This window comes from Gopherus evgoodei, chromosome 10 (genome assembly GCF_007399415.2).
Source record: "Gopherus evgoodei ecotype Sinaloan lineage chromosome 10, rGopEvg1_v1.p, whole genome shotgun sequence".
NCBI lineage: Eukaryota > Metazoa > Chordata > Testudines > Testudinidae > Gopherus > Gopherus evgoodei.
Window position 1 is genome coordinate 71,403,634 of NC_044331.1, and position 288,358 is coordinate 71,691,991.

Here is a 288,358-nt window from a genome sequence, read left to right on the forward strand (position 1 = left end):
CCACAGGCTCCCTCTGCTGCTGAGAACAAAACTGCATTGGGAGGACAGAGGCCTAGAAAGTCTTCTAGTCCGCTTTCTTCTTTACTATTATCAGTGAGTCAAATCCTGCAGTCCTTAGTCAGACAATACTTCCATCACTGGGTGTCTTGCCAGAATAAAGACTTGTAGCTTGATTTCTTCCACGTCTGAAATGGGATGGTGAGGGGAACCCTCCTGAAGTTCATTTGAACTTGACAAGAACAAAACGATTCCAGAATATTGTATAAAGGCACATCGGTCCATGCAAAATCCAGACCCACACAGGGATGGAGGCAGTACTAGTCATGGATGGAAGGTCTGGAGGAAATGCTAGGTGTAGATGGCAAGGCCTGGAGACTGTGAAGACAATATTCAAGTGTTGCATTTTTATGTCCCTAAGTGGGCTAAGGAAAGATTCCACATGGACTCAGTTATCAGAACAGTTTAAGAAATATGTGGGTGGTTTTTCCACACAAGGTCTTTCTTACTGGCTTGGTGATAGCAGAAGAATTTGGCGGATAAAAGAGCATTGCACTGCGTGTGTCACCAGGACACTCTAGCTGTAATTACACAGAACTCTAAAGTAAAGGTCAAATCTAAATCAAGGCCAGGAGTTCTCTCCAGTGCCGCATTAATTGCTACAAATACTCATGCCAAAACAAAGCGTCATGTTCATATTCCCTCCCCGCTCCAGGTCACTTGCAATAATTGTACATCAGTGCTGTTGCTGGTACTTAGGCCCATACCTAAACCTTCATCTAAAAAGGTCTAGTGTGGGGGATTCAGAAGCCAAATCTGGATGCATGTCCATGTGTTGCAATTGTCCCCTATCGTTGTAATGGACCCATCCAACCCCCCATATTCAAGCCCCCATGTTTAAAGGGTCCAAAATCTAGACAGAAGTTTTGCAGTTCAAGCCTACCTCTAGGCTATATGTTGTTCCTACTAAGGCTGAATGTGAGTTGAAGGCAATTTGCCCTTCTGGTGTTCTAGCATTTCTCCATAATAATTATATGTAGTTCTGCAGTTTTTTCTTGCTTTATTTTTCTATGTTAATTATTTCCTTTTGTGCCTGAATGCCTGGAGGCAATATTGAATCCGAGAGCTGAAAGGAGGGAGAGGAAGGCAATCAAAAGCCTAATAGTCTGAGAAAAGATGGAGTGCAGCTATTACTCCTGTGTTAATGTTGACAGGATCCTAGCGATTACACAGGATACTGGGAGAGAGAATTCAGGGAAAATGGTGTGGTTTAGCAGTCCGCACTTCAAGTCCGATATACCTATAGCTCCCATTTTGGCAGGGTTGATGCAGCTCTCCATGTTTCCAACATAGATGCAGTGAGTTCCTTGCAATATACCCTGGAGATAAGGGATGGATCCTGAGGGCATTGGGGCAACAAGAGACAAGATAAGCTGATGAGAAGTTGTGTCATTTGACTTCCCTGTGGATCTGGGACCATCATTTTTATTCAATTTATTGGGCCAAATTGTCCTTTCAGTTTCACTGGTCCAATTCTGTTGAAGTCATTTGAGGCTGCACTAGAGCAGTGGTTCTCAACTGAGGTACATGCACCCAGGGGTGAAAGTAACTGAAAGGAATTATTGGTACGCCGGAGTCCTGAGTAGGGGGGCGTGGTCTCAACCAGAAGGGGTGGAGCCTTTAAATCACCCCTGTAGCTACCAGCTGTAGAGGCAGCTGGGAGCCCTGGGGCTCAGGGTAGATTTAAAGGGCCCGGGCTCCAACTGCCGTCACCGCAGTAGAGTTCTGGACCCTTTAAATCACTGCTGGAGCCCTGCTGCCACTACCCCAGGGCTCTGGCAGCGAGGCTCGGGCGGTACTTTAAAGGGCCTGGGGCTCTGGCCACTGCAGGGAGCCCCAGGCCCTTTAAATTGGGAGCCTGGGGAAGCCAGTCTGGTCCGGCATGGTGTACTGGCTCTTGCCAGTATGTACCGGCTTACTTTCATCTCTGCATGTACCTCTGGGGGTACTCGGAGGGCTTCCAGGGGGTTCTCAACTCCTCTAGATCAGTGTTTGTCAACCTGGGGGTTGCAGCTCCCAGAGGGGTCACGAGACGGGGGGCGGGGGTCGCAAGTGCAGGGCCAGCATTAGGGGGTAGCAAGCAGGGCAACTGCCTGGGCTTCCACACCATGGAAGACCCGGTAAAGCCAAGTTACATGCTTCAGCCCCATCGTTTGGGTCTCAGGCTTCAGACAAGGCTCACAAGTGAAAAACACACTCAAGTAAAATATTTGTATTCCAATTGATTTATTTTATAAGTATATGGTAAAAATGAGAGAGCAAGCAATTTTTCAGTAATAGTGTACTGTGACACCTTTGTATTTTTATTTCTGATTGTGTAAGGAAGTAGTTTTTAAGTGAGATGAAACTTGAGGTATACAAGACAAGTCAGACTCCTGAAAGGGATACAGTAATGTGGAAAGGTTGAGAACCACTGCCAACGTGTAACTGGGAAGAGAATTTGGCCCAGTACTTTCATACATGAGTTCTCAATCTGGGGATTGGACCCCCTAGGCCAGGGGTCAGCAACCTTTCAGAAGTGGTGTGTCGAGTCTTCATTTATTCATTCTAATTTAGGGTTTTGCGTGCCAGTAATACATTTAAACATTTTTAGAAGGTCTCTTTCTATAAGTCTATAATATATAACTAAACTATTGTTGTATGTAAAGTAAATAAGGTTTTTAAAATGTTTAAGTATTTTCATTTTAAAATTAAATTAAAATGCAGAGCCCCCGTGACTCGTGGCCAGGGTCTGGGCAGTGTGAGTGCCACTGAAAATCAGCTTGCGTGCCGCCTTCGGCACAGGTGCCATAGGTTGCCTACCCCTGCCCTAGGTGGATTGCGGCAGGTCCAGGGAAGATCACTCCCATGCACCCTTTCTTTATGGATAGATGGGAGGAGGTTCCTGAAACTATGAGTGTGGACTGCTAAACCACACCATTTTTGCTGAATTCTCTCTCCCAGCCTCCTATGTAATCACTAGGATCCTGCCAACATTAACACAGGAGTAATAGCTGCACTCCTTCGTTTTCTGCTCTAACACAGGGTCACAGTAGGGAAAAAGCTTAGAACAGCTGATAGTTCAGGTTCTATATGCAGAGTCTAGAGCCTGATCCCCAGCAATCATTTGTATGTCTTTGCAAAACTATAAAATCTCCTTAATATGCCTTTGGAAACTAGCCTCTAAATGGAGAGCCCATCAGGAGCTACGTGCCACTTAACTTTATTCTGCAATGTGTCATTTTAGAAGTATTTTATTCAAAAGGACCCAGCAAATACATAGCAAACTATTGGATGCTGTAGTAGTAGTAATCCTCATCCTCATCATCACCATTAGTAATATAATGGAATTATATATTGGGTTCCTGGTCTTCCTGCAGTAACAGTAATGTTCTGGGTGTTGATATGGAAATAGTGGGTCAGGGAGCAAAAGAGACAGTGATTCTGGCCACTGTTAATTTAGGGAAGGATTGAGGAGTTGTGCACATGGAAAATGAAAACCCGAGTAGAATGGTAAACACATAGGCAAAAGAGAACAGGGATTATAGTTGACTTAGGTGAGTTACATCGTGTGGTTTGTGTGTCAACTTACTCCACAGCTACACCTCTGCAAGTGCAACTGAAACGCAACCCTGCTCTGGAGAGCATGTTGTGGCTGTAACTGTGTTTCCAGATGGAGTTTTATATTTGTTGTGCAGTTAGTAAGTAGGTGCTCAGCTCCTGTGGTGCTGCGTGTGGTGTAAGAACCGACATAGGACAGAATAGAAGAAGATGTTTAAGCTTGGGAAATGGATAGGAGGATGATGAGCCAGGCTCCACTAAGGCTCCACTCCTGCATGGTGCTGAGTACGCTGAGTACGCTCCCACTGTGTCCGGCGGGAGATGAGTATGCTCGCTGGGGCAGAGTTACAGCTGGCGTAAATTGGCATACATTCCACTGAGGCCAATGGAGCTCTGTTGGTTTACACCAGCTGAGCAGCTGGCCCACTTCCCAACAAGAATGAATGCTCGGCACCTTGCACAATAGACCCTTAAGAGAGTTAATTAAATTTCAGCTCTCCTAGAGCAGCAGAGACTGATCTAGATGCCAGGACACGTACTGAATATAAAGAGCTTTTTGAAGTGCTGCCTTTTCCCTTGTACCTGAAAGAGACCATCAAATCAACCCCAGAGAAGAGGCACTGGAGATCTGATTTTACATATTGGGTCTGATTCTGGTCTCACTTACACCACTGAATATCACTATTAATTCCACTGAAGTCAGTGCTGCTATCTCTTAGGTAAAACAGATGGGGAGGTCAGAAACAAGCACTGTACTTTATATATTTATGTGATCAACCCGAGCAGGAAGCAACTCAAGAGAAAAGTTGGAAAAGATCAGCTTTAACTGCATTTTTATACTTATTGTTGTTATTTTACTATACTTCATATTAATCCTGGACCTTAAAACCAAAAGATCACATGAAGGGCTTTCATACGTAATTTACTTTACATCTTACACCAGTCAAGGAGCCATAAAGCTGCGAGGGCGCCATGTGCTCGTTCTGTTTCTAAAAGCACTGCAGGAGCTAAAGCTGAATTTAAAACAAAAATACTGCAGTACTTTTTTCTCTGAGGTTGGATGAGGCTCAGGAGTTCTGAAAGATCTAGCTCAGGCCCCAGCCCATCAAATACCATTGATGGTGCCTGGAAATGTACTGTCTGTTCATCCTCACCCTCCCACGGGAATAGATAGGCTGAGGGAAAGAATGATCTTGTGCTTAAGGCATTGGAGTTTGACTCCTGAGATTTGGGTTTAATACCCTGCTCTAACACTTACTTCCTGATCTTGGTAGGTCACTTACTCTCCCTGTGACAGATTTTTCAAGACTTCATATCCCATTTAGGCACCTAAATAAAGGCCAGATTTTCAAAACTGCTCGGCATCCTGGAGCTCCCATTGTGACAATTCTGGCCACATTTTCCAAAGAGCACCCAATGTGCTCACCTTTTTTTGAAAATGTGGCCCTTACTTAGGAGCCTAAATGTGTCCTGAGTGCTTCTGAAAACCTGGCCCCCATTATGGGCGGTGAAGGCTTTTTGAATATTTGGCCTTCTTTATTCAGATCCCCATATGAAAAATGCCTTTTGTCTTGTCTATTTAGGTTGTAAGCTTTCTGGTGGATCTGGCCAAAATTTTCCATATGAAAAACGGGCTTTTGAGGAAAAAAATGTTTCATGAAAAAATGTCACTGTGGATAATTATTTTCTATGTGAAGAATAAGAAATTATTTCATTTTAAATTAATATTTTTGTTCTAGTTTATTTTTCCCAAGCAAGCAAATAAATACATTTTCCATTGTTCTCTTTTTGTGACTGAATGCAGAAGAATGAATGCCAAAGTATTTTTCTCTGACTCCCCCCAATTTTTTCTTTGCTAGCTGGAATTGTTTAAAGCTTTATCCAACTTTGGAGAAAATAACAGAGTAAGAAAAGGATAAATGAAATTCAGCAACTCTGCTGCTATGTTGCTTCTCTAGACTTTGAAATGGCTTGAAAAGTTAAACAATCGCAGAAGGAAAAGTGGAGGAAACTGAAAAATGACGAGGGAGGAAAGAAAGAAAGAAAAGTCTGCACATTAGTCATCCGTTTTATTGCACGGGGTGGTAAATAGAAATAGGGGAAAACTTAAATTCTTGAACATTCAAAATCTTAAGAATTTAAAATAAAAACCATGAAAAACTTGTATTTTTTTCTATTTCATGCCATGGGGAAAGGAAACAACTTCACTTTTTCTAAATTTCTCACAAAGCCATTTTTCCTTTTTTTTTTTTGCTGAGTTCTGCTCTTTGAGGTAGGAACGGTCTCTTGGTATGTGTTTGCACAGCACTTTGCACAGTGGGTCTTGGTCAAGGCCTCTAGATGCTACTGTAGTACAAAGAATTAATAATAGGCAAAGCCTGAAAGTTTGACTCTAAAGTTATCAGGTTCATCTTCTACCAAAGTTGCAGAGGTTGGGAGCAAATGTTGCAGAGAATGGATGGGGAGAGAGGAAAATGCCAAAGAAAACAAGGTGAAAACTGGATGAGTGAGTAAGGCAGAATGGAATAGAATTAAGATGACACTGTGCAGAAGGAATAGAGAGGAAAAAGTTTAATGGAGAAAATTAAAAGCAGCAAAGAATCCTGTGGCACCTTATAAACTAACAGACGTTTTGGAGCATGAGCTTTCGTGGGTGAATACCCACTTCGTCAGAGTCATCTCCAAAATGCTCATGCTCCAAAACGTCTGTTAGTCTCTAAGGTGCCACAGAATTCTTTGCTGCTTTTACATATCCAGACTAACACGGCTACCCCTCAGAGAAAATTAAATGTCCTATACCAGAGGGGGCCAAACTTCAGCATTTGGATCTTGTGCTGAACTACCTCACCATCTTGGCAATGCTTTGTGCAGGCCAATATAGAGAGTGAAGCTTCAAAGTCTGGGTCTGAACTTGCCCAAAGCTTGAGACTATTTGAGTCTAACTCTTAGGGCACCTTACAAACCTGTCTTCGGGGAGAGTCCAGCTATTTGTAGGGTATAGCCCAGACTTCCCCTTCACTAGCCATACATGTGGCTGGGTTTGAGTTTTGTTTGTGGGTTGGTTTTTAATTGACAAGCTTTGTTTTAAAACATAGATTTGAAGACCAGGAACAAATGTTCATACGTTTGTTAGTTATTTGAGTCCAGAAATTAGTGCACAATGTTCTTCAAACCTTGGACTCCACAATGAGCAGAATGATTAGGGCACAAGCCTGGAACTTGGGAGTTGTGGGTGACCTCCCCTGTTCCTTCACAGATTTCCTGTGTGACCTTGGGCAAATCAGTCAGATGGGCAATCTGGGCCTCAGTTCCCCATCTGTAAAACAGGCATAACAGCACTGTCCTGCCTTGCATGGGTGTGGTGAGGTGCTGAGATACTATCGTACTGGGGCGATGTAAGTGCAATAGACAGAATGATATGCATCCCCCAAAAGTTCAGAGCAAATATTTTGAATGAGTGTTTTGCAAGTGTTTTCAATCAGGAGACCCTGCTACTGCTCCATCTTGCACAAAGTTAGTTCTGGATCATACAGCAAATCTCTCAAAATTTTCCTTCACTTAAGAGAAAAAAAATTGTTCTGCCTATGGCCTGGCATCCGTACGTGCTTAGCATGCAGTCCGAGCTCTTTATAATTTATCAAAAAGGCCATACAGATAATGTGAGAAGGTTTCTTGCTGTAGCTGGATGTTCTTTCTGATGCCTCTTACATTAAAAGTAATTAAAAGACTTGTTACGCTGGCAATTCACAATGAGTCACAGCAAGTTAGTAGTATGGAGAGGCATGCCTGTGTCTGTGGGCATTCATCATCCTACTTCAATGAGGTTCCAAGCCAAACCATGAGCCTTCCCTTGGTGAATTTGCTGGCACTGAACATGGGTTGAACTGGCCAGCTTTATGCTAAACTAGCTTCAAAGGCTCTCAGACGTGCCTTTGTAGCTAGAGAGGTTCCGCTGCTGCCCCTGCTGTCATTTGCTCTCATTCTACGCTGGGACACCTTGGAGTGTAGTCAAACTTTGCGCACCCAACCAGAGAACATGGCCGTAAGAGAGACAACGTTATGGCCTTGAGCTTTTCTGTTTTGTTTAGATCACTCAGCAAACCGAGACTCCTTGAGGCCCTAGAGAAAGAAGGCCACCGCCGGGAAGCCACTCCACCTTTCGGCACAAGCTCCAAGAGGAGTCAGTAAAGATTTCACCAAGCTTCCTTCCTGATGATATACAGTTTAGCCTTAGAAATGTAAAAAGGCCCTTTCCTCCAGAGGTCTCTGAAGCATGACTGGGAGGGCTGCTCCTACAATGAGCTGTAACGAGCTCTATAAGGCTGCCCACAAGCACCAAACACATAGACTGGCCAAGTGCACAGAGGTGTTCACTGATGTATCTTTTTGCACATATAGTGGGTTCAATTCTGCTCTCAGATATGCAATTCCCTTTGACTTCAGTGGGAATTCCAGGGGTCTCTGTAAAGTTGCAGTTGTTTTGCCATATCTATGCAGTAAAATTCTCTGCATGCAGGCTAACTCCCTTTGCTCACTATTAGTTAACCCTTCATCTCCCTTGAAATTCAAACCACGAACACTTTCAGAAATGAACTGAAAAGGGAAGTAGGTTTACAGTACTCTATTGAAAAGCTGTTCGGTAACTTCCTAGTCCTACAGTAGTTCTCTACAGTGAATCACAGCCAGTGATAATCATGGCATTGCAGAGAGAGGGCATTTTGCACGATGCTGCCTGAATGCGGGTGGTGGTGTGAGCCACGATTCTATGCCAAAGGCCAGCTTCCTGCATACTCCAGTGTGTATTTGGGCTCCGCTAAGGAGACGGGATTTTGAGTGCTCCTATGTGTATATTTAAAAGTTTATAGTTTACAAGTTTATTTTATTTCCTTCCTAGTCCTAGAAGCAGCATGAAAAATATTTCAGGAGAAAAAATGATTTTGTTTCACTCTGAATTGGTCAGAAGTAAGCAAGGGAAACTTGGAAAATGTGAAATCCTCCTATCCTCGCAGGATGTGAATCCAAAACTAAGAGTACAGGTAAAGCCAAAACACAACATAGAAACATCTCCAACCCCTCTCTATTACTAGTAGGTCCTGCATTTTGTATTGCAGATCAAGTAGGAGAGGGGACATTAGGAATTTCCATGGAAATGGGCCAGGAAGGTTCATTAATAAGTATAATTAGAGCTCTCACTTCTTCCTCCCCCAATATGAAGTTTGAGTCATGGCCTAGATAAACTGCACATGATTTCCCTGACTACTTGACATAAATGTCTGTGTCCTTTAAGATCAACAGATCATGGCAATTCAACTGGATTAACAGAGGTGACTAGTCATGACAATACCTGCATGTGATTCCAAAATGAAGTAGGCAACTAAGTTTAACTATCTATTCTCTAGGAATAGGAATTATTGTGGCAATAACCTATTGAGTTGCTGGTTTTCACTGTACAATTATTTGCATTCAAATCAGTTGGTGAAATAAAGTTCAAGGCTGAAGCACTGCAGGAAAAGAAAATTTAATGCACAGAATACAACTCTACTAAGCAGAAAATTCCTGGTGACTAAAATCTGTAGCTATTTCCCTACAGCTTTAGTTCAGACATTTCTAAAAATGATGGGTGAACCCCTACGGGGTTCAGAGTTTGCATTCAATTCAGAAGAGTCTCCCGAAAGTTCAGATACTTATCCAAAGCTTATGTCATCTACCAGAATGTCAGGCGTCTGCAAAGCTGGGCTGGAAATCCTACGAGGACAGGCTTTGTAATATTTCAGCATTTCTGGCTCCCACTGGAGCACAGAAGTGCAAAGGCATGCAAAACTGAACCAATTCTGAACCTAAAAAAAAAGTCAGTTGACTACTAGAAATAGGCAAAGGCTCGGGGCTGGAGAAGAGTCTGCCAACATTGGCTTTAAACAACAGAAAATTCATGTACCTCTGAATGTGGAGGTGTCTGCCTAACTGGGCCAGTATCTTGCAACCCGTAAACACATAATATTGTGTCATATTGCCATGCCCTTATGAAAATATTATCCTGGGTAACATGCTACTACAGTGTGTTTCTTTGTCCCCCTCTAGTGGCTAGACTACATATAGAGGTTTAAATCAGCTCCTGCCTCAGAGCTGATGAACCCCATCCATTCATTCAAGCAGTCCAGATTGATGCTATGAGCTCCAGATTCAGTCCCCCTCAAAGGTCTCAGCCAGCAATGTAATTACACTGAGAAGAGGCAGTAGACTTGAGCAGCTGATATAATTTCAGCTGAAACTTTCTGTTCTTTAAAAACAAAACATCCCCCAGACCAACCAAATACCTTGCTTTTCCCAGACAGCACAGTTAAGAAGGCTATTTATCTTTGATATATATTTTCTAGTGGTCGGTTCCTCTTCCCTTTGAAATCAATGGGAGTTTTACAAATGACATCCGTGGGAATGCTGTGTAGTGGTAGAGCTTGTCTCTCTCACCAAGAGAAGTTGGTCCAATAAAAGATATTGCCTCATGCACCTTGTATCTTTAATATCCTGGGACCAACATGGCTACAGCAACACTGCATACACAAGTGGGCAGAGCTGTCCAGGGCAGCCTGGAGGTTAGTGGGGTTCCTGGTGCTGGCAGCAGCGAGTGAGCTGGCCACAGCCTGACCTGCTCTGCCCCTGGTTCCCAGTGTCACTCAGGGGAGCGGGAAGAAGCTGGAAAGAGATGGGACGCGGGCTTGGGGAAAGGAGTGGAGTGGGGGTGGGGCCTGGACCAGAGTGGGAGACGTTGTCCTGGGCCCTGCACACTCCTAGGGACGGCCCTATCAGTGGGACTCTTATTTGGACTCAGATATACAGATTGTTTATAGATAATGACCAGAATAGTCCAGAAGTGCAGAGTGCCTGTTCAAGGCCTAGAATCAATGTAAATTTTTTGGAGAAGGGTGGAAATTCTGAGCTTGGGAGAAAGAAGGAAAAATGTTTTGTTTGATGGTTTTTAAAACGATGGTGATTGACTGAGGCTACTCAATGGTTTTGGAATGTTAAAATCCGACCTGGAGAAGGAGTAGAGCATGGTGGATGGAGGTGTGTGATAAATGCAGTTTATCACCTGGTTCCACAATTTGTCATATAGGTATCACCACCAGGGATGTGTGTTTATAAAGCCTATCAAACTAGTGGCTGTGAAGTTTATTCTGCTTGCCCCTGAGCTTGTGGTGTACCTGGAGTACAATCAATATCTGAAAAGATTTGGTGTACCAGAGTACTCTAGTGACCCCAGTGGGTAGGGCTAATTACAGCAGAATTAATATTAAAGCCCCAACCAATCCCAGAGTTTGATAAACTTCACAGGTGCTGACATAGCTGAGGGCCTGGGTTATAGACTCATAGACTCATAGACTCTAGGACTGGAAGGGACCTCGAGAGGTCATCGAGTCCAGTCCCCTGCCCTCATGGCAGGACCAAATACTGTCTAGACCATCCCTGATAGACATTTATCTAACCTACTCTTAAATATCTCCAGAGATGGAGATTCCACAACTTCCCTAGGCAATCTATTCCATGTTTAACTACCCTGATAGTTAGGAACTTTTTCCTAATGTCCAACCTAAATCTCCCTTGCTGCAGTTTAAGCCCATTGCTTCTTGTTCTATCATTGGAGGCTAAGGTGAACAAGTTTTCTCCCTCCTCCTGATGACACCCTTTTAGATACCTGAAAACTGCTATCATGTCCCCTCTCAGTCTTCTCTTTTCCAAACTAAACAAACCCAATTCCTTCAGCCTTCCTTCATAGGTCATGTTCTCAAGACCTTTAATCATTCTTGTTGCTCTTCTCTGGACCCTCTCCAATTTCTCCACATCTTTCTTGAAATGCAGTGCCCAGAACTGGACACAATACTCCAGTTGAGGCCTAACCAGTGCAGAGTAAAGCGGAAGAATGACTTCTCGTGTCTTGTTTACAACACACCTGTTAATGCATCCCAGAATCATGTTTGCTTTTTTTGCAACAGTATCACACTGTTGACACATATTAAGCTTGTGGTCCACTATGACCCCTAGATCTCTTTCTGCCATACTCCTTCCTAGATAGTCTCTTCCCATTCTGTATGTGTGAAACTGATTGTTCCTTCCTAAGTAGAGCACTTTGCATTTATCTTTATTGAACTTCATCCTGTTTACCTCAGACCATTTCTCCAACTTGTCCAGATCATTTTGAATTTTGACCCTGTCCTCCAAAGCAGTTGCAATCCCTCCCAGTTTGGTATCGTCCGCAAACTTAATAAGCGTACTTTCTATGCCAACATCTAAATCGTTGATGAAGATATTGAACAGAACCGGTCCCAAAACAGACCCCTGCGGAACCCCACTTGTTATACCTTTCCAGCAGGATTGGGAGCCATTAATAACTACTCTCTGAGTACGGTTATCCAGCCAGTTATGCACCCACCTTATAGTAGCCCCATCTAAATTGTACTTTCCTAGCTTATCTATAAGAATATCATGCAAAACTGTATCAAATGCCTTACTAAAGTCTAGGTATATCACATCCACCACTTCTCCCTTATCCACAAGGCTCATTATCCTATCAAAGAACGCAATCAGATTAGTTTGACACGATTTGTTCTTTACAAATCCGTGCTGGCTATTCCCTATCACCTTACCACCTTCCAAGTGTTTGCAGATGATTTCTTTGATTACCTGCTCCATTATCTTCCCTGGCACAGAAGTTAAACTAACTGGTCTGTAGTTTCCTGGGTTGTTTTTATTTCCCTTTTTATAGATGGGCACTATATTTGCCCCCTTCCAGTCTTCTGGAATCTCCCCCGTCTCCCATGATTTCCCAAAGATAATAGCTAGAGGCTCAGATACCTCTTCTATTAACTCCTTGAGTATTCTACGATGCATTTCATCAGGCCCTGGTGACTTGCAGGCATCTAACTTTTCTAAGTGATTTTTTACTTGCTCTTTCCTTATTTTCTCTTCTAAACCTACCCTCTTCCCGTAAGCATTCACTATACTAGACATTCCTTCAGACTTCTCAGTGAAGACCGAAACAAAGAAGTCATTAAGCATCTCTGCCATTTCCAAGTCTCCCGTTACTGTTACCCCCTCCTCATCGAGCAGTGGGCCTACCCTGTCCTTAGTCTTCCTCTTGCTTCTAATGTATTGATAAAAAGTCTTCTTGTTTCCCTTTATTCCCATAGCTAGTTTGAGTTCATTTTGTGCCTTTGCTTTTCTAATCTTGCCTCTGCATTCCTGTGTTATTTGCCTATATTCATCCTTCGTGATCTGACCTAGTTTCCATTTTTTATATGACGCCTTTTTACTTTGTAGGTCACGCAAGATCTCAAGGGTAAGCCAAGGTGGTCTTTTGCCACATTTTCTATCTTTCCTAACCATCGGAATAACTTGCTTTTGGGCCCTTAATAGCGTCCCTTTGAAAAACTGCCAACTTTCCTCAGTTGTTTTTCCCCTCAGTCTTAATTCCCATGGGACCTTGCCTATCAGCTCTCTGAGCTTACCAAAATCCGCCTTCCTGAAATCCATTGTCTCTATTCTGCTGTACTCCCTTCTACCTTTCCTTAGAATTGCAAATTCTATGATTTCATGATCACTTTCACCCAAGCTTCCTTCTACTTTCAAATTCTCAACAAGTTCCTCCCTATTGGTTAAAATCAAGTCTAGAACAGCTTCCCCCCTAGTAGCTTTTTCAACTTTCTGAAATAAAAAGTTGTCTGCAATGCAGTCCAGGAACTTATTGGATAGTCTGTGCCCCGCGGTGTTATTTTCCCAACATATATCTGGATAGTTGAAGTCCCCCATCACCACCAAATCTTGGGCTTTGGATGATTTTGTTAGTTGTTTGAAAAAAGCCTCATCCTCCTCTTCCGCCTGATTAGGTGGCCTGTAGTAGACTCCCAGCACGACATCACCTGTGTTTTTTACCCCTTTTAGCCTAACCCAGAGACTCTCAACACTTCCGTCTCCTACGTCCATCTCCACCTCAGTCCAAGTGTGTACATTTTTAATATATAAGGCAACACCTCCTCCCTTTTTCCCGTCTATCCTTCCTGAGCAAACTATACCCATCCACACCAACATTCCAGTCGTGTGTATTATCCCACCAAGTTTCAGTAATGCCAATAATGTCATAGTTGTATTTATTTATTAGCACTTCCAGTTCTTCCTGCTTATTACCCATACTTCTTGCATTTGTATAAAGGCATCTAAGATACTGGTTTGATCTTGCCTCCCAGCTTTGCCCTGACCCTCCTTCCTCTCTGCCATTATAGCCCGTGCTCCCTCCTGTTTCCAACCCATCTCCCAGGTCTTGTTCCCCACTTACCTGTGGGCTTTGCTCACCTGTCCCCGTCGAACCTAGTTTAAAGCCTAAACTATGTTCTGTATAAGTGTCCTATTGGTAAGCCAGAAATCACAGGGGAGATTGTCAAAGGCAAAAACAGGGGTGAGGCACCCAACTTTGAGATTCAAACATATCAGTGCCCTTTTTGCCTTTGAAAACTCCCCTGTGTGGACTATTGGCACACATTAGTGAGTAAAGGATATGTGCTTTCCTGCAACGTGTAAGTGTACTTTCTTGCTGGCTCACTAAAATAAAACCACCTACTTATTTTCCAATCAGATCACTGGCATGATGATCCTTGTTTAAGTGCTGCGGACAATGAAAGGCACGTAGCATTAAGCTCTGTACTGAGAAATTCAGTCAAGGCAGATCTCAGAAAATTTAGCTATGGAAGCTTTAGCTTTAGAGGATGTTTTAGTTATTTTGTTTTGAAGTCACATTGTGAAAATGTTTACAGGCAACTGTGCGTTCGTTTAGCTGTTTAAACAGCAGGCTATTGATTTTCTTTCCCTCCCTCTTTTCTCTCCAGACTCCAGGGAACAAAGTTCCTCCTTTTTGAACATAAAGCAAGAAAACTAAGTAGCTGTAAGTAAACCTGAGCAGCTCTTTCATGCTGAATCCTTGCTATACTTTTGAAGGTTTTTGGATTGTAGTGTTTCCTCTCAGCTGTAACCTGATCCACTCTGTAGCATACTAAAACCACTCCCTGTTTATTCTCCCTGTCTCTGAAAGTAGGAAGCAGTTTAGAAACAAACCCTATCATACCACACATATTTGGGGCATGTGTAGAGTGGGAAAATAAGTCATGGTTAAAAATGGTTTGGATAATATGGCTCTCCCCACACACACCAAAATGTGAAATTTCATTCCCCAAAGTACTCAGGCCCAATGTCTGTGACTTGCAAGATTCAGTCCTGGCCCAGTAAAATATTTCCTATGGATAAAAATGTCGTAGTACTGCATAGTACTGGAGAAAAGATTCCTAGCTGCCCCCTCAGACTGAGCAACTCATTTGTAACCATGGAAAGGCCAGAGTTAGCAGACTTGAAAACTGTGGCATTTGCAGGCAAAGAAAAGATTGTTGGTCATTTGTAGAGGTTTTTATGTTTCCGAGCCCTGCATAATAAGATGAGTGGTAACTACTTTGGCTGTACTGGTGGAGGGATATGCAAAACAGTTCCAATTAAGAGAAAAAAAATAAAGGAAATCTTCTAAACATTCCTAGAACAGTTTCTAAAACCTGTGTAGCATGTACAAAATAGGATAACCTGCATGACCTCCTTATGCTATCCACCCGCTCCATGTAATACAGCCATTCCAAACTTACGCTGATAAAAATGTGTGTCGCACCCCATCATATATTTCCCCGTTGACAGAAAGAGCAAGAGAGAGCAAGAGCAATCCAGCTGCTGTGAATTCCCACTACTTTTAAGGCATAAATTAGGTGGAAGTTTTCCAGGTTTTTATTTTAAAAATTGAGGTGCTCAAGAGCCTTGGCACTAAACAAGCTCCATCTGTCTTAAAAATGTACCCAGTACTGGCAACAAGCCCCAAGGACTCACAGCAAGTTGGAAATCTTGGATAGGACACAGCAGTCTACCAGGTGTCTTCTAAAGTAATGGGAGGATTTCCAAAAACAGTTCTTGTTCCTCTCTTCTCAATGCAGCTGGATGGATGCACTTGGCAGAACCAAAGGCTGCATGTCCGTGTGTAATGAACTAGCCCTGAACGTTATTTTTCTAATGGAAGGGTTTCATTACAAACTTCAATCTGGCCCAAGTGAGCTGAAAGGTTCACAAACTCTTCCTCTTTACTTAAAAAAAAAAGAGGGGTGGATGGGGTTGGAACAATCTTGACCTACATATTGCCCCAGTCCCCAGTCTATTGAATAATACCCAGGTCTGGAACCAAGATGCTCCATCTTGAAATACGGGTACATATGAGGAGGTTGTTGCTCAGTGCTGTGCAGATGAGTTTGGTGCTGTCCAAACTGAGTCCTTGGTATCTTCCAGATTGTCCTGTAAAGGGCAGAAGGACATCTCTTCCTGTAGGGTGATAGCACTGCCTTGCATTTGCTGACTGGCTCTTAACTAGCCACTTGTCTTTTTCCTTCTCAAGTTTTCCTCCTGTCTCAGACACTACATCATGATATTGTAAAAAAAAAAAATAAAAAAAATTTACTAAACAATCAGGGCAGGAATCCACACGTCTCCAGGGTTTGCAGATGGCTGATGTATGCTCGGGCATGCACTGAAATGGTTCCATTTTGCCACACTGAGATCTGGATTTCTGCCAGTTTCAAGTTAGTGCTGCTCTAGGGAAAGAAGGAAGAATGGAGGGAACTTAACTTGTCTCAGTGCAGTGATTAATCTACTGCTTGTCACTACCAATGAATTACTAAACCGTCTGTCTCTGATAGCTCCCTGTGATCTTGTGTATGTGCTTTGATTCCCATTGTCTTTTTCCTTGGATCTCAAGAATGCATCTGAAGGAAGCAGCAGATGTTGCCCAGAATTCCAAAACCAAATGATCTCCCTGCTAATCATTCATTCATGCTTCATTTTTTGATTGTTCCCTGAAGAGAGAACTCTTTCCACTCTGTTTTTTGCAGTCAGTGCTTGTCTTTACAATATCCTTATATTGGTACTATTTGTTTATTTTTGTGTTTATTGCTGAGTAGTTTCTCCTTCTGGTAGTCCCTCTTAAAATGGTCTTGTTTATTTTTAATACTTTCCATGTATGTATTCTTTCTGTCGTGTAAAAACCAGCTGGACCACAACTGTTAACAATAACAATGCATTTCTGTAATCATCTCAACCTCTCAGAATTTAGAAGAAATGAAGAATTCATGACCTCACAGGAAATCATATTCTTAAGCGCATGATGGGCAAACTACTAATATTTTAATTTGATTGCTGTCACAGGGTGGATTGGGCCTTTAAGAGGGAACTGCCCCAGCCTACCTCTGCGGGATGTCAGGTGTTTCCCTATCAAGACCAGAGAGGAACAGGAAACAGGGAAAGATGCTTAGGAAACTGCAGAGCATGGGAGGGAATGGGGCGAGAGAGAGAGTTAAATACTGTGGTCTGTGACCTTCTCAAGGCACTCTGAAGAGGTGAAAACAGAGGCAGGGTGCTGCAGAATGACCTCTGTCCATGAGAGGCTCTCAAGAGATAATCAACTCTGTTTAAGTCATTTATTGTGCCTTTAATAAGCATTTTACAGGCTGGCAAATTCTGGGCATGGAGAACAGTTTCTTGTTGCCCATCACTGAAGTGCAACTATCTCTGAGATGGAGACTGGGAACTCTTAAACAGCACACAATGGTTCTGAAAGAGGATCTTGAAAGTATGGGAGGGTTAGTTCCTGGAAGCAATATGGAGGAAATTTACTTGTCCTTGAACAAAGAGGTTCATAATATGGGGATGCTCTTTCAAAGCCCTCATTGTTTTGGAACTTGGGACTTGCCATACTGGATAGAAGAGCTGGTTGAAACCTTAGCAAATTTTGAGATCTCAGAGAAAAAAATGAAATTTGTAATTTAATTTTAAAATAGGGAATATTTTCCACAAAATCTCTGTAGTTTTTCCTCTATTTTTCAATCAATCATAGAGCTGGTTGAAATTCTTGCAATGATCTTTTTTTTTTCACTTTGGACCTCTATCTGCCCACTATTTTATCTTCTGTAGTCTTGCCTGTCCTAGAGGCACGTTTATTACAGGCACATTTATTACAGGTGGAAATTCTATCAGTATTTCAGTGTAAACCCTGATTTTCATGGTTCAATTAAATCAGATCATGTTGAGACTTGGGGAGTTGCAGTTATCAGCTCCAGACTTTTTATATAATTTTAAAAATTTCAAAGCCATTTTAGAGTTCCCACATGAATATATTTCTAGCTAATTCTTCACCAAAATAGTTTTAATTATATTTTTTTAGGAAACTAGAAGCTAATGCTAATGCCGACTCATTCTCTGGCGAGTTGAAAATATTTAATATTGGCCATACATGATAGTTCATTTTTAAAAAATACAAACAAGCTTTTTACAATAAGAGCTGCAGAAACCTTGTGGTGAAATAGGACACATTTAGGGCCCCGATCATGAAAAACTTACACACTTAATAGTTCCATTAAATCCAAAGGGACTACTCACATGTGCAAAGTTACTTTTGTGCCTAAGAGTTTGCTGGATGAAGGTCTTAACAAGTAGTATTTTAATTATATTAAAAGTAATATAGCCACTAGTTTGTGGCAGAATTAAGGCAACCTCTATTGCAAAGGTTACAAAACAGGATGTACAGAGCACAAATCTTTACATATAGGCATCCTGCTGGTAACAACTGAGGTGCAGTAGCCTGTTGTTATCTCTCAGTTTTATGTGTAGTTTGATCCCTAGGGCTGTATGAGATCCCTGCCCTTTCCTCCTGTACTTTATTAGTAATGGCTGAGAGTGCTCCTGCTCATAAAAAATGTGTGCATTACTTACCTGATTTTTCTCATATTTTTCTTATGAAAAAGGACATGGCTTCTGAAGAATTTAAATGAATCCTCTCATGTTTCTGGACAAATTGGAGAAATGGTCTGACGTAAACTGGATGAAGTTCAATAAAGACAAATGCAAAGTGCTCCACTTAGGAAGGAATAATCAGTTTCACACATACAGAGTGGGAAGAGACTGTCTAGGAAAGAGTATAGCAGAAAGAGATCTAGGGGTCATAGTGGACCACAAGCTAAATATGAGTCAACAGTGTGATACTGTTGCAAAAAAAGCAAACGTGATTCTGGGATGCATTAACAGGTGTGTGGTAAACAAGACACGAGAAGTCATTCTTCCGCTCTACTCTGTGCTGGTCAGGCCTCAGCTGGAGTATTGTGTCCAGTTCTGGGCACCACTTTTCAAGAAAGATGTGGAGAAATTGGAGAGGGTCCAGAGAAGAGCAACAAGAATGATTAAAGGTCTTGAGAACATGATCTATGAAGGAAGGCTGAAAGAATTGGGTTTATTTAGTTTGGAAAAGAGAAGACTGAGAGGGGACATGGTAGCAGTTTTCAGGTATCTAAAAGGGTTTCATCAGGAGGAGGGAGAAAACTTGTTCACCTTAGCCTCTAATGATAGAACAGGAAGCAATGGGCTTAAACTGCAGCAAGGGAGATTTAGGCTGGACATTAGGAAAAAGTTCCTAACTGTCAGGGTAGTTAAACACTGGAATAAATTGCCTAGGGAGGTTGTGGAATCTCCATCTCTGGAGATATTTAAGAGTAGGTTAAATAAATGTCTATCAGGGATGGTCTAGACAGTATTTGGTCCTGCCATGAGGGCAAGGGACTGGACTCTATGACCTCTCGAGATCCGTTCCAGTCCTAGAGTCTATGAATCTATGTTTCATTACAAGGGGCTCCTCTTGTGAGTAGATTTACTCCCTTGCTTCTCATCTGATTGCAACCCAAAGGAGTAGAAACCTAGCTGGAGTAAAGGGAATACAAAGAGAGAACTGTATGATCTAAGCCCCCTTCTATTTAAATATCCCTCCTCATTTTTCATATGCCTGGTGTACTTTAAGAACATAAGAAGGCCATACTGGGTCAGACCAAAGGTCCAACCAGCCCAGCATCCTGTCCTCTGACAGTAGCAAATGCCAGATGTGCCTGAGGGAAAAAACAGAACAGGCCATCATCAAGTGATCCATCTCCTGTCGCCCATTTCCAACTTCTGGCAAACAGACGCTAGGGACACCATCCCTGTTCATCGTGGCTGATAGCCATTGATGAACCTATCCTCCATGAACTTATCTAGTTCTTTTTTTAACCCTGTTACAGTCTTGGCCTTCACAACATCCACAGGTTAATTGTGTGAAAAAATACTTCCTTTCGTTTGTTTTAAACCTGCTGCCTATTAATTTCATTTGGTGACCCCTAGTTCTTGTGTTATGAGAAGGAGTAAATAACACTTCCTTATTTACTTTCCCCACACCAGTCATGATTTTACAGATTTTACAGATCTATCAGACTCTCCTTTAGTTGTCTCTTTTCCAAGCTGAAAAGTCCCAGTTTTATTAATCTCTTTACATATGGAAGCTGTTTCATAACCCTAATAATTTTTGTTGCCCTTTTCTGAACCTTCTCCAGTTCCAACATATCTTTTTTGAGATGGGGCAACTGCATCTGCATGCAGTATTCAAGATGTGGGTGTACTATAGATTTATATAGACCAGGGGTGGGCAAACTTTTTGGCCCAAGGGCCATATTGGGGTTATAAAACTGTATGGAGGGCTGGGTAGGGAAGGCTGTGCCTCCACAAACAGCCTGGCCTCTGCCTCCTATCCTCCCCCTCCCACTTCCCACCCTCTGACTTCCCCCCTCAGAACTCCCAACCCATCCAACCCCCCCGCTTCTTGTCCCCAAACTGCCCCCTCCCAGGACCCCACCCCCTATCCAACAGCCCCATTCCCCATCCCCTGACTGCCCCCCTCACCTTATGCACACCCCCACCCCCGACAGGCCCTCCCAGGACCCCACACCTATCCAACCCCCTCTGTTCCCAGTGCCTCATCCCTTGACCCATATCCACACCCCCGCCCCCTGACAGGCCCCCAGGGACTCCCAAACTTATCCACCCTCGCATTCCTTGTCCCCTGACTACCCCCCCCAAACCTCCCCCCCAAATCCAACCCCCTGACCCCCTTACCATGCTGCATGACTGCAGGGGGGAGGGAATAGCGGGAGAGGGGCCGGGAGCTCAAGGGCTGGGCAGGATGGTCCCGGGGGCTAGATGTGGCCCGCAGGCCATAGTTTGCCCAATTCTGTATAGAGGCAAAATGATATTTTCTGTCTTATTATCTATCCCTTTCTTAATGATTCCCAACATTCTGTTTGCTTTTTTGACTGCTGCTGCCTATTGAGTGAATGTTTTCAGAGAACTATCCACAGTGACTCCAAGATCTCTTTCTTTAGTGGTAACAGCTAATTTAGACCCCATCATTTTATAAGTGTAGTTGGGATTATGTTTTCCAGTGTGCGTTACTTTGCATTTATCACCATTGAATCGACGGTATTGGCCTCCGGGCGGTATCCCACAGTGCACTACTGTGACCGCTCTGGAAAGCAATCTGAACTCGGATGCACTGGCCAGGTAGACAGGAAAAGCCCCGTGAACTTTTGAATTGCATTTCCTGTTTGCCCAGCGTGGAGCTCCGATCAGCATGGGTGGCGATGCAGTCCCAAATCCAAATCCACTTTCTTTTAGTGGCTCGGCATGTAGGTTACACCAACTTAAACTTCTGTATGCACCACTAGATTAGTGGTAAGTAGTTCCACAGGGACCTGACTGGGTGTCAGAGGGTTGACATACATCACCTTACACATCAGTCTGAATGTGGTCATCTCCCTCTGCCTGTCATGGAGGCCTGGTCTACACTACACATTTAAACCGATTTTAGTAGCATTAAACTGATTTAATGCTGCACCCGTCCACTCAACGAGGCCCTTTATATCACTATAAAGGGCTCTTTAAACCGATTTCTGTGCTCCTCCCCGACGAGAGGAGTAGCGCTGAAATTGGTATTGCCATGTTGGATTAGTGTTAGTGTGGCCGCAAATTGACGGTATTGGCCTCCGGGCGGTATCCCACAGTGCACTACTGTGACCGCTCTGGAAAGCAATCTGAACTCGGATGCACTGGCCAGGTAGACAGGAAAAGCCCCGTGAACTTTTGAATTGCATTTCCTGTTTGCCCAGCGTGGAGCTCCGATCAGCATGGGTGGCGATGCAGTCCCAAATCCAAAAAGAGCCCCAGCATGGACCGTACAGGAGATACTGGATCTGATGGCTGTATGAGGAGACAAAGCTGTTCTATCAGAACTCTGTTACAGAAGACGAAATGCCAAAGCATTTGAAAAAAATCTCCAGGCTATGATACAGAGTCCACAGCACAGTGCTGCGTAACATGCGTAACGGAAAGCCAAAGAATCAAATGGACGCAGTGCTGCAGCACTGAACAGCAGCATCCTCTCCCCTCCCCTCCCTTCCCTGGTGGCAGATGGTACAGTGCAGAAGGACTGGTAGCCATCCTTGTCATCATCCTGTGAGTGCTCCTGGCTGGCCTCAGGTGAGGTCGGCTGGGGGCCCCTGGGTAAAAATAGGAGCGACTCCCAGTTATTCCCGGCAGATGGTACAGAACGGCTGGTAACAGTCCTCATCATAACAACTGGGGGCTGAGCTCCATCAGCTCCCCCTCTTTCATGTGTAAAGAAAAGATTCTGTCCTGCCTGGACTATCATAGCAGCTGGAGGCTGCTTCCCCCTCATTTTATCTCACTAAAAAGTCAGTGTTTCTTATTCCTGCATTCTTTATTACTTCATCACACAAATGGGGGGACACTGCCATGGTAGCCCAGGAGGGTTGGGGGAGGAGGGAAGCAACGGGTGGGGTTGTTGCAGGGGCACCTCCTAGAATGGCATGCAGCTCATCATTTCTGCGGGATCTGACACGGAGCAGCTATGCTCTCTGGTACACTGGTTATCTAGTCCACTTGCCCCATATTCTAGGCAGGACTGACTCTATTTTTAGATACAACATAAAGGAGGGAATGACCCAGGGAGTCATTCCCATTTTTGTCTTTGTGCCCCTGGCCGACTTCAGCGAAGGTCAGCCAGGAGCACCCATGACAGCAGCAGACGGTACAGAACGACTGATAACCGTCTCTGCTACCTTGCAAAGGCAAATGAATGCTGCTGTGTAGCGCTGCAGTACCGCATCCAGTACACATACAGTGACAGTGACAAAAGGCAAAACGGGCTCCATGATTGCCATGCTATGGCGTCTGCCAGGGCAATTCAGGGAAAAAGGATGTGAAATGATTGTCTGCCATTGCTTTCACGGAGGAAGGAATGAGTGACATTTACCCAGAATCGCCCGCGACACTGTTTTTGCACCATCATGCATTGAGATCTCAACCCAGAATTCCAATGGGCGGAGGAGAGTGTGGGAACTATGGGATAGCCACGGGATAGCTACCCATAGTGCAACACTCCAGAAATCGATGCTAGCCTCGGTACATGGACGCACACCACCGAATTATTGTGCTTTGTGTGGCCGCGTGCACTCGGCTTTATACAATCTGTTTTACAAAACCAGTTTATGTAAAATCGGAATAATCCTGTAGTGTAGACGAACCTGGAGTCACCAGGGATGCTTCTGCTGAGAGCCCTTGGATGTGCAGGCTGGAGGTGGGGTGTTTCCTATGGAGCGTTCTTAGCTGTGAAGCTTGCTCTGCCTGCTCATTCCCCATAGTTGGGGTTTACTGCCTTTCAGAATGACGCACAAGGCATGCCTCTTTTGAGTCAAGCACTTGTTTGGCTAGTGACTATCAGAGTTATTTATCATAACTGGTTGAGCTGGTGCAGAAGCTTGGATTGTTTGTACTGCATATGATGAGCATTTTAAATGGAATCTGGTGTTACATTAGTTTAGATGCCACAGTGGTGCATGCATAAAAATAAATAGATCAGCCACTGGTCTGATAGCAACTCATGTCTTCTACCAGCTCAACCTGCAGGGGTAGATTCAGTGCAAACATTCTTGTGCTTAGGGAGACATCTGCTGTGTAAACTGCTAACTGCAAACAACATTTTCGTACAGCACACTGCCCATCCCCTCTGGGTCCTGCTCACAAACTGGTGGATTCCCCAAAATCCATGTGGATCTCTGCTGCTGTCAGGGGTGCAGAAGCATCTCTGTGGAAGCCCTGTGTTGCTGCAGCATCTCTGGCTTCCCTGCAGCTCTGCCCCTATTCCCTGTCAGCACATCTTCATGCGGACATATTCTAAGGAAAGTATAATATAGCAAGAGGCTGCATTAACCATTCCACTCCCACCAAGGTAATACACATCCCCCTTGGCTCTGCTGCCCAGCACATGTGCTCTTTGTTGCTTTCCCAAGTGAAGAGCCCTGGGCTTGCTGGGAACCCTTTGCTGCGTCTGAGGGATGTGGGGAATGCTACTGTGGAGGCTATTGACTGCCCCTTTACACATGGGTAGGAGATAATCCATCCAGGGAGAGCCCCCTTCATAAACAGGGATCACCAGCGCACAGACTGGCCCCATTATCCTCTACCATCCTGCATATGTGTTTTGGAAGAGTCTGTTTCAGACAAAATCAGGGAAAACAGGAAGGTGATTTATAACACATGTTGATTTATAAGCGGGTGCAAGCAACTCTCTGTTGGTTCATGAGACTGTGATATTGGAAAGGTTTTGGCCAACTTCCAACTAACATGGACTTCATTTCATTTTCATGCTGCAACCTTATTGACTCTGAAAGCTGCAGAAATTATTTGGGGTTTGGTTTTGCTCTCTTGGACTTCAAAAAAGTCTTATAAAACAGGCTTTAGATCACTTCCTGGCTAGCACTAGTATCACCTGGGTGGGTTTCCTTTTATAATCACAGAGGTTAGGACTCAGCTGCCAATAGAAACTCGCTTAAATGGTTACACTTCTACATGGGAACATGTGGTAGGGAAAGATGCTTAAGATGTTATCCCCACTATATTTATTCACATGTCAAACACTATGGCCTAGATATCTTTCAGATTTGTATTCAGAGAAGGTTGGCCCAGTGGTTAGGACCCTGGCCTAAGACTTTGGGAAACTCAGGTTCAGGTTCTACCACACTTCCTTCTTTCTGTGCTCAGTTCATCATCTGTAAATTAGGGAGGATACCACTGAACTACCTCACTGGAGTGTGGTGAGGCTAAATACATTAAAGGGAGGTGCTCGCAGACTGTGGTGAGCTCCTTGGATGGATCTGTGTGAGGATAATTTTCTCACTGAAGAAGAGCTCTGTGTGCCTTCGAAAGCGTGTCTCTTTCACCAACAGAATTTGGTCCAGTAAAAGCTATTACCTCATCCACCTTGTCTCTGTAATATGCTGGGACCAACAGGGCTACATTAACACTGCAAACATCATTTTCTTACACAGTTCTGTCAGTTATTTGTATGTGCAATTACCGTCGTTGCACATACACTCATTATGTGCATGATCTCAGTATTTCCGCTATCAAGTGCCATAATTATACATACCTGCGATGTGCATATACCGTTAAGAAAATGGGGCCCTCGAAGATTCTGAAGCTCATGGAATCGCCCAGTCTGTAAGTGCAGTTTGAAAATCAGACCTTGTAGTGCTCAGTTAGTTGTCGCAACTGAAATGTGCAGAATTTTAGCAATTCAGCTAAAAGGTGCAGGGCCCACTTCAGTTTCCATGGAAACTGACAACAGCTCACCAAACTCAAGGCAAAGTGTTGGCTGATTATCTGATGATAGTGCTGAGAATTTAAATATACAATAATTGTTTTGAAGCCCTTCACCTTCCTCTTGCTGAACCAATTTCCATTCCTAGTGCATGCAGCAGAGTAGATAGAACTCTGGAAGATTTGAGCTGAGGACGCAGTCTGCTATGCCGTCAGGTCTCCAGAGGTGAAAGACTGATTAGCGTCTTGGCCCTTACATTGTGCTAAGAAAATGGGGTAACTGTCCCAAAATCTAGCAAGTAGAAACTGGATTAATTGAATATGGTACAAACTAGAGGATAATGGTTTATTTGCTTTTTAAAATTCAAAAAATTTGCATCTGAACATCTTTGTTTGTAACCCAGTCTTATAAATTCTAGGGCCAGATTCTGCTCTTGTTACATTGGTGTAGTTTTGGAGTAACTCCACTTACACCTAGATTTATAGTGGTGTAACTGAGAGAAAAGTTTGGTCCATAGAGTGGTCTGAGGAAAACAATCTGAAAAGTTAGTGAGGGAGGTTTAGAATGTGGCTTTAACCCAGCTTGATATCAGAGGCTTGGTCAACACTGCAGAGTTGCGGGGCAGTGGCCAGTGTTGCAGTGGGACTGGTGCAGCTCCATCAGGGGTGTCAGAGCAGCTGATCAATGGATACGCACTGTCTCTGAAAATCCAGCTGTTATCTTTCAGTTAACGTATAGGATGGAGAATTTAACCCCCCCTTATTTAATTTTTATCAAAAGCAGCTTATTGACGTAAGCTGTGGATGTGGAAGAAAAATGAAAAAATCTTTAGTTTTGGCTGCTCCTTTTTCCTATCAGTTTTAACCAGCTCTGCCCCTGAATTTCATTTGAAGTGTGTTTAACCGTAGCTCTCAAACTGAGATAAATGGTCAGTGGTTAGGGACCTGTCTTGAGAATGGACTCCATTCTTTCCAAAGCAGGTACCGAGTATTCCTTGATAACTGACTGAATACAGGTGACAATATTGAGTTGAATTGTGGGTGTTCTACACCAGCACTTAAACACTAATAAAATACATGATCCGTCTCAATCTCTCCTGGCTGCTAGTGTAGCATGGGGAGGTGTATTGGAAATTAAAATGGCTACTACTGTATGACATACCAGGTATAACCAACATGACAATCCATTAGATCAGCAGTTCTCTAACTTTTCGATAGTGTGAGCCCATGTTGTGACCCTCTTCCCTTTAAGTATAATGGAAGGGAAGTGGTTGTCACCTGCCTGGACCTGTGGCCCCTAGGTTGAGAACTCATGCGGTAGACTAGAGGAAGTTACTCAAGAAATAAAAGAAGAAAATCTTAATGTATAACTGAAGCAGTTAGTTTTACACCTGGGTTTATTCAGTGTATTAGCTGTGTTCCAGTTTCTGATGATGTTTGCTTGGTATCCAGGATGCAATTTGATATAATGTCCTATCAATGTGTTTCTTCCCTTACTCTTGTTTTATTAAAAAAAATTAAATTAAAAAAATAACCACACAGAACGCCTTCCCTCAGTTGCGTAAACTTCTTATCTGCGTATACTTTTGCTTATCTGACCTTACTTGCTCTCCTGCTTTCCATGCTCTGCTCTTGGTTTTGGATCAGTGAGTTTAATGATTTTCCTGAACACTTTTTTCTTTCCAGGTCACTGATTTATAAGGTTAACAAAATGAGTCCTGCTGATTCTTGGTATGTTGCACCACTCACCTCACTCTGTCCTGAACTGCTCAATTACCTTTTGTCTTTAGTTTCCAGGGCATTTACTGAGCTCATAGATTAGCTTTTCTGTGCCATGTCAAAAAATGTATTCATGAGTGTATTCTTTTTACTTATAGCCCAGTTTGTTAGGGTATTCAAACCTTCTATTACTGATTTGCCTGTTGACAAGCCCTTTTCGATTTCTGCAAGCAATCATCCTGGTGCTAAAAAAGCACACCCAGTATATTCAGATTTCCTGCCACCAACTTACTCCCTTAATTATCTGTACTTTCAAGTAATAATGATAGTTCCCTACCCAAACTTCCTGCAAGAGCTATCTCTGTTACTCCCAAACCTTCTATTCTCTTCAACTTGTCCTGAGCGATTAGCATTTCCCAATATTTTTCAGCATTGACTTTTACTTTCTACCCTTTGTGTTTAAGCTTTGAAATTATTTGACTTTTGTCACTCTTCTTGCATTGTTCTAAAGAAGAGAACAGATTATTTCCTGGGGTTTGCGTTCCTTTTTGCAATTCTTTTTTCTTGATACCATTTTTTATTTCTCTCAGTAATTGATCTCTTTCATGTATAGGTCAGTCCGTCACCCTATCCATTTACTTATTCCTTTTCAACTCGGAGTAGCCCAGTTCCTACTTTCCTTTACATGGTGGATTCCACACCCCAACCAATGCTTGGTCCGATCACTTTTGTGTGGGCTCAGTCATGCCACTGTAGAGGCTGTGGGGTACTGGGGAGCTGATGCAGTGGTGCTAGCAGGCATATGTCCCCAGAGTTGTTTGGGGGTGAATGGAGGATGGAATATATCACAGTGTAAGTAGTTCTACTTCAGTAAAGTCCTGCCTGTACCTTCAACCTACATCCCTTTCTCTGGGGCATCTAGTGCTGCCAGTACATGTTCCCCTATTACCTGCAGGCACATTCTGGCCAACTCCAGTGGAAGTGTGATAGGGTATAGGGGAAGAGAGAGGCTCCCTATATGCACTCCCCCAACTCACTGCACCTGGGTTAGCATGTCCCACAATGTATTATGTATGAAAGGGACACAAATGAATATCAAACATCATCAGCTATCTTCACGATCTGAACTTCCCTCTTCACGTAGCAATTGCCGAGGGCAGCACAGTTCTCTGAGGCCACCATGGGGCAGAGAGCTGTCTTGTAGCTCAATCATGCAAATCAAATGCCTCCCTTCCAAGGAACTGTGTAACCTTTTGTGGAGTATGTTAACAGCCAGGAACTAGTCCTGTACCTTCTGGCAATTTTTCAAATTGATATTATCTCAGGAATAAGCAGTAAAACTGCAGCGCTTGAGAACAATAGCTGCCTCACAAACTAAGTAGAGCCATCTTGTTAAGACTGACTGAAGATAAGAGTTTGGCATTAGCAAACCTAACAGGAACACAAAGGACACCTTTTCTAATTCAGAGGTTCCACGGTTCACTTGTAAATACACCATCAAAGCCTTTCTTAAAAAAAAATGGGGGTAGTGGTGGGGAGGGCACTACGTGGGAAAGTACCTTGTTAATAGAATTTGGATTGACTAGATCACTTTTAAGGGTCCTTGTCCTCACCTTAGATCCCAACTCCCTTTATAAATATTAATTCAGTTAGTATCACAGCCCACCTGCTCTGAGTTAGGTAAGAGCCCATGTATCAGTGGAGACACTGAAGATCAGAGAGGTGAGCTGACTTGCCTAAGGCAACGCTACAAATTGGTGTCAGAAACAAGAAGAGAACCCAGCGAATCCTAATTCTGGGTCCCCTCCCGTTTAGCCATTCCACAAGTATTTCCCATACTCAGGGTATAACGAAGTGCTTATAAAACAGTGAGCAAATCAGCAGGAGAGAAGATGGAGAACAGAGGGAAAGAAATGGAACAGAATTTCATTTTATGTAAACTCTTTCAAGGTGCTTCAGGGCTCCAGTACAGTAGTAAGTTAAATGCTAGTAGTGCAGTGAATTGGAAGGCGGGAAAGGTAGTAGCCAGTATGCACTAAGCAGTGAGTTCACACAGCTTTGCCTGGCAGAACCTGCTCTAAGGGGCACTGACAGCCAGCACTAGTTTTAGCCTATTGATTGCGTTGTCTCCGAAGAATGCCAGCGGGAACTTCGATGACTATGTAGAGATTAAAAATGGCAAAAGGGACCTTATTTTAATGCCTCATCTGAAAGATGGCACCTTTCCTAGGCTAGGAAACCTTAGTATTGCACTATATCAACAATGTATTGCGAACCCAGCACCTTTTAAGTCATGTAATATCCTCACACAGTACCTTGTATCTGTTGTTAGTATCTGCAGGTTTCCACCAGTGCAACATCAGCTGTTATGTTTCTGGTGAATACTGGTTGCTAAAATTGAGGTCCTTTTAATAGTAGCAATGTAATAATTACGGAGTCTGGTTCATTGAGAAGGGTATTGGAGTAAGAATGTTCCAATCTGGAGAACAAACAGGTTTCTTTTTAAGTATTAATATGTATTACAGTAACAGCATTTCACCTGGGTCAGTCTCCTGGTAAACTGAATGTTGTACGGTGGTGAAAAAAGAGAGAGGCACTTTTTTGTCTTGAGCATTTCCATCTTTGAAACGAACAGCATTGAGATGGGAGTGATGGGGGAAGGTCAGATAAATTACAAAGGGGAGTGGATTTGGCAAACATCTGCACATAAAATAATCCCTCATAAGAATAACATACTGCATTTAAATGATTCGGCAATGCTCTCTACTGTAAGATATATACTTGTGTAATTCAAATATGCGAAGCTACTTTTATTGCAGTTCATTTCCTTTTAAGTTACACAATGAAGTACTCTTTAGCATTGGGCCTAATAAGTAGTTAATCTCTCAATGTACCAGCAAAAATGAACCATCCATGCAGCACTTGGCTTTTAACTCATCATAAGGGAAAAGTTAAGGTCAGCAGTTAACGTAACCAAATGAAGCTGTGTTCTTCACACTGTGTAAGTTTTGACTGGCTTGTACAAAGGATGGAGGAGTCTGTGGCTCTCCCTGACAGTCTCCCAATATTCTTGAGGTGGCTGAAGGAAACAGGACCTGCAGCATATTCGACCACAGTTTGACTTGGAATCGGAAGGAGAGGGATTTTTGTCAGACAGAGGAGAAAAATCAAAGTCAGCTACCTGAAAAGCAATATAAAAGAGGTCATTTCCAAATTTAGGGCTACTCTAGCAAGTGAAAAATCAGAAATGGAGCCAGAGTCGGTTTTTCTCTTAACAGGCCTATTATTTATATTGTGGTACTGTCCAAAATGTTAGTAGAGTTCTAATATCTAGGATGATCTGGTTTCTGACCCTAGTAGCGTACATATTAATTATAGACATAACACAAGGGAAAACTCCACTAGGTGAAGAAAATAGGAGGATGGGTGGATGAAGGTTACAAAATATGCTCATATGATTACTTAGGACATGGTATTAGGTAGAATGGTACTATCTTACTATTCAACCTCCTTTCCCACTACCACTACCTTCCTTCTTTCCATCCACGCATGGTTACCCAGGATATGTCCTTCTGTGAATGCTCCCCCTGCACCTTCCCCAGGCAATCCATCCCTTCCCTCAGAACAAGAAAATATTGGAGAATATTAATGAAAATTCAATTTTAAATCGATTTCCCACTAGAATTTGCACTGCAGCCTGAATCAATGAGTTACTGTCATCCAATAAGGACAAAGAGCCCTGCCACGTGATTTAAATGACCGCTTACACAGCTCAAATTTCTAATAGTGAATTCACGCAAGAAACTGCTGTGGAGTGAACTATAGACCAAGAATAATTTGGTGAAACTATTCAGTGAATAATTTCAAATATAACTGAGAAAATCACTCTCTGTTTGTGAGCAATCTGCAACCAGGAAAAAAGGAAACACAACAAAAAAAGGGGTGAGTTAGAAATTCATCCAGTGGCTTGTTCTGAATTATTTTGCCCACTGCAAAGCAATGCTACCCCTGTACCTCCACAAGATCCTTCTGCTGTGAGCTGCTTCGGAAGGTCGTGTATATAACAAATCCCAGCATCACTGAAATCAGAGCAATACATGGCAGGGCAAAGAAAGCCGGGTGAATACCTGGGGAAAGAAGGAATGTGTCCAGTATAATATAATGCACTGAGATTAGGCCATTCTAGGTGAAGAAACTTTAAGACTGGGTAGAATGAAAGAGTAACATGAGTTGGGCACAGGTTATTCTCCCCAAAACACTATTTTAAAAAAAAGCAAATTGCACAGCTGTATTTGAATCATTGTGGTGTATTGCTAGATTGTTTTCAATTCTTTTAAACCAGCCTTCACTTTGCCAAATATACTTCCTCTTCCTCCCTCCTCAATCATGTAGCATTTTAAGCATACTTTGTGACTACACCGGGGACACAAAGGGTCCTTGAAGTTGCTCTAAAGTAGGCACCTGAGGATTTCCCAGGCTACTCCCTGAACCTGCCCTAAGTTATGCCAAGAGTTGAATCAGTCCTTTGCTGACCCGAAGGGTGCAGAAGCAGGAGACAGAAAAGTGAAATAAAGTCCCCTGGATCTCTCCTCACCTCCAGGTGTGCAGAGCATTGGGCCCAGAGAAGTGGCAGAAAAGAGAATACACAGGATCATCAGAAAATCCAAATGCTAAGGCAGGGAGAGATTCCACCCAGCAAGCCTGCTTTGTAAAAATATTCTACCTATTCTGTCTCCTAGTGAAGTAAAGCAGAAGATATCAGAACAAACCTCACATGGGGCTGGTAAATCTTCTTAACGCAGTTGCCTGGATTCTGAACTGGCCATGGCATTCAGAACCTTCAACCTCTAGGCCACTGGTTCAAATCCAGTCTAAATTTTGTAGCAACCAAAAGTAATTCCCATCTGCTAGCTGTCCAGCAGCTTCATGAAATGAGGTGGTGGTCTCAGCCACAGGTCTATTCGACGAGTGCTTGCATCATTACAAGCTGGCACTTTTGCTGGCTAGCTCAGGCCAATGACTGAGGACCAGAAGGGGACCAGCTGTTATGAGAGAACAGAGTGGTGGCATGGGAGGTTGTAAAAGTCCTTTCCTTCTCCCCTTGCATGGTCTGCACAAAGGCAAGGTGCGCAGATAGCTCCTGAGTGTTTGTGTGCATGCTCTTGAGGTGGGCAGGAATGAGGTGTGGCCAGGGCCTCCTTCATAAGCTTGGAGGGTGGGTTGGCTTTGCAGCCCTCAGTGTAAGCCAGTGTCTTAAAGGGCATGGAAATTGAACTGCCCTCTTATCCCTTCTCCTGAGAATTTTTAGGCATTCTCTCACTAATGCTCCAGCAAGCTGCCCTGGCCATCCTCTCTTCCCCACCTGGCACTTACCATTTGCTCAGTCCTGGTCCGTTACAGATCTCTGAAAACTGGTTTCAGTTCTGGTTGCCCTGTCCCAAAAAGTGTATAACAGAGATTGATGGGATAGGGGGTTGGAGGGGCAGAAATTGGCAACAAGAATAATTACAGACCTGGAAAGACTTCCCTATAAAGAAAGAGACTGAAAAGACTGGGACTTATTTTAAGGAGGAGGTTAATATGAGGGAATGTGAGAATTTGTATGTCCTGTTTAGCCTCTCACAATGCATGAGCTAGAGGCCACCTGTGAAATTTAAAGGCAGCAAATTTAAAACTGATAAAAATAATTTTTGTACACAAGTCAGTCATCCTATGGAACTCACAAGGTACCACTGAGACTTAGAATTTTAAAAAGGAGTAGAACATCAGTTATATGAGAGAGGAAATTTAAACAAAAACAAAAAAAACCCCAAAACAAAACAAAACAAAACAAAAAGAGATAGCGAGAGCATATAACCTTCACACTTCAGGACATAAGACAACCTCTAGCTGATCAGGGTGAGGAAGAAACCATCTCTGGGCTGGTTATTCCATAACTGTCCACTAAGAAACTTTCTGCATTGTCCTCTGAAGCTTTTGGTAGTGGCTACTGTCAAAGGCACATCTAGTCATCTGAGCCAACATGGCAGTTCCTCTGTATCTCAAGTCTCACCTGTTGGCCACACTTTAATCTCATGGTACGTCTGCAACATGTTCACATCATTCTCCACTCTCACGCTGAGACAGTATTGTCCTGCATTACGAAAGGTATGGCTCAAATTGTAGGAGGAGCCATTAATCACCACTAGATGGCACTTTTCCTCTTCAAGTGGAATACATTCAGCCTTTATGAGCCAGCATAAGGTGAGTGGAGGGCTGAAATGACCAGGAAAAAATTCAGCAGAGGCTTGTAAAAAATTATTTGAAATAGGAATGCATGAATCACATAGATTAAATAGCACAGGAACTTTGAAAACAGTGATGGTTGGTGTAAGTAGTAATACTGCACTGAACAAAGGCTAGAACTAAGTAACTGTACACATATTTATCTATTAAACACGTCTTCATAACACTTACATAGCCATGGATATTTTATATAGACCTGACAGCCAAATGCCTGAGAGGCTAGTGGGGCAGACAGCTTTGTGTACAGAATATGAATGACAGTTTCTGATTGCCTAGGCAAGAACAGCAGTACACACACAGATCGCATCGGAATTCAGGACTTACAATTATTATGGCTCAGCCTACCTCTTGTTGGGAATGATGGACCAAAGTCTCAGCGGGCATAAATCAGTGTTGTTCCCTTGACTTCAGTGGAACTATACTGATTTACACCATTTGAAAATGTCCTAATACTTGCTAAGACTTTTCCCAGCTCTGTTGGTACATTAACGAATCCTCATTTCTGCAATAGCATGAATTATTCTTATGCCAAAACATTGCTGGGGAGAGAGAGGTGATCAGGGGTTGATGGAATGATTTTCAGTGTATGGGTTTTTGGCAAACATTGACTATTTGTCTTTTGTGTTGTGACACTGATCACCTAAATCATGTGGTATTGTTTTTGTGATGCTGGTAGACCAGGTGCCAGCTTTTGCCAGGTCTGTAGGCATCAGCTGAGCATTGACAGATTCAGAGCTGGAGACCAGACGTAGCTCACCTGGATGTTAGTGTTCAGGTTGGGTGCTAGACTTGTAAAGATGGGTTTAGTGTTTCAACTCTATAAAATGCTTGTAAATTGCTGCATGCATTAATGCTACCTGTAGTGTCTGCATCCCATGCTATAGAGGTAAACTATAAGTTTTGCTTTATAACTGTAAAAATGCCTCCTCTGAACTTGTAAACTCAGACAGGAGGAGTGATTCCCTCCACTCATGAAGGAGAACTATCAAGACTAACGCTGTGTCTACACTGCCACTTTCAGCGCTAAAACTTTAGTCGTTCAGAGGTGTGAAAAAACACCCCCTTGAGCAACAAAAGTTTATCGCTGAAAAGTGCCAGCGTAGACAGTGCTTTATTCCTGGGAGCTGCACTCCTGGCGATAAAGGTACCACCAATCGTTTTGGGTGGTAAAAAGCGGAGATCTCCATGGTCAACCTGGTTTAGCCCTCAAAGACATTCAGCGGACAGATTACTACATCTCTGTCACCTTTGGAAACCACAGACTATAACTCAATTGTGCCTATATGTTGCCTGCTTTAACCTGTAAATAACTCTCTCATTTCTTTTCTTTACTTAATAAGTCCTTAATTAGTTTACTATAGGATTGGCTACAAAGGTTGTCTTTGGTGTGAGATCCGAGGTAGAAATTGACCTGGGGTAAGTGACTGGTCTATTGCAACTGGAAGCAACCTGAATATTTTGTGACCTTTGGTGTATGTGACCATTTATCACTAAGTCCAGCTTGCCTGTGTGGCAAGATAGACTGGAGTGCCCAAGGGGCCTGCCTGTGTCTTTATGGTAAGACTGGTATGGTGCATCAGGAGTTCACATTAGTTACTAGAATGGTGAAATCTAATTATAGAACATACCACAAGTTTGGGGTGTCTGCCCTGCTTTTTGACAGTCTGCCCTGGGGTTGGCACTCATGATTGTGAATCATTCCACACAGAGTGACGGTTTTTGCTTTGAGACAGGATAATAAGTAAACTTCTGTTACTATTTTTTTGGATGAACAATCATTGGGGCTGAAATTTGTGAATTCACAAACATTTTCCTGAATATTGGGCAGCTGTCTGAATGGACATGAATAACATACTATTATTAATAGAAAACTAAACTTTGATTCCTTTATTTCTTTATGAAAATTTGTTACGATCAGGTTGCTTTGTTTGTAAGTCAGTTCCATTTACCATTATGAAATGCTGTAACATCTAAGAAATATATTTTAAAAATTGAAAACCACCAGGACTCCTAAAGTATTTGATGTTGGCCACGTTCAGAGATGGGATACTGGACTAGAGTGACCTTTGGTGTGATCCCGTCTGGAAATTCCTATGTTGCTAACTTTTAGTCCTAATTCAACCCTAGCACTGAGGTCGGAGAACGGACTTCCTATGTAAACATTCTGCGAACAAACAGAAGTGGATGCCTATTATCGTTTTCATCAGTTTCACGGTATGCTACATAACCAGCCTTTCCTTGATCATCTTCATCATCACATTCCACCGCCAAGACTGAAAAGGAATCCCCTCTAGACATTGGAGGGGAAAAACTGGTTCCACAGCCTGAAGATATACCTCGGGGTCCAGTCCTGCATTCCTTCTTATCCAAAACACCCATTCATTTTGGAAGCTTTGGGTCTTTCGGCCTGTATGGTTTTATCAGAGCTTACCAACTAAGCAGGAGTCAGGAAACACTCTGATAGGGAACCTTCAAAGGAAACCCAAGATGGTGCAAGAAGTGGTGCTGGCAATGCATAAAAGGTGCATGTCTCCTTGAACAATCTCCATGGGTACTGCCTTTTGAATTAAATGTGAAACTGAGGTCCTCACTGCCTGCGGCAATTAACGATCTCATGTGGTTTTTAACAAAAGTAGGGGTATTAATCGTAGAGCCCTGGCCAAATTGCATCTTGCCGGATTACATTCTGCATACCTAGATGCTCCTGTAGTTTTATCTAGACAGAAACTATCTTCATGTCATATAGGAAGTGAAAACTGTTACTGTCTCCAGATAAAACTGCAGGAGCATCTAAGTATATAGAATGTAATCAGGTTCCAATCCTTTGTGCTCCAATCCTCTGAGGTGCTGAGTGCCCTCAACCACCGCTGACTTGCACAGGATGCTTAGCATCTCATGGGATTAGGTCCTTAAATACCTGCTTTATTCCACCCCACATGTAGCTGGATTTCAGTGGCAAGTGAAAGAATCCTCACAAGGGTATATATGGTTTATAAAGTGCTTCAGGAAGAGTTGGCATGAAAGGTGTTGAAAAGGTAAAATATTATAAAAACGTGTCTCTTTATTTTTCATCCCTTCCTCAACTAGGGCAAACAGAAATGGACTTCATTCCCAGAAGTCAGAAAATGCTATTTTTCTTGTTCCTTGGACAACGAGAGAAGTCAATGTCTGTGATGCTGTGACACACCCAGGATTGTCATGTATGTCCTCTGCTCATAAAAAGCCTATAAAAGAGCAACAGATGAGCTTAACACAACTATTTGGATTAAAGACTTGGCAAAAGGTAAATAAAGCTTGTAAATCACAGCATCATCTTAAAGCAATGGCACAAAGCTCTTTATTTGCTAGAAAGACATCAAGGTACACCACCATTTCCACCACGTTTTGGCCATATAGCTTTTTGCTGTGTTTTGCTTGTGCTCTTTATTTACATTTTTCAGACCTTTGCTCTACATGGATCTGTGGAGGCTCATCTGCTGCTCTCTGGACTTCGATTCTGATGATAAACTTATCATTTCTTGATCCTTTTTATCAGCATCCCATTCCTCCTACCTTGCAGCACATTCATTGCTGAGCGAAGAGGTCAGTTTTTGCTTGGCTCACTTTGAGTTCTGCTTCTGTCATAAAAATCCCATCCCCTCGGGCCAGATTTTAATTAGACCAGTTTATTTATCATTCATTGCTGCTTTGTATCACCTATATTCTTTTAAATATATTGGTGCTATTTCTTCCACTAGAGTTTAGGGTGTGGTTGGGTTGTTCATTCTAAAACCCTGTTTCAGGGGTCTAAAATTCACCTGCCAAACATTTTTTACAATTTATGTTAATTTGCATGCAATCTAGGCCCGGTCCCTGCAAATGTGTAAGCTCATGAGAAGTCTTGTTTGGTTCAACAGAGGATGACTTCTGTCCAGGCAAATTACCAGTGATGTCCTGGTGTCACAAAGTTTGGGCACCTGGCAGGAGCCTTATGTACACCTGTACTTGTGCTACTGCCCTCCAGGGATAGCTCAGTGGTTTGAACATTGGCCTGCTAAACCCCAGGTTGTGAGTTCAATCCTTGATGGGGCTATTTAGGGCAAATCTCTGTCTAGGGCCTGGCCCTGCTTTGAGCAGGGGGTTGGACTAGATGACCTCCTGAGGTCCCTTCTAACCCTAGAATTCTATGATTTGCAATGCACACAGCAACACTGTATCAACCCAGCCAGCTCTCACTGGCAAGTCTCACTCACTTGGAGGAAGACTTATTGCTGTGGGATAAATTTTAAGCCAGGTTTGTTCAGTATCTCTCTCTGCTGATGAAGGATTCTGTTAAGTTTTCCAACAAGACATTGCAAAACTCCTTCCCTATCTTAAAAGATCTCCTTCACTAAGACTGTCACACAGCTTGACAGAGCGTCTGCAAAGCTAAACTTGAGTGTGCCACGCTTGTGTTCTTACAGCCTTGAGCCTTTATCCCAATGCACCACTAAATGCACCAAAGTGGTGAACTGCGAAGAGGGCCGAGACCAACCTCTGCACTGTAAGCTTTCTCTCCTCCCCAGAACCAGCTGTCTTTGGCTAACTTCTTCACCATTATCCAGTTCTTTCCCTTCACTCCTCCCCTTCTGGGTCTACTGCCGCTCAGACTCTTCTTGCCTGGTTCACCTTGCGGCTGCTGTTACCTGGCTGAAACAGAACCCAAACCTTACCACTCCCTAGTGTCAGCCCTGGTGTGCCTTTTGGTTAGTGTGTCCTACATGCGGCGTGCAGGTTTCTTTAGTGATAGGGATCAACGAGGAAGAAAAGTCCAGAGCATAGATTAAAAAGCCCCTTATTTTCCTTCCTTTTTACTGCTCTCTGTTTCTCTTCTCACCAACCTCTTTGATTTTCATTAACATTTGTGTTGTGTGTAAAGCACTTGGGGATTCTCTGAAGAGAAGTGCAGTTTATTAATAATCTACATTCCTGCAACCTATTGCAGTATGAGAGATTTTTAGAGTCATGAACAAGTAATGTGCAGTAATATCTTGTTCATAGAAAATCTTTCTAGGATCAGTTCTGCAGCATACAATGGGTTACACACTGGGGAAATCAGAATTAAAAAACAATTTTTTTTAATAGCAAAGGATATTTGTGTGTTACTTACCTGCCATTGATATGTAGAGATAAACTTAAGTTTTCCATTACACGAGTCTCTCTGGAGCCTATGACATTTATACTTTTAACAGCATCTGGAAAGAACAGTGTGATAAAGTCATGAAACTATGGCTTTAAAATCAAAAACAATTTCTTGTTTTACACTGAAAGTTTTATATACTTTTCTAGGCTGGCTTATTTTAGTCACATCAGTGATATTTATTTATCATTATTTGGTTTTGCTAATAAATAGAATCGCTTCAGGTGAACTAGTATGTTTTGTCAGTTATCTTTAAAAATTACAATTGATTATTTTTATTTTTAGGCTTGGAAAGATTAGATTTTTATCGGTAAATGTTGATTTCACCATATATACACAAACTAACAAAAGAAAATTTCCATCAATGATCATTAAAATTCACAGATAGGCAAAGTAAGAAAAGTGCTGCCTGAGAAATTATTAGAGTTTGATTTAGGATATTTTCTTTGTATATTTTGACAGTGTGAGGTTGACAATTTGTGTTTTAACCATTACAAGCATTAGCTTTTTGAATCTCAACATCTAGTGTCATTAAATAATTATGGTCTGACCCCACCATTGTCCGTACTTCCTCCCAGTAACTTCCTGCATCTGTAAAAATGTAAATCTTTGAAAATCTAAAAAAACGCTTAACAATAAACATTGATATTATCTGCTGAAATTATCAAAAAATAAAAATGAAATTCTGCCAAGCCTAATTTCATGCATTTAGGAATTGTCCTTTGCTATGGCCTCTGGATGCCAAAGCAAACATAAATTAGCCTTATGCGGAGCTAATCAATATAATTAATGTAACTAGAGCTATTACACAATTTTTAAAATAATCATTAAAAATTCAAAATATTTTTGTAAGATTTACATTTTGCATTTTTTTCACAAAAAATGTATTTGACTATTTACTAAAAAAAGGTTTTTGATACATAAAATCTTTTTATCATGGTTATGATAAAAAACTCAGATTAGAAACCTTATAAATAAATTTCATTAAAAATGAAAAATTTAGAAATTTTTTGTACTGAATGTTTGTTTTTGAAAAGGGATATTTTGATGATAATAAAACTGGTCATTTGAAGAAAAAAACCGAAAAGCTCTCTTAAACCATAGGTCTGATGCAATACTTTATTAAAGAGCTCCATATTCTGTTTAATTATCATGCTCGACTTAAGGTCTAGAAATTACATTATACTACAGCTTGTGCAACAATGCAGGAAGTTCTGTTTTGCGCATCCAACGCCATTTATAATTACCCAGCAACTCCAATTCGGTGGTGAAATCTCCCGTTTTCTGCACAATCTTTCTTTCATGTGTGGCACTCTCAATTTGCTCCCATTCAGCTACAACTTTGAGATGTACCTTGCAATTCCCCACCGTAGAATAATTATAGTAGACAAAGGATTCTTCAGTTACCAGCTGAGTTCTATGGGTAGCATGAAAAGATTTAGAATCAGCATCATCTCTGTTCAGAAACTGCATGCATTGAATGTTTTAGATACATGAAGGTCTGAGTCTTCTTTGTTACACCAATGTAAATCAGGACTAACTCCCCAGAAGTTTATCAGTTTTATACTGATGTCAAACTGGTGAAAGTGAGATCAGAATTAGGCCCACCAGTATGCTTTTCTTTCTTTGTGTCATTGTTTTCCTTGAAAAACGTAAACAATCATCCCTAAATATCATTCATGGGTCAGAATTAGAAAGGGTGGTAATGATCTACTATTTCTTTTATTATGGTCAGTAAAGCAGGGGTGCCACAGGCAAACTAAATTCTTTGGTAAAAGAATATGGGCCACTATTTAAAAAAAAATCAAACCTGAAATGTAGCACACAAACATTCATGCCAGAAGTGCTAATGCACTCATCCAATCAGAGAACAGAAACAGCACCATGTGACTATCTCAGGTATTTATAGATGGCCAGTCATTGTAATATCTAGATACTGTACAATAACAACCAAGGGAATACAATCGATTCTTCAAATGTATTTAAAAATACACTTGAGAAAATTGCAATCTGCTCATGGAGATTCTGTAAGCAGAAAAACATGCTCAAGTCATTACATATATTTATTATTAATTATTTGTTCAGCACTATGTATTTGCACTAGCATACCCTCTCTAATGAAACATGGACTTTAACCTAAAAGCCTGAATCTCAACACCCCTCCAGTTTGGGGAAGCTCAGCACACATCAGCACCTAAGTAGAATAATGACACTTGGAGACAGATCCTAGGCCAAAGCCTACATTTTTAACTGTTTGTAAGCTCCTAGACTATCTGAACATTGTGAGTGTAGGAGTGTGTTACATATCCTTACTAGAAGCATCCAGAGCCTTTCCACAAATAAACAACTGGACATACCCATCTCCAAAATCCCAGTTGTAGATGAATGATGCCGACTTGAAATAGTTACTCGGATCATGAAGAAAGAAAGAAATCAGGGTCAGAGTGTCTGTGGCAGAACTGGAACCTTGTTCGACAAATGTTCTATTGTCTTCTATTTGTGCAATGGTAAGATTCCCTACTATAAACTCTGCAGAAGAAGATGATAAAGGAAGAATAATGAGACTGTATTTCACTTTCATAGTATTACCTACAAATCTCAAAGCCTCATTTAAACATTAATTCTTTTAATCTCTCAACATCCCTGGGAGGGTGGGTAAGCATTTTTATACCTATTTCACAGATTGGTAAATGTAGGTAGAGATTAAATGATTTATGCAAGGTCACACAGCCTGCAATAGAATCCAAGGGGGGAAATCTTAGCCCCATATAAGTCCAGAAAAGTTTTGCCATTAACTTCAATGGGGCAATGATTTCACTCCAGGAGTCCTGACTCCCTGTCCCTTGATCTAACCAATACATACTTTCTCTAAAACAAAGTATAGGAAAAGAAAATTTTTACTATTGTGGATGACTGACATGCTATATACAATCCTATAATGGTTTAAAATACAGTTATACAATGTAAAGTGATTCTGTGCAAACAGCATAGTGAAGTTTGAAATTTCATGTCTCTCAGTGATGATATCCTCATATTTGCTTGGTTTATAGCAGGGGTTGGCAACCTGCAGCACATGGGCTGATTTTTAGTGGCATGCTGCTGCCATCCAGGGTCCTGGCCGCTGGCCCTGCTCATCCTGCTGCTGGCCTGGATGGACGGAACCCTGGCCGGCATTGAGCTGAGCAGGGCTGGCGGCCGGGACCCCAGACCAGCAGCGGGATGACCCACTCAGCCTACTGCTGGTCTGGGGTCCCGGCTGCTGGCCCTGCTCAGCCCGCAGCCGGCCTGGGGTCCTGGCCGTTGGCCCCGCTCAGCCCACTGCTGGCCTGGTATGCGAAACCTTAAATTAATGAAGACTTGGCATATCACTTCTCAAAGGCTGCTGACCTGGTTTATAGGCTGAAAGATAGTCTAGGGATGTGTTTACTGCATTTAAAAACCTGCAGCTGGCCTGTGCAAGCTGACTCAAGCTGATGAAGCTTGGGCTTGCGAAGCTGTTTAATTTCAGTGTAGACATTTGGGCTTAGACTGCAGCCCAAGCTCTGGGACTCTCCTAGGGTTGCCAGTTTTGGATGGATGTATTCCTGGAGATTTCATCACGTGACATAATCTTAAAATTAATTAATTAAAGATTAATCTTTAAATTCCTGGAGACTCCAGGCCAATCCTGGAGGTTTGGCAACCCTACTCCCACCTCACAGGGTCCTAGAGCTTGGACTCCAACCCAAGCCCACATGTCTACACTGCCTTTAAGCAGCCCTGTGACCCTGAGTCAGCTGGCATGGGCCAGCCCTGGGTTTTTAACTGCAGTGTAGACATACCCATAATGGCCAGCATTGTGAGTGCAACCTGTGATATGAAAAATTGGGCTGGGATCTCTCTAGATGGCCCATGATCATGCTGATCAGATTCCAAGGGATAAGCTTATTATAGATAACTAGACAGGTTAGACGGATCATCTGTAACATAGATTCTGCTATCCAGTGGCAGATTAGCCATTGGGCCAATTGGGACGCTCCTAGGCTCCATACGCCTGGTGCTCCAAGCGGGGTTGGGGTTGGGGGCTTGCTCCACTCCCCCCACCCGCCCGGCATGCCTGCTGGGAAGCAGAGTTGGGGCCCTCAATTATTCTGGCCCAGGGCCACACACCCCTAATCCGCCTCCGCTGCTATCTTGTTAACAAATCTCTCAATCAGCAAACGAAGCTAGAATGAAAAATCACGCTTCCAGGCTGGGACTGACTCTGCAGAACTAACTGGAGACAAAACTAAACAGACTTATTTTTTATATTGGAGCTTTTCCTTGGGCCCTGCAAAGCCAGTGCTTGGGGGCCTGCTTGCTTGGGGAAACTGGCAAGGTAAAGGTGAATCTTAGCTTTCATAGGTTAAAAAGTTTCTCTTCCTTTTCCTTGTGAAGATAGCCTTGAAAACATAAGCCGATGGAAACTGAGCACTGAGATTGAAAGGAATAAGCAGATAGGCTCTGTTTTGGCAGTAAGTGACAGAAGAGGACTGAAAGATCCTATGTGCACACTCAAACTCATTTTGTAAAATGGCTTGGTTAAGTTTGAGGTGTTTCTCAAAGAATGATCTCACTAACCCTCCCCCAAATTTGCAGGTGTTCCCTGTGGCTAGTATTCTGATCCTGATAGACAAGAATCGGTTATGTTTAGGGATGATGGAGAAAATTCTTTCACAGGCCCACCCAACATTCCTGAGGATGAGTCCACTGGACAGTAAAATCAGATCATGTGACTCTAAATAGCCACATGATCAGATCTGTTGAGCGTGTAAGCTCTTTGGGGCAGGGACTGTCGTCTGTTCTCTTTGTACAATGCCTCGCATAATGGTCCGTGACTGGGCTCTTAGATGCTACGATAATACAAATAATAACAACAACAGAGGTGCTATTTTACATAGTCCCGCTTGTGACAGTAGCCACGCCTTCAACTGTGCTCCAGCTACAGTTATTCAAAATACTTTTATGCAAAGTATAATAGCTCTACCATGCTGATGGCCTCATGATATTCCTATTTCAGTCATGTCTTGTGCACAATTTGGATGTGACTGATAAAAGGGGAAACTTGTAGATTGCTGCTGCTGCTGGAGGTCAACTCAAGTTTGGAACTGATATGCTGAGCTAGTGTGACAGCAACAATCTGCATCTCCAGAAATCTAGATTTCACAGAATAAAATACGCCTGATCCATACCAGGCTCGCTCTAGCTTTTGTGAGCTACAACTAGCAGAAACATGTGAAGTACAACTGCTCAAACATCAGATTTCTAGCATGGTTTTCTTGAGTAGTGGGCACAGGGATTTTTTTTTTTTGCAAGTGATCATGTTACTGATTTTCTGTCTTTGGTAGTCTACAGCATGGTCTGGTGACCACAGTTCATGGCAAAAAATATCTTTGTCCACCTGTCAAAAAAACTGTTCTAGAATCCTGCTAGTAGAAGCCATGTTAAACACGGTTGTAGCTAGCACTGTTCTGAATCCCAGAATACGCAGTGCCTATCTCAGTGGAAGGTGTGAAGACTTGAATGAGCTGTTCAAAGATATTTTACCTGTAATATGAAGCATTGTGAAGCTTTTGGCGATGGGCTGACATAACCAACAGTGTGTCTCAGTTGCCCAGACAGAAATGGGAAAGTCTCCAGAAAATTCACCCGTCACTCTAATCATAGAGTTAAATCGCTGCTCTGATTTCTCAATCAAAGTCAGAGGGGTAAACATCCAGTTAAAATGATAGGACTTTAGGTCACTAATGAATGCAAGATCATCATTCTTCATACTCAAACTGGCATGAATTGTAGCTTGAGCTCCTGTTGTGATGGGACCATTGTTGTGGATTTGCAGAACATACTGCACTGTAAAATCAGAAAACAAAAGTCATTGTGTTTTTATATATATTTCTCCCTGTGATCAAACATGTGAAAAAAGTATTAATGTGCTGTAATTATGTGGTTTTAGCACCCGATTGCACTAAACACAGTTAAGCCTCTGAACAGGCACTGCACATTGGTATTTAAAAATATATGTATAAACATTACTCTCCTCTCTAGCTCCATGACTAGTTATATGTTATTTAGAATTAAAACAATTCACAATGAAAAACATACATTTCCATAGGAATGGGTCCTGGAAATGTTAAAAAATAGAGAGGGGCCCAAATCAAATAGCTAGATCAGAATACTCACAAAACTTTGGGGAAGTTTAGATCCAGATTTGGACCTTGCAGTTGGTTAAATAAAAGTGTATACGTAGAGAAGGGGCAAAACATATCTGTAAAGTAATAAACCCTCCCCAGCTTTGTTTGACTTCTGAAACATTACAAGCTAAACCAAATCCTTCCTGATAAGGGTCTGTTCCAAGTTGTGCAAACGCCTTCCATTTTAGGATTGTTTTTCTCTTTCTGTGTCACCATGTACAGGAACTCCTCACTTAAAGTCATCCCAGTTAACGTAGTTTTGATGTTAAGTTGCTGATCACTTAGGGAACATGCTCGTTTAAAGTTGTGTCATGCTCCCTTCTAACCTCGTTTGGCAGCTGCCTGTTTTGTCCACTGCTTGCAGGAAGAGCAGTCCCCTGCAGCTAGCTGGTGGCTTGTTGGAACCAGGGTGGACAAGCAGCCCCCTATAAGCTTCCCACTTCCCTATGTTCCCTGTGCAGCAGCTGCCTGCAGTTCAGCTGTCCCTCCGCCCACTGCCATGTGCTGCTCCTGCCCTCTGCCTTGGAGCTGCTCCCAGAAACTCCTGCTTGCTGTACGGGGCGGGGGGGGGGGAAAGGGAGGCTAACGTCAGGGTGTCTCTCCCTCTCCCCTACTCCTGCACCCCACTTACCTCATCTTTCATAGAGCGGGGGGACACACGATGGAGGGAGGGAGCTTCTAGGCAGTAGCTTTCCTCTCAGCAAGCTGATTTAATTAACAGGTCATGTACTTAAGCCTGGGGTCAGCTACTTAAAGGGGAAATGTGCATTTTTTCTCTGACACCCCAGGTTTGTGTCTCTGTCTGACCTCCCTCCTTTCCTGCTGTCTTATAGAGTGTTGTGAGCGTTAACCCTTCAGGGCTCAGTCAATTGCTAGTTCATTTAGCAGTAAGATATTCCCTGGGAAATATCCCACCCTCTGACTCCTCCACCTCAACCAAGCTTCACAATCATCATCACTGTGTACTGGTATTAAATTGTTTGTTTAAAACGTATACTCTGTGTGTGTGTGTGTGTATATATATATATAGTCTTTTGTCAGGTGAAATTTTTTTTCCTGGAACCTAACCCCCTCATTTACATTGATTCTTATGGGAAAATTGGATTCGCTTAACATTGTTTCGCTTAAAGTCGCATTTTTCAGGGACATAACTACAACGTTAAGTGAGGTGTTCCTGTACAAGCCTGAACACACTTTTTACACCAACTTTGTATGTTGAGGAGAAAAAAATCTTTGTGTAGTTAAGAGAAAGATTTGGTGCAGAGGAAAATGCAGGCTTCAGCGATCACCTGGGCCAAGCTCCCTTAAAGTGGTTTGTAATTTTAAAGTACAGGGGCAAATTCAGTGCTGGTGGAAGCAGGCACAAACTTGGGCCAGATTTTTAAAGGTACTTGGGCACCTAAAAATGCAGATAGGTGCCTAGCAGGAGTTTCAAAAGTGCCTAAGTGGCTGACTCCAGTTGAAATCAATTGGATTTACGCACCTAGGTGATTAGGAAAATTCCACTAGTTGCCGAAGTACCTTTGCAAATGCATTAAAACTCTTGGTGTTTCAGCCTCTTATCACCAGAGCAGAATTTGTCTTATGGACATAGGTATGATGATTTGGTCTTGGGAAATCATTACAGAGCCAGTCTCTGCATTTGAAACAAGACCACTTTTACTTTAAGCCTACAAAAATAACAGGCATTATTCCATTGTGGATTTTGCAACGCAAACCAGAAACCGAAGCGCACACGTCCTATGGACATGCCAACTGTCGCAAGTTTATTGTGAGAGATGCGATCACTAAGTAAAATGAAGCCTCATTCATGATCTTGTGATAGAATTCTCAAATCTCAGGATTGTTTTTCTACCCTGGCTGGGTGTGGCTCCCGCTGTCAGCCCCGGGTGGCCGTTCCCCTGGCAGTCTGGAAAGTGGGACAGGGGACCCTACTGCAGCACCCTGAGGCCTGGGATGGGTGAAGAGGAGCAGAGGTGAGACTAGAAAGGCTGAACTATGGCCGGAGGGTAGCAGGAGGGCTGATGTGAGGAGGTAAGGGCTGATAGGGTGGAGATCTGTACTGATGGTGGGTTCTGAGCAGATGGGGTGAGTGCTGGGAGGCTGAACTGAGGGTGTTGGGGTCAGGGGTCAATGGGGAAGGGGGGCTGAACTGATGGGTGGTGATCATGGGGACTGGGGAAGTCAAGTGAGGGGGACTGAATTGGAGGGGTTGGGTGAGGAGAGAACTGAAGGAGGACTGGGGGGGCAGGATAAAGTGCTGGGCAGGTGATGGAGGTGACAGCTCCTGCAATTGGGGTCAAAATCACCTTATCCGGCACAGGTGGGAGAGTGGGAAATTGTCAAATGTACACGCCCTTAGGATGGGCAGGGTTTTGTTTTTTTTTTTAAATCAAGAGACTGACCAAAACAACACAATAAAATCTTCTTTGACCCCCAATAGGGTGACTTTTAATCTCATGATTTTTGAGGGTCCAACTCATGATTTTTGATCTCTTGAAGTTGGCAATACTGTACAAGTTAATATCATAGAACTTAACCCAGGGAATCCCTTTCCCCAACTGTATTCATTCTTCCTGCTAGTTTTGGATCGGGCTTTTGTAGCTCCATTTCTTCCAATCACCCCCTGCTTCATTAAAAAAAAAAAAAGAAATAAAAAGACCACAACTTCACTGCAAAGACTAAATTTTGTGTGAGCACATCTGATGCTGTTCTGCAGAACTCATCTTTATAAATAGTCATTGTTAGCTACACCCTTCGCTTAATCAATGTTTCCGTGAGCAGAGTTTTGGCCTGAAGATGTGTCCCCAAAACCAGGTATGTGTTACAGGTTTAATCCCCTTATTTCCTTATTAAACCCAAGAAAAATACAGGTTTTTCCTTTAGCCTTATGTGTATGAAGGAGAACATACTTTTTTGTTTGTTTTATGGTCCTCAATTACTAACCTTTCCTCTCTCCACTTCTCCCAGCCTGGGAAAGAACCAGTCTAGGGCCCTAATTTAAAGGAAACATCCACAGCCTAAATTGCATATGCTAGTGAAGGTTACCCCGGAATTCAAGGGGCATGAGAAAGGGGGTGGGGGAACTCAAGCCCTTGCGGAATGGCTGGGAGTAGAAAGAAATGTGGTGGTGCAAAACTAGAAAAACTCAACTCCTTCTTGATGCAGGTAATCTTTTAAAAACTTAGATGGAGAGAGATGGCTCCTATTTCTCTATGTAAGTTAGACTTAGCTCACTGTCCATTTTGCTGAAGCACAAATGGAGGAAAATAGCAGAAATCAGTGGAGGATATCAAAAAGAAATGGGGGATGGGTCTTACTGAAATATGATAACTAAGAGAGAGGGGGCTCAAGGTCACACAATGCATAAGTGGTGGAGTGGAGTATTTAACCCAGCTCTCCTGACTCTCTTCTCATACCATTTGATGTAAGATGCAACACAGCCATGCTATGAAGGAGCAAAGGGAGAGGTGGGCTGTCTTAATTTTTGTGACTCACTGGGTGCAATAGCAGTGAGGGAGCAGAGATATTTTACTGCATCCCAGTTAGGAAGCAAATATAGAAGGGGGTTGACAGACTCATTCTTGTCCTCCCAGCTTTGCCAAGCCTCACCATGAAGAGGAGTGGGAGCTGAATGAGGTTTATGGATTAAAAAGCGCAGAAGTAGCTGCCCCTCCCTTTCCCCCCTTTTGTTCTGTAAGAGAACTTGCTCATTATTGCCAGCTTCCTACTGGGAAGGTGTCCCTTGAGGGTGCAACTCCCTTCACACCTGCTCCAGCTATTCAAGCAGGATGAACGAATACACAATCCACTGTGGAACAGGAAAACAAAAAGTCATCCTTATAAATAACCAAGCTAGGAGGTTTAACCACATCTCCTTCAGTTTCGGAGTAGGGTTTTATCACTCTTAGGAAAAACAGAAACCTAGCACTGCAGAAATTAGCAACGGGAAAAAGATCTCTCATCCAATCTGTTCCCCTGCAAATGCAGGACTGTTTCCATATGTAGGATAAATATGACACTGCAACTTTTGCTGCAAATGCAGATACAGCATTTTATTTTCATGCAAACATTAGAAATGCTCAGTTGCTTCTGAGCTTGCCTGGAAATAAATGCTGCTGCTGTGTTTACAGCAGCACAAGATTGCTTTTTAGGACTGCTTCTAATGACCCCTGGCTCATTAGCCCTGTACTGAGAAAGGAGCAGATCTACCTTACCTGCTGCTGACTTGAAATGGAAAAGGAACAGCACCATGCAAGTCACTTGGAGGATACCCGGGGTGAAAAATGCCAGGGCCATTTGCGGTCAGTGTGCCAAGAGAAAGCAGCTGCTGTCTGTTCAGCTCCGATAGCCAGACTTCATCTTCCAAATGGGCTCGAATTTGTCTTTATGCTGGGGAGGAGACGGGGAGCAAGCAACCACGGCTGCTGTCCCCTAGAGGCAATGTGGGGTACTGGGCTGTCTGGGTTTTTTTGTTTTGTTTTTTATTTTCTCTGTACATTGTTTGCCCAGCAAATCCTGGCTACCTAACCAATGCAGAAAAGTTCTTATTAGGTTTTGTTACAGATATATTAGTCACCTGTATAAACCAATGGATTAGAAAAATGAGGCAGAGAAAATCCCCGTCTGGGGTGTTAATGAAAAACTCCTAGAGCTGCAAGAACCTTGAAAATAGGTTTCTGGTAATAGAATAAATGTATTCTGGTATGTTTGGCGATGTGCATATTGCAGATTTTTGTATAAAACACTGTATAAAACTCTACAATAGACTGACCTTTGCAGGGCTTAATATCCCATTAGAAAACAGGTGAAGTACTCTGCCCATCCCCCTATACCATATTCCTGATGGCAGAGAAAAAAATGCCACCTTAAAAAATCTTCCCAAAACAGATGAGTGATGAATTTTTGTGTGTCCTACAGCTAATAATACAATACAAAGCAATAATATTTTAGGTCCCAATCCTGCAAGCCCATAACTCTTTGCATGTAAGTAGACTCACTGAATGGACTGGGACTACTCCCATGCATAGTTACAAACACATAAGTATTTGCAGGATAGGACCTTATTTTGTATTAGCTCTTTCATACAAACTGGATGACACTAGGGTTTTGGAGAATCATGTCAGCCTGGGTAAGATGAGTTACTTTTAATACAAATATTTTATTGTAAAATAGTTCAAAGCATAGAATGAGAGAGATGAGCTCAGTACAAAATATGATATCCCACTTATTATTAATTGATTGCCTCTTGCAGTACAGCTTGTTAACTTGGATGACACTTCTATAGTTTGTCATGCAAATAAATTTTCTGAATGTGCCCACTGTCTGGGGAATCTTCTCCCGCAACCCATCTTCCAACATTTATACTCTATTCCCTTCTATTTTTTATTCTATATCTTGCTCATCACCATAGTCATCAAGAGCCATTGAATCAGTATAGCTGACTTATCAAAAGAAACCATTGAGCAGAAACAAGTTTTGCCTCCTTAGCTAGGGTAGTTGCTGAATTTTCTGCTTTCATTCAAATCCTGTTATTTGGTCCAGTCCAGTTCTATGGAAGCTGTGGATCTCCAAGCACTTCACACAAGGTGTGGAGTGGGATAAAAATTATTATACACATTATATAGACCAACAGGGTTTCACAGTAGTTGAGTTTCTGCACGCCCTGTGTTCATGCTTAATTCAGCAGCGGGGCTGTCAGCTTATCTTCCATCTCCTTTCTGCTCATGGTTTTAGTGGGGAAAACTTCTTGGTTCCGATCCTTGGAAGCATCTTTCTTCTACATCTAGGTATTCAGAGCAGGGGAGAACAAAGCGCCTTTCGGTTTTAACTTCGCCTCTGTCACATGGTCTTGAGTGCCTGTGTTTTCTGGCTGTCGCTTTAACAGCAGGGCGGATCCTGTGCGGGAGGGGCGGCTCTGCCCAGGGGTCATGGTGGGCCTGCTGCTGGGAACCGACAAGCTACGCAGCTTCCGAGGGTAAATACCGGGGCACTGGCCTGAGCTGGGGGTGCTGCTGATGCGCTAACACGCAGCCTGCCCGGCACCGCGCCTGCAAGGGGTGCGATCGGCTGCGCCGCACCGCGCCACCCCGCGCTTGTGGCCGGGCTGGTTCTCGCCTGTCGCGCGGGGGTTGGGAGGCCGGTGTAGCGGCTCTTGGTGCCTGGCCGGGGGCATTGACGCTGCGGGGGTGGGGAGCCCCGGGCCCCCAGTGTCTGCCTGACTCGGGCGCTCGCTGTTTCGGGTGGGGAGGGGTCGGGGCGGCCGGACACGGGGCCGGGTGGGGGGGGGGTGTTGGAGAGATGCGGAGCAGCGATGCGCAGGAGGAGGCGGGGAGCGAAGCCGTTTGCAGGCGGCGGCGGCGGCCGGAACTGAACTTCGGCAGCTTCCGTCGTGCGCTGGGTGCCCATGCGCCGCGCCCGGCTGCGGGCTCAGGCTGGAGGCGACAAAGGAGGGACTCGCGCGAGCGGGGGGCCGGGGCGGGCAGGTAAAGCCAGGGGCGGGCCGCGGCGGCAGCCCGGGGCACAGACCGGGCGCGGGGCAGGTATTGCCCGGCCGGGGGCGTGGTGCCGGGACAGAGCCTGGGGCCGAGCTGTCACGTCGCACAGAGTCCCTGCGGTGGGGGCGGGGGTGGGGAAGCCCGGCCAGGCCCTGGAATGTGTGAGGGGGAAGGGATCTGGCGCTTGGGGGAGGGGGAGACGAGACCCTGCTCTCATGGTGGGGGGCAGGGATCTGGCGGGAGGAGAGTAGCTCCCTTGCTGGGGGGCAGCCATCTGTCAGTGGGGGGGTTGGAGGCCCTCCCGGGGTGAAGGGCAGGGATGGGATGAGTGGGCAGTTCTAGCTCTGGTGGGGCTGAGGGTGGAGGGAGGGTCAGGAGCTCTGGTCTGAAGGGTTGGAGAGACGTCACAGATGTCAAGGGCTTTGACCTAAGAGGAAATGGGGGCTAGTAGGAGGAGCTGGATGCAATATCGCTTTTGTGCATGTTTTTTAAAATCCGTAACAGGATTCACACAATTACAGGGTCAGAACTTTGGCTGGAATGGGGTCAGCATAGATGGAGTCCACTCAAAGACAAAGTGCCCCCCTCAGTCAGGAGAGAGCCACCAAGACAGAGAAGGTAAGGGTAGAGAGGAGCTGAGACTTCTAGGTTGTATTTTCAGTGCTGTCATGAGCTGCCTTCCCGTTTGGGCAAATCACAGAACCTCTCTGTTCCCCAGGGTAGACCAATTGTCTCAAAACATTACAGGAGTTTTGTGACATTTAATCAGTATTTGCAAAGAGATTAAGATGAAAGGCTATGTAAAAGTGCAGTGTGTTTTTATTGAAACATAGATTGATCTGAAAGCTAAACCAAATTAAGATGTCAGATGTGACAGAAAGTAAGCATGGATTGTGAAATGAGGTCAGCAGTAAAACTGTGACAGACAATGAAAACTAAAGCCAACTGAAACTCTACTGCTTTCAAGTTTTATTACATATTGGAAACTCAGAACTTATTTGTGGAAAAGCTTGTTTCAGGTACCCTGAAGCTTTGTTGAGAGGCACTTAAAAGGACATTATCAACTTGAAATCCAGTCAAGTTAAAGAATGCTGCTAAAAGAAGTTTATGTTGTGCTCCCACCTCTGAGTTCCCTTGCCAGTTTTTGAGTCTTTTCTGATGTATTTTCCTAATCTTTTAAAATTATTCTTTCCCCGTTGCCATTTGATAGACCCACAAAAACAAGAGAGAAAACTGACTATATGCAATTCTGTAAAAGATTCAATAACAATTTTTTCTCTCTTTTTTTTTTTTTTTTTCAGTTAAATGTTATGAGTTGCAATTGTAGGCTTAATATGATTTTTAAATTGATGATGCCCCTTTAAAATAATGTCATAGGATTAAATCTAGATGATGGTGGTATCCACTAGTAAGTCGTCCTACTTACAGTGTTTTTTTGTTTTGTAGGTGGGCTGATTTTTTTTTCTTTCCAGTTTTTTAATAAACTCTAATCTGGTCCAAAAAAAAAATGGCCTTTGTTTCGACACAAGGGCCCACTGTGGTTGACCAAACCACTTTGATGAAGAAATACCTCCAGTTTGTGGCTGCTCTAACAGATGTTAATACACGTAAGTTTATTGTCTATTTAGTAAGGAAATGTAATTCTTCATTACTCATTTGCTTCAAGGAGTTCTGTAATATTGTCTATTGAGTTGGTTGGTAAACATGCATGGGGTTTGCTTTGCATTTCCTTTGATCCTTGATGTTTGAAGAAGCAAAATGATGAGCACTATTTACTTGAGCCTTAGAGAGAAGTGTGTGAGTATGAAGTGTGAGTATGAAATTGTGTGATTGTGAGAAATGTGTCCCTTTCAACTGGGCAGTGATGGCTAAACTGATAAGATCTGATTGCTTCTTTCACCTGTGAATGTTTGATGGTATTTGTCACACATTTAATTATTAACTTGAATTTGCAATTTTTTGTTTTTCAGCTGATGAAACAAAATTGAAAATGATGCAAGAAGTCAGTGAGAATTTTGAGGTAATTACTGAATAAACTTACTTCTTGAATGATTTAAATGCAATATTTCTTGTTCTTGCTGTGTATACAATCTGGATTTCTGCTCTTGTTTGTTAAATTCAAACATATGCTAATTATTAAGTAAACAGCCATTACTCATTGGTTCTGTGTTTAAGTAAGAAAAGCCTTATTTCATTTTTAGAATGCATTACATGTCCACTTCAAGCTTATTAGCAGAGTTATTGAAGAACTATAGGTTGTGTCCTGCCAGGATTTCTTTCTCTCAAATAATTGTTTTAACAGAAAATCTTTGTTCAGTAAGTAAGTTTTGCATAAAGAAACTAATGAAAATGTATTTGAATTTTACCTCAGCAGTGTTTACTGCATAACCTGATAAATTTGTGTGTGGAATTGTTTCTGTAACTGAGTTCAGGTGTACATTTAGCTCTCTTGAAGTAGCAGGCTTCGTGGTGTGTGGGTTGTGTGGTTTTTTTTTTTTTTTTTTTTTTTTTTTTTGGGTATTGAGATATGCAGCAGTTTTAGAGGTGAAGGTGAGCTATCAAGTGGGGATTCCTTCCTTGAGGACTGGAGCTAGAGGTGACAACACTGACCCTTTTCAATTCTTGGGAGGGGCTGGGGGAGAGGGGAAGAGGGGCATCAGCTGAGCTGGAGAAAATAGTTTATACATACTGTGTTCATCTGGGATGCATAAGAGGTACCATGTAGAAATATTAGATGCTAGGTTTGCATTTCTTGCTCAAGAAATGACACCATTGTATTATATTACACTAAAATCTGAATGGAATCCCCCGTTCTTATGTGTTGGCTTGTATTTAGAAGTACTGAATTCTAGGTACATTAGCCAAATATAATTTAATCTGGGACATTTGGACAAGAATGTCCACATAATTAAAAATGCCAAATGTTTAATGACCAGTGCTGAGGACCTCTGTTCTATATCTTGCCCAAAGGTACATCCTGCATCTCTGACATTGCTATTGAATGAATTGCTGTTCCACTTCCTCTTGCCCCTGGGTTATCCATGGAGACCTCTCATCCAAGTACAGATGTGACCTAACGCTGCATAACCTAGGGACATGCAACTCAAGCTAATATAGCTCCACCATAAAGAAGATAGTATTAAATACAAAAAAGCCAGATATTGAAAGCATTTAGGCCAGGGGTCAGCAACCTTTCAGAAGTGGTGTGCCAAGTCTTCATTTAATCACTCTTATTTACAAAATCTGAAAAGCTCTGTTAAACTATAGGTCTGATAAAATACTTTATTAAAGATCTCCATATTCTGTTTAATTATCATACTCAGCTTATGGTCTAGAACAGGGGAAGGCAACCTTTCAGAAGTGGTGTGCTGAGTCTTCATTTACTCACTCTGATTTAAGGTTTCACGTACCAGTAATAAATTTTAGTTTACAAGGTGTCTTCCTATAATATATAACTAAATTATTGTTGCATGTAAAGTAAAGAAGGTTTTTAAAATGTTTTTAAGAAGCTTCATTTAAAATTAAATTAAAATGCAGAGCCCCCTGGACCAGTGGCCAGGACCTGGGCAGTGTGAGTGCCATTGAAAATCAATTCGTGTGCCACCTTTGGCATGTGTGCCATAGTTTGCCTACCCCTGATTTAGGGAATACTTCTTTACCTGAATGCATGTATTTGTTGCCTATGCAACTCTTTTGACATCTGTGGCAATCTTTCCTCTCAGCTCTTGCAAGTATGTGTCAGATGAATTTGGAGTGTCATTCTTCAAAAATTGCTGCAGGAAGGGAGAATGTTTGTTTGTTTTTCTCTTTTCCCTGTTCCAGAGCTTCCTGGCTGCTGCAAAGTTGGGAGAGAGCTAAGAGGTCTTGAGTATCTTCCCATCCTCTGTTTTTGTGCCTGTCTCTCCTGAGTTGCTCCAGTGTCTGCTTCTGCTGCCGCTCATATCTTTTGTGCAGTAGTAGGAAAAAATACCCCAGAAGGGGAAGACTCCTATGTTCAATTTTATTCATTTTAATGTCAGTTTTAATGTCCTTTCTGTCAGAAGGTGGTTGATCGCTAATACTTTAAAGATTTAGTTTAAAAAAAAACAAACAAACCCAAAAACCTTTTTCACTGGTTAACAGCATATAACTTATATTTTGATGACAGTCTGCGTAGCATGTGTATTACAAGTAACTTGGTTAAATCACACTTGAAATGAGAGTATTCAGAGAAGTATTTGTTTTTTCTTTTAATAACTAGAATGTAACATCATCCCCTCAGTATTCTACATTCCTGGAACACATCATCCCTCGATTTCTTACCTTTCTGCAGGATGGAGAGGTGCAGTTTCTGCAGGAGAAACCAGCACAGGTACTCTGTACAAAGCAGCAGTTATCTTTTTGTGCAGTTTTAATTCTCTAATTCAGAAATGTGAGAGATTAGAGAGAGTGCTCAGTGAGCAAATCTATTTTTGAATATAGGTTTTATATCTACACAAAGAGGCAGAATTGAAAAAGTCTGTATTGCTCTCAGTAAGATACTTGTTGAATAAACTTGGCCATTCTGTTTTGCAAATATGTTCTTTAATACCTCTCTATCACTTAAAGTAGTGTACATGTTACAGTTGGCTGTATTACTGAGATGATCACAACTAACTAAGTTTGCATTACAGAGTTAAAGGCAAAAGTTGAAGCATTACTGTCGAGTAGTTATCAGAATATTTTATCATTCTTTTAATTTAAATTGCAGTTTAAGAATGCAAATTAAATTTGCGCTGTGCTCTATAGCCAAATATTTGACCATTACAAGAAACTATTATGTATATTTATATAGGCATTTAATCTATTTGAAGAAAGGTGTTTTTTTTTTTTGTTTTAAAGTATATAGTTTGTCAGTGAATTAACACATTAAGGCAATATTGAATTTAACAGGAATTTTTTCTTTAGTGATTTAAGGATTATCCTTACAAAGTTTTGATTATTTAAGTTCTAATAGATGTCTTTGTTCGTTTTGTTTTCCAGCAATTGCGAAAGCTAGTTCTCGAAATAATTCATAGAATACCAACAAATGAACATCTTCGTCCCCATACCAAAAATGTTTTGTCCGTGATGTTTAGATTTCTAGAGGTATTTTTATTTATCTCACTTTGTTAAAATGATGCTTCAGATTTTGAGAGAGATTCCTCTCTCTCCTCCTCCCGAAAAATATTAGGGTAGAATTCTTACCACACTGATGCTTGGGGTTTAGAGTCACTTTAGAATGGGTTTGTTCCATTATTAATAATTGCACTGTTTGAGCTGCTGGGACAGGATGAGAGGGGCAGTTGATTAGTCTTCACTTCATGATGATGTTTTGATATATAACATCTCTGGGTTCTATTTTACCCTTATGTATACTCTTGAAAGGTTTGCTAGGATTTTACTGAGACACAGAATTGTTCTTGATAGCTTACTCTAGGTGAGATGTCATGAAAGAACATTTTTTCTAGACTAGTTTATTACATAAGTAAAGAGGAGGGGATCAGTGGCCCATTTTAAGTCCTTCCTTCAGATTTTTGCTTGCATCGAATCTAAATTATTGATAACTGAGGCCCAGTGTAACCTGCTCTATGTGAAAGGATCACTGTCCCTATGAGGAGCCCTACTGACTTTGGTTAATCAATGGGGCTTTGCAAAGGGGTCTGCCAAAGTAGAGCAGGTTGCAGGATTGAAGCCTAATCCTGCCAAAGATACAGGCTCAATATTTCCATTGACATTTTAATGGGATAACTGTACACACAGATTGCAAGACTGGGCTCTGATAAGTAACATGTCAAAAATGAGATGTTTTCCTTGTGGCAGTTTATATTAGGCAGAAACTTTTTCTAGGTTACTGAGATTAAATTAAAGCTATGTAAAATATATTTTTAATGAAGTTGTTTAAGAGTACAACAATGGACTAATTAAGCTCATCTTTTCCAGACAGAGAATGAAGAAAATGTACTTATTTGTTTGAGAATAATTATTGAACTACACAAACAGTTCCGGCCACCAATCACTCAAGAAGTGAGTTGTATTTTATTATGTGATGTAGAAGAGTTACTCTACATGCTCTCTGTCTGAATTGATCTATTTCTGGTATACTTAATTGATGAATATGCCAGAAATATTCATGCATTATACTCAGTATTTTATAGGAGTTAATATGTTGTGGGTATCCTGCATTTTAAAAATTCTCCTGATAGTTAATGCTGTAGACAAGGATTGTGCCTGGGTTTACACTCTAAGTGGTTTTACTCTGGAGCAGCGTCAGTTTTGCTCTCAATCCTTATGAGCCATCTGACTAGATTTATTGCAGTGGAGTAACAATCTGCTGTTCTAACCAAGTGTGCAACTGACTAGCTTTCAGGCAGTTTCACTCTGATGATAATATTTCTGCCAGATTCTATGCGCAAAAACTGTGGTACCAGCATGACCTTGGGGGGAAAAGTCGGACGGAGAATAAATACATAGAAGGAAGGTGGCAGCCCAAAACATCCCAAATGAAAGATAAAGATTGAAAGGCAGAACAACATGGATTGGGGGACCAGAATATTCTGGATGGGTGGGGGAAGGTGGAGGACCAAAATCTCAGGATATGAAGGTGGACCACCAAAAAGAGAGAATCCATGAGAGGAGAAAAAAATTGGGAGTATTTTGTTCTGAGAGAAGGGAATAAAACCAGAATAGGAGCAAGAAGAAAGTCAGCAATTGATGTAGGTTCTTATACTGTACTCATAACCCTAGTAACAGAGTGTCTTACAAGAAGTAGAAAACCAAAACTGTAGTATCTCTTCTTCCCCTATCCCACCATTGAGAGGATTTAATGGTTTTGGAATAATGATGGTGTATCTGTGTTTGAATTATTATTGTGAGGGTCTTTCTACTGCTATTCAAGTTTAATGTTGACAGTAAACTGGCTTAGTAGTCCAAAGAAACTCTCCAAAAGGATCTCCCCAATCCATTTTAAGTTTTTGAGGATTCATCCCCATACTTAAGTGAAATTAATCTGTTGACAATAAGTAATAAGATTCTTAGAGTACACTTCCCCCAGTATTGATGTAAGGATCCTAAAGTAATGAAATTGATTACCCCTTCTTCCCCCTCACCCTCCAGTAAGCTTAATATTTTTTCTACCTAGATTCATCATTTTTTGGACTTTGTGAAACAGATTTACAAGGAACTTCCAAAAGTAGTGGTAAGTCTTATTCTCTGTGATCACACTGTCTGTATCTGAAAGCGGTACTACTTATCTTATAATTAGCATAAATTAAAATGAGTCTTTTGAAGTTAGTGACATGTAACTAATGCTGTTTTAAAGAAAATAAAAAGGTAACTATATAACGTTTTTATATATTTAAAAAAGACAGGAAGTAGCAGACTTCTGTTCTTACATTCTGATAGACCTCCATTTTAGGACACAATCTAACTAGTGTTAGCAAGTAAAGTCACTATTAGTTTAGTCAAGGGTTCTTTTTTTTTTTTTTTTTTTTACTTGGAACCTAATTCTAGAAACACACACACACACACACACAGTACACCTCTACCCCGATATAACGCCACCCGATTTAACACGAATTTGGATATAAAGCGGTTAAGCAGTGCTCCGGGGGAGGGGGTGTACTCCGGTGGATCAAAGCAAGTTTGATATAACACAGTTTCACTTATAACGCAGTAAGAATTTTTTGGCTCCTGAGGACAGCGTTATAGCGGGGCAGAGGTGTATATTTTAAAAACAAACAAACAAACAAATCAGCTGCTATGCCTCAGACAACATCTAGTGTTTTGGAGGCATGCAATTGTAAGTGTGCCTGACTCAAAGATCTGATCTGAGCCTTTTCTTAATTGCTTAATAACTAGCATTGAACTTGTAGAGAGACTACTATTTCAATCAATAGTGATTAAAATGAGAGTATTAGTACTCTGTAGTTCAGTCTTATTTTCAAGATTTAGTGTGATGAACACTTCGCTAGTAATAGGAAGTATGAAACTTGTTTTTGCCATGTTCAGTCACACAGTATTTTGATATTTGCCATCATGAAATAGAAATTGGTTTTTGTTGTTTTCACTGTGTTGTAAGTCAGCCTTTACTCTAACATAGGAAGAGAGCAGTGTCCATGATGTGAGGTCTTAGACACTGCACCTCAGTCATGGGCTCTGCAGTTGCAGTATTGCTAGGCCTTAACCTCATTAGTGGCCCAGCGTTTTAGTAACATGGTTTTTTAATCTATAGAATTTCAGCTTCTTCAAGTCTATGTTCACAAAGATCCCCTGGTAGGTGTGAGTGTTTCGAGTGCATGAGACTGGAATCGTCTAGGCATCTGTTTCCTTTGGAGTTGTCCTGTACACTCTTATGCCACTTACAATGAGGGTATAAAAATGGAGCAGCCCCAACCATCACTCACTTTAGTCTTACTGTCCGAGGCACTGAGTTGATGCTTAATGTCTTTATTGCTCTGGGGGATAGGATTAGGGTTTTATAGTTTGTTTTCTCCTCTCAACTTTTTTTTCTTGTTTCATTTGAGCTGGTTGACTTTAACTCCTCTACCTCCTCCGAAAGACTCCTTGTTTTCTTTCCGAGTCTCAGGTCTGATGGCTGAAATCTGCCCTGCCTGCGAGACAGCTGTGCCTATAAATGATACACGTATAAAGTGCCTTTTTTTGTTTAGGGGAATCTCCTATCTCAGACTACTATATTATTTATAACTCTCTTCTTTTTGAACACACACAAGGCATGTGATGACCACTTGATGATGATTTTTGCTGCAAAAGATAAGATTTTTGATTCTGAGTTTCCTGCATGAGAGCAGTCTGCTCCTGCTTATGAACTTGTTTCAGCTTGTGCTTTGGCTACAAGAGATGCAACTTGGGGGGTTAAGAGGTCTTTTAATTCTGGGAGTCCCTGAAACTTTAAGCCTTCTGTTTGCTCTTAGGAAAAAAAGAAGTGATGTGAACAGGATTTCAGTCTTTTTGAAGAATCACAGAACCAATGTGACTTTGAAAAAGCAGAGCTCTCTGGATGCAGCTTTGCACCAATCTGCATCAGTGGTAGTGGCCAAGAGGAAGGGTAAAAGGCATTATGTGTCTGAGTTGCCTAAGGCTATTCCTTCAAACTCACATTGGGGTTTCACGGACTCATGGCACCATTCTTTTGATTCAGGGGTGCAGCTTCTGTCTTCATTGGTCAATACTGTTTCTTAAGTACAGTTGGCATAGATGTCCTGTATGTCAGGGCTTTGGAGCGGAGCTGGAGCGCGGAGCAGCAGGTTTTTGCGTGGAACGGAGCTAGAGCACAGCTCCAAAGCCCTGCTGTGTGCCACCACATCATTGCGTTGTGATAAGATGTGCCAAGGCAGCTGCATTGGAACCATTATCATCTGTACCACCTCCTCTTTCTGCCCAGGCTATTTTTACATCTTCTGCAGATCTAGCTATCTCCCTAGAACTAGAATCCCCGTTGCTGAATCTCTCTCTTTTTATCTGTGGTATCCAAAGCTCTGCTTGGATTTCAGAGTACCGAAGATGAACCTGCCTGCATTTATCCTCTATGGTAGCATTGTCTACCTTCAATACCAAGGAGTTCTGAGTTTCTGTGTTTCTACACTCAAGGATCTGCTCATTTTCATATGGTAGCAGATGTTGTTCTCCTAGGAGATTTTCTCATTTGCCTAGAGGGGTTTCTGAGAGAAACCTTAAAAGGAGTCATGGATCTCCTGCTTCTGTTGTGTTCCTTGGTTTCCCATCTCTTCGGCACCATATGCCTTTATCTTCTGGGATGCAGTGGCCTTAATGTTCTGTGTGGAGTCCTCAGCCATTCCCTGCTCTGTGCCGTATACAGCTGCATCAAGATCTAGAATAAAGTTGTTGTCTTCCCTAACCTCCCCCCAACAAACAAACCCACACCCCATCTCAGGAGGCTCAGTCATTGCTCTAAGAGCTCTTTCATGGTTCTAAACAGAAACTATATAGTGATGAGGAAGACCTCCTCAAGGAATATGAGGACCAACCTGGTCATATTGGCTGTATTGATTGAAGATGTGACAACATTTGCTATGTAAAAAATAAGACTATTTTAAGGCCATGAAAGATAAAGCTGTAAATATCTGTTTAAAAAGTTAACCGTTTAAATGATTAAAATTGTTTAATCGGTTAACCGAGTAAAGGGAGATAGACCCAGGGCTGGGGGTTGGCTGGCTGGCCTGGTGCTGGGGGTTAATGATTAAGGTTGGTTAACTGGTAATACTAATGCTTACCAGCTAACCATTTAGTATTTTACATTACTAGTTCAAGACCTCCTTCGAAGAATGGTGGACACTTTAGTGTTTCTGCTAGAGATCATTTAAGAGAGCTGTCCTAAATTATTTGACATTTTCCAGGGTTGATTAGCCAGGCCTATTAATAAAGGCATTCTCAAGATAGAAAGTGGGGACTGCCACAGTTCCTTGTTTGAAACAGCCACATCTAAGAGGGCCAACATAGATGTCCTGCTAGATAATCATCGAGATAAGGAGATGCATCACAGCAGATCACTAGGGATATTCATACAATTCTACAGTTGTTTTCCTGACAAGGCCTCAGGATCAATTGAGACATGTCCGATCTCACACCTCAGTTCACAAAATTTGTATGGGCGGTGCTGGACTTCACACTGGCAAGAGCATACATTCCTAAACACAGACTTTTCATGAGTCACCTCATTTCATACCTGCAATCTCATCTGAGAACCTCCATAAGATTCTACCTCCATTTACTGGGTCATATGGCAGCTTTACTTATGTGACTCCGTAAGTCCTCTGGTCTTTTCAGAGTTGGTTAAGAACAGTTTATCAGCCAGTCAAATACAACATGGACTTGCCTGTTGGCATGCCAGTGTCTCTGCTTTGGTGGACAGACCCTTAAAAATCTGCTGGGGAATTATGTTTCATCCACTGCCCCCTTAAAAAAAACCTCTTGTGATGGATGCATTCGAACGATGCTGGGGTGCACATGTGGACTTCCTCTGAATACAGGGCAAGTTATTGTGAGTAGAGTCTGTTACACAGAAATGTACTGGAGCTGAGGGCCATTCATCTGGCCTGGAAGGCATTTCTGCTTCTCTTTCTGGGCACTACCACTCAAAGCTGTTGCATTGTCCATCAAGATATGTGTTGAATGGAGAGTCCAGGGGGAGTGAGATCATGACACTTCTGTCAGGAAGTGATACACCTATGAGACTGGTGCATCCTACAAAAGATCATCCTAGTAGCTCTGTCTTTCAAGTACCCAGAATTATTTGGCAGATCATCTAAGCAGAAAGAGCTCCATCACAATTCATGTGCGAGTGGGAGCTGAAAGACTTTTAAATCAAGTAGTGCTAAACAGAGTTCCCTATTTGCTGGATCTGTTTGCTCCCAGTGTGAACACAAAGTCTCCAGTGTTTTCTTCCCAAAGAGGAGTGAGTTCAGGATCTATGGTAGATGTATTTCTGATTTGATAGGAGAAAAACCTGCTAAAATGTTTCTCTCTATTTCATTATTTCCCAAAGTCCTTAGAAAGATCTGTCAGGACAAAGCCAAGGTAGTAATGATAGTTCCAGCCTGGGTGCATCAGTTCTGGTATTCTGACATGATGCACCTATCAATTAGGCCACTTCTGCTGCTAAACCTCCCAGATGTCATTCTGCAGAACCAAGGCCTGGTGCTGCAAACCGACCTGGCTTCTCTACATGTGACTAGCTGACTAAGGTCTGTAGATAGTGGCTGTACAAGAGCTTTTGATCCAGAGCAATAAGGCCTCTGAGAAGCATGTTTCAAGCTAAAAAGTTGTTTCTTCTTGTGGTCTATTGAAACACATTCAGTCCTTGGGTTTTTCTATTGCAGCTCTTCTGGACTATTTGCCTTTGAAACACTTGGGACTGTAGATGAACTCTAATGAGTCATGTGACCGCTATATCAGCTTATCACTCATCTGTTGAGGGTCATTAAAAGGTGGCTTCAGATTTTTTATATAAAGCAATTTATACACTTAACTGTAGTTTTTTCCTAAATCTCCTGCACAGGCTAACCTCCGCACACTTATAACTCTGTAGTATAGACCAGGTCTGTCTGTCTAAGTTGCTTTTCATCAATCTAATTCTATCAGTGTCTACACTACAGCCTTGCTCCCACCGATGTAGGTGCCATACTACAGTGACATAACTCCCTTCACGAAAGGCTTATGTTGGTGTAGTTAGGGCAATGCAAACACTGCATTACATACATGGGCTGTTGGCTGTCTTGTCAATTTGATGGCAGGAGAGCTGGGTAACTGGACCTCACTCCTGGCTGGGAACCTTGGCTGTCTTGTCAATTTCTGGGCTCCTTGCTGGAGCCCTGAAACGGACAACACTGCCCAGCTCCTGGCAGGGAGTGGGCTGGGAGGAGATGCTGGGGCAGCTGGACCTTGCTCCCCAAGGGGGAGAAGCCCTGGGCAGATTTCCCACTGCTGTGGGCGTGGAATGGGGAGCAGACAGGGGAGGCAGCCAGCCAGGAGCCCGGGATCCTGTTGGCTCTCTTCCCCACCCTATTACTCCTAGATTCGTGCAAGTGTTCCTAGTGAGGATGTGCACCATCGACCCAAGGAGTGTAGTGTGGATATTCACTGCGGTGGCTATAAGTCGATCTAATATAGGTCAACTTAGTTGCTAGTGTAGACATACTCTTGGATAGTCTTAGGGCTATGTCCCTTTATCTTTCCAGAATAAAGCCATTTCTGAAATCATCCAGACTTCTTGTGGCTTTTGGTGATAAGTCTATAATGCTGGTTATTTTCTCTGAAAGACTCTTAAGTGGGTTACAGACTGTATTTAGATTTCTTATACATTAAACAAAACAACCTGTTCTCAAGGTAGAAATGCTCTACTAGTTCTCAGTCAACTTCTGTTTCTTGTTTCAGGGGAGAATATTTCTGAGATTTATAAGGTTGCTAAATGTATGCACAGAACTCCAATTAGCTATCATTGCTCCATTGTAGCAGCTTTGAGATCAGATGCCCAGTTTGGTAGGGCTCTCCTAGAGTCACTTTTAGATAGGACTCCTGTCACTAACCTCCTTGAAAGATAACTGCTACTTAATCACCTGCAGTGGGATCTGTAAGAACAAATGCATGAAGAAAGAGGTGATTACTTGCCTCACAGTAATTGGAGTCCTTGAAGATGGTTTTTGTCCACATGGATCTAATGATCTGCCCTCCTTCCCACTCATGTGGAGTTCTTACCTGCTTATTCTGTTTTAGTGAAAGAACTCCATTATTTATGTTCTTTGGGGAATGCAAAGGTGTATCCAGCAAATGTTCAGTCCCAGTGGACACTGGTGGTTCAGAGTTTGTGGGCTCACAGCTACAATGGGATCCATATGCACAAAAGCACCCTGAAGAACTCCAGAAAGGAAAGTAAGCTCTTTTCTGAAGAATTTAGTAGTAGTAAAAAATATTTTACTCATGGATTGTATTTTCTAAATGGACAACCTACCCAATTCTCAATTACTGAGAGACAATCTCCACTTATTGTTATGTTTTGCTTTCCACAACCACATCTCTACAACTTTTCATGAGTGATGTACCCGAGTATTTGGAGTCTAATATCTAAACTGTATTGTTGAATCTACTCACCTAATTTTGAGTTATTGCTGATTATGTACTCTATGTATCATACGACTTCAAAAATAAACTTTGTATTTATGGATAATCTAAGCACTATACACAGATGTGTATACACTTTTCTCAACCTGTGTGTTATACAATTTTTTTAACATTAGCTTTAATAAAATTTAAATCTGTTTCTCTTCTTTAAAACTTCTGCTTTGTGTGTCTGTAGAATCGATACTTTGAGAATCCTCAGGTGATCCCAGAGAATACAGTTCCTTCCCCAGAAATGGTTGGTATGATTACAACAATTGTGGTGAAAGTAAATCCTGAACGAGATGACAGTGAAACAAGAACAGTGAGTATTTTGACTAGGTGACCTCAAATACTGAGTACTTGTAAAATTGGCCATATGTTAAAGATGAAAATCTTACAGAAAACAACTAAAAGGCATATCCATCCTTTCAAACTTATTAGCCATAGAGGTAGGAACAGAAGATATCCCTTTTACAATGGGCACACTGCATAATTTAGACTGCAGCCAACTCCCAATGAAGTTAACAGAAACTCCCATTGACTTGATGTGGAGTTGGATCAGACACTGAGTAAGTTGTGACCTCACATGTTGGAGGGGTGGGGGGGAAAAAAAAGCCTATTAACTCATATGGTCTCTGTGGTACGGTTTACCTGATCTGGCTTTGGGCTCTGCTGCTACCCTCAGTTTCCCTTTCCTCTCCAGTCAATCATACTTCACACTGTTAGTGTTTTCTCAAAAAAATTCTCCCCTTGTGGGAGTGTGATTTATTACCACAAAGTTCAAAACAGCCCACACCTTTCACCCAGCTCACCTAGTTGGCTCTTGCTCCTAGCAGACTTTTTTCCTGGGCCTTCTCTCTAGGAGTTCTGGAGAGTGTGACAGGGAGTGTGGGGGGTGGGGGTGGGGGAGGGAGAGAGTGGGTTTTTGGGGGTGAGAGCATGTCAGCATGCTGTCTTGTAAGTTCAAACAGCAGTAGGACCCTCCCTACCCCCGCTCCTCTCTCTCACACAGTATTCCGCAGTAATGGTTGCTTTGTCTCGGAGCAAATAAGCATGCCGGCTCTCGGAAACAGAGCTTTCAAAGGGCATAACTGCATTCCTGCAGTGATTCTAAAACAGTGACGAGTGGCCACTTGACTTAATTATGGGACGTTTCCAGAGGCTGATCAGAATGCAGTAATGCAGCACCTCGTTCACACTGATGCCTCGTGTGCATTGGCTGAAACGCCCAAGCGTTAATCTTCTCGCCGAGGTGGAGTAGCAGGAGTGCTCTTGCCCTGGAGTCAGAGCGCTCTATATGCCTTGCAAGTGTGGAATGGGTAGTGAGCTCATAGACTTAAGGTTAGAAGGGACCATTGTGGTCATCTAGTCTGATCTCCTGCACAATGCAGGCCACAGAATCTCACTCACCCACTCCTGTAACAAACCCCTAACCTACGTCTAAGTTATTGAAGTCTTCAAATCGTGGTTTAAAGACCTCAAGGTACAGAGAATCCTCCAGCAAGTGACCTGTGCCCCACGTTGCAGAGGAAGGTGAAAAACCTCTAGGGCCTCTGCCAATCTTCCCTGGAGGAAAATTCCTTCCCGACCCCAAATATGGTGATCAGTTAAACACAGATCATGTAGGCAAGTACCAGCCAGTACCCAGGAAAGAATTCTCTGTAGTAACTCAGATCCCACCCCATCTAACAGATCATTGGGCATATTTACCTGCTAATAATGAAAGATGAATTAATTGCCAGAATTAGGCTATCCCATCATACCATCCCCTCCATAAACTTATCAAGCTTAGTCTTGAAGCCAGATATGATTTTTGCCCCCACGACTCCCCTTAGAAGGCTGTTCCAGAATTCACTCCTCTAATGGTTAGAAACCTTCATCTAATTTCAAGTCTAAACTTCCTAGTGTCCAGTTTGTATCCATTTGTTCTTGTGTCCACATTGGTACTCAGCTTAAATATTCCTCTCCCTCCTTGATACTTATCCCTCTGATAGATTTATAAAGAGCAATCATATCTCCCTTCAGCTTTCTTTTGGTTAGGCTAAAGAAGTCAAGCTCTTTGAGTCTCCTTTCATAAGACAGGTTTTGCATTCCTCTGATCATCCTAGTAGCCCTTCTATGGACCTGTTCCAGTTTAAATTCATCCTTCTTAAACATGGGAGACCAGAACTGCACACACATTCCAGATGAGGTCTCACCAGTGCCTTGTATAATGGTACTAACACCTCCTTATCTCGACTGGAAATACCTCTCCTGATGCGTCCTAAAACCGCATTAGCTTTTTTAACGGCCATATCGCATTGGCGGTTCATAGTCATCCTGTGATCAACGAATACTCCAAGGTCCTTCTCCTCCTCTTACTTCCAACTGATGTGCCCCCAATTTAGAATCAAAATTCTTGTTATTAATCCCTAAATGCATGACCTTGCACTTTTCACTATTAAATTTCATCCTATTACTATTACTCCAGTTTACAAGGTCATCCAGATCTTCCTGTATGATATCCCAGTCCTTCACTGTGTTAACAATACTTCCCAGCTTTGTGTCATCTGCAGATTTTATTAGCACATTCCCATTTTTTGTGCCAAGGTCAGTAATAAAAAGAATAAATAAAATTTAATCAAAACCAATCCCTGAGGAACTCCACTAGTAAGCTCTTTCCAGCCTGCCAGTTCACCTTTCAGTATGACCCGTTGTAGTCTCCCCTTAACCAGTTCCTTATCCACCTTTCAATTTTCATATTGATCCCCATCTGTTCTAATTTAACTAATAATTCCCCATGTGGAACCGTATCAAATGCCTTACTGAAATCCGAGGTAAATTAGATCCACTGCGCTTTAACTCACAAGTGTAGCCAAGCCCTTAGTCCACATGCTCTCTGTCACATGGCTATTGTATTCATTCCCTCCACCATGGAGTTGGTGCAATTGAGCCCCAACCCCTTAAAGAGAGAGATCACAGGTGGCACCATCTCTAGTATCTGAGTCTATGTCTTGAATTACCTAAAAGTAGCAGGTATATTGAAAAATATTCTGTTTAAAAATGTGTATGACTCACTCTTCTTGCTGTTGGAGTTGTATTTATCAAAGCTGCATTTAAAATATAAATATAGTTACAGATCAAGAAATGTCTGCATAGAATTTTTATTTATCCAAAGAATAAAACTTCCATATAATATCATGCATTCTGAAATTAAAGTATTGTTTATCCTGAATGTTTAATTATTAAAAGGAATGATAAATAATTTACATGGTTTTTATGAAGGATTAGTTATCAGGTTTTTTTAGTACTTTTCTTTTGAAAAAGAATGAAAATTTAAAAATATTTTTACCTTTCAGCATTCTATAATTCCCAGAGGGTCTCTCTCCTTGAAAGTGTTGGCTGAGCTTCCCATTATTGTTGTTCTAATGTATCAGGTTAGTACAGTATCTTGCATATGAATATTTTATTATTACCTGTTTATTTAGTCTATGTATTGTGTCTAGGTCAATAGTTAAAACTGGTGTAAGATCTTGTGGCAAAATCCACCACCACGATGATGATGCATTCAGATTAGTTTTTTTCCTGATGTGCTCTGTAATAATTTGCTGAGCACAAATGTGAAATGTGGGTGTTGGATTTTGTTTTCAAGTTGTTTGTTTCTTTCTAGCTCTACAAACTGAACATTCATAATGTGGTGGCTGAATTTGTGCCCTTGATCATGAACACGATTATAATACAGGTATCATCGCAAGCCAGGTAAGACTATCAAACAATTTCAGTTGAATCTGGGTCATATTGGTAATAGATCTAAGTATGACTCATGCTCTGTAGGTCCCCCCGCCCCCCCATCCACTAAGCTAGAAATAACACAAGAACCAGGGGCAACTGAATGAAATAAATAAGCAGCAGGTTTAAAGCAAACATAAGAGAGTACATTTTTCACTCCATGCACAATCAACCTGTGGAACTCATTGCCAGAGGTTGCTGAGAAGGCCAAAAGTTTAACTGGGTTAAAAAAAGAATTGGAAAAGTTCTGAAGGATAGTCCAGCGGTGGCTATTGGCTAAAATGGTCAGGTATGTAATCCCTGTGCGCTCTGCTTTCCTAAGCCTGACTGCCATATGCTGGGACTGAATGATAGGGGATAGATCACTTGATAAATTGCCTGTTCTGTTAATTCCCTCTGAAGCATCTGGATGAGCCACTGTCAGAAGACAGGATACTGGGCTAGCTGGACCATTGGTCTGACCCAGTATGTTCGTTCTTATGTTCGTAGTTTACTAATAGCTAAATTTTGCCATTTAAAAATGATCCAAAATCTTAAGATAAATTTATCTTAAAACACATCTGTTTGCCTTTGGTTGCTTGCAACTACAATAAATCTCCGCTACTTTTGACTTAAAACTGTTCTATAATAAAATTATCCTGGCTCTCAGCAAATTAAGAGTCTTTGAACATTTCCATTCCAGGTCACTGGCCTGAATATATCCTAGTTCACTAGTGACCCAGACTGTCACTGGAACTGTCTCAGTTCGTTTTTAAGTGGCCATCTAACAGCATCGTAACAATTGCTATTGCAGTGGGCAGTGTTTGCCAGGCCCCATGTTTACTGGGATACACACTCATGGAATCTCCATCCTGCCACAAAACTAGTGTTCTTGCTCTTCTTGGACCTGTGAGAGCCTCCTGTCTAGGCAGACATTGATATTCTGCCTATTGGTTACTACTCTGTCTGCTTCAGAGAGACAGCGTGCCTGATAAGCAGCCAGTGGTTGTAGAAGGGGAAGCAGGAAGAGGCAGTCTATCCCGGTCTTCCCAATTCCTTGAAGTGAGCAATTGCTTGAAAGGCAGAAAGGTAGGGAGAGCGTTCTTGACCTGAGGGAAAGTGGAGGTGACCCCTGGAGGAGGAGGTACAGATTTGTGTATTCTCTGTCAGCATGCCATCTTGGAATTCTGTAGAAAGCCAGAAACTACATGGTGGTCTGAAATGCAGTAGAAAGCGCTCACATTCTGAGGGCTTTCAATATCATTTGCTCATTTTAATAAGTTAAAACCTTCAAATGCTTATCAAGCTATTACAGAATTTCCAGTGTGCCACAGCGTGTGTAGGACCCTGATTATTTAACACCTTTCTGCCTGAGAGGGTAAGCATCGAATTAGCAAGGAGCTGGAAATGTTAATGGTGGATCCTTCCCTACTAGATTTAGGCCACTTCTGAGCAAAGGAGGGAAGATTTGAGAGCCCAGGTTTACTCAACTTTGGGTAATTTGACTATACAGCAAACTGAAGCCCTTTCTGGCACTATTCATGACCTCTAAACTCATTTCAAAAAGAGAGGAAGAACAAAATAAGCATAACACTTGTTCAATTCAATTTCAGGCAACACAAACTTTACAATAAGGAGCTGTACGCTGACTTTATTGCTGCCCAGATTAAAACATTATCATTTTTGGCTTACATTATAAGAATATACCAGGTAGGTTTTGCTAAAGATTGTCGCTGTTATAAGTAATGTGAGTTCTGTTGCAGGGAAGCAGCAAGAGGAGGAGGATGAGTGGCACAGCATGCATCAGGGATTAGGGAGGGAGGAGACTTGTGTAGCAAATTTAGAGTTACAGGTTTGTTCTATTATTGAAAGGTTTATTTAAAAAAAAAAATCAGGTTCAAGTCTGCAGACAAACCTTCCAGCTAAAGAAAAGGTGTATAGAACAGTTGTCTACTGAACTTCATTTTTTTACAGGCAGAATTTTTAAGGGGGGAAAAAAAATTCTGAATTTCTGCCAGGTGGGATTACAGATAGCTACAAATACAGAAAACTGAAAACAAAACAATTGTTTAAAACAATCTGCATTGCAAATATAACTTGAGCATATTTACTTTACAGGATTTGGTGGCTAAGTATTCTCAGCAAATGGTAAAAGGAATGTTGCAGTTACTATCCAATTGTCCAGCGGAAACTGCACATCTCCGAAAGGAGCTTCTAATAGCTGCTAAGCACATTCTTACCACAGACTTGAGGAGCCGTATGTATTTTTTTTTTTAAAACATGGGTAGAAACTGTAAATGTCTCAGATCCACTCTGTTTGCTTGATGCTTTGTTTTTTATTATTATTATTGTACCACCATTGGTAGTGGTTATAAAATTGCTTAAATTGGGCTGTATTGGATTTTTGAGTTCTTTGGGTCAGGTTATTGGGGAAATTGTCAACCAAATTGTTGCTTAACATCTTTCTTTGCTCCCAGGCAAGGGGGCTTGTCATATGTCCTAGAGTGGGATGGAGAACTGAACAAGGCTCCCTGACAGCTCATTTGCTTTTTTTTTTTAAAAACCTGTGCAATTGCCATGGTGCTACTATGCACTGATACACACCTGGACCCTAATCCTACAACCATTGATGTGCATGATTGAAATAAAGCACATGAGTAATCCGTTGACATCAGTGGGAATAGTCACCTAAAAAGTGATTTTGCTTGGCTAATTCGGCTCAGTTTTTGTCTTCAGACAGAAGACCTCTTTCAGTCTGAACTAATGTAGGTTCTTCAGTAGATTTGTTCTTCATTCTTTTCATTTGGCAGGATTGTCAAGTTTTAGAGTAGCCTAGCTCTGTTTCAACTTTTTATTTTTCCATCTCTTCCCCCGCCTCGCCCCCTCCCCAAAACAGTCTGGGTGGGATGGGTGGAATAACTCACCTTGTGCGCTAACAAGGGTCCACTGCTTCAGGTGCCAGAGCTGGGCTAGGGAGGTACAGAGGAATTAGTACACAATGTTTTCTTTAGGTTTTCCAGGGTTTTGAGTGTAGTATTGTAGTCACACTTAAAACTGTTTTTATTTTGGATGCCACATGTTTGCAAGGGATTCCTTATGCTTAAAATGGGACCTAATGTGGGAATCAGTAATATATCTGAGTGGAAGAAATTTTCAAAGTGCAACCCCCATGCTGATTGACAGATCATATAGTACTTGCCATTATGATTCGTGCCCCCCCCCCCCTTTTTTTTTATTCTTGGAGCTTAATCTTCTGAGAGGCGGGCAGGGGAGAGAAAAGAGGTCCTTTTTCTCCACTGCTGCCACAGTAAATGCAATATTAATCAATTTAAAAGAAAAGGGCAAAACTTTGTGTGCATGCAAATCTCAGGCAAAGGTTTTAAAAACTGACTTCAGAATGTAAATTTTATTAATGCTGCTTAAAATTAAAACGCAAATTAAAGTTCATGCACATTTTAAAGGTTTATATCTCTGTTGATGCTGCATGTTTTGAACTGCAAGTGGCATTTTTCTTTCAAAAGATTAAAATGATATAAATTAGATTGAAAATTCAAAGTTCCTGGAATTTCATATCATTTTGTACTTGTTAAATCTTTGATATGTCATATTCATTAACTAGCCATTAGCAGAATCCCTTAGTGGTATGTTCTGCGTAATGTAATTTACCAAATTGGTTTTTATGCAAATTAAAAGAATTTAGAGTGGGTAGTGACACAACCAAAGATTTATGTTAAGAATGGGACTTCTATACTGGATATTTTAATTGTGGATGATCAAAATTTCTCTATTTGTGTTGGCTAATAAAACCTGTGGTTTCCTCTCTTTTTGTTCAGCTAAATGTCTCGACAAGTTGATCTCTTGAGCAAGAGGGCCCTCATCAAGCACAGTTCCTTCTCTATCCCCTTTCTTGACTCAGATCTTCAGTTTTCTCTGCTATTACACCGCAAGCAGTCTTGAACTCAATTCTTTTTCCCCCACATCTGTCTTCTGCCTCTGTGGTATTCCTTGTGTATACTAATTTCAGCTCCACATTTGAAATTCTTATTCATGGCTTCATCTCTTCTCACAATAGTAGGTAATTGATTGTAAAGACCTGATATGGTGGAAAAAACTCTAGATTTGCTAATAATGCTTTCTTCCTTTTCTGACCTCCTCCTAAATCTGAGTTCTCTAGCAACAGTGCTGATGCTTGCCTTTCCTCCTAGTCATCCTCTGTGCACTTGCAAGCACATCACCAAACAAACTCTACTGGCTCCCTGTTCATTTTGAGAATCCATGGAAAGTTGCCCTTCTTAGTTTTAAATATGTTTCCTGCATTCCAACCTAATGGAGATTGCATCTCTCTTTCTACTTCACTCTCTAGTCCCTCTTGTCTAGCAGTCGACTTCTGTGTCTCGTAGCATAATGTGGATGTTGTGCATGAGCAACTCTTCTCCACAATTCCCATCATCAGCAGTATCCAGATAGTACTCCTGGGGGAATTCTGTGAGTGTGCAGAATTTATGTCCCTCACAGATTTATTTGCTTTTCTGCGGAAAAGTGACTTTCTGACAGGGAAGCCATGGGTGGTCATGTGACCCTCCCCACCAATATATTTTGGGTGCCTGGGGCAGTCAGCAGAGAGGTAAATCACTGTGGGGCAGGAGGCGGGACTGGGGAAGACCCGGCTGGTGGCTTCTACCCTGTGCTTGGCTCAGCTGCTAGTCTCTGCTAGGGTGGGAGGATAGGACTACTTCCCTTGCATGGCATCCAGGGCTGAGTCAGACTCACCCCCAGATTTCTTCCCAGCTGCAAGAATCTCTGCAAACTTCCTCCCCCCCCCTTCCTGCACCCATCATCCTTCAGCTGCAGAGGGAGGGATCCCTGTACAACGAGCTGCTCCCCCATCTGCCCAAGCCCTGTGCATCCAAACCCCCTCATACCCAGTTTCCTCCACTAAGCCTCACCGTTCGCAGCACCCGGTCTTTGGCAGTCTTCCCTGGGCTGGTTCAGTTCTGCCTCCAGTGAGCTCTCCATGGTCCTGCTGCTCAGCCAGCCTGGCACTTGGTCCTCCCTCTTCAAGCTCCAGGCAGGAACTAAACTTCTCTGCTCTGCTACTTGTCTTCTATAGGGCCCTTTTGGCCCCAAATTGGCTGCTCCATCAGCTTCCTGATTGGCTGCTCCTCTGCAGCCACTCTAGGGTGCCTGGAGGACCTCTTTCTGCCTTTCTGGGGCAGGGTGATTTAGAGCCATGAGGCCTCCTGCAGGGGGCCTCCAGACCTAGTCCACCCTGCCACAAATAGGTTTTAGGAAAACTTAGTAAGAGCTTTTGGCCTTAATATAAGTTGATAACATCTCATATAGATTATGAAATTACTTTTTGGGGATTCACACCTCACACTTAACATTATTTTTTTGTTATGTAGAACTGGAATTTTTTTTTTATTATACCAATTTTTTGGCTTTGTGTACATGCCAAAGCACGGGCTGGCAACCTTTCAGAAGTGGTGTGCCAAGTTCACTGTAGTTTAAGGTTTTGCGTGCCAGTAATACATTTTAACATTTGTAGAAGGGGGGTGTGTGTGTGTGTGTGTGTGTGTGTGTGTGTGTGTGTGTATCTCTCTCTCTCTATATATATATATATTATATAAACTATTGTTGTATTTAAAGTAAATAAGGTTTTAAAATATTATTTAAGAAGCTTCATTTAAGATTTGCATTTTAATTTTATTTTATCAATTTAGTGTGATCCTTGCCTGGGATCCTTGTCTGGGGTCCCAGCCACTGGTCCTGCTCAGCACACTGCCAGTCTGGGGTTCCATTCACTCAGCCGGTAGCGGGCTAAGCGGGGCAGGCGGGGGGCTGAGTGGCTCAGTCCACTGCCAGTCTGGGGTGCCGGCAGCACTCAGCCTGCTGCCAGTCTGGGGTTCTGGTTGCTGGCCCCTTGCCAGTCAGGGTCCCAGGCTTCGGCCCCGCTCAACCTCCTGCTGGCCTGGGTGAGCAGAACCCTGGGCTGAGGGGGGCTGGTGGCCGGGATCTTGACTGGCAGGAGCTGGCGGATGGAACGCCAGACCGTCAGCAGGCTGAGCAGGGCTGGTGACTGGAACCCCAGACAAGGATCCCAGGCCCTGCTCAGCCCACTGTCGGTCTGGGCTGAGCAGGGCCCGTGGCCGGGGCCCTAGACCGGCAGCGGGCTGAGCGGCACAGCCTGCTGCCAGTCTAGGGTTCTGTCGGCCAGCTTCTGCCAGCCGGAATCCCGGCCGCTGGCCCCCTTTTTAGCCAGCGCTACCAGCCTGGGTTTCTGCTCACCCAGGCCGGCAGGAGGCTGAGCGGGGCCGGCAGCCGAAACCCCAGACTGGCAGCAGGCTGAGTGCTGCCAGAACCGTGCTGAGTGCTGCTGGCACCCCAGATTGGCAGCAGACTGAGCCACTCAGCCCGCCGCTGCGTGCCATCAAAAATCGGCTTGTGTGCTACCTTTTGGCACGTGTACTGTAGGTTGCCAACCCCTGTGCTAAAGTATACCATTTAGGGGAAAAATTAGTGCAAAGTTCCTAAAATTAAGTAAACATACTTTCTATCATTATGATATTGCTTTTTGTGTGCTTGAAAAATGACTTGCATAATAAATTCACTGTAGTCTGGCTGTGGTTAAGTACATTAGTTACGTGATGCAATGTTTAATTACTTTTTGTTTTGTTTACTTCTTTTCTTGGTGATATATGTAGTGGTTTTTTTGTATTATAGAATTTATTCCATGCATGGACAAGCTATTTGACGAATCTATACTAATTGGCTCTGGATACACAGCTCGAGAAACACTGAGGTATGAGATTAAATTTGTGGTATCTGTCTGATTGCTTGTCAGTGATGCGTTTTAATGGTATTTATATTTAATGTTTACTGAATGATACAGCGTTCTAAATCATTCACTCCATTATACTTAGGTATTGCCTGTGCTTAAGAAAAGACTAGTAATTTGTATTTAACGCTGTGCAGTATTTAAACATAATACTAATAACAAAGAGCAACAAACTGCATAAACTCCAAATCCTGTTCTTGGTACAAAGTTTAAGATTTTAAATCACTAGCTGAACACGTGAGCTTAAAATTCTCAATAAATAATTGTAAAAATAAATGGAATATGTGTATCTACTAGGATCTCAGTTGAGAGATATGTGGTTTTTTTCGGACTTCTTACTGGACAATCGCAGAAACCTGGATTTTAGGTCCTGTTAAGTAAACAAGAGGAATTAATTTTAAAATACTATTTTTAAATTCAGTTAAGATGGACATATGTTTCCTCAATGACTTAGGCTCATAAACAGTTTTTAAATTACTTAAAAAGCATTTCATTTTTCTAAAATTTATCAGATTTTTAGTCATCCAAGTTTTTAATTTTTTTTTTAAGTTAATGCATTGGTATTAGTACTTTAATCTGAGTAAATATTTCTGCATATGCACGGTAGGATACACATACAGTCCAATTGCCAGATGACAAGCACAATTTTCAAAGGAGGCTGCAACCCCTGCTTTTATAAAAATACAAGCTTATATTTGCATACTTGATGGCATTTTGCATGTAGAAATGGAGATTTTATTGCCACAACAGATGTGTGGTAAATTTTTCTTAGCATGGTCATTGTGTGCTGCCTTAAATGTGTCCCCATGTCCTAATGGTGTACAAAATAAAAATTTTCATTTTCTTTAAAATTTTTGAGCCCAGGAATTACAAAAGTTTCCGAAACAGCTCAGTAACACTTTAAAAGTTAGCTGTTTTTAGGAAAACAGAATATAACATTAAACCAAGCTATTTGTTGTGGAAGAGGGCATGTGCTGGGGACATACTGGGAGGGGGAGAAGAAAAACAGGGGACGGAACGTCCCCCCCCAACCCCAGCTCTGCCCCCTCCAACATCCCAGACCTGCACCCCAACCAAACATCTCTCCCAAACTCCCAGCTCCGCACCCCCATCCGACTATCGCTCAATCCCCCGGTTTTGTTCCCCATAAAAGAACATCCCCCTGACCCCAGCTCTGTGCCCCACCGAACATACCCCCCCCCCAAACTCCAGCTCTGCTCCCCCCACTGACTCCCCCCACCCTCAGCCCGGCTCTGACCCCCAGATCCGCCCCCCGGGTGCCCTCCTCCCCCTTGCTCCTGGGCTCCAAGCTCTGATGCCGAGCCGGGCTCCGGGCCCCTCCCCGCGTGTCCGCCGCTATAGTAAAGTACACAGGAAATGTATAATAATTTGTATACAGGAAATAATCAAATACATTATATTGAGAGTTAAATGTGAATGTACAACTAAATCTATTACCATTTGAATTTTAATATTTAAAAATAGTTTTGAATGTAGTAACAGTTAACGATATCTGAGTAGCAGCATACTATAAATGTATGATCAATGTGATGCCTTTTAATTCCTTTTTTATCCATAGGCCTCTTGCATATAGTACACTGGCAGATTTGGTACATCATGTCCGTCAGCATCTACCACTCAATGATCTCTCCCTGGCTGTTCAGTTATTTGCCAAGAACATTGATGATGAGTCATTACCTAGCAGTATCCAGACTATGTCTTGCAAGCTGCTTCTAAACTTGGTAGACTGTATCCGTTCCAAAAGTGAACAAGAAAATGGAAATGGCAGAGATATTCTTATGAGGATGTTAGAGGTATTGATTTGGTTGAAAAGTTTAATATTGGAATGATATATAAATTATCATCCACTCTCTTAATCTTTATTACTGTATTGCCAAATGCTTCTTAATACTCTGTCCCATCCACCCCCATGGAATGGAGAACATATAGGAGTACCTGGACTGAAATACACCATCTCGTCTTTTGTGTTGCCTTGAGCAGTGTCCAGGTCCAGATATTTCAAAGGGAGGATTTTAAAACTTGTGCAGTACCTTAACCTGAAGGGAAATTCCTTTCCGTCCCAAGCTGGTGTTCAGCTTATGTTCGACAGCTGGAAAATTGAATTGCGATTTAGTGGGAGGTCCTCAGCATCTTCTTTTAGAGTATTGGGTGTCCCCATTCCTTTCTGTTTAATAAACAACGTCTTTAGGTTCCCTTGTTATAACACCCATCTTTCCTGCTGAATATTGGATGGGAGTTCCTAAAGAACCTGCCATCACAGCTCCTTTACATGCTGGGAGTTTTGCTGTGTTACATTGAGCACCCGTTACCTTTCAAGTGTGAAGCGTACTTCCTCTGTAGAACCTTGTTTACACTGAGGTTTGTGTGACTATCTCCCAGTGCTGTGCCAGTGTCAGTGAAGCTCTAACTGCTAGTTGCAGTCAGAGCATTAAAGTAGAAAGGCCTCCAGTGCTTCTACCATCATGTGATCTGGACGTTCTCTGAGCAGTATTTATACAACATGGTTAGTTTAACAGCTGGAGACTTTCACAAAGACCTCAGGGTGAATATGGCCTTGGTAGTGCAGTCTTGAGGTATGAGAGCAGCCCTGAGAATCAAAGCCAGGTCAGTCTCATAGCAGTTCAAGGCTGTGGCCTCATATTCTTTGTCTCCTGGGATCCCTGAAGATTTTGGTTTTTCTCCCTTCCCCACCTTCTCTCATCTGTTTATAATGACAGTTTGTATCATGGCTCTAGCTGCTTGGGAGGGGGTGAAGAAGGATGGGGAGGGGGCTGGGTTGGATATGGCTGCTTTGAAATTTAGTCATCACCACTCCTGAACTATATCCTAGCAGACTAACGTGAAATACTGCTTAGGCTAGGATGGGTTTTAGTCTAAAGTTGGCAGTTTTTCATGGATAGCAAGACATGCCTTTCACTCAAAACACGAAGTAACTCTGACCCTATGTATGAAGAGTCTTTAATATTAGATGATATTGTGGTGCAGTGTAGTGGACTGGCAGTGTCTGTGTTCCAGGTATCCTATGATTTTGCCCATTTATCAAACTTGAAGTTAAAATTCAGAAAAATAAAATTAATTAAAAGAAGGTGAGAAATATGAAGCAAGGAAGAAAAACACTGAATTGTATATATTTATGGAAGCAGTTAAACCGTGGAAACTAGGAGATCTGCAAGTATTACTCTAGGATTGCTTATGACTGTTCTAATTTTTGTTTGAAAAAATCTAATTCTCTGATGTCAGACAGATCAGGAAAGTAACCATAATGAGATCAGATCTCATTTGGGGGGCTTAATTAGTCTTCAGCAAGTATTTTTTTTACTTTTTGGAACGTGTGAGGGTAATCAAATATCGTTAGTCCATTTAGAAGAGAATTTTACATGTGATTACTTGAATTATTTTGGGGCTATTTGATATTTCTGAGATCTTGAGTATAATTTTTATTAACCCAGCTGTCTTGGTCTGAAGTAGTTTGACCCTAAAGTTAATATACTAGTAACAATCTTCAAAATTAATTCAATCTCCCTTTGTTTTTTCTCTCATGTCTCAGGTTTTTGTTTTGAAATTTCATACTATAGCACGGTACCAGCTTTCTGTTATTTTTAAAAAGTGTAAGCCACAGTCTGAACTTGGTGCAGCTGAAGCCGCTTTACCTGGAGTACCGACAGGAGCAAATGCAGCTCCTGTTCCATCCCTGGCCCCTGCCACTCCTGTGACCCCAGCACCAACACCTGTGTTTGAAAAACAAGGAGAAAAAGAGAAAGAAGATAAGCAGACGTTCCAGGTCACAGATTGCCGAAGCTTAGTAAAAACTTTGGTCTGTGGTGTCAAGACAATTACATGGGGCATAACATCATGCAAAGCACCTGGTGGTAATACTACACAATATTTAATTACATCCACTTTTAATTTCGCACTTTATAACATAAAATCAAATTCTATTTGTAATAGAGAGAAACTGTGTTTATTCTTTCCTTCTTCCAGAAGCACAGTTCATTCCTAACAAACAGTTGCAGCCAAAGGAGACACAGATCTATATAAAGTTGGTGAAATATGCAATGCAAGCTTTGGATATTTATCAGGTGTGTAGTCTGGTCAGGGCATAATTCTGTGTCATTTTTATACACACAAGCTCTGAATACGATTTGTTTTTAATAGAGAATATTTTTGATCCATGTGTGGAAATGAAGTCCAAGGGGCTATATTTATATACCTAAGTTTTGGGGTTTTTGTTTTTGTATATGTGGAATTTATGATATTGGAAATGCTTCTGCTATAGAATTTTCATTAATTTAAAGACTGACAAAGTGCTTGGTGGTCTGTGAGGAAAAATGTGTATTTTGTAAACAAATATTCTATGATCTGTGTTATGTTGGAGGTCAGACTCTAGAATCTATGAAATAAATGCAATCCTGCCTTCAAAAATTCATGAAGGGATTCACTTAGCATATGTCTAACTGAAATCTGTAGTTTAACGGGAGACTTAGTCTGAAATTATATAATTGCCCAAATATAATGTGATGTTATCTCTGTCTCCTTTCCCTCCCACTCTTGACTTGGCGATTTTAATTTCATAATTGTGCTTAAAGTGTCAAATTTTGATGTATTTTTTGAAAGTTTCCCAGGGCTGGGGCATTGTTGTCTTGCATGTAAGGCACTGTGTACCAACTGGCATTCTATATAGATATTTTGAGAATAATAAGGAAATTGTTCATGTTGTGACAACATTACTTAACTGTGTACTTAACTTTGCTGCATTAGGTCCAAATAGCAGGAAATGGCCAGACATATATTCGAGTTGCAAACTGTCAGACAGTCAGGATGAAAGAGGAAAAGGAAGTCCTGGAGCATTTTGCTGGTGTCTTCACAATGATGAATCCTTTGACTTTTAAAGAAATCTTTCAAACTACTGTTCCTTATCTGGTGGAAAGAATCTCAAAAAACTATGCCCTTCAGGTAGATGGTTTTACTTTATATAACAGTGAGGCATAGCTGTTTTTGCTCTAAATCAGACTTAATTTTTGTTTTTAATTCAGAACATTGAAATTAACTTTTAAGGTATTTCTACAGCCAGTCAAGATTGAAACATTATAAATATTCTGCAAAGATGGATTTTATTTTCTACAGTTATTGCTGTGTAGGTAAAATTTAAGGCATGTAACTTGAAATGCTTAAATTTAAGTTATCAGTAGACTGTGGTGTTCACGAGCTGAATGGAGTGGGTTTTTGAGTTGTGCAGAAAGTAGTAACCTAGAGCAGTGGTTCTCAACCAGCAGTCCAGGAGTAGGTTCCAGGGGTCCGCTAAGCAGGGCCAGCATTGGATTCACTGGGCCCCAGGGCAGAAAGCCGAAGCTCCACCGCATGGGTCTGAAGCCCAGGGCCCTGAAGCTGAAGCCTGAGCAATGGAGCTTTGCGGGGGGGGCCCTGTGGCCTGCAGCCCCTGGGAATTGCCCTGGTTGCTACTTCCTAATGCTGGCCCTGGCTTTTATATGCAGAAAAGCAGTTGTGGCATAGGTAGACTGTGGAGTTTTTATAGCATGGGACGGGCCTCAGAAAGAACAAGGTGGAGAACCCCAGCCTAGAGGTCTCATCTACTGTCCTTCAGTATTAATTCCCTTAGACTGCAATAACTATTGGAGCTAGGCACAGGGAACACGATAATTTACCCTTTGTGTATAATTTAAACTGAGTCAGTGGTGGTGGAACAGCAACAGCAGTGATGACTTTTTTTTTTTTTTTTTTTTTAATGGAATCAATTTGACTTTCCCTGTGTTCCTTTCATAATAGAATTAGTATTGCCCTATCTGCTTCTTTTGACAGATTGTTGCTAATTCCTTTTTGGCAAACCTGACCACCTCTGCCCTTTTTGCTACAATTCTGGTGGAGTATCTTCTAGATCGGCTGCCAGAAATGGGCTCGAATGTGGAGTTATCCAATCTGTATCTCAAGCTGTTCAAACTAGTCTTCGGCTCTGTTTCACTATTTGCAGCTGAAAATGAGCAAATGCTGAAGGTAAAGTTCATTTTGACCAAGGGAAAGAAAATATTCCAATTTGTGTTTGCATTTTTCTTCACTGTTTTTAACAATGAAATGCCTTTCCTAAAATGACCATTTTACCATTTGAAAAATGTTCTTTGTTTTCAAACAAACAAACAACCCCCCCAAACAAACAAGCAAAAGCCCAACAACAACAACAAAAACCCTCCATTAATGACAGGGATCCAGCATACAGAGAGCAGAAGATAGCCTACTTGTAAGAAATATTTTTCATGAATAACTGTCTCATACTGGGAACTGTGAAGTGATGTGGAAAATTCTAAGTCTTTATGATTGAGTATATGAGATGTCTGCTTAGAAGTCCCATAAAGTTTTCTCTGGTTGAATAACTTTCTTGCCAGGCTCTGTATCTTACCGTATTTTTATCCTTTATTGCTGTAGCCACAATTAAAAATTCAAATCTCTTTTCTCTCTTTTAATAATAAGCCTTCTACAGTGTTTTGTATTGCTTAATTGTAGCTTTTATTATGACATAGCTTCAATGAGAGGAGTATGTTTGTGCGAGTAATGCCATTGAAGTCTGGATAGGAAAACAAAATTTGTTTTTAAAATTGTTCCTGTGACAAGTGTTGTCTAAGCTGCCTCATTATAATGATCTTAGAAATGTGGTGGTTTCTGTACTTAAAAGCACAAAAGTAAAGTGTTTTCTTAGAACCACTTACTGTGTATATAGGCAAAAAAGGCATCAAATCTTAATGTAACCCTGTTTTGCCTGCTCCTCCTCCCATTCCCTCTCCCCCCAAAAGAGTGAAGTATCCAAGATAAACAACTTTATACTGGTAGATATTTAGGTGGGGGGTTCACTGTAAAAGGAGTGGTTGAGTGCTGTCTAGATAGAGCAGTTTAGTTTTACTTATGGATTACTACTTTAACTTGCTTCTTCATAAAGCAACAGTAATCTGAAACTATAGGCATGTAATGTGCTAAGTTTCCCCTCACCTGTCATCCAAATCAAGGTCGCTTAAATTTTATAAACTGCAAATCCAATTTAAATGGTATGATATACTGCCTTCACAGTTCCATGCTTCTGTTATATTTTTGTTTCAACAGAATTGATGATGTGGCCTTGAGTAGACAATTTAATTGAATGATGAAAGCTATTCACAGCAGTTGTGTAGCAGAGTACAGGACTTCCAGATGTTAATAAAAGCTATAATTATTTCACTATTCATACCTGGGATGAGACAGTCCTGATATCTCCTTGCAGTTTTTAATAGTCTCCACAAGCTGTTAATGCCCTGCATTCTAAGACGACCTTAACCAGAACAGTAAATTTCTAATTGCAGAGATTTAAAAAAAAAATTGAGTGCTTTTAAAAATTGGTGAATTTAGTGCTAATGAAAATGAAGGCTTTAATGATAACGCTAGACCTAGAGCAAGAGGATGCTGTACAAATTCTCTGCTCGTTTACCTCTGATATTTCTGCTAGTCCATCCTTAAGGTTCTTTGGAGCACAGGTTGCCAATTATGTCAGATTCAGCGTTTTGTTTTGTACTTTGTTTTGTACTGCAGGATACGTGAGCAAACTCTTTCATTTGTGACTCATGTAAACCCATGTCTCCAATGATTGAGAATGATACATTTCTTAGCTCTAATTCAGATAATCTCTTTTTATATTTTTAATGTTTAACCTTTAGCAGCCTCTTTTGTTAAGCTTGTGTTTCTGCTGCTCACCTATATCAAGGAAGGTTATTTCATTTAGAACAGTGGTTCTCAAACTTTTGTACTGGTAACCCCTTTCACATAGCAAGCCTCTGAGCATGACCCCTCCTCTCCCTTATACATTAAAAACACCTTTTTTATTTTTAACACTGCTATAAATGCATGAGGCGGAACAGGGTTTGGAGTGGAGGCTGACACCTTGCCACCTCCCTCATAATAACCTCATGACCCTCTGGGGGTCACGATCCCCAGTTTGAGAAACTCTGATCTAGAAGATTGACAGCAAATAACTTCGTATCCTGTTGAACTTTTAAACTGTGATGACAAAATGGATGCTTTAATCTCAAAGCTTTTCTTTTTATAGCCGCATTTGCACAAGATAGTGAATAGCTCTATGGAACTTGCACAGACTGCCAAGGAGCCATACAACTATTTCCTTCTACTTAGAGCACTGTTCAGATCTATTGGAGGAGGCAGTCATGATCTCCTGTATCAAGAGTTCTTGCCACTGTTACCAAACTTATTGCAAGGTCAGAACAAATACCTTTCCCTATTTCCAATTAAGTGTTGAAAATAAGTTCTATTACTGGGTAAATGTGTTTTATAGATATCACACATGGGGACTCTTGGCAATTGACATGTATTTGAAATATCTGATTCTAGCTTATTTCCTCTTTCTGCCTCCGTCTCCAGGGTTCTGGCTAGCTCAGCTCGTGCTGTTCACTCTTTCTGCCTCCCATCGCGAGTTCTGGTATACTTGTTCTTGTTAGCATGGAGTACTGAGGAATAAGAGTGGGGTAGGAGAAGCTGTGTGGCCAGAACCATGGCAATTTGGGGAGAGAGGTACGAAGAAAAAGTGCCTCTTCTCAGATTAAAAAAATAATGGTGACAGTGTCTAAAGACCAACTAATTTAACAAAATTAGATTGGCTATAAGGGTATGCATGACTGAAAAGATAGCGGCCAGAAGTGTTAATGCTGAGCAGAGGACCAAGCCGAACCACTGAGATGGGGAGAGGTAATCAATAGCAGGAAAGTGAAATCCTGTGGTACCCATCTTCAGCTAGGAAATTTTATGTTCCATTTAGTTAACAAATATATGTAAGCTACCGGTCTGTACATAGAGTGCATTGGGGAAAATATATATACCTAAATAGAGTTACTACCTGGGGCTTATGGAATATATGCCATAAAAGCTTTTTTTGGTGGGGGGTGGGAGGGATAGGGTTAGGGTATAGTGTACATATTTATTTTGTGGACACAATAAAAGTTCTTGAAAATATTTACTGCATTTTTTAGTTTTATCTTTACGGGAAGGCCAAAATCTTAAATTAAACCATTCAGGTTAGCGTGTGCTTTTTTTTTTTAAATGTATTTGCCGAACATATGAATTCGTTCAGCATCCTCATTGTCTGAAGGCTAGAATTAGCCAAATTAGACCAGTGTACTAAAACGTTATTTCATGTTAAATGTGCATGTTACTGTGCTTGCATACACATATACACTCTGCCCATAGTATTTGCAGTCTGTTTTCTATTACATAATAGTTATCTTTGGACCTGCATATGTATAGGAATAACAGATTTTTAGTTAGGGAATAGATATAGAGAAGCAGCTTTACCAAATGCATTAAATGTAGAAACCTTAAGGCACACTGAATGTGATTGGAAAAATACTGGTTGTTTTAGACCAGGAATGGGTAAACTTTTTGGCCCAAGGGCCACATCTGGGTATGGAAATTATATGGTGGGCAATGAATGCTCACAAAATTGGGGTTTGGGTGCAGGAGGGGGTGAGGGCTTCAGATGGGGGTGTGGGCTCTGGCCTGGGGCTGGGGATGAGGGTTTAGGGATGCCGGAGGTTGCTCTGGGCTCAGACCAAAGGATTTGGAAGGTGGGAGGGGGATCAAGGCTGGGGCAGGGGATTGAGGCATGGGAATGGGTTGAGGTGCAGGCTCTGGGTGGTGCTTACTTCAAGCAGCTCCTAGAAGCAGCGGCATGTCCCCCCTCTGGCTCCTACACACGTGTGGCCAGGCAGCGCTGCATGCTGCCCCATCTGCAGGCACTGCCCATGCAACTCCAATTGGCTGCAGTTCCTGACCAATGGGAGCTGCAGGAGCAGTGTTCAGAGCACCCTGGCTGCCCCTGTGCGTAGGAGCCAGAGGGGGAACATGCCGCTGTTTTCAGGAACCGTGTGGAGCGGGCCAAGCTCCTGACCCCACTCCCCAGCTGGAGCGCCAGAGCAAGACAAGCTCCGGACCCCGCTCCCTGGCGGGATCTCGAGAACCAGATTAAAACTTCTGGAGGGCCCCCAGGCCATCGTTTGCCCACTCCTGTTTTAGACCATATTATTATAGTGTCTTTTTAAAAAAATATGTAACCTCCTACTATTTTTCAGGACTTAATATGTTGCAAAGTGGCCTGCACAAGCAGCATATGAAAGATCTGTTTGTAGAACTCTGTCTCACTGTACCAGTTCGATTGAGCTCCCTCCTTCCTTATCTGCCAATGTTGATGGATCCTTTGGTGTCAGCTCTAAATGGATCTCAGACCCTGGTTAGCCAAGGTTTAAGAACTCTTGAATTGTGTGTGGATAATTTACAGCCAGACTTCCTGTATGATCATATTCAGCCAGTTCGAGCGGAGCTTATGCAGGTAAATATGTAGTTTTCACTAAAACCACTAGGTGTCATTGATCACTTAAATATCCCTAAAACTTTGCTTTGAAATTTATTATTGCTGAATCTCAGGGTGGTCAGTGTTATGAGAACCATTCTCATTAGGTCTGTACGAAGTAGACGCAGAACTTTCAAGCTGGGTGATGCACGTATGAAAAGCTGTAAATTAAACGAGGCCAGGACATAACATTTTGGTAGGTCTTCCCCCTATATTTGTTCCTAAAAACGAAAACGAAAGAATTAAAGGCCAAGAAATGAGATTCTGTAGCAAGGTGGCAAGTACAATAACATTAATAGATACAGAAGATGGTGAAGTTTAGGTAATGGACTGGAAAATAACTAATTACTTGTGTTATCTGCTCTTTTAAAACCATGTAGTATGGAGATTTGAGGCATGATTTACTTCTTAAAGCGGGTTTGGATGATTTCAGCGTTTTCATATTTTTAGATGCAGGATTACCTTGAAATGCTACATCATGTTTAAACTTGTCCATTTCCTCTAAAATGGGATGTTCTTCATCACATGCAGAAAAAGCTGAATATACCTTACACTCCAAACATAGCATTTACTTTTCAAGCCCTGTGTATATGGAGCTTCCTTATTAAGTAGCACACTAACCTAAATTTACTTCATCCTCAGTGTGTCCTTGTATTTTATATATAATGCTTCCCTTCCAGTGTTAGCCATGAAATCTAAATCGTAACTGAGAACTGTACTGTTTCTTTGTTGTATTGAGAAAAGCTAATACTACTTTTTAGAACCAGAAGTAAAAGACCAGCTGCTTAAATACAACATAATGGAAACATTTGATGATCAAAAAGAGGAAATTCTTGTAATGTCTGGTAAGCTACTGGTGAGAGACAGATTTTATTCCCTGAGAGAAGAATACATTTCTCTTGTATAGAAATGTGCAGGTTTAATTATTAATAATATTTTCAAGCAACATTTCTCTAAATATAGCACACTTAAACGTTTAAATTATCTGTAGGCTTTATGGCGTACATTACGCAATCCTGCTGACAGCATTTCTCATGTGGCTTATCGTGTCCTTGGTAAATTTGGTGGAAGTAATAGGAAGATGTTAAAGGAATCCCAGAAACTACAATACATAGTTACGGAAATTCAAGGACCCAGTATTACAGTAGAGTTTTCAGACTGTAAAGCCTCTATTCAGCTTCCAATGGAAAAGGTAAGCTTACCCTTTTTTCCTCTCAGTTTCCTTCCAGTAAAGTTTCTGCACTGTTAATATTTGCTCATGAAATACCCTCATTAAAACTCCTAGTACATATGCCATCAGTTTCAGTGATTAATTGTTTGAGATTTTAATGTATACCAACCTCACTAATGCTGAATTCTATCTAGCCTTGTAGAAAGCTGAATTTGCATGGTATCTAAAGGCTTTTATGTTTCACAGCGGTCTCTTCAATTACATGTAGCACTGGTCAACTTCTTGGAGTTGACCAGGAAGCAAAACTATTTACAGTATGCTTAAGTGGTGCTGAAAGTAAATGCTGAAGTTTAGAAAATTTGAAATGAGCTGAAAACATAAGAAATCCATCTTTCCTTTTAGTGCCCTGATGAGAAAAGTTCCACTTCAGTGGTCTGTGAGAACTCATTGTTCTTTTCATTGAGACCTTGATAAGATTGCGTAAAAGATGATAGAGCAGCTAGTTAATTCAGTAGATGAAAAGATGATTTTCCTTAGAAAGAAACAAAATATCCCTTTGTCTGTAGCAAAAGGGCTTTCAAAGGTCATTTTTATCTACCTAATCTCATATTAACTGTTTAAGCATGGATGATTGGATTTCATTTTACAATCAGTTAAGCAATGAAATTTCTTATTTCATGCCCCCCAAATGAATTTTCCACATGGGTCACATTTGATGCATGTCTGTCTTACATTTGGGTGTGCTTTTCTGTTTCAGGGAAGGATGTAATATAAAGTATGTGCACTTGTAAAGATTTAAGTGTAAAATATATAAGGCCTGTTCTTAAGAGACATCTTCAAGTATCCTCAAATGTCTTGAGTACAGTTCTTCTTAGGAGTTGCTTAACACAGGTTTCAGAATGTATGATGTAAAAACATTTTGTATTGTGTGGAAAAAGGAGCAAATCATCTATGAAGAGAGAGTCTGTGTGCATACCCCCCCTCCCCCGAGCAGTGTTCCACCTAATTTTACCCACTCATATGCAGAATGAATTTTGTTGTGTCACACACCACCTCCATACTGGTGCACATATCACCTTCATATTAGTGTACATAACAAAATTCATGTGTGTGTGGGGGGGTGAGGCCGGGGGGTTTGGAGTGTGGGAGGGGGATCAGGGCTGGGGCACAGCGTTGAGGTGTAGGGGTGTGTGGGCTCTGTGGTGGGGATGAGGAGTTTGGGGTGCAGGAGGGTGCTCTGGGGCCACGGTGGGGAGAGAGGACTCCCCCAGCCCTCTCTGCCTGCCACAGCGCCTGGGCCATGCCGCCCCAGGCCGGGCCGCCCCGGTAGGATCCAGGCTGGTCTGGCTGCGGCTGGGTCCATGCCCAGCCATGCAACTTACAGGGAATTTAGACGCGCGCACACACACACACGTACACTCTGCATTTTATATCCAGCATATGTGGGAATTATGTGCAGTAATTACTGCTGGAGGGAAGAGACAAAGTGTTTACATAAGGAGTGGGGGAAGAAAAGAATAAATCTTTCATGATTTTGGCTATGATGTAGAGCCCTGCAAATCTTTGCGTATCTGCATCTGTGGATGTGGTTGTATTAATAGAATCATAGAATATCAGGGTTGAAAGAGACCTCAGGAGATCATCTAGTCCAACCCCCTGCTCAAAGCAAGTCCAACCCCAACTAAATCATCCTAGCCAAGGCTTTGTCAAGCTGGGCCTAAAAAAAAAAAAAAAAAAGATGGAGATTCCACTACCTCCCTAGGTAACCATATTTTTACCGTCTTTGCGTATCTGCTGCAGATCCAAATTTTTACACCTGCACAGGGCTCGAACAGTAAGATAGGCTGATGGTGCAGATGCGCATGTGGACAGATATAATAGGTGGAATGCGGATTGCAGGAAATTGTTGTGGATGGGGATGAAATTTTTGTATCCATGATGTACTCAGATTTTCCCATTCACATAAAAACCAAAATAAACATAACAATTTCAAGTTCACTCAAGCCTACGTACATTATGCAGAAATTTGACATTTTTAACTTGAGAGGTTTAAAGGGTAGCAGAAGTAGTATTTAAATGATTTAGGTACCCTTACAAACTGATTTATTATAAGGAAACATGATTAACCAGTGCTGTTGTTGATGTCTTATTTTTTATTGCAGGCAATTGAGACTGCTCTGGACTGTTTGAAGAGTGCTAACACAGAGCCATATTATCGGAGGCAGGCTTGGGAAGTGATCAAGTGTTTCTTGGTAGCCATGATGAGCCTGGATGATAATAAACATGCTTTATACCAGCTCCTTGCACATCCCAAGTATGATGATCCTTGAAAGGACTTGTGTTTATGTAAAATGTGAACTGTCCATAGAATACTATAATATTGAGGGGGAAATTAATCACTGAGTCTATACAATGCATACTCACTGTGGGATTGTTACCTGCAGTTTGCTTTCTGGTACTTAATCCTGTTTTTGTTTTAAATGTCCAAAGCCTGGGGACTCCCTTCTTTTGAGGGACAGTTCTAGAATCTTGTTTTATTTACCATATATGATGGATGGTAGTTTCTTAACACCTTGACACTTCTTCCTTACCCTATCCAAAAAAAAAAAAAAAAAAAAAAAATGTGTAGGGAGACTGGGGGATCAGTTTGGTAAGTTAGGAGATGATTTAAGATAATTTTTGTGTTCTGTTCGTGAATTGTTGGTTGGAATAGTCCAGAATTTTGAGGATCAGAATTCCAGATAACGGTCAAAGTAGTATAATAAAATTTTTCTGTTCCTTCTAATATCCTTTCTTAGTGATTTAAGTATTTTAAAGTGATTTTGGCACAATAATATCATTTTAAAGTGTCAACACTTTGGCACACAGAACAGTTATTTTCAGAAAGCTGGGTAAATTTTTGATGCTATGTAAATTCTTCAATATGGAAACAAATTTTTGTTCTGGTTTCAATATAACAGGTCTTTCTGGCAGTCCAGTAACTTCTCTTCTTGCATTGTGCCTAATCTCTGCCTACATGTGGGAGCTTGCATGCTTATACCCTTCCCTCTCTTCTCCCCCCCTTTTCCTCCCCCACCCAATTTCTGTCAAAGAAAGCCATGTACTGAGGACCCAGAATAGAGAGAGCTGAATCTGGGTTCGTGTTTAAGGTAGAGTAGGCTACTAGAGGCTGACATAGACTTATCTACACTTGTAGTAGTAGGTAGGGTAGGGTACCTGTAGCTACATACTACAGTGAAGGGCAGGCTACATCCACACTCATTATGGCGTGTGGATACATGTGGCAATAAAAGTCTGTGGCAGGCGAGGGAGGCTGGGGGGAAAGGCTCCGGCAGCAGGGAGCTGCCAAAGGCTTTCCGTGCTGCCTCTCTTCTCCCAGAGACTTTCAATATGGCGAGGAGAGGCTCTGCTGGTGGGGAGCTGCAGGAGCCTTTTCTCTGTGAAGTAAAAAGCTCCAGTAGCTCCCCTCTAGCAAAGCCTTTGCTCACCTCAGTGAAAGGCTCTAGGAGGAGAGAGGCAGCAGTGTAGGCATGGGAGTTATAGCTCTCTACATGCCCAACCAGTGTAGGGTATTACTCTAACATTCTGGTGCGAAGGTCACTCTGCTTTACTCTGCGTGCCGAAGTTGTGCCTCAGCATCTACACTGCTGTTTATACCTTTACTAGCTGGTGTGCTGTATCTGTACTCCGCATGCTGCTGCATGTGTAGACCTACCAACAGGGGTAGATGTTGGAAAGTGAATCAGATGATGGATAGGAATGGGGCCAGAGTCATCAACTTCTACCTAGTAATCTGTATACTAAGACAATCTCTTCCCCATTATGCATACTCACTTTCTGCACCTTCTGGGAAAAGTCTCCTCCTTCCAGCTGCGTGTCAGATTGCCCTTCTTCCTTCTCCACAGTTGCCAAACAAAACCCTTATGTTTGCTTTTTTTTTTCCTTGTCCTTTAGCAGCCCTAATGGAAGGCTTCCTATTAGGGGCTGATTAACTCGTAATATTTTTCTATGCAATTTAAAAATAAGTGTTTTGTTCTGGACAAAAGCATGAGTGGAAAAAGCAGTGTAGTTAGACATTCAATCAGTGTGTTCCGTGAAAATATAAAACCTTTTTAATAAAGTTAATCTTGGAAAATACCAGGTATTTGCCTGAGCTGGGGTTTGTTGAATTAAGCAGTTGCTTTTCTAGGTAGTTTGGTTAAAGTAGTTTAAGTTTAAATCATGGATAATAAAATCATTGCATTTAAGTTACTTTTGCCGTCTGTGTGCATAATATATACGTTACATTGATTCCCTCAGTGCAAATAGTATGTAGCTAAAAAGCACGATTGTTGTTTTTATTATAATGTATTTTAGATTTGACATAAATGTAACTTTTAAAAAGACTATCTGGACTTTGAAGCAAACAGGTTTTATTGGGCAGTGAATTAATAGATAAATAACATTTCAGACCTTAAAGATCAAAATCAAATGTCATCTTACTTAATAAAATAAAAGTGTGAAAATATCAAAAATGCCATTCTATAATTGAATTCCACTGTGACGCCTGTATACATATTACTTGGAGTGTGTGTGGCCTCTTCTGAACCACTGGCTTTTTAAATGTTCATGATGAAATTGAGCCATCCATCATGTTGCCAGTGGTTGCCAAAATTAAAATGGATTAAATGAACTGATCTGGCTTTATCGGAAAGGGAGTGTGGGTTAGAAGTCAGGAACAAACTGTAAATTAAGTCCTTGATGGTCATGGTTGAACTGTTGGCATAGTAGTTCAGGATTATAATATAGATATAATTTTGTCTTTTCAGCTTTACTGAGAAGTCCATACCCAGTGTAATTATTTCACATCGGTACAAAGCACAGGATACTCCTGCCCGTAAAACATTTGAACAGGCATTGACAGGTGCATTCATGTCAGCAGTCATCAAAGATCTGCGACCTAGTGCTCTGCCTTTTGTAGCCAGCCTAATTCGCCATTACACAATGGTGGCAGTAGCTCAGCAATGTGGTGAGTAAATGCAGAATAGACATTTCATGAACTGTCGGGATAGGAGAAGAAGGTTTTAGTCTTTTCTGCAATAAATTCTTGAATAAAAAAGGGGAAAAAATTGATGTTTGTTACATTAAGACCTTAGTTTCATTTCTTAATTATATTATTGTTACAACACCTATTTGAATATGCTTACTCTTTCTCTACTGTTACTTAACTGCTTCAACTATTAAAAAATAGTTTTGTAAGCCATACTTGCAAAGATATAACGTAATGATATTTTTAAAATATTCAAAAATCAAACAGTGAAATGTGCACAAGTTATAACAGACCACTTTTGAAAACCCTGAGCTATGTATATCTCTGATATCAACAGATGTTGAATGCAATTTGTACCTTAAATGCAAAATTTTTGTTATAGGCTTTCCACTCCCTCCCTTCCCCCATGTTGGGATTTGGGTACATTTTCTTTTGTTTTTTTTTAATTTTTGAAGGACCAGAAAAGGAATTGTGTAAATAATGAAGAGTAATGCAGTATCTTTCACTTAAAAAATGTAACTTAATAAACCTTGGCTTGTACCTTTTTATATAGTTCAAGTGATAAGAAAGAAAAAGGTGCTGTAAGCATATTTCAAGATACTTAAATGTAATTTTACTTTAATAGTCTTAGTTTTAATTTCGTAGTGAAGTACATAGTCACCGAATTAAAAGCAAGAAAACATTTCAAATAAATTTTTTTCATTTAAAAACGAAAAAAATTATGACCATTCATTTACATGCAAATAGTCATAATTTTCACTAGTTTTGCAATGGGTTAATCAGAGAAGATCGGAAGATCTAATTTAAAGATTGTTAATGCTGAAGTATCCATTCTGTTCTTTTTCCCCCCCTCCAATATAAATTGTAGGCCCTTTTTTGCTGCAGTGCTATCAGGTTGGAAGCCAGCCCAGCACAGCCATGTTTCACAGTGAAGAAAATGGATCAAAAGGAATGGATCCTTTGGTACTTATTGATGCCATAGCCATCTGTATGGCATATGAGGAGAAGGAGCTCTGCAAGATAGGGGAAGTGGCTCTAGCTGTGATATTCGATGTTGCAAGCATTATTCTGGGTTCGAAGGAAAGGGTAACGTAATCTTTAATTGCTTAATTTTAGCCTGTTTCATAGTGCTCTTGAACGCTTTAAAACTGGGGATGGGATGTGCTGATTGAACTAAATAATCATTGACAGTTTTTTTTATTTTTTTTATTTTATTTTTAGGCTTGTCAGCTTCCTTTGTTTTCATACATTGTGGAGCGTTTATGTGCATGCTGTTATGAACAAGCTTGGTATGCTAAACTAGGAGGTGTGGTGTCAATTAAATTCCTCATGGAACGACTGCCTTTAATTTGGGTCCTCCAGAACCAGCAGACTTTCCTCAAAGCACTGCTGTTTGTCATGATGGACCTAACTGGAGAGGTATTTAATGTATGGATGATTTCACTGAGTGTTTGGGAAATTGTGGAACTTCAGATGTTAAATTTATACAATCTAAACTCTTGCTAATCTGAGTTTTATTACTTAACAGTTTAGTATACCTGTAACAGTTGTTGAATGTGTTCGTCTTTGTATTTGAACCTAGTGAAGATCTCAAGCACATTGGGTCAAATTTAGCTCTGGTTTTATTGGTTACAACTCCACTGAAGCTGTTGGAATTGCTTTCCTCTGAGTTAAATTTGATTTATAGACTTTTAATCAACAAAATAAATTAAATATGCTGTGATTTGAGTGGACAAACGTTATTTTTCTTCATTTCAAACTCTACTTCTGGTAAAATGTGTATCTCGCTACCGATCAGCTTTAATGTAGTTCTTGTTTAGTAGTAGATGCTTAGAGAATAGAGTTCTTGACCTTTTCTGAAACCTGAATTGTTCACTGGCCAAGCTATCAGGGTGTTCTCGCTTTAGGATTTCATTTATGAAATTTCATAGCATTCTGCTTTGCTATCTTTGGATGAAAGATGGAAAAGGTTAAAAAGGTGTGTTAACTTTACATTTCTGGCAGAACAGCCATTCATAACTGAGCATAGTGTTTGTAAAGGTCGCTAATCTGCATAACAGCAGCACTAACAAATCCATGATTTCTTAGGTTTCCAATGGAGCCGTTGCTATGGCAAAGACCACACTAGAACAGCTTTTGATTAGATGTGCCACTCCTTTAAAAGATGAAGAAAAAACAGAAGAAATCCTGGCAGCACAGGAAAAGTCTTTCCATCATGTGACACACGACCTGGTTCGAGAAGTAACCTCTCCAAACTCCACTGTAAGAAAGCAAGCCATGCATTCATTGCAAGTGCTTGCACAGGTCACTGGGAAAAGTGTTACTGTGATTATGGAGCCACATAAAGAGGTGAGGTTATCACAAAGGGGATTCATTGAGATACCAAAGTATGTTAAAATAGCTTAAGGTTTTTGTTTTGCAAAATGCTTTTTGAAAGGGTTTTCACATTATTGAAACAAGCTCTAAAGTACTATTAATTCTGGATATTTTTCATATGGCTTTGACCGTAGCAGTCCAGGATAATAGCTTTCTCTATACTGATGTTCCAGTGGTGCAATGAGTCACTGAAGCTAACTTTCTCTGAAGCCTACTTTTCAGGCTTTTTTTTTTTTTCCCCAGCTTATCCTCTGACATATCATATGCACGGAGGTGAGTTTGTAAGGGGTTGTCACTCCCCGTAGAAAGGTGATAGCTGGTTTGCACAGTCTTCTGTGATCTAGTTTACAGCTCTAAAATGTCATTGTTAAACTGTAAGAGCAGCAAAGAGTCCTGTGGCACCTTATAGACTAACAAGTGTATTGGAGCATGAGCTTTCGTGGGTGAATACCCACTTGATCGGATCCGACGAAGTGGGTATTCACCCACGAAAGCTCATGCTCCAATATGTCTGTTAGTCCATAAGGTGCCACAGTACTCTTTGCTGCTTTTACAGATCCAGACTAACACGGCTACCCCTCTGATGATTGTTAAACTGAATATTTTAGTACATTTTAAAAGCCTTTAATGTGGTAAAGAGGCAACCAAGCTGTGGAGGCTCACCGCTTGCACCTACTTGGGGTGTGGCAGCTCTTTCTACTGAAGTTTACTGCTGCTGGCTGTCCCACCTCTGTTGCAGCCTGCCTCTTTTTCCGTGACTTGGTTTGTCGACCAGGCTCACTTCAAAGTCTCTCCCCTTTCAGGGTAGTCCATAAACAAAAAGCAAGAGGAATTAACACAAATAAACCGAGCTGGTAAGCTGGTAAGGGGGAATGACTCCCTCTTAGGGTGTACTGGGATTAGGCAGTCCTGTCCCTCAGTGAGGGTTCTTCAGGCAGTGGTTGTTGTGGAAGGTCTCACTGTCAATTGCCCTTTCCTCAGGAGCTGAGGGTTGATGGTCTGTTTTCTTCCCTTTTCTGCTGGTCTGCCCACAAGTGAGCTGTTTTGTTTCTCTTTTAACTTCTCCTCCAGCCTGTGCATGTCTTGCAGGTGTGGCGGGGTTGAACTAGCTGAGCCCAGAGCAGCTCCTTAACCCCTTGTTGTCCAGTATGCTTTGTATAGCCCATCACACAAGCCAACCTAGCTTTGTTAGGTTTTGTTGGTCTAAGCACATTTAAGAGTTGGACTGTTGTTTGGATTTGTGTGTGTATCTAGCTAGCTGTCTTTCTTTCTTTCCGACTGTTAGGGCAGAATCAGTTAAATATATTTTACTCCGGTTAATTGTAGAGTAGGCCTTGTCCCGTCCTTTGGGTACAAGCTGAAAACTGGATCTCGTGTTACCCTCCACACATGGTCCATACAGACTTTGCTGTGCCTCTCCCTACCCACCCCATCAATGTTAAATTCCCCAAAGTTTGCATGCAGGCACAAATCACCTTTTTTGTCCACTTAGAAGATGATGACATGGGATGCCTCAAAAACCTTGTCAGGTGGGCTTTTGATAGGTCAAAAGGATCTGCACAGGATCTCCTTTTACAACAAGAGACCTTCGTATTGTAATTCAGACGTGTAACAGGGATGACATCTAATAATGGCAATTAGTCAGAATCTCATAGGTAGATAAGGGGTGAATAAGTGAGAATAAGAGACTGATGTAATAACCTGCCAGTAAATGAGTATTTCCATACTTTCTGACATTTTCGGATCTGACAGTATTCCAAGTGTGTGACCTAAAACATGTTTTATCCTTAAATCTCTGAACTTTGTGACTTCTAGACATCTTTTTTTATATCTAAAGGGCTCTAATAATCTTTTTAAAAGAATATAGATCCATTTACAGCCTTGACTATCTTGACAAAGTTTTTTTTGCCTAGAGGTATGTTTTTAATGTTTACAGTTTTGTGCAGATCTGTGTCTTTTTTCATATGAAACATGTAACCGTTACTGTTACTCAATTGGTCAGAAATAGTCGTGATGACAAAAAGCTAATCGTTCCATAAAAAATAAGAAAATCGTAGTTAAAAATAGGAATATGTAATGGCCTGTTAAGCAAATTATTGTGAATGACATTGGCTCAAGGAAATCTTTTTCAGCTCAGTGATTTCTAAACAGGTATTATGAGAGAACCATAATGAGAAGGACAGAAACATGAGCAAAGCTGATATCCTCTTAATAGACTATTTATATAATCATGTATGCCCTGTAATCAAGATGCTATTCTAAATGATATTTTGTAGGTTCTCCAAGACATGGTTCCTCCAAAAAAGCACTTACTTAGGCATCAGCCTGCAAATGCCCAGATTGGGCTTATGGAGGGGAACACATTTTGCACAACTCTGCAGCCCCGACTATTTACTATGGATCTAAATGTTGTGGAACACAAGGTTTTCTACACCGAGGTACTTCCCTTTTTGTACATTCTGACATTTCAGACTGAAGCTATTTATATTATATGTCAAAGCAATGATCTAAGCGCTGACAATATTATTAGGGACAGTGGAAACGAACATGCAGCATTTCAGTGCATGCTGTATGCTGAGGCTCACCCTGCGCATTTGTGGGTATCGATATTTTCTGCTGAATTTAAGCTTTCATTTAAAAAAACAAAACAAAACTTTTTTTGGTTCTCAATGAGAATATAACCTTTAAAATGTGAACTGATGAAGTGCTGTCAGCCTGCATCTGCAAATTAAAACAATAGCTTTCAGAAGTATGGGGTGTTCTTAATGTCAGGGAGGTCGGTGTTAAACTGATATTGAAAGTTCACAGTTTAAACAGTCCTAGGCCTTGTTTATACACACTGTTAACAAAATTGGTGCAATCCCTTAGCACAGGGATCAGCAGCCTTTCAGAAGTGGTGTGCTGAGTCTTCATTTATTCACTCTAATTTAAGGTTTCACGTGCCAGTAATATATTTTAATGTTTTTAGAAGGTCTCTTTCTGTAAGTCTGTAACTACTTTATATACAATAATAGTTTAAATAAGGTTTTTAAAATGTTTAAGAAGCTTCATTTAAAATTAAGTTAAAATGCAGAGCACCCCAGACCAGTGGCCAGGACCCAGGCAGTGTGAGTGCCACTGAAAATCAGCTCGCATGCCGCCTTCGGCATGCGTGCCATAGGTTACCTACCCCTGCCCTAGCATATATGCAGTTATATTAATTTTAAAGTGTTTATTGGTTTAATTTATATTGGTGACTGCTTTAACTGAATTGGTTATAAATTTGTTTGTCGATCAGCCTTCGGTACTGATTTCTACTTTAGAAACATCCAGCTAATTTTCTTAGAGTGTAGTTGGATGTTTTTTAAAAGGACGTTCCACTGAAATAAAGCTGTAAGTTTAAAAATAAAGATAACTGAATGTTCTATCGGAACTGTGAGACAGTCCCCAGTTTTCTGGACTTTCTCAATGTCTCAGGACTGACTTTAGTTTCAATATAATTGTCTAGCTGCCTGGTGGTCCATTCCTTATGCTGCAATGCCCCAACACACTTCTTGCTTGTGAAGGGTCCATTACTCCAAACTTGCACAATAGAGAGGCATGCTGGTGGTGCATCTAGACAGATTACATTAGGGAGGAGGGTGCAGGGTGTCTCTACAGTGGAAGAGAAGAGGCTAAAAAGCCAAGTATACTAAGTGGCACCCTTTTCCTCCTCTAGGTATTAAGTACTATCCTATCACCTCCTTACACCCTCCTGCACTCAAGGACAAAATCCCTCAGCCACCAAAAATATTTTCTGCTTCCTGTGTTTAACCTCCTTCCTCGGTCTTCAACAACTCACTTGCATCCCCATAGTGGATTTTTTTTTTTTTTTTTATGGCTCGAAGGACTTTTTGGAGACTATTAGCCAACCTTGCTTTCTAGAGGATGCTTCAGATCATTGTGATGTTCTACCTCCATAACCAGGGCCTGTGGACAAACTGAGGAGTATCTCTACAGTATCTCCTGGGCTTGAGCACGAGACCCAGTCTAGAGAATGGAACATGATCTATTGATAAAGGTAGTCTCCTGGGAAAGAGCTAGGTAATGACCTAGTTCTTATTCCTAGTTGAAAAAAAGACTCCGAGCAGATCATATAAACCAGGTGATGGAGTCCTAATAATAATACTTAGCTCTTATATTGTACTTTTCATCAGTAGATCGCAAAGCATTTATAAAGGTGGTTAGTATCATTTTATTGCCATTTTACAGATAGGAAAACTGAGGCACAGAGAGGCGAAGCAACTTGCTCCCGGTCACTTCAACAGGCTGGGGGCAGAGCCAGGAATAAAGCCCCGATCTTCTAAATCCCAGTCCAGTAAACTTGTAAATTAAAGCACTGAACCTAACTAGGGTTCTTCGAAATTGTGCAGGCTGACACTTTCAAGTATGGAATTGTGTACATCTTGTATTTTCAGCCTCTTGAATGAAACTAATTGTTTATTTGAAATAACTTAGGGCAGCTAATTGCAAGAGCAGAGCTGTGTAGAGAGAATTATTGCCATGCTGAAAACGTGACTGGAAAGATTATTTCGCAATAATCACTGAGCTAACCGTTTTTGTTTTTTTTTAAAAAACTTTCAGCTGTTGAATTTGTGTGAGGCTGAAGATGCTGCCTTAATGAAATTACCCTGTTACAAAAGTCTTCCATCACTAGTACCTCTTCGAATTGCAGCCTTGAGTAAGTTAAAGTATGCAAATATAGCTTGTGGTAGACAGACACTCTCCTTATAATAGCAGCGGATGCTTTTGTAGATAATCTCAGCAGACTGAAGTCCTTGGAAGTTGTTCTTTCCAGATCATAATTCGGGAGATATTGAAGGGGACAGCCCATGGGAGCTTGCACTTCCATTGCCAATGCTGTACCTGCTCTCTGGATGAACAGGGTTTAGTTTTCAAAGCTGTGAATCAGATAATTGTCACAAGTAGGGTTGCCAATTGTTTAATCACACAAACGCAAAGATCCTTCCATGCCCCCACTCTCCCCACTTCCCCCATCTCCATTGCCTGCTCTCCCCAACCCTCACTCAGTTTCACCAAATTGAGGAAGAGATTTGAGGTGCGGAAGGGGATGTGGGCTCTGGGGGTGTGGGTGCAAGCTCTTGGAGTTGGGATGCAGGAGGGGATTTAGAGCTCGGGATTGAGGGGCACGGGGGGGTTGAGGGATGCAGACTCTGGGAGGGAGTTTGGGTGCTGGAGGGGGCTCAGGGCTGGCGCAGGTGGGGGCATGGGACGGGGATTTGGGGTGCTGGCTCTAGCTGGGCAGTGCTTATCTCAGGTGGTTTCTGGTTGGCAGGGCTAAGGCAGGCTCCCTACCTGCCCTGGCTCCGTGCTGCTTTTGAAAGTGGCTGGTGTGTCCCCCGGGGGGGATAGGGGAGGGCAAGCAAGGGCAGGGGGTTCCATGTGCTGCCCCTGCCTGCAGGCACGGACCCTGCAGGTCCCATTGGCTGCAGTTCCTGGCCAATGAGAGCTTCGAAGTTGATGCTCAGGGCGCAGGTAACGTGCGGAAACCCTCCCTCGCCCCAGGGGCTGCAGGGACGTCCTGGCCACTTTTGACAGTGGCATGGAGCCAAGGCAGGTAGGGAGCCTGCCGTAGTTCAATTGCACCGCTGGATTTTTAGCAGCTTAAAGTCTCCTGTTTTGGCTTCAGTAGCCTCCTCGAGATGGAGCCCGATTCCAGGAGACTCCCGGCTAAACCAGGAGGGTTGGTAACCCTAGTCACAAGCAATAAATGCACATAAATTCCAATGAGAGAGAAAACATGAAAATGTGAAGCAAGCCAGGAGCTTCTATAGGCAGTAATGATCTTGAAACTTCTTTAATTCAAGTGTGGCTTTATTGCCAGAATTGAGAGAGAGAGAAAATATAGAAATGATCTGAAAATTAGGAACTTCATAAATATTTACTCTGGGAAAAGTAACTACCGGTAATTATGTAATATCCAACAATGTTAATACATTCTCACTGGATTAGAAAGAAATTATTAACAAGAAAGGAAAATACTGCTTTCTGTTAACATACTTATAACCTTATTGAAGTCAGTGTGATTGCATGTGTTGGAGAGCAAAAGTTGGCTGACCATTTATTCCAGTGACAATATTCCTCAGTTCAGTTATTTACAGTAATGATTTTTAGTTCCTAAGGATTAGAACTCTAAATACTTTTGGAAAGACTTCCTTGAATAGCATTCAGAAAATTTAAAATACTATTAATAGTAACACCAGTCTTTTGTTCTTGTGATATCTGTTGCATGTGGCAAAAATGTTAAAGCTGTAGCTGTCAGTAATTTCAAAAGAAATGAAACAAACACACAGAGAATTTACCAAAAAAATGGCCTTTCCCTTCTGTATTTCAAGTTAACAAGGAACACAAAAATATTTTTATTTTTGCAGATGCTTTAGCTGCCTGTAATTACTTACCTCAGTCTAGAGAGAAAATCATTGCTGCACTTTTCAAGGCACTTAATTCAACAAATAATGAACTGCAGGAGGCGGGAGAGGCATGTATGAGAAAGGTTAGTGATATTAAAACAATGCTGCTTTGTGTTGGTCTTTCTTTATGCTTTTCCCAAGAAGCAGTGTAACAAAGAAGCAGTATTTCTACTGGGATTAGTAGCTGCTCTGTTTGTGTTAGGGTGGCACCAGTATAATTAAGTTGCTGTTCATTGTTTCTATGAAATGTTTTTTGAGGGAGGATTTGATCTTGCCCATAAAAATGTCCTCTGGTGGAAACCAGGCATACAGGCTCTTATCGAGGAAGCATATTTTTCTTTTGGACTAAATATATTCAGCTTTGTTGTTTCAAAGTTTTATGGATGTGTCAAATTGCTCCCAATCAAAAAATTAGCATTATGCTTATCTTATGCTGATTTATCTCTAACATAGCTTTAATGAATAAAGAGATACTTACTGTAATTATTAATATTAAGTAAGTGTTGACTATTCATGGTCAGTACACCTCTCCCTCAATATAACGCTGTCTTTGGAAGCCAACAATTCTTACCGCATTATAGGTGAAACCGCGTTATGTCGAAATTGATTTGATCCCTGGAGCGCTGCTTTACCACATTATGTCTGAATTCGTGTTATATTGGGGGGCGTTATATCGGGGTAGAGGTGTATCTACTTTATAATGAGGAGCAGGCATTCATAGGCTATTACACAGGATAAGTTTCACACTAGTAATGTCAATGATCCACAGATTTGTAGGTCATATGTGTACTCTGATCAGATTCCTTCCTGTGACAGCCTTTCTGTGGTGATGCCAGAGCTGGTTATAGCTCCCTGATTGTGAGGGCTGGCCCTGGCAAGAGTGAGAGCAGCTAAGAGGCTTAAATACCTTTTACCATTGGTAGAGGATCATCTCCTGACCTCTTCTAAAGCCCCTTCTCTCTTCTCCTGTGGTGGGAGTGTGGGAGCAGTTGATGCAGGAGCAGCCTTCACCAGCTTCATGCTAGCAAGGGGTTCAGTTACGCCAGAGGAAATTCCTACTATCCATCTGTGGCCAGATTCCAACCCCTTTGCACTACTGGGGCAGTGCAAAATGACTTTGGGATTTCAGCAGAGAATCTGTCCCTACAGCTTTAACTGAGTTTGTAACCAGTTACTGATATGGCTGGCCCTAAATATAGATTCTCCGCAGTCCTTTCTTCAGTGGACTACGGCAGCTTGTGGTATTTTGCCCTTGCCTGTGGCATAATATAGCACATAGCTGTCCTCTTGTAAACTGTTGTGCATACTGTTTTTTTTTTGTTTTTTTTGTTTTAATAATATAGACAAAACCTCCAAACTGTGCTTGTGGATCTGATTTGGGTGATTTTATCCATTCTCGAGTTCCCTTTGGCAACTTGGATAGGTGGAGACACACACTGATGTTTTGGTTTGTTGTGAAAAAAGCTACTGTGTGAACAAAATTTAGCTGTGTTTATTATGACCGGAGTCCCAAACATGTGGTTTTGCTTGTAACACAAGCCTGAGTGTCTTTTACCTCTCACTTAAGATCTTTTTCTGTTGCATTTTTAAAATTGCTGGTTAAATGAGAAGGAAATTTTAAATAATTATATACTACTTCGTCAGTCAGAATACTTCGTCAGTCAGAATTTTATAACTCCACAGTTAACAATAGTAGTATAGGAATAAAATCCTGTTAACCGAATCTCTTGTTTGCAGCACATTCCATAAACTGAGCAATGTATCGCGATTAAACATGTTCTTCATAAGCCTCCATCCTGCCACCAAAAGCATTTTTTAAAACCAAACATTTATTGAACCATTTTTTATTGTATAGCCATTTTATGTGAACTTTAAAAATATGAAACCAGTTCTGCAGAGTTATTTTTTGTGTCTGTACTGAAGTAACTGAATTTTCTTTTATTTCTGTTGTGATTCCATGCTTTACTTCCTTGCAGTTCTTGGAAGGAGCTACAATAGAAGTAGATCAAATTCACACACACATGAGACCATTGCTCATGATGTTGGGAGATTATCGAAGTTTGACACTGAATGTTGTGAACCGTCTGACTTCTGTCACTAGACTTTTTCCAAACTCCTTTAATGACAAATTCTGTGATCAGATGATGGTAAGCCCAATCCTTTTTTAAATCTTCCTAGAAGAACTCTCCTTTTAACTGACATAGATAAAATTGAAGATTAAAAGAGTTTAATAGTGATTTAATTAATAGATTGTACAAAAGGTTTCCATGCTTTACAATTCATGTATATTAATTTGTGATTTGAAATGTTTGCATGATTAGAATTGGATGAAAACCATTATTTCTAAAGAGGCTTAGTTAAGTGAAAAGGAAAACAACGAACAACTCTTTTTCTTCTAATGAAGTCAAAGTTAATTATACTGAAATATCCTTGGACAGATTTCTCTCTGAACGTGGGGTTGCCAGGATACTATGGTAAACATTGTCTTGAAAACTTGCTTTTTCCTTTTCAGTAGGATAACATTTCGTGGGCAGGCTGGCATCTCTTTGAATGCTAAAATGATGGTGGTCTTGCCTTTATCTTTTGTATTTGGATTCCTAAAAAATTTGCCTGTATCCTTTTGCCAGGGGCTCTAATACTCAGGAGATGAGTGCTCATACTTGGTCATAGATTTATATGATTTGTACATTAAAACATGTACAAATCAGTTACCAAATATGAACACCCATTCGCATTTACCTATCAGACTTAATAAATATCTTCCTGTTCAACCCACATGTGCACTTTCATATCCATCCCTTTTTTGATAATTGGGGAACACGTACCGTGCAGCAGGCCTTATAGGGCAATGGATTTGGGCTCTGTTGGATGAAGTGGTGAACGTAGTTCCAGAGTTGAGGGCTTTTAACACCCTCAGGTGATCTCAGCTGTTGTGATACCACATGAGGAATGAATTGGCAGCCATTAGATTTTGCTATGCCTGTGTAATCCACTCCCTGTGGAAAGAACCTCTAAGAAAGGAGACCTGCTGCATTTTTCACCAGCTGAAGTTCCCTAATGGACTTCAGATGTAGCCCCATATAGGATGTATTAGTACTCCAATCAAGAAGTGACAAAGGTATGGATAATTGTAGTAAGATCAAAAGAAAAGCTTGCAACCTTCCAATCAAGCACAGATTTAAAAGCTCTCTTGGCCTCTTTAGGTACCTGGTCAGTTTAGAAACAGTTGAAGGTCTTACAAGATCTGTAGGTTACAAACCAGTGGGTCGCAAACAGCAAGCTAACCTCTCCAATCAAGGGAACCGAACTAACTACTGACAGCTGTTTAGTCTGCTTCCCTCAAAAATCAGGCTGTACGTCTGCTTTATCTAGTATAAAATCTTGCTGTGGCTTTCATGACTGGAACTGTAAAATTAGAGTAATCGTACTCATGTTGGATTTCCCCACAGCAACACCTGCGTAAATGGATGGAAGTGGTAGTAATTACACATAAAGGAGGACAGAGGAGTGATGGAAATGTAAGTTAAGAGTTCCTTTTATGGGGGAGGGAGAAGCCGAAGTAAGCAATGTAAACTTTTATCAAATACAGAAATCCTACAACCGTAAATGTTACCATAACTGGGTATCCACTGAGGTTTTTGTTACAAGGCTACATAAAACTACTTTTTTGAAATATTTGTGACAAATCTTAATATCGGAAGTTTTTGACTTGCATTTTAAATTGGTATTTACAGTGACTGAAGTTCTCCTGGCAAAGATAGTGCATGTATAAGTGTCTCAGCACTTTTGCTCTGAAGTTGAAATGGTGTGGAGGATCTTTGGTAGGATCTTGTGTAGTGGGGTGAATTTCATCTAGTGTGCGCAGTTTCCTAAGTCCTAATCCTGCAGTGAGGGCTGTATGGGAAGACACCCATTGTCTTCTGAGGTATCTGCCTGTATAGACCAGATTACATGATCAATGACGTAATTTCTCAATAGTCCATTTTTTTTAATAGTTCAGCTTGGTTTTATAGTTTAGTTTTTAGTTAATATACTGGATATTCATGGCCTGTTTTGTCAGCAAATGTACACTACATATAACATTCCCCCTTCCATCTTAAATATGATTTTCGAAAGCTACATTTTAAAATTTTGTTTAATAATTAAGGTCAGTTTGTTGGTTTGTTGTGGGAAGTGATAGTTTGTTGAAATGTGGGAATTAAGTTTCCTTGCAAACTGAAAACTGCATAGTTTAAAGGCAAAGTGTGTTCTATAATACTATACTTGTAGAAATAATTATCACATTCAGTGCTATAGTTCGTATTGTGTCTGCAGTTCTATTAGGAACTATACCAGTAATTTCTACTAGGAGTAAAGATTTATCACTGTCTCTAAACTTCCAAACTAGGAAGGAATCTGTTTTGTTTTGTTTCAGATTAGAACTAAATTGGGCTGGCTGTTTTTGTTTCAAGAAATGAAATGATTTTTTTAACTACTTTTTTCTCTGTCCCATCAAAAAGCTAACTACTTCAGAAGTGATGACCAATTTAGATTTGAAAAGTTAAATATTTTGTAATCAGATTGGGTTAATTTCTTGTTTGCATTAAGATTTAAAAGTAGGCTACTGTGCATGCATGTTAGCCAAAATATTAATATTTATTAATTCAGTGCACTGCTATGGCTTTCTATAGACTGCTATTGGGATCCATTTTTTCCCCACTCCTGATAATTATAGATACAGTTGAGTCTTTTGTAGTAGTCGTCTTCAGCCCACAGTGGGGCACCACTGTAACTGTTCTTTGTCTAGTTCTCTCTACATATTAGACATATTTCACTCAGCTGTGAATTCTTTTGCTTTTAATGTTTTCTGTCACAATCTTTTGTCTGTATGTATTTTTTGTGTGTTAAACATTCCCTCCCCCAAGAACAAAAAAACTGTGATGGAGAAAAAGCTATTTCAAACAACGTTGTGAATGTTTGACACATGTTCAACATTTTCAAATACTGTTTTTTTGACGACGCTTACATTTAAAAAAGATTTGATTAAACAAAGATAATTCAGTCTTAAATTTTACTCTTTTTTATTAGATGCTCATCTCAAGAGAGTCCTTAATACTACAAATATTAGTAAATTGAAGAAAAAGCACTTTGACACTGATCTTCACACAGTTTACACAGCAGATGTTTTTCATGCATCCATGTGTGAGATGGTTTTTGTAACTTCATCTCCTACGAGAGAGAAATGGGGGTGAGGTTAATTAGTCAAGAGGATTAATTGTAGTTAGCATTAGTACTGGTTTCTTCCTGGGGTTTGTGGACTCCAAAATTTCACCGGTTCACATTAAAAGCAAATTTCTATTAGTGTGAAGTGGTTCTTGAAGTGCCTTGTATTATACAAATTGATTGTGAATGCTAGCTTCAGGAGATCATAACTTCAGTGGAGATTTACAGGCTGAGAAAAAGCAGCATATCTGCTTGAGGGTGGTTTGAGGCACTATTCCTTTTAAAAAAAAATTAAAATGACTTTAAGCAATTTTTATCCTTCTCTCTCCATCTATACATTGGGGTGAGGTGAATAGGACTCCATGCTCTTTTTGAGTACTCTTGTTTTGATACCCATGTTGTCATGCAGTTCTCAGAATCTGAACACTCTAATTAGCAGTCAAGACATTAATCATTTTGCCTTCTAGTAAAATGCTTTGCTGCAAAATTCCACAAGGTCTGCATTTTTCAAGGAAAACAAATGGCACTTGTAAACTAAAAAGGCTAAAAAAAAAAAAAAATCTCAGTTAAAAACTAATGTATAATGATGCAAGTTCTGTCAGGGTAAACCCAGATATAAAGTAAGAGAGCCAGAATTATTCAGCTTTTTTGATCTTTAATCCTTGCCACTTAAAACAGCCCTTTTGTAGCTTAATGTAGCCCTGATTATGTGCGACTGGTAGTAAAAAAAAAAAAAAAAAAAAAAAAAAAAATTGCATTCCAAGTGGAAATGAATTTTTAATGGATCTGATGCTTAAAATCTTCATTAAAAAAGCTAGTCTTTCCTTACTCCATATGAAATAAAGTTACCTTTTTTTGATTAAGCAGGTTGCAACAAATTTTCCTCCCCTCAACAATGTTGCTTAAGTGAATATTTGAATTTTTGTTTTGGGGGAGGGCTGAAGTCCATTGAAAAGACTTGTGTAGTTTGATATTTGAAGCATTGAAGGTTTTTGTTGTCTGTGTGGGCAATACTTGTCTCTGAAGATATCTGAATATTGTTTCCACTGTCTTGTTCATCCCTAATATTTTATTGTGCACAAATATATGGGAAATTATATGTAAACAATGTAAAAATAGAAAAAAAAATGCTTTTCCTCCCCATCCTCAGGAGAGCATTTCAGAGTGCGGGAGATGTTCGTTGTCTCCATTCTGTCAGTTTGAGGTGAGAACATAACCCTATTAAAGTCAGTTTCTGACTGCAATCTGAAGAATAGCATATACTTTTTTTACATTTTTGTGTTTCTTTTCTTTCTTTCTTTTTTTTTTTTTTCATGCTGTAATTTTTGTTTTGGTTCAGCCTGCCGTGGAAGGGGTAGAGGTGAGAAATTCAGTGGAGGCCCCAGGAGGTTCTTTGTTGTTGTGTTTTGGTTTTTGCTGTGATATGTTAGCTGTATTGTTATGTAATGGGCAGAGTGCATTGTGCCTTTGAGTGCAGTGCTGTGACTTGTCCTATGTTTGTCTGTGGCGGAGTTGTTTTAGTAACATTGCTGTGAAGGATGTTCAGCATGTTTTGTACTAGGAAGTTTGGAGCAGAACTTTTAAGTGCTTTCCAAGGGATCTAATAATCTGAATGGATTTTATAAATTTAAGCCCCAGTCCGGCAGTGTGCTCTGTGTAGGCGGCCCAAGGACCTGCTTGTGCAGATCAGATTACAGGATTGGCGCCTTTAATGCTTTGTATTTAAATTCAGTTTAAAAAACACCAATAATATCCCACTACAAACATGGTACATAGTCTCTGTTAGAAATGGATTTATTTTTCCTCTTCTTGTGGTTCCTTGAATACTCTTCATTAAGTAATATTCCCACTCTGAATAGAAAATACAGTTCGTTGCCCTAGGAAAATGTAAAACACATTTAAACTACACAATTTTAAAAAGAAATCCTGACATTTGCTCAGACATTTAGAAGAATCAGTATTTGATAGAAGAGCAAAGCTGTTTTTAAAAATAGCCAGCCATATGCAACATGCACGAACAATGATGGGAGGGTTCTTTTCTTTCACTCCTATTCTGCTGTTGTGGAATACGTATGGGAAATGGTTTTGAGCTGCTAGTTTGGATTTTTGAAGTGTGAACCGCTCAATATAGTGCCGCAATGAATCCTTATAATTCCCCTCATCACCATTCTCATTACACACAGTCTAGCTTTAATATTAAAATATCACTAAAGAAACAAAGTAAATAAATAAAATATGCCTTACAAAAACATGATACCAAAATGGGGAAAAAATATATATTTCTTCAGGACAGATTCCTTCCATGTACTGGGGTAAGTAGTTGCTGCTTATTTGTTAACTCCTTGCTTTTGTTTGCCAGCTGTGCTAATATATAGATAGAAAAATGTAGTCATGGTAAGATCTGTGGTAATATGTTTGTACGTTTAGTTAGGAATTGTTAGTTTATTTTGATGATGTTTATTTTTATCTGTAGGAAATGAAGATTTGTTCAGCAATCATAAACCTATTTCATCTGATCCCAGCTGCACCTCAGACTCTGGTTAAACCTTTGCTGGAAGTTGTGATGAAAACAGAACGGGCTATGTTGATAGAGGTAAAAGTGGAGTTTAATTTTGCTAATTGCCTCTTTTATTGCTTTTATAATACTCTTGTTTTAAGTGGGTTTTTTTTAATTGTTCCAGCCACCTGTGTAAGATTATTTGGTATAAAAATTGATTTGTAACAAATTATCTCATCTTTTAAGACTGATAATACTTGGTGGTTTTAAGACCTTGGGGTGGTTGTGGTTGCTAACAAATTCATTTTACGCCTGTACACATGCTAACTTCAGTGCTCTATTTTTTGCCAGATAATGTGAGAGGAATGGATAAATTGAATAAAGGAAAATAATTTAATTAAAACATTGTGAATGTTTCAGGCGGGCAGTCCATTCAGAGAACCACTGATAAAGTTTCTGACACGTCATCCATCCCAGACTGTTGAGCTGTTCATGATGGAAGCGACTTTAAATGATCCACAGTGGAGCAGAATGTTCATGGTAATATCTGCGAACAATAGTCCAATTTTGATAAATTAGAAGTTATTCATGTACTTTTTTACCATTATTCTAACTGTGTAGTATCTGTTGTGTCAGACAAAATACCAGATTTCAGTCTTGAGGACTTGAGTCAGTGGCACCTTTTTATGAGTATTAAATTGAGGCACAAAATTAAAATGCATTAAGTCCAAGTGGTATAGGTAAACTAAACATGGGTATACAACTGTGTGATGATAAAACCTTTGGTATGTTTTCATTAAAATTTATTCCTGTAATGGTTGGTTGCCCTTCTCCAGAGTTTTTTAAAACACAAAGATGCGAAGCCTTTACGAGATGTCCTGGCAGCTAATCCAAATAGATTTATCACTTTACTGTTACCTGGTGGCACCCAAGCTGCTGTTAGGCCTGGATCACCAAGCACCAGCACAATGCGTCTTGATCTTCAGTTTCAGGCTATCAAGGTATTTATTTGCTGTTTTCACAAACGTTGTCATGAATAGTTCAAATCTGTTTAGAGGGACGCTGACTATAGATACATTGAGTAATGTCACATATGTATTGGTAGATTTGTAAAACAGTTTAAAAAAATTGAATTTCCCTTTCACCTGCCAGTTTACTTGTTGCATTTTACTTGGCTTTAAGAAACTGGACAGTCAGTTTGACTCTTCTGTTTCTCATTTACTAGCATAATGCTGCCAGTGCTGAATAGGGACGTTCAAACTTTTTAAAAATATATCTTTCATTGGAGCTAAAAAGAAAAGGAATTAATGACAGTGTTTCTATGGGCAGTTTTTGTAGAACCATATTTAGCCCTCAATCAATCTGAAATTCGTCCCTGTATATCAAGATTGCTGTTATGGAATGTTGTAGCTGTGTTTGGTCCCAGGATATTAGAGAGACAATATGGGTGAGGTTATATCTTTTATTGGACCAACTTCTGTTGATAAGAGAGACAAACTTTTGAGCTTACACAGAGCTCTTCTTCAGGTCTGGGAAGCATTCTCAGTGTCATAGCTAAATGCAAAGTGGAACAGATTGTTTAGCATAAGTAATTAACACGTATTTCATATTTTTAGTGTCTAGCAAAGTTTTATAAATTTAAGCTTCAAGGCACCTTCATAACTTTTGCTAAACACTAAAAATCATGGACTTAATAGAGGCACTGGATTTATGGCTTATTACAATAATTTGTAACCCACTAAATTTCCCCACAGCTTTTCCCCACCCCACACCTGGTGACAGGAGAGGTGTTAATGAGCCTCTTGCACTTTGAGTGGTTCCTTGAAGTCTATGTGGGCAACTTGTGCTAAACAGTCTGTTCCACCTTGTATTTGAGAGACAAGGTGAGTGAGGTAATATCTTTTATTGGACCAACTTCTGTTGGTGAGAGAGACAAACTTTCGAGTTACACAGAGCTCTTCCGCTGGTGTGGGAAAGGTACGAAGAGTGTCAGTTAAATACAGGATCAAACAAATAGCATATGTGCTAACTACTTATGCTAAGCTAAGGCAGAAGCTCTCAAACTGGCTGGGGAGGGGGCCATGAGAAGTCAGTCTGTCTTCAGAGCTGGGTGCCTGGCCAGCAGCTGCTGCTCTTCACGCTGCCTTCAGAGCTGGGCAGTGGTATATGTCTTTGTGTGGAAGGAGCAGAGGGGAAGGGGGCGCAAAGGACTTCAGACACTAAGAAAAGGTTTGTGTAGGGAGGGCACAATCAAATAAATTTGACAACCGCTGTTCTAAGGGACCATTCAAGGTGAAGTGGCCTGTTAACAACTTGTTTCCCAGACCAGAAGAAGTGCTCTGCATAAGCTCGAAAGAGTGTCTCTTTTACCCGCAGAAGTTGGTCTAATAAAAGATATTAACTAACCTACCTTGTTTCTCTGATTGTTATTATTAGATATATGTCTAATAGATGTATTTGTCTGTTTTTTGACAGATCATAAGTATTATAGTTAAGAATGATGAATGTTGGTTGGCAAATCAGCATTCCTTAGTGAGTCAGTTAAGACGCGTGTGGGTAAGTGAAGCTTTTCAAGAAAGACATCGTAAGGAGAATATGGCTGCAACAAACTGGAAAGAACCTAAACTACTGGCATACTGCTTATTGAATTACTGCAAGTATGTAGAACTATTTATTGATCAAATCAATTTTTTTCCATTTGTGTATATCTTTTCTGTAATTTAAAAATAATACTGCTTGCTGCATAATCCTGTGTGGAAGAAAAGACTGAAAGTTGCTCCTTCGTGCTACCGTTAAAACCAAAACCAAGACTACTTTTAGAAAGTCCTGGGGTTTTTTAACTGTGCACGTTTAAAAGCAAGGATGACTCCTCCACCAAGTTATCAAACAGAATAGTCTGATACCAGTTTCTCACGAGAGGTTTTAATTGTTTCCTTTTCCAGACGGAATTATGGTGATATAGAATTGCTCTTCCAGCTGCTTCGAGCTTTTACAGGCCGTTTTCTCTGCAATATGACTTTCTTAAAGGAGTACATGGAAGAAGAAATCCCCAAAAACTATAGTATTTCCCAAAAACGGGCTCTGTTCTTCCGGTTTGTAGACTTCAATGACCCAAATTTTGGAGATGAGCTGAAAGCCAAGGTAAATAAAGCAATTTCATCAAAATAAGCTGATATTTAGGTTTAATTCTCATCTTGGGAACTAGGGCAACAAACCTCACTTGCTTAAATGTCAAAAAGAGTTCAGTAATTGGCAGAACCAATTGTGTGAAACTACCAATAATGTGGAAGACCAATTAATAGGTGGAGTCAGCAACTGACTTTCAAAATTGAGGATTTCTTAGGTTATGCCTATGTGGCCCTGCAGTTTGGACTTCGAGGTGTAAATTGCAGAGTGCACTAGCGTGCTGTGCTCTAACTCCCATGTGTGGCAAACAACTGGCGTGAACTAAAAGGTAGTTGCAGCACAGCATGCTAGTGCATTCTGTAGTCCAGACTAAAAGTCCAGACTGCAGGCTGTGTAGACAAACCCTTAATCTGCCCTTTCTAGGAAGCCGACTTTTGCGTTGTGTGTCTCTTCCCCCCCACCCCCCAATAATAATAATCTGTCCTGGCCTTTTTACATTCAGTCTCTAAGTTAGAAAGAGAGAACTTCAAGAGGCTCTGAATCTGAAATGCATTGGTTTTGTCAGTAGTTAGAAATAATCCAGATAGCTTTATTAAGTAATTGTTTTATTTAGAGAACTTTAATAGCATAGTATTAATTTCTTCCATTCCTGGTTTGTAGGTTCTGCAGCATATCTTGAATCCTGCATTCTTGTATAGTTTTGAAAAGGCAGAAGGAGAACAACTTCTGGGACCACCCAACCCAGAAGGAGATAATCCAGAAAGTATCACCAGTGTTTTTATAACAAAGGTATCCATCCCTGCTCACTTTAAAGAATTGAAAAGCGAAAAATAAAATAAATGTACCTAAATTGGTTGACATTTCAATCCTGCTCTGAATTATTCTTGCTACTTCTGGCCAGGGCTTTCTCTAAATATAAGTGGTCAATTATACTGACTCATATGATGATTTTGAATTGTGGAGAAATATCCACCAGGAGCTAGAATGAAATTACAAATACTCAAGTTACTTGTGACTTCATTAGGATTTCAACATATTACTTTACGAATGAAGGCTTTCTGCAGTAACCCCATATATCAGCTACCTCTTGGTAAGGAGACTCTTTACAGACGCTTGAAGTTGTTATAGAACTGACTTTTGTGCCTCATTATTATACCTGTCAGCAAATATAAAATAGTCAATGTTGAAGATACTTTGAAGGCCAGGTCTTCAGAAGTGCTCAGCTCCCCTTATTATAAAAATGTGCTCACTTCATTTAGTTGCCAGAGTGGGAGCTGAACTGTAGAGGAACAGACTCACCCCTGCAGCGCCTCCTGCTGGTGACTTCCGTGAATTAGCTCGTTCCAGCTCTGGAGTGCCCTCTGCAGGCGGGTGATCTGCTGTCCTCTGGCCCCCCATGTCCCTCCCAGATCTGGTGCTCTGTTGTCTGGGGTGCTGCCCCCTGGTAGTTACCCCCCGCAGTCTTAGGGTCTCCCCTCCCCAGGGAACCCTCACCTAGTATCCCCACCTTGCCTCAGTATATGGCTACTGCCAGTCATTGTCTAGCCCCTGGGGCAGACTGCAGTATCAGCCTACTCATCACTGGCCAGGTTGGGTTTGGACCTGCTGCCTTTGCCTACCCTGGGAACTCCCAGTACCTCTTGGCCTTATGCTAAGCGGCAGCCTGGGCCTTTCCAGGCTGGAGCTCCCCAGCTCTGTACCACTCAGGTACCCTGTCTCCAGCTCCCTACAGGCAGAAGGAGACTGCTGAGCTTCTTTCTCTCAGCCTCTTTATACAGTCCAGCTGTGGCCTAATTGGGGTGTGGCCCAGCTGAAGCCACTTCCCAATCAGCCCATCTTAGCAGCTTCCAGCCACAACAGTCCCCCAGGGCTGTTTTAAGCCCTTCAGGGCAGGAGCGGGTTAACCACCCTGCTACATGAACTCTTATGAAAATCTGGCCTCTGTTGTGTGTTCTGAAGACTTTTGAAAACCTGGCCCTAAATGTAGATGTATGTGCATACAGTATAATCAAGGATCATTTGGGCAATAGATGAGAAATGGACAGTTGCCCATTCCTTTGGAGAGTGCTGATCAGGGGCGGCTCCAGGCATCAGCATGCCAAGCACGTGCCTGGGGCGGCAAGCCTTGGGGGGCACCCTGCTGGTCACCACGAGGGTGGTAGGCAGGTTGCCTTCAGCAGCATGCCTGCAGAGGGTTCGCTGGTCCCGCAGCTTCGGCGGACCTCCCACAGGCGTGCTGCTGAATCCACGGGACTGGGGACCTCTCGCAGGCAAGCTGCGGAAGGCAGCCTGCCTGCTGTGCTTGGGACGGAAAAATACCTAAAGCCGCCCCTGGTGCTGATGGCTAGTAATAAAAGTACGTTGTTCTAAAAGTCATCTTATCTGTTGCTGCAGATACTTTTTCAGGTTGGTGTGTGTTTTTTATAGACTTTGTGAACTATATTTGTTCTTGTAGTTGGTAATGTATGTAGCGTTTTTGAAGATATTTATTTATTCCCCGTCCCCCATCTTGCTACCCCTCCACTCTTGGGAATAGGTACTTGACCCAGAAAAGCAAGCAGATATGCTGGATTCACTCCGAATTTATCTCTTGCAATTTGCAACGCTTCTTGTGGAACATGCCCCACATCACATTCATGACAATAACAAGAACCGGAACAGCAAACTGCGGCGCCTGATGACCTTTGCCTGGCCCTGTCTCTTGTCTAAGGCGTGTGTGGACCCAGCATGCAAGTACAGTGGACATTTGCTTTTAGCACACATCATTGCAAAATTTGCCATACATAAGAAGATAGTGTTGCAGGTATTGTGTACAAATTTGCACTAATATGCTAAAGGGATGCTGATAAGTACTATTCCTGGTGTATGCTTTCTTTAATCAGTTATTTTGTACTGTAATGGAGGGCCTGTCATGGAGGATGGAGATGTAGTTTTGAATAATCATTATACATGTGATAACTAAAGCCATAAGAGCAGATAAGATCACCCAGGGAGCAAGCATAGAAGGGGCAGGCCAAAGACCAGCACCTTGTGAGGTATCTACAAGAAGGGATCCAGTAAAGGCAGCAGGTGAGAGAAGAAAATCGTCACCTGGGAAGTTCAGTGGAAAGAGGGGCTTGTTCCTGGTAATGAAGGCAGCAAAAAGATAATGAAAAATTTGAACTGGCCTTAACATAGAGAAGATCATTGGTAACTTTCAGGGCAGTTTTAGAATATGAAGAGGGTAGAAGGTAACTGACAGGTGTAAAGGAGAGAGATGAGGCAATTCAAGATAGTGGGAATAGATGACACTTTCAAAGAGCTTAGAGCTGGTGAATAAGGGAGATGAGGCAGTGAAGAAGCAGGTAATATTTAGAGGTCTCTTAGAATCAAGGCATTAGCAGTATCATTTAAAAAAATGGTGTTTGAGAAAGAGGTCAGGGGATTCGTGGGGGAGACACTTACGAAAACTTAGCATCAGACACTGGGGGAAAACAGGATAGCAGGTTCAGGACAAGGAAGTGAAACTGCCATTTATTCAAGGGAAAAGGTCTTAAAGAGATGTATTATTCTTTAGAAGAAGAGGTTTATACCATGTTTAAGAGGATCACTCCTTTTTTTTAGGTTTTTCACAGTCTTCTAAAAGCTCATGCAATGGAGGCTCGAGCAATTGTCAGGCAAGCAATGGCTATTCTAACTCCAGCTGTGCCTGCTCGAATGGAGGATGGACATCAGATGCTGACTCATTGGACACGAAAAATCATTGTAGAAGAGGGCCATACAGTTCCACAGCTGGTCCATATTTTGCATTTAATAGTACAGCATTTCAAGGTATGTATACAGTGACCAACCAAACACTTGGACAAATTATCCTAGATGCCTAGGAGATATAATACAGACTAAATAAAAATTAATGAGATCCAAATTATATAGCAGAGAACAAATATTTAAAGGAGATGGTTCTGTATGCACATGTGCATACTACAAATGTTTAAAGCTGAAAATGTCTGCCGTTAACGTAACAGTATATCTGTCCAATTCTGAAATGCGTCTGTCTCGTCTAACTTTTGCTTTTACATTGTTACATCTTTCCCTTTTTTACCCACATGCCCTGTGCATTGCTTTTTGTTTGTTAAAGCCTCCTCCACCCTTACATTGTGGTTTAAAGAGTCGTGTTCCCAAAAGTGCACAAATGCTTCAAATACCAATTTAACTTAAGCAAAGGGTCAACTTGGTCTTGGTCCAAAAGCACTCTTAAAATTAGCTTGCACATGGTATGAAATAACGTAAATAGGGAGCCAACTGAAGTGCTAATAAAACATTTGAAAGCAACACTAAAAGTGAAGTTTGGAGTGGTTTGTTTCCAAAATGAAACACTAGATAGGTATGATTCTGAGGCTATGTCTGTATTACACCTTATGTCGGCATAACTTATGTCAGTCAGGGAGGTGAGTGACTCCTGAGTGACATAAATTACACTGGCATAAGCACCCTAGTGGACAGTGCTATGTCAGCAGGAGAGCTTCTTCCAGTGACATACGCCTCTACCCCGATATAACGTGACCAGATATAACACGAATTCAGATATAACGCGGTAAAGCAGTGCTCCGGAGGGGGATGAGGCGGGTGGTTTGGGCTGTGCACTCAGGTGGATCAAAGCAAGTTCGATATAATGCGGTTTCACCTATAATGTAGTAAGATTTTTTTTTTTGACTCCCGAGGACAGCGTTATATCGAAGTAGAGGTGTAGCTACCGCCCCTTGTGGGAGGGGAGTAGTTAAACTGACGGGAGAGCTCTCTCCTGTTGGCCTAGAGCAGCTGTTAGAAAGCTTGCAGCAGTGCAGCTGTATTGATGCAGCTGTACTGCTGTACACTCTCTAGTATAGCTGTAGCCTTAGTCTGGGTTACTTGTGAGTCAGGGAAAATCTGGTCAGGAATGCTTGTTTTACCAAAATACCAGCTTCTTGTCTTAATTCTAGAGGGATGAGCGTGGTGCAGATATAACCAACTCTGGGCTTAAAGGCAATTAATTTACCATTCTGTTTTCTGTGTGGTAGGGAATATGTAAAATATAGTGAGTTTACATGTAACACATTTATAAATCCATTTCTACAGGTTTATTACCCTGTAAGACACCATTTGGTGCAGCATATGGTTAGTGCCATGCAGAGGCTGGGTTTCACTCCCAGTGTTACCATTGAACAAAGAAAACTGGCTGTGGACCTCGCTGAAGTAGTCATCAAATGGGAATTGCAGAGAATTAAAGATCAACAGGTAGGAATAGTAACAGTCTTGGTGAACTTCAAAGTGTTACCATGAAGACTAAGGACAGGGTTGGCCCACTGCTCAGTGAGGAGGGGGTAACAGTAACGGGAGACTTGGAAATGGCAGAGATGCTTAATGACTTCTTTGTTTCGGTCTTCACTGAGAAGTCTGAAGGAATGTCTAATATAGTGAATGCTTACAGGAAGAGGGTAGGTTTAGAAGAGAAAATAAGGAAAGAGCAAGTAAAAAATCACTTAGAAAAGTTAAGATGCCTGCAAGTCACCAGGGCCTGATGAAATGCATCCTAGAATACTCAAGGAGTTAATGGAAGAGGTATCTGAGCCTCTAGCTATTATCTTTGGGAAATCATGGGAGACGGGGGAGATTCCAGAAGACTGGAAGGGGGCAAATATAGTGCCCATCTATAAAAGGGAAATAAAAACAACCCAGGAAACTACAGACCAGTTAGTTTAACTTCTGTGCCAGGGAAGATAATGGAGCAGGTAATCAAAGAAATCATCTGCAAACACTTGGAAGGTGGTAAGGTGATAGGGAATAGCCAGCATGGATTTGTAAAGAACAAATCGTGTCAAACTAATCTGATAGCGTTCTTTGATAGGATAACGAGCCTTGTGGATAAGGGAGAAGCGGTGGATGTGATATACCTAGACTTTAGTAAGGCATTTGATACAGTCTTGCATGATATTCTTATAGATAAGCTAGGAAAGTACAATTTAGATGGGGCTACTATAAGGTGGGTGCATAACTGGCTGGATAACTGTACTCAGAGAGTAGTTGTTAATGGCTCCCAATCCTGCTGGAAAGGTATAACAAGTGGGGTTCCGCAGGGGTCTGTTTTGGGACCGGTTCTGTTCAATATCTTCATCAACGATTTAGATGTTGGCATAGAAAGTACGCTTATTAAGTTTGCGGACAATACCAAACTGGGAGGGATTGCAACTGCTTTGGAGGACAGGGTCAAAATTCAAAATGATCTGGACAAGTTGGAGAAATGGTCTGAGGTAAACAGGATGAAGTTCAATAAAGATAAATGCAAAGTGCTCCACTTAGGAAGGAACAATCAGTTTCACACATACAGAATGGGAAGAGACTGTCTAGGAAGGAGTATGGCAGAAAGAGATCTAGGGGTCATAGTGGACCACAAGCTTAATATGAGTCAACAGTGTGATACTGTTGCAAAAAAAGCAAACATGATTCTGGGATGCATTAACAGGTGTGTTGTAAACAAGACACGAGAAGTCATTCTTCCGCTTTACTCTGCACTGGTTAGGCCTCAACTGGAGTACTGTGTTCAGTTCTGGGCACCGCATTTCAAGAAAGATGTGGAGAAATTGGAGAGGGTCCAGAGAAGAGCAACAAGAATGATTAAAGGTCTTGAGAACATGACCTATGAAGGAAGGCTGAAGGAATTGGGTTTGTTTAGTTTGGAAAAGAGAAGACTGAGAGGGGACATGATAGCAGTTTTCAGGTATCTAAAAGGGTGTCATCAGGAGGAGGGAGAAAACTTGTTCACCTTAGCCTCCAATGATAGAACAAGAAGCAATGGGCTTAAACTGCAGCAAGGGAGATTTAGGTTGGACATTAGGAAAAAGTTCCTAACTGTCAGGGTAGTTAAACACTGGAATAGATTGCCTAGGGAAGTTGTGGAATCTCCATCTCTGGAGATATTTAAGAGTAGGTTAGATAAATGTCTATCAGGGATGGTCTAGACAGTATTTGGTCCTGCCATGAGGGCAGGGGACTGGACTCGATGACCTCTCGAAGTCCCTTCCAGTCCTAGAGTCTATGAGTCTATGATTTTTTTTTTTAAATTTGTGTATCACTGATATTTCAGCCAGATTCAGATATGGATCCAAGTGCAAGTGGAGAAGGAGCAAGTTCTGCCTCATCTTCTGTTAAAAGAGGATTGTCTGTTGATTCTGGTCAAGAGGTGAAACGATTCAGGACAGCTACTGGGGCAATAAGCGCAGTAAGAAATATTCAGTTTCCTTTTGTTCTTATAACCAGCAATTTTAAGACTGAGTAACCTTAATGTTCATTTTCCTTCATAATTTTGTAGCCTGCTCACTGTTAAACTAAGATTCATTCATAGTTGTGCTTTATATTATTATTTAAACACAATATATTATATACCATTACCCCTCTTTTATTGAGCAAAAATTGTGTGCACAGGTATTTGGACGTACTCAGTCATTGCCAGGAGCTGATGCACTTCTTTCAAAGCCAATTGACAAGCAGCATACAGATACTGTGGTCAACTTCCTCATTAGAATTGCTTGCCAGGTACTGTCTGATTCTGAAATGCATGTACCAATACTTCATTAGTGTTCAAAAATTCAAATAAACTTTTATTATACAGCATTATTTTCAGTCTGGGATAAATGTGTAAACTTTAACAATGGCTGGCTGTTGTCTTCTGAAAAGTTTTTGGAAATTGGTATGAAAAGGTCATATGAAAAACATAGGGTTGTGCCAGTTTTTAAGTACATTTTTATTAAATATTCATGTTCCATATTTTTGTAGTTATACTCTGAGATGTCTGTATAGCTGACGAGACATTTAGATGTAAAGAACTTTAAGAAATTGACTTGGTTTTTGAGATATAAAAATATATTTTGTAACAATACTAGAGCAATTATTACTTAGGTTTCTACATGCCAAAATCCATGATCAATGGGTGAGAAAACAGTCCTACTGACTTTCACCGAGATATAGCCTCTCAAGTGCAACTCTGAAAATGCGACTTAGACTCCTAAGCTGCTGAGATGCTTTTGAAAATGTTACCCACAGAAAAATTTTAAACGTGAATAAACTAAAGAACTTTAAACTGCTCACAGACAAATTGTGAACGTGGCAATTAAATTAATCAAAATAGTTCCTGTGAATTGTTTGCTCAGCTGTATACTTAGCAAAATACATTTTAAAATGTTGTTGCAACCTGACATCCCTTTTGAGAATTTTTTCAGAGCCGTAACATCTTAAAATCAGTTTCTTCATAAATACAGTACTAGCCTTTTCAGTAATACAGTACTGTGATTGTACTGGTATAGTTACTTTAGCTAAGCCTTTCCAAAACTAGACAGTGATATGCTTACATAGGATGTGTAAAAAATTAATGAGTTCTAAAGATCATGGTTATAAATGGCTGTCATTCTGCAATAATTTTGATTAATTGCTAGGTAAATGACAACTCAAACACTGCTGGATCTCCTGGAGAATTGCTGTCTCGACGCTGCGTTAACCTTTTGAAGACAGCTTTACGACCAGATATGTGGCCAAAATCAGAACTCAAACTGCAGTGGTTTGATAAACTGCTAATGACTGTGGTAAGTTAAATTCCAGCCCTGTAGAGCTTTAAGATTCAGTAACACAGGACATAATTGAGTACTGGCTTAATAAGATATTGAAGGTCTTTAACAATTTACCTATTTCTTGATTAGCCAGTATCTGAGAGATCTGTTTTACTTATAATATGCAGATCTTAGGTTTAGACGATATATTGACAATAGTAGCACTTTGTTGTAGAGAATTTTAAATTAAATATTGGTCCATTACTAGTTTAATCACTGTCGTTACTAGAACTAATGAAATTTAGATTTATAGGTATTTTTGAGTAATTATTCTTGTCATTTTCCTTGACAAGAGGATTTAGGTAAAAGTCAACATTTGAGAATGGAAGTGCATGTTAATAAATGTTACATTCTTTCTGTCAAGAATTTTGCTAGCAATGCTAGTATTGTTAGTTAAATTTTAGTTTGTAGCATTGTTAAAACTGATTTTTGTTCTAACATGCAATGTAAATACTACATATGAAATCAATAGAAACAAAATAAAGGAAACAAATAAGCTTATGGATCTGTTTGCACATGCTCAACAGATACTTATAAACGTTTGGCAACTAAAGTGGCTGAAGATTCTGTCTGTGCTGGACATGCTCCAGCCTAGGGCTGCAGGACTGTCTCCACAACTGCCCCTCTGGGCAGCTGCAGGCCACTGAGACACCTGGCATCAGAATTAAGAGCATGGAAACTATTCTTTCATTGATCTCAGTGCTTCCTTTGCTGATGCCCAAGCAGGATGAAGGAGAAGGGAGGAGGCAGTCTGGCTGGAATGCAGAGTGTTGAGGAATCAGGTCTGGGGATGGCAAGTAGGGAAACTGGGACAAAGGTGGTGGGAAACGACTGGTGCAAGGAGTTGTTGGTGGTACAGACCTGAAGAAGAGCTCTTAGTAGATCAAAAGCTTGTCTTTCTCACCGACAGAAGTTGGTCTATTAAAAGATAACACCCACCTTGTCTTAGTGAAAGGTTGGCATTCTATACTTAACAGTGAAGTTTTTGATTAGGGCTGTGAATCGCAGTTCATGCATGCAATTAACGTAAAACAAATTAACTAGATTTTAATGTTGTGATTAATTGCAGTTTTATTTACACTATTAAACAATAATAGAATACCAATTTAAATTTATTATTAATATTTAGAATGCTTAAATGTATTTTTTTAATATAATTGCACTCAAAAATAAAACACTGTAAAACTTTAGAGCCTACAAATCCACTCAGTCTTACTCCCTGTTGAGCCAATCACTAAGACAAATGAGTTTTGTTTACATTTACCTTCCCGCTTCTTATTTACAATATCACCTGAAAGTGAGAACAGGCATTCGAGTGGTGCTGTGGTAAACCGCGCTGCAAGGTATTTACATGCCAGACATGCTAAACATTCGTATGCCATCTGGCGTGTAAATATCGTGCAGCACTGGCTACAACAGTGCCATTCGAACTCCTGTTCTCATTTCAAGTGATATTGTAAATAAGCAGGCAAGTAAATGTAAACAAACTCATTGTCTTAGTGATTGGCTCAACAAGAAGTAGGACTGAGTGGATTTGTAGGCTCTAAAGTTTTACATTGTTATGTTTCTGAGTGCAATTATGTTAAAAGAAATTCTGCATTTGTAAGTTGCACTTTCACGTTAAAGAGATTACACTACAGTACTTGTATGAGATGAATTGAAAAATGCTATTTATCTCATAAATTTTAATTACAATAAATATATGTTTATTACAAATATTTTTAATATATATATATAAATGTGAGCACTCTACACTTTTCAATTGCAAGACAGAATACTATGAATATATTTGAACGTAGAAAAATTGCCAAAATATTTATAATCAATTTAAATTGGTATTGTATTGTTGTTTAACGGTGCAATTAATCGTGACTATTTTTTATCTCGTGATTAATTGCGATTTATATTTTTTAGTAATTTGATATCCCTATTTTTAATATTACATGGCATAATATTACAATACTGTAAACTAAGTTATTTGTACCATACTACTATAATAAGTAGTATGAACTTTCTTATTGTGATAAATATATTGGGATCACTTTTTGGTTTCCCACTGTGGAATAAAGCAGTGGCAGTCCTACTTCTCTGCAGTAGTAAATGATTTTGAAAGAATACTTTTACCATGATTCCTTTTTCTAAATGTTTGACAGATGTTTAGATACTGTACATTACTGATATGAAGATAGTTGCTTGGATAATCTTTTATTTTTAAAAGGTAGCCACTTCAATAATTTTCTCCTCCTACCAATGGGACTGGTTTAGTTGACCTCTGTTTAAAAGTGGTTAATAGTGTTGTTTCTATATACCCGTGTACATTTGGCTTTAAACCTCTGTAGTTGGTGATGCTTCATCATTATTCATTACTCAGAACTCTACTTACGCTTTTTCAAAAATACTGTACACCTTAATTAATGAGAACTCTCATTAAAATTCAGCACTTCAGTAGCAAATGTTATCCACCCTGAATAGAACAACCACAATTACTTAACCGCAATTCAGCACATTTTCTCTTCAATCCTACAACTGAAACATCATAACATATTCGGCCTTGTGTCAGAATTCTCCCCCACCCACCTTTTTTGGTCTCATTAATTCCAATGCAAATATATTTATCTGAGTTCAGGCCTTACGAGGTTTTGGTGGTTGAGCAGAAATAACAGGACTTAGGTAAAACAAGACCGCACTTGAATATTTCTGGGAATAGAAGATGCAGAGGCTTTTACTGAGGACTAACACTGGGCCAAATTTTATAGTGGTAACTTTTTTTCACTGAAAAATGCAGTTTTGGGACAGTTTTAGTGAATTATTTGTTGACACATATAAGAGAACATTCAGAAATCTCGGAACAAAGTTTTTCAACATGAATGAAGCATCTTATTTCAGTTTTTCAGACTATATTCACAAGGGGGATTTAAACACCAAAACTGGAGGAGGAGCAAGAGAAATAGGTGGTAGTAGTAGTGGTGCCCCCTTGTAACGTTTAGCCCAGTGGTTAGGTTACTCATCTGGGATGTGGGAGGTCCAGATTTGAATCGCTGTTCCGGAGCAGGGACCTTGAACCACTATTCCTCCCCTCTTCCCCATGTGAATGCCTAACCTCCAGGGTATTCTGGGGATGGGTCTCTCTCAATTTCCCCTGTTGAAGCTGTTCCACTTCTTATACAATACTTAAATATTCAGTGAAGTAAACCTAGGAACCAAGTATGTCCTCCTCCCAGATGAGGTGAGGTCCTCTGACCACTGGGCTATAGAGTCATTCTCTGTTTCTGGCCCAATGATTACTCAAGTCTTTTATACAAAGATTCAACAGGAAAGGTGAGACTCCCATCTCAGAATACCCTATAGCCTGGCAGTTAGGGTACTCACTGGCAGTGGGGAGGCCTGGATTCAAGTCCTTGCTCAAGAGTGGAGTCGTGGAGATTGTTACCCCTTTCCAGATAAATATAAGAACATAGAGTAATGGTGAGGATGGCAAATTGACTTGCATGAGCAATTGAGAGAACCAGGCCATCCAGGACTTCCAGTTGTTGAATTACAGTCTGTCGTAACTCCCTCCAGTGCTCTGGAGAAGAAGTCTTCCAGTTTGTCATCTCTTGCATATCTTCTGCTTGCTTATTTGTGATACCTACAGAATAACGAGTTGGAAAAGGCAGAGCTCGCTTCATCCAGCAGCTAGTAGGCCAAAAAGCAAACAGGCAGGAAGGTGGGTGGCCCTAGTGCTTGTATAACATTTAGATGGTAAGCTCTTTGGTACAGGGACTGTCCTTTTGTTCTGTGTTTTGTACAGCACCTGGCACTACTGTAAGCACTACAGTAATCCAAATGATGAATAATAATCTTCTGCTTTCTATTAGATGAAGTCATACAGCCTAATTCACTGTAACAGTAGTTACGTTTTAGGATGGGAGACAGGGCTAGCAAAATCTTTTATTTTCTAGTCATTAGATTGGTTTAGTTTCAAACATCCTTTTTCTGGGCTTGAAGCACCCATTTCTCATAAGCACTTCTTTTAAAGGTCCATCAGAATAGGCTGTTTTATACCTTCTCTTCAATATCTTTCTCTTTAAAGTATTTCCACAGGCAAATATAGTGCTGCCCATTGTTCCAAGCAGTTTCTAGTTAGGCAAGGGTGAGAGCCACTTTCTTCACTGCTTCACCACTCCTGTAATGTTAAAAGTATGCAAATAGGTAAATTTCAGCTATGCAGTTAGTGGCTTCCAGTGTCTCATGTTTTGTAGATCTGGAAAACATGGCTGGTGTAAGAACACAGAATTGAAACTCTTGTAATATGGAAGCCTGAAATCATGTTGTAGATTTCACACGTTTGGTGTGAGCTGACAAGTCTAATGCTCTTTTGTTTGTTGTTTTTTCCACTATATGTGTTCTTCTAGGAACAGCCCAATCAGGCCAACTTTGCCAACATTTGCACTGGGTTAGAGGTCCTAAGTTTCCTATTAACTGTACTGCAGTCTTCAGCTATCCTTAGCAGCTTCAAACCTCTGCAACGAGGAGTAGCTGCTTGTATGACATGTGGAAACACCAAGGTTTTGAGGGCTGTCCACAGTCTACTCTCTCGCTTAATGAGTATATTCCCTACAGAACCAAGTATGTGGTATTTTCCTCCTCCTTTTTCTTTTATCACTGCATAAATTAAGTGGTTTGGGTGGGTGGGGGGAGCAGGGAGACGTTTCTGAATATGCTAATCTTCTCTTTTATGTGTTCTGCATTTTATGGTCCATTTTAGTTTGCACTTTCAACCTCTCAAAAAAAAAAAAGTTGTTATAAGTAATCATGTGGAATACATCATTATCCATTGACATAAAAACTTAATAACCTGTGGCAGTCATTACTTTGACTCAAGAAATGCCTGCTATAAATTTAATGTCTTTTGCAATTACCATTTTTCTGCTTTGAAAAATGCTGTTTTTCAGTAGTTGAACATCACTGTTTTTTACTAAGAGAAGAAAGGGAAATCGGGTGTAAAGAGAGGCTTTAGGTACTATGTAACACTTGACAAGGATAAGTCCAGTTATAGCACTACTAAATTAATCGACACCATCTTATTACTAGGAAAATTTTGGTGAGCATACTGGGGAAGTGATACCCAAAACAGAGGCCACAGTGATTGTATAATAGATGCAGGGTTTTGTAATATGCAAGTACAGATGGTTCAGAGGGCACCCCTTGTGCTGTTTTAATAACTATAATATTCTAAAACTTATTTGGTTTTTATGTTGTCAACTTTATCTCAGGTACTTCAAGTGTAGCATCAAAATATGAAGAGCTGGAATGCTTATATGCTGCAGTCGGGAAGGTTATTTATGAAGGGCTTACTAATTATGAAAAAGCCACTAATGCTAATCCTTCCCAACTCTTCGGTGAGTTTCTCGTTCCTCTTGTACATGTCTGTAGATTGGCACTCTAATTAGCGTGTTCTTTGTCATTAGGTTTTATTTTATTTTCTGTAAGGGGGTTGATAGCCCTGTAGATAGTGCTGTGTGCTGCCCTGGGAAATCTGGATGCAGACATGACCTTGGGATGAGGGCTGACAGCCTTGAGAAATAAGGCAACAGGGTTCATTGCATTCTATCATTTCCAAGCAGCTGGCTTGAAGATAAGTATTGAAAATGGATACTGGTGGCTGGATAGGTGTCTTAGTTACTAAGTGCATGTAGGAACGAGAAAAGGCATTAAAGTAACAATGATGTAAAGTTAACACTATTGGAAATTTCAGTTGGAGCAGCCAAAATCCTGCAGTTTCTATTTTTGGGGCATAGGATCGTGGGTTTAAAAAAAAAAAAAAAAAAAAAAAAAAAAAAAAAAAAACAACGAAGTAAATACACTTAAATGTTTTTTTGTCCAGTATTTTTCTTTTGAATACAAGCACCAGTTTGTTGAAAGCATAGTAATGTTAGCTGATCTAAATCACATAAGAGTCTTATTTAGAACTTTGGATTCTGAATAAGTGAAGAATCTCGGATACAGTACACTCTTTTCAAAAGGTAACATTTCTGAATGTCTTTTTATTAAGCACAGTTTTGAAAAGCTGAAACGCATTCCTAGTTCACTATTTATTTACATTGATTAAACTACCAGGGAACTAATCTCCCTTTTGGTTCTTGTCTGAACGCTTGACTACAACTAAGATATGTTGGAACAATTAGTTTGGCTAGTCATACCAAGTTTGGCTCAGAATTGGTTCTGTCAATAATGCAGACTTGAAATTGCACAAGTTAGAAAAGCTTGCTGCTTTAAATGGCAAATGTCCTTCACTATCCTAGTTTGTGATCTGCGCAGACAGGTGTAATTTCACTTAGGGAATTGCCTATTTGTCAGGTGTCAGGATGTGCTGTACAACACACTAACCAGGAAAGAGACTTTTTATCATATGTCCAGAGCACACTCCAAGGTTAGATTCTGTTTTCCCTGAGTCAGTCTATATCTTATCGATGCTTTATAAAAAAGAGGTCCAGACTCTTAAAAGATACCGAGGGGCGGAATAGGAAGGACAAAATAAAGTAAAGCTTTCAAAGCAGTCATTCTGTCTGTTAATAAAACACTGAAACTCTAAATATTGTTGTGGGTTATTTGATGAATTATGAAGATGAAGAAAAGTGGGAAATGGTTGTTACCGCCAGAATAAGGTTTCTAGTCTATCTGTATACTGTGTGAGGACAGGTGTTGCTATATATCTTGTAAAATCAGCTGCCATACATGAACGCCAACATACTTCAGAGGCGCATCAATCACTGCATTTATATCCAATATATGTGCACAGGCATTGCTAACAAATGTACAGTTTGAGGAGAAAAATATGTATTTGTTCTAATACAGCTACTTAGGACGCATCTTTAATACTAAATGACAGCTCCTGCATAGCTCAAGTATGTACCCTTTTAATTATGGTGATTTCTTATCTGCTTAGTTACTGATATATGAAACTAATTAATGACATTCTGGGAGGATTACATCTATATGTCCAACAAGTATAATGCTTTATTTTCATATTATGGGATTTAAGAACTGACACTGTTCCAAGGCATGAAAAAAGCTATTTAACAAGGCAAGAGTCAACTATTAGATATATTTAGGGTATTTCTGTTGCAAAACTGAGCTTCTAACTGAGTAGAAATGAAGCTTTCAGAGAGCGAAATAGAAAAAATTGCAATTAATCTTGGTTTGCTAGCATTTACCATCATGCATCTACATAGATTTCCTGTCTTTGTAACAGGGATAGCTGAATATCCAAGGTAGGACACAACTTTCCAAAAGTAGAGCACTCTACCTGTCCTTTCATAGGACAAGTACAGAATTTAGTTTACTCAAAATAGGGCATGGTGTCCCTAGCCTCTGTTTGGCAGAAGCTGGGACTAGGCAACAGGGGATGGATCACTTGATGGATTACCTGTTCTGTTCATTGCTTCTGGGGAATCTTGTATAGGCTACTGTCAGACGACAGGATACTGGGATAGATGGACCTTGGGTCTGACCCAGTATAGCCGTTCTTATGTTCATCTGGTTTCCTAAATTATGAATGATGATTTTAGTTGTCTTTTAAAGAGTTTTTGTTTATATCTTAGGTACTTTAATGATTCTGAAGTCTGCATGCAGTAACAATCCAAGCTACATAGACAGACTGATTTCAGTCTTCATGCGATCTCTACAGAAGATGGTCAGGGAACATTTGAATCCACAGGCTGCATCAGGAACAGCAGAAGCAACCACAGGTAGTAATGCAGGTCAATAAAAGTTTTAAGTAATGTAATCCTATCATAATGCAGGGATTGAATGGTTTTAGCTGCTTGTGCATTTGTTAAGGTTTTGAATTCCATAGTGTGTTGAATAATTTATAATCCAATAAAAAGTGAGAAATCTTGTTGAAAGTATCGACTGGAAAAAATAACATTTTTGTATTCTTAATACCTTCTGAACAATTTAATATTGAGTCAAACATCAATTAATTAGAAAATATTTGAAATGCAGTATATTTAAAAATAATTGGATTCTTCAGTATAGGTTGACACCTCTGCTTTCAGTGAATCTTAATTTAATAGGTGTAAGCTAATGTTAGTGAAGTAGTTGTTTGTGAAACCAGTTGGTGTCCTTGTTATCTTTTTTCAGCGGTGACTTTATCAGTAGATGGAGTTCTGCCTGTCATCAAATGACCCAAATAATGAGTCAATACGAAATGCAAAAGTGCTGCTAAAGAAATACAGTGCTATTAAAGAACAAAATATTTCAATTAATGATGAAGCTGCTGAGGAAAATTGTTTGGAAGAAGCACTTCCAATATTAGATTTCTAACTAGCATTCTAATTACAGACTAGAACCTTGTGAATTGAGACTAATCCCTGAGTAACTCAAGGCAAATTATTAAATTTTGCAGATAAGCAAGTCAGGAAATTAGCAGAATAAGAATACTGCATCACAAAATATTATTTTCATTTTGACAAGTCTAGCTTCAATTATTTATACCTCATGATTTATTGGTATACTTTAATAGTTGTCAAAGTATTATTAAAATGAGGCCTCACCACCTCCTTTCCAACCGAATTCTTTTCACATGGACATGACCAAAGGGGAGGGCTCTCCTGAAGAGCACTGTGAGCCATTGTTTTGAGTATGATACATAGACTGTTTTTCAAAGTGTTTATAGGGGTTTGTATCCATGGTAACATTTTCTGTTGTTGTTTTAATAGTTCCCTAGAATTTTCCATAAAGTTGTACCCATAAAGAGGCCTTAACCATGTTATCCTTTAATTGCAGGATGGATTGATTTAAATCACCACATGGAAAGGCTCCATTTAAATAATTGATTTAGTCAACTTTTTCACTTGTATTTCAGCTGTTTTCTGAAGAATTCTCATTGGTTGATGTAAATCAACATGTTTTAATAGTTATAACTAACTAGATTTGGTAAATCTTTTTGCTGCCTAGCAAACTATATACATTTATTTAAGTAATTATATAGCTTAATATTTTCAGATGATTATTGTACATTTTCAGTAGGTTAGAAAATGGTGAATGATATATTATTTACTAGATAATTAACTTTTTTGTTCATGATTTGTCTTGCTTCATTAGGATGGTAATAAATTTAATTAAACACAAAACTGGATATACCACTTATTTTTTATTAAACAAAACCTGAAATGTTTTGGATATATAAACTTTTCTTATCAAAACATTTATGTTTCACATTTACAACTAAATTATAATTAGGCCTTAACATATTTTGTGTTATATTTAGCTTTCATTTTAAAAGGTTTATTTTTAAAAATAAATGTATTATAGTTTAAATAAAATAAAAAAAACTATTTAAATAAAATATACATTTTAAAAAAATGCTTTAAAAAATCATTGCTTACCCACCCTGCTTAACTGGGTATGTGGTAGTACTGGGAGGTATAGAGGATCACAAATTGAATATAATTCTACAAGGTGATGAAGTTGCAAAAAATGCTAATATTCTGGGTGTGTTAATTTAAGCATTATATGCAAGACACTGGAGTCAATTGTCCTGCTCTTTTTGGCACAAGTGAGGGCTCAGCTGGGTACTGTGTCCAATTCTGGGTTCCACACTTTTGGAAAGATGTGCATAAATTGGGGAGAGTCCAGAGGAGATCAACAAAAATGATAAAAGGTTTAGAGAACCTGACCTATGAGGAAAGGTTAAAAAAAACTAGACATGTTTAGTCTGGAGAAAAGAAAACTGAGGGGGAACCTGATGAGTCTTCAAGTATGTTAAGGGCTGTTACAAAGAGGACTGTGATCAATTGTTCTCCATGTCCACTGGAAGTAGGACAAAAAGTAATCCACTAAAGCTGCAGCAAGGGAGCTTTAGGTTACCTATTAGGAAAATCTTTCCAACTATAAGGATAGTTAAGTACTGGAGCAGGCTTCCAAGGGAGGTTCTGGAATCCCCGTCATTGGAGGTTTTTAAAGAACAGGTTGGACAAATACCTATGAGCGATGGTCTAGGTCAGGGGTTCTCAAACTGGGGGTCCGGACCCCTCAGGGGGTCATGAGGGTATTACATGGGGGTCACAAGCTGTCAACCTCCACTCCAAACCCCGCTTTGCCTCTAGCATTTATAATGTTGTTAAATATATTTGAAAGTGTTTTTAATTTATATGGGGGGGGGGGGGCGCACTCAGGTTTGCTATGTGAAAGGGGTCACCAGGACAAAAGTTTGAGAACTGCTGGTCTAGGTTTACTTGGTCCTACCTTGACTCAGGGGACTGGACTAGAATACCTTTTGAGATCCTTTCCAGCCCTGCGTTTCTGTGATTAGGTGTTTCTTGTGTAATGTGTTCATTGGCTTGCCTATCTGTTGCCTTGGAGAAGGGGTGATATTTAGCAGTTATCAGCTTCACAGATTGTTAGCAACGTTAGAACTTGAAGGTTCTACTGTGCAGATCACACTGAAATCATTTTTTTCAGGCATATGAAATGACTGATGAATAAAATTATGCACTTCTATCCATAGCAGGTACAAGTGAACTGGTAATGCTGAGCTTGGATCTTGTGAAAACTCGTCTTGCAGTGATGAGTATGGAGATGAGGAAAAATTTTATCCAAGCTATTCTAACATCTCTCATTGAAAAATCTACTGATGCTAAAATTCTTCGTGCAGTGGTAAAAATAGTGGAAGAATGGGTGAAAAACAATTCTCCAATGGCAGCCAATCAGGTAAATTGAAAAGTTAAATCAGGTGAAAATCCTTATTCCAACCAAAAACTAATGAAAACCTGTAACTTGCATTTTCTGTTCAGTGTTTGACAAAGGATTCTGTAAGGACCTAAATCTCTGCATATTTTTAAGTGCCGTCTATAAGTTGTGAACACTCTGGGTTCCCAAGGAAGAAATGAAGTTAAGAATGCTCAGCACATTATAGGCTACGTTTTCCCTTTCATGTGAAATAGTGCTTTGCTAAGAAAAATATGTATGTTTTTTTTAAAGCCAAAGGTTAAAGTGTCCAAAAGCCAGTATTATAGGGCCATGTAAAGTTGCTTCAGTTAAAGTAAGATGATGGAATATTTGTAGGTGAAGCTATATCTTACCAATTACATCACTTTCCATAACATCATGCAGTGTCCTTACCTATATCTTATTTCTGAAAGAATTTGGCAGTGAATAAAGTCCAAATTGTTGTGCATTCAAGCTAAGATCCTGATTCAAGTTTTTAAGTTTACAGGCTGAAAATTTAGGCTGTTGAAAATCTTCTTTCTGTGGTGTGATGAGTACATATTTTTATGCCAATTGTTGTGTGTGTACTGTGGGGCTTTTCTCATGCAGTGACCCAAACCCTTTTATTCTTATGTACTTCACAAGGCATAATTGCTTTTGTCGTAAGTGTAGGGGTTTTTTCTGCATTGTTCTTGCCTCAGTTTTTTGTGATAGGCATAGATAGGCTCTTGAAAGGAATGTAGTAGGGGAGTGTTGATCATTGTAGCAGAGATACGTCTGCAGGTTTTGCATCTGATGTTCTGGCAGGGTCTGATGCTGCTTTGAGTTGCTGTGCCCTGGTGTGTAGGGAGCTTGCTTCGGGTGATGAGCTTGTAGAGGTTGCAGTGTTGTTTGAAGGCTAGAAGTGGGAGTTCAGGAAAGATTTGTTTCAGGATGGGGTTCCCCATCAAGTAGGGATTGTAGTTGTTTGATGTTCAATATGGGTTCCAGTGTCAAGTGGTAGTGACAACTAGAGGTGTGTGGACAGAGAGGATTTTATTTCTGTATTGAAGCAGGTTCTCTCAGGGTATTTTGGTGGCCCTTGCAATATGCGCTAACTACTTATGCTGAGCAGTCTCTTCCACATTGCATGTTGCTGTGATGCTGGGAGTTCCTTTCCCAGACCTGAAGAAGAGCCCTGTGTGGCTCGAAAGCTTGTCTCTCCCACCAACAGAAGTTGGTCCAATGAAAGACATTGCCTCACCCACCTTGTCTCTTTAGTATGGTTCAATGGCAGTATAACCTAAAAAATTGTTGTACACCGTTCTGGACCACTGGTTGGTCACAGTATTAATAGTCATAATACTAGGTCAGACCAGTGGTCCATATAGTCTGGTATCCTGTCTTCCAACGGTGACTGGTGTCAGATACTTCGGGGAAAAAATGAGCAGAACAAGGCAATTTATTGAATGTTCCATCCTCTGTGATCCAGTCGCAGCTTCTGGTAGTCAGAGGTTTAGGCATACCCAGAGTATATGGTTGCATCCCTGACTATCTTGGTTAATAGCCATTGATGCACCTTTCCTCCATGAACATAAAATTCTTTTTTGAACCCTGTTTCCACAGGTTGACTGGGTGGTGTGTTAATAAGTACTTCTTTATGTTTGATGTAAACCTGCTACCTGTTAATGTCATTGGGTGACCCCTGGTTCTTGTGTTAGATGAAGGGGTAGATACGCTTATTCACTTTCTCTACACCATTCATGATAGAGACTTCCATCATATCCCCCATTAGTCATCTCTTTTTTTTTTCTAATATGAACTGCCCCAGTCTTTTTAATCTCTCTCCTCATGTGGGACCTGTTCCATACCCTTAATAATTTTTGTTGCCCTTTTCTATACTACTTTCAGTTCTAATATCTCTCTGAGATGGGGTGACCAGAACTGTATACAGTATTCAAGGTGTGGGTGTACCATGGATTTATATAGTGGCATTAGCTATTAAACAATTAAACTTTTTTATCTTTAATGATTTTAAGCATCCATAGCTTTATTTATGTATATTTCCAGTGTAATATCTATGCTAAAACAATAAATACTTTAGAGTTTTGGGGGCTTTTTACTTTTAGAAAGCATGACCTTGTGTCAAGCCATTTTTAGTGTAGGAGTGAAAAAAATGGTGTAGAGGATGACTGGAATGTACTTTGAACATGCCATTTCTCCTTGTGTTTCAAGATGAATTGAGAAAATTAATCATGTCTCTTTTTAACAGACACCTACTCTCCGGGAGAAGTCCATTTTGCTAGTGAAAATGATGACCTACATTGAAAAGCGTTTTCCAGAAGACCTTGAATTAAATGCCCAGTTCTTAGACCTTGTTAACTATGTCTATAGGTAATTATAGCAATTAATCAAGTATTGTAGCTTATTGGTTCATAATTTGTACCATACATGACCTTTATAACATGCCATCCATCTTTTAGGGCTATACTAGATTTGTTGTAAAATGCACAATCAGCTCATTTCACTGAGACTGGAGTGAACATATTTACATATTCATGTTAGATCTTCAGATGCAAAATCTTTTTACAGCCGATGCTCCAAGCAAAAAGAAAAGCGGCTGTGGCATCTTCATAGTTAATCGTGATGTAGAGATAGTATTGACTGCTATTGCACTGTCCCTCCTTTCCCCTTTGTATGAGGCTTTTCTCCTGGAAGCTTATTGTAATGCATATTTTTCTAGTTACTGAGATAGCCACACTTGAGTCTTCTAGCCGTTTATAGAAAAACATTTATAATAATTGCCTCACCACAAAATAGGTGTGCACTTCTAGTAAGTTATAATGGCCACTAAGGAATTTTGTACTTTAAACATATGCCTTGTTTTCAGCCATTCAGAGCCAGCTAGCAGAGTAGCAGCAATTGTGCAAACCCTTAGTTGTAGACAAGACAAACTGCAATTTGCATCAGTAGAGGTTACCTGGGTATTTCAAGCAGAAATAACTTCCACCAGTGTAAATCAAAGAGATTGTCTTGTCCACAATAGAAGTGTGCAGTTAGACCCCTGCATGTCTGGCACCTGGCTAACAAAATTGTCTACAGTGATTAGCATTGTATACACATGAACTTCTAGTTTGAGTGTAAGATGTTTTAAAAGCAACTTGTATAACCTCTGTGGTGCAGGAGTGATTCCACCACCCAAAATTCCACCTTGCTCAGTCTGGACAATGGACTCATAGAGAAACCATTGAAACATTGCATTACTTATTTGAGCCTTATAGCATTAAGCTCGTAGAAAGGTTTGCTGCAGAGCTAATCCAGAGAGAGAAACAGTTACATCCATTGGACAGGGTGGGTCTCTTGGCCATTGTAGTATTTGTTCTTGTGATTTGACTCCATGTGAGATGTTCTCAAGTGACTTTTGATATGTCACAGAAACTTATGCTTTTTTTGGTAGTAGACAAAGCCACACTTGACTCCAGATATTAATATCTTCCAGAAACTGGTAGAACAAAAGAAAATATCCTCTGCCTAAATAAATAAGTGACACTTTCAAAGGTCTGTGTATTATCAATTGCTTATGCGTTCTTCCTAGGGATGAGAATCTTTCTGGAAGCGAGCTCACTGCTAAACTTGAACCTGCATTCCTTTCGGGGCTGCGTTGTGCTCAGCCGCTCATCCGAGCCAAATATTTTGAAGTCTTCGACAATTCCATGAAGCGTCGTGTCTATGAACGCCTACTTTATGTAACTTGTTCTCAAAACTGGGAAGCAATGGGAAACCACTTTTGGATCAAGCAGTGCATTGAGGTAGGAAAACCATTTTTTATGAGAAGCGTGAATGTAATTTTAGAAATGATATTTGCTGCTCTTTTTTCTTATGAATGTGTAGATGTACTGTGTGTATCTTGAAAAGTGACATAGCCCGTAAAACTCCTCATATTGAGGGTACCATTTTAGATGCTCAGAACATTTTAAAACAAGTACTAAGCTTTTAAATATTGAAAAGCTAGTGCCTGGGAAATCTCTGCAACCATGCTCTTGAATCCAGTTGACAGTGACTCCAGTGGCTGTATTTTAAAGCTTTAAGGCTTCAGTTTATCTGAGAAAAGCTAGGCAGTGCTCAGAATTTCTTTAAGCAAAAAATGATTTACAAACAAAAAATGACTGGAGAAGGAATCTTTTTGACAGATTGAATCCTAAAAGATCAGAATGGAGTGTCAGAACTGTTGCTGAGAGAGATTTTAAAGGGGGATTGCTGTGGTGTGAAACCTGGTTTCTGATCGTTTTATCTAAAACAAAACGTAACTAAATTGCCAATTTCTTTGAAATGACCTGTATATCAAAATCTGAGTATAAAATAACCAAGCACAAAGCAGTCATTTTATTAACTTCATCATCTGAGAAAGATCAGAGCAGCTTTCAGGGTGACAAGGAACAGCGGGAATCTTGTACATCTCTGTTTAGGTAAGCCATGTATTTTAGTGGAAAATTGTATACATTATGTAGATTTAGACACTAAATTGAAACAAAAATCCATAAAAATATGATGCTTAGATGCAGAAAACTTCTGTTCCCTATGTGTCCTTATGGGGTCTCTAATCTTACTGTCCTAACATATGACAATACATTTCCTGTTAGAGCTATAATCAAATGGCAACCTCAAAGGCACAATAACTCACCACATATCAGTGACAGAAGGTGATGAGCTGAAGATGGAAGTCCACTTTCTTCTCTGAATATGTGTGGCACCTCAGCTCTGACCTAGAAGGGGCACATCTAGCAAAGAAAGATTCTCCATGCCCATTCAATCTTTGGCCCTTCTGTTACTGCCAGTAGAGGGACGGCTTAATGATCAAATGTCCATGTCCCAGACTCTCTCTATCTAGTTTTCTCCAACTGCTAGGCAACTTCAGCTGCCATCTTAACTTCCTTATTGACCCTTTTGTACTTGAACATATACAGCGGAGAATGTTATTGCGTTTCCTTTCTGTGTTGTTCTGTTCAGTCTAAATCTTCGTTGTTTTAAGATTTGTTTGAATTTGTTCCTGTTTCAGAAACACAGGAAGGGTGGGGGATATCTCGAAAACAACAATAATAACTGCTCATGAACCAGTTGGTAGAAACAATTGCTCTGATGTAGATAAAGTAGATAAAATTTTGACTCATTCAGGCCAGCCTGACATCCAAACTCAATTTGTAAAGGGAAGTTCAAGCTGTTAAACATAGTCTCCCCATTCACTGTTGATTTGAGAAGGAGAGAGTCCTCTTATGACAAGGAAAAAAGGTGTAATACAAAATAAATCAAGGACATGTGTTCTTAAATACATCACACGCAATGGGTTAAAACCTTCGGCTGTTTTTTAATTTCTTAGCTCCTGTTGGCAGTGTGTGAAAGAAACACTACAATTGGCACAAGCTGTCAGGGAGCCATGCTTCCATCTATCACTAATGTAATCAACCTTGCTGACAGTCACGATCGGGCAGCATTTGCTATGGTAACCCATGTCAAACAAGAGCCTCGAGAAAGAGAAAACAGCGAATCCAAAGAAGAGGTAACATTTTATTTTTATTTTACAGCAGATGATGATGTCTCACCAAGCACAGTTTATGGGACACATCGTAATGCTAGTCTGAATTGCTATACATGTGTGTAAAGTGATGTGCAGTGACTATAGCAGCACACCTGGTGTAAACAAATAATGAAGTTAAGTAATGTAATTGTAATTACATTTTTAAACAATGGTTTACGACCATTTGACTTACTTGCTCTATGAACCCATGTTCATTCATAGATTCATAGACTTAAGGTCAGAAGGGGACCATTATGGTCATCTAGTCTGACCTCCTGCACAATGCAGGGCACAGAATCTCATCTACTCACTCCTGGAACAAACCGCTAACCTATGTCTGAGTTACTGAAGTCCTCAAATTGTGGTTTAAAGACCTCCAGCAAGTGACCCATGCCCAGTGCTGCAGAGGAAGGCGAAAATCCTCCAGGGCCTCTGCCAATCTTCCCTGGAGGAAAATTCCTTCCCGACCCCAAATATGGCGATCAGTTAAACCCTCAGTATATGGGCAAGACTCACCAGCCAGTACCCAAGAAAGAATTCTCTGTAGTAACTCAGATCCCACCCCATCTAACATCTCATCACAGACCATTGGGGATATTTACCTGCTAATAATCAAAGACGAATTAATTTTTAATCTTCCGTCTACTCTAGATGACTGCTTTGACCCTTTTTTCCGCTCTAAACAGTGGGAATTAAATTTTCAAATCCTAAAAAAAAATGAAAATAATAGATAACAAGGGATGAAATAATGAGTAGCATGCTTTTTTTTGTATATGTACAGAAATGAAGTGGTGGTAATTATTTACTTGAAAGTATCAGCATTATAATTGGCCTTACTTTTGTGTAGGATGTGGAGATTGACATTGAATTGGCTCCAGGAGATCAGACGAGTACACCTAAAACCAAAGAACTTTCTGAGAAAGACATAGGCAATCAGCTACACATGTTGACCAACAGACATGACAAGTTTCTTGACTCTCTTCGAGAAGTGAAGGTTGGTACAGGTTATTGGTCGCATAACATGAAAACCATTGCTGAAATATTGAAATCTCAAAACTGTGGTGCGCACAGATGAATTCTTTTTTGTTTCTTTGGTTCCACTGTTCATTTTATTTTATGCTAATACTGAATATTTCATAAGTCTTTTGAAAACTAGAGCCTACCTACATATACATTTGGCTTTCTCCTGGTCCTCTCCCCCGGCATCTTAACTCTATCCTTCACCTATTCCAGGGGTCGGCAGCCTTTCAGAAGTGGTGTGCCGAGTCTTCATTTATTCACTGTAATTTAAGGTTTTGCGTGCCGCTAATACATTTTAATGTTTTTTAGAAGGTCTCCCTCTACAAGTCTATATATTATATAACTAAACTATTGTTGTATTGTAAAATAAACAAGGTTTTCAAAATGTTTAAGAAGCTTCTTTTAAAATGTTGATTTTACGCCACCGGCCCGCTCAGCCTGCTGCTGGTCTGGGGTTCTGTTCATCTAGGCCGGCAGTGGGCTGAGTGGGGCCTGTGGCCAGGACCCCAGCTGGGAAGGGTCTGGCAGCCAGGACCCCAGACTGGCAGTGGGCTGAGCTGCTGCTCAGGGGTTCCATCCGCTGGCTCCTGCCAGCCGGGATCCCGGCTGCCGGACCCACTCAGCCCACTGCCGGTCTGGGGTCCCGGCCCTGCCCACATACAGTGGGTACCTACCTTCTCTCTAGTTCTGGCCCAGTCTCTTCCTCTCTCTGCACTGAGCTGAGGGTGGGAGTGGACCGAGCACAGGGCTGGGGGTGAAGGGTCTGGCCAGGAGCTAAAGTGGGGGAGGGGGCTCAGGTTTGGTGCAGGAGGTTTGGGTGTGGGGGCACTTACGTGGGCAGCTCCCATTTGGTGTGAGGGGTGCAGGTGGGAATGTGAGTAGGGGTGCAGGAGCTCCCGTTTGGTGCTCAGGGTGGGGTGGGGATGTGCGGGGTGCATGGGATGTGGGGGGGGACTGGGGATGTGGGGGGTGCAGGTGTCAGGGTAGGGGAGCTGGGGATGTGTAAGGGTGCCAGAGTCAGGGCTGGGGTCATGGGTGGGGGGTGAAGCAGTCAACAGAGGGCTGGGTGGTACAGAGCTCAGGGCAGGGGCCTGTGGGGTGTGTGGGGGTGCAGGGCTCAGGGCAGAGGACTGTGTGTGTGTGTGGGGGGGGGGGTGGTCAGTGCTCAGGGCAGAAGGCTGTGTTACTGCCCCCCCCCACTCCTTGTCCCAACTACCCCCCCTCCTGGGACCCCACCCCATAGCTAAGCCTCCCTGCCCCTTGTCCCCTGAATGCCCCCCTAGGACCTTACCTGTCTCCTGACTGCCGCAACCCTTACCCACACCCAGACAGAACCCCCTGGACTCTTATGTCCCATCCAACCGCTCCCCGCCCCTTGACAGGGACCCCCCCCCCCCGAACTCTGGACCCATACAACCCCGCCTTGCTCCCTGTTGCCCAACCCCTCTCCACACCCCTGCCTCCTGACAGCCCCCCAGAACTCTCGACTCATCCAACCTCCCCAGCTCCTTGTCTCCTGACCGACCCCTATCCACCCCCTAACTGACCCCGGGACTCTCATGCCCCATCCACCCCGCCTGCTCCCTGAGTTCCCCCTCCAGAGACTCCTGCCCCTAACCACCACCCCCCGGGAACCCACCCACCCTGTTGCCTGTCCCTTGACTGCCCCCACCCCTTATCCAACCCCTGGCCCCGGACCCCTTACCATGAGACTCCCTGCTCATCCGGAGCCCTGCCTCCATGCGCGCGCAGCCCGCCCCCGCCCCTCAGAGCGCTGCGCGTGTGGCAGCAGGGATCCGGATAAGCGGGGAGCGTCTCCCTCCCCACGGAGCCAAACGCTGCCCCAGGGAGCACGCAGCCCTGGCCCCCAGAGCGCTGCACGCATGGCACCAGGGCTCCAGGGGAAGGCGGAGGAGGGGCTGGCGGTTTGCTGCGCTCGGCCAGCGCTCCGGCCGGGGAGCGTGGACCCTGCAGCTTGCTGCGTCAGCAGGATTTTTAATGGCACACAGAGTCCCAGCAGGCAGTTGCGTGCCATCGGTTGCCGACCCCTGACCTATTCCATCATATTTCTCTCTTCAATTTGGAAAAAAAAAGCATCATCTTCCCTTTGCACAAGTTCTGAAAACAATAGGGCTCAGAGATTCAAGAGGTGTAATCTTTGCAGCCTGTTTTACCTGGTCCTATCCCACTGCTAATATATTTGATGTCACTTTCATGGCTGCCATTGCTGCTCCTGTGGTATTTGTGGTGCTGATTGCTTTGGCCACCTCAACAGTCTTGAACTTTTGCAAGCAATAGTAAGGTCCTGATTAACCTCCAGAACCTGAGGTTAAGGAGGCTGAGTGCATGTCGTCTTTTAGGAATACAGTGACAACTGCTTAGTTATACTGACAATTTGAAAAGTTACTAATGGTTTTTCCAGTTACCTTTGTCAGTGGAAATTGTATACTATCATGCTGGTACTAAGTCTTATGGGCCAAATGTGGGTAAACATAGGGCATCTGGAAAACCCTGCCTTTGAGAGGATAAAATCAGGTGATTGGGCTCCTAACTTTAGTACACACAAATTTCAGGTTTTGCCAGATATGCCTGTTGCATTTAGAATTGAACTGAGTATCTGTTGCGTTTAGGTAAGAAAACTAGTGCCACGAAACCACAAGAAAGGATTACATCAATTTGTAAAGCATGGTAACAGAGTATAAACAGCATTGGCTTTTAATATTTCATAAGAAGCTAATTGTTAGATGAGCGCTATTTTGTGATACTCTGATCACATCAGTAGATCTAGCCAATTAGCCTGCTTGTTTTGTCTTACCACCAAATAGTTGGCACCCCCACTGGTCACCTTTTTCTCTTCTCTTCCTTGAGAGCATCTTACTTTTTTATTTGTAGCTTTTATAGTCATGAGTTGTTATCTTAATAAACATGGAAATATGATTACATTTATTTCACAGTAGTTTTCTCTTTCCATCTAAGGGAACTTTTGAAAAATTATATTGGTTATGGAACACTTGGGAAAACAAGTAATGTAACTGCTTGCACACATCTTGGGGAAGCTTAGCTGTTGGACTGTATCATACAGTAACTCTTCCATGGTGCAAATTCATTGAAAGGTTTTCTTTTTTTTTTTTTGTTACATCCCTAATTGTTTCTCTTTATTTCTAGACTGGAGCATTATTAAGTGCCTTTGTTCAGTTGTGTCATATCTCTACACCGTTAGCAGAGAAAACTTGGATCCAGCTTTTCTCCCGATTGTGGAAAATCTTATCTGATAGACAGCAGCACGTGAGAATCATTTTTGTGTCTTTTTGGTAGTAGCTGGTGTTTCAGTAGATTGTAATTTTCTGCCATAATTACTTGTTCCCTCAATTTAAAAAAAATCCATATCTAGTGTTTCCTCCAGCTATATGTCTTAATACTGGTTGCTTTTGAAAGGATTTGGACCCTTCAGATTTCAAAGGGAATTAATCTTTTCATGTTTTAACTACTATATGAAAATTCCCTGATCTGTAGGTATTAGTAAGACTTGAAATATGACCTAAGTGTTGGAAAAGTGTGAATGAAATAGTCACTATTTCTATTGTTTTAATTCCAGGCTCTTGCAGGTGAAATAAGCCCTTTCTTATGCAGTGGTAGCCACCAAGTGCAGCGAGACTGCCAGCCGAGTGCACTAAACTGTTTTGTGGAAGCAATGTCACAGTGTGTTCCTCCCATTCCCATCAGGCCCTGTGTGCTTAAGTACTTGGGTAAAACTCACAACCTGTGGTTCCGTTCCACACTGATGCTGGAGCATCAAGCCTTTGAAAAAGGCTTGAGCCTTCAGATTAAACCTAAACAGACAACAGAATTTTATGAGCAGGAAAGCATAACCCCTCCTCAACAGGTAAGGAATAACATTAATTAAATTATGATAGCCTAATAAAGGCAGAGGAGACCTAGGGTGACCATAACCAGCTACACAAAAGTTAAACGTAAAAGTATCTGTCCACACTGAGTGCTGAAGTGTGTAGCTATTATGTTAGTTACCATAAAAAGACCTAATATGCTAGTGGAGACAAGCTAGGTCAGCACATGAGCAAGTTTTGAGAGAAGTAATATGATGCATTGTTAATTTTTTATATATCCAGTGATAGCAGACCATTTACTTCCTGGGTTTTCAGAGTGATCATACAGTGGAGGTCTAGACATAAAAATTATGAATGTCATATTTAGAACTTAATTGTTATTTTCATGTCTTTTTTTCTTACCCTATGTTGTGTGGGTTTTTATCATACGCTGTACTTTAAAATACACCAACTAACATGCTTTAATGTGTAAGGCATTTACTTAATACAAACATTGTTCACAAAAATATTACAGCAACATTTTGACCTTAGAAGAATGTGCTTGGTTATTTGCTGTGTTTTTTAGGAAATACTGGATTCCCTAGCTGAGCTTTACTCTCTGTTACAAGAGGAGGATATGTGGGCTGGACTATGGCAAAAGCGCTGTAAATTTCCAGAAACAGCAACTGCTATTGCTTATGAACAACATGGCTTTTTTGAACAGGTAGTGTTTGCACAATATAAGGACATTATTAAACTTTGCTCTCTATCGATTAACTATCCGTATAAGCATACTAAAAGCCCACAAAATGTGTGGGCTTTTAGTATGCTCTAAACATATATCTTTTGTTATTAATAAGAACAAACAAATAAAAAATTCATTTGAGTTGAGGATAATGTCTCAAATAAAACTTCTTCTGTATGAAGTATTAGTTGAAGACTCTATATGGTACCTTGATAAGATATGTTTGAATATAGCCAAAACTAGTTTCCTGCAGTACATCATTAATTTGACTAAGAAACATAAAATTGTAAATAGGAAAATAAGTTAACCCTCCTAATTTATTATAGTATCGGTTAATAAAGGTATTTAAATAGAGTTTTTAAATCACGTACATGTCTTCAAAAAAAAAATCTTAATGAAATGCAATCAGATATATGTTTAGAGCAGATATAAATCTAAAATGAAGTGCCTTTTTTTTATTTTCCTTTTAGGCACAAGAAACTTATGAAAAAGCAATGGAAAAAGCCAAAAAGGAACATGAACGAAATAATGCCTCCCCTGCTATCTTCCCTGAGTATCAACTCTGGGAAGACCATTGGATTCGGTAACATTTTGAAATTGGAGCAGAACGATGTTGTTACAAAAGTAGTACTCTAGTAGTTTAAAACATCGATTACTAAAATAAACTAAGCCCAGCGCATTTACGATACAGAGTAACTTAGGGGAATAAAACTTTATGTTGCTACTCCTTTAACAGACTTTAGAACAGCTATACATAAATCATTGCAAAAGTATAATTTGCTGTTTGTGGAAGCAGATTTCACATGGAATTTGTTTCCCCATTTAATATTGTGATCTGGGTCACATGAAAGTGCAGTTCCCCCTCTTCATACACTTCTATATTATGGTTTTTGTTGTTTGTTTTTAATCCTGCAGTCTATTTATAACTACTGCAATGCCTTCTAAGCATTTTTCAAACATACATGAATGCAGATGCTCTCCTGATATGAAATGCTTAAAGTAACTTTTAAGTAACTCTTGCTAACATCATGTTTTCATTTTCGTAGCTGCTCAAAAGAGTTGAACCAGTGGGAACCTTTGACAGAGTATGGCCAGTCAAAGGGCCATATAAATCCTTATCTGGTACTTGAATGTGCATGGAGAGTCTCAAACTGGACTGCTATGAAGGAGGCATTGGTGCAGGTGAATATTTTTCTTTGAGAATGTGCAGAGATAACATTTTGTTTCACTGTTCATTGTGCTGATTGTGTTTCTTCAAAGTCAGCATTACAACTCATTTCATAGAAGCAGTGAACTCCTTTTTGGGGATTTTCTTCTATGTAGCACACAGCTGGGTATTTTGGCAACCAGAGCATATTGTTTCAACAGACTAACTTGGGTCTTTCCTTTTTATTTTTTCCTCATCTTTCTGTCTCTTTACAAAGCTTCCTTATAATTCAGAATTGATATTTCATAGCAGGGTAGCAATCACCAGGGTGGGTCAAGGTTGGGTCATGGTGTCAAATTATTAAAAAGCACGAAGTGGCTGACTGGTGAACATGCTGGTGCCAGTAGTGATTTATGGGGATGCTTGCAGAAGCATTTACAGTGCTGCATAAAAAACATATCTTGCAGGGGCCGGGGGAACCCTAAGCATCAAACCAGTACTGGTGGGCTTGTGTGATTTAAGGTGGTACGGGTAGGATAGGGATGGGGAAAATAGATGTTGCCTATCCCTTTATGGTTTGTTGTTCCGGGAAACGAGGGATGCTGATATGAAAATCAAACTGTTGTACCTTCTATGGATGGATAGATTGTAACTAAACTCCCAGTTTTTAAATGAAAATGCCCTCTGTCTGCAATGTTAATGTAAGTTTAGATGCTTTGATTTTAAGTGATAGAGCATGAGTACACCTGGCCCTTTCCTTTAGAGTCCTATAATTAACATTACTGCTTCCACAACCATTTACTGTGTATAGTTTTGCAAGGCTGTTAGGGTGTGCAAAGGCCCAGATTGACACTTACATAGGAGAACCTGTATTCACCAGGAAACTGTCTGGATAAATTTTGGTTTCCCTTAATTGACCCTTTGTAGGGAGGGGGATGCTTGCTTCCATGCGTTCTGATATTCCAAGATTGTCAGGGACATAGATAGTTAAATTCCAGGATATCCAGGGAGGACTGGAGTTTTTTGCATAGAGGTCCAGTGCCAGCCTTCATTCTGCTAAAATATGAGATTGTGAAGGGGAAAATGAGATCATGGAAAGGTAAGCATTCCCTAGTGTTATCTGGACTTGCCTCCTTCCCACAACTGTGGAGGTCCAGCCTTGTGGAGTTATGGTGCAAGGTTTTGGGGTGATTTGGGAAAATAGGGAGTATGCCACAAAACTGCAGTATTCTTCCCCCCACCCAGATCCACCCTATTAAGCTTGCAGCAGTAGAATTCAAAAGCAACCTCAGGGCATAATGCTGAAAACCTAAAACTTTGATATATTTTAATGTAGACCACATTATTTCATATAAAACTGCATTAATTATTAGTCATGCACAAGCTACTTCAACAAAAGTAACATGTCTCTCTCTCTGCCTCCATTTGCTATTAATATGCTGGTAGGTAGGTTTGGCAGACTCGTGCTAGGTCTATGATAGAGAGAACTGAGTAAGACACACATGAAATTTTATTTGCTGGGTTTAAATACTGAATGCCTGGGATCTGGAGTGTACTTGCTGTTGTCACAGGCTATTGATAATGTGAGCAGATATTATTTTAGTGAAACAAGTATTGCAAATTGAGGCTGCAGGCTGTTTATATGCTGTGATTGACGTATTGCAATTACATGCTTGGCAAATATGTGTTCTAATTTTTCTTAAATGTTATTGCTCTGCTCTGCAATGGCTATCACACGGGATATTTATACAGTGTGACCTATTGGAGGAGGACTGCTTACTGTGTTAATATTCTTCCACTTTCTGTTCAAATTATAAAAGACCTCTGAAATAACTGTTGCGTTTCTCCTTTTATTTGGCCTTTTTTTGAGTCTACTTAATTTTATTTCAGAATGAGTCTCAAATATTGCTTTTTACAGCAAATCCACTAAACTTTAAACTTTATAACTGCATTTTAAATAACCATATTGTAGCCAGGGCCACTGGCACCACCTATTATTAAGGTTGCCCAACACTTCCCATTATAAGACCCCGTTTTCAGTTGTGTATACTTTGCCAATCTTTAACCACATAGGGTATAATTTTCCATACTGGGTGTCTGCCTCAGGGTGAGTTTTAATTTCCTCCTAGAAAGGTTCAGCTGTTTCTGAGACTGGGCTTAGGGAAAAAAAATACATTGTTTTGCCTGTGTTAAATGTTTGAGACATCTTCTTTGAAATGGTCTACTATCCCCATACTTTGGAACAGGGACTTCATATTTGTGTCAGGGATGTATCTTTTGCCATCCTTGTAAAAATCCCTCCAAATGTTATATTTCAGTTTGCATGTGCTTTGTAGAGACTTGCTTGTGCATTACAGTTAAAATATCTGAAGATTCCATGCTTGCCGAGTATGCCAAACCTCTCCCAGCTCTTAGCACTGGCCCGACTGCACATGTGCTGTCCCCTGATGGTGACTGAGCTTCTTTAGCCCAGGGCTACAGGAATGAAGATGACTGTCCCTCTAATGCAGTGATACTCAGACTGAGGCTTGCAAGCTGCAAGTGGCTCTTTAATGTGTCTCCTGTAGCTCTTTGCAGCACATATTAAGAGTGTGTGATTTAATTATTAACCAATCAGGAAGAGCTTACTATATTATTAACCAATTGCTGTTGATTAAATGAATACTTGGTCAGTCATTTTGTTGTGAGAATTTTATTTTATATATATAAAAATTAAATAAAAAAAACTCGCAGCAAAATGACTAAGTATTATTATTTTTTATTATTTTTTATATATTATTTTTTATATATAAGGCTTTTTTGGGTAATGTTGATCACTAATTTTGCTCCTGAACCAGTGAGGTCTGAGTATCGCTACTCCCATCTACTCTGGGCTGGAGTTGGGTTGGGCACTGGGACTGAGAGCAGGGAGCCTATCCTGTGCTCTCAGTGAACCCCCTGCTGGCACCCAGACAGCATGAAGGAGACAGCCATCTGATTCAAATGCAGAGGACACAAAAGCCAGACTAAGAGGGGTGTGTGTGTGTGTGTGTGTGTGTGTGTGTGTGTGTGTGTGTGTGTGTGTGTGTGTGTGTGTGTGTGTGTGTGTGTGTGTGTGAAAGAAGTATATATTCACACAGGGGTAAGCAACCTATGGCATGCGTGCTGAAGGCAGCACACAAGCTGATTTTCAGTGGCACTAACACTGCCCGGATCCTGGCCACTGGTCCGGGAGGCTCTACATTTTAATTTAATTTTTAAATGAAGCTTCTTAAATATTTTAAAAACCTTACTTTACATACAGCAATAGTTAAGTTATATATTATAGACTTCTGGAAAGAGACGTTCTAAAAACATTAAAATGTATTACTGGCATGCGAAACCTTCAATTAGAGAGAATAAATGAAGACTCGGAACACCACTTCTGAAAGGTTGCTGATTCCTGTATTAGCACAAGGAATCTGGTAAGACTGGGACTGGATGGGCATGGAGGATAGGACTCGTAGTCATGGGTGGATGAGGAAGATGGGAAAAGTCACAGTGGGAGAATGGGAGCCAGTTGCCTGGGCAGGATAATGAGATTTGAATGAGCAGTTGTAGGGATAGGGGGAAGACCTGGGACTGGCTGGACAAGAAGACTCTGACTATGAACCAACGTGGTAGGGAATGGGTGTATGGGCAACTGATCTAGCAAGGAGCTAGAGTACTGGGGGAGAACTTGGACTGTCTGAGCAAAGAGTCTGGGACAGGGAACCAGAGGAGAGGCTGAGTTTTGATGAGAGGTCTGGGGAGCCAGTGGGGGGTGAGAGGAAAGAAAGAATGGATGAGGATCTTGGAAGGGTGAACTGGACTGGCTGGGGAAGGAGACGAGGCAAGGAGTTGAGGTGGGAAGGGGGTAATAGTTGGGTGGAGAAAGAGGCAGAATGCCTGAACAATTTTTTCAGATTATTTAAATCGTCTTTATCCTTGTTGTTTTTGTCCTGGAAGTAATTATCACCAATTTATAAACTTCTGGTAATAGGAACCTGGGGTAGAAAGCATAGTATGACTTAGTCGAGTTAGTATTACTGATATGAGCTACTGTAATGAGCTCATCTTGTACCTTTCGGATGTCACTGCAGATAAGCTTCAAAATGTCTGATGTGCCAAGATTTTTAAATCAAACAAGTCTTCAGACTGCGGGTTCAAAATGTGTTTAATGCATTGGAGATAACAGGTTTTGAATCACCTCTTGTAGTTTAATGTAAGGCTTATTTTAAATATGTGACCTTTAGAAGGCTACAGTTCATACGTACTACCTCCTTCCCTCAGACGTTCTAAATTCATTAAGTGGCACGGATATTGTGTTTCTTCGTTTGGAGACAAGGAACTGGGTATATAAGGAGAGTGCAGTGATGTTATTTTTCACTTAGTAATTTGTAAAATGTATGGTTTGCACTGCCTATGGTTGACCTTCCTGATTCATTAGAGTTCATTGTGTCTGGTTATATAATCCATTTTGCTGAACAACATGCACTTGAAGACCACTTAACCTTTCTCTTGTCCTTTTCTAGGTTCCACTCAAGAGATTATGTGGTCTTTGCTATTCATGTGCTTGATTAATGAATACTTTGTAAAGTTTTGACTGTTGTAGAGCAGTCAAAAGGCAGGAGGCATGTTGTATATAGCAAACATATTTAAAGAAGTGTTTTTTCAAGGCATTCAGAAGTTGGCAATATAGAGATTTTGACCGATTTTATACAGCTAAATGGCCACAAGACTTTTTTTTTTTTAAGTGACTCTGTGAAGAAATAGTGCAAAAGTAGGTAGATACTTTCACTTGAGAGAAAACTTTGAAGAATTTTTAAAGACTTTTTGTGTTCTAATATAAAAATGAAGTAAATTGAAGCATGTAGAGGAAATCACCCTTATTAGGCAACCTCTGGTCTTAAAGCTTCCTCTCTAAGGTTCCTAGTATATGCTAAATGCCACCTTTATTTAGAGTCCATCTGTGTTATGCAACAGATGGGTGTTGTTCCTTGTAAGGTTAATTAAAAATGTCAGCATATACAGACTTAGACCACTTGGAAAGAATTACAGAATTGATGTGGCTACACAAGAACACTTTTCTGGTATATTTGTACACATGCATTTCTGTAATAATTATTGAATCCTTTTTACTTTAAATCTGAAATACTTTTCATATATTTTATAAAAGTAAGTTAAAAGCCTTTTCATTTTGAGAAAAAGATAATTCTTTAATGCTGAGCAGATGTGTTTCACTTAGGACTTTGTTGGTGTGAGACATTAAGCCAGATATTGAGCCCAGATCATCAAGATGAGAGGCTTGTGCATTAAGTCATGAATGGAAAGGAGTTTGCTGGTCTGCATCACACAGTCACAATATGGTGTGACTTGATTGTTTCTCTTTGCATAAGAGACAGGACAGGAATAGCAAACCTTACTGCATTTCAAGATTCAGTGGCATGGAAAGAGCCCCATGAAGAAGCTTGCACAGCTCCTTCTTATCCCATATATGGATTTAGAAAAGCAATTAGTCCCTCATTTACATAAATAGAGACAAGCTGGGTTAGGTAATATCTTTTATTGAACTAACTTCTGATAGTGAGAGAGACAAGCTTTCAGGCTTGGACAAGAAGACCTGTGTGTAAGCTCGAAAGCATGTCTCTCTCTCGCCAACAGAAGTTAGTCCAAAGAAGATACCTCACCTGCCTTGTCCCTATTGTCTTCGGACTAACACTACTACAGCACACTGCATACTTACATAAATACTAATTTTGAAAAATCTGTTCAGTTTCTGAAACCAGCATACACTAACCAGAAACTATTTGCTATCTGCAAATAGTTCATGCACGTAGTGACTTTATTTCTCTAAATGTCCAAATAGTTGCAAAAGATGAGCCTGTTTCTTCAAGTTGCTGAATATCCTTAACTCCAGTTAACTTCAGTGTCTTGCAGGAGCAGTTTCCTGTATCCCAAAACCCTCCTTCACGGTGACTGTTTATTCTTGCATGATAAATATACTGCATTATATGTTTCTTAATATATACAAAATCTGTCTTAATTCTACCTCAATTTTTGGGGAAAAATACAGTTTCTCAAGGTTTTCTTAGTGTAGAACATCTGTTAATTCTTCAATAATTCTTTTTCCTCACTCAGATGTAGAAGAGGGAGATGCAATAAGTATGTATTACTTCAGGGGCTAAGAGTGAAAATTGTAAAGATTACTTTATGAATGAAGTACTGTGTTTGTCCTTTGATAGGACCCAAAATTGAGCTGGTCAGGCTTTATTAGTGTTAGAAATTGAAGTTGCTGGTGTTAACACTACTGATGACTAGAATTGAATATTTGGCTTAACAAACAGTTTTGTCACTGAGTGATTAAACAGTTATCTGTCCAAAAAGAGCAAAGTATAGGTGTTCAATATATAATTTTAATTTATATTTGTTTTTTGTTGCTATTTTTAATCAATAATGTATTCTGTAGCTTGAATAATATATTCTGTCCTATTCAAGTATGCTCAGAACTTCTAAGAACACTTTTGTGGTAAGCTTTCTACAGCTGCATAATAAAGAAAACGTTGTACAGTAGATTTTAATCTTTGAGTTGTAGCTGAGTGAATTGATCATGTCTGACAGGTTCTACTTCTGATGGCTTTCAGTTTAAGTAGAAGTGACAACCATCAGCAACTGCAGATACATTTTTGCTGGAGTTGTGTGAATGAGATTTTCAGTAATGAGGCATTTACTAATGGACTAAAGAGAACATACTGAAGCTATAAATTGAGCTTCGATGGCTTTAGACAGATCCATGTAATAGTGTCAGGAAATATGTATTCATAAATAGCTGGATATGAAAGAATAATTACTTCTCTGCTGATAGACTTACTGGTTTCATTTTATTGATACTCTTTTATGCTGATGTTTCTGAATCTGACTTTGAACAGCTTATATTAAATGTATTCTTTTTATGCAATTTAACTCTTGATCCATAGGGAGCGTTCAGAAGAGATGGCAGCTGTATATCAGTTTTCCTAAACCTTTGTGAAACCGTTTTAATAATCTACCTATTAAAGTTGAGATGTTAAAATAACAAGTGGCCCGTGATATAGGACCCAAGACTCATTTCCATTTGCTCACATTGCCATTGTGTTTAATGATCCAGTGTATCATGTAATAAAAAAAAAAGTTGATTTTCATTCTGTAAGTGTAGGATTGCTACCTAACGGTTTCTCTTTACAAGTTCAGGCTTAAAAGCTAGTTGAGAATAAACTGAAGCAACATTTAAATTAATTGATACATTACTTTAACAAATGAAAGTGATTCCTTTTGATATTTTTAAGCTAATGAAAATAGAACAAAGCCAATGTGCAGCACATGAATACAAAGGGGAGGCTGCACTCGGAGAATTGAGTGCTCAAGGTGTACAGAATCAGGCGTTTACTCTCTGCTCTGAATGCTAATGAGTGTTTGCAAATATTTGTGAGCTAATTTAAATGTACACTCTCTTTATTTAGTCAGATCTTCTCAAATGTATGCAATAATCAACCTTTCAGTACATTTGTTGCAAAACATTTACATGCTATGGCGAAATTGTGCTTTGATTCTTCTAGTTGTCATATATCTGCCAGTCCTGTGTTTCAGGAAGTCTCTGAAAATAGCTTAACATTTATTTCTCAGTCAAAAAGTTACTGTTACTTAAAATGATTGAGTCCCTGTATGCAGATACTGTTTTGACATAAACATATAATTAGAGCTAGATCGTTTTAAAAAAATTGTCATTTACTTAAGTCTCCTAAAAACTTAATGATGTACAGGAGAGCTAGGCAGCCTAGTATCTGTGCAATATATTGACATGTAAAGTCAATTTATGTTGCTGAAAAGACATGAATATCAACAAGTGAACAGAAAATCCCACTGATTAGAGATTTTAGTTTCAGGAAATACTATTTAAAGCATTCTCTTTCAGAAACTGGAATTTCTAGAAATTAGTCCATTTAAAAAAAAAATCAAGTTTAAAAATCAAGTCATATGTCCATTTAAGATTTCTTTTTGCTTTCAGATTTTCCTGTGTTTATGCAAAAGAGGTGTTTCGTAGTTAATATTCTGTTTTACCATTAGGTGGAGCTGAGTTGTCCAAAAGAGATGGCTTGGAAAGTCAATATGTACAGAGGATATCTAGCAATCTGCCATCCTGAAGAACAGCAGCTTAACTTCATTGAGCGCTTGGTAGAAATGGCCAGCAGTTTAGCCATTCGTGAATGGCGAAGGCTTCCTCATGTAGTGTCACATGTTCACACTCCCCTTCTGCAGGTGAGATTAAGAACAGCCATGCTGGGTCACACCAATGGTTCATCTAGTCTAGTATCCTGTCTTCTGACAGTGGCCAATGCCAGGTGCTTCAGAGGGAATGAATAGAACATGCAATCTTTGAGTGATCCATCCCTGTCCTCCGCTCCCAGCTTCTGGCAATCAGAGGCCAGTGACATGAGGAGCCAGGGGTTGCATCCCTGACCATATTAGCTAATATCCATTGATGGACCTGTTCTCCATGAACATATCTAATTATATTTTTTTGAACCTAGGTGAGGTTTTTGCCTTCACAACAGATCCCTGGCAACAAGTTCCATTGGTTGACTGTGCATTGTGTGAAGAAGTACTTTTGTTTGTTTTATCATTGGGTGACCCTGGTTCTTGTGTTATGTGAAGGAGTAAATATATACTTAGTTCACTTTCTCCACACTGTTCATGATTTTATAGACTTGAATTGTATCTCCCTCCTCCCTGCCCCCCATAATCTCTTTTCCAAGCTGATTGGGTCCAGGCTTTTTAGTCTCTCTTCATATGGAAACTGTTCCTTCTTTGAGTAGCGTCCCTGTGGATGCTTCACTGTACGTGTTTGCGTCCTTGTGCTGCTGATGGAGAATGTTGGTAGCAGTGTCTGTTAGGCCCGCGCGCACATCTCTCCTTGTGTTGTGCCACAAGGAGGCTAGCCCCAGGGCATGTGGGTTAACAGTCCTCAGTTCCTTTTGAATTGCCCCTGGTTTGAGATGGAGCCCTTAGCTGTCCATTAGCGGATCATTGACTCTACTTTTCAGTTGTTAATCTTTAGCTTTTAGAAACCGTTAGCCTTTTTTTGACTTTTATTTGGCTGTCTTAAAAAACAAAACAATAATACAACAAAATGAAGAAAGAAACACTTTGTTCCTGTGTTAACCTCGGGGGGGGGGGGGGGAGCGGGAGACACACCTGGACAAGGGTATGCCCAGCTCTCCAGGTTTCAAGAAATGTCACACTTGCAGCGCGGTGATCCTTGTTGTGGACAAGCACTCCCAGTGCATTCACTGCTTCAGTGATGGCCATATCCAACAAAAGTGTTCCATCTGCCAGTAGCAGCAGCCGAGATCCGTAAGGAATCTCTACCAGAAAATCATCTTTATAGAGGTGACTTTCCGGCCCCATTCGTCTAGCGGGCGTGAGTCTTCCCCTCAACCTAGACTTTGAAGAATAGTGGTTTGAAGAAACGGTCTGGGACTCCTCTCACAAGTCAAAAAAGAGAGCAGGAGGTTCCCACAGCTAGCCCAGGGATAGCTGAAAGCGATCACCATCTCGCTCAATATTCTCGGCACTGAGATTGTCATGCACCTATGCCTTACAGTTTCAAATCGCCAATTACCAGGCGCTCATGGTGAAATACGACTACACAAATTACAATAAATTACAAGAGTGATAAAGTGGCGGAGAGCTTCTAGAATTCCTTCAAGGCCATCATTCAAGAAGGGAAACTGGTTGCAAAAAAAACCCTCAGATTTTCCAAAGGAGGTGAAGACTACGGTGGAGGACATTTCCTTTGAAGTGGTGAAGCTCTTCACTGAGAAAACCAATGCCTCTCTCCACTTCTTGAAGGATTCCAGGGCTGCTTTCAGGTCACTGGGAATCTGCGCACTTGGGCAAAAGGGTCACTTTAGCTCTCAATAACAAGAGAGGCCTTGTTCATCCCAGTTCCCATCACAACGGCACTATGAGCCCCAGAAGAAAGAAGGTAAGTTCTTGAAATGAAAGCCTTCAGGTTCCCAGCCATTGAGCCAACCACCTGCCCCTAAGCATCACTTTTGATGGGCAGATCGAGGTGCCATGAGACCACTCACTACTACCTGTGACCAGGCACCCATTTGGCCACCGTTTGGCAGTGTTCCACAGTGCGTGGGAGCACATAACATCAGACAGATGAGTCCTAGAGATTGTCAGATCTGGATATTCCATCCATTTCACCTCCCTATCCCCTCCAAAACACCCTTTTCAGTCCCTTCTCATGCGTCTACTGTGGCAGGATATAGATTGACTGCTGCAGTCAGGAGCCATAGAACTAGTACTTCAACGTCTCCGAGGAAAGAGGTTCTACTCTTGTTACTTCCTAACACCCAAAAGGAAGGGTGGTTGGAGACCCATCCTGGACCTCAGAACTCTCAACAAGTTCATCAAAGCTCAGAAGTTCAAGATGGTCATCCTAGTGACAATCATTCCATCACTGAAACAGGCAGACTGGTTTTCGGCCCTCGACCTACAAGATCTCACAACATCACCTTATCCATGGCTTACCTCCCGGGTACGCAGAACGAGGTAACGGAAAATCTCAGTCACACCTTCCCGCACGACCACAAGTGGGAGATGCACCTGTGAGTACTTCTCGACTTGTTTGCACGGTGGGGAACACCGTCCACAGATCTGTTCCCCTGAGGCAGCGCACCTTCTCTCTCAGGACAAAGGGCCTATTTACCTGCAGAATGATCCAGGTTCCAGATTTGGTGCATGTCCCAACAAATCTCTCCAGTGTCAGCAACTCTTCCTCATATTCTGGAATATGCCCTGACCTTTAACCTCAATTTTTATCCCCAGCTCTCTCAGGGTCCATTTAGCAGCTGTTACATCATTTCATAAACCTATAGAGGGGTACTCAGTACTTCTGCACCCAGCCACTAAAAGGTTCCTTAAGGGAATAACAAGCCCTTAACCGCAGCCTCCTACCCTGCCATAGGATCTAAACCTAGTGTTGACAGGGCTGACTAGGCCTCCCTTTGAACCTGTGGCCACCTGTTCACTAGCATATCTATCAATAAAAATAATCTTTCTGGTTGCAGTTTCCCCTATTCTTCTAGTCAAGGTAATAGCAGCTCTCATAGCTCATCCCCCATACACAGTATTCTTCCCTGACAAGGTTACATTTAGGCTCACCCCTAAAGTGACCTCCTTGTTTCACATGAAATCAGTCTAATTCACCTTCACGTCTTCTACCCAAAACCTCACCAAGACAATAGGAAGGTCGTACTGCATACCCTAGACCAATGGTTCTCTACCTGTTTATCTCTGTGAGCCACATATGCAGCTCTCTGTGTTATGTGGGCCACATCCACACAATATATATACTACCTGTATGACCCTCAGGGCTGCAGCTATGTGCTGATTCAGCTGCAAGCAGCCTACAGGCCGCAGGTTGAGAACTACTGCTCTAGATGTTAGGAGAGCTCTTGCATTCTACCTCAATAGGACAAAGGCCTTCAGGAAGTCCCCTAGACTATTTCTCTCTATGGTGGAAAGATCTAAGGGCTCAGCGATATCAGCCCAAAGACTATCCAAATAGGTCTCGAATTGCATCAAACAGTGTTACCAAATTCATAACATGACCACTCTGGACTCAATCCACACACATTCCATGAGATCAGTCTCATTTGTCTCCTTCCTCAAGGATGTCCCCATCTCAGAGATCTGCAGAGCAATGACATGGATGTCAGTCCATACCTTTGCAGAACATTATGTGATCACTAGGGACTATGCCTCTGATGCCAACTGAAAACTGACCATTTATCCTATCCTTTGTTTCTGATCCATGGGAGGACCTTCGTTTTTATCCCATGACTGCCTAAAATCCCTTCATTACAAAATGACTTTTCCAGTAACAAGTTTCAGGATTTTAGTAATCATTAGAAAAAGATTTTGATGAAACATAGTTGATATTTCCAGGAGGTCAGGGAGGGCCAGGGGAAGATTCTCAAGTAATTTTATAGCAAGAAGGAGTTCTTTTGTTACACAATACTCATAACTGAAAGGTTATTCCTGATGATATTTTTACATTAAAATTGCAACATTTATATTTTGGTTGGAATTCCTTATAAAGGTTATAGTGTTACCACTGCAGGTAAACTAAGCTTTGAGAAAGTTGGCCTTGTGGCTCAGCCTTTTCTTTTAAGGGACTTTGGACCAGCTTATAAGTCATTGGAAGGGCTCCCATTCACTTCAGTGGCCTTTGGAATCAGGCCCATTGTGAGGATGTTCTGCTGTTGCTTTATGATAACATCTGTGGAAATGTAAAATGAATCTGTAAAATGATTTTCTTTTCAGTTCAACACATTGTAAATACAGTACAGATTTCAGAAGCCTAAAATCATAATTCAGTACTACCTACATCAACTGATGTAACTCATAGACTTCAGGTCAGAAGGGACCATTATGGTCATCTAGGCTGACCTCCTGCACAATGCAGGCAACAGAATCTCACTCACCCACTCCTGTAACAAACCCCTAACCTATGTCTGAGTTACTGAAGTCCTCAAATCTTCTGGCAAATGTCAAGATGTCATTTAAAAGTAGGAAGAAAATGTTTATAGCATAAGACTTCCCTACTTTTTCATGGAACTGCAGTACACTGTACATAGCATGCGCATAATTTCTTAAGACTATCTCATGTATACGTGCCAATCCTTGACTTCTGTGTACAGAAACAAGTGCTGTTTCAACTGGAAAACCAAGCATATAGCACACAGAAACTCAGCCAAACTGTCATTTTTGTGCTGTTTTGCTACTTAGTACATACTATCTTTTATCTCTTCTATTTCTGGATTAGTGCTGAGCTCACTGCCAACTCTTGAATCGTTTTTAACAGAAGTTATTTTGACTTCAGAAGCAGACATGCTATTATCTGCATTTCTGCAAAGATCACTTTCTTTGGAATAATAGAAATAAAAAGCGGTTGTTTTTTCCTCCCTAGTTAAACAGGACCTCAGGCTTGGGTGTTTATTTAAAGGCTCAGTGTTTAAAATGTAAGTCCTTTTTCTTGTAATCTTTAATGACCTCCAGAACCTGCTGCAGGGTTTGACGGTACTTAGCGCCAGAGTTTCTGGGGTGGATGTGATGTGATGTGTGGAGATTTTTTGTTTTGTTTTGTTTCCTTATGTAAACCTAGTTTTATTGGTATTTCAGATTATGAAGAAGTACAGGCATTGTTCAAAACCAGTATTTTTAATCTTTCTCCTTGGCATACACCTTACTCAAAAATAAGATCCGCGTGAAAAATTAGGGGAAAGAGTTTCTTTCTTGTCATATCCTGAAAGGGTTGTGAAAAACTTTTTGAGAACATTTCTTTTAAGCACTCAGAAATGTCTTCAAGGCATTTTGCACAAATTTAAAGTCTCTCTCCTGAAGAGTGGGCAATTTAAGTTCAACACGACACAGCAAGTATGAGTTATAATCGCTTTGGGAGGGGGAAAGAGAGAGAAATGACAGGTGCTGGTGATGATATACTTAACTCAGTAAGGAATGGCACATCTTGAAGGTTAAAGAGCTAAGCTTGCAGTTAGACAGAAGGCTACTGGTGTGGTAGATGACTCTCCCATAATTTGCATAGATGCTGCACTATAACCAAAAAGGATTCCCACCTCACATCTTGCAGTATAAAATATCAAAACCTGATATGTTTTTCAGATGGTTTTAGCTGCCTATCTAAACATTTTAGAACTTCAACAGATACTTTTTTGGATGAATCAGTTCCATTGCCAAAGGGGGAATGATGAAAACTTTTTAGCTGTCAAAATGTTTTTTTGAGTTATTGATCTGTTTTTCCTGATCCTCTTAGGGAAAAACCGCAAAGAGAGAAATAATGACATTGAACTTGCCATATGCCACATAATTACCTTTTTAAGGAAAAAAGCTGCAAAGGACAGAACTTAGATATTCTGATATCAATAGAACTCGTTCTTTCACTTTGTTGTTAAAAATTGCATGCCTTTCAACTGCCATTGAAAATATTTATGCCCAATCTATACCAGCCAGCATGAGCAACAAAACTGTGTTTTCCGGCTTAATCACACTCTTGAGTACATGGCACTCTTCCAAAGCCTAGAGCGTAAAAGATTTGAATGCCTTCGAGTCACAGGTAAGCCTGGGAAGCCAAGATTCTGGGAAGTTTTAAGAAGTGGGACTCAAAAGAGGCTGTCAGAACTTTTGGGTTTGCCATTATTGAAAAGGATAGTCTTAGGAAGGGCGTTAATTTAGGGCGGACCTGTGAAGATTTGGTTTGGGTTTTCTTGTAGTTCTCACTTTCCATTTAATATCTCAAGTTCTAAGCAGCCTCAAAAGTGAGTGTATGAACTATAGGTAATTATTGTCTGTGCGTAAAAATTTTAAAAGTGCCTAAGTGGCTTAGGCCCTTAGGTCTCTGCCTCATTGGCTTTTGGGATCCTAAATTCTTAGTCACTTAGTAAAATTTTGATGTAGGCTTCTGACGCTTCTGAGAAATTTATCTTGTGCCCTGATTTTTGTGTTGTACAGAGTCTACTAGTTACTAAAAATTGGTTCGTGTTACTATTTAGAAAATTAAACTTTTCACTTATAGGCTACTGTTTGAACCACAGTCCTGTGCAATAGTGTCGGAAAGATAGCACCAACTGTTCATTTCTTAATTGACAAATCCTCATGTCATTAAAACCCACCATTACCTTGGTTGGCAATTTTAGTAGAAAATCCTAAATTGATTGGGCTTGGGAGTAGGGTGACCAGATGTCCTGATTTTATAGGGACAGTCCTGATTTTGGGGTCTTTTTCTTATTTAGGCTCTTATTACCCGCCACCCCCATCCCGATTTTTCACATTTGCTGTCTGGTCACCCTGCTTGGGAGCTACCTTCACATATAGACATGGTTCATCCAAAAGAGGGTAAGACATGTTGCCAGGACAATGCCAGGAAGCTTGCAGGGTCACTACTTGTGGTGCACCTGTTTTACACATAAATTGGACTTCGTTTTTATGATAAGAATCTGACACCTTACACAAGCAATACATTCATGTATAAAGCCTTCTCATAAGCATTTTTAATGAATGCTTTGTAAAGTTTCCCTTACCCTCTGTGGCTTTTGCAAGAGTTAAGATAGGTCTCTTTTCCTTATTCTTAGTACTCAATATGATCCATAAATAGCAAAACTTTAAATCTGAAAGATCTGTAATACGTAACTGAAATCAGTAGCCTGTTTCCCTGAATTTTCCTAATCATTTATGCTGCATCAGATGGGTAGTGAATGAATACATAAGGTTTCTACATCTTAAAAGGTGAGTGTCAGAGTACAGTTTTGATAAATAATAGCAGAACACTCCATTTCTTTGAGGTGTTGTATCTGGAGGATAGCTTGATTGAATTAACTCCTTGCTACCAAGAGTTGGGAATTTATTTAGCTTTTTTCAGGGGTGGCAATGCATGTGCCTAGACCCTCCAGCATGAAAGGATTAATGTTGCTAAATAAAATATTTAAAAGGTTCCACATGTGACATCAGTTAAAGTTAATCTTTATATATATATATCCCCAGTGTAGAAATGATAAAATAGGCAGTGAATGATGAAGGTACAAACCAAACAATGAAGAATTTGCACTGCAGTAATTACTTTTTTATATCAGATAGTGTGTGATTAAATACCTGCAAGAAAATTAAATTTACATGATGAATGGAAGTAGGATGAAGGTTAAGCTATTGTGTGAGCTGATACTGAGATGATTGTGGGAAAATATTACTTTCTTAATTTATTTTGTTTCCAGAGATTTGTCTTTGTAAATGTGGACTGATTTTTGAACAGTTATTTTATTGAGTTGATTAACGGTGAATGCAAACGTTATCTATTGAGAAGTAGCTTAGAGAATAGTATTGTTTACTTGTACTATAGATTAAATTCTAGTAAAGAGTCTGGGTCTTTCTGTAGATTGTTGAAGTTCAACATGTCTGCTGTTTCTTGTAGGTGTGAGACTGCTGCCATCTTCTGTTTGTTCGTTTCCTTCATTTGAACATGCTGGATGGCTGTAAAAGTCACTTTTAAACTGGTTAAATACTAAAAATGTTAACATTTTCAAAATGTCGTCTTAGTTTTAAGCAAGCATAGACCATATTTTATGCACTTATGCTTTCATTGTGGAGTTCAGGAAGCACCAGTAACTATTTTTACAGGTGGTATGAAAAGTTTGCATTCCATTGATTTAAGATCAGTATTTTTATTCCAGCCTGCTACTTTATCATAAACTGGGTGCTATCTACTATTTTCTGGTGGTCTAAAGTTGATATAAATTCAAATTGTATTTGAGAAGGCTTCCAGTCAGAATTACTTTGTTTTCAAGCAGTAATAATGAACTCATGAAAATTTAAATAAATTTTGAACATTTTCTCTGGTGATTACAGAGTTGCAGCTAGCCAGCCAGCCGTTGTCATTTGGATTAGGGATGTATGGAAAAATACTCACTGTCACAAAATAAAACTTAAAGAAGATGCAAAAAATTGCAGGTTCACCACCTCCACTACTACTTCTGGTTTGCATGAAAAATGAGTATTTACAGGCACAGATTTTATATGCAACTCCTGTTGAAAGGGTGTTAGACCAATAAAATAAAATAAAAATAAGTTCTATTGTTAGTTCCACCCTATGTGAGAGAGCCATGCCAATTGGTTACCTGAACTTTTAGCTGAGTCCTAGTTTTTTTCCCCAAAGATATTGGCAAAAACTCATACTATTATAGAGGAAAATAGCTACAATCAGTAATGTCCACTCAGAACATACATGATGTTAATGGTTAGGTCTCCTTAGAAAGACAGGAATGCACAGAATTAGGTGCTTGGTTCTTGATTTGCCTTTCTGGAAAAGATGAACGTCTGAACCACAGTACTGGAAATTTAAACCCAAGAGTGTAGGGAAGCACTTTAAACTTTTTTTTAAATAAAGACATCACCTCTGGCATGAACTGAGTCTCCAGGCTGGTGATAATGATCTTACATTTATTGAAATTATGTCAAAATGCTGATTCTACCTTTTGATTTTTTGGATTAATAATTAAATTTGGTTATTGACTGTGTGCCTTCATAAGAGGTTATGAAATCCTCTGATATCTCATCGATAACCAGTTTGGCAAAATAAGAATATAAATAGCTCAGCTGTGTACTAAGTGACTTAACAATCAAATTATTGATGGATATCTTCATCTGATAAAATAGTGTGAACAAATCTTTATACTTCTGTAGTGCTGCAATCTTAGATGGACTTCCTTGTTTAGTGACCACGAGTGTCTGTCTTGTAATTTATATTCCTTAATCCTTCTAGGCAGCACAGCAAATCATCGAACTTCAAGAGGCAGCACAAATAAATGCAGGGTTGCAACCAACTAATCTAGGGAGGAATAACAGCCTGCATGATATGAAGACTGTTGTAAAGACTTGGAGGAACAGGTTACCTATTGTGTCAGATGACTTATCCCATTGGAGCAGCATTTTCATGTGGAGACAGCATCATTACCAGGGTAAAACTGCCTGGTCCAGCATGCATTCATCATGTAATTTTCCAGACCACCCACTGTTTTAAAAATACTTATTTTTGTAGATGTATGTCCATTCTCTAGTTTCAAGCACTCAAGAATATAATTGATTAATATTTAAATGATCAATTTGAAATAGAACGTAATTTTAAAATGTGCATATTTTGCATCTAAAACATAGATTTTCAAAGCTTAAAAAAAAGTTTGAGTACCTTAAATTTCCATTTTCATAAGTCATTTGTTCATGTGTATTTTCTCTGTATGTTTTGTTTTATAATTAAGTTTTTTACTTTCTGTCTCTGTAGCCATTGTAACTGCCTATGAAAATAGTTCTCAGCATGATCCCAGTTCCAATAATGCTATGCTGGGAGTTCATGCTTCAGCTTCAGCAATTATCCAATATGGAAAGATAGCTCGAAAACAAGGATTGGTCAATGTAGCACTGGACATATTGAGTCGTATTCATACTATCCCTACTGTGCCTATTGTGGATTGTTTTCAGAAGATTCGACAGCAAGTCAAATGCTACCTTCAGCTGGCAGGAGTCATGGGCAAAAATGAGTGTATGCAGGTATGTTAGTATTATCTGTGCCAAGATGTTGCTGGGGACTTTGAGGGTTTGATCTGCCATCAAGTGGGCAGAGAGGGACTTACTGGATGTGTAATGAATGTCAAGATATTAAAGTGAAACTGATTGAGTTAAATGGAAAGAAAAATAGAATGTGATGGTAAGCAAAAGAAGCTGAGATATAGTATTAGGTTTAGTGAAATTTAAAAGTGGAAAAGGCAGTGCATCGTCTACCAAGCGCAAGGGCAAAGAAAAATTGAAAAAAATCTGCATCTGTTTAGATTTTTAGAAAGCATTTTTTTATTTATTTAAAAATTCTAACAGATTGTTGCTTATTAAACATCCAGATAATTTCTATGTTGGCAACTTTTTAGGAAGCTTTTTCTTTTTATTGATACAGAATTCATTGTACAAGGCTTTTTCATAAAAATTTGTTTAATAGGGCCTTGAGGTTATTGAATCAACTAATCTGAAATATTTCACCAAGGAGATGACAGCTGAGTTCTATGCACTGAAGGGAATGTTCTTGGCTCAGATTAACAAGTAAGTATGTTGTTTGGATGAGATACCAGCACACATCTGGGAGAAGTGCAACATAAATATTTCAACAAAATGTTTAAGCAGCAAAGTTGTTCAAATGTTAAACCAGTATAAAATCAGGATAAAAATGAATATACATACTGATACTTAGCTTCCATGTGTTTTTTAGTAATAATACATGTCACTTTACCTCTTCAAAATATTGTGGAAAATTAGGTCAAGTAATCCTTGCACTCCTTCTATTAGAGAAGTTTTACATATTGAAAAAAGGTAAAGTTAACTGATTTGTACAAGGTGCCACAGTGAGTCAGTGGCCAATCTGAGGTTAGGACTCAGAAGTTCTCTGCCGAGTTCTTTGCACAGTCCATTCTGATTGTCTTGTATGACAAATATAATATCATAATAAGATGGGATCTGCTAAAAAGGAGACATCAATATGACTAAATAAGTTTTTGGGTAGAGAATTACTTTGAGAAAGCAGTTTGCTTATAATCTATGGAGATATACCTATCTCATAGAACTGGAAGGGACCTTGGAGGACATTGAGTCTAGGTCCCTGCCTTCACTAGCAGGACCAAGTACTGATTTTGCCCCAGATCCCTAAATGGCCCCCTCAAGTATTGACCTCACAACCCTGGGTTTAGCAGGTCAATGCTCAAACCACTGAGCTATCCCTACTCCCTATAAAAAAAAATCCTGCTCAACCCATAAGCTCAGAGCTGTCTGCTGAGCAAAAGTGGTATTGCTTTTTCTGTAGCTTTTGTTCACTGTACATCCCTTTCTTAAACAATAGCTATTAAAGGAATAAGAAACAAAATGGTGACAAAATACAGCAGATTGTATATGGCACTGCCACATTGTCTAAGTAGTCTGAATCACACCAACTCTTTTCAAATAATCATATTGCAAGCTTGATACAGAGGTGTAAGTAAGCCAGTATGGTCCAGTATGGCCTACCAGCAAGAGCTGATACACAGCTGACCGTACCAGTAGGGGGCAGGTTCCCCAGACCAGCAATTTAAAAGGGCCTGGGCTCCCGGCAGTGGCTGGAGCCCCTGGCCCTTTAAATCGCTGCTGGAGCCTTGGAGAAGCAGTGGCGGCCAGGAGCACCAGGCCCTTTAAATTGCTGCCAGAACTCCGGGGCTTCCGGCTGCCGCTACTGCTACCATGGGGCTGTCCCCTCACTTTCCTCCCCCGCTCAGGACCCCAACCTTGCATACCAGTAAGTCCCTTAAGTTAATTTCATTCCTGGGTTGATACACACTGCAAAGGTCTTGCCTGATTAAAAACATTCAATTCTAAGGCTTCCTTTCAAACAGATACTTGCCACCTGTTTTTTCCCTTCATGTTAAATAAGTATTTTATTACTGTTGGGAAGGGTTCGGCACCTTTAATCCAGAAGGCAAACTAATTTACAAGCTATAGGTCAAATTTTGTCCTGTGGTAACTATGCAGTTTCAGCAGAAATTCATCAGGAATTTGCATACACGTTTATAAAGGCATTATTTTTGCATGCTTTATGTAAGGGAATCACTTCACTCACCAGTACAATGTAGCCACTCCTTGAGTAAAATTCATCACCTTTTAAACTGTACACTGCAACACTACACAACACATCAGGGCAGGAAATGATGACTGTCTTCTCCAATGGAAACTGCAGGGAATTTTAAACAGGCAGAATGTAATTACTTTGATGGGAAGTGCAAGAGGATCTTTAATGGCCACAAATGGGCCTTAGTTTTACACCTCATCTGAAAGACAGGCAGTTTAAATTTTTAATGTGGGCAGATGAAATAAATAATGCTGTCTGTCTGTAATCCAAGTAGATTTATGGGGTAGAATAGTAAGTTTTTAAATGCAATTATAAGATATTTACTCTTCTCTCTTTTTTGCAGAAATATACCAAATTAAGTGTAGAATTTCCATAATGTATTTGTCTCATACAATTAGCAAAATGAAAGTGGCAGTTTTGCATTGAACGCCCCAGTGAATGAGTGAATTCTTTGCTGCCTATAAACTGAACTGGAAGTTAAAGGTCACCTGTGGGTGTACCGTCCCCCTTTGCCACCCACTCTGTGAACAAGGAGATAGAGGTAGTATAAAGAGTCATCGGAGGTGTCAGAGTGATAGATAATACAGAAAAGAGGAGAGAAAGAGACAGAGCTGGTTGGTAGAAATGGAAAGTAGTGATAAAGAGAGTCATTTATCAGACTGCTCTCATCGTAATCTGTTTCAAGACTGCACAACCTAGGACATGGAAAGCTATTGGAGGAAAATTAAGTGGCTGTGTAATATTGAGGGTAATTTAGTTTTTTAGTAAGCTATTTGACAGGCAAGGTTATTTTCATTTACGTCATGATTTTTCCCTAATGCTCATCACTTAGTTTTTGTATTGCTACAGATGATTACAAGTTGAGTGGTCTTCTGAATTAAATATTCATATTTTTGTGTTAAAATGAGATTTTTAAGGTTCACTTTTAATAGAGAAACACGAGCAATACTTAAGTATTGGAATGAACAGTGCTATAGTTATCTAGTAAGAGGAATGTATTTATCTTCAAGCACTTCTATATCAAAGGAGCCCAAAATGCTTTGAAAGATTCCTCATTTCAGTGTTGCTATACATGTGTGAGAGGGATAAAAATTGATGCTGAAGTGAGGTCTTTCATCTCTTATTTATTAAAATTGTTTTGCTTGAAATGTACTTAGTGTATGCACCATGTTATACAGATTCAAGAGTTTAATATATATTGGGGTAATTGGCACCATATGCACAACTTCCGTATTTGGGAAAAAATCAGAATGGGAAACGTTTAAGGTCTTAAGGTTATCAATTTTCGGGGGAGTTCTATGATCTGTGTTACACTACACAGGCAGTCTGTTACACTACACAGGGAATTTTCAAACATCACAGTGGTCCCCTCAGGTCTTGGAATCTGACTCTGTGAATTCAATAACCTTTTAGTTGCCAAAACCTTCATTTTTGTCTCTCTCCTGAAATTAAAGTATATGTCAGAGATCTGTGATCCTCCTCAATCCCCCTTCACCTTTTCTCCAGAAAGCCACGTGTTCTGGCTGTGAAGAACTGGAAGGAGTCACTTTCAGATCATGTTGATTTTGTTGCTTTATTAATTTCAGTATGGGAATTCCACACTCTTCCCCTAACTTTTCTGCAAAAATCTCCCTCACATTTGTTCATGTGAGTTTCATCTCCCATGTCCTGAATGTGCTGGACAAGGAATTTGGATGTCATAGCAATACATTTCCAATTTGACTTTTCCCCTTGACATCTTCCTAATTTTTTCCCCCCTCTCAATTTTTCCTCCCTTCCTTCACCCTTCCTGTGTCATTTCCCCACCTTTTCTTTCGACCAGTATTGCAAAGAAGTGATGCTTGTTTGCCTTGCAACAGTAGTGAAAGTGATTGATTTGCTCCTTATCAGTTTCCCCTGCTGCTTCTGAGACACAGGAGAATCAATCTGTGCTGGTGCAGCATGGGAGCAAGTCTCAGTTGAGATTGAAGCGCTTTTGGGGGAAAATGTTCATGTGGGAAACTAGCTTTTGCTTCTCTTTACCCCCAGCTAAATATCATGACTGGACAAAATGCTTTCCCTGCGGCCTAGTTAAATGAAATCAGCTAGAACTGGGTCAGTTTTATACCATTCCTGCGCTAGGTAAACAAGTGTGAGAGAGAATTTCACAGAAAAATGAGGGGAGGCGTGTGGAATTCTCACAATGAAATTAAACAAAAGGGACATAGTGTACACATGTGATAAACAGAGTGAATTGTATTTTTTCTCTTTGTAGTAGGAGACTAATTCAAACATTGTTTGAAGATCATTAGGAGATAGATGATCATGACTTCAAGGGATGAGAGGATAAGTGGCAGGATCAGATGAATTCTAAAGAATGGCTGTTATATTTAATTCCCTATTCATTATTTGCTAGGAGAGTTTGCTTGAAAATACAGGCCATTTTTGTTTTGTTTTTTTAATAGGAAGATTTTTTTCAGTTTTCCAATTGGTGGTAAATATAGACCTTTTAACAGTTTCTCAGTATTTCTATTATGAAACATTTATTTTAATAAACATTCAACTATGCATAAGAAAGCTCATGGAAAGTAACGATGTGGGGGAAAAAACCTCATTACTAGAGAACTGAATAATAAAAATTCAGATCAGTATTAAGAAAATAACCAGGTTGAGTGCCATGTTTCTTATTACTGTGTTACTTATTACACAGCTTAGCTTTTATTAAGGTAAAATAAATATTCAAATTAGTCACTTACTATAATCCTGCAGGTCTGAAGAAGCAAACAAAGCTTTTTCTGCAGCTGTGCAGATGCACGATGTGTTAGTGAAGGCTTGGGCAATGTGGGGTGACTACTTGGAGAATATCTTCGTGAAAGAACGTCAACTGCACCTAGGAGTGTCTGCCATTACTTGCTACCTGCATGCATGTCGCCATCAGAATGAGAGCAAATCAAGAAAATATTTAGCAAAGGTAAGACCTAGAAAATGTATTTTTTAAGAAATGGCTGTTGTACAGCTGCATAGTAAGAACGAAGTTGTTCCTTGGGATGTCAGCATTGATGAGGACAGCACAGATGAATAAGATGCAACACACGTTTAGTTTGGTTTACACATATACTACAACTTTAACTGCTTAATAAGTTTCAGAAAGTAAGTATTACTATCTGGCAATATTTCAGTCTAATTCAGTATGTATTAGTGACTGTATCAGTCCCAGCCCTCCCAGCATAAAGGAGGAGACTATTCTTGGCCCCTCTTCCAGTCAGACCAATGAGAGTCCAGATGAAGGGTACTTCCTGTTGGATAAGATCTTAAAATCAACCTCCCCAGTCTGTGTAGTTCTTGCTACTACTGCTGTTGAGGCACAGGGCAACTACATCAACAATTTTGGACTCCAGCTCTCCAAAATCCATCTTATACTGTAGGAGTGTTGTAAGGACTAAATTTAACTCCTCCAGCTGCATTTCCAGTCCACTATGCAAAGAGAAATCTGCACAGGAGATGTCTTGCCCTTGAAAATCATCTTCAATTTGCATTTGTCCATATTATTTTGTTTAGTAATACCAATTATAAGGGGTTGGTTTTTTTTTTTTTTTACCACAGTTATTGAATTAAAACTAGTCAATATTTCTGTGGGGGAGCGCCTCTTTCTTTGTGTCTTTGTCTGTCTGTCTTTCTTCGTTTATAGTAAAACGAAAGATTAAAATAACTATATTATTTATCGCAAATAATGTAAAATATATTAAATATTTTACTTTTCCATATAAATGGAGTCTGTAGTTGCTTCAGAAGACAAATGGAAGAGGAGTTAATTTCATGCAGTTGTGAAGGGGACGTAGTTTGCAGGTTGATCTCTTGAGGATGCAGTTGCCACTATGGATGGTTTAACATATCCATAACAAAAATGTTTCTATTCAATTAATAATCTTAGCATATATTTGCATAAATAAAATCAGCTAATTGATGATTTTGCAGAATGTACCTCCATCTCCAATCTTTATTCATACAGTTGAAGGATTTCTGAGGATGTATCATTTTGAAGTTTTCTTTTTTTGGAAGTTCTTTGTTCTCTAATATAAAATACGATAGACGTATTTCTTTAATGATTGTGTGGATTCCACAAACTGTGCAGATTTACTTTTGTAAATGACAGTTTGATAGGTTTTTTCATTTACTGTAGTTTGCTTTGTGTAATATGGTTGGCTATGCAGGGCTTTCTTCTGCTGTAACTTTTTTTGGTTATTATTTAGAAATCTAAACAGTTATTTATGGGTGACATATGTAAATTACTAGCAATCAGATTCCATACATCAGCTTTTGAAAATACTTAATATTGGAAAGATAAGAGTTCAGCTTGAAGCTTCTTTTTTTTGCTTTTAGGTTCTCTGGCTTCTGAGTTTTGATGATGAGAAGAACACACTAGCTGATGCAGTAGACAAGTATTGTATTGGTGTCCCACCTATCCAATGGCTGGCTTGGATTCCACAGTTGTTAACATGCTTGGTTGGCTCAGAGGGCAAGCTTCTTCTGAACCTCATTAGTCAGGTAGGGTGGATGTATGGTACAGATGATAATTTCTACTTCTTTGTTGTTCATATTGTATTTTTGTAAGATTAGGTCCTGTAAGTATTTTTAAAGCAAAATGAAGGAAGTGTTAAGATTTCAAAATTTCATGGAGTGTACAAGTATGAACATGTTTCTCCATTTTTTCCATGTAAGCAGGATATATTAATTTCAAAATGAATTTTTGATAAAACAAGATTAAATAAACTACTATTGTATACTATGTCTGCAACAAAACATTACAACTTTCCCTCTGGATGTACTCCATATTACATTGTTATGAACATAATTGCCCATGTTTGAAAATGCACAGTTAAATTATGCATATAATGCAGGATTAGGAATTGAAGAATTGTTCTGGTTTTGCTTTAAAGTGATTTAAAAAGCAATCTTGTTTTGGTAGGGTTTGTGTTTTGGTTTTGGGTTTTTTTTGTGGGGGGAGTCAAGGTAGTTTGAGATCTGGTTAAAAAATTAAAAAAAAATACCTAGCCCTGCAAAAATTATAAGCAAAGCTTATGTGGAATTTTATTCAGAAATGGCATTGCCAAATGATTGGAGAAGTGACAATGAGGTTTGAGGAGTTTAATCTAAACTGGTGGGTTCAGCTCTTTCAGTGATTTGCTGTATAATCTTGGATAAAGCACTTAAATCCACGTGCCTCAGTTTACCAATCTGTAAAATGGGTGTCAAGGGATTTTTTTTTTTTTCCCTTGTAGCCTGTCCAGCAATCTTCACAAGAGGGTTGTGTCCATTCTTGTGGCCCTGGATGCAAAACTGAGCTATCGTTGTGCCACCTCACCCTTAATTCCCACCTTAGGAAATGGGCAAAAGTGGTTACTGACACTAGGATCCTGTTTAGACTAGGAAGAAAAGTGGTTGGGGGAAGGAATAGTTTTGAGGATTTTTTTGTTTGTTTGTTTTAGGTAAATATGTTAACGTGTTTTAGAATGTGATGGTTTAGTGTTTTGAAAACGAGTTAGCACTTAGTATAGACCAGTTTAAAATATCTTAGCTGTTCATGGTCAAGCGTACCCTTCTTAACCACCTAGGCCCTGTCCTGATGTGTGTTACAATTGTGCTAGCTCAATCAAGTTAGCTTAACATGATTGAAAACCCCTTTTAAGAGGCAGGCTAATGTATGAAGTCATGATAGCTGGCTGTGTTGTAGCCTAGGCTGCTCCAGGCTACAATGTCCCCTCAGTCCCCTGGATGCTGGCAAAGGGGAAAAATCATCCCTTTTCTCGTGACTCCCTTTTTCCATTTTTGCAGTGCTCCTGCTCTCTGTACGTTTGCCCTTTCCCCAACCTATTTTAAGGTACTAACAGAGAATTACTGTGTTTTCAAAAGAAGTGTAAGATAGCAGAATTACTATAAAATGGAGATTTAGAAGAGAGACAGACTCCCCTGCAGCCTTGAGGAAGCAGAATATTTGGGGGCATCCTGATTTCATTGTATCTTGGTGGCAATGTCTTTCAAAACAAGAGTTCAGCTGTGTACTGAGGATTGATGCCCTAGAATAAAACCTGTTTCACCAACTTGTTGAGGCTCAGTATTTATAAAGCTCTTTTTAGTAAAATTTTCAAAAGTGCTAGGTGATTTAAGACCTCAAGTCCCATTGAAAGTCATTGGGCTTAGGTCCATAAGTCACTTAAATGCTTTTGAAATTTTTTCCTTTTCTGATTGTAGGATGGAAGGTGTTGTTATACTAGTTTAATGCATTATGGATTTGTGGGCTTAAGGCTGCAGAAGAAGTTAAAAAATGAACTTAATTGGAAATGAGATATTTACCACAGATAAACTTCTCATAAAATCATTTATTCCTGGATTGACTCCATGGAAAGTATATACATCATGTCAGTAATCTCTGTTCAGTTACATATGGACATTTTAAGATTATTTGTACATATCTTGCTCGTTTAAATGTAAGGACAGTATATTTTTAAGAAAAAAAGTATGGTGAGAGAAACTTTTTTGCCTTATTTTATGCTTGCCTACATCATTTGGTCAAGTTAGGTACATTGTTCTGCTCATGTAACGGGCACTGAGGTTTATAGATTTAAAGGCAAAAGCTTCATGTTAATGTGTACTCAGTTTTCTGTAGGAGCCATAAAGCCTTTGTTTGGTGAAAGTAGTGTCCCTTTATATTAAGTGGCTATTCTTCACATTCAGTGCTGCAATTATGTGGAGTAAGGTTACTCTTTAATGGGCCCAGCTACCACGTGGCATTGGGAATTGTGGCCTAATTTAAAGACTAACTGGTGGTGTTATGTCTGTTTTTCTTTTATTATGTGCATGAGTAAGATCTTTGAGCTGGTCAGGTACTCTTGCATTATGCTGTTTCCAGATTTATTAGGCAATACAGTAGTGGGAATCCTAATTAGATATCGCTTACTACAGTGTGCAGAGATGCACTGTGTCGTTTCTGTGACTCTACCCTCTTTTTTTTTTTGTTTGGATTTTGTTGTTGAAATGAGCTTTGATGATAAATTCTAAATAAATCAGGGAATTATTGAAATGCAGTTGTTTATTAGGTATATACTTGAGCTTTTCTATATTCTTTGTAGATTCTCTTTGTAAACCAACAAAATACTGAATATTATTTCCTCTGTGTTTATATTCAAATAGGTGGGAAGAGTCTATCCCCAGGCTGTCTACTTTCCTATTAGGACCCTCTATTTAACACTGAAGATAGAACAACGAGAGCGTTACAAAAGTGGTGAGTTAGTACTAAAACTCACTCTGCTCAATTGGCAGCTGCAACTTTGGCTACGTCTTCACTACCCGCCGTATCAGTGGGTAGCAATCGATTGCTCGGGGATCGATGTATCGTGTCTCTTCTAGACGCGATATATCGATCCTCGAACGCGCTTATATCGATTCCGGAACTCCACCAACCCGAACGGAGTTGCAGAGTCGACATGGGGAGCCGTGGACATCGATCCCGTGCTGTGAGGATGGTGAATAATTCGATCTTAGATACTTCGACTTCAGCTACGTTATTCATGTAGCTGAAGTTGCATATCTGAGATTGATTTTCCCGCGTAGTGTAGACCAGCCCTTTGTCTCTCCAGTGGGGATTCCCTGACTTCCTAGTAAATCAAGTTCACTAGGAGGATAGCTATTTATCAATGCTTAGAGCTAAGGCAGTAATTAATGGTAAATTTGTTTGGGTTTAGCATATATCTGTGTGCAAGTATCTATGAATACCTTACAATGTTGCTGAATATATTCATTATATTCAGTCAAATTACTGTAATATCAGAGAGCTGCACAATCATTCATGGATATTTATCGTCATAAAACCCTTATGATTTACAGAAACGCTGTTATCCTGAGTTTGCAAATGGAGAACTGAGGCATAGGGGTTGAGTCACCTAAAGTCACACAGGATGTCTGTCAGAGTAATAACTGAACCCAATCTCCAGAGTCCCAGTCCACAATATTAACCAGGAAGCTGTCCTTACTTTTAGTTAGTTTTGATTGGATGCATAGGTCACATTACCTGTTGGATGAACACAGTTCTTTCAGTGCACATGCTGGTGTTTAAGATAAACTTTTTGCCATATATGCTCTCTAAATTTTTACTTTAAATTTAACTTCCTCTGTAAATACTCTCTTAAATTTGCTGTCGCACTGTATTTTCAAGGACCATCCCTGTGAAGCATTACCATATCAAGTAATTCCACAGCACCTAGTTGTTCTTTTGGCCCATGTAGTCTCTCAAGAATAGCTCCCAAGAAAACTATTTGAACAATTTAAATCTTTCCTTTTGTTCTAGTTGTTGTTTTGCTGGTTTTGGTTATAAGTGCATTGTTTAGATAATCACCCATTTCACTTGTGAGTCAGTGTATTTAATTTCTGCATACATGTTAAAGGGAAGTATTTAAGTAACATCTTATTTTCCTGGGTGTATAGCTCTACAGAGGGGAAATGTTCACATACAATAATACTAAAATTACATTTTATTTCTTGATATTAGTTGTATACAGCCTTTTTATTGGTTTCATTACATTAATTTCCAATAATGGATGCTCTGCATGCAAAGTTCTGCCTTAATAATGATATCACTGCATGTATAATCAATAGCTGATCATTTTTCTCTTGACTCTACCTCATACTTTTTAACTCCTAAACACTGCTCATAAACAGTGCTCTTAAGTCATATGGTAGCATTTGAAACCGTGTCTCATCATTTAGTAAGTTGCCAGCTTATACCCTGAAATTCACTGATTAATTATATCATCATTCAGTAGTCTTTGTATAAGAAATTTAGCTTTAGTAAGAGATGTTCCTTAGGATAAATTTCATATCTGTTGCTATTAGATCACCTGTTGTTCCAATTATGTTATGAGGTTTCATCAAAGCAGAAAGGAATTGAATATCTTAATTTTTGCCTTTTACTTTAAGAGGAAGTGGATTGCACAAATCCAATGCAAAAAGATTAAAGGTACAAGTCTTCGCTCATTTTTAAAAAAATGTATATTTTGCTCTTATCTTTATGAAACAATGAAATATCATTTGCAGCAAAATTATTTTTTAAACAATTTTGATTTAATCTTCCACTGAATTATAGAAACTTGGAAGCAAATTCAGGACAGTATATTTTTTTGAATACCATGCAATCATCTGTTTCATAGTTCTCTGAAAGTTAACTATGCTGTTTGGATTTTGTTCCAGATTCTGGACAACAGCAGCCAAGTTCAGTAGGAAATCAATCTCATTCTGCATCAGATCCTGGGCCAATAAGAGCCACTGCACCTATGTGGCGCTGCAGCCGAATTATGCATATGCAGCGAGAACTGCATCCAACGCTTTTGTCTTCTCTGGAAGGCATTGTAGATCAAATGGTCTGGTTCAGAGAGAATTGGCATGAAGAGGTATTTGGACTTAATATAACTATTTGGAATTACTTTACATGCATAAAAACCAAATCAAATTTAGATGTATAATATGTTTCTAGACTATTTATTTTTCATATCTGACAGTATTTTCTACAGAGTTTGTTTAGTAAACTGCAGCACAATAAACTAGTCTGATTAAAAAATAACTAACAATTCTGCCTTCAGAACTTTTAATTATTTCTATATTTTCAAAAGTGATGTAGATGCTGTGGAAAACTCTCTGAAATAATTAGTGTGATAAATATTTCTTCAAATTGTAGGATTCCAGCTGAATCTTGTATTGCAAGAGACACTTTAAATTCTTGCATTATGTTTCTTTGCTTTTCCCTCTAGATGTGGTTTGTGAGGTAGAATTGGGAGCTACTGCACTAAGTCTAAATTAAATTGGATATGTGTCTTTTGAAAAGTAAATACAGCACGTGTAATACTTGCTTGACCCAGATTATCGACTTTAGTGCTTGCCTCCCAAAATGATTTTCTTACCCCTACTCAAAAAAGATTTAATAACATAGGCTTTAATAAGGTCTCCTATTACTAACACTTCATTATTTTATGAAAAACCCCTCATGTTTATTAATGTATTCCAGAATACTGAGAATTACAGTTGTCAAATGAACAAAGTACATTTTGTGATGCACTTTATTTGCTACATCTGTATAATTTGCTAATTTTCAATGGAAAGACTCAACGCTTTAACTGTCAGTAGGCCCATGTTGAATATCTAATGATTCTTTTGCTAAACAGCATCTCAGGCACTACTACAAATAAAGTTCTTCTGTATTTTGACATAAGGTCCAGCTCTTGCTTCCAGTGACTGAAATGGAAGCAGAAAGATTCAAAAGATTCATAATCTAGATTTAAGTACAGTAACTCCTCACTTAATGTTGTAGTTATGTTCCTGAAAAATGTGACTTTAAGTGAAACGATTTTAAGTGAATCCAATTTCCCCATAAGAATTAATGTAAATGAGGGAGATAGGTTCCAGGGAATTTTTTTCACCAGACAAAAGACTAATATATAAAATACACATGTGTGCGCTCGCTCGCGCTCTCTCTCTCTCTCTCTCTCTCTCTCTCTCTGTGTGTTTTAAACAAATAATTTAATACTGGTATGCAGTGATGATGATTGTGAACCTTGGTTGAGGTGGAGGAGTCAGAGGGTGGAATATTTTCCAGGAAATGCCTTACTGCTAAATGATGAACTAGCAATTGGCTGAGCCCTCAACGGTTAACTCACACTCTGCAAGGCAGCAGGAATGGAGAGAGGGGAGAGAGCACTGGAGACATAGACACACACTGTGTGTGTAAGAGAAAGAGATGAGCATTTCCCCTTTAAGTACACTGCCTTGTTAATTAGATCAGCTTGCTGAGACTGTAGCTGCTGCTGCCAGCAAGCTCCCTCTGTCTTGAGCCCTGTTGTGTGTGTCCCCTGCTCTACAGAAGATGGAGTAAGCAGGGTGTAGGAGCAGGGGGGAGGGGGAACCCTGACATTAGCCCCCTTCTTCCTCCCCTCTCCCCCTGCACAGCAAGCAGGAGTCTTGAGGAGCAGCTCCAAGGCAGAGGGCAGGAGCAGCACATAGCAGGGGGAGGGAGGGACAGCTGCAATTGCTAGCCTGCTGGGCAGCTGCTGCACAGAGAACTTAAGGAACGAGGAGCTGATAGGGACGCTGGCGATCCACCCTGGTTCCAGGCCCCCAGCAGCTAGCTGCAACGGGCTGCTCTTCCTGCAAGCAGTGGAAAAAGCAGGCGGCTGCCAAACAACATTAGAAGGGAGCATTGCACAACTTTAAATGAGGATGTTCCCTAATTGATCAGCAACATAACAACGAAACAATGTTAATGGGGACAACTTTATGTGAGGAGTTACTGTAAAGGATAATTTTACTATTAGGAAATGTATTCTGGTTTTGCTGTATTCTAGTACTTCATTGCATTGTAGTAGTAGTGTATATTTGCTGTCAAATCAAAAGACTTAACAACATATACTTTTTTCTTTTATTAGGTTCTTAGACAGCTGCAGCAAGGCCTGGCAAAGTGCTATTCAGTTGCCTTTGAGAAAAGTGGAGCAGTTTCAGATGCCAAAATCACTCCCCATACACTCAATTTTGTCAAGAAGTTGGTCAGTACCTTTGGAGTGGGACTGGAGAATGTGTCAAATGTCTCCACTATGTTTTCCAGTGCAGCTTCAGAGTCGTTGGCTAGAAGAGCACAGGCTACAGCTCAAGACCCTGTATTTCAGAAATTAAAAGGGCAGTTTACAACAGGTGAGATCTTACAACATAAGTTCAAGTTTATTTTAATAATCTGCAATTAAAATATTGTTTGTCCAGTGTTCAGGTCCTAAAATGGTCTTTACTCTTCCTTTCTGAGGAAGAAAAATGACTATACAACAAACCAAATTTTTATCATTTGAAAAATTTACAATAGTCTACTGTCTGTCCATTCCTATACTCTTTGGAGTAGTAAAACATGCATGCAAGAAAATTAGATCACAACACTGCGTAAAGAACGTTTGTAGAATAGTATGTAGTTTTTTCATTCTTTCCATAACTGAGTCAAATTACTCCTATTTACAAAAATAAGTACATTACAGCACTTCAACAAAGGACTAGCACATTTTGACTGCTTGTATGGTGAATGACAAAACTATCTGGCAGATGAAAACCATTAATAGCTAGATAGTCCTTATTTATAGTAAAAGCACACAATGTAAGTTACTTAAAATGTAATCGCAGTTTTCATCACAAAAGTCCAACAAACAGTATTATGTACACTTTCCAGAATTATCAACATCTGATGAATAATATTAATTTTGGATAGCTAGATTATAAAATTCTCTGTTCATTCACATAATTGTATTAGATAAATTGAATCCATAACAATAGTCAGCTCTAATAAAAGTGTCCTTTTGGGAAGTAGCTTATTAGGTATTTCATATTTTATTTGCCAGCTGATTTATTATATTTTGTGTGTCTCTGGTGTTGAATTGAAATTGAGTCACTTACCTAAGAAAAACCTGCAAAGCAGTTTTAATATAAGAAACACTCAAAAGTATCAAAGCCACTCAGATATTGTCTGTATATGAGGTACAGAAGCTTGACATTTCATGGTGGGGGCGTTCCATGGCTTCCTTGGTCATGGAAATTGGCTTCTGTTACAGCGATACTTCCTTGGCTTATCCCAAAAGAAGACTAAAAATCAGATAAAGTGGAATAGTAGAATATATTCTTTCAAACAGAAAAATATTAAACCTCTGAATCGGAAAGTCATTTTAATGTAGAGCTAAGTTTTCAACTATTTTTCTAAATCTTATTTTGATTATTTGTTTTAATTTTAGATGTTAATGTTCATAAGTAATTATGGAACTTACTGTATTCAAGGTCAGCACTGTTACTGAGTGCTTTATTGAGTTCAGCAGGTAGTTGTTACTAAGATGTTTGAAAAACCATGATGACTATGATGTGAAAATAAGTGATCTGTTGAGATTCTTGTGAAAGTAGCTCCCAGTCACAGATATGACCTACATATCTTGTGCACATTTATGTATTGCATGATGTACTCTTTGAAGCACAGCAGTTGCATGACAATAGATAATGGAAGTCCTGAACCATATGATTAAATTTAATGGATAAAGGCTACAAGGGAAGGAAACAGTAGTTGAAGCAGTTCACATATCCCCAATTATCTGAAAATTACAGAGAAGCAAAATACAGTTAATGTAGATAAGGATTTCTTATTTTTTTAAAACCTTTATTATTTACATATTGCAACAGCCCTTAGGAAACATTTAGTCACTGAAGACATTTTTATAGAATTTTTTATATTATCTTAGTCTTTATTAATTTCTCTTGATGCTTTGTTTCCTTCCAGATACAACTTCTGGGAGATCTTAATTTTTTTAGGCTTTAAAGGAGAATAATTGTGAAGTTAGACCTGGAATTCTAAGAGAAACATAGAAGGGAGTAGTTATTTAAAAAAAAACAAAAATACATACTGTGACAAAGTTCCTCCTCTACCTTGGTGGGTCCTGCGCTTATTTGGCAGATTTGCTCACCTCAGTGATCTTCCCCACAGTCTGAGTCAACTTCTCCTGTGTCTGATCAAGAGTTGGGAGGTTTGAGGGGAACCCAGGCCCGCCCTCTACTCTGGGTTCCAGCCCAGGGCCCTGTGGATTGCAGCTGTCTATAATGCCTCCTGTAACAGCTGCATGACAGCTACAACTCCCTGGGCTACTTCCTCATGGCCTCCTCCAAACACCTTCTTTATCCTCACCACAGGACCTTCCTCCTGGTGTCTGATAATGCTTGTACTCCTTAGTCCTCCAGCAGCACAGCCTCTCACTCTCAGCTCCTTGCGCCTCTTGCTCCTAGCTCCTCACTCGCACTTCCTCTCCTCTAGCTCCTCCCCACCTGACTGGAGTGAGCTCCTTTTTAAACCCAGGTGCCCTGATTAGCCTGCCTTGATTGGCTGCAGGTGATCTAATCAGCCTGTCTGCCTTAATTGGTTCTAGCAAGGTCCTGATTACTCTAGTGCAGCCCCTGCTCTGGTCACTCAGGGAACAGAAAACTACTTACCCAGTGACCAGTATATTTGCCATCTACCAGACTCCTGTACCCCACTGGTCTGAGTCTGTCACAATACATAACCTCCCTCCCTCTCCAATCCCCTAGAAAAAGGATTGTAAGACTTAAGACTAATTATTTTGTAGTGTCCATCTTTGTTATGAAAATACCTTATACTGATAACATTTTCATTTTATTCTCTGTATATTTTCTTTGCATAATTTCAAGGTTTATAAATGGCATATTTAAAGTTTCTAGCTTTGTTATCTCACACTTTTTTACAAAAATTATGTGCATCAGCATTTAAACAAATCTAAAGGGAGTTTTTTCTGGAGCTATTTAATGAAATAAAGAACATTTTAAAGTAATCAAGATACAAAGTGTCTCTCTTAAATTTCAGTTTAAGAATAAGCAATTTGCCTGATTTTTTTTTTTTCCTGTGCAGACGTCAAAATTTATTTTTCAATTATGATTAAGCGTGAGTGGTTATGGGATTAAAATAGTTACTTTAGTTAGTGCTAGAGTAGATTATGCTTTAATCTATTCAGTTTTGAATTAAACCTCAAATTTAAGTGTGAAAAAACAGATGAAATTAAATTGGTGAATATGCTTGCTTTGTGGAGTCTTTGATGATTGAATTTATTATGCTGAAAATGAAATTAGGTTTCTGATTAATTTGCAGTAGTGGTAGAAACTACTTTATCAAATTAATAGAAACTTAATTACTTTACTGGACATAGAAAATGTGTTAACATTTTTGGACAACAGTTAGTAGATCATGCTTACATTTCCTTATGTGCTTTGGGCCTCTTCATTCTGAGTCAATGGGGTCCGCCTTCTGTCACACCTAGAAGTGACCATGTTTGTATTTATAATTCTCAACATCTGCTGTATTCACTTGATGTAAGGATATTTATATCTGTTTTCCAAATCTTCTGTGACGTGTATATTAGTTAAGAATCTATCTAAAGGTAAACTGTGTTCCCTGCAGTTATTCCTAGGTTAATGTTGATAGAAATATTTTCAAAAGACATATGCAAATAATGTATTGTGGTTGCATGACCTCTTCTTACTATAGTTGACATGCATCTTTCTTCCTGCAAATACAAAAAGGAGCTCAGATACCTCCAGGAGGCTCCAGGGATAGGCCATACCCGTTCCGCATTCATTCTAAAATCTCTATCTACAGCCAAGCAAATGGAGTTCAGCTTATTTTCCTTCTTATCTGTTACCATCCCATCTTTTAAAGCCAAATTTAAATTCCAGTAGTTCTCTGCTCTTTAATTTTGCCGGAATTTTTGATGGGATGGTTTTGTAAACAGGACCACTTGCCCAACATAGTGCAGTTGGCTAAATAGAGTCAAGGCAAAGAGGGAGCCCATCTTTGAAGAAATCTCTGAGGTCACAGAAAGAGTATTGTTGCAATTATCCTTAGCATGGGCGGATGGATGTTGAGTCTGGAACAGTTCTATTAAATACAAGCTGATGGTGAATGACATCTCTCACTTTCTGGTTAATAGGAGCAGTAGAACTGGTTTCCCCCAGAAAAAAGTTGTTTCTTCTAGTATATATTGCTGTGGGGTGCTCCACTGTAGGATGTGTGTGTACCTGAATGCACTCAGTTGGAGATTTGACTCAGCAGTGTCTGTGGGTCTGTGCCTGCACACCTATACAACCTTGTGCTCCAAAGCAAGAAGAAGTACTAGACCTGAAACAGATTTTTCTCCTGAAGTAATGAGCATTCTAGCTGTCTCAAACGTCTCAGAGACTCTCATTTCATCCAAGTGCAAAATTTGCATGAGATTTAAGAGGAAGTCTCATCCTCCATTCAGACTCAGACCATTTCCATCTGATAGTATGGATATTGAGAGGATGAAGTTAATTGCACTTGGTTTGTCCTTCAAAGAGGTTGTGACTCTACAGACTTCCATAAGGATTTCATGTCTGGTCTACATCTCATCTTGTCACAGTTAAACACCATATGATCAAGAAAACAACAGAAACCCCAAGGTTTTCTTCAGTATGGACAAGGGACTTCACTTCAGAACCATAGCATGACAGGTGTCGCCATACTCCGTGTCCCACATGCTAGGTCCTCAGGCCCTTTTGTTGAAAATCCTCAAGTCTTAAGATCTCTCAGAGGAATCAGGCTGGCTAGACCCTATGATCAGGCCAATCTTTCCTAAGTGGGGTCTAGTGTTGGTGCCCTCACTGCAAATATCTATTGTTCTGTTCCATTCCCCCTTTTTTTTAATTACCTTCACCTGCTACTGGGGCATCTGAGCACCTTCTGTCTCAGTTATTTCTGCAAGCCATATTCACATCCAGGGAACTTAGGCTCCATGCTTCGGTTATCATGAATCTGTAATCTCTGCTAAAAGACGGTCAAAATAGATCACAGTGATTTGTCATGTGCTGGTAGGTGTCAGCCATTTGGGAATGATAGACTAGGCTCTACTAGGTCTAAGACACCTTCCAGAGCATGCATTCTTGCAGTCTCCCGTATTTAATTATGCAAAGGTATTACTTGGAATTCTGCATTCTTCATACCATTACTTTGATTTGGCATCTAGATTTGATGCCCAGCTTGGGGGAGTAATGTTGCAGTCACTTTAATATTTCTCAAATCTTTCTCACCTGGTGGATCACTGCTATTTGTAGAGGAGGGGATGCATATAGGTATTTCTCAAAAGAGAAAGTTATTGTAGTAATTGTCTGTATGTGTCAAGACGCTGCATCCACCTTCCCCACTTCTTCAGATTAGTTGTGTAAGTATTTTTGAATTACTGGAAAGAACCAAAGTGTGTTCAGGATTACACCCTGATATATATCTTCAGGCTCCGTTATGAGTAATGATAAGATTTTGTCAGAGGTCACAGATTATGTCTTTCAGAGAGCTATGTGACATCATTCTCACCCCCATTATTTTTAATAAAAGTCAAAGACAGGTGGTTGCGAGCGTCCATTAATTTTAGTTTATTGCCCATGACCTGTGTGTGATTTTTACTAAAAATAATTGTGACAAAATCTTACCCACACAGCCTCTTTTCTCATTACTAAGGTTAAGTCCTTCTTATGGCTGCATGCTGGGAGATTCTTACCTTGCATATCTGGACAAACTTCTCCTATTGTGGTAATTGTGTTAACTTGTTATTTTTATCCTAGTAATTGTAAAAACAGTGTTTGCTGTGATCCAGAAGTATTGATTCAGACAGGCATATGTGTTCAATAAAATGTTGGTGTTATCTATGGGTAATTCCACATTTTTCAGTATTTTCCCGATGATCTTTACATTTGACTGTGGTTCCTTCATTGAATTGGTAAATCTTGAACTAATTCAAGGAGCAAGACTTAGCTTTTAGTAGTGGTTGAAATAGATAAATAAAACAACATATGTCTAAAATAAGCTGTCTCCAAAGCAAAGTACAAAAGTCTTTCACCATAGTGAAGCCAGTCATATTTCTCCTCTCCTTTTTACAGCTGAAGTTACTTATTTTCTTCTCAGTTGGGCTCTATGTGGAGCCTATGTGACATGAATGAAAAACATTAATTAATTGAGCTCACTCTCTGTCATTCCCATCTGCTATTGAGAAACAAAACAAAATAATCTAAAATAGGCATTTTCACCAAACCAGAGTGTATTCCTATAGTGAAATAAATAACTTGATGTAAAAATAAATTAACACTGTAACATATTTTTACCATGTTGGTTATTTGCATGTCATTAGAATACTGTAGTTGTAATTTGGGGAAATTTTGCTGCGCCTCATGGAGTTACAGAAAGAAATAATGCCGTCCTATTGTCACTTTTTCATAAATTGATTTACTCATGTTGCTCACTAGAGGGTAGACTTGGAATTATAATCAGATCTTTTTATAATATTTGTAGTTATCAGAGTTGTGCTGCATATACTATATAAAAACAGAAAAGGGACTGTCAGTTAACTACAGTAATAGTTTTTTGAGCAGGGGTAGGCAACCTATGGTGCACATGCCAAAGGCGGCACACAAACTGATTTTTCAGTGGCGCTGCTTGGTCCTAGCCACCGGTCCGGGGGACTCTGCATTTTTAATTTAATTTTAAATGAAGCTTTTAAACATTTTAAAAACCTTATTTACTTTACATACAGCAATAGTTTAGTTATATATTATAGACTTATAGAAAGAGACCTTCTTAAAAAGTTAAAATGTATTACTGGCACGTGAAACCTTAAATCAGAGTGAATAACTGAAGACTCGGCACACCACTTCTGAAAGGTTGCCAATCCCTGGTTCAGAGTCTAGCAGAATTATTCTTAATGTCTCCAAACTGGAAACTGTATGTGTCCTTTATGAGTTTTTTTCTTATGTTTTGAAAGAGACTGAAATTAATGTGTAAGTCTCGTTTTAATATAGAACATTCTCACGCCAAAATATTTAATGTATCAGCATTGTTGTGTATACCAGTGCTGCTCTGAAAATAATTTTAGAGCAGTTGCTGCTATAATGCCAGCAGAGTGTAAAACACCATTATATAGAATATCAGGGTTGGAAGGGAGGTACCTCAGGAGGTCATCTAGCCCAGTCCCTGCTCAGAGCAGGACCAATCCTCAAACAGATTTTTACACCAGTTCCCTGAACATCCCCCTCAAGGATTGACCTCACAACCCTGAATTTAGCAGGTCAGTGCTCAAACCACTGAGCTATCTCTCCCCGCCAGTGTTAATACAAAGAAAATAAACTTCTTTTAAATTTGATTTTTTTAAAAATCAGAATAGAAAAAGATAAAGAAATCCTGTCACAATTTAAAAAAAAAAATCAAAATTAGCAGTATCATTAGGAATATATTAAATTTATATCGTGTGTGTGTGTGTGTGTGTGTGAGAGAGAGAGTATGCTGTGTATATAATGTGTGAATATATAGTGGTTACCCTTTAAAAAGCTAAGAGATTTATGGCAACTCTCAGATTTTTAGGAGGTGAGTGTTGTACATGCATGTTTGCATTTTCTACACTCTTTGTGTGTGTGTGTGTGTGTGTGTGTGTGTGTGTGTGTGTGTGTGTGTCTCTCTCACACACACACACACACACACACACACACACACACTCACTCACTCTGAATTGTGGCTAAAAGCGAATAGGACTAGTTTGTTTTATTGTGCACGCAAAAGATACGCCCACAAAAACATGGTGTATTTAGGTTCTGTAAATTTGTTTGTAGAGGAAGTTACCAGATTTGTGAACAAAATGCAGATTTTTGTGACCCCTCTTTTTGTGGTTGTGGTTGAAAATTTGGCCCCTAGTGTGTTTGTAATTACCGTAGGGTGGATGTTAAGTATTGAATTGTTAGTGCACGATAGATGGATGCTCACAGCAGATTTTTGTGATCCAATTTCTCTTTCCTCTCGTGTTTTACACTCACAATTACTTTAACTTATTTCTCTCAAATGCTTACTAGTTATATTGGAGACCTAGAAAATATTTTACATATGTAACAGATTGCATAGTAGTTTGTGTTCTGAATGTACTGTGTCATCTCTGAGATTAACAGATAATTTTCCCTAGCATTCTACTTGTAGTGAGCCATATTGGAGATTTCACATGCAGAAATTGTTCTACTATAACTGTGAATCTTTTATCGGCTGTGAGGAAATGTGCAGTGCATTTCTAACACAGTAAAGCTAAGGAAGACATTGCTTGTTTTGACAAATTGATCAATGGTAAATATTATTATTTCATATTTATAATTTATTATAATAAATTTATTATTATTATTATATAAATTTTCAGAGTTTAATATGCAGTATCTGGGATTTACACTATTATCAGCTTTTATATTGTAAATTCTGTTCTCTTTGGGGGTCTCATCCCATGTTCACCACTGTGGTACCTGAGCACCTACCAATAGTTTGCAATAGCCATTTTGGTCCCAGGATATGAGAGAGACATGATAGTAGGTACCAGATGTTAGTAGAAGGCACAAGCTTTTGAGGTACACAGAACTCTTCTTCAGTTCTGGGGAAAGAAAAAGACTGAGGTAAATACAAGATGGGACAGATTGTTGAGCATAAAACAGAGGTGTTAATAGACCGCTCTTCCTTGAATGGTCCCTATGTGCTAACTACTTATGCTAAACAATCTCCACCTTGTATTTAGCTGTGATGCTCGGAGTACTTTTCCCAGACCTGAAGATCTCTGTGTGACTCATAATTTTGTCTCTATCACCAACAGAAGTTGGTCCAATAAAAGATACTACCTCACCCAGCTTGTGTCTCTAATATCCTGGGATTGACATGGCTACAATTACAATTACACAGGCCAGATAAGGAGGGATCGCTTTGTGAAAGCTGTTTGCACGTGGGTGATAGTGTTTTTGTCTTTTATCGTTTGTGTGTGTGTGAGTTCATTAAAGAGTGTAATATTTGTCTGGTTTCACCCACATACTTGTTGGGCCAGTGGATGAAGTACATTCACCACATGTTATGATAAGCATATGTAGGATCCATGGATCTCGAGAGGTGTGTTTGTGTGATATTGATCATACGAACAGTGGAAATATGTCTGCAGGTTTTGCATCTGTTGTCCTGGCAGGGTCTAGTGCCCCTTTGGCTTGATGTATTCTGGTCTCTGGGGAGGTTGTTTCTGATGATGTGGTTAGGTGGTTATTTGAAGATTGGTTGTGGCACACCAGATTTACCTGCTACTCTTAATTGCATATTTTTCAAACCCCTTATGCATAACAACAGACCCTCAATTGCCCACTTCATTTCTAGTGCCCGCTTATAACGTGTAATCTCTTATGCTTAACAGTCTATTCTGACTGGTATTTAGCTCAGACAAGATTGATGAGGCAATATCTTTTACTGGACCAGAAACAAGCTTTTGAGCTTTTTTGTATTTAGCTCTGACATTCTGATTTCCTTCCCCAGACCTGAAGAAGAGCTCTGTTTAGCACAAAAGCTTGTACCTTCCACCAACAGAAGTTGGTCCAATAGAAAATGTTACCTCATCTACCTTGTGTCTCACCTACTAGTAATGCATCTGGCACTTGGCTCTGTCTTTCTTCCTCTCTGCAGGGGGAAAATTCTGTGTGGATTTATTTTTAATTTTTAAAATATATTTTTATTTAAGCTGTGCTGTGTGCTCTTATTAGTGAGAGCAAGGTCAAGATGAGTGTTTTGCACTTAGAACAGGAAGTGCTGGGATTTATAGTGGTTCTTAAATCCTGCAGGATTTTGTTCTACAGTCTCAGATCAACCCTTGAGAAAGCACTATCTCCTGCACACTTTACCCTTGTGGTAGATGCTTCCAGATGTTGATCCCGGTTCTCATCCTTGAGTTGTAGGCAACTGTTCAGCTGTCCTGGCCCAGGTTATTAAGTATCTTGAAGATAAAGATGGAGATCTTGAATTTGACATAATATTCTATGGAGTGCTACTATATATAGCAAGCAGAGGACAAGTTTGATATTCTAGCGGTAACCCGAGTTGTTAAGAAGAGCTGCTTTGTTCTGTACTAACTGAAGTTTCCTGAGCATTGATTGTGCCCAGGTAGACTGTATTGTGGTAATCCAGTCGGGACATAACAAAGGCAAGGTCACCACTTAGGATGGAACACTTACCTAGCCAGCTATAGATAGCAGAATGCATTGTTCCCATCAGTGAGAATCCAAAACCATTCCTAAATTGCACTCATTTGATTAATTATGGGTTATGTATCTTCAGCTGGAGGAGACAGCACGTAGCTGCAAATTCTCTTTAAACTGGAGTAATCTCTCTGTTGCTTGGATTCACCTTCAACCAGCTATTCATCCTTGAGCTGATCTTGCACAAGCACTGGGCTGTTTTGGAAACGCTGGAGTTGTGAAGGATGAACAGAGCTGTTTGTTTGCATGTTGTTGGCATTTCTGTTTAGGATGTCTTGTCCATTCTCCTAGTTGTTTCATACAAATATTGAACACTGAAAAGAGTAAAAAGAAATGTGTTTTTTCTGTTCTGAGCTGTAAGAAATAAAAATAATTGTTTTGAATAGCAGACAGCAATTTTACTACTTTGTTTTGGAATTACTTCTGACTTTCAAGATTACTCCCCAGCTGGTGCTCTTTCATCTCATTTGAAAAAAAAAAAAGATATGTATACTCAGATACAGAATAAAATAGAGCTAAGATCTCTTTTGTCCTATCTAACACCACTTAATTTCATTTTAAGTCAAAAGGAAGCTCACATTACTAGATTGGAAAATAAGCTGCAGCTCTTCTTCCTCTGTCTGTGTGGTTTGATCTAATCCATACCACATGCATTCCATGATATCTGCATTGGTGAACTATATAAAGCCAAATAAAGACTGTTAATCAGTAACAGTGTTCAGAGTTTTCACAGTATTATTTCTAACGTCCTCATGACCTTGAAGCAGTAAGATATTAGGAGAATCTATATAGGCAAAAGAGCTGGAAAACAAATGGATTTGTCTAGAGCTTTGTGCAGGAGAAGGAAGCAACCTAGCCTGGTGGATTAAGTCATCTAGTGTACAGTTTATTCCATATTGGTTGTAATTATCAGATTCCAAAATCAAACTTCATACAGACATGAAATACCCAACAGAACCTGTGCAACTAAATGTAGCATACCTGTATGCATGATGGAATTATGTGTGTGTTTGTACTGCTGTAGCACTTAAATCCCTTGCCCAGTTTTACTATGCATTCTACTCAGATGTAACAAAGATGGTTGGATCCCTTTTACAAGTAGTTTCATCTCCCATTCTGTCTCCTCAAAATTAATCTGAACATACTAGCTTTTTTCTTTTTATGTTTGGTATTCATCATTTGCTTTTAGTAACCACTCATATGTTTTATACACTTTCTTGCTTGGTACGGTAATGTTCTTCTTCGAGCGATTGCTCACATCCATTCCAGTTAGGTGTGCGCGCCGTGCGTGCACGTTCGTCGGAAACTTTTTACCCTAGCAACTCCAGTGGGCCGGCAGGTCGCCCCCTGGAGTGGCGCCGCCATGGCGCCCAATATATATCCCTGCCGGCCCGCCCGCTCCTCAGTTCTTTCTTACCGCCGTGTCGGTCGTTGGAACTGTGGAGCGCGGCATAGCTGTCCTCCACGTCCCTAGCTCTCCTAGTTCTCTATCGTTTATCTATCGTTCATCTCTAGTCCATTATAGTTGTTAATTAGTTGGTTAAGTAGATAGTTAAGTTAAATAGTTGTTAAGTAGTTCTTCGCCGGGGGCTTAGCCCTTCCCGGCACCCGGCACCAGGCTCATGCCTGTTTCGCCGGGCTTCAAACAGTGTGCGGCCTGCAAGAAGCCCATGCCTACCAGCGATCCCCACGAAGCGTGCCTGAAGTGCCTCGGGGAATCGCACAGATCTGACAAGTGCCGCATCTGTAAGGCTTTTAAGCCAAGGACAAAGAAGGAGAGGGATCAAAGGCTCCGGACTCTCCTCATGGAGGCGGCACTTGACCCGACGGCTTCGCAGGCCGTGATCTCGGCGCCGGCACCGGATCGCACCGGCACAGAGAAGACTCCCCGGCACCGACCCTCTCCGGCACCGGAGTCAGAACCAAGGCCGTCGAAGTCCAATACTCCGGCCAGGCAGACCCGGCTAGAGCGCCCGGCCTCGACATCAGCCGCGGCGCCGCCGGCACCGTCGACTCCGGGCCCAGCGGGTCCGTCGAGTCCGGTACCGCCGAGCTCCCCCATGAGATCTGGGGTTGAGATAATGGTCCCATCCACACCGGAGACCTTCGCCTCGGCTCGGGACCTCATAGCCCTGACTGAGCCCACTCGGCTGCCACCCCCGGTACCTCCAGTGCGGGTTGTGTCCAGAGGCAAGCCCATGATGTCGGCACCGCCCAGAAGATCTCGTTCACGATCCAGGTCCCGACGTCTTGGGCGCTCCAGGTCCCGCCGCCGCTCGCAGTCCCGGCACCGCTCCCCTCAGCGGTACCGGTCGCACTCGCGGCACCGGTCGACATCGAGACGATCGCGGTCAGGTTCCAGTCGCCGAGACCGGCACCGCGATTCCAGGAGCAGGTCCCGACGCTACTCGCCGCACCGGTCGACCTCCCGGCACCGAGCCGGTGGCAGGTCTCGGTCGACCTCCCGGCACCGAGCCGGTGGCAGGTCCCGGCACCGAAGCGGCGCCCGGTACCGATCAGGATCCCTGCTCCGCGACAGAACCCGGTCCCGATCCCGGCACCGATATGACTCCCGGCACCGGTCCCCGGCACCGAGACGATCCTCCGTGCCGGCCCGCGCAGACCCTTACCATCCAGGGTCGGCCCCTCCATGGCCCTCTAGACAGCCGTCCGTATCCTCCCAGACGGACAGCGGGTATGCGCTGGGCACCGACCGGCAGACGGCGCTGTTCGGTGATCCGCCGCTGCAGGACCAAGGCCCACAACAGTGGGGATTCTGGACACCCTGGGCATACCATCAGGCCCAGGGCCCCCAGCAGCTCCCTGCTAGGCCGGCGACTGCGGAGCGTAGGGCTCCTGAAGCCTCGTTGTCTCGCCCCCCTTCCTCCCCGGAAGGGGAGGAAGGGTCCAAGCAGCAAGACTCCGCTGTGGCTCCTGAGGCAGAGGCGAGGGCTGAGGAAGACCCTCAGTTAGACACTCTCGTGCCTGGGGTCTCCTCATCCTCCTCCCTGGATGAGGCGGTGGCGGGTACCTCCTCCAACAGTCCCCCCCCGCTGGATCTCAGGGCGCACCAAGACCTCCTCAGGCGATTGGCTCAAAATCTGAGTCTGCAGGCAGAGGAGGTCTCGGAGATAGAGGATCCAATTGTAACCATCCTCTCTTCTGATGCTCCCACCAGGGTCGCCCTGCCCTTCATACGGACCATCCAGGCCAACGCCAACACCATCTGGCAGTCCCCGGCCTCCATCCCTCCGACAGCGAAAGGCGTCGAGAGGAAGTACATGGCCCCTTCTAGGGGATACGAATATCTCCATGTACACCCGACTCCGGGTTCACTGGTGGTGCAATCAGTGAACGATAGGGAGCGTCATGGCCAGGAGGCTCCAGCCCCCAAATCCAGAGAAGCCAGGCGGATGGACCTCCTTGGCCGTAAGGTGTATTCGGCTGAGGCGCTGCAGCTCAGGGTCTCCAACCAGCAGGCCCTGCTGAGCAGATACGCCTTTAATTCCTGGGTGGCAGTGGACAAATTTAAGGAGCTGCTGCCACAGGATGCTCGCCAAGAGTTTGCGGCCATCTTGGACGAAGGCAAGAAGGTCGCACGCACGGCCTTGCAAGCCTCCTTGGACGCTGCGGACTCGGCTGCCCGTACCCTCGCGTCAGGAGTTACGATGCGTCGCATCTCCTGGCTACAGGTTTCCGGCCTTCCGCCGGAGCTCCAGCATACTATACAGGACCTTCCTTTCGAAGGCCAGGGCTTGTTCTCTGACAAGACAGACCCCAGACTCAAGAGTCTGAAAGACAACCGGGTCATTATGCGGTCCCTCGGGATGCACACCCCCGTGACGCAGCGTAGACCCTTTAGGTCGCAGCAACAACAACAACGCAGGCCGTTTTCCCAGTTCCGCCAGCGGCAGGACCTTTACAGGCGCCGCGGCAGGAACGGAAGGCGCAGGCACTCGGGGAACCAAGGGGGGCAGAACCAAGGCTCCTCAAAACCCCCACCTGGACCTAAGCCTTCATTTTGAAGGTGCGCCCGAGGGCGCAGTAACAGTTTCCCCTATGGATCCTTCCCCCCCGTTTTCCAACCGCCTTTCGTTTTTCCTCCCGGCGTGGTCCCAAATAACATCGGACCGCTGGGTCTTAAGCATGGTGCAGACGGGATACCGCCTGCAGTTTGTTTCATTTCCTCCTTCCCGCCCTCCTTCCTCGTCCCTCTTCAGGGATCCCTCTCACGAGCAATTCCTTCGGCAGGAGGTGCAGATGCTCCTCAGCAAAGGAGCTATAGAGGCGGTTCCGGAAAGCGAGAAAGGCAAGGGGTTTTATTCCCGCTACTTTCTGATCCCCAAGGCCAAGGGGGGCCTCAGGCCTATCCTCGACCTGCGAGAGCTCAACAAATACCTCGTGAAGTTGAAGTTCCGCATGGTATCCCTGGGGACCATTATTCCATCCCTGGATCCGGGAGACTGGTACGCCGCCCTCGACATGCAGGACGCGTATTTCCACATTGCCATTTGGCCGCGCCACAGACGCTTCCTCCGCTTCGTTGTGGGGGCTCTTCATTATCAATTTGCAGTCCTCCCATTTGGCCTGTCCACGGCCCCGAGGGTGTTTACAAAATGCATGGCAGTTGTCGTGGCGCATCTTCGGCGCAACCGTGTCCACGTGTTCCCTTATCTGGACGACTGGTTGATTCGGGGCACGTCGGAACAACAAGTCAACAGCCATGTCCGCGTGATCACCGGCATGTTTGCAAGTCTGGGCCTCTTGATAAACACAGACAAGTCCACCCTGAGGCCCACTCAGAAGGTGGAATTTATCGGGGCCGTCCTGGACGCCACTGTGGGCAGGGCCTCGCTGCCTCTGCAACGGTTCCAGACCATGGTGGCGATCGTTCAACGTTTGCGGTAAGCCACATTGACGTCAGTGAGGACATGTCTAACCCTGTTAGGCCACATGGCGGCTTGCACCTTTGTGACCGACTACGCTCGGCTCCGCATGAGGCCTCTCCAGCTGTGGCTTATCAGTCATTACAGGCCGGCAAGGCAACCGTTAGACATGTTAGTCACAATCCCCCAGAAGGTCTTAGATTCTCTCGGCTGGTGGCTAGACCAGTCCGTATTATGTGCGGGTCTTCCCTTCCACCCCTCTCAGCCCTCGGTATCCCTGACAACGGATGCCTCAGATCTAGACTGGGGGGCCCACCTAGGGACCCTGCGGACACAGGGCCTGTGGTCTCAGGAGGAGGTGGGGCTACACATCAACATGCGGGAGTTGAGAGCGGTCCGCCTTGCTTGTCAAGCGTTCTGTCATCAGCTTCAGGGTCGTTGTGTCGCCGTGTTCACGGACAACACGACGACCATGTACTATATCAACAAGCAGGGCGGCACCAGGTCCTCCTCCCTGTGCCTCGAGGCGATACGACTCTGGGACTTTTGCGTAGCCCACTCCATTCACCTCAGGGCTTCTTTCCTCCCTGGAGTACGGAACACGCTGGCGGATCGATTGAGCAGATCCTTCCTGTCACACGAGTGGTCCCTTCGCCCGGACGTCGCTCTCTCCATTTTCCGGAGGTGGGGTTATCCCCGGGTGGACCTCATCGCGTCCAAGGGGAACAGGAAGTGCCAAGCGTTCTGCTCCTTTCAGGGCAGGGAGCCGGGGTCGATAGCGGATGCCTTCCTCATCCAGTGGTCGACCCACCTGTACTATGCGTTTCCCCCGTTCCCTCTGGTCCACAAGGTCCTCCTGAAGGTGCGCAGAGACAGGGCTCTCGTGATCATGGTGGCCCCGGCATGGCCCAGGCAGCACTGGTACACCATGCTGCTGGACTTGGCCGTAGCCGACCCAGTTCCCCTGCCCCTTCATCCGGACTTGATTACCCAGGACCACGGGACCCTCTGTCACCCAGACCTGCAGTCGCTGCACCTAGCGGCGTGGCTCCTGCGTGGCTGACTGGTTCCGAGCTGCGCTGCTCCACGCCTGTGAGGGAGGTGCTCTTGAGCAGCAGGAAACCGTCCACAAGAGCCACATATTCGGCGAAATGGAAACGCTTCTCCTGTTGGTGCGTAGAGAGAAATCTCCGCCCTATGGAAGTTTCGGTAACCGAAATCTTAGACTATGTTTGGTCCCTCAAAGGGCAAGGTCTGGCCTTATCGTCGTTGCGAGTCCACCTAGCAGCTATCTCCACCTTTCACCCGGGTGCGGACGGTCGCTCCGTTTTTTCTCACCCGACGGTGTCGAGATTCCTTAAAGGGCTGGAACGTTTATTCCCTAACGTCCGTCCCCCTGCTCCGACCTGGGATCTTAACCTGGTGTTGTCCCGGCTCATGGGGCCCCCCTTTGAGCCGTTAGCTACTTGCTCCCTGCTCTACCTCTCTTGGAAGACTGCCTTTCTAGTAGCTATCACCTCAGCTAGACGGGTGTCGGAACTCCGAGCTCTTGTGGTAGACCCCCCATATACAGTCTTCCACAAAGACAAGGTGCAGCTGAGACCACACCCTGCTTTTCTGCCCAAGGTGGTCTCAGCCTTCCACGTCAACCAAGAGATTTTCCTTCCGTTTTTTTTCCCAAAACCTCACTCCTCAGGCAGGGAGCAGCAGCTCCACTCGCTGGATGTCCGTAGGGCTCTCGCGTTCTACATAGAGAGGACCAAACCCTTCCGAAAATCCCCCCAGCTTTTCGTGGCGGTAGCAGATCGTATGAAAGGGCTTCCTATCTCCTCCCAGAGGGTATCTTCTTGGGTTACGTCCTGTATCAGGACCTGTTATGACTTGGCCCATGTCCCTACGGGCCGTGTGACTGCGCATTCTGCCAGGGCGCAGGCGTCGTCGCTGGCTTTCCTCGCCCGTGTGCCCATCCAGGAAATCTGTCGGGCAGCGACCTGGTCATCGGTCCACACCTTTGCTTCCCACTACGCCCTGGTCCAGCAGTCGAGGGAGGATGCGGCCTTCGGAACTGCAGTGCTCCGTGCCGCGACTTCTCACTCCGACCCCACCGCCTAGGTATGGCTTGGGAGTCACCTAACTGGAATGGATGTGAGCAATCACTCGAAGAAGAAAAGACGGTTACTCACCTTTGTAACTGTTGTTCTTCGAGATGTGTTGCTCACATCCATTCCACACCCGCCCTCCTTCCCCACTGTTGGAGTAGCCGGCAAGAAGGAACTGAGGAGCGGGCGGGCCGGCAGGGATATATATTGGGCGCCATGGCGGCGCCACTCCAGGGGGCGACCTGCCGGCCCACTGGAGTTGCTAGGGTAAAAAGTTTCCGACGCGCGGCACGCACACCTAACTGGAATGGATGTGAGCAACACATCTCGAAGAACAACAGTTACAAAGGTGAGTAACCGTCTTTTCTTTGTGTTCAAAATGCTAATTGTAATAGTTAATTTTCCAGTGTATGTAAATAACCATTTTTAACATTTTCCTCCATGTTACCACTGTAGATCTATTTTAATGCATAATGGTGTGCTGTACGTGGTGCACCTAAAAATGTTTTGCTTGAGGGCACAGAGATGAAAGAACAATTTTTAACATGCCAACTTCAAATATCTGATAGTTAAATATAATGTACAGCATTCAGAATGATGATTTTTTTTTTTAAATTTCTTTTAGACTTTGACTTCAGTGTACCAGGCTCCATGAAACTTCACAATCTTATTTCTAAACTGAAGAAGTGGATCAAAATCCTAGAGGCAAAAACTAAGCAGCTTCCAAAGTTCTTCCTCATAGAGGAAAAGTGTCGTTTTCTAAGTAATTTCTCAGCTCAAACAGCAGAAGTGGAGATTCCTGGAGAGTTCCTTATGCCAAAGCCAACACATTATTACATCAAAATTGCAAGGTAAACTACCATTGGGTAAAAGATAGATGTAACTGAAAAAATAAAGGTTTAAAAAAAAAAATCCCCTTCCCCCACTTCTTGTGATGCAGTATCAATCCCAGTTACAGAAATGACTTTATTTGTCTGTAAAAGCAGCAAAGAATCCTGTGGCACCTTATAGACTAACAGACGTTTTGGAGCATGAGCTTTCGTGGGTGAATACCCACTTCCTCAGATGCATGTAGTGGAAATTTCCAGGGGCAGGTATATATATGCTAGCAAGGAAGCTAGAGATAACGAGGTCAGTTCAATCAGGGAGGATGAGGCCCTGTTCTAGCAGTTGAGGTGTGAAAACCAAGAGAGGAGAAACTGGTTCTGTAGTTGGCAAACCATTCACACTCTTTGTTCAATCCTGAGCTGATGGTGTCAAATTTGCAGATGAACTGGAGCTCAGCAGTTTCTTTTTGAAGTCTGGTCCTGAAGTTTTTTTGCTGCAGGATGGCCACCTTAAGGTCTGCTATAGTGTGGCCAGGGAGGTTGAAGTGCTCTCCTACAGGTTTTTTTATATTGCCATTCCTAATGTCTGATTTGTGTCCATTTATCCTTTTCCATAGAGACTGTCCAGTTTGTCCGATGTACATAGCAGAGGGGCATTGCTGGCATATGATGGCGTATATTACATTGGTGGATGTGCAGGTGAATGAACCAGTGATGGTGTGGCTGATCTGGTTAGGTCCTGTGATGGTGTCGCTGGTGTAGATATGTGGGCAGAGTTGGCATCGAGGTTTGTTGCATGGATTGGTTCCTGAGCTAGAGTTATTATGGTGCGGTGTGCAGTTACTGGTGAGAATATGTTTCAGGTTGGCAGGCTGTCTGTGGGCAAGGACTGGCCTGCCACCCAAAGCCTGTGAAAGTGTGGGATCATTGTCCAGGATGGGTTGTAGATCCTTGATGATGTGTTGGAGGGGTTTTAGCTGGGGGCTGTATGTGATGGCCAGTGGAGTCCTGTTGGTTTCTTTCTTGGGTTTGTCTTGCAGTAGGAGGCTTCTGGGTGCACGTCTGGCTCTGTTGATCTGTTTCCTTATTTTCTTGTGCGGGTATTGTAGTTTTGAGAATGCTTGGTGGAGATTTTGTAGGTGTTGGTCTCTGTCTGAGGGGTTAGAGCAGATGCGGTTGTACCTCAGTGCTTGGCTGTAGACAATGGATCGTGTGATGTGTCTGGGATGGAAGCTGGAGGCATGAAGGTAGGCATAGCGGTTGGTAGGTTTTCGATATAGGGTGGTGTTAATGTGACCATCACTTATTTGCACCGTGGTGTCTAGGAAGTGGACCTCCTGTGTAGATTGGTCCAGGCTGAGGTTGATGGTGGGGTGGAAGCTGTTGAAATCATGGTGGAATTTTTCCAGAGTCTCCTTCCCATGGGTCCAGATGATGAAGATGTCATCAATATAGCGTAGGTAGAGAAGGGGCGTGAGTGGACGAGAGCTGAGGAAGCGTTGTTCCAGGTCGGCCATAAAGATATTGGCATATTGTGGGGCCATGCGGGTGCCCATAGCAGTGCCACTGATCTGGAGATGTATATTGTCATCAAATTTGAAATAGTTGTGTGTAAGTATAAAGGCACAGAGCTCAGCAGCCAGTTGTGCTGTGGTATCCTCAGGGATAGTGGTTCCTGACAGCTTGTATTCCATCTATGTGTGGGATGTTTGTGTAGAGAGCCTCTACATCCATGGTGGCTAGGATGGTGTTTTCTGGGAGGTGACCAATGCATTGTAGTTTCCTCAGGAAATCAGTGGTGTCACGGAGATAACTGGGAGTGCTGGTGGCATAGGGTCTGAGTAGAGATTTCCAGGGGCAGCATATATATATATCTGCCCCTGGAAATTTCCACTACATGCATCTGAGGAAGTGAGTATTCACCCACGAAAGCTCATGCTCCAAAATGTCTGTTAGTCTATAAGGTGCCACAGGATTCTTTGCTGCTTTTACAGATCCAGACTAACACGGCTACCCCTCTGATACTTTATTTGTCTGTCTCTGTATTGAAATGACTTAATGAAATATCTAATGGAATGTTTCATTCTTATGTCTTAACATAATACAGTTCTAATTTTAGATTCATGTGGTAGTTTTACAGGTCTTAGTGGGAAATTAGGGAGGAGGAGAATATTTTAAGGTCATTGTAATCTACTTTACATCAGTGTAAATCCAGAGTTTTTCTGCTAACTACTAGAGTCAGTAGAGGTATTCTGGTTTTTCATCAGTGTTGTGGTTATCAGAATCTGGCCAAGAAAATAGCTTGAATTAAAAGCTCCATTCTTAAATATAGAAAAGACAAAGATGAAAGCTTTCTTCATAACCATGTTTTGGGTTTTTTTAACAGAATGCAAATCTTTGCTGAGCTGTGTTAGAAATTTAGCTTATTATAGGGTTGCATCTCATTTTAAAGAAGTCATAGTTGAGTGTTGGTTTTGCTCAGGAGCTAACAAGGTGTCTCTTTGTTACCTCTAAATACGGCATTTCTATATCTATATAGAAATAGATATAGATTTTTTTTTTAAGTCTTGCTTTCATCTCCGAGAACAGAAATAAAGCTTTAGACTTTGAAAGCTCAAGTGTTTTTATCTGTTCCTTTTCTTGATAGATTTATGCCCAGAGTGGAGATAGTACAGAAGCACAACACTGCAGCCAGAAGACTCTATATCCGAGGCCATAATGGAAAGATTTACCCGTACCTAGTAATGAATGATGCTTGCCTGACTGAGTCTCGCAGAGAAGAACGAGTATTACAGCTCCTTCGGCTTTTGAACCCCTGCTTAGAGAAAAGAAAAGAAACCACAAAGAGGCATTTATTTTTCACAGGTACAGTAGGAGTAGGTTTTAGATAATTCTTTGTGTCTATGAAAATCATATTTCTTCAAGTGACTTAAGAAGATCTGATTATTTAAACTAAAATTTTAAATGTGCGACATCAAATCAAATGTAAATCCTGCCGCTATCCTGGTAATCACAGAGGCTTCCCTGGCACTGTAACTCCACTGTATGAGGGGAAAGGGGAATGTATAGTATTTCAGGACATTTTTAGAAGAGGTTACAAATACTGCGTGGAGAAAAGTCATCTGTGAATGATTGGCCAGACCTCTGCACTGTGTCCCAAAGGATCCACTGCTGTGGCAATATGCAGACCCACTAGATAACGTTTACCAGACAGTTTTATTTTAAATTAGTGAGGTGTGAATACCAGGCTACCTCCACCCACTTCCAGATAATCCAAAAGTAATGAAGGTGTTAAGCATCTGGAAGACAACCACTCATGTAAAACTTTGAATTTAGTATAATTTCCAAATTCTACTTATGAGGCCATTACTCATTAATTCTTAGGTTTAAAATAAAAGGTTTCATCAGCTCTGCATAACATTATTTACTGCTAAACAGCTGCTAAATAATGTGAGTTCTGTAATTCAGCTATTTTTAATATAAGCCTCTTTTTTGTGCATATTTTTATGTATTATTTTGGTCTTGAAAGAGTTAACTTGGAGGCTGTCTCCATGCTCACACTACAACCTGGCAATGTTTGGGCACAATAGTGAACAAAACAGTAGCTGTCTTGCCTCTGTTTCCTCAGTTAGACTTCTCCCTCACTGTAATTTTTTATATTAATTGCAAAAATCTTCATTCATGCAATATCTTTGTGCATGTAATATTAAAGTTCAGAGATAAGGTGGGTGAGGATAATATCTTTTATTGGACAACAACTACAACAACACTGCATATAGTAAGGCTGAAAGTTAAGCATTTAAGACAGGAACTGAGAGTTAAGGTGGAAGCTACAGTGTATGTGCATTTTGATTATTTTGTGTCATGATGATGATGTGAAGCACTCCTTATTGAGAGTATTTGACTCTTCACAGTACACTTGGTCTGCATGTGACTTGAACACTAATGCAAATATAATGTCTTTGATCAATTAAATTGTTGGCAAGTTCCAGTTGCCAGCCAACTAATACATTATATATTAATATAAATACCCATCATCTTGGAAGATTGTGAGGCACTTGGCAGTTCTGTATACACAGCAGTTCTGTATACAACACCGCTGTAATGCAATCAGAGGTGGAGGGCAGAAACCAACTGTCACGCTATTGAGGGTAAGGGAAATTTTTAGTCAAGGACACTGGGGCACACACAGCATGGGCCATGGAGTCTTTTGAACCAGATTTTTGTACCAATCTCTTTTTGCACCTACAGTTGCTGTTAATTGCATATATACCTTGATACAGATGCAGTCATGAACTTGGATAACTAAGGGTTTGTCTACACTACGAAATTAGGTTGAATTTATAGAAGTCAGTTTTTTTTAGGAAGCAATTTTATACACTGTGTGTCTCCACTAAGTGCATTAAGTTGGTGGAGTGCATCCACAGTACTGAGGCTAGCGTCGACTTTCGGAGCGTTGCACTGTGGGTAGCTATCCCACAGTTCCCGCAGTCTCCCCACCCATTGGAATTCTGGGTTGAGCTCCCACCACCTGATGGGGCAAAAACATCTCATCTCTCACGTCCCTCCTGTCATTTTGTGCTTTTCTGGACTCTGATGTTGTTTGCCTTCACGCATTCTGCTGGACTCTTTCAGTGCGGGAGGACTCCATGAGCTCAGAGAACATTTCATCGTAAGTGCATTTTTTTCACCACCTTATCTGCGCTATCCTCTGGGACGGCGATTATAGTGCTAGCATTGAAACATTTGCAGCTGTGGGAGGAAAACAAAGGGAGAGTTGGGTTGACCATTTAAAATGGGATGGCCGTTTAAAAGGAGAGGCTAAGGTCTTCGGGTAAACATGAAGCACAAACCCAACTAACCCCCCCCCACACCGAATTCTCTGGGATGATCGCTTTACTCCTCTCCCCACTGCGTGGCTAACAGTGGGGATGATTTCTTTTCAGCCACAGGCACATAGCCCAGCAGGAACGACCACTTCTTTATGTCCCCTTGATAAAGTTCTCCGATTTCAACCAGGTGACCATGAATGACATCACTTTCCGGAGGATAACACAGAGCCATAAAGAACGGATGTTGCTTGACTGCATTCCAGTAGCTTTACTGGCTGTGAATACATCCCAAGTCTTCAGGGAAAATTAATTATTAAACATGCTTGCTTTTAAACCATGCATTATATTTACAAAGATACACTCACCAGAGGGGCCTTCTACCTTCAAGGTCTGGGAGCCTGGGTTGGGAAGGTAATGTCTCCAGGGTGATAAACAATTCCTGGCTGTTCGGGAGAACTGTCTCTCCGCTTGCCTGTTGTGCGCTATCTTCAACCTCCTCTTTCTCCTCATCTTCCTCGTCCTCAAAATCCTCATCCCTGTTGCGTGAGACTCCCTTGCAGGAGTCCACGTACAGGGGTGGGGTAGTTGTAGGGACACCTTCTAGAATGGCATGCAGCTCATGATAGAAGCGGCATGTCTGGGGGTCTGACCCGGAGCAGCCATTTGCCTCTTTGGTTTTTTGGTAGGCTTGCCTGAGCTCCTTAAGTTTCACACGGCACTGCTACGGGTCCCTGTTATAGCCTCTGTCCTTCATGCCTTTGGAGTTTTTTTCAAATATTTTGGCATTTCGTCTTTTGGAACGGAGTTCTGATAGCGCAGATTCCTCTCTCCATACAGCGATCAGATCCAGTACCTCCTGTTTGGTCCATGCTGGAGCTCTTTTGCGATTCTGAGACTCCACCATGGTCACCTGTGCTGATCAGCTTGCCACCCTGGCCAAACAGGAAATAAAATTCAAAAGTACGCGGGGCTTTTCCTGTCTGCCTGGCCAGTGCATCTGAGTTGAGAGCGCTGTACAGAGCGGTCACAATGGAGCACTCTGGGATAACTCCTGGAGACCAATACTATTGAATTGTATCCATACTACCCCCAAATTTGACCCGGCGATGTCGATTTCAGCGCCTATCTCCTTGTCAGGTGGATGGGTGCAGGGTTAAATCAATCTAACTCTGCTAAATTCGACCTAAACTCGTAGTGTAGACCAGGCTAAGTGACATAAATTACAACTGCAAATAATTACAAGTGCAGAAAAGACCTAGCTTCAAAAATGTGACCCTTTATGTCCACACAGAGAAAAATCCCACTCAAAATTCCCATCCAAAGGAATTGTCATCAAAAAAGCAAACTCTATATATATATGCATGGATCACTGTATGGACATATGTAGGAAGTATGCCTTCTCCAAATCATTGATATAACTTATCACAGAACAGGCAGATTAACTTGTGCAGTGTCTTAATTTCTTAGGGGGATTATTTAGTTAATATATGTGGGAAGACAACTATATGTCATGCTCAGTACTAATGACAATTAAAAAGACAGAATAAATCCTTTGAAAGATATACTTAATGGATACAGAAGCTGACTCTTAAATGTAGCATATATAACAACATAAATGCAGTGGTATAGTGGATTTGCAAAGGACCTAATTTTAAACTACAACCTCTTTTTAAAAAAAAAAAGAAAAAAAATTTCAGTACATCCTCCTGTTGTGTTATTACACATTTTGTCAGAGCCTACAAGTGAAGAAGGCGAAGTTTCTCCCCCCAAGGATTAAATGGAAGCAAAACAGGAGAATCAGCTCATTAATGACAATTCTGCACATAACACAAATTATATTAGGGTTTTTTTTTCTTCAAGTTAGTGAAGAAACCGCATCGAACTGTTGAAATAAGGATTTGGAGGCAAGGAGGGGAAACTCGTTGTTACATGTAAGCTGAGATCAATTATTTCAACGCTTCCATTGCCAGCAATGAAACAATCTACTTGGTGACCAAAAGATCAAGATTGCCAAACAAATTAAATATCATCCATGTAAAACTAGCAACAGAAGATCTCTAGTCTTTCTTTCTTAAAATAAGTGCAGAATGCAAATAGCAGACATGAGTGTTGTGTGTGTTTAGAAAAAAACTAGATAGGCTCAGTTCTGCAAAGTATCCAACTGGACTGTAGGATTTCAAAAGGACCTGTCTCTAGGCTCCTAAATCACTTAGGTGCTTTTGAAAATGTTAACTGTGTATCTCTTCAGCTAAGTATAAATAATCTTATCATGTGAAGGTCTGTTCACAGATTTTTGCAATGTTCTTTCTTTCCAGTCATGGGTTCACCTCAGCGTTCTATTTTTTTCATTATTATTATTATTATTATTATTATTATTATTATTATTCGTTTTTTGTTCGTTAGAGTTTTTTTATATATATAATATTGGAGCGAGACCAGAGTGATTTAATCGGATACTGAAAACATGTGCCCGCAGTAGGTAGATTAGTATCTGAAACAAAAATTCTCCTCTTTTCTGCAGATGAGAGACAGAATGAACTGTGAATCCTCAGATTTTTACTAAGATGGTATAGCTATAGGGATTTCAACCATCCCTGTCAGTGTGATACAGAAATGTTTTTCCCACTCAGTAATTCCTTTGCATGATATGACATCGAGTGAAAAAGAAAATCTCTCTCTCTTTTATTAAGGTTTGTTTTTTAACCAAGTTCTTAAATGTGCTATGAGGAATAAAAATCTCCTCTTGACGTACTTCAGTTGATTATCACAGCAGTGTTTAAGGGCTGATATCTGCATGCTTATTCTCCCGTTTCTTAGTGTTTTCATTATGTATTAACTATTTTCTTCCTGTCTTTTTCCTTTTCCAAAATGTATTTCTAGTCCCCCGTGTTGTAGCAGTCTCTCCACAGATGCGCCTGGTTGAAGACAATCCCTCTTCTCTCTCCCTGGTGGAGATCTATAAGCAACGCTGTGCCAAGAAAGGCATTGAGCATGACAACCCTATTTCTCGTTACTATGACAGATTGGCAACAGTCCAAGCACGAGGGACCCAAGCCAGCCATCAGGTATTGAATCTTCGTTTATTATTATTCAAACTCACTTCTTAGGGGCTTTGTGGCATTATACTTTTTGTGGCATTATACTTTGCTTTCCTTTTGCATGTTTGCTACAGACATTGCATATATGTGTTGTTTTGTTTTTTACCTGATATCTCATTAGCCCCATTATCTCATCAGCATTCTGAAGAATCTCAGGAAATTTACATCCTCAAAAAAGCCTCACTACCTAGTCTACTTTATTAACTACATATGTGTAATCTAACTACTGTAGATGAAAACAAGGTGTTTATATTATTTTCTAGTCCGATGTCTGATACTTCCGAAAGGTGTCAGTTTAGAGCATCAGAAGCAGAACTCCTGGCTCCACGAAAACAGATACAGTATTGGTAGATGTGGTGTAAGCTTCCCCATGCTGTTCTGCTGTGATATCAGAGTCTCTGAATAAGGTTTATCTTTTTGCATGAGGGCGCAAACGTGTCATTCGTGAGGCCAGGTTTTGGAAAGTGGATGCCTCTTTACTAGAAGCTGAACTGAGACCATGGATTTATTTCACCAAAGTCAGATGCAAAGTGTAACCACTAATTTGAACCTAATTTATATTTGTGCCCTGCTGAGTACAGGGCTTCATATCCTATTGTAACTCCCAGGAGCCATCCAGTGCTGATTAAAACCTTTAATAACCTTATTTTATTTTTTATATAAATATGTATGTCTTGCACCATGCCAGTCCAGTTTCAGATTAGTTTTGGAAATACACAATATGTTTATCTGCTGAATGTGTTGTTGCAAGAAAGTCTTTCAGCCTTTCTCTGTTACAGAATGATGTGTTACGTAACATCTGTTTCTGTTTTGAGGATGATTCCTTCAGGTTATCAAACTTCATCGTTAACAGTCATTTAATTAAAGCCAGTATGATGATGATTCTCTTTTGAATGTAATGGAACAGATTCCAACTTTCTTTCTTTTTCTAATTAATTAGGCTAGTATATGCTAGAGTAATTAAATATGGTAGTAGTTTGCAGATGTTTACATCCAGGAGAGAACTCTACTGCACAGTGTGAAATTACAGAAATAGTTGCAAGCCTTTCTTTAGTTTTGCTATTGAGCGGGCACCCAGATTGTGCTAAGCACTGTACATACATATATCTCTGCTCCAAAGATCTTGTGTTCTGTGATTTTTCGCCCAGTTCCACTTACTTGGGGAAATGCCCTTCATTTCCTCCTACAAACACCTAACCAAAAAGATCAAACAGTTTTTGTAGGTCTGTGCCTGTATATATCCCAGGTGCAATTTCATAGCTTTTTCCTTGTAGCCCTCTGTGTGGAATGCTATTCTGCAAAAAATCTGTCCCCTTCATATCCTTCATGTCTTGGTCTGCAGTAGCCCACAAACCACTGGTAGCTAATAACGACTAATGAGCTGAGATATTGCAGTTGATCTGTTCAAAGCTAGTCTATGACAAATATGCTCATACCAATGTTATCCTGTCCATCCTCCTTCCTTGGTGATTTGTTAGTCTCAGCAACCTGTTAACCTTCGTCTTAAGTCAAGGGCCTAATTTAAAACCCATTGAAGTCAATGGGAGTCTTTTTCCATTGATTTCAGAGAATTTAGGATAAAGCTTCAAGAGTAAAGTTTTTGGGTCATAGACTGTTTGATCACATCTGTACAATGCCTCGTATGATGGGGCCCCACCTGGCTCCAGAGCCTTTGGAAATAACTAATACAAGTAACAAATAATATAAATATCAGGCCCTGAAGGGAGGATTTGAGTTTACTGTAAAGTGCTTCTTCAACTTGGAGTGAAACTGTCCATCCCAGTTAGTTTTCTTAGTGTTTCTTTCCACTCTGTGAAAGAGGCAATCTGGGTATTTCCTGATTGCGGGGTATGAGATATTTGGTAGGAGAGAATTGATGCTAGTTATATTAATGAAGAGACAGCAAGAAAATTTGCTGATGAAGAGTTAAGTACTTCTCTCTCAGTCTGTTTTATGCAAGTGCAGCAGGATGGTGTATTGAATGTCTCTAGGATCACTCCTGATTTTTCTTGAGATGTTAAGTAGGAGCTGTTGTCAGAGGTGTTTTGTCAGATGCTACCGGTGTGGTGCTCTGCTCTCTCTCTGTTGGTATCACTCGGCTGCGTGCGTGTGTTCCCTCTGTGTTCTGCCCCAGCTCTGCGCAGATAGCTGACACAGCAGACCCGAAGAGAACCCCCAATGACCACAGAGTCTAGGAAGGTACGAAGGCACGTCGGCCAGGTTTATTGCGATCTCGGACACAGTTGCAGTTCCTCTGAGATTGTCACTCTACAGGGCATACTACGAGAAAGTGCCTCTTGGCAATGGACCCGGCTCAGTCAATGGCGGGACTTTCCACTGCCCCCTAGGCTGGACAAAGACATCGCCCCAGGGATACATTTTTATACACAGGTACAAACAAGTTACACATCACTCCTGACGTATTGAGGTGCAGCCCCTCTACGTAATAAGGTACAACCCCTCTACGTAGTAAAGTGCCGCCTCTCACCTTGTACATGTTGGTTCGATCAAAACAACTCTATCCATCATATTACCCTTTTGCCCCTGTCATTGGGATGGGTCAGTCTGTTCCTTGTTATCTGTGTGGAATGTGCAAGTATGTGAATGTTCTGATCTCTAGTGTTCAGTACCTTTTAGGTACGTATCTTCTTGCAGCATCAGCCCTTTCCTTGCCAGATTCTGTGAGCAGGGCCTGCCTCTGGCTCACAGCTTCACTTTGCTTTATGTTAGCAAAGTCTTGACCATTACTTTAGTTCAGGCCTCAGGCCTCATACTGGGCCTTTATCTGGGCCTTCACTTACTACAGGAGCTATAGTAACCGTTTGGTCTTTTGGCTTATGTTAGATCTGTAAGCACCTTTCTCGTGTCCTTATGGTAATAATTCATCTGACATTCTCAAGGCAAAGAAACATCTCTCAACATAACTTTGAAATGACCTTGAAACCATTCAGGATATACACTTTCAAAATCTCTCAACATATGTCTATAAAAGAGTTAGAAAAAAATACTGAAATGAATGCATCTGTTTTAGAATCATGATTCCACCTTAAATGGAACAGTTGAGGAAGAAGAGGGTGGTAGTTTCGTAAAGTTAGCACTATTATTTCATTAGTATTTTTTTAAATTGACCAATCAATAGATAATAGTGGTTTAAAAATCATTTATCTTAACTAAATTTGCTTTGCTTGTAGGTTCTTCGGGATATACTTAAAGAAGTACAGAGTAACATGGTGCCACGCAGTATGCTTAAGGAATGGGCTTTACATACATTCCCAAATGCCACAGATTACTGGACGTTTCGAAAGATGTTCACAATTCAGTTGGCATTAATTGGCTTTGCAGAATTTGTCTTTCATTTAAATAGACTCAACCCTGAAATGTTACAGATTGCCCAGGTATATTGCATTCATTGAAAATGCACATTTTATCTTCTTTGAAATTTTGTAATTTACTTTTGAAATGAGTATATATTTACTATACACTACGCTGATTTGATTTTTTTTCATGTGTTTATGCACCCTGTGTGTAATCAACAGAGCATTTCAGTAGGCCTCTCTTTTTTCACTATATGATTATACAAAATAAATGCAATAATAAAAAATGACGTCAGTGGCCGCACACATTACTCTCTACATTCTCCAGCTTTTGGAAGGACAACTCCTGTTCATCAAAAAGGTCTAAAAAAAAAAAATCATAAAAAATTTTCAAATGTTCATGTAGATGTGTGTACAGTCTCGGATTCCCTTTTCCCATTCTTTGCAAGCACTATGTTGGCTATTTCCCTGTGTCAAATATCAAGTGATTTTAGAGCTTCATATTCTTATGGGAAATATTCATTTTCTAACTCCATTCTCTCTCTCTCCCCCCCCCCCACTCGCTGCTTTAACATAAACATCTAACATGAGACTTGCCAATTTAGCAGAGCAAAGATGATATATTTTAATGCTTGGAGAGGTATACGCTGTACAACTAAGAGTCCCCAGCACTAAGCCATGGCTTTCAGGTGCATACCCAGAGTGAACAATGCTGTGCTTTTCTGAAATGCAAGCTGAATGAAGATTTCTCTTTCTGCCCCTACTCGCTCACCTACCACAACCACAAAAGAACCTGTTTTTTATAGCTCATATTCTGATCCTATATATTTAATATGGTTCTTACTTTTCTTTCTACACACGATTTGTAAGAGAATAGTATATGTCAGAAATTCTAGATACCCATTGTTCAAGTATTGCTCGATCAAGAGAAAGGTGGTATTTGAACAAAGGAAATTAACAGTTTTCCCCCTTCCCACCCACTCATATTTAACTTCCATCTTTGTTACAACACTTTATGCTAGGGAAATGGAAATATTTCACTGATGCATATGGTTTAAACTTAAAATATCACTCTGCTCTGAGAATTGCCAGGAAAAATTTTTTAAAAAGTTCTGTTAGTGATTTTTATATGTTGATTTTCCTTTCCTTATATAAAGATTCATACCTGTGTCTCATTTTAAAATCTAGGATACTGGCAAGCTCAACGTGGCATACTTCCGATTTGATATTAATGATGCTACTGGTGATTTGGATGCGAATCGTCCTGTCCCATTCCGTCTTACACCAAATATTTCTGAATTCCTGACCACCATTGGCGTGTCTGGTCCATTGACTGCATCAATGATTGCAGTAGCTCGCTGTTTTGCACAGCCAAACTTTAAGGTATGTACAGTATTTACTTTTTAAATCGTGTTTTACAGACATATCACACTTGTACTATAATGGACACCTCATAGGTCGGTATGCTTGGTAAGCCGGAGTTCTGACTCTACTCCATCTTGGAATGCACCCCCAGACTTGGTGGCATCCTCGCATTGGAGGAAACTGGAGAGAAGACACCATTCTCCATCTCCAGTACCACCCAAGCAGCAGAAGAAGTCAAACACTTTTGCATCTTCTAGCCAGAAAGAAGGCCCACTTCATTTTTGAGGGCTATATCTCTGACAGAATCAGCCAGAAGTTAGAGCTAAGCCAGCTCTGACTAGAGTCTCCCCAGTACCACACTCATCATCTAGCATTGTAAAGTTGTGGACTCTAGCACCACTTCCTCCTCATCTCTGGATGAGGCCAGTGTCTCTGAATTTTCCTCCATTGTTCCTGACAATAATAAGATGTATCAGGAACTTAATGAAAAGAATAGCCATCTCCTGTTTGCACAACTGGAACTGATCCAAGACAATCCATTTAAGTTAGAAGATGTTTTGCAGGGCCTGCTAGCTTGGCTTTACCTGTAATTGAGGCCATCTTAGTGCCTACCAAAATCCTTCAGCAAATTCCCTCCCACTGCTAAAAGGAAGGGGAAGAGTTATGAAGTTCCTTCTCAGGGTCATTAGTATTTTTATTCACACCCAAGCCCAAGATCTTTGGTAGTAACAGCTGTGAATGAAAAGGCAAAACAAATCTAGCCCCAAAGACACACAGAAATTGGATTTTTCTGGGAGAAAAGTTTATTCATCATCAGGATTGCAGTTTAGAATTCGCACTATAACCACTTTTATTGGGATTAAGTGTTGAAATTTGTGGACGAGTTACCAGATGATGCCAAAGAGGCATACAGAGCCGTTGTGACTGAGAGCCACCTGGTGGCAAGATCGTCCTTATAGGCTCCCTTAGATGAGGCAGATTTATCAGCTTGAATAATGGCAGTAGTGGTCACTATGCATCATGCTTATTGGCTGCAAACAGCTGTCATTTCAACCAGAGTCCGATAGACAATTGAGGATTTGCCTTTCAAAGGCTTAAATTTATTTTTCAGAGAAGACAAAGCTCTGCATTGTCTTGAAGATTCTAGGGCAACCCTAAAGTTTTTGGGGCATTTGCATCCAAGCCCTAAGAAAAAGCAGTTCTATCTCCAGGTCCAGTAAAGGTACCTGTTCTATGCTACAAGTCAGCAGGACCAAAACTAGGAGGTGCCATAAGACTCAAAGAAGACTACTACCTCCTCTGCCACCTCCACCACCATCTGCTACCTCCAAACAATCTTATAGCATTTAAGCAGTCTGACTTCTTAGCTGAAGCCAGCATACCACCCACTCTGATTTCCCCTCCCTTTGGCAGCATGTTGTCCCATTCATCAATGGGTACTGAGCATATTGGAAATGGGATAAACCCTGCACTTTTCCTCTATTCCCTGTTCCCATTCCTCCCCACCTCATCCCTTGTCAGGAACTATTTTCTCGAGACTTCTAATTCAAGAAGTTCAACCTCTGTTACAATTCGGGGCCACAGATGAAGGGATTCTATTCCCATTATTTTCTCATTCCAGAGTCCAAGAGAGGCCTCAGACCTGCCTTAGACCTGCAAAAACTCAACAAATACATTTTAAAAAAAAGTTTTGTATGGTTACCCTAGCATCTATTATCTCATCCCTAGATCCCAGTGACTGATTTGCTGCCCTCAACTTAAAGGATGCCTACTTCCATGTGGCCATTCACCAGAGTCACAGGAGGTTTTTAAGGTTTATTGTAGCAGATAGTTATTAGTTAACAGACCTTGCCTTTGGCCTGTCTTCAGTCCCTCAAGTCTCCACAAAGTGCATGACAGCCATTGCAGCACGGTCCAAGAAAGTAGGTGCTTAGGTATGCCCATGTTTGGTTGGTTTGAGGTCAGTCAAGGGAGCAAGTGGAGGTAGCCATTCAAAAGATCCAGTCCTCTACAGTGTGTAGTGATTGCCTTTGCCTTTATTCATTGGGCCTGTTAATCAGCAAGGACACGTAAGTTGTTCTGCCTTTGCAGAGAATCGAATTCATAGTAGCAGTTCTTGATTCTATGACTACAAGAGCATATTTACTTCAGGCCAGGCTTCCAGCAATATTGAACCTTTGCAGGAACTTCAAGGTGTATCCTCGTACAGCAGTGAGGAATTTTCTGAGACTTCTCGGTCACATGGTTGTTTGTGCATATGTGACTCAGCATGCCAGACTTCACTTAAGAGTTATTCAGAGCTGGTCTATCACTTCTTTTGTTAGCTGGATGCACTAAATCATATACCTGCAGATGTCTTCTTGTCCCTGGATTAGTGGATGGGACCCCGCCAGAGTTTGCAAGGTGGATTTCTTTTTTCCACAACTTTGCCCGCCATGCCCCTGATCATAGATGTTTTGTTTCTGGGATGGGGAGCTCATGTAGGGAACCACCAGACTCAGGGACTCTGGTCAAATAAAGATCTGTCTCTGCACATCAGTGCTGAAGAACTTTGAGCTATCCACCTGGTCTGTCAGGTTTTTCTCCCTCTCATCAAAGGTGATACTGTGCAGGTAGTCATGGATAACACTGCTGTTCCATTTGAACTAGCAAGGAGGTGCCAGATTAGACCCCCTTTGCCAAGAGAAAATGAACCTATGGACTGTTTCTTCTTCAAGTGATTGCTCATATCCATTCCAGTTAGGTGTGCTCGCCGTGCGTGCACGTTCATCGGAAGATTTTTACCCTAGTAACTCCGGTGGGTTGGCAGGTCACCCCCTGGAGTGGTGCCGCTATGGCGCCTGATATATACCCCTGCCGGCCCGTCCGCTCCTCAGTTCCTTCTTACCGCCGTGTCGGTCGTTGGAACTGTGGAGCGCGGCATAGCTGTCCTCCACGTACCTAGCTTCTCCTTGTTCACTCGTTGTATATAGTTATCGTTAGTGTATAGAGTAATTAATTAATTCATAGTTGTCAATTAGTTATTGTGTATAGTTTAGCGGGTTCAGGCTCTAGCCCTTCCCCGCACCCGGTGCCCGGGCTCATGCCCAGTTTGCCGGGATTCAAGCCGTACTCGGCCTGCAAAAAGCCGATGCCCACGAGCGATCCCCACGACGCCTGCCTAAAGTGCCTGGGGGAATCGCACATATCTGAGAAGTGCCGCATTTGTAAGGCCTTCAAGCCGCGGACCAAGAAAGAGAGAGACCATTGTTTAAAGACTCTCCTTATGGAGGCAGCTCTTAGCCCTCCTTCCTCGGCACCGAGTGCCGACACTACTCCGGCACCGGACCGCGCCGGCACCGCGAAGATGCCTCGGCACCGGCCTTCCCCAGCACAGGGTCCTGTCAGAAGAACATCGGCTGCCTCTACTCCTGCAAAGCAGGCTCATGCGGACCGCCCGGCACCGACTCCTGCCACGACCCCGACGCCAGTGATACTGTCGAGTCCGGCCCCGAGAGGTCCGTTGAGTCCGGTCTTGGAGAGCTCCCTGGTGAGACCCGTGGTCGAGCTGACGGTCCCCTCTACCCCAGAAACATTCTCTTCGGCCAGGGACCTTTATTGCAATGACTGAGTCTGCTCTGCCTCAACCCCTGGCAGCGCCGGTGCGGGTTCTTCAGTCTAGAGGCAAGCCTGCAGCCATGAGACCTCTGTCCCTGGAGTCGGCGGGCAGGCACCGATCTCCACCTAGGTCCCGGCACCACTCCAGGTCCGGTGGAAGATCTCGATCGAGGCACCGCTCGAAGTCCCGGCACCGCTCACCACGGCGGTACCAGTCGTACTCGCGGCTCAGATCCGCCTCCCGGTACTCTCGGCACCGCTCCAGTTCTAGTCATCACTACTGGCACCGAGACTCCCGCAGCCGCTCGCGCCGTTGGTGTTCCCGGTCGACCTCCCAGCACCGAGCTGGTGGCAGGTCCCGGTCGCGATGCCGGCACTGTTATGACTCCCGGTACCGGTCTTCGGCACCGAGGAGGTCTCCACCAACGGGGGCAAGGGACCCATACCAGCCTCGTTCGGGCCCCCCCCCAGCCGTCCCACCAGCCATCTGTGTCCTCTCAGGCGGATAGCCTATATGCCCTGGATACAGACGTACCTGCTACCTTGTTCCACGAACCCCAGCCTCAAGAGCATGGACCACAGCAGTGGGGGTTCTGGACGCCTTGGGCATACCATCAAGCCCAAGGCCTTCAGCCCGGTCCCTCACGTTCCAATGTCTCGGAGCACAGGGTTCCTGAGGCCACGATTTCCCATCCTCCTCCCCCTCCCACGGAGGAAAGGTTGTCCCAGCCTCAGGACCCCGAACCCCCTGCGGAGTCGGATGCAGTTCTTCAGGCAGAGCCCTCCGCAGACCCGCTCCTCCCAGGTCTCTCCTCTTCATCCTCCCCGGACGAGGCTGTGGCTGGAACATCATCTACCAGGCTGCCTCCACTTGACCTTAGGGCGCACCAGGACCTCCTCAGGCGTGTTGCACAGAACATGAACCTGCAGGCCGAGGAGGTCTCGAAGATACAAGATCCAGTGGTGGACATATTGTCAGCGGATGCCCCCACTAGGGTTGCCCTTCCGTTTATTAAAACCATTCAAGCCAACGCCACTACCATCTGGCAGTCTCCGGCTTCTGTTCTCCCTGCTGCGCGAGGGGTGGAACGTAAATACATGGTCCCCTCAAAGGGGTATGAATACTTGTATGTCCACCCTCCCCTTGTTCCCTCGTCGTCCAGTCTGTGAACGAGAGGGAGCGACATGGTCAGCAGGACCCGGCCCCAAAATCCAAGGAGGCGAGACGCATGGACTTACTCGGCCGAAAGGTCTACTCTACGGGGGCCCTCCAGCTCCGCGTCTCCAATGAGCAGGCCCTCCTTAGCCGCTACAACTATAACACCTGAGCCACAGCAGACAAATTTAAGGAGCTGCTCCTTCAGGAAGCACGTCAGGAGTTCTCCGCGATCCTTGATGAGGGCAAAAAGGTCACGAGAACTTCCCTACAGGCTTCCTTAGACACCACGGACTCAGCTGCATGTACTCTGGCATCTGGCGTTACTATGCGCTGTATCTCATGGTTGCAGGTCTCCAGCCTCCCGCCGGAACTCCAGTATACCATTCAGGACCTCCCATTTGAAGGCCAAGGCCTGTTTTCCGACAAAACTGACCCTAGGCTGCAAAGCCTAAAAGACAATAGGGTCATTATGCGCTTCTTGGGGATGCATACACCCATTACCCAGCGCAGACCCTTCCGGCCACAGCAACAACACCGGCCTTACCCCCAACCCCGGCAGAGGCAAGACTTCGCCAGACGGTGAGGCGGGAATGGTCGCCGCAGACAGTCCGGCAACAGAGGAGGCCAGAACCAGAACCCCTCCAAGCCTTCTTCCGGGCCGAAACCTTCCTTTTGAGGGTGCGCCCGAGCGCGTTGTACCAGTTTCATTGATGGATCCATCCCCTCCTTTTTCCAACCGCCTTTCCCTTTTCCTCCCTGAGTGGTCCCAGCTAACATCAGACTGGTGGGTCTTACGCACGTTGGAACTTGGATACCACCTACAATTTGTTTAAAACCCTCTCTCGTCCCTCTTCAGGGACCCCTCTCATGAGCAGCTCCTCCTACAGGAAGTGCAAATGCTCCTCGCCAAAGGAGCCATAGAGGAGGTTCCTGAGCTCGAGCGGAGCAAGGGGTTTTACTCCCGCTACTTTCTAATCCCCAGGGCGAAGGGAGGTCTCAGACCTATTCTCGATCTGAGGGAACTCAACAGATGCCTAGTAAAGTTGAAGTTCCCTATGGTATCCCTGGGGACCATTATGCCATCCCTGGATCCTGGAGACTGGTACGCCGCCCTCGACATGCAAGATGCCTACTTCCATATAGCCATCTTCCCATCCCACAGGAGGTTCCACAGGTTTGTGGTCAACCGGCAACATTTCCAGTTCGCGGTCCTCCCGTTCGGCCTATCGACAACCCCAAGAGTGTTCACCAAGTGTATGGCTGTAGTTGTCGCCCACCTTCGCCGCAGTCGTATACACGTATTCCCATACCTAGACGACTGGCTTATCCGGGGGACTTCCGAGGCGCAAGTCCTCAGTCACATCCGCATTGTCAAGAACCTATTCTTAAGCCTAGGTCTGCTGATCAATGTGGAGAAATCGACGCTAATCCCCACACAGAGGATAGAGTTTATCGGCGCCACGCTGGACTCCACTCTTACCAAAGCCTCTCTGCCTCTGTCGAGGTTCCAAACTATGGCAGCCATCATACGGAGACTGCAAGCAGCGCCCCTGACCTAGGTGCGCACCTCCCTTACCCTCCTAGGCCACATGGCGGCCTGCACATTCATAGCGAACTATGCAAGACTCTGCCTAAGGCCCCTCCAGTCCTGGCTCAGCGCACAATACCATCCGGCCAGAGATCCTATCGACATGGTTGTCACCATTCCCCAGGACGTCTTAGACTCCCTCCAGTGGTGGCTGGACCCTTCTGTGGTGTGTGCGGGGCTCCCGTTCAATCCGCCCCAACCCTTGGTGTCCCTGACAACAGATGCCTCCTCCCTGGGTTGGGGGGCTCACCTTGGGCTCCTGCAAACCCAAGGCCTGTGGTCACCTCGCGAGCTAGCCCTCCACATCAACATCCGGGAGTTGAGAGCGGTCCACCTTGCTTGTCAGGCGTTCCGTCACCATCTGCAGGGCCGTTGTGTCTCAGTATTCACCGACAACACGACGACCATGTATTATATAAACAAGCAGGGCGTCACGAGATCCTCTCCCATGTGTCGAGACCTTACAGCTCTGGGACTTCTGTATAGCCCATTCCATTCACCTCATCGCGTCCTTTCTCCCAGGGGTTCGGAACACACTGGCGGATCATCGCAGCAGGTCCTTCCTTTCCCACGAATGGTCCCTTCGCCCGGATGTTGCTTTTCACTCTTCCGGAGGTGGGGGTTTCCCCAAATGGACCTCTTCGCATCCCACGGGAACAGGAAATGCCAGATGTTCTGCTCCTTTCAAGGCCTCTCACCAGGTTCGGTGGCGGACGCCTTCCTTGTTCCGTGGACGACGCACCTGCTCTATGCCTTTCCACCGTTTCCACTCGTCCACAAGGTCCTGTTGAAGGTGCGCAGGGACAAGGCCCGCTTGATCATGATAGCTCCAGCATGGCCCCATCAGCACTGGTACTCCATGCTGCTTGACCTTTCCATAGCCGACCCTGTCCCTCTGCCCCTTCATGTGGACCTAATCACTCAGGACCACGGCAAGCTCCGTCATCCGGACCTTCAGTCGCTCCACCTCACAGCGTGGCTTCTGAGTGGCTGACCCGATCTGAGCTCCGTTGCTGTACCCCAGTGTGGAAGGTGCTCCTGGGCAGCAGGAAGCCTTCCATTAGAGCGACGTATTCGGCCAAATGGAAGCGTTTCACCTGCTGGTGCGCGGAACGGAATTTCCTTCCCACTGAGGTCTCCATTGCTAATATCTTAGACTACATCTAGTCCCTCAAGCAACAGGGCCTAGCGATATCATCTCTCCGGCTTCACCTCGTGGCCATCTCCACCTTTCACCCGGGGGGGGATGGCCGCTCAGTGTTCTCTTACCCTATGGTGACTAGATTCCTTAAGGGCTTGGAGCGTCTCTACCCCCAGGTTTGCCGCCCTGCCCCTACCTGGGACCTTAACCTGGTTCTGACGCGGCTCATGTCCCCTCCATTTGAACCATTAGCGACTTGCTCCCTTCTCTACCTCTCATGGAAAACCGCTTTCCTGGTGGCCATCACATCAGCGAGACGGGTCTCGGAGCTTTGGGCCCTCACGGTAGATCCCCCGTGTACTGTGTTCCACAGGGACTAGGTGCAGCTGAGACCTCACCCAGCCTTTCTCCCCAAGGTGATATCGGTTTTCCACGTTAACCAGGAGATCTTCCTACCTGTCTTCTTCCCAAAACCCCATTCGACTCACAGGGAGCAGCAGCTACACTCACTGGATGTCCGTAGAGCGCTCGCCTTTTACATAGAGCGAACTAAGCCATTCCGCAAAACCCTCCAACTCTTTGTTGCGGTGGCGGAACGTGTCAAGGGGTTACCCGTCTCCTCGCAGAGGATTTCCTCCTGCATCTGATCCTGTTATGAATTGGCACACGCTTCCCCGGGCCACGTGACTGTGCACTCCACCAGGGCTCAAGCCTCATCGGCTGCTTTTCTTGCTCACGTGCCCATTCAGAAAATCTGCCGGGCAGCAACCTGGTCTTCTGTCCATACCTTCGCTTCCCACTACGCCCTGGTTCAGCAATCTAGGGATGATGGAGCCTTCGGCTCCGCCGTGTTGCACTCTGCAACATCTCTCTCCAACCCCACCGCCTAGGTAAGGCTTGGGAATCACCTAACTGGAATGGATATGAGCAATCACTCGAAGAAGAAAAGACAGTTACTCACCTTTGTAACTGTTGTTCTTCGAGATGTGTTGCTCATATCCATTCCACACTCGCCCTCCTTCCTCACTGTCGGAGTAGCCGGCAAGAAGGAACTGAGGAGCGGACAGGCCGGCAGGGGTATATATCAGGCGCCATAGCGGCGCCACTCCAGGGGGTGACCTGCCGACCCACCGGAGTTGCTAGGGTAAAAATCTTCCGACGAACGTGCACGCACAGTGCGCACACCTAACTGGAATGGATATGAGCAACACATCTCCAAGAACAACAGTTACAAAGGTGAGTAACCGTCTTTTATATTCACACAGTTACACTCAAAGCATCTTATCTCCCGGGGGTGGGGGCGCAAGACTATTTTGTGGACCATTTCAGCAGAACATTCAGAAGAGATCTTAAATAGTTCCTCGGATCTGACATAGCAAAGTCCATTTTCAGCCTTGAGAGATGCCAAAAATAGATCTCTTCGTCACCCAACAGGAAGTGTCACCTGTTCTTTTCAAGGGCAAGTCACAGTGCACAGTCTTTGTCAGACATCTTCCTATTGTCCTGGATGGGGGGAAATTCTATATGCTTTTCCTTCCAGTCCCAATGATGCTGAGAGGTTTGTGCAAATTCAGACAATCACACCACTCTAATTTTAATAGCACCAGTCCAGCTTTGACATCCCTGGTTCTCGGACTTGAGTCTTTCAATTTGAGATTGCATAACTCTCCCTCAGGTCTTGGATATAGCTTCACAGAACCACATCCAACCAGTGCATCTCAACTCTCTCAGTATACATCTGACATCTTGGATACTTGGTGGCTAACTACGCAGGAAGCTGACTGTTCCTTTGGGGTTCAAAACATTTTCTTAAATAGTGGGAGGAGGTTCTTCATGTGGTTCCAGCAGAAAGGTACTTCTCCTTTTTAGGCTCCCATACATTTTAATCTGGATTTCTTGCTTCACTTAAAGGTAAAAGGACTCTGTATTAATAGCTGCCAAATAAAAACTCAGGGTATCTCCTCATTCCATCCTATGGATGGAAGATTTTTTTTCCCAACCCTATGATAGTTAGATTCTTGAAAGGATTGTACAGGCTTTTCCCTCCTGTAAATGATCCCACACTATTATGTCATTTAAATTTGATCCTATCAATTTTAATAGGACCCGCTTTTGATCCTGTATGTGTTCCCTTTCTCATCTAAATGGAGATAGCAACTTTTTTTCCGAAACCTCACTCTCTCGTAAAGATAAGGAAACACTCTATAGTTTGGATGTCCATAGGCTGTTAGACTTTTACCTGGAGTGGACAAAGCAATTTAATGTTTCTGCAATTATTTAATTCCTTTGATGACCAGGTGAAGGGTCAGTGGATCTCTTTGCAGAAGATCTCCTCCTGTATTATCTTTGCTATGATATCAATATGGTCCAACCACCTAAAAGAGTTCTAGCACACACTGCAAGAGCTCAGGAAGCCCTGACTGCTTTCTTAGGTCCCATAAGGGCTGAGACTTGGTTATCTGTTCATGGCTTCACCACTCATTATGCTCTCTCCCAGGCATCTAGAGATGGTGCTAGATTTGGGAGAGTGGCATTGTGTAGTCCTTGTTCAGGTAGACTCTGATACCTTCCTCCTGGAACTGCATCAGAGTCACCTGAGGTGGAATGGACATGTGGAAGCACGCTGAGAAAAAATGGTTACATACCTGTTTCATAACTGTTGCTCTTCAAGATGTGTTGCACATGTCCATTCCACAACCTATCCTCCTTCTCCTCTATATTCGAGTACAAGAAAATGTAGGCTTCCGTGGTGAAAGAACTGTGGGGGTGGTTGGCTCTGTCCATTTATACCCTCAACTATCGGCACAAACATGTGGTGAGCGCAAGCACCACCCCATCAGATATCACTGTGGGAAAAATATCTCATGCTTTGGTGAACAGACATGCAAACACCTGAAATGGAATGGACATGTGCAACATATCCAAAAAAAACCCCAAAACCAACCAGTTACTGAACAGGTATATAACTGTTTGTTTTTTACAGATGCTAAGAACTCACAATAACTTCTTAAATATTACATCAGGACCAATACAAAGGCCAGTTGAAATCTCTGTAGTTTGTAGTCAGAATACATAAGGTTGGAATAATTTCACTCTAAGTTCACTGCTTGCTCAATCAAATTACTATGAACCAGTTGTTTTACCATCCTAGCTTTGTAAGTCCTTGAAAATCTAAAAATGACAAATGCTTAGGACTATACTATGAATAGAAAAACACCGTGGCATCTCATTAGCAGAGTAGGATGTTGAAAATACATTGTTGCTTTGATGGACTTTGGCTCTTGTAGTTTACTACAGAAATTGGCTTAATTCTTTTTAAATTCTTTTAAAAAGAGGCATCCTGCAGTTAGGCAGCAATTTGCACCAAACAACATTGCACAAAACACATTGTAGTTACTTTTTTGTAGCAATTGGGCATTTTCATACAGTTTGTGGTTGTTACCTTTAAAATTCAAGTGGGGAAAAGGTTCCTGATGTGAAATTTTCCACCTTTGTAGAACAGAAAGCAGGTGCTGTGTGTTTTTCCATAATTAAGCCACTTACACGTTGACTTCACATACATTTTAGGCCATGTTTACACATGTAGACAAATTTTCAGATGTGTGTGTCCCTGTCCCAGTTCTGGGCTGTACAACTGGAAACACTGTCAGCCTGACTTTCATAGGTGCTGAGCACCCACAGCTCGCCTTGACTTTATTTGGAAGTACAGTACTTCTAACACTCAAATTGAGCACCTAGTAACATTGGTTACTTTTGAAAATTTGGCTTGGCTTTTAACCTTAGTAAGCTGAATTCCTTTAATTCTCTTTCTTCAAAATACTGTTTTGGTTACAAAGATGGAGATACCTGGGATGCCTGGAAAGACTTGGTTTTTATAAACTGTAACTCTTAGCATCAAAAGCTCAGACTGCTGGCATTTATACCTTACTATCAAGAAATGAGCTGCTAAGGGATGAGAGAAAATAGAAAACTGTTTTTTATGTATTTCCTCTCGATAACAATAGGGTGTCCTTAGGAGGCCAGTTAGCTGAAATTTTAAAAATTCAGTTCAGAAATCCACAGTTAAAACAAGAAATACAACTTTGGGGCAATAACTACTAATTACGTTCAGCTGCATTTACGTAGGTGGGTAGGATGTGGGACCAGAATTTCCTTTCCAGAATTTAGTGGTAAGAGTCAGAGCTGTTTATCATTCAGCTAGTTATTTCTATTCTAGAACAATATTTTTCCTGAAATAAACCTTTATGTTCTTATTTGGCAAAAGTGTGTGTGTGTGTGTAAAAACTGTATTTGGTTTTGTAGTTCAGCTATAAAAAATAATTTGTAGAGGGACTTCCTAGATTTTTATAAATCCTTTTTGGGAAAAAAAATCTCTCTTAGAGAACAAAATAATTTGTTAAACAATACTTATAAAGCTTACTGCAAGTCTTAGTCCTCTGAAGCAACCAGCCACTAACGGGTTAAGATTACAAAGAGACCAAAATGTCAAGATGTAATTTATTACAATTTAGTTAAAAATCTATAGCCCCTTGACACTTTTCTTCTAGTTAAACATAATTATCTAATTTTCTCCTTCATGCAGGTTGATGGCATCCTGAAAACTGTGCTACGGGATGAAATAATTGCTTGGCACAAGAAAACACAAGAGGATACTTCCTCTCCACTCTCAGCAGCTGGGCAACCTGAAAATATGGACAGTCAGCAGCTGGTTTCACTAGTTCAAAAAGCTGTTACTGCTATCATGACTCGACTACATAATCTTGCTCAGTTTGAAGGAGGAGAAAGCAAAGTCAACACTCTAGTAGCAGCTGCAAATAGCTTGGATAATCTCTGTCGTATGGATCCTGCCTGGCACCCTTGGCTGTAACTTGAAATTTAGATCTCTCTTTTGCTGCTCTTGTGTTGTGAGCCATATATTATGGTAAGAAGAAAATGTGAAGAATTCATTTCAAACCATGGCTTACCTGTCACTGCCTTTTTCCTCATTTTAATCATGTTTACAGAAATACTACAGTTTTACTGTTTTAAGTTAATTTCATGACAGCGGTATTTCATGTACAAAGAAATGTGCTGATTTATTATTCAAAGACAACTTCCACAAATAGCTTAAAACGAGGGGGCAAGACTTAAAATGTGTACAGAAGAATTTGATTACAAGTGCTGTAATAGTGGCACTGTTAGATTTTTAGGAATGGTATATCCTAAATCTACAGCATGTAAACTTTTTATACACTTTAAGAAACCAGTATTCCCTGATCTTTGATTTTACTTGGTGAAATTTTACTAAATTTTCCTTCATTGTACTATTATGAAGGAACACATGGACTGTTTAAATACTATCAGTTTTAATCCTTTCAGAAATTTACATGAGCTAAGTTGCTTTGTACAGAGATTTTTGTAACAAAAATGTATAGCAATGGCTTTTTTTGGTTAGGCACTCAGAAAAATGATGAAACATTTGCTGGGTTTTCTTGGAACCGAAGTTATGTACAGTGAAAGTGTAAGCAGTTTTGGATCTTTAGTTAAATGTTTGACAATGTATAAAAGGGAGTTTATAAAGAGGAGGGGAAAGTCATCCGTTGATACATGTATGTGATGTAAATGGTATAAAGAAAAGCAAAAGGAGCTATAAAATGAACCAGTCTGATACTTTTGATTAGACTTCTATAGTTACTGTAGCATCCTCAGAAAGAACCTGTTTCAATTTCTTTGTAATTTCAAAAACATCAGTTTAATGTTTTATTTGAGTCTTTCTGTTCTGTTAGCATTTTTATAAACCTGCAGTGTTGAGAATGTTATGCTTAAATTTGTACAGGGTGATTTTTTTTCAAAATAAATATTTTGTAAAATGTTCTATGGTACTTATGTCAATGTAGTGTATTTTTGGGTACAGGAAAATGAAATAAGTGGAAAAGGACCCACATCATGGGTAATACTATAAACAAAGCAAAAATTGCCTACATTCTGAACATGGGTAATTGCATTAATGGGAGTTGTATATAACTAGCTCTTCTTTGAGTGATTGTATTGTATTCCACTGAGGATATGCACCAAGAGCTGGACCTATTCAAAGTAGCATTGCTCGGCGATCCACACATGTTCTTGTACAGGAGAACCTTATAGTTCTGAACCGACCAGTCAAGCACATACCTCATTTGGAACCAGAAGTACACAATCAGGCAGCAGCAGAGATATCCCCCTACCCCCACGCCTCCAAAATAAAATAAAAAGCAAGTACAGTACTGTGTAAAACATAAACTGCTAAAAATAAATAAATAAATAAAGGGAAAGCAGCATTTTTCTTCTGCATAGTAAAGTTTAAAAGCTGTATTAAGTTGATGTTCAGCTGTAAACTTTTGAAAGAACAACCATAACATTTTGCTAAGAGTTACAAATATTTCAGAGTTATGAACAACCTCCATTCCTTACGTGTTCGTAACTCTGAGGTTCATCTGTATTGCTTCGTGGTTTTGCCTGAGACGATGAAAGGGTGGGGCGGCCTGAGCACATCTCCAGTTCCTTTTTACCACCGCATGGTCCAAGTCAGCTTCTGCTGACCTCTCGTTCTTAGTGACGCATTTTCTAAACAATTTTTTAATTGTTTTTGTTCATAGTTAGGATTTTATTGTTTTTTGATGTACATTGGTAATTCCCAGCAGTTTTTAGAATTAAGGACTTAGGATGCTACTTCAGCCTTTTGTGGTGCCAAACAATACTCCCCCCTCAGCTCCCGGGTCTGGGTACTAAATTATTCCAAAGAAACTGGGATTCAAAGTCTGTGCTTCCTGCCTCACTCGTTTTCCATCAGTGATGAATACCAATGCTGTTTGTACTATTTGAGGAAAGCACACATCGCTTCCAGGTGCAGTATCTGCCTCATCTTCCCTGCCCATACACAGGAAGGCTGAGCTCTCCATCTCAAGAAGCACCTCATGGAGGTAGTTGTGGGGCTGAAGTCAGATCCTCGCCTGGGAAAACCGCTGTACATTGGCCTGACTAATCCAAGAGCACTCCCCTAGCTGCGGAGCCGCCTTCCAGAAACCACCATACGTGTACCTTCTACCCCATGTCGTGGCTTAGCCATGAGCCACGGAAGCATGTGCATGAGCATGGCAGAAAGTCTTCCTTTAAATCCAAGAAGGAACTTGCAATCATCCACGGGTTCTGGCCAGGAAGGACCTACATGCTCCAAGGTGCACAAGAGTGATAAGAGGCTGCATTGCTTGTGGATCCATGTATTTTCCCCCGCACTTGGGCTGTGCCAGCATCCTATAAATCCTATGCCTTTACCAGTTCCAGTCCCGTCAATAGACCAGATACCATTGACTCTGGGGAGATTTGGAAGCATTCCTGGCCCTCATGAAATGCTTGCACTAGAAGAAGTGAGGTCTCCGCATGTTCTCGTGCACTCACCTGTGCAGAGGCTCCATCTCCTGTGTTAGATCTACCTCCTGCTGGCCATGACTCTCTAATGCATCCTATTCCATCGGCACTGCCATTCATGCAAAACTCTGAATCCTTTTGAATCCGAAGACCCAGATGTTCAGCACAATCTGCCAATTCCGTTCCAGAAACAAGACTACCAGAGAGTTTTGATGGCTCCGTGGCAGTTTCCTTCTTTGCCTTATCCAAGAAACTGGTATCCGGCTCCTTGTGCCCAAGTCCAACAGCAGCAGGATCAACCAGGTTGGCCATATTGGAGCTCATGACACTAATATTCACCTTTGGAACAGTCGTGTTCAGCTTGGGAGAACTCCCCTGTTTCACCCCCCCCCCTTCATCAAGTAGACATTTGGAAATAAGGTTAGATGATCCAGCTTCAGTGGTACCGGTGAATCTGGAGAGATTCTTTTCGTTATCTCCAGACGCAGCTGTGTCATCAACACCTTCCTCCCTGCTAGAAAGCTATTGTCAGTTTTAAGAACTTCTATGGAGAATAGCCAGTGTTCTTGAGATCCCCCTGGAAGAGGTGTAGGACAGTCAGCACCAGTTACTAGATATTATCCATGCATCAGCACCAGCCAGAGTGACTTTACCAATCAATGCCATTCTTCAAACAGCACGCACTGTGTGGTATAACCTGGCCACATGTGCACCAATCCCCCACCTCCCTGCCAAAGGGTCAGAATTTTTATTTTTGCACCCTCCATCTAACTCCTGGGTAATACAAGTGTGTCAGAGCGAACAAAACAACACACATGCTCCACCCTGGCAGGCAGGGAGGGTAAGAGACTGGACCTCAAGGATCAAAAGATCTTTTCCTCTCCTGGACTACAATTCCAGATCTCTTACTGGTTGGCCCTGATGGCCAAGTATGACTTTATAAACTATGGCCAGATAGAGAAATTTGCAGCTAAGCTACCTCAGCAAGATTATAGTCTATTCCAAGCAATTTTATAGGAAGGCAGGTCGGTCACCAGGTCCATACTTCAAGCTGCTGTTGATTCAGAGGACACGTCCTCATATGTATTGGTGATCAGAATTGTCATGAGGAAAGAATCCTGGTTACACTCCTCAGGTTTCCCTAGAGAGGTGTAGAACATAATCAAGGACTTGCCCTTTGATGAATCATATCTCTTCGGCCAGAAAACTGATTCCTTACACGCACTAAAAGATATTAGAGCCACCTTATGATCCATGGGCATATATACATATGCACCAAAGAGAAAATTTTATCTCCCACCACCAGCCCAATGCTATAGAAATCAACACTTCTGAGGAGGTTTGTAGGACCAGTGGTGATTAGAAGAGGAAGATCCCAGATCTCTTAAGCTATGTCTACACTGGTGAGCATACTCCGGTTTCTGGATCGTGTATCTGCTTATGCATGCTCTCCATACACACACCAAGTATCCACATATCCTGTGTTGGACACAAGTATAGGGAGTCCTCAGACTTACGACACCCAACTTATGTTGGAAGCCACTTACGATGTTTTTCAATTGACTTCCCATTTCGCCCCTACAATGTTTGTTTTGCCCTTAGGATGCTCGATTTTCATAAAGTTCTCTTGAAATCACTTCCTGGTTGTATTATACTGGTATGGAGCTGGAAGGGGTCACTTCTGATTGGCTTCAAGGCAGCAAGGGGAAGCTTGTTGCTGGGTAGGGTTGCTGCTTGCTTTTGATTGGCTGAGCTTGGGGACAGGAGCCTATCAGAAAACTTGAGCAGTGATTATCTGAGGCTCAGCATGTGTGCCCTTTCTGACCCTGTGTTTCCGGCATTCAGAGCAGCATATGTGAGTTTATATGTTTGAATGCTGTTTACAGAATACAGTGTACAGTAAATACATTGCTGTTGCAACATTAGTCCTCTATAATTCATTTAGTAGAAATATCTGGGTTATTGTGGTGAAAATAGTATACCAAGCCTTGTTTCAGAAACCAACCCCAACCATTGATTCCTGTGGGAAAAGTGGTTTCAACTTACAACATTTCGACTTACAATTCGTTCCTCAGAATTGCGTTGTGTCTTAAGTCCGAGGACTCCCTGTATAGCTCTGTGTAAATGTGTATACCTGCCTCCATGCTGCTGCTGTTACTCAATGACAGTGCTACCATTTTTGGGGCAGTAACTCAGAGCTCTGTGTAGAGAGGGAGACGATCTAGGAACAGCTTTTACTATGTGTTGGTACGGTCCCACCGCTTTCACGTATTTGGCTATGGAGTCCCTGATCACATTTCTCCTCACTTATTCTCTGCCAAACTGGGTGGAAGACATAGAAGCAGTGGGATGATGATATGGTTCTGCTCCAGCTCAGTATTGTGGGACGAATGGAGTAGGGATGGAATTTGGGCAGAACTTGCTGACACATTGAAGGTGGCTGACCTTGAAGATGAATGACAGTTCATTCAGCTCACTTGGTATGCCACTGGATGGACTGTCACTTCTGGTGTAGGAGAACCAGCATGGTATGGGGGGAATGCATCATTCTAGAAATGTGGGATGACCAACAGTGGCTGCAGAACTGCTAAATGAGGAAATAGACCTTCATGGAGCTGTGTGAGGAGCTTGCTCCAAACCTCCAGTGCCAGATTCAGACACTTACTGTTCACTTGTTCTGCTAGCCTCTGTGGACCACAGAGTCAGATTCATGAATACAAATGTAGGAAACATTGGAAAGGTTCCTAATGCCAGGGTGCGGAGGAGATCAAGATTGTAGTTGAAGAGGAAAGTAAGGACTTTATTCCCCAGAAATGATAACGTTTTGTACCGTCTGTCTGTGACATCTGTTGTTTTGAGGGACCCCACATACCGACTCCCAATTTGGTTCATGAAATGATACCCCAATGTCAATTATTCTGGAAAAAAGGAATTTAGTTACAAGCTCGCTAGCTGCAGAATGATCGTGGAGTGCATGTTCAGTAGACTGAAACCTCATTGGAACTCCCTGTGCACCCATCTAGATGCTAGTGTGGCTGATATCGTTTGTATATTTGTTGCCTGTTATGAGCTCCATCATGTTTGTGAGGGTAAAGGGGAGTACTTCTGTCCCAAGTGGGCTCAGGACACGTCTGGTTTACAAATTTTGCACAATCAGTCAGCTCCCACCCGGTTCACAATTCCTGGTTTACAGCGAGTGTGGAAAATCAGGGATGCCATTTTTCTGCCTGTGCTATGGGATACTTTCACAGTCCGTACAGCTGCTGGAAAATCACATACTCATGGTTTTGTTTCCCTGTAGACAAAGATCATTAGCCATTCATTCCAGTGAAAATTCTCACATAATAAGCAGTTATAACAGGGCACCTCCACTGGGTTAAAACCTTAGGGTTTGTTTTTTGCAGTGGAGGGTGGCAGTTGAGTTGTAATGCAATCATTGTGCAATGCTTTTGTCTTACCTATTCACAGTTGTTTACAAACTTGTATTATTGGGGGCACTCATCTATCGTAATGCCCTTTTAACATTTGCTTGGGGGAAAGGGGGTGCGCAGATTCTTTTTTCAAACTAGTCCTTGCCTGCAGAGCTAACTGCACTTAGCAGCTGTTATGGAGTACTAATCACTACTAAGATTGAAACCGGTGAGGGTTTGGGGGCATGGATGGGAGAGAGACCATTGAATTACTGGCAAATTCCTCTTTCATTACGTGAATTACTTGAGTTGTGTTCCGATTTTCTGCATGTGAACTAAGCTGTAACAGCATTTATCTACCTGTGTTCTCTGCAGTAGATTTCTGCTACATTGAGAACTAGTACTGCTTTCTGTATGCACAGAGCACTAACTTTCCTCATTCCTCCTATGTAACCTTGGGACTTCAGATATTTCTGAGGCTGGGGAAGGGAGGGGTGTGGGACAGACAGAAATGATGGTGCCACACTGTTACAACATTCCATTTCTTGTGCAATGAATCACCCAGTCCCAGACCTGAAAACTGTCTTGTGTCCACCATGCTTAGCAAGGAAGGTTCATGCACAAGGCAAGGAAGCGATAACATTTATTAAAAGTACTATATGGAACATGTAATCAAAAAATTTCAAAAAGAAATTTAAAACACAACAGTTCTGAATCTGAATAATTGCCAAATGTTAATATCTCTGTACCCATATCCTTGCCCTTTCCCTGCCAATGGGGAGACAGCAGGGGGAGATTGTTCTTGGGGAGATCTCCTGTGTGGGGTTTTGGGAGGCAAGCACTTGGTGAAGTTCAGGGACTCCTGCAGGCTGATCATTCTCCTCCTGGATGCTCAGCTGGGGTCCCGTTATTAGGGGTTTCAAATGCCAGTGGAGGATGTGGTCTTGCTGGTTCCATGTTCTTCCGATCACTCGATTGAGTTCAGTTCTCTGGCTCAGCAACACCCTAGATGGCACCTGGAGGAGGATGGTGGTTCATAGGTGCAGCAGCCACCTAGGTACACCTATAAGGGGAAGGCTGCTATTCGCTAGGGAAGCCGAACAAAGATCATAAGGAAAAGTTGCTTTTGGATCAGAGATGGCTAAATCGGCTTCTCTGTGCGTTTCTCCTCTGCTACTAGGACAAATGCATCAGCAGATTTTAAAAGGGGGATTCTGTCACACTAAATTAGCCAAGAAGGCCATGGTGTTCAGACCTAGCAGAACTGTTGCTCATGTCTCTACTCCATCTTCTGAACAGGCAGGATAGTTTGTCTCAATGTCTATTTCTTCATCCTAATCTAAACTGCTTGAATCTGGCATCTCGAATATTGAGCAACAAGTCCAAAACAAGATGGAGACTGTTCTAGTCTTGTGTAAGGCTTCTGCATGCTCAGCCTAAGTAAGAGTTTCTTAACTGGGGTAGGGTTAAGCTAGAAATATCAACTCGAGGAAACCAGGCATTCAGTTCTAATTTCCTTTTGAAGTGGCCTAGGTCTGGATCTCCTGCCATTACATATTGGTTTACTAAGACCATCTTATCTATCAAAATCAACAGGCTTAGCTGCCCATAGTGTTTATAGACTCCTGTGACCTATCCAATTGAACTGATGGACACCCAGTTCCCTATGGATCCCCTCACTTGTGGTGGTTCACAAGAATCCATTCTCTTTCTGGTCCTCCTCAATATGTACATGTACATCCACTAGATAAACTGGTCAGGCAACATGGACTCAAGTGCCAGCAATATGCAGATGATAAACAACTCTAGCTATTCTTCACTACAGGCGACCACACCACTACCACCAAGATGGCCCAATGCTTGGAAGAGATCATCTCATGGATGAAGAACAGCTGGCTAACAGCAAACCTGAGCAAGATAGATGTAATGCTGGTGGGCAGAGAGATGCATTTTGAGAGGTCACAGCCACGTTGCAGTCTTCTTTTGGTTGAAGGTACACACCCACAATTGGACAGCTAGAGTCAAGGAGTACTCTTGCATTCCTCACTACTGCTAAGTCCCACATATCAGTATCCACAAGTAACACCTCTTATCTTCGGTATCTTCCTATCCTGGAAGCCTGGCTTTAGTTATTTGTGGCTTTGTCATCTCTCAGCTGGACCACAGCAATGTAATATGCATGGGCATGAAGCCTTCACCTCTTAGTAAACTCCAGCTAGTACACACTACTGCAGTACATCTGTTCAGCAACCCACGCTCCTGTGTGCACGTTACACGTGTCCTCCACTCTGTACAACATTAACTTCCCATAGAATATCAAACCAAGTTCAAGGTCTCAGTCCTTATTGTCAAGGTGCTCCAGGGCCTGGGCCCAGGATATCTAAAAGACCACGATAAAGACCCTGATTAAGAACTTTGCTCCCCTGGCACAATGGAACTCTCTACAATTAGAGTGAGTTGCTACAATCTGTACAGGAGACAGAACTTTCTCAGGGGGTTGGCCCATAGCTGAGGAATGAAGTAAAGAGCATCACAAATCTCATCACCTTCTGCTCCAAGTGCCAGGCTCATTTCTTTGCCTTCTCTAACATAAACACATAGCAACATGTATATTTTAAAAAAATATCCCTGTCAGAAGAAGACACTGCATATACTACTTGTTCTGGGGAGATGAGAGAAGAAATGTGACAGATGTTAGTCATGTTTCTTAATGCACTAGTGGAAGGTGTTCAGGTACTTCTGAGATGAGCCTGGTATAAGAACCTCTATAGAACAAAATTTATCATTTTGGTGAAGATGCTTCTTTGTCAAAATCATGCTGGCAAGAAGAGTCTGAAATTTCTTTTCTTGTAAAACACAAGCCTTCCTGTATTTTCTCTGATTTCCTTCATAAGATTAGCACTTCCATACCTCACAGGAAATTGCCTCCTTTTACCCAGGACCTCAGCATCTGAAAGAGAATATGGTATTTGCTACATAGGAGCAGAGCAATAAAAATGTATCTTAATAGATCTGTCCAGGTCAGGAAAACATCTTTTTCTTACTCATTTGTATGTCTCAATATACCTGCCTCAGGGAGAGATCATTCCTGGAAAGGAAATACTAAGGTAACCTATATGCCATTTGGAATAGAACAGAATGAATGATAGAAAAGTGGAGATAAAACATTTGTACAGGCACATACCAGCAAACTTGTGATAAAAGCGAGAAGCTGTCAGGCTTGATTCTGACTCTCCCAAGGGCCATGACTTAACTTCCATACAGGCATCGTACTACAGGAACCTTAGAAGGACATTCCAGGAGAGAACCCAAGTGCCTTTGTAGATCCTCATACAGCCTGTGACACAGCTATGGTATGTTGTGATGCTGTCTAAAGGGGAAAGTGACTGTCTACACTAATATAGTCACCACCATTACAAAATCTGATAAACCTTGTACAGAGTGTGCCTTGTGAGGTCTCATTCGAAAAGTTGCAATCTGCTGAGTATTATTTATCTTGTTATACATAATGTGTGTATCGACATGGTGTGCGGGGTTGTGGCATTTTGCTATATGTTTGTAACACCAACATGTTGTGAGACTGAGAAACGCACTCCGGGTTAGCTTCTCAGAAATAACAAAGAAGCTGTAAACAGGGGCCTCTGCCTGTCATCCCCGAAGACACCGCAAAGGACACGTGTGCGCAAGGTGCAAACTAGAATGTGCAATTCATATGAAGAACTGATGGCGAAGCATGTATGCCATGGAACTGCTTAACCCCATGACACAGGAAGAATTTTTCCTGCAAAAAGGGTCACGATATAAAAAGGGACACCAAAGGCCCCTGACCATCTCTTTCCTACCCTATCTGTGGACTGGTGAATTCTAAGGGGAAATTTTGAACAAAAGGACTGAGGTCCCCAAAACTATTTGGGCATAAGCTTTCGTAGGTGGTAAACCTCACTTCTTCGCATGCATGGAGTGAAAATTACAGATGCAGGCATTATATAATGGCACATGAAGAGAAGGGAGTTACCCCTTCTCTTCTTACTCTACACATGAAGAAGAACTCCCTTCTCTTCATGTGTCAGTATATTTATGCCTGCATCTGTAATTTTCACTCCATGCATCTGCAGAAGTGGGTTTTTTACCCACGAAAGCTTATGCCCAAATAAACCTGTTGGTCTTTAAGGTGCCACCGGACTCCTTGTTGTTTTTGTGGATTCTGACTAACACGGCTAATCCCTGATACTTAAAACTATTTGGGGAACCCAGAGAGACTCACGGAAAACTAGCAGCGTGGACATCCTTGTGATCATTTTGGACTACATACTCTAATTCACCTGTAATGTATTTTGTCTGCTTTTAACCTTTCTGTAACTTTCATTACTTTTTCTTAATTCATAAATCTTTAGTTTTAGTTTACTAAATGGTTGACCTCAGCATTGTATTTGGTGAAATCTGGAATATATTTTGACCTGGGGTAAGTGACAGGCCCTTTGGGGCTGGAAGCAACCTAATGTGTGGTGAATTTTGGTTTTAATAACCTTCCATCAAAAAGCCCAGTTTGTCCAGATGACAGAGCCTGAGGGCGAATGTGATTCTGTGGTAAGGCTAATGCAGAAATTCAGGAATGCACTTTTGTTACTGGTTTGATTAAATTTAATTATAGAACATACCACCAAGTTGGGACGTCTGCCCTTTTTCTGACAGCCTGACTTGAGTTGAGCACTCTTAGCTGTGAGCTACTCCATGCACCGTGGCTTATGCATACAGATTATTTATGCTCCTGAAAGGAAATATCTTTTGGGATGTGGAAAAAGGGAGTGGTATTTCAGAGAGATTCCTGGGAGTCAAAATGTGAGAAAATTAAGTGCTTAGATTTTTTTTCATGCTTTTGTAATGAATTTCCACCATTGTGAGTGGTGTATACCATTTTCACTAGTGCTGGCCCCAAAGCAGTAAATTAAAAATATTCTGTCACAATTAGTGTTCATTTTATAGATGACTCTTAAGCTGGAGGGCTTTTTCTATCTTGTGTGATTAGTAATTGTCTTAGCAGGTAACTTTAGGTATGACATTGTACAATGAAAGAAGTTCCTGATTATCGTCAAGAAAAAGTTACATGATTGTCTATTATCAGTGCATCTCGTTTTCCATGATTGTAGTTAGAGGTTATCTGTGTAGCTATGCTTGAGATATCTGCTCAGCACACGAGTGTTGCTTATAGATACTTAGAAGTCAAATACATCAACTGTAGATTGTCTCTGAAGGTATGTTACTGCCTTTAAGGTTTCTTCTCTCATAAATCACACCTGCATCATGATATCGATATAGATATCATGTGCTTCATTTTATTTTATTGATATTTTGCACGTGTGCAACAGTAATAATATTTTAAATGTCAAATATTCAGAAGTTAGCAAATGCCAGAATTGAGGTTGCCTCTCCAGTGTTAATATTAGGAATGTAAAATATTAAACAGTTAACTAATAAATATTATTCTTACAGTGAATATATTCCAGTTAACGTTTAAAACTGATTAGTCAAATAATGTTGTGACATTGTAATATCTAATGTGCACATCAAAACCACCACCACTGGAGACCCTGGGGATGCTGGAGGTTGCAGCACTCTTGCAGTTTGGGGCATCGCTGGATCTGCCTGTGCCCGATGGAGAGGGCACCGCTGGGGGCAGCCTAGCAGCCCCCCAGATCTGCTTCTCTTGCAGCTAGCTGCAGCGGTGGGTCTGCCCAGGAACCACTGGATCTGCTGAAACACTCGGTTTGGTTTGTTTGGTTTGTTGTCCAGCATCACTCAGGAACTCTGCAGCAGAATCAAGGATGGAATCGCAGTCTCAAGGGCACCATTCAACTGTCTTAATCACGTGACTCCCTTTTTTTTCTTCCTGTAATCCCCTGCCTCATTCACTACACACCTTCCAACTTCTGCAACAAATTAGGCAAGGGTCTAACAGACAAGTCTCCTTCACTACTCGGGCTTGATTCATCCACAGAGCAGGTCCATTCTGTACACTGACTGAGGCAGTGAGGAAAAAAATTGTATGTGACCATGTAAGTAAAGAGGGTTTATCATAATGCTGAATATGCATAGGGAGGCTGAATTTGGGGTTTCTTAACTTTTGAATGCTTGACTTTGCAACCTTAATGTTTTAACACAGTTTTTTGTATGTAATTCCTGTGGGTTTATAGGAGGTCACTCTAGTGAAAATTTGCTATGAAATATGGTCAATGAAAGCATGGGCTGGGGAACTTAAATGAGTAATAAATAGTTGTCAGGCTGTTGGAGTGGACAATATTTTTCAAGTCTTTTGGGGGTTTTCTAACAATGCCTTGGTTGTGTCTTTCTTTGAGACAGCAGTCCAGCCATTTATTACTCTAGCCTACTTTGAAAGTAAATTAACAGAGTTAATTTGCTTAAGTAAATTATACTCCAAAATGAAATCATTTACCATCGGTTGGTTGTTTCTATCTACCCTCCAAAACTGTTACGTTGCTTTGCTCCCCTGTAATTTGGCTGTCCATGAATTGTCAGATACAAAGAGAAAAAAATTAGTTATTATTGGAAGAAGATGTCTCAAAGCATTTCAGCAGCAGACAATAAAAGTTCTGTTTTTGTAATGGCAATAGAATAAGTTTCTTTTAGAACTGTGATCTGTTTCAACTGTGATGCTTAAAATGTTCTTTTTGTGGTGTAGGAACCTATTCAGAAAGCAAAATCCCAATATGAAAAATGTTACCTACATATTCACCAATGAGTATTTAAATGAGGTCTATGAGGGTGCATTTTGCATTCTGAAAGGATTGAAAGAGCACTTGTAAAGCCATGCTATATGTGGTTTATTATTATTCACTCAGTGTGCTATATACATATTCATGTGTGAGATCTTCAGCAAACAGCCTGGGTAAAATGGTAGCTGGCCCTGTGAGAGTACATTGCAAATAAGGGGAAATCCAAAAAATTAGCCATTTCATTCACTGTAAATCAGTGTAGCATTTATCTGGAGATTTTAAGAAATGATGAGCAGGGGGTCGGAAATCTTATCAGCATACCAACTGCATTGCATTCTTCCTTCACTTCTGTGTCTTTGTTCCAAACATAATCAACCAGAGTGTACTAAAGAAATCTTTAATATATGTCTACTTCCAGTTATACCTTGGGGAGCAACATGTACATGTACATTCTAACATATTTCTTCAGCCACAATACCTCAGGTTCTGAACAGAGCAGCTCTCATAAACTATGCACTTTTAAGATGTTGGCTTGGAAGTTCACCAAGGGAAATTTGGGTGCTGCAGAGAGTAACACTGGTTATTCAGTAGGTGTCACTCTTCCCTCTGAAGGTACGTCAACACTGCAGTTAGGAGGTGTAATTGGGGATGTCTACACATACTGCAATCTAGCTTTGATTGAACTAGCTTCCTAAAAATAGGCAGGGCAACATAGGCTACCCTCCTGAATACATACCTAGGGTCTTGTACTCAGGCCATGGCTTCACCACTAATTTTAGTGGGCAAGCTTGATCAAAGCTAGCTGGGGTATGTCTGCATGTCCTGTAACTGAGAGATGTGATTACAGTAAAGTGTGCTGCTGGAAATTCCATTTTTTGAATTAGATGTAAAACTTTTTCCTGACTTTGTATCCATCTCATCATACTGTTCGCAAGAGTAGTGGTCACAGTTACGTTCCAGTTGCATCCTTACATTCTGCCATGCTAAATTCTACTGTTTCATTTGGTATCATCTTCAATTCTTGTTCTGAAGAGCTGTGCACTGTTGTCAGGCCCTGTTTGTCATGGTATAAATCCCCAGTCTGAACCTTAGAGTCCAAAAGATGGGGTACCAGCATGAACTCCTCTAAGCTTAATTACCAGCTTAGATCTAATAGGCTGCCACCAACCAAGACTTACAGTGCCTGATGCACACTGTCCCCCCAAAACCTTCCCTGGAGACCCCAAGACCCAGATCCCCTAGATCTTGACACAAGGAAAGTAAACCCTTTCCCTGACCGTTGCCTCTCCCAGGCTTCCCCTCCCTGGGTTACCCTGGAAGATCACTGTGATTCAAACTCCTTGAATTTTAAAACACAGAGGAATTCTTCCTCCACCGCTCCTCTCTCCCACCAATTCCCTGGTGAGTACCAACTCAATTTCCTTTGAGCCTTAACAAGGGGAAAATCAATCAGGTCTTTTAAAAAGAAAACTTTTAATAAAAGAAAGGAAGAGTAAAGATCATCTCTGTAAATTCAAGATGGTATATTACAGGGTCTTTCAGCTTATAGACACTAGAGAGAAGCCTCCCCCCAGCAAAAATACAATTTAAAATACTTCCAGCAAAATACACATTTGCAAATACAGAAAACAATCAAAAGACTAAACTCGCCTTTTTCCTGGTACTTACTAAAATTAGAACAGAAGAGATTTTTTCAGAAAGATTGGAGGAATCTGCTTACATGTCTGGTCCCTCTCAGAACCAGAGAGAACACGGACAAAGAAAGAACACACAAAGAAAGACTTCCCTCCACCGAGATTTGAAAGTATCTTATCTCTTGATTGGTCCTCTGGTCAGGTGTTCCAGGTTCACTGTTTGTTAACCCTTTACAGGTGAAAGAGACATTAACCCTTAGCTATCTGTTTATGACACTGTTAAACAACTTGTCTGCTGCTGCATATCCAAGTTGAAAGTGATCACTAGTGTATGTGTCCCATCCTGTATTCCTGCAATGTAGTCATTTGGCTTTATAAGCACCTCTGGGCAGAGACTCTATTTCTTATCGTGTTCAACAATGTGAACATCTTTAGCACTTTGTGCAAATACATAACTTGCTTCTTAATCAGTATCAGCGGGATATCTCTATTAAATCCAGCATTAGGAAATCAGATGTCATAGCAAACTCAGCCTCTTTTTTCCAACCATCTGATTTCTGTGTTCTTAAATGTGATGTGGACATACAGATATAATTTGTTAGAGGTGACATTAGCTGTGGCTTTTAGAATTGGTGAGTTCTAATGGTCAGGCCTCATTCACTAGCTGCTGTTTTTAAAAAAATGTTTTTAAAGATATGAGTTTTATCTAGAATCATCAAACTGTTATCAGAATTCCACCTTGATCAATCAGTCATGGCTAGCCCTCATTCCAGCCACAGTGAACCATTACTTCATACATTATATTAAGGAAGGTCTCTTCGTCTGTTATCTGGAAAGGACAGAGACCTTTGCAGGCTCTTCATTTCTCTTGATGTGAACGCATTAATTAGTGCCTCCATCCATTCCCCAGTGGTGGTGTTTTTGAGACATTGGCATTAAAGAATTAAATCCGCTTATTCAGCAAGAGTTCTGATCAGTAGCAGTTCAAAAAGCCACTTTGGAATGGGTTAGACATATGCCTGAGCATCGTATGCAGCAAGACACAGCTGCATAGAGCTTTTAATTGAGGTCCAGCTGTGTCATGAGTGTGGTAAGCCTCTGTCAGTATATATAATAATAATTTCCCCCACTTACGTTAATAAGCATAGCCATTATCACATAAAGACGGGATTAAAAATGATGGATGCTGCATTAAAATGATGTAAATTGTGTGGGTGAATTACTTTAAAGATAATTCTTTAAAATATCTTGCATAATGAATGTTACCTTGTTTCATTTTCTCAGCTCAAGCAGGAGTGGAGAGAGAATTGTCTGCCTTCAAGTGGTTCAGGCAAAGGACTGGCAGTCAGAACTCCTGGACTCTATCTCTGGCTCTATCAGTGGATTTTCTTTGATTTGTGGTAAGTGATTTAATCCCAGCGGATTTCCCCATCTGTAAATAGAGGCGTTAGTTAGCTAACATGGTGTTGTGACACTGTAAAATGCGTAGAGATCCTCAGGTGAAAGGCACTACAGTCTTATTAGTCTTAATAGTCCAGCTTGCTCTGCGGCTCTTATTCTGGAGATATATCACTCTTTTTTTTGGTCTTTGAGCCTTCTGGGGTGGACACTGAAAGTTCTTGTCATTAAGAGCAATCTTTCTGGGGGGAGTGCTGACTGCATGAAGAGATGTGGCCTCTCTCTTTCTGCACACGTCTGTGTCTCTCTGGGGGCATATTCCATGGCAGTTTGTGGTGAGATGCTCTATGAGTTCCCACCCTATTATTTATGTCAATGAAAGAATGTGTTTGTCCCTTTCGGGGGAAGGGCATTGGAGGGCTACCAGCACTTCAGTGATTTTTTTTCCTGCATTCTCACTGCAAAGTAGGCGGGTTACAGCCCGAATTAAAGTGGAGTCCAGGCTCTAAACAATACCCCCAACCATGTAAGCTAGCGAAGGCTTAAAGCACCTCCCAACCCCAGTCAGAGGCTTTTCTGTGTGGATTGTAGGGCTAAAACCCAGGTAAGAGCCCAGGTTAACTGCAGTGAAGACATTCCCTCAGGCTTTGTTTCACAGAATAGTTAACTCGAGTTATTACTGCAGTGTTGCCCCTAACTTGAGTCCTGTCCACATACACAAACCCTGTCCTCAAGTATGGTGGTGCTTATAACTCAAGGGGGTTTAGGGTAAAGCCTGAGGGGGGGTTTAAGGTAAAGCTCAGGTGAACACACCTTTGTCAGCTGCTAACCCCACCATCCTGTGCAGACTGAGCCTGATTTTGCAGTGGGCTGCTCTCACTTGAGGTAGGTTACCCCGAGAGGAGTTAACACGCGTGTAGCTAGCTTGAGTTAACTCTGCAGTGAAGATGTGGCCTGGTCTGGATTTGAACCAGTAACCTTGCAGTAAAAGACGGAAGCCCTCTGAGCCACTCATTCCTTCACAAACAGTTTAACAGTAAACTTGGAGAAAAGAGCTGACTAGTTTGTCGCTTAAAGGATGCTCAAAAGTGCTTCTTTAATTAATCATGTTAGAGGAAATATTTGTTACTCCTGGTGCTGTGGGCCTAGCAAAATAAACTCATAAATTTAATATCCAGCTTTCAAGACAGCACATCATTCATCCAGGGAAGAATATCCAAAAAATCCAGTTTAGTTTCATGTAGCTGTTTTCATTCAGACCAGTTTGGCAGGTGACACTTATGCTACCTGACTCATTGTAATTCTTATCTCCACGTTGAATGAAATCATTAGGATGAAACCTCACTGCTTTCACAGACACAAAACTCTGTTTGTCAGATTGTCTAAGGAGATTCAGCCCAGAAAGAAATCTCAGCGTTAGTGCTGATTGTGCATTTTACCAAAAATGGCAGCTTTTAAGATTTTCCTTTTTCATTCAACACACTTGTGGATCAGTGAAACATGCTCTCTCTTTCGTAGCTGTAGAAGGGGATCAGTTTTAAGTGTGAAAGCCAATTTATTAGCTGTACATTTTATCACAGAAATGCATTAATAGATGCTCATGTGAAGAAAATCATTTTTAGATGATTGCTCAATCTTACTGCTGGGTTACGAAGTGTCTGTTCCTGTAACCCTTTGTATTCATCACAGCATGTTGGAGCCGAAGGTGCACACCAATTTTCAGATCTGCTGTTTGTAAAGTAAGAGAGAACCATAAATTACAGTATTTTGCTAGGTGCCATTCACATATCTCATCAGTGAATGTCATAATCCTTTGTTCTGGACTGCAGTGAGACAAAGCATCAACCCATCTATTTGAATTGAGGCTATCCTTAATTTTTCACTGCGGTGGGGCAGTTGCCTTGCTCCTGAAAAAAGGCTGGGCTGATTGGGGAAGCAGCCACAGCTGGGGCCATGCCCCAATCAGGCCACAGCTCGCCCTATAAAAGGGCTGTGAGCCAAGAGCTGAGTCAATGTCTCTCTTGCTCTGGAGGGAGAGGGACCTGGCTGCCTGGGAGCTCAGGGTACAGGGAATGGAGCAGGGCTGGGGAGCTCCAGCCTGGTAAATCCTCAGGCTGCAGGCCTTGCTAAAAGGCCAAAACCAGTACTAGGGTTGCAGAGGCAGCTGGTCCAGCCTCACCTTTGCCAATGATGAGTGGCCTTTTATAGACTGCAGTTTGCCCCAGTGAGCGGGGGCTAGATGATGACAGGCAGTAGCCACTGTGGCAAGGTAAGGAGAGCGGGTTGAGGGTTCCCCTGGGTGGGGAGACACAGATTGAGAGTTACTGCTGGAGGCAGAACCCAAAGGAAAAGGGGCACCGGGATCTGAGAGGGACATGGGGGCCCTAAGGCAGGCAAGACACCTGCCTTCAGAGGGCGCTCTGGGCTGGACAAGAGCTAATTCCCAGGATAACCAGCAGGAGGCGCTGCGTTGGTGAGTTGTCGCATCACTACAATCACTTTTAAATGACATTTAAGCAAAGGAGAACATTGCATTCACTGAAGAACACTGCAACTCTGTCAGCTCTCAGCCCTTGCATTTCCATTTGCTAATGCTGAATTTAGATTAATTGGAGCCCTACTTAGAAGGTGGCATGAAAATGGCAAGTCAATTAATTAGGAATGGAACTAAGTGAATTGTAAATGAATTCCCCATGAATTGTGGTATGTGAGAGGCAGTGAGGTCCAGTGGCCAGGGCATGTGCTTGAGGAGCTGGAGACCTGAGTTCTATTCTTGGTTCTTCTATTTGTCTGCTTATGACCCGGGGCAAGTCACATCCCCGCTGTGCTTCTCTTTCCCCTCCCATCCATTGTTTTGTCTTTTTAACCGATAAGCTCTTCCAGGCAGGGACTCTCGTACTATATTATGTACGGTGCCTAGCGCAATGGGGCCCCGATCTCAAATGATGCCTCTACGCACTACTGTATCAGCCATCATGGGAAAGGAACCACACAAATACATGGGAAAAGTGCTATCCCTGGTACAATCACTATAATTCTTTCCATTTTACGTCTTTAGGTGGGTTAAGGTGGCAGAATTTTCTCAACAAAGAACCACCACCTTGAGTTAATTATTTTTGCCCCCAAATCTTTCCTAGTACATCCATGCCAGCATACCTGTAGGATTTAGGTAACAATTATCTCCATATTTTTTTCGGAATCACTGGACAGGAACCACATATTTAGAGGGACACAGTTCACCTCTGTACATGCCTTTAAAATATTATTGTGAAGTAGCAAGGATAAATACTAACAGTCAGTGCACTAGATTATAAAGTAGGAGTGAATAAATTGGCAATAAAAGTGTGCAAATGGACCTGACGTCAGTGGTGTAGCTAAAACATAATTTTGTGATCTCTCATCAGGATTTGCAACATCTGTTCCCCAATCTTTAGTAGGTGGGTGTTCATGAATCAAATACAATTTCAATCGAGAAGCAGCATGCCAGTGGGAGGAAGCATTTGAACATAAATTAGTTAATTATTATTCTGTCTGCTTTAGTGCATTTAATCACAAAAGAGTAGAAGATGAAGATATGAAATAAACCTTAAACAACAGAAACAAACACACAGGCCCCTGCCAAACAACATTATAATATGAAATGACAAGGAAAACAGAGGGCCAGGGACATTTGTTAATTTTATTTTTGCCTCACTCATGTTCATTAGGCAATAACACAAACTGGTATACCAGAATATTTTTGTGTATCAACATTTCCCAAAGTGCGGGGTGCACCTATAGCTGGGCCCAAAGAGCTAACCATTGGGGAAAGAAGGGGCAGGGACAGACCTCTCAATTGAGTTCCATCTCGGAGGCGGAGAGAAGAAGAAACTTTTAGTTATTACGTCAGCTGAGACCTTTCAAAATGTGACCTGAGTGTAACTGGTGCAGCGATATCTGCCTGAATTTGCAGACAGCCTGAAATAATAGCTCTGAAGTGACAATTGCCTTGTGCATTCCAACTGCATGCTAATTCAGGTCATACTTTAAATGTCAACATTGTGAACTATTTCATTGCTTATCAAAGCATGTAAGGATGGAGAGGGAGGCTCATATTAGGGAGATCTATACGAATGTTTTCCAAAGTGTGGGGCATGCCCCCAAGGACACACAGGGGAGTGGTGGTGTGGAAGATAGGATTTAGAAGATGTATAAAATAAGATGATTGTATCACATCATTAATGTGCTTGGTTCCATTCTCCTGAAAGGCAGAATGGCAGCTCAGTATTATAGCATTTAGGAAACACTGCCCTGAATCTTATAGCAGGGACACAGAAACTTTGCCCAACTGAGTGTCCACGTTGCCAGGAAAATGAAGTCTAAACTTTGATAGCATAAAATATGGTAGATTGCAGCTGCCTTTATCGTTAGTACAGAGTGGCCTGCAGCAATGATAGCTCATATCACAAGGAGCCATTGCCAGCTGGGAACTGTAGTCTATCTGCTCTGCATTCCAGAACTAAGTGTTGCCATTTTTAAGCCATGCCATATAGTTTCCTCCCTGGGATAACATTGCAGGTTCAATTCAGTTCAGGCTGCAATCAGATTCTGATTCCAGATAAACTTCAGAACAGTTTAGCATTTCAGTCCTTTTTGAGTTGTCATTAATTTCATCCCCCTCATCTATTAATGAACTTTCCCCAGGGCTTAATTTGTGCCAGGGCTTGCCTGGGTAGAGCCCTGGCACCTTTAGTGGCAGTTCGTAGCCCCGGCACCTCTGGGCTTCTCACGTCAGTTGTGAAAGTAAAAAAAAAAAAAAAAAAAAAATTGCATGAACCCCAGCATTTCTTTCATTAAGCGCTGGCTTTTCCCACCCCTAGGTTGTTCCTTTCCCCTGAGATATCGGTAAAGAACCTGACCTTTTGCGTACCATTTGTAATGGAGGTACTGTAGGTCCTTAACTATAGCAGAGATGGTCAAAAATTGAGTGACACTAAGGACAGCAGGATGTTTTCTTTCTTTCCTTCCTTCTCTCCTTCCTTTCTGTTGGACTCGGAGGTGTCAGAACCGCTAGTTCTCAGTATGTGTCCACAGGCCTAAATAGAGAGACCTGTGAATTTGTTACAGTGGCGTTCTGTCTCCTCATAGTTGTGTGAGAACATGGCTGTAAGCAGACCGTGTCCACTCAGTCCTCTGAGGGCATGTCAGCAGTTCCATATAACAGTTCTACTTGGGTGGCTGGACCGCATGTAGTTTGGACTTGGTCACAATTAGCCCCGTAGACTGTTTGTTTTAAAGGGGAAAACTAATGCTATCTGGAAAGTTGATTTCAACACGAGTTGGTATACAATGTAACCCCTAGTTTAATCCCTATGTTACTTGGCTATTGCTGGGAACAGGCTTTCCCCTCCCCATGCCCTGATCTCACCTAAATTCTACTACAATGGACATATGCAGTTACAGGCGAATGACAGAGGCTTTCCATTCTCCCCCTTGGAAAGAGAGTAGGAAATTGTGGTCATGAGACACACTGAATGTCAGCAAAACTGGTTGCAGAATTCAACTCAACAGAGGGAAAAAGGGTGGGATCTTGAATGTATTACTTTGACTCTGTACAAATCACACACAAACACCACATCATGCAGAAAAAATAGCAGATCCATATACTGTGTCAATGATATGCAGATTAAGGCCTGCTAAATATTATGCTGTGGCACAATATATCGGACAAATCACTCAGAGACTGTTAAATCCTTTAATCCACAAATACACACTCAATAAATAAAACAAATGGTTTTGATGGGAAACCCAATTACTTTGATTACAGAAGCTGAGGGAAATATTTTTTCTATTATTTTATGCAGGAAAAATAGAGAAAAGACTAACAAAATTGTCCTTAAAAATGCATCATCTTTATCTGCTTGGGCAGACTCATCTCTGGAGTAATTCTACTGAAGTTAGTGGGCTCACACCATGGCTAGATTTGGTTCGTTGTCTTTCAACTTTAATCCCTGATCCATTGAGTATGAGTGTCCTCCACATCCACTGTCTTGTTATTGATGATGGAGGATAGAGTCTTTTCCTGATTCCTTACTCTTTAACTTGGTCTCTATATTCTCCTTCATCAGGCTTGAAGGCTACAATCCTATTCATGCAGATGTTTTTCAGGTTCTTCTTTGTTTCCATTGCCTAAATGGAGAGTCCTAGAATTCAGGTTTGGCTCCAAAGAAGCATCACATTCTCCAGGAGGCAATGAGCCCCCTAAACAGAAGAACCTGTTGGTAGCTGTTAAGACAGTTGCACAATTTTGCTAACAGCTGCTCTTGTCAAACACTGGATCAATCAAGGTGCTGGCTGTGTTTTATTTATAACTGTGATTGTTCTTCTGAAAATCTAAAGCAGATCTTGGTGGGCAGTAGTACATGCTGGAGTTCCCAGTGAAACACTGCATGGTAACTTAAATCTGTGGTGACTACAGATGAGCAAAAACACAGTGGTGTTAAAGATAGAAAAGGGATTCTATTGATCATATGAATTTATGGTAGATCAGAGATTCTTATCCAAAGAAATGTTTGAGTGAGGATAGAGTGACAGAAACTTAAAAGGTTTGTTCAAAGAGCAAGAGATCTCATGGCCTACAACACACTGAGTGTAGGGAACATATGAAGCAGCAAGCATGTAGAATGGGCATTGGGGCAGTTTACTTTCTATATAAAGCTATGGAGAAGGGAGTAGCTTGTGATAATAGAGTCAATCCCAAATGTCTGTGAATTAAGGCCTTCAGAATTATTATTGTTACTCATGATTTGTAATGTAGTAGTATCTGGAGTTCCTAGCCAAGACAGAGCCTCATGATGGTAGGTGGTGTACCTGACTGATCCTGTGAAAAACTCTGGGGATTTGAGTGAAGGTTTAAAAGTGGAGGAGAATACAAGCAAAATGAATATAATAATCTAGTTAAATTCATAGTTATAACTAAATTGAGACCCAAGTGGGAAAGCCTTTGACTATCAGCTGAGCAAATATTGGTAGGATTTAGGAAATGCTGGGTGTAGTTCACATTTCTGAATTCTCTTTTGATTTTTCCTCTGCTTTATGTCTGCAGTTTGGCTCCATCAAAACTCTTGCTCCTCCCTCAAGCTTTCACACTATTACCCCAGAGTGAGTTTCTGAAGCATCACAGCCATTTTTGATCTGCAGCAGCCCAGCCACTGGATCCTCCAAAAAGGTCAGTTGCCTGCTGCTGCATTTGAATTTCATCATAGTTTTGCAAATCCAAACCCTGGACTTTGAGATTCCCCAGCCATTTTTCCTGACCATGTTTGAATCCAGATTGAGTTCCCCATAGGCTCAAGTGATTTATCACCCCATCTGAACAGCACCTTCTTCTGGCCAAAGAAAAACACGTCACATATCCAAAATCTACTTCCTTGCCTGGTCATTAGATCCTGCTGTTCCTTTTCAGAATATTTCTGGTGCCCATCTTTTCATCTGCTGGATTTGAAAGAATTTAGCCCTGAACTCTTCACTAATTCCCGGCAAAACTCCTTGAAGACTCCCAAGGAATAATTTGTGATTTGTATCAATGTCAACTCCTGCATCCCTCCAGGAACAACTTCCTTGCTTACTCCATCCTTGACATCCTTTGTTGTGTCCCAGTCTATCCTAGTTGCTTGCGATGATTTTTTTAAACTTGGGGTTATGGGCATTTTTTCCACCAATTTTTTTTCCTGAAAAATAATTGAAATTCATGTCAGTTATGTATCGATAGACTTTATTTTGTTTGTGTGTATATATATATTTCATTCTCATTTTATTTTGCATTATTTCTCATGTTATCTAAAAAATTATATTCTAATGGTAGATCATAAGCTCTTTGGTGAAGGATTCACGAAAGCTTATGCTCAAATAAATTTGTTAGTCTTTGAGGTGCCACAAGTACTCCTGTTGTTTTTGTCTTTGTACTATGCTTGTACAGCAATGGGCACAAGTCGGGATCCTGGTCCATGACGGCTGCTCCTTGGTACTGTTGCAATAGAAATAAACAATGCAAGGATGCATTTTTCTCAAAAATCACCAGGGGATACATTTGCCATTTAAAAAAAAGAAAAGGACAGCACATTTTGGTTCAAATTGAATACTTTAAGCTGGATTTGCCACACTCCATTCTATCAATCACCCATGTCTGTGGATATGAGTAGAAGCCTATGGACTGATGAGTTGAACTGCTATCATGGGAAAACAATGCCCTCTCACTATAGTTGTCTCCCTTAGGAAATTACAGAGCTATCTCAGTATTCAGGAGTTTTAAAACTGTCAGTGCCTGGTAAAGATGAGCAATAGCAATTCCAGGTGTTCTCAGCATTGAGTTTTGAAATTGTTTTCACCTCTAGATGCAAATGTCCCTTTCAAGGTGAGAAATGTCACACCAGAAAGGCAGAAAAGGTTCCAAGCAATTACATTGCTGAATGCCTTTCTATGGATTGTTGATAACTTCTAAATAGCCTCTTTTTAATAAATAATAATAAAAGAGACAAGAGCCTTTCATAATTTATACACAGGTTGGCTGCACTGGGGGGGGGGATAAGCTGTTGAATAAATCTGTAAGGCTATTTCCTGATTGTTGAAATTTATAATTGGTTTATTTATCAGCATTCAGCCAAGCTTTCCAATATAGTACCCATGCTACTAAGGCTGTCAGGTGATGCAGAATGACTTAATCTAATCTCAGTGGGTGACACACCAAGTCCCAGATTTGATCTTAAAGTGCAAAACCATCATAATAGCTAGAAGCCCAGGCACAGATTACCTCTTACGTGTTGAAGGTGTGGACACACTAAACTGATGCAGGAAATAAATGCAACTTCACATTTATTATAATCACCTATAGCTTTCTCTGCCATAGCACATAGCTTCTTGAGATCGTTTTTTTTCATGTGATTGAATTGTGATAAATGCCAGGGAAACCAGGTTACTTATTCAATTGGTAGAAAACATTACATCCATTTTTTTTTTTAGAAGTTTTGGTGGAAGGATGGGAATTTAACGTATATGGAAGATGATGGTTAGCTATGGGGCAGCTGTTATGATTGTGATGACAGTGATGAATAAGCATCAATATTTCAAAGGTGAGAGAGGCATTTTTCATATATTTGATGATTTTCATGCCTTGCTAACTTTTTGTTTTAGACGCCCGGAGAACATATGATGGCTGATTGAAATGTATTTATTGATTTGGATTTATTTCAAAGACCTGGCAAAATGACCCTGTGACGTGTGTTATCTCCATTTTACACTTGAGGAGTCTGAGGCACATGGATCTTAAATGATGTGTCCAAGGCTACACAATGAGTCAGTGTCAGAGATAGGCTTAGAACTCTGCAGTTCTTTATTATACAATCTCTTGAACTATCTACTAGACAGAGCATAATGCTGGGTATCAAGGAATGCAAGGTTCTAATCCCAGGTCTGATGCTGAGTCACAATGTAGCCTTGGACAAGTCACTTAACCTCTATGAGTGAAATGAGGCTTGGGATATGTCTACACTGCAATAAATGACCCAAAGGCTGGCCGTGGCTGGCCCGAGTCAGCTGACTTGGGCTCAAGGGGCTTGGGCTGAGGGGCCATAAGATTGCAATATAGATGTTCAGGCTCAGGCTGGAAACCGGGCTCTGAGACTCTGCAGAGGGAGGGTCTCAGAAACCAGGGTCCAGATCAAGCCCAAACATCTACATTGCTATTTTTATCCCCACAACCAGAGCCCGAGTCAGCTGATCAGGGCTCTGAGACTAGTGCCGCAGGTTTTCTACTGCAGTGTAGACGTGCCCGTAGAGTAAATGTGCAAGGTTTGTATGCCCCTGCCTCTCCGAGTGAAAGGAGGAGGAAGATTCTGGTACATAGTGATGGGTTTTCTGCAAACATGCCTGCAGTATTCTCATGTGAAAGAGATGAAAAAAATCACAATACATGAACATGAGATTGCTTCCCGGAAACCACTGTTTGCACTCACTTCGAAAAACGGCCCAGTAAGTCACGGTTTGGTAAATTCCCTTAAGTGGAAGTTGTTCCAAGAATCATATTATTATTCAATGCTACTTTGAGTTTTAAACAACTCTTTTTCAAAAAACGATGTAAGTTGGATTGCAGTGTTCTTGCCTTTCGTTTACCTTGGGGGAGCTAATGCATAGTGTGTCTGGAGAGACCAGAGAGCCTGCTTAGCATCCTCCCCAGTGGTGGCACCAAAAGAAAAGAGACTGTTTAAGTGGTACACAAATAGCAGAAATAAATCAGGGGGCCATTCAGTACTGAACGTGCAATATTAGCCTAAATGGTTGGAGTCCAATATTTCTGTAAGATGTGAGAGGGTGATCAGCTGCTCAGTGAGGCAAAAGAGCAGGAGACAAAAGGCTGAAATAAATTAGCCTGAAGGTAAAGCAAGGGAAGGAAATTCATAAATGAAACCTGGGTAATTGGAGGGAGGTCCTTTGAACCATCTGCTACTGGCTATTGTCAGAGGCATGGTGCCACACTATTATTTGTGTCCCGCACTCTGGAGTCCCAGTCCAGCACAACAGTTACTCACATGTTGAATCTCATTGTCTTCAAAAGGGCTGCACGCAAGCCCGGGAGGGTGCCTGCATATATGAGCTTGCGAGATCAGGATGTAGGTTTGTGTGTAAACTCATGCGATTGCCTCTGTGCAGTTGGCTGTTTTGGGCCTGAACACCCATTCCACATACGTTCTAAGCATCCCTGGAAGTTAATGGGAGTTTGGGTCAGTCAAGTAGAGCACAATGGACTCCTGTCATAACCTTAGTCCCAGATTTGGACCTTAGCGTCCAAAATATGGGGGTTAGCATGAAAACCTCCAAGCTTAGCTACCAGCTTGGACCTGGTACTTGCTGCCACCCCCCAAAAAATTAGAGTGTTTTGGGGCACTCTGGTCCCCCTGAAAAACCTTCCCTGGGGACCCCAAGACCCAAATCCCTTGAGTCTCACAACAAAGGGAAATAATCCTTTTTCCCTTCCCCCCCTCCAGGTGCTCCTGGAGAGATACACAGACACAAGCTCTGTGAATCCAAACAGAGTGACTCCCCCTCTCTGTTCCCAGTCCTGGAACAAAAAGTACTTTCCTCTTCACCCAGAGGGAATGCAAAATCAGGCTAGCCACTTCAACACACACAGATCTCCCCTGATTTCTTCCTCCCACCAATTCCCTGGTGAGTACAGACTCAATTTCCCTGAAGTAAAGAAAAACTCCAACAGGTCTTAAAAGAAAGCTTTATATAAAAAAGAAAGAAAAAAATACAAATGGTCTCTCTGTATTAAGATGACGAATACAGGGTCAATTGCTTAAAAGAATATTGAATAAACAGCCTTATTCAAAAAGAATACAAATCAAAGCACTCCAGCACTTATATTCATGCAAATACCAAAGAAAAGAAACCATATAACTTACTATCTGATCTCTTTGTCCTTACACTTAGAAACAAAAGATTAGAAAACAGAACTACTTCTCCAAAGCTCAGAGAAATCAGGCAGACAGACAAAAGACTCAGACACTAACTTCCCTCCACCCAAAGTTGAAAAAATCCAGTTTCCTGATTGGTCCTCTGGTCAGGTGCTTCAGGTGAAAGAGACATTAACCCTTAGCTATCTGTTTATGACACGCCCCCCAAATTGCAGACAGTGGGGAAGCTCACTGGCGGCGATTTCCTTCTAGAACTTGAAAATAAACAGATTAATACAACACATGCACCTTTACATATACTACTAAGTATATAACTAACAGACTTTTACATTTTAAGAACACTTTTTAACTACTGGATTCTGGGAAACTCTCACGGGAGAGTGCATCAGCAACTTTGTTAGAAGCTCCTGTGATGTGTTGAATTTGAAAATCAAAATCTTGGAGAGCTAAACTCCAACGAAGAAGTTTGTTGTTGTTCCCCTTGGCAGTATGAAGCCCCTTTAGTGCAGCATGGTCAGTTTGTAGTTGGAACCACCGTCCCCAAACATATGGGCATAGTTTTTCTAGGGCGTACACAATGGCATAGCATTCCTTTTCACTGACTGACCAGTGACTTTCCCTCTCAGACAGTTTTTTGCTGAGAAACATGACAGGATGGAAGTTGTGATCTGTTGCTTCCTGCATGAGCACTGCTCCTATACCACGCTCAGATGCATCTGTGGTTACTAGGAATGGCTTGTCAAAGTCCGGGGCCCTGAGCACAGGGTCAGACATGAGCATCGCCTTAAGCTGGGTAAAGGCCTTTTGACACTCATCAGTCCACTTAACTGCATTTGGCTGGGTCTTTTTGGTCAGGTCGGTTAGTGGGGCAGCGATTTGGCTGTAGTGTGGTACAAATCGCCTGTAGTATCCGGCCAAGCCTAAGAAGGATTGGACCTGTTTCTTTGACCTTGGGACAGGCCACTTTTGGATAGCATCCACCTTGGCCTGTAGGGGGTTTATGGTTCCTCGACCCACCTGGTGCCCCAGGTAAGTCACTCTGTTTTGGCCTATTTGACACTTTTTGGCCTTAACAGTTAGTCCTGCCTGCCTGATGCGCTGAAAGACCTTTTCCAGGTGTAGTAGGTGTTCGGGCCAGGAGTCTGAAAAAATGGCCACATCATCGAGGTAGGCAACTGCAAATTCTCCCAGTCCAGCTAGTAGACCATCTACCAGCCTCTGGAAGGTGGCGGGTGCATTTCGAAGGCCGAAAGGAAGGACATTGAATTCATACACCCCCGCATGGGTGACGAATGCTGACCTCTCCTTGGCAGGTTCATCTAGCGGTACTTGCCAGTACCCCTTGGTTAAGTCTATTGTAGAGATGAACTGGGCACGTCCCAACTTCTCCAATAGCTCATCGGTGCGTGGCATTGGATAGTTGTCCGGACGAGTTACCGCATTTAGCTTACGGTAGTCCACGCAAAAGCGTATTTCCCCATCTGGTTTGGGTACCAGAACCACTGGAGATGCCCATGCACTGGTAGATGAGCGGATTATACCCATCTGTAGCATGTTCTGGATCTCCCGTTCTATAGCAGCTTGGGCATGAGGAGACACCCGGTAGGGTGGGGTTCTGATTGGGTGAGCATTACCTGTATCAATGGAGTGGTATGCCTGTTCAGTCCGTCCTGGGGTGGCTGAGAACAATGGGGCGAAGCTAGTGCACAGCTCCTTAATTTGTTGCCGCTGCAGACGTTCCAGGGTGGTTGAGAGGTTCACCTCTTCCACGCCACCGTCTTTTTTCCCGTCGTAGTAGACACTGTCAGGCCACTCAGCATCATCTCCCTGGACTGTAAACTGACAAACCTGTAAATCTCTGGAATAGAAAGGCTTGAGAGAATTAACATGGTACACTTTAGGCTTTAGTGAGGAATTGGGAAATGCTATGAGGTAGTTTACAGTTCCCAGGCGCTCTTGGACCGTGAATGGCCCTTCCCATGATGCTTCCATCTTATGGGCCTGTTGCGCCTTCAAGACCAGAACCTGGTCTCCTACCCTGAAAGAACGTTCTCTGGCATGTCTGTCATACCAGGCCTTTTGCTCTTTCTGAGCATCCTTTAGGTTCTCTCTAGCAAGGGCTAAAGAGTGGGAAAAAGGATTATTTCCCTTTGTTGTGAGACTCAAGGGATTTGGGTCTTGGGGTCCCCAGGGAACGTTTTTCAGGGGGACCAGAGTGCCCCAAAACACTCTAATTTTTTGGGTGGTGGCAGCAAGTACCAGGTCAAAGCTGGTAGCTAAGCTTGGAGGTTTTCATGCTAACCCCCATATTTTGGACGCTAAGGTCCATATCTGGGACTAAGGTTCTGACATGAGTGGCAGCAGGTGGGAGATAGACAGAATCCAGAAGCCAGTAGGAATATTATATTTTTCTTTTCTCTGCTAAGGGCTTTTTAGCAGAGAGAAACAGTTTGGTTTTAAAAGGGAACCAGAGAGAATTTTTTTTCCTGCTCTCTCTGGCAGTTTGTGGCTTGCATGTTAAGCAAGAAGTCGTTAAGGGCTATCACGAGTCTTTTGTCACACAATAGCACTCCCATTGAGAGTCATACCAGCACTTTATAAATGCAAATAAAGTGGTTTTTCAGGTTTACTTAACATTGAAGATTAGCTAAAGGCACTGTTGCTAGGCAGACTTCAGGAGGCAACAGAGAGCCTGCAGTTCAGAAGAGAAACACCGGAGGGCACCCCAACACAAGAAAACAGGAACCATGTCTACCAAGGCAAAAATTGAGGCGGAAGACCAATTCAGAGAGGCTGAACACAGGCGACAGCTGGAAATAAAACAAAAAGACATGGAGATGAAAGAAAGAGAAGAACAGGCAGCCTACCAAAGAGAACAGGCAGCCTACCAAAGAGAACAGGCAGCCAAAGAGGCAGCACACAAAAGAAAACTAGAAGAAGAAGAGGTGGCCTACCGAAGGAAACAAGCAGACGAAGAGTTGGCCCACCGCCGAGACATGGAAAAACACCAAAAAGAAATGGAAAAATCCGGTTTCCTGATTGGTCCTCTGCTCATGTGCTTCAGGTGAAAGAGACATTAACCCTTAGCTATCTGTTTATGACAACTCCTTTCTGAGCATTGTGGACCCCTCATGGCAGCACTTGTATTTCCTTTGAGGGGGTATCTCAAAGAAGAGAATGAGCCTTTCCCCTTTCTAACTCCAGGACGCAATCTGACTCCAGCCAGGGGAAGGTAACTTCTGGGAGATTTTCACACCTCTTCTTGAGCAGGGAGCTTTGGCTGGGCCTGGGAGAATTTATCCTGTCAGTCTGATTCTCTCCAGTGGGGCAGCCAGGTGAGGCCTGAGCTGCTTACAGCGCCAGTTCAGACAGTGCTGCCAAAGATACAGACAGATGAGCCTCATGTTCACGGTGCACTGTATATCAGGGCTGGGTTGAAATTCTGGTGTGATATTTACACCCGTGCTCTAGTGCCACATTGTCTGCAGTGTGAGCTGCTTTGTGCAGGGGTGGGATGCCTTGTCAAGATGCCCCTGTCTCTATCCTAGTCTGGCTGGAATATGTCATCTCGTTCCCCTCCTCCTCTTTAACAGCTAACCTCCCTCCATTATATCGTCAGCTGAGCATCTTCCACCAAATGCACACTGGTCTGGACAAGCTCCATCTTCTCACCTCATGTGGCATGGCAGAGCAGTTTGGGGAAGTGGGTATGGCCTGGTTCACATTACAGACAAGGCTAAGTGAGAGTGGCTGTGCAGGGGGCTCCCAGTTTTCTTGAACTGGCCTTAGTTGTATTACACACACCCAGGATTTCAGCGATGATTCTCATCTTTAGAAGTCTATGCCCTGGACAGAGCTGAAAGCTTCTCTCATTACATCATATCAGAAGAGTAAATTTGTCTTGTTCTAGGCCACATTTTATGTTTGATCTTACTAAAAAGTGCCTTTTAAAAACTAACCATTTTTTTCCAAAGAAAAATTCTTCCATTCGGTTGACATCCACTTGAAATGCAGCCCCCACCTCATGCTCATCATTCCTTACCTACCAGTTATAGATAGTCGTTTAGGCAAAACCCATTATGTATTCCTACAATGAATAGATCAACACTGTGCATCTATGAAACAGTCCATTGATATGGACATAATTAGATTTTTATCAGTTTCAGCTAGGTGCAACCATTTCATTATAACTGACCTGGATTAGTTTCTACGTGTCTCCTTCATTAAAATCTACAGCACCTGTGCTAATGGGTTTTGTTTCTATCAAGATATAATGAGGACTGGCATATCTACATATTCTCCAAGCGAACCAAGAACAGAGACAAATACTCCATTTTATTACCATCTGACAGAGACATAATGATTGCTGAGAAACTCATTACCAATGTATTATGCAATTATTTAACTTGAAATCCTTGCCATGCTGCAGCCCAACAGCAGCAGGCTTCTTGGAAGTGTTTGAATTTATTTGTTTGAACAGAGAGATTAGCCCTTTCATACCAGTTCTGTGCTCAATAGAAATTCTATTTGTTGTTCTGATTAGGCATTGCCCTTGCTTTTGCAAGGTGTCTGACTGCCTGAGGGTGCATTTCATGGTGGGATCATGCAATTTCTGTAGCCAGATTTCTCCGATGATTATTCACACACGTGCCCCTTGCGAGGATGTGCAAAAAGCATGGGGGTAAATATGACCAGAATTATTATCTTTCTTCTGTACATTCTCTTCACCATCAAATTCTCTTCCCAACCCAGTGTGCCACTTAGCCTGCGTCTCCACTGGTGGGTGGGAGGGGCAGCATGTTCTTAACTCAGCTTAAAATAGCAATGAAGAGATGGCAACTTGCCTTTTAACTCAGGCTGTTAGCTCAAGTTCAGTGCCACATATCAGCTTGTACTCAACCTGCTAAACCACGTTAAAAGCCTTGTCTTCACTGGTGGTTTAGCCTGAGTTAAGAACAAACTTTTTTTTTTTTTTTGCAGTGAAGACAAACATGTATTCTTCTTTCAAATCTCACCTCAGAGCCCAGAGACAGCAAATCCTTTCAGTGCAAGCCATCACAACTGAAATGAAAAAAAGAGGCTTTTAGCTGATACTCTGTTTCACCAGCCCAGGAAGAGAAGCAAATATCATGCCCAAGAACTTTTAAGGCATTTGCCCCAGGGTACCATTTATTGTTCAAACACAAATACATAACTAATATAAACAAAGCAATTCCACTGACAGCAGAGGAGGAGAGGACATGAAGAGGACACGCCCTTCCTCTCTCACTTTGGGTCCAGCTTCTGTTTCCTTGTATATCCCTAGCCCTTTCCAAGATGATGCTTTCCTGGTCACAGACATCCCAAGATAGGATATTCTCATCTGTAGTGTCTGTGTGTGTTGAGAGATTCTGCAGCCTGTACTCCTATCAAGTAGTATTTACTCACATGAGTAACCAACGTTATGTTCAGCTGTGGGCTCCTCAGCCTGTGGGAAATGAGTTTGATGGTCTCCAGGGAGAAACGTCCACATCACGTAGACCATTTGTTATCACTAATGGCATCCAACCACTTTCAAAACTTAAATTAACATCAAGCTTCTTTCAAAGCAGTTGTGACCTAGAAATGAGAGCTGTGGAAATCCTCTGCCAGCTCCATCTTCAAACGATGGGATGCAAATGTTTGCCAGCATTTTTCCAGGTAGGAAAATGATAATGAGCAATTGATAAAATAACCAACGCGCGCCTGAAAACAAGCACGAAGCTTTTTCAGTGTTCGGTGGTTGCTCATGTAAGTAATTTAGACTTATTGTGTCACAGAGTTGTAAACATAATATTTCACCTAGGAGAGCTCCTACCGGTTTACCGAGCAGATTTGAGCCATAAGCCACATATGTCAAAATGAGAAAAGGAGGTAAACTGCTCAATATGTAGCGTTAACAGATTGACTTCTAATTAAGATCAGATGGTCCCTACAATGAATCAAATACCCTGGAAGTCTATTACCAGTTGCCTAATCTTGGGTGTAAAGTTGCTATATAACCAGATTTCTCCACTCGCTCACTCACAGACAGTGGAATTTCACAGATGTGAATGAATGTTGAATTTATCTCTTAGTCTACAGTGGGTGCAAGGTTTGGGGCTAGGAAGCAAATCTATCCAGCGTACTGACCACTGTGGTTTTGAACTTGGCAGGTTCAAATGTGATGAGGTCTCAGTGTAATGGCTTTTATACTGTGATATCACTCTGGCAAAGCTTTGCTGGCGCTAAGAAAAGACTCAAAGTGCCAGCCAAAGAGTCTGGCATTTTGGAGACTGGCTCCCTGGAGCATGGAAGGCAAGAAAGGGCTAGGAAGAGCTTTGTGTTGTCGGAGCCAATTCTGAGTACAGAAGAAGTCCTCACCTGGCTGCTCCACTCTTGCCGTATGCTCTCCATCCCAGGGTTCCAGGTTCTAGCAGGCAATCTAGCATTTCAGCCTAATACAGACTGCTTCGTGTCTGCTCTAATTGCTCTGGAAAATGTTGTATATTGCTTTAAAAAGAGGTGTCTTGTGACTGGTCTGCAGAATAAGATATTGGGAGACTCAAGCAGTGGTAGGTCAGGAAGATGGGGCCAAAAGAGCATTATTCCCTTACAAAAGGGCTTGTAGAAGAACCACTGGACTAAAAAGCTGTAACTACTGATTATTATCCCCAATAATTCTCACACATAAAAGAAACATTCTGTTGATTGTGTTGATTAGAAAGAAATCAGGTCACTGCACAAAGAGGCTTTGGAGCATAGCTCAGGTATTGACGTTGCAAAGGATTATGCTTTAAATAAGTTCAGGGATCATTATGGCAAAAAATATTCCACACCATTCATTTTCAGGTAAACATTCTGCTGTAACTCAGTTTAATAGGAGGGGATATCTCTCTTCAGAACCTATACATTGCTGCACACTAACATTAGTTCCTGCTATTTATTTCTATCCCACAGAGTGTTTGAAAATGGGACAGTTAATCCCAGAAGCTTTCTACGGCATAATTATTAAATACAATACATAACTCCCCAAACTGAGTAGCCACATAGAATCTTATTTTGGAAACATTTTCTGTGTGTTTGATGCTTCCTTAGGAAGTAGGGGATAGGAACTACAGCTTTTTAACATTATAAAGGAGAAAATTAAAAAAAGAATGAGAATCCATGTGGTAGAAAGATGTCCAGGGAAGAGAAGTGAAAATAACTAGATGGGTTGAAAGCTATATAAACATAGGAATTGTTTGCCAGATCAGAGCAATTGTCCATCTTCTTCCTCCTGTCCCTGATGTGGCCAATATTAGATGCATCAGAGGAAGGAGCAAGAAACCAAACAAGATAATTATGGAATTAACGTACCCATAGAAGAAGTTTCTTTCCAGCATCATCAGTTACGGGGTGGCCTATGCCCTAAAGCATGAGTGCTTCTTGCGGAAAAAACAAAGCAAAAACAACTTTCCTATCAAATGTGATTATGGATGTCCTCATAATCCAGAGATATGTCTAAGCTTTTTAAAGGAACCCTCTATATTCTTGGCCTCAGTGATATCTTGGGGTGATGCGTTCCACAAGTTAATTATGTTTTGGGTAAAAGTACTTCCTTTGATCAATTTTAATTTTGTTGTCTTTTAATCTAACCCTTGTTTTAGTATTATGAGTTTTTGTATTGCCTTCTATGTTTGGGGCATCTCTGATACAATATTCCAATAACCTGAAAAGGTGAAGGACCGCGTACACTGTGAAACATGAGCTTGATTCAGTGATGTTAATGGCTTTGGTTGGCTTTGGAACTGTGAAAAATTTATAATAAACTGAAGCTGGTTGGGGGACTTCGGAAGGAAAGGCAATATAACCAGTATTACTATTGTGCAATGATATGAGATTGTAATTCGGTTTATTACTATAATGCAAGTGGGCATAAGTTATGAAACATATTTCCTTTTGAGGGTAACAGATCTTTCAAAAATGCCATAAGAATTCTTCAGTGGGTTTCTACTAGTTTCTGTTGGGTTCTACTGCTGTGTTTTAATAATCCTAGGGACCAGCAGACAATTACACTTTTTGCTCAGTTCCAAAACTTAGCTGCCAACCTTAAATAGCGGGAACCATTTGCTAGTTTTCAATGGGAATGTCCACTAGGGATAAGTGTACACATAAAGTGTTCCTTTTACGTACTAAAAGACACCATTCTGTACAACATTATAGTGTGTTCTTAAAAGATCTCTCCATCTCTGCTTTTAGGGACCCCCCAAAATAAAATCTCTCTCCCACCGTGCTTTGTTCATTTGTCAGTTTCCCTCATGTTTCTAACTGAGCTGGAAATGAAAGTAGCTTTCTGTGCTCACTCCTTTGTTTGCACACCATTATCTGTGATATTGGTACAGCTCTGAAAATAGCGTTTGATAGTTAATTTCTGCTGCAGAGCCATCAGACGGAGCAGAAGAGTAAAAAGTGTTCAGATGCATAGTGCAACATACTGTGCATAAACATTTGTTATTGCTATGCTTTTCCCTAGAGTTTTCAGAGATCAGATAATTTTAAAAAGGTTTTTTTTCCCCTGTCTCCCCTCTCTTTTGTCTCCTTTGTGTAAGGGTTGTGAAAAGTGCCAGACTGAAAGAGAATTAAGTTCTCCACCACACACAGGTAGTGATAGTGCAAACTCCCTCTTTGCCAAAGTGCCCTACCTCTGAACTGGTTAAATCACTTCTAAAGGCCAAAGGACAGTTCAGTCTCCATGCTTATTCCAGTCCTTATCTTCTCAGCTGAGGCAGCTGCCAACTAATGGCATTGATGGTGGCTGGCTTTAGTGACGTGGACATGTCTACAATTGGAAGTAAGGGGCATGTCTACACTGCAGCTGGGGTTTGTGATTGCAGCACATGTAGACGTACCCAAGTTAGTTTTGATCCAGTTGGATGAAAATACCAAAAAGGTATTTTGATCTCCAGGTCTGTCTCCCCCAGATTCTAAAAAATATCAACTCTTGGCTGTCATCAAACTGAACCTCTACAGTATTCCCTTGAAGAAGGACCCTGATTTTTCGGTTTGTTTATATTGTAAATGTACACAGTATTGCAAGGCCCAAACATTCAAAAATCATGAATCAGGCCCCACAAACTTGAGATTGACTTAAAAGATTTTTAAGATACGTTTTTGCATGCTGGTCATATTTTTAAAGCTTATCTCCATAACTGTGAGGGCTGTAGGTTTATTTTCATTTCTTTAAGAATGAGAGCTAAAGTTCTCGTATTCACACAACTCCAAGAGCTGGCACTTCAATAAAAACACCAAATGTTCAAAATAAAATCATGAGAACTGGCCACACTACAACTGTCAAAATACAAAGCATAAATATCTGCACATTATATATTATTTTTATTATATAATATGATCATTATTCCTTTATAATTTCTGAAGGGTACCACAATATGTTAGGTGAAATACACAAGTAATGGCACTTTACACTGACACATTCACAAAACAGCAGTTTGGCATTAGAATACTGAATCACTGAAATAGAAACAAACAAACATTTAATTACATTTTTCTCAGCATGAACTGCAAGATAAACTGTGTTGAATTAACTAAGGAACGTGGTCAAGCCAATGTGAGAGTGAATTTATTATGTATTCCAGGGTTCTAAGAATACTAATTTGGGAACGAAATAGAGTGTTTTTCGCCTTAATACAATATGTTGTTCAACATCAAAAGACATCAGAGTGGAGATGGTAATAAAAAAAAATCCCATATATGTGTAGCATAGAAAAGCTGTTCACTAAATTTAATGCAACGCTTATGTCGTCATTTTCATCTCCCCTATCAATCTCCTTTAATCTTTCTCTGTCCATTGCTATTGCTAGATAAATGCCTCATCATGTCGTACTAGTTTGTTTGTATCCAAAGCTCTCTCTAGCCATGATTTGTAAGGACTTATCTTCACACAGAAGTTGGTGTGGTTTGACTAAAATCATGTTTTAAATTGGCCTAAACTCATGCAAACTAGGACACTATTAAATCTGTTGAACCCTGGCTTGTATATTACGTTGTCAAGGAAAAGTGGTACAAGCCATGTTTAGGCAGAATAAAGAGTGTCTGCGCAGAGGATTACGCTGGTTTAACTACATCACAATTAAAAACACACTCTAAAACCCCAGGAAAACCTTGGTGCAATTCTGTGTCGGTCCGATCCGAGTCCTTTAGACTGGATTGAAAAACTCAGTATTTTGACTCCCATCATGTTGACTTCACAGTTTTTGACTTAGAAACTGGCCTCGATGTACAGGCACCACCAGTCAGTGAAATTGTGCTTTTTTACTTTTTGTTGGGTGTTAGACGCACTGGTGGAATGCACTCCCTCTTGTTTCAGAGAACAATTTGGTTCTAGTGTGTAAGTGATGGTCCTTACGCGCCAGGCGGACAATAAGGATTTTGGGGTGTAATCCAAAGCACTTTTAAGTCAGTGGAAAGGCTCCCATTCACTTCAGTGGACATTGGATTGAGCCCCAAATCCTTTTCTCTGTCGTGTAGTCATAAAGGACCCCAGACAAACTAAAGAGGCATGTCTCCTCTGTGCAAAAAGTGAGGAAGGGAAGATGGAAAGCAGTGTCCACAATTCCTGTGTGCTGTCTAGCTCTGCTCTATGGGTTGGTGCATCTGTGATTATCTGGATCCCTGGGCCATTCTCTGCTACAAGGAGAATGCAATAGCTGTTGGAGACACTGCAGACTAAGGCTGCTGCAGGAGTGAGGCAGCTGCCTGGGTGGCAAGACTCCTTGTCTGGTCTGCGCTCTTGGAGATCCCCAGACAGACTGACTTCTTGGACTGGGAAGTGTAGTCTAAGACGGGCCCTATGTCGTTATAATAGTTGCCAATAGTGAAAGCTATAGGCCCCAATTCTGCAATTGCATCTGCACAGACACCTTGTGGGGGCCTGTATGGAGCCCACTCATACAGATCCAGGTTATAGGATCAAGGTGATAGTTAGCTGTGTTCAATCTTCCACTACAAAGCCATCTCACATTTGTGTAGACCGCTGCTGCTGTGTATTTTATACACACACATACACGTATATATGTAAGTGTGTGTGTACACACACACACACACACACACACACACACACACACATATTGTGACAAAGTTCCTCCTCTGTCTTGCTGGGTCCTGTGCTTATTGGCAGATTTGCTCACCTCAGTGATCTTCCCCACAGTCTGGATCAACTCCTCCTGTGTCTGATCAGGAGTTGGAAGGTTTGGGGGGAACCCAGGCCCGCCCTCTACTCTGGGTTCCAGCCCAGGGCCCTGTGGATTGCAGCTGTCTATACTGCCTCCTGTTACAGCTGCACTCCTTGGGCTACTTCCCCAGGACCTCCTCCAAACATCACCTTTATCCTCACCACAGGACCTTCCTCCTGGTGTCTGATAATGCTTGTACTCTGTAGTCCTCCAGCAGCTCACCCTCTCACTCTCAGGTCCTTGCGCCTCTTGCTCCTAGCTCCTCACTTGCACTTCCTCTCCTCTAGCTCCTCCCCACCTGACTGGAGTGAGCTCCTTTTTAAACCCAGGTGCCCTGATTAGCCTGCCTTGATTGGCTGCAGGTGTTCTAATCAGCCTGTCTGCCTTAATTGGTTCTAGCAGGTTCCTGATTACTCTAGTAGAGCCCCTGCTATGGTCACTCAGGGAACAGAAAACTACTCATCCAGTGACCAGTATATTTGCCCTCTACCAGACTCCTGTACCCCACTGGTCTGAGTCTGTCACAATATTTATATTTTCTGCGAGAAAAAGTAGTTTGTATTAAGTATGAACCCAAGGAAACACCTTTATGATTTACTACATTTCTACTTAGTTTCATTTTAGCCTTGAAGAAACTCACCCCAGGATTCACCCTATGCAAGAGTCTGGAGCTTCAGAAGCAGTTTTCATTGAGTGAGCTGGTCCAGCCAGAGTTGTATTAACTCAATGGGCTTGAATATTCAGGACAAGGTGGTCTTGGCTGAACATCTGGCATTTCTGTAAGGATGCTATGAATTTCCCAATTGATGCCAAGTTACCCACAAAAAAGAACAAGGAAAAAATTTATTTCGCATTCTATTCTTTCATCTTCCAAGTGCCAAAGCAGTGGCATCAATTATCAAGGGCTTGATCCCTGCATGGAACTGTGGTGGAAGTAGTTCTGAATTTTACTGTCAGATGGACTCACTTATCTCCAACTAGGAATTAAAAAGGGTTAGAGCATTACTGTGAGGCCCAGGAAACTAGAGTGTGGGATGGGGAGGAGATTGTTGGAAGGAAAACACTAAAAACAGCTAAGGTTGGGGAGACGGATTCTGTTGGGTTGCCATTTCAGGTACCAACAAAGCCAGTCCCCAGAAAGGGGATGCATTTGGTCTATCAGAGTGGGGCTCAATCCTTAGCCCCGGGACGGGTCACTTCACTGCTGCAGAGAAATCTGTGGGAAGAGTAAACATGGTGTAGCCAGTTCTACACCCCAGCTCTCACTGCATATGGTGTGGAGAGAGATGGGACTAGCATGCTTTATACATAGCCCAATCCTCTACTGATGCAGCAATCCCTATTGGACTGCTGCAGCCAGTGTAGCATACAGCAGCCTAAGGTCTGCTCTAAATTATGTTGGAGACAGTTTCTCTCCTCTGTGGCCGCAGGAGCTGGATGAAGTAGAAAGATAGCTTAGAGCCACCTCACCTACTCACCTTAACTATGCTGAACATCTGGCTCAGAGCGTGTGTGCTTTATGAGGAGGTGGATGGGAACTCCATCTGTATACAGCAATGGGGTCCCTGTTGTGACAAAATTGAGGCATGGAGAGTTAAGTGATTTGCACAGTAAGTCTAACAGAGTTAGGATTAGAATTTGAACCTTCTTTGGTTATTCTCCTGTGCTCACTGCATTGTTAGCTTTGTAAAAGGGACCTGCTCATTCTTATGCAGGGCCGTCTTCACTCCGTCTCACCAGTAACGTCACTGCAACTCGGGTTTAAGTGGCCAATTTCTTAAAAGCTGCTACAGCCTTTAGGCTCCTAATGATGCCTAAAACATGAAGTGAATTCCGATTCAATGAGATTGAAACAAAAATAAAAGAAGATAGAACAGAAAATATATCAAAGCTTTCTCCTGACTGTTTTTCTTGTCTTTTCATGGGTGAATTACTATCAAGAAAGCTATGTATCCATGGAGATATGCATTATTATTATGATAACTGGAGGGGGTTTCCTGGTGAGGAGCTAATAACCGTATCCTGTGTTGAATAGACTCCCAGGTTGAAAGCTCTCTCTCCTGCCCCTAGCCCTGTGATGCTAAAGCTCCACAGGAGCTCTGCCAATTTCTGGGGTGGGAGGCCTTGGAGGAAAAGGGAGATGTTGCTTCCCACAGCACCATCCCCTGCAGTGTGTCTGGATTTCCAAGTGGAAATCCACATGGGAGATAATAGAGCTGGGAGCAGTATTTATCTCCCATCTGGTTTCATCTGCTGCTGCTACTCCGTGTAACCTTGCCAATGACAACCTGGCTCCTGCTGCAGCTGCACTGCCAGGGTGATAGAGAGGGGGCAATGGAGCAGAGGCCGTGCCTGCATGATGGCTCTTGGCTCCACATGGAACAGATGTCCTCTTCAGGTAGATCCCCATGATCTAAGAGTTTGGAGAGGCATAGCCTCCAAAAATAGCAGTCACCGTAGCTCCTCCCACCATTAGGGACTGTGTAGAGAAAACCCCAAGAGTGAAACATGAGAGAGCTCTCCTTCCCCTTCACCCCTGCTATAAAAAGGAAATCTGACTCTCAGTTGCCCTGGGAACAAGAGCCTGGCTGGCTTGTGCATGTGAATGGGCAAGTGGAGGAGGAAGTAGATTGGAGGCCAAGTAGAAGCATGTTCAGTTCCTTATTCAACAGGCCCATTCTCCTTCCCTGTTGGGGGAGCTTTTAAAATTCCCTCGTGCATTTTGATGTGTTTTGGGATTTGCTGAAGGGTGTCAAGGCTGATATGGCATTTTTGTTGGTGGCAGCCCATTTAACATTTCCAAGTACAGGAGCCCATAAATGCACATTTATGATTTTTGCCAATTGGAGAAGAGAGATTTTCATGCTGAGCGTATGGTTACTAAACAATATGATTAAGAAAAAGACTGCATTCTGACTGGCTGACAGAAATATTTTAGTTAGCGCCCAGGGTTTTGCATAACTGTGCAATGATTATACAGAGTGCAGGAAATCATATTTTCTGAGTTATTCATCAGTAACAGTGCAGCATCTCCAGATTTTGATTGGCTGAGCAAGTCTATTTTAGTGTAATGCAAAGAAGCCACACTCTGTGGCCAATCAGAATGTTCCTTCATTTTAAATAATTTTATAGGAGATAAAAAAATTCATGGTTATTCATTATCATCTTGTTTCTGTTCTAGGTAATTGATTTTTGCATTGTTGCTCTGCTCCTCTCCCTATGTTAGTGAAGTTTAATTGACAGTAAAAGCAGGGGAAATTAAAGGGATTTTAATCAGTCTGACCACAGTATCTGTTTTAAAAGGAAAACTGGAGTAATAGTAAAATAGGCTAGTATATATTCTTCCTTATCTATTTTGCTATTCATGACTGAATGGATGATAATGCCTACTTTGCATTTTTAATCCTACAATTGCTTTTTTTAAATTAAAAATCTTCCCAGGAATTTTTATAGTCAGGGTGGTCAGTAAATGTTGTTTGCCTTCCAACTGTGCTCTCAACTTTACCCAGAAACCAACACTATGTCTAAAGAGTAGTATTAATCTGAGGCCTGATCTAAAACCCACTGATGTCTGTAGTAAGACTAGCATAGACTTCAAAGGTTTTGGATCAAACCTCTTTGGACTCTTAATGTAGAACAGCATTCCTATTCAGGAAAGCTCGTAAGTAAGCACTTTCATTTTAAGCTCACGTTTAAGTACTTTCCTGAATCAGGGCCTTAGTACATAAAACCTGCGTGGTTTAAAAATGACTGTTATGGTTCTCAATAAAATGCTTGTTGTAAAATTAACCATGAATTATTTTTCTTTTGAAATTCTATCAGGTTTTTATGTTAATAAATGTGCTTTATGAATATAGGCCCCTTTTACCTAGCTCCTAGAACTGGAAGGGACCTTGAAAGGTCATCAAGTCCAGCCCCCTGCTTTCACTAGCAGAACCAAGTACTGATTTTTGCCCCAGATCCCTAACTGGCCCTGTTGAGGATTGAACTCACAAAGCCTGGGTTTAGCAGGCCAATGCTCAAACCACTGAGCCATGACTCCCTACCACCCAAGGATGATGTGACCTTCATCATCTTCTTGCTATCTCTAAATTCCTGCTGGGTGCTTTGAAACAACAAATGAGTTCACCTTGATGTTCTCTAGCAACATTGCTAGGAAATACAATTTCCTCGTGTCAACCAAAGGTACTGAGCAATTCTCATACAATTTAAGCTTTTCTTATAGTGCAAAGCAAATAGGGATTTAAAATGTCGTGTTTATTGTCCCCTCTTCTTTTCTGGAATTTGCAACAACAAATAAAATCAGATGATTATGCTAAATGGCTTTGTGGAAGAAGTGAAACAGAAATTTGCTAGAAGATCTGAGCGTCTGCAATTTACCATGCACTGTATAGTGGAGAACTCAAATACAAAGCCATGCCAGAGACTCCATGAAGTCCACTAGGACCTTTTGCTAGAGCTGGTATGTGGAAGGTTCTTAAGCCCAGCTTCTCAAAGGTATTTGGGCACCCAATTCCCACAATAGAAGTTTAGGCACCTAAGTACCTTTGAATATCTGGGCCTTAGATTCTACAGCAATGGTCACCATTATAATCTCCCCAATCAGGTAGGAGGGTAGGTTTCTAGCAGTGAGAAAACAGAAGCTTTAAAGAAATGTGTTTCTAACAATATTTTGTTCTCTCCTTTCTTTTTGTGTGATGTGAGGATGGACAAACTGCCTTAGAGACAGCAAGAACCTTTCCAAAAATTGACCTGCCCTGGACAGCTCCTTTTGTGAGGTAGGAAACCCTTGGTGACATGTTTGGGTGCCTCTCCACCTGCCAGTGATCCACAATCCCACATGCTATGAATATACTCACAGGAGGTATTCAGCTCCTTGTAGCATGGGGCCTACAATAGACCCTCTTTCACAGTGTCTTCTTTTTTTTTTTTTTTTTTTTTTTTTTTTGAGTTAGTGACCTTAGACATGTGTTGCAGCCAATTTTAGGGTTGATTGACATAAGAAGTTATGTTTCTCTTTGTCATCATTTCTGGGTCATAGTTCAATGCTTTGCTCACTATGGGCCTGATCCAACTCCACTGAAGTTAATGAGAGCCTTTCCACCGACTTCACTGGACTGTGGATTAGCTCCCATGCATGTATGTTTACTAAATTACATTGCACGGCTTTGAGAAGATCACTGCATGGGTATACTTACGCTCATTCTAAGTTTCCACCTCAGTTAAACACAGCAGGGATTTCGCAAAGCAAGAATGTAAATGGTCTTGTCTCAAATCTGAATTCAAACGACTGTTCTTTCTGCCCTAGCACACAGGCTGCTGATGGAGTGGAATGCAAGTTCTTTCTATCAGGCTTTCTGCCTTCACATGGAAGGTTATTTACTCTGGCCATGTCTACATCTAAAATTTTGCAGCGCTGGTTGTTACAGCTGTATTAGTACAGCTGTATAGGGCCAGCGCTGCAGAGTGGCCACACTTACAGCAACCAGCGCTGCAAGTGGTGTTAGATGTGGCCACACTGCAGCGCTGTTGGGCGGCTTCAAGGGGGGTTCCGGGACCGAGAGAGCAAACCGGGAAAGGAAACCAGCTTGATTACCAGAGGCTTCCTCCTTCCACGGAGGTCAAGAAAAGCGCTGGTGAGTGTCTACATTGCATTACCAGCGCTGGATCAGCAGCGCTGGATCCTCTACACCCGAGACAAAACAGGAGTACGGCCAGCGCTGCAAACAGGGAGTTGCAGCGCTGGTGATGCCCTGCAGATGTGGACACTCTCAAAGTTGCAGCGCTGTAACTCCCTCACCAGCGCTGCAACTTTCTGATGTAGACAAGCCCTCTGTCATGTGGTTCTGGTAGATTTGTTAATGGAATACTAACAGCTTGAAAATCCTATTTACAGCTAAAAAGGGCTCTATCAGAAAACTCAAGTTTTTGTATTTGTCACTGTTGAAAAAATTAAGTAGACAGTGCCCGTTTAAGAGCTACTGTTTTATAAATACACTTCCTTTGGACTGTTTGTGTTTTGGACTAATTGTGCAACTCGCTCTCCCAATATGGGTCTGTGCTGTGGCCTGCACTATCTCAGGATTCCAGGCTTACCACAGGACGTGGAGAGAGAAAATAACAGTCCAAGGAGAGCCAGCAAATTGAATAGAGGGTGTTTTATCTCAACCCAGGCAAAAAACCCTGTAAATAGGGAAACATAAACAGTTATATAAGAGTGAAAGAAAAACAGGCTAATACTCTGCGAGAGAAGGAAACTAACTATTTTCCTAGAAAGCAGGGGCAGAAAAGAGATCTGGTACAACCTACATCTCTGTCAACATACCCCCAGCTAATGAACCCTGTCACTCATATGATATTCCCTTTAAAGATTTCTGGGTAGGATATTTCCCCAGCACCAGGTTTGAAGGTAGTGGCCATTGCATGTCTCCAACCTTCTCACTTTTTCCATCTCATTCCTGTCCTGTTTCTGGACTCAGTAAGCTGAAAAAGTTGCTGTGGGTTGACAAAGACCCATTCATCTCAAGCAGCAGCTTTCTGCAAAGCTTAGGGCTAGTTCTGATGTGAAGTCTGGAGTGGTGGGTAGTGCAGTCTGTGCACATCACTTGGCATTATGGCTATTGCTCTGAAGTATAAGAGTGAGAAATCAGTAGAGTGGTATTGCTTTCTTTACCTCTTTATAACACCATAAAGCATACCCAAGACAGCAGGACTGGGAGCCAGGGAGGTGGCAGGACAAAGTGAGGTGTAAATTTGTACATGCAAATCCTCTAGGATTTATGCTGTTTGGAATGATCCACTGGGGGAGCTAGATGATACTTTATTGCCAGGCATGCTATGGTGAGAAAGTTCAGGCTGCACGATTAATGAAAGGCAACTAGGTGGCATTGGCCAAAACCCCTCTGAGGAATTATTATTTATAACAATACTTGCTCTTCGATAGCACTTTTCATCCATAGATCTCAATACACTTTATAAAGGAAGTTAGTATAATTCAACCACATTTTACAGAAGGGGAAATTGAGGCACAGGGAGATGAAGCGACCTGCCCAAAGCCTGCCAGCAGCAGAGCCAGGAACAGAGCCTGCGTCTGCAGCTATTCATTAAGCCACACTGCTCTGAAAAGAAAACAGAGGGTTTGTCTGTATGTTGCCTTACTCCACACAACAGGGGTGTAAATTCTAGTGTGCGCTACCACTGCACACTAACTGGCCGGTGTGGACCGTGCTGGCATGCACCAAAAGTTCTCTAGTGCACATTCATGTAGTCCAGTTTCAAACAGCCCTCTAGTAACGCGCACTAGGCAAGTTCTAATGCACACCAGCAGAGTCTCACAGGCCAGTTAAAAGCTAGTGAACACTAGAATTTACACCTGTCTGGTGCAGATGAAGTCAAGGTGTAGACAAGTCCACAGCATAAGTCCAATTCTCAGGCACAGGGCATTGAAACTTTGCTCATGGAAGCTTCTAACTGGATTAAAATGGTTTCACCTTTCAATCGGAGAGTGTTTCCGATGGCTTTATTCAGCCAAGTCTGTCTCAAAGATTTTGAGATTTTGGCTGAGATTTTAGACTTGTGTTCAGAAGCTTTCAAAACATCCAAAGGGCTACTATCTCTGCTTGCTGTATTGGCATTTAACAACTCCAGGTGTCGTCATCATTCTTACCCTTGCTTGCTTTTCTTCGTTCCCTTTCTGCTTGTGGATGTGGAATAATCAGAGCAGTTGTCATCTGAACTCAAGGAGATAGTTTCCCCAAAGCTGATCCAGCTGTAAATGCATTTACTTTTCCTAAGAGCACTGAGTTGCAGGTAAATTTCCTCACTCTCCCCCAGGGGAGATGAGCCAGATGGCATTCTTCTGGCACCCGGTCTGACTCCAGACTAGTACAAATGTAGACAACTGTCTGACATCCCTGTCCCTGGGCAGCCTGAGTACAAAATAAAGAAACAGAATATGAGGACGTAAATGGCAAAGCACTTCGCTCTGTTGCAGCCATGCATTTCTTCTGTGCCTCTTCCTCATTCCTGCACCCACAACGTGGCAGTCGGGGGAGTGAGCCCGGGGCAGGATGGTGGCAAGATATCTGAGGGTGGAGACAGTTTGTAGAATTTTTAAATATGCAGCCCAAAGCCATGCTCTTTTGACATTTTTCCCTAGAAAAGTGAATGAAAGCTAGCATTCTTTTCCCCCCAAGATCCAGGCTCCTGCCCACTTACTGATTGCACAGCAATGTCCTCTTGCTGTCCTGTTGCTTCTATTAGCATCGTTTCTGGGGTCAGTGCTTCTCTGAACGTGCTCTGGGTACTCGCTTAGCGGAGGCTTTGCTGTACGTAGTGGGATCAGAGAGCTGTGCCCCTTGTTCTGAAATACCAGGGATGTCCTTGTTTTCCAGCAGGAGAGAGAGGAGCACATATTTACAGTTTCCCATAATTATGTTTTATGATAACCTGATGCTAGTGTGAACACCACGCTGAACATAAGGAACTAATTGTGTGCGTCCTACTGAATAATGCAAAGCAGTAACAGTCCTTAGCCTTGTACTGCCTGAGAATTATAGAATCTCTCCATCACTGAAATCTCATAAACTTTTAGCAGATAGAGAAACTAAATCTACATACAAGGTTGTCATTGTCTCACTCTCCTATTGGGAGCATAGGAATTGCAGTACTGAAATACAGCAAATCGCTTGTCTAGTCAGATCCTCTGTTTTCAAACTGGCTAATGTGCCAAATGCACCAAAGGAAGGAGTAAAATGCCTAATGGCAGATCATTAGCTTGCAGGTTTCAGCCCAGCTCCTTTGAAATCAATGGCGCCATAGTGACTTCTGCTAGCTAAGGATCTGACCCCGAACTGCAGTTCTCTGCTACTGTGGCAGGTAGGGAAGAGAAGAGGGAATATATTGCATTGAAGCTAGAAGTTTGACTGGAAAGAAAGGGAGGAGGGGGGAAGCAGCTCTGTAGGTGGTATTTGTAGTCCTAGGTGACCAGATTCATAAAGCTGAATTGCACACTGGAGCCAAAGGTCTCCAGAGTTCAGGTGTCCATATGCAGAGTCTGGTTTGGCAAAGATCTTTTCAACAAGGGTGGTGGATTTTACCTACGCGGGGCATAAAACAAAAAGAATTGGCCCCCTCGGAAGAAGTTTCCCTGTGAGATAGAATTATCTGTTCACTTAAAGGACAAAGGCGAAAATCACGAAAGGGCAAGGAATCAGCAGATCACTGATGTGATTCAGTATTGAGCTTCCTAGTCTTGTAAAATGTTTCTGTGAGCTGTTAAACCTGACCATTGATTTTAAATACCTGGCTCAGACTGTGGGCATCAAACTCTCCAGAAAATCTGGGCCTTACTATGCAACAAGTCGTCATTCCAGTCGCTGAAAAATAATTGTTTAACAAGAGTAGCTTAACACACTTTGTGGAGTCATGGGCCGAAAATGTATAGAGCTGGGCTCCAGTCTTGCTGTCTGTTGTGCTGGTGTTTGGTCTTTCTCATTAACCTTCCCATGCACAAAGCAAGGGATTACTCCTCCCTGGAGCACCAGCATGCTAGGAGAGATGGCCTGCTCGTGTGCTTCTAGCTAGCACGTATGCTGTAAAAGAAGAGCAAAGTTCCGTCCCCAGTGTGTTCCTCGTCAGTACCCCATGGAGGTGGGCCCCAGTCATCAGCCATCCTTATGGGTAAGCTACATCTCTGGACCCCTTTGCATCCGTGATGCTACTTGGACAGGATTCAGCCCTCGAGGTGGCATTTAAGTCTATGGGATTCAGCCTCGGACCTGTATGTGCTCCTGTGGGCATCACTCATGTTGCCGAGAATTTCTGTAGATCTGTGAGTTTCATGTTTTATGTATTCTGACAAGTAAACATCCATGATTAAATTGAAACCCCTGAAGAAAGTAAGGTTATTGTCACACATGGCTAAAAGGTTCAAAGCATATAATTATTTTGCTCTGTTTGCATCAGGAGTGCCAGCTGCCAATATATAGCAATATCAGGAGCTATGGGGTCACCATTGATCCTGTTTCTGTCAGTTGCAATATATGCAATTGTTATTAAAAAGTGCAAATTGTTTGGTAAATGGCACAGTCTGTGAAGGTCAGGTAGATTAGCCTGGTCACTGTAAGGGACAGGCAGTGGCTTTCCCAGTTTGGTACGTGGTCCCTTGACCGGTTGCAATTACTTTTATTTCTCCCTGAATGTGCCTGGAATAAGGGTAAATTTATATTTTTTTTCGAGAAAAGACAACATTGCAGCTAATTCTGCTGGTTTCCATAGATTCTTCCATTTAAGCCAATGTTTCCCAAACTTGGGACGCTGCTTGTACAGGGAAAGCCCCTGGTGGGCTGGGCTGGTTTGTTTACCTGCCATGTCCGCAGGTCCGGCCGATCGCAGCTCCCACTGGCCACGGTTCGCTGCTCCAGGCCAATGGGAGCTTCTGGAAGCGGCGCGGGCTGAAGGACGTACTGGCTGCCACTTCCAGCAGCTCGTATTGGCCTGGAGCAGCGAACCGGGGCCAGTGGGAGCCATGATCAGCCGAACCTGCGGACGCCGCAGGTAAACAAACTGGCCTGGCCCAACAGGGGCTTTCCCTGCAAAAGTGGTGTCTCAAGTTTGGGAAACACTAATTTAAGTCAAAAATGGTCAATAAGATTTTCTTAACAGCAGAGGCAAGCTGCTGCCATGTAGGGCTAGCTCTGGCCTTCTGTTTAATGTCACAGCGTTCAGCAGAGTTATTTCCCCCTGAGGTTTGTTAGCTTCTTTCTTACCCTTCCGAACAAAAATCCTAGAATAACTCTCTGGTATAAATAGCTTTCTGGGTCATGCTAGCAGCTAATCTGGAAAGCAAATCCCCTGTTTTGGTAATTTCTAGATTGTCTTTCTGAACAAGAGAAGTTTTCCCTTCATTAGCAAGTTCTGAAGGTGAGTATTTCGAGTCTGTTGAGTACACATTTTTAACTCTGTCCATTAAGTTATTTTTGAAGGATACTCCAAAGATACACAATAAGAGGAGCAATATATGCTCTGTCATGCCATATTTCTCTGTGACATATCTCACTAGGTGAGGAACCTGTTTAGTACATTCCATAGTTTCAAACTCTGCTTTGGTATTGGCATTAGGCAGCATTTTTTTTTTAAAAAAGCAGTTTGTTGTCAAAACCTAGCCATCCTCAGCTATGAAGGGATGTCATTTAATCGCTAGTGATATCCCTCCATTTAGCTTAATGTTGGAACCAGCAGCCCACTTCCTTGTATGTCAGTTTCATTCTCCACGATCTCTGGGCCTCCTGAGTATTCAGCTTGGGAATGAGATACTCTTTGCTCTGAGAAGCGCTGCACCGTAAAGGTTTGAAACAAAAGTCTTGTGTCTGTGACCTTTAGCAGCCTTCAGCATGAATTAGCAGTCTGCTATTTCATTAGCAGCAGAGTCAAGGCTCACGTACTCCTGATTTTGATCTCATATACTGCACGTACTGATGGTTCATTCCGATTTTCTAGCGTGCAATGTTAGCTGCAGCTCCGCTCCCTTTCTGATCTCTGTGATGATATGGCTACATTCACGGTACAGACACTGTGAGGAGAGTTCAGACACTGCATGTTTCCCTTCCCCCTAGCTCGGGTAGAAATACCAGTACAGACAGTGAGGCTCCGCTTAGATGAGTAGAGTACAGACATTCCAGAACTTTTAGGGTACATAACCTACATGGCTTTCTACATGCCCCAGTTGCGCCTCCCCTATCTGCAGTGTAGCATCCTGCTATCTTGCAGCTGCTGGAGCCTTTCCCCACTGTAGGGAGACTGGCAGGGGAAAGAAGTGCGGGACTCTCCACTGCCAGAGCCATTCACTGCTGCTTGTAACTACACGCTGCATTGTGGACGCGGCCTGTTTTTCACTGCAGCATGTAGCTCAGGGATTTCCCTACATCCCCTCCCTGAATTTCCCTAACATCCCCCTCCCCAGTTTCATGAACTAGTTACAGGCAGTGTTGCCAATTTAGTGATTGTTTGGAAATCTGAATTGAAATTGAAACATTAATACACACTTTAAAAGCATGTAAAGTGTATGATAAAATACATGTATCTGAAAAAGTATAATAGATTTGAAAAGTATGAACATAGACTAGCTTCCTTATACAGCTGTTGCTTTTTATGACAATGTCAGTGCATTCATTTTGGTGACGTTGGCCAACCTAATAATTTCAAATGATGATTTGTAAGCAAAGTCTAAATGAGCTCTCCCTGACAGCTAGTAATGAGATTGGGCTGGGCGGAAAGGCTTCAGGACCAGACTGTATTTACATTCACACCTAATCTACCTAGGTATCCAGCAAACAGAGCTGTGTTGCCCAAATGATAGATTTTGGCTGGGGCTGGGTTAAAAATTACTGGAACACAGGGGGTAATGAAATGTTGTTGTTCTTATTATATGAGTAAAGGGCAGTAGAATTGTACTTAGCCTGTGCTGATTGAGGGCATCAAGAGAGAGGATGAGAACAGGTGTTTTGCTTGATGGTCTGCCTGAGTCACAAGTACTATTTGTACCAGCCTCTCTCCACTGTTTAAAAACAGAGGTGATTAGGCTCCATAGATAGTCTTTTGTTTTAAGTGACCACTACAGCTAAAATAACTGATAATCAGGTCTAAGTGCTTAGACCTGCTGCAGGACAGTGTTTCTGTGGAAGAGACAGCCCAGACTGTACTAGCAGTGAGGTTCCCCCGCTGAGAGCTCGGCAGAAATCACTGAGAGCTGGGTGGAACCTCAAGAGACCAATTCGCAGAAATCACAGTGGTAGGTGGCAGCAGAAGGTGATGGCGCAGGGCCATTGGCAACAGAGCAATGGAGTGAACGGTGGCACAATGAACAACAGTGGCCAGAGTGAATAGTGAGCAGCTGGAGGAACGAGCAAGGTGCCATCTTGCCCCCGCACCTGAAGATGAACTCATGTGAAAGCACCTCTGAACTCTGAGTCTCCACTGACCAAGGACAACATGGGTGAGTGTTAATGAGGCCGTTAAGAATGCTGGAGACACAACACAATTCATGCGAACACACGTGGCTGTGGCATCAGACCTTCTATTTAAGTAAGAGACCACACGCTACAAACTGGAGGTCAGTGTTAATCGCATTGTCACTTGTTCATCCTGAACTTGGACACTGATTCCAAACAAGACCAGCAAACGCTCACCATCTTTCTGCAAGAAACTCAACTGATTGGCTAGAAGCATGTGGTGCAACAGTGAAAGACTCAACAGTTGAAAAAGTGAAGAACTCTTACCACATTCAAAAAATGTGCATACATAGCTGATGAATGAACCGATGCAAATGGGCATCAAGTATTAAGTCATTGTGTATGCTGTTTTGATATCAGTGGTAGGCCAGTAGATGCATTTCTAGATATTCAAGTTATAGAAGACACATTGGCTGCATCTGTGACAGCCCACATCTTACAAGAGTTAAATGCTTGTCAATTGGACCACAAGCAGATGGCTGCTTGTGCCTTTGATGGAGCTGCAAACTTCTCTGGAAGAAACGGTGGAGTACAAGCTTTGCTCAGAGAAAAGTATAACCCTAATCTCTCCTATACACACTGCAGAGGCCATCTGCTCCAACTACCACTAGTACGAGCTGCAGACTCTTCAAAGACATTAAAAAAGCTATACATTTAATGTCTTCATCATATTCTTTTTTCAGCAGGAGTCCAAAAAGACTGAATATCTTGGAAAATAAAGGAGATACTCTGGGACTGAAGTTCAAAATAGTCCAACCTGGGAAAACCCTCTGGCTTTCTCATTAGCCATCCTTGGCTCTTGTCTTAAAATTACTCCAGCTGTTATTACTGGCTTTGGGATGGATCTAAGTAGTGAGGCTGATGGATTACTTTTGCTACTATGTTCAGAGAAGACTATTGATATTCTCTCTCTTATAATGACCACTTGGGTCATTAAATAATGCCATCCAGGCATCTGTTACAACAGTAGTAGATCTTTGTCCAGCAATAGAAGCTACATTAGGATCGATCAGAGACCTATCCTTTGAAAAAGTACTAGAAGAAGCAAAGACTTCAGTCCAGAAGTTAATTAATGAAGGCATTTATATTGAATCATTAAGTGAAGAGGACAAGAAGTGTTTGGTAAGACAACCAAAAAAGTATACCAACTTGATTCTTAAAAATCTACAACAGCGACTTCTAGATTCTGCTCAACCTCTGCGTAGCTTTTACAGATCCCTGTCCTATAAAACACTGATAGTTGAGTGAAGTGAGGCACTACCAGCAACAAGGCTGCTGTGGTGCTCAGGACTGAATAGATAATTTGAACACAGAATATCATATGACGAATGAATGAAGATTTGACTTCGAATTCTTTTTTATCATCACTAGTGGCTCGAGCTGATCTTTGTGCTGTGTTTCCTGGGATAAAAGAAGTAGAAATTCTTCTCTTCCTACTCCCAGTCACAACAGTTACAGTTGAGCGTTCTTTTTCACCATTGAATAGAATTTTGTGTACTGAAAGAAGTTGCCTTCTGCCTGATCATGTGAATGAACTAATGACATATCAACTGAAGGAATGGAAGTACCGGACACATGAGAAGCCACCAAAGATGAACACATTGCATTCAAGAAGTTCATTAACAGAATTGTGCAAAACTATAACAAGAAACCAAGAAGGATGTAGACATCGTGCTTTATAGAAGGATGGGCAGCCAACTTTAATTTGTGTGATGATTTTAAAACATGAGTTAAAAATAAAAGGGTCATGAAACATTTTTCAGTTTTTATATGGTGCCATACAGCCCCTCCTTCACCCTCATGGTCTCACCCCCTCATTGGCCCTGACACCTCCCCCCCATTAATTTGAACACCTCCCTAATTTCAATTAAAACACTGATGTAGCTACATGTACCCCACATGTCACTCAAAGAGTAGACAAGACCTGAGTGCACCCATGTCCGGTGTTTGGTCTCTTGCCCTTCCATGTCTCAGGGTGGAATTTCACAATTCATTCTGTCTTAGACTGGGACCCGGCTTCCCTACCCTGTGGGGTACGCACAGCGTATTACCCTGCAGGTGCAACTGGGTTTCATGCCTTTGCATTTCTTCCCTCCAGGACCCTGTGATGAGTGATATACTGACCAGCAGCTTTAAAACTGTGTGTTTTATTCAGCAGTTGGAATAAAGCATTAGAGAGGATTTTAAAACAGCAACCAAACCTAACTCACTTTCAAAAATCCCACCTTATGTCCCTTAGGAAAATGAGACTTAGGCTCATACATCACCTAGGTGCTTTTGCAAATTTTACTCATCGACTGCACTATCTGGAAGGATGTAACCTTCAGGATGATAAATGCTGCATTTAAAAAAAATATGGCAAGAGATTCTGAAAATCTAGCTATAGAAAGGAAATAGAATCCTAGTAAAGAAAAACGAAGATGGGAGAGAGAGGATTCAGTGGACCACAGCACAACAGGTTTTAGAAAAATGGCTTGGAACGATTTATTTTGTAACAATATTCTATAATCCTATAATCCTTTGGAAAGCAAGGGAGGGACTGCAGCTTTCTGCCCTTAGCAATTGCATGCTGTGGCTTTATTATTAAACCATAATAATTAAATATTCAACCTAGAGAAAACATCCATGCATACAGAAGGGCAAGAAATTGAAGCCCTGGCTAAGAAGTTGTAGAAGATACTTCTGTATCTGGAAATACTTTTGGTTTTGGAAATAAAAATAACAAAGTGCTTTGTAACCTGGGATCTTATGAATGTAAAACCTCTCTTCGGATAACTGTTGTCTTTAGCATCTCACTATGTTACCTAAAAGCTGGCCTTTTTCTTGTCAGATAATGTTGTAACCTTTTTCTATAAGAATTGTTACTAATTTTGCCCCACATGAGTTTTCTCAAGTCTTAGAGCTGATGTGGCAATTCTTACTTGTAGGAGTAACCCCGATGGCCTTACTAGAGGCATAGTCACTTAAAGAGTTCTAGTAAATGGGATGGCTCATGTGAGTAAGGATTGCCGAAGCAATCATGCAGGGAAGTGTAGATTCGTCTTCCAAAGTTGAGATTCTTTCACATAACTAGGAACCTGATCCAAAGACTAGTGAAATCAGATGAAAGGCTCCCATTGACTTTATTGGGCTGTGGTTCAATGTCTATGGCCCTTGATCAGCAAAGCATTTACCCACATGCTTAAGTCCATCCTTGTTCAGCAAATCACTTCAGTGCATGATGAATCCCAGTGGAGACTTAAGCACGTGCTTAGAGTTCAACATGTGTTTAAGTGCTTTGCTGAATAGGAATTGAGTGCCAACTCAGGGCCTACGTTGAGTGTCACAGCAGCATTTTCTTCTGTAACTTGGCATGACATGGTCCTTGGTACAAAGCCAGGATGAGTAACTTAATGTAGACTTAAAGAGCCTGGCCCAAAGCCCATTGGAGTCAATTGGGAGTCTTTACTTTCCATATACTGTGTGTTGGCCAAACCTTTGTTAATAAAACTCTTTTTGGTACAATGGAAGATTTCATTAGATAGACCTGTTCGCAGTGTGACTCTTTGTGATGAACTGGGAAATAGCCATATTATATTTTCTAAATATAGCACATGCCTCTCTGTGTGTGTTGTTAAGGGGTTACTTGCTAAGGAATTAGAGGAAAAGGATAGCTAGGGGAGCCAAGCAGGAAAGGTTAAAAAAGAAATGGCCTAGATAAGGAGCATCCCCACAAACACTATAGCTGGGTGTGTTGCCATGAAGAAGCGACTCCTGGGCCCCAGCCCTGGTGCCATAGCTTGTTTTGCCAAGACTGTAAAGAAAGAGACTCAGGGACAGCAGCAAGCAGGCTGGCTTTCCCAACCCAGGGTCGGGAATAAGCTGGACCTAGCAGAACTCTCCATAGAGAGGTTAAATTTAGTAAGGAAATATGCCTATGGGACTCTGTGGTGTTAACCCATTTCCTAAATCCCGTGAACCCATTTGGTAATTACAAGCTATTTTGTTTTGAAGATGCTGGTGCTGAATTACTTTCATCAGCTGCTGTCACAAGCTCCCCGAGAAAAAGGGGTTTCAGGTGCCTGATGCTGTTGGATTAACATGGCTGCTGCCCAGAGGCTGAGTCCTGGAGTGGTTGGGCCTCCTGGTTCTTCCCAGAGTGTGGTGGAGGAAGCCAGGCTGTCACCTAAGTGGTACCCTAGAGATGGATTAAAAAGGGTGTAAGATGCAGTTTGCCCAGTGAGCGTGACACTTAAAAATAATCCTGTTTAGCGCATCTCCCATTAATAATTCTACGTTACTTTTGTCCAATCTTTCCTTAGCCACACCATAATGAACAAATGCCATCTCTATTTCAAAACTGTGCAAAAGAGGAACAGAAATCTCTCTCCCTTATTATCTGATACATCAAATGACAGTCAGATGTGTCAATAATAGAGACGTTATCTTGAAGGGATTTACTTTTGTAATTTCTGCTAAGGGATTTTTTTTTCCTACCAAACCGTTAACATGTCACTTGCAGGTGGATTTTGTTCAGCTCTTTGTTTTTATTTTCCCTCTGTGGTGCTTTTCTTTGCATCGATATTTTTCTAGTATATTATCTTCATGACTGAAATCTTTTTATCTCTCAGTGATGTAGGAGGCAGAGTTACCTGTTGTTACATCCTTCCACTCTCTGGAGATGTCTAGTAAAATATCAATCCTCTTTTCCCTCTAAACGTTTCCAGCTGACAACCACAAATCAGGCCTCTATCACTTTTTGCTTGGGAGTTGTCAATGTCATTTCCCATCTAGTTCTCTCTAAACTCTGGTGAGCACGGTGTTTGTTGCTGTTGAATTTCTGACATGCCATGTGTCGTCAGTCAAAGTCAGGAAGGATGTCTTAACCTAATTACAGCTTTTGTGAGGGAACAAACTAATCAGCGGAGCTCTAATTTGTTATTTCCAAATATAGACTTAAATATATATGTATGTGTAATACGGTATTTATGTTCTGTGGTCTTTGGGATCTACCACGAATCCTACGAGAGAGGAAGCAGAGTGTAGATGTTATGCATTTTGTAGCTAGTTTATTTCTGGGGATTGACCAAAGGAAGTGAACAGCAGGATATACGTAGTTGTTTTCCCCCCTCTGCTTAACCAGACATGTTTTGATTTGTGTGTGTGTTTTTAGATAGTTAAGCTACAGAGCGTTCAGTTCTCTATACACCTACTTTTGCAGCGGCTGCATGCACTTTGCTGCTTTATTCTGCCCCCCTCCTCCAGTTCCTGTGACCAATGTACTGCTAACAAAAGTGTTGCCTGAGCTTTCTTTTTAACTTAAAGGTGGGCTGCCCCATGGGGACTGATTTTCCTGTTTCTCTTTATAAATCTTCTCTGAAAATGTCAGTCTGTTCCTGTGCCACAGAGCAGATGGGTGACTCAGAGTGTACGTCACACTTGGACTCTTTGAGGGCCAGATTCTGCCTGTGCTGCAGATGTGTGGTAGAATAATGCTGGAAATGAACAGTTATGTATTTCAACAATACAATATATGGTTATAAGTCTCCCACTTTATTATTTGGGTAGGGCCATTCCAGTTCCTTAGAAATCACATACATCCCCAGTTACGCAAGCCAGGAAAGAGTAGAGAGGTTCTGTTCAGGTGACCCCTTCCTCATGCACACAGAGAGAAATAAATCCATGGGGAGAAATTGTCAATATAGATCTGGTAGAGCAAATCACATATGATGAGCACTGAGAATTTAATAATATGAGAAAGTTGGATTAAAGGATCAAGTCAGAGCTTTCTGAAAACTCCAGTGTTTGCGAGTTCAATTCTGACAGCGGATATTCTAATCTAATGTGAACTCATTATGCAGGAGTAGGTTGGAGCAAATTGTTGTTGATAAAAGTCAGCTACCAGATTACTAAGATTTTTTATTAATTTCCAGAAAAATAAATAAACCCAGTAAACTTGCCATGCAGAACATGACTGACACAGAGGCAATCACAGATCATTTTGATTTTTCTTTCAGTGTACATGCTCTCAGTTAAACCATGTCATTTAATTACTAATATACTAGAAGATGTTTTTATTTGCACCTTTTAGTGATCCTGATCCATAGCACTAAGGTTTCCCAAGGTGGAGTTATGGGTTTTCTCATCTTTTCTGTTTGTTAGCAAAGTTGATGGATGACTGAGCCCCCACACAAAACAAACACCAGCAAGGAAGGTAGTTTGCAAATTCAGATGTACTGGTTCTTTAGACTCAGTTTGCTGAGTCATCTTAGGTTCAGAAAGCCATGTGCACCCACAAGGTAATCATAATCTTAGTGGACTTTCTGTCCTTTGGGGACATTTTGGTTACTGTGTAGGTCTCCGAGTTGGAAGAGCAGCTCATACAAAGGTCCTGCAGACAACAGCTTGTCTTGCAACATTTACAGTTACCTTTCCATTAGATGTCGCTATTGAATGAGCACAGAGCCTCCTCTCAGTTAGGTCAGGGCCTCCTGAAAACATTACAAAATGAACGTGTGAAAAAAGCAATGGCTTAGAAAAGTATATATACTTATGGTTTTTTATCTGAGGCACAGTAAATTGGAGCTGATTGGCAACAGGAATTTCTGTTCCATGGGAACTTCTGACATTTTGGAAAAAAATTTCATTCTGAATCTGAACAAATTTCAAAATTTCCTGCAAAATAAGAACATTCTGAAAACTGTTGATCCAGGACCATTGCAACATTTCATTTCAATACTGTTGAATCATTTCATTTTGATGTCAAAACATTTCATTTTGATAAGGTAAAAAGTTCTTGTTGGACTTAATCATATCAATTAATCTCATTTTGACTTTCATTGTATATTAAAATATTATTATAATGTACATAAATGTATAACATGAATATCATCACTAATAATATAAAACTTGTGATATTATTAAAATAATATATAACTTGCGAAATGAAATAACAAAGTTGGCATAGAAAATACGCTTATTAAGTTTGCAGATGATACCAAACTGGGAGGGATTGCAACTGCTTTGGAGGACAGGATCATAATTCAAAATAATTCAAAATGTTCTGGACAAATTGGAGAAATGGTCTGAGGTAAACAGGATGAAGTTTAATAAAGACAAATGCAAAGTGCACCACTTAGGAAGGAACAATCAGTATCACACATACAGAATGGGAAGAGACTGTCTAGGAAGGAGTATGGCAGAAAGGGATCTAGGGGTTATAGTGGACCACAAGCTAAATATGAGTCAACAGTGTGCTGCTGTTGCAAAAAAAGCAAACATGATTCTGGGATGCATTAACAGGTGTGTTGTGAGTGAGACATGAGAAGTCATTCTTCCGCTCTACTCTGCGCTGGTTAGGCCTCAACTGGAGTATTGTGTCCAGTTTTGGGCACCACATTTCAAGAAAGATGTGGAGAAATTGGGAGAGGGTCCAGAGAAGAGCAACAAGAATGATTAAAGGTCTTGAGAACATGACCTACGAAGGAAGGCTGAAAGAATTGGTTTTGTTTAGTTTGGAAAAGAGAAGACTGAGAGGGGACATGATAGCAGTTTTCAGGTATCTAAAAGGGTGTCATCAGGAGGAGGGAGAAAACTTGTTCACCTTCCCCTCTAAGGATAGAACAAGAAGCAATGGGCTTAAACTGCAGCAAGGGAGGTTTAGGTTGGACATTAGGAAAAAGTTCCTAACTGTCAGGGTAGTTAAACACTGGCATAAATTGCCTAGGGAGGTTGTGGAATCTCCATCTCTGGAGATATTTAAGAGTAGGTTAGATAAATGTCTATCAGGGATGGTCTAGACAGTATTTGGTCCTGCCATGAGGGCAGGGGACTGGACTCGATGACCTCTCGAGGTCCCTTCCAGTCCTAGAGTCTATGAATCTATGAAATGAACCATCTGAAATTTACATTCAACTTTATCCCAAGTAGAACTTATTCGACGAAGCTCCTTATCTACGCAGAGAACATGAGCAGTGTGGTAAGCTACGCTGCAAGCTGATATGCACCTCAATCTTGATCTGGATGGAACCACCCCAACACATGAGGCAGCTCATTCTCCATATGCATTTACTAACTAGATTCAATAAAACACTTCAGCACATGCATAAGTCCCACTAAAGTCAATGGGACCGAAACATGCTGAAAGTTAGGCATGTGCATTTACTTTGCTGAATAGGGAGATTTTGCTGAATTGGGGCCTTAATCCATGACGTAGATGCCAATTGTGTGCTGGTTCTCTCTTGTCTACCATTGGCTCCTTCCATGGTACCCCAAATATTGTAACTCAGCTGGGTGGCTTTTCAGAAAGCTGTGGACATACTTTAAGCTATCAAGCTTTATTACATCCATGGAACCTACATTTCCCTTGAGTCATTATTCCGTTAAATGAAACATTTGACATTCTAGTGAAAATTGTCCTTACTTTTCCTCATCTAGATAGTTTTCTTTGTTTTTTTCTAGTTGATTGTTCCACCAATTTTTCTTTAGCTTAAAGGACTTAGCTTTAAGCTTTCTTTCCCTAATAATAAATCTCCCTGTGGTTTTGAAGACTGGGAATGAGGTAGCATCTAAGACAGCCAGGACCTCTAGAGTGATCACCTGTTGGATTTCACAGGTAATTTCTCTCTGGCATAAGCCTCTCACTAATGGCTGTACCTTTGTTGTTCCCAGTGGAAAAACATATAAACAAGTTACAGAGAGGCAGTATAAGGCGCAAAGGTTTGGGGGTACTAATCTTTCGTCCACTGTAAGTTCAATTTCTGGCTAAGTGGGGGACACAAAACTAGCTTTTATGGTCTCACCCTGGTGAGGAGTAATGCAGTGGTAAATTAGGCCCTGAATGTTTTGCTTTTCAGTTTACTGCTATTTCTTCAATAAACTTGATAAAACTCCAACTTGATGTCATCTGCAAAGTCAACACCATATTATCTAAAGTCAAGATTTTATAGACAGCTGCTGTAGATGAGTCAGAAACCAACAGGACAGGAAATCATGGAATGAAAATGGAGATGGTTGATACACATGGAGGAAAGAAATGAACAACATAACAAGACAGGCATTGGACTGGATCCCCAGGGCATCAGGTGATGAGGTAGACCAAAAACAACTTGTAAATGCACAACAGAAGAGGAAAATGACATGAGAAGAAGCTAAAACTGCAGCAAGAGACTGCCAAAGATGGAAGGGTAGTGGTAAAAACCCTCTATTATGCATGGAATAAAGAGGCATAAGTCAAATCCTCAATACACACATCTCCCAATCTCTACCATACCAGACCTGAGGCTCATACAACTCAAATCAGCCAAGACTGGCCTCCTTTTCGACATCTATTGTTTTAGAATTTTCGAGGACTAGATCTGCCACCAGGGAACTGGTTACTCTCCTGGGCTCCAAGTTGCACTTACATATTCAAGACACTTCAGTAATGAGTTTAAAAAAAAAGTCCATTTCTGAGAACAAATTGATGGAGTGAAATTTTGTTCTGTTAAGCCACTCAATTCTATTGGATTTCGCTGAAGTAAATGACAGCAGAATTTGGTCCTTGACTGCTATCTTCTCTTAATCTTTGCCTTAATATCAGAGTCACAATTTGATGGTTCTTCACCAGGCTGCTTCTAAAATGTCAATGGTAGCTTTGTATTTCGTTCACCTGTTTTGTTATATTGCTCTCTTGAAGAGTTGTAACTTTCTACCTGCTGCTACAATGGAAAGTAACAGAACAGAGGTCACCTCTATCACCCAGTTTCTACCAGAACTCATTTATTTAATGGCATTGCAGACTGTTCTTTATGACACATAATCCACTGGATAATAGCAGGCTGCAAAATAGATAGGGGCTGGTATTTTTCTGTGTGGTGGCAGATTGTATTCCAACTGAAAGAGCATATCCTTCTAATCTGATTTTTATTAGTGCGCTGAGCAGGATACATACAATACATTTTATGTGTCCAGTGAAACTGTTCATCAAAGGCTGTGATCATAAATCAGTAATTATCAGTGGCAATACCTCTGGAGTTGTAGGTCTTGGGGTAAGTGTACGATGTTTTAAGGTTGATGAAAGCAATTCCCAGCTTCCTTCCTGAAGACAAAGGGGCTTTTCTCAGGCTGTGATTGCTGCCAGACCAAAATCTATCAGCTGTTATATTTTATAAGTTGTTCAATCCTGTTATCTGCATTGTTTACTCTGTGCTGTTTAGAACAAAATCCTGACATTTTTTCCATGATGGAAAAATGTTTTTGATAAATGCAGTAGTTCAAGGGATGTGGCATCTGGCATGTTTATGAAGACAGGGGGAAATCACATTCACTTGGCTGTGGGCCTATGTAAAACATATGTACATCCTGGGCCTGGGTTACCAGTTACATTTATGTTCTTGGCGGAGGAGAAAGCAATAACTTCCCAGGTGTGTGAGAGCTCGCTTGGACCAATCCCCTTCTTTATTATTCTGCACTTGCAATATAACCCTAATATGAAGCAGCTGCCTAGCCACACTTGGGAGAGGAGGAATTCAAACCCGCTTGGTGACTAAGTTCTAGTTTAGTAAAGGTGAACCAGAAAGTTTCCCTCTATGGTTTTCTCCATCTCCTTGTTCTTGTTTTTTAGTCTGAGGAACCTCTGAGTCACCCTCTTGCTTATACATATTGTTTCCAGCTTAAATGGAACTGATATTTCCTGAAATAAGTATCAAGGAATTACTCCATCCAGAAAACTGTCTGAAGAGAGCAGTGGCATGCTTGTACTTTTTATAAGATACTGCAGTACTTCATAACAACAGTCCAAACCACTGCAGTAGTAACCTAACTGCAAAGATAGTGAGTCATGGCCCGGAATTTAAAAGATTGAGTACCTGAAGTTAGGCATCTAGGTCAGTGGCTTGACTTTCAAAAGCAATGAGTGCCCAGCAGCTCCCACTGTCTTTCATTTCCTTGTACCTCAGCTTTCCCATATGTCACATGAGTATGATACTTCCTTAGCACAGTGAGATGCTGTGTAGACTGATATTTAATTTTTTTTTTTTAACAAAGTATGGATGGTCTCATGGTTCGAGCACTGGATTGGAACTTGGAAGATATAGAATCACTTCTTGGTTTTGCCAGGGGCTTCCTATGTGACCTTGGGCAAGTCAATTGATCTTCCTGCTCCTTAGTTCCCCGTCTGTAAAATAGGGCTAATAATACTTCCTTTCTCTTACCCTTTTTCTGTCTGCCTCTATTTAGTTTGTAAGCTCTGCAGGGCACAAGCTGTCTTTTACTAAGTGTATGTACAACACTTAGTATGACGGGGTCCTGACCTCGCTTGGAGCCTGTTGTGTTAATTATTTAAGACAAAAGGTCTCTAGGTGCTACTGAAATACAAATAATAAATAATTATATTAATGTTAAAGCACTTTGGGCTGGATTCACCACTCACTTAAATAAACAGTAATTTTTCCAGTGAAGTTGAATCAGGTCCTGTGGGTGCCATGATGGAAGGCACCAGATAAGTGAAAACTACGAGCAATATGCTCACTGCAATTCCTCTCTGGCACCCCAAATTGACTAGTTTTAGGTCTCACTGGCTTCTCCTGAACTAGTTTCCATTGCTGTACTAAGGCTCTTCTACTTTTTTTTAAGTTATTATTTCTGACTGCTTGGCTTTTCTTGAGTTCAGAATGTTCCATTTAATTGAATTAGGCTCACATGCCTGCTGATGACCATGACAAGTGTGTTAAGTTGAAAAGACTAGCTTGTTTGCCAGGCAATGGCTGGCTGACTTATTCCAAACTCAATTTTCATATTTTCCACGGCTATATTTTATTTACGGACGGCACATAAATAAGTTGCTTTGCTTTGACATTTTCCAGCTATCTAGAATAAAGCCTCCCCTTGATATTTCTTCAGTGGGCACCTTTGACTTCACACACTTGCTCTTCCTGCTTGTATGGTTTATGCTGATATTTTGATTAGTCAGAATTTTTTTCCAAGTTAAGAGAGAGAATCACTTATTGATCTGACTTTTATTGCTGCTCTGAGCCAAACATCGCCCATAAATTGAGTGTCCTCTAATTTTTATCTGAACGAAACGCTATAAATTTTTTTAAACATTTTTTGTCTCTTTCCTGCAAGAATATTAGTGCCATTTGACCTCGAAAGAACAGTTCCATCCTTTTATTAAATACTCCAGCCCAGTTCTTCATATCAAGCTATATTTTAAGTGAGTTTAGTTGAATGAAATGTATAGTTATGGTGCACAGTGGTTTAATGCACTAGCCTTCGGCATCTGGAGACCTGGGGGCCAGACCTTCCGCTCAGACATTAAGTAGCACAAAAAGTACCCTTCGGCCAAGCTCTGCTGTGCCATTGGCAGAATCGCAGCACAGGGATACTACAGAGGCTCATATGACATCCTTTCCCCAATCCCTGAATGAATATGACTGGTATCCTGACGCCTTGGAGACACCCAGCTGGGTCTGGTGTGATGCCCAGAAGCTTCAGGATCAAGAAGGCAGCAAATGGCTTAATTTTATCTTTGCACAGGCCTACTGTGTTGTGCCAGGGGCACAAAGGTCTGACCTCCAGATCTGAACCTTGAATTCAAATCCTGCTTCAGCTCTCAAGCAATATATGGTTAGATTCACCTTGCCTCCTAATGGACATTGACCACATCACAAAAACACTGCCCAAAGAGACATACTTTGGCATACCTGACAGTCTCAGCCCAGGACTGTAGTGTAGGGGAGTGATGGAAGTGTGAAGTGCACTGGTGGAGTTGATTGGAGAAACAGGGGATGCCCCAGCTTCTTTCTTGGCTTTGCTCCCCTCAAGATTATTAATCCCTCACTTTTATGAGCATCAAATTCACATCTGTTAGTCTATAAGGTGCCAGAGGACTCTTTGTTGCTTTTTATGGAAACAGACGAACTCAGCTACCCCTCTGATAAAGACCTTGATTTTTTAACAAATTTTTGGCCTGATCCAGCTCCAATTGAATGTATTGGGAATCTTTCCCTTGGCTTTAATGGGTGCTGGATCAGACTGCAAGTTTGTTTGTACACTGATTATGCAGTTGTGGGTACGTTCACATGCATGTTGGGTAAGTGCATGCATCAGTATGTCCATTTGCATGCAACAAATCAAGTGGGTACTAGCACAGTTGCACTAATCAACCCACGTAACCTAGATACATGTTTTGAATGCCTCCCTTGCTTGATAATCTGGCCTTACAAATATGTTGATTATAATAAAATACAACTGTTTCCTAAATGAGATATAATGAGGGAATCATTTGGATAAGGTAGAGGGAGTGGAAAATCTGATGCAGAAATATAAGTGTGAAAGAATTAGTTTGCCAAGAAAAATAATCCTTCACTGTAATTGGTAGGGATGAGTAAAATGATTGATAATGTTGGATTTCACTGTACTCTGATAAGTGAATCTGGATTCTACAGGGGAAGGGAAGGCTGGTGATACTGCATCAGAGAAATGCTCTGACATTCATACATTTGGCTGCTGCTATGGCAATCCTACTTTATCTAACATTTCTAGAAACCTTGTCAAAATGTGGCAGCTCAGGAACCAAGTTTCCTGGGCCTAGCCTTTATTGTAAAAAGACTTTTGATAATTTCCTTGCTCTCCAAAACCCAGCGGAAAAATGACTTGCCCAGGCTGAGTGGAATTTTGCAAGGTTGCTGTGTAGCATTTGGCATAAAGGGGTGGGAAAGAAAGTAGTGACATTTCTGCCATGCTGGTATCGCAGCATGTCACTGTGCTGACAAAGATTTGAGGAACCCCAGATCTGAAGACCTCCAAACTTTAGAAGAGTTCAGATCTGGCTCTGATCTTTGACCCCAATCCTTCTATTTGCTCTGTGTCGGCAGATCCCTGTGGCTGTGTGGAGCCCCATTGATTTCAACAGAGTTGATTTTAGGAACAAGGATCTGCTCATGTAACGCCACTTACAGGCTCAGGGCCTGTGTGGCCAATCTCTGACCTGAATTAAAAAAATCCTTCCAATTATAGCTTAGTCTTGAAGAACCTCCCAGTTATCAACAGAATAACCTCTATCACATTATGTTTGAAATTTCATTATGCTTTTGTCTAAGACTATTTCACCTAAACAGCAATAAGAGTATTAAGAGCGACTTCTCAAGCAGTTTTAGTAATAAAATGTTTCCTGTCTTTGTCTGGAAAGCTTTATAGAATTAAAAAAAGAGGGAGGAAAAATAGAGATGAGGGCTTCATGACGCGATGAATGTTGAATGGTTTTTGAACATCGTCTGTTTTGAAATTTGTATCAGATTTCATAGATAAAAGGCTAATTTTGTTAGTTTTTTGGATTAATTTGTTTTGTCTGCTCTGCGCAACTAGGTGATTTAAATGGCCCGCAAGTGAGCAATACCTTGGGGACAAAATTTAGTTTTATGCTGCATATTATTCAGACTGTAAAGCTCAAAGTAATTGAATCTCTGTTCCTAGCAACGAAGATTGAGTATTTTGATTTTAAATTTAAGTGTCTACATAAACATGAAGCCTCAGGGCTTTGCTGATTTATAATATATATGATTTGTAGGGTGCCTTAGTGGCTTCAGCTGAACCCTTTTCATTATGTTGTTCTTTGGGAAAAAGTATGTAGCCAATAATTCTTCCCTTTCCAATAGTCTAATATTGCTAATGCTCTTTTCTGTATAATGCTATTAGCTAAGCAGCTGTTCTATACCTCAAACACATTACAAAACACCTCTGAATATCGGCCCTTCTGGGTTCTAATGATAATTCTTCATACAATTCTTTCTTTTGTGCTCTTCTCTCTCCTTCCCCACCCCTCCCCTCTGTTAGGCTTCTTCAGCCCAACACCCATAATGATAGAGAAGACGCTGATTCTAAAGCTCACTCATGCCAGGCTGGTGGGCCGCTGTTCTGCTGATGTCCACATCACATTATTGCAAACAGTAGGACGGCTATCGCTATTTCTGAACAGGGTCAGTTTTAAAGGTGTGCATGTGGGCAAAGTCTTAGGCCTATGTGCAGTCCCATTGACTTCAATGGGGCTCTGCTCAGGCTTAAGGTCCTGCATGGATGCTTTGGCAGGATCGGAGCCCTTTCTCAGTGGGTGCCTCTCAGCTCTGGAATGAGCTGCCTCTTGCCAGAGCTGAAGTGCCGTGATTTTAGGCAAAGCAAGCTGAAGGTGTTCACTTTCTCTCTCCCCCCCCACCCTCTTGCTGTAGTCCTGTAGCCATGGATACTTACAGTATGTCACCCATGGATAGAGAAGGCAGAGTCAGAGGTGGGTTTGCTCTTTGCCTGTTGCTGGCAGATATTAGGATTAATCTATGTCCTATGTTTCCAGATGTTATGGGTGCAATACACATTCTTTTTAAATTAAAAAACCCTGACAGTGCCTGTGAGAGGTGCAATTGTAGAGATGCCCTGCTAGGGACCAAAAGCCTTTTAAAAAAATCTAACACATTTATTTTTTTAGACAAAAATAGTTGAAGGCTGTGCAATTCTCTGATGATATTTAGCAGTTATAATGCTAGTGCAAGTTAAGATTGTCTACATTATTAGGATTCTATTGTCTAAATAATCTTTATTGTATATTGACGTGTGGCATGCGTGTTTCTTAACTAGAGATCTTCCACAAAGTGGTGTAAATTCCTGCATGTTAACCATCAAAATAAAACACCTTAAATATGTGACTGCATCTTGACATTTGGATAGAGGTTAACCTAACACATAGTTACATAGTAATTTGAACTAGGGGCCAGGTTGACAAATATATTTAGGCACCTAAAGACACAGATAGGTTAGGCGTCTAACCCACTTAGGCACAAAAGTAACTCCTACTAAGTGCCGATCAGCATCTTTAGAAGCTTTGTAAGTTTCATTTGCAGAAATGCAGCATTGAATAGTATCTATCAACAAGAGAGAAGCATAGGTTGGTTTCATAGTGTTGGAAACTAACTCGATACGCTCTCACCATATTGCTCTCTCCTGATGCTGACACTGGTCGTGCATCTGCATTCCCTTTTTCTGCCATTGGTCCTTTGGTGCACCCATGGATGATAGAGAAACTTAATTCATTAAGACCGCAGAGCTCAAGTGTTTTCCATGCTGAGTTCTAATGCAATCAATTGCTATAGCACTGGAGTCTTGAAGAAGTCTACAGCAAATTTCTGTAACTAGATTTTTACCAACCCACTAACAAATGTCTTACCATAGAATCATAGACAGTTCCCTTGGGCTCTCTAGTCTATCTTGCGACCCAGGCAAGCTGGACTTAGAGATAAATAGTCACTTACACCAAAAATCACAAAATATTCAGGTTGCTTCCAGTCTCAACAGACCAGTCACATACTCCTTATCAATCTGTACCTTAGATCTCACAGCAAAGACAATGCCTGTACCCAGTCCTGTAATAAAATAACTAAAGTTTAAATAGGAAAAAGAAATGTTATTTACAGGTTAAAGCAGGCAACATATATGAGTTTAAAATGAGTTTGTCTGTGATTCAAAAGGTGACAGATGTAGTAATCTGTCAGCATTGAATGTCTTGTTAGGATTCAACCCAGGTCAGCTCTGGGGATCTCTGCTTTTTGTGTCTTAGCTCCAGCCCTTCTGAGAGTCCAACCAGCAAATAGAAGAAAAATCTTTGTTAGCTATTTTTATATCCCTCTTCTAGCATTCAAACCAATGTGATGATGCCTCCTGCATGTACTTCTTCATGGGTGGATGGGAGAAATAAAAAAGCTTTTCTCCTGTGATGGCCCACTTAATTTTGATAGTCCACTCTTCCCCTTTCAGTTCACAAGTTCAGAGAAGGCATTTTTACAATTCTAAAACAAACTTATATTTTACCTTGTAGTATGGACTGCAGACATTACACGTGAGATTAATCCATGCAGCGACTTACATGCATTTTATAGCATCGAAACACATACTTAAAAGTCTAACACCCGTCCTGAACAATATTAACATATAGGTGAGCCGGTCTGTTTCCAGCTAGGAATTTGTCAGTGCTCAACTGACGCCTACCGACGTGGCAAGAGCTGGCACCTGGTTTACCAGCATCACACCCTACTTTGGGGTTAAGGTGAGAGACAGAAAGGGGAGCTCAAACATAAAAGGAGTGTGGGCTATTATTTGTACCTGGCCCCAATGGATAGGTTTGTACAGTAAAATATAGATAAAGTTAGAAGACGTGTATATTGCACAGTAATCTGATGGTAAGACCATCGCATTGCTTATAGAACTGTGTTGTCTTTCACACAGACCAACCGTAAATTTGCTACAGGGTCAGTTCACCTTTTTGGTAATGTATACCTCATGCCTCAGATTGATGTAAAGTCAGTTTGGGACTTAGATGTGGGATAACGTGGCCAAGAAGTCACTTTCTGGTTGGAGGTTATTTTTATCATGCTTGCAAGGTCAATGCTTTCATTCATCATCTGCCACGTGAGGTAAAGCACCTTCCTCCTTCTCTTTTTCACATCGATTGCAGCCATGTGGTAGGCATGAGTTAATATTTCTTTTGTCTTGGCTGGATTGTTCCCCTTTGGTAACCTGTTCCTGGCCATGGAGATATGAACACACTCCCCTCAGTGCTTAGCCCGCGAGTGGTGCAGCAGGAATTCCATGCTTTTAAAAAAAAAAAAAACTCCCTTTGTGTGAGCTATGTAGGAGAGCATTCATTCCATATAGAACTGACATGAAAATTGGTCTTAAATTGCTCATATTATTTGAGAATAGGGTCTTCATTGTTGGTTCTTAGATATCACAGTAATTGGTACTGTAGAAAATCCCAAGATAGAGAGACTTAGCTGTAGATAGGATAGTATTAACGCTTCCACTGTCACTCTTTGATGCACATTCTGAATCTCTTATGTTCAAAGGAGCAACAATTTTACATATTTTCAGATAAACTTTTAGCCAGGCCTTGTCCCCAGGCTCCTAGAGGTGCACATGTGAAGAGAGGCCTCGTTATGTGCTTGTGCCTTCTCTTTGCTGATGGAAACACTTGTGTAGGTGCTTTAAATAATGGTGTGTGTATGTGTGTTTACGCACACTGGTTTTAGGATTTGCATGTATGGAACTTGTTGGGGGCATCAGTTTTTCAGGTGTAAGGTCTAATGCCAGACTATGCCCAGTGCTAGAGTCTGTAGGTGTTTGCACCTCTAAAGTGCAGGAGCAAATGTGTTTATAAGCAATTTTTCAGATGCAAAATAAGGCTGACATTTGAAATTTGAAACCTTTAAAACTGCATTTTTTTCTTCTCCAGCTTCCCACTCAGACTATTTCTATCCTCGGGCTTTACTCATCTTTACCTTTCCATGGTGACATATTCTCCCTAAATGCCCTCTGTCATACTGTCTGGAATGGGTCAGGAGCATGAGATCCAACTTCAAGGCAGACTGTCACAAACCAGGGCACAAACCCCACATTGGCTGTGAGCTCTATACTTCGATTCTACCAACCAAGTATCAAGTGTGAACTCCTCAAACACCATTACAGCCTTGGCATGGAGTCACAAATAGTCCCTTGGGTACTTAGGATTATCTTGCCATCTAGGCAAGCTTGTCTTTGTTGTAGATGGTATCTTAAACCAACAATCACAATAATATTCAGGTTACTCCAGTCTCAAAGGACCAATCATTTACCCCAGGTCAATTGCACCTTAGATTCTGTACCAAGACAATGCTCGTAGCCCATCCTATAGTATATTAGCCAAAGATTTATTAACTGAGAAAAACAAATGAGTTATTTACAAGGTTAAAGTAGGTAAATGTACACACACACATAGACTCATAGGTCAGAAGGGACCAATATGATCATCTAGTCTGACCTCCTGCACAAGGCAGGCCACAGAACCCTACCCATCCACTTTTATAACAACCCCTAACCCAGGACTGAGTTATTGAAATCCTCAAAACTGGTTTGAAGACCTCAAACTGCAGAGAATCCAGCAAGCGACCAGCAAGCGACCAGCAAGCGACCCATGCCCCACGCTGCAGAGGAAGGCGAAAAACCTCCAGGGCCCCTGCCAATCCGCCCTGGAGGAAAATTCCTTCCCGACCCCAAATATGGCGATCAGCTAAACCCTGAGCATGTGGGCAAGACTCACCCGCCAGCACCCAAGAAGGAATTCTCTGCAGTAACTCAGTTCCCATCCCATCCCATCCAACATCTCCCCGCAAACCACTGAGCAGACTTATCTGGTGATAATCCAAGATCAATTGCCCAAATTAAACTAT

At 41.5% G+C, this 288,358-nt stretch overlaps 2 protein-coding genes across 13 annotated transcripts; one reads left to right on the top strand and one right to left on the bottom strand.

Annotated features, from left to right (window-relative positions):
- Positions 1–29,527: 29,527 nt before the first annotated feature.
- On the bottom strand, positions 29,528–48,975 carry TMEM130 (transmembrane protein 130). Its single transcript, XM_030578304.1, has 8 exons — positions 48,774–48,975; positions 43,913–44,215; positions 40,705–40,876; positions 39,595–39,764; positions 38,318–38,402; positions 32,957–33,159; positions 30,919–31,031; positions 29,528–30,085 (listed from the first exon to the last, which is right to left on the bottom strand). The coding sequence occupies exons 1-8, from the start codon at positions 48,853–48,855 to the stop codon at positions 29,897–29,899; spliced, it is 1,317 nt and encodes a 438-aa protein (XP_030434164.1). The 5' UTR covers positions 48,856–48,975; the 3' UTR covers positions 29,528–29,896.
- Positions 48,976–49,759: 784 nt separating this feature from the next.
- TRRAP (transformation/transcription domain associated protein) lies at positions 49,760–218,762 on the top strand. Of its 12 annotated transcripts, none has more exons than XM_030578970.1 (74): positions 49,760–50,533; positions 51,558–51,671; positions 52,500–52,660; positions 53,024–53,073; positions 55,294–55,404; positions 56,055–56,159; positions 56,994–57,077; positions 58,192–58,248; positions 64,882–65,007; positions 68,024–68,101; positions 68,335–68,423; positions 70,046–70,142; positions 70,551–70,689; positions 75,156–75,234; positions 76,850–77,084; positions 78,839–79,160; positions 79,273–79,370; positions 80,050–80,244; positions 81,109–81,300; positions 83,372–83,537; positions 85,404–85,660; positions 86,673–86,873; positions 89,015–89,166; positions 91,661–91,860; positions 92,750–92,967; positions 93,103–93,300; positions 93,970–94,230; positions 96,534–96,695; positions 98,860–98,956; positions 100,668–100,789; positions 102,683–102,853; positions 104,156–104,224; positions 107,059–107,112; positions 107,248–107,268; positions 108,382–108,501; positions 108,826–108,945; positions 109,242–109,406; positions 110,881–111,062; positions 111,348–111,546; positions 112,192–112,320; positions 114,068–114,334; positions 115,135–115,341; positions 116,626–116,784; positions 118,631–118,765; positions 118,969–119,079; positions 119,976–120,122; positions 124,541–124,754; positions 125,402–125,527; positions 127,730–127,888; positions 130,639–130,841; positions 133,090–133,211; positions 134,413–134,626; positions 136,192–136,371; positions 137,237–137,383; positions 140,575–140,694; positions 141,005–141,292; positions 141,820–141,957; positions 142,449–142,561; positions 143,025–143,160; positions 151,226–151,417; positions 160,506–160,734; positions 161,022–161,287; positions 161,727–161,827; positions 166,125–166,326; positions 167,736–167,900; positions 170,544–170,634; positions 172,596–172,795; positions 174,821–175,082; positions 192,614–192,839; positions 195,463–195,680; positions 200,528–200,712; positions 203,937–204,140; positions 205,248–205,442; positions 217,492–218,762. In XM_030578970.1, the coding sequence occupies exons 3-74, from the start codon at positions 52,561–52,563 to the stop codon at positions 217,774–217,776; spliced, it is 11,628 nt and encodes a 3,875-aa protein (XP_030434830.1). In that variant the 5' UTR covers positions 49,760–50,533; positions 51,558–51,671; positions 52,500–52,560; the 3' UTR covers positions 217,777–218,762. The 12 variants fall into 12 exon arrangements, with proteins under 12 accessions (XP_030434830.1, XP_030434829.1, XP_030434835.1 ...); XM_030578969.1 differs by having other exon boundaries at positions 51,575–51,671; XM_030578975.1 differs by having other exon boundaries at positions 51,575–51,671; positions 160,506–160,701.
- Positions 218,763–288,358: the final 69,596 nt, after the last annotated feature.

Bases quoted from the DNA above. Each gene is read 5' to 3' on its own strand.
- TMEM130 (XM_030578304.1), bottom strand. From the start codon at position 48,855: ATGGCCCTGGCATTTTTCACCCCGGGTATCCTCCAAGTGACTTGCATG. The intron at 44,216-48,773 runs GTAAGGTAGATC...CTGATTTTACAG, and splicing joins CCATTTCAAGTCAGCAGCAG to TGCAGTATGTTCTGCAAATC. The intron at 40,877-43,912 runs GTAAAATATCTT...CTTCTTCTGCAG, and splicing joins CACAATGCTTCATATTACAG to AGTTTATAGTAGGGAATCTT.
- TRRAP (XM_030578970.1), top strand. From the start codon at position 52,561: ATGGCCTTTGTTTCGACACAAGGGCCCACTGTGGTTGACCAAACCACT. The intron at 94,231-96,533 runs GTGAGGTTATCA...GATATTTTGTAG, and splicing joins TTATGGAGCCACATAAAGAG to GTTCTCCAAGACATGGTTCC. The intron at 143,161-151,225 runs GTGAATATTTTT...TTTTACCATTAG, and splicing joins TGAAGGAGGCATTGGTGCAG to GTGGAGCTGAGTTGTCCAAA.